Raw genomic sequence first — 242705 nt, 5'->3', positions numbered from 1 at the left:
AACTGAATAAACCAAACAGAGTATGCATTCACAAACTAACGAAACAACAGTCTCGAGAAGAAAGTTTAGTTAGTACATTCATCATAGATTGTCCTCGTGATTTAAGTAATATTTCGTACAGATTGCTTCACCGTCTGGAACTGAAATATTGTAATTTACCTGACGAAGAATCAAATGATTTTGTAGAGTCCGAGGAAGACTTTTGGCCTGAAATGGAACCGAAAATAGAAGAACAAAAATTGAATGTTTCCAACCTGCTAAGCATGTATTCACTCAGAGATAATATAAATGTTCTACAACTTCTTCTAGAATCAAGATTTGCTATTCCTATATGTTCCAGAGACACTTTAGAATTGCTTAGGATAACAAAATGGTTAGATCACACAAAAGAAGACATATTCCTTGGGGAAGACTTAGAACTGCCTCGAATTGCAGTAATAAGTGAAGTGAAAAGCTTTGATAGTTTTACAAGAAATATCATGAAAGATCTTTTCAATTTAAAAGTCTCTTTAGAAAATACTGAGGATTCAAGTATAGAAGTTGGGCAAGGCTTAGTCTGCTTCGGGAATAATGATATGAATAAGAAATCTTGCATTGTCATACATATTCGGGGGGATTTTGAACCCTATTGGAAATTCCTAACAAAATTCATTGACTGCTTAATTGTAGAAGACGAATTTATATCTGAATCAAATAAGGTTCCCCATTTTATGAGCAAACATTCACACAGAAAAGATTTACCCCAATCAATTACAGTATGGGCACCTAGCTTAAAAAGAGCCAAATCAAAGCACCATCCCTTTCATTTTATTGAGGGTCCCTTAGACTATTTTATTCAAATCCAGCAAAAACTTGTATTAGAAGCCGTTTTTCGCAAAACTGGACACCACGAACATTCAATGCATTCAATACTCCCTTTTGAAGGTTCTCCAAGGTCAGATATTGATAATTTACGACAAATGTATATGGACATTTCTAAAATGACTGGCTTGGAAAATTATAGGTCAAAAATTCTGATATTACAAGAGAGCTTTACAAAAGAAGGGGAATTGAGAGAAAAATTAAAAAAAATTGAACTTGTCAATGACACAGGCAGTCGATCAGTGATAGCGAAGAGATATCCGATGAAGAACAGTTTCGATTCAAAAACAATAACAGAAATGACCCGCTTATCAATTATTTCCTGCAAGGATTCGAAAAAAATAATATTGATCAAATCATACTTCATCTTCGTGTTATTGAAGATGCTATTTCAGTGAATATAAAAAAGTCAGGAATTGATGCTCAATTAGAAAATTTATTGAAACAGAAACAATATAACTACTTGAGAAGCTCTCAATCATCCAGCAGGGGTCCTGAATTTTGTAGTCAGATTGAATCTAAATGGAAAGAGTATGAGAGTGCAAAACAGAAGCGAAACTATGCTCTTCTCTCACTTCGTCATTTATGGAGGGAGGTTTCGTTATATTATTCAGCTGGACAGTGTGGAGATTTAGAAAATTTACCCCACTTGGCAGCAGCTTGCTTGATAGCAGGTGAAACTTTGGAGCTATATGATGGAGACGCCAACATGCTCAATGTGGATTGGATCGGTGCAATTTTTAAAAATTTAAGCTCTTTGCTTCCAAGTAAAAGATTTTTTGTCTTATCTGTATTGGGAGAGCAAAGCAGTGGAAAATCAACACTTCTGAACACAATGTTTGGTATTCGCCTCGCAACTAGTGTAGGCCAGTGCACTAAAGGCCTTACTGTTACCCTAGTGAAGACGGTGAACCGAAAAGAGTATGACTATGTGGTTATCTTGGACACAGAGGGTGTTCGTTCACCAGAAATGACAGGTATTCACGGATGTACAAAGCGTGACAATAAAATTGCAGCCCTATCTATCTTGCAATCAGATGCAGTCATTCTAACTATCAATGGTGAACAAAACAATGCATTGAAAGCCATACTACCAATTGTTGCACTTGCGTATAAGGGCTCTAAATTGGCAGAACAAAGAGGGGGTCTACTTAGTTGCAAAATTTTTGCTGCTTACAATAAAGTAGAGATTAATGAGGGAACCAGAAACCGGCTTCTGAACAATTTTACACAACTATCAGATACACTTGTTCAATCTCTTGCCACAGTAAATTCACACCAAGATTCAAATTTCCACACATCCATTAGCTTCCCACCGATGTTCCTCAATGATGGCGACATACGTGTATTTGGATGTAATAAAAACGGGAATCCACCAAGTGACGTCCCAAACGAAGATTTTAGCATGGAAATTATTGATTTTCGAGAGTATATTCATGAGCAGGTCGTTAATCAAACAGGCTGGATTTCTCGAAACATTGAAGAAATCTACGAATATCTGCTATTAGTTTTGGAATGCTTGAACACTTCTAATTTTGACTTGTCTTTTGAAACAGTCTGCGACAGATACGTTTACTCTGGAATAGAGAAAGAATATTTGAACCTAAGGAAATCATATATCATAACATTTGAAGAGCAATTTGAATTACTTAAGGACAAATATAAGAAAGAAAACTCTTCGGAGATAAGCGACCAGAACACCTTATTAAGTAAAGCAGTTGATGATCTTAAGTTGGTAATGAGGACCCATACCAAAAAATTTAAGGAACAGGTGGAGAAAATTTTTAAGAATGAAAAAAACCAAAAATTTGAAATTAATTATAGAAGTAAGGTGAAAGATACTATATCCCGTCAAACAAGTCAATGGTGTGATGGACTGCAATTATTCTTGAGAAATTTGCTTTTCTTTGACAAGAAAGTTGAGGAATATGAAAAAGAAATGACAGACAAAATAAAGAAAGTATTCAGAGACAGGAGTCTCCAAGCCATTCCAAAGGCAAAATTGATTGAAGAGTTTGATTCATATTTTAATGAGATTGTGCAAAAAGCTCAGAAAGAAAATCCTCCAATGGATATTAATGATGCAGTTCTAAAGGCTTACAAAAATAACCCGACAATTGAGTCATTAGAGCTTGACCTCTTATCTGACAAGGGAAATAATACTGGCCAAAACGGACAATCTCTCTACCAATTTACCAAGAAAACTTTTAAATGGACTTCTCAGAGTGAAAGCAATCAAAAGAAAATGGAAAAAGCGGTTATTCCTATAATATACAGTATCACCACCAGAAGAAAATGTTATTCTGAACTTGTTGTGTACGATGTCATTAGTGAGGTTGAAAATTTTTTGAAACATCAAGACCGAAAAATTGATAGAGAAACACGGAAAAAGGTCCACAAATTTGCGTACGACTCACTATTGAAAATTTTTGAGAAAATTCAAGGAAAGTGGGAGCAAGAAAATTCTGTTTACAAGCGCTTCCTGTTAATGAAGGATGCTATGCGAGGATTCTTTCTTGACATCGCAAGTGGTTTGAGTGATGTGGATTTAAAGGCATCAAGGGTTGCTGACTTTTTTTCCAGACATTCTGCTAAAGCCTTTGAAAAGGAAGTTCAGGAAATGGTGATGTCCAACTTAAGAAAAAAAAACTGGCCTAAATATGCAAAAACTATACAAGGGCATATGGATTTGTATCTGATTGAAATAGTAGAGTCAGAAGGTATTAGTGAAGTTTTATATCACATTACTAATCCTTCCATGTTAAAAAGGCTTACAACTAATAGGCTGATTAAATTTGATGTTGATATAGTTCTTGAAGATTATCCAATGATTAAGTTTAACAATCAACTTGAAACATGCTTAAGAAATGCGTATGAGAGCAATAAAAAAACAGGATCGAATTTTTATCGTAATCTATTTGGATTACTAAGAATGTTTCAGACCACATATATTACTGACTCATTGAGAAAAGAAATGAGTACTTTCGGCTGGAATGAACTGGATGAATCGCCGGTTAATTTTGAGCTACGACACGTTGAAGACATAGTAAAAGCATCTTCTTTGTCTTCTCTTGACTTGAACATGGATCATGTCATTGATAATGTTTCGGCACAACTTGAAACAAATATTCACTTCGAAGCAGCTTTTTGCAAGGCATGCGAAGAGGAATGTCCTCTATGTAAGAGCCCTTGCTTTCTTGAAGAGTTTCACAAAAGTCCTCATGATACCTTTCATCAGCCAGATGGTCTGGTTGGTTGGCGTTATTTGGAAACCAAGAAATTAAGTGATAGAGCTTGTAATACAGCTCCTCTTCAAAGTTGTTTCGTTCTGAATCATGGTGAATCAAACGAAGAGAGATGGAGATATGCCGATTTTTCAAAGAAATTTCCTAACTGGATGCAGCCTGATATAGGTACCCCTGTTTCTGATTATCGGGAATACTTAATACGGAGGTATAACAAGGAAATTGCAGTTCACTATGGAGTGAACCCATCTGACACATTGTATCCGTATCTCTCAGGAGATACAGAAAGGATTGCAAACAAAATTAAAAGAAAGGTAGACTTCCTTAAGGATTTTGGAAACAAAACTCTGTCACAAAAAAAAGTGTCACAAAAGAGTTTAATAGAATCTATTAGATTGTTACGATCCTTTAATACAAATCTAAAAAAAATCTTTAATATTAAAAATTGATATTTTCATAAACAATATTTGCATTCGTGCTGTGTTTGAATAGATTTTTCTTGTAATAGTATTCATTTTGTATACCTAATTGATTTAAAATAAAAACTACATTCGGGTGCTTAGTTTTTAAAAGGAATGAGTTTCACAACCAATTATCGTCGCAACTTGTGCCCTGGATCAGGAAGGAAAAAATGATAGAATTTAGCGTACCAGTTATAGAGGTTTTTCTCTGCTTTGTGAAAAATTTCAGTTTCTGTATAAATCCAAAAATTTCTGATTTCCCAGAACTTTGTTTTAAGGTGTCACGCTTTCGAATAGTGCTGATCTATTTTCAGTGCTTATCACTTAATCATAACCATGATTGTCAGTTTTTGGTTCATCACAGTTTTTCCCTTGAAAACTTGTATACTCGTATATGAACAAGTGTGTAAGCATATGTTGTATATATGCTTATATAATTGCATATACATACATATACATATATGTATAAAAAAAAAGGATTAAAATGGCTATGGGCTATTCTAGTTATGAATAAAGATGAGCTTACAAAAAATTAGTTCTTTTCAAACCAATTGGGGCCAATAAAGTCGAAAACCCTTGAGAGTTGCAAAGAGGCTATATATTAAGATCTAAAATAACTTGAAACTTTATTGGAGACAGTTAAGGAAGAGACAGTTGGGAGGGTTAAGGAAGAGCATGCAGGGTTCTGTTGACTTAAGGTGGGTTAAAGTTGTGAGGGGTTGTTAGTTCGTTGGCATGAGCGCCCGACACCTAGTACAAAGATTATTACCCATATAAAAATGTTAAAACATAGACAACCATATCGCCTCACGTCAATTCTTGCCCTTATTGAAAATTTCAGCTTAATATCGATGTAACTTATGTCTTTTAAAATTGGAATTACTTATTTTATTAGTAAGCGTTTCTGGAAAAATAATCAAACATAACGAACTGTATGTATGGAGTGACTCAGCCCAACAGCAATGGAAACTCAAAAATATATAAACAAGTAGAAGAGGGAAAGTTTTTGGTTAGACAGTGGAACTTTAACCTTAACTGAATATTTTGACATATCTAAAACTGTAGAACAGAAGTATTTTCAGAACTAGATATGCTTCAGAAACGCAAGGGTTTTAATTTAGTATAAAAGGGTTTGGCCCCACTGTTGAGGTCGAAAGCGGAAAGAATAAGCTTAAAATAGTTATGCGGCCATTTAAGTATTAATGATGATAACTTGATAAATTAGAGATGTCTTTTCAATCCAACTGGGGACCAAAACTGGGAAAATGAAGAGGCTAAACATTAAGATGAAAACTAACTTGGAACTTTATTCGAGATAAGAAAGAGTAAAATGATGAATAGAGAGAAGAAAGAAGGAAGAGCACACAGAAGGAAGAAGCAATTGCATCTTTTGTCTTACTTTATGTGTCCATCCTGGTTGAATTTCCCTGAAGTAAAGATGCTAGGACTGTTAAAAAAAATTATTTTGATAGTTGGATTTTAATGCAAGTTTCGTCTTATATTCTAGTTTGTTGTTTGTGTTTATGATGGATAGAAAATGTGTCTTCGTCACTGCTTACTTTCAAAATAACAATAGATACATCAAAAGAATTAGTTTTTTAATGCTGATTCCAAATATAGAATATCAATGAAGTTTGATATTACCCTCCAAAAGTAATTTTTTTTATTTTGGAGAAAGGGGGTAAATCCCATAATAGCCAAGGAATCTTATTGAAGAGCACACAATCAGTTTCAGCGCGTCAGAGTAAACTTTTTTGAATATGGGAGAGTTTCAAGCTCCCACATTCAAAAAAGTGGTATTAAGTATTGTTCACCAGAAGAAAGAGTATAGATTCGTATGTTTTCTTCTTCCCAGGGATGCTCTTATCGAACCAATATTCCTAGGAGATCGAAAGAGGGCCTATTGGAATTGAAATCAAAAGTTGTGGCGTCCTTATTAAGTGAACAACTAGACAGAAGGTCTCCTAGCCCTTTCCAATACCATTAATCAAGATTTTATGACAGTTTTTTTATGTTCAGCGTAGTTGAAAGGTTCAGTAGCTATAATTTTGGGGAAGACTTCCCCTCACAGCCCCTGGAGAAAGGGCTGCAAAATATAAAATGTACCAATTGTTTACATATATTTTTATTATTGGGAAGTATACAGATCCTTTTTTTTAGGTTGGGGGTCTGTAGAAAAGCTTTTTCTACAAGGGCAATTTTTCTGGGGTTGGAATTTGCCAGAAATCATATACATTGATTATTGATTTTATTTGTCTTAATTTCTCTTTGGTGACTTTATTTTACATTTAAATATAATTTGAAGAAAATATCAAGAGAAAGTTTTCTGTGGGGGTAGATGTCTTTCGGAGATTTACCGTCGGAGAGGAGGAGATCCATGGGAGAAGTATTACTGGATCAAATTCCTCATTGAGCAATTCCCTCAAGAAACTTTCCATTGGGGGAAGGTGGAAGATTTCTGGCAAACATTTTCCACATAGGGGTTTTTTTGGCCTGACTTGGAAAGGGATCCAAAAAAGAATAAAAAACCCGCTTTTTTCTCAAATGAAAATATATTAAAAAATGAGTGCCCTAGCAGTGCCCATGTTTGAACTTTTGTCACGTGTTTGGGATGATGAAAAAGTCCCGAGTGAGTGGTCAAAGGCAGTAATTTTAAAACTCTTCAAAAAAGGACAAAAGACTAAATGTGATAATTGGAGAGGCATCGCTTTACAATCAGTTAGCAGCAAGGTTTTGCGCCAAATTATTCTCAATAGAATTCAAAGTAAAGTGGAGAAAGTTCTGAGAGATGAACAACATGGATTCCTCCAAAACAGATCGTGTTGTGACCTAATATTTAGCCTGAGAATCCTGCTCGAAGAATCTAACGAATGGCAGGTTCAACTACTCACAGTATTTATTGACTTTCTCAAGGCCTTCGACTCGATACACCGCGAGACCATGTGGAAAATTTTAATACATTACGGGATCCCGATTAAAATTGTAAATATTATTAAAGCGCTATACCTCGATATTATGTGTGCAGTACAAACCGAGAGTGGCCTAACGGACTGGTTTACCGTTCAGTCGGGTGTAAGGCAGGGCTGCATTCTATCGCCACTGTTATTTGCCATAGTCGTAGATTTTGTGCTTCGTGGATGTAGCTTCAGTGGGGGTCTACAATTAAACCCACTAAGAACCCTTCATGACGGTGTTTTTGCGGACGATATTGCACTCTTCGCTCACGAATCAGAAGATATACAACATAATATAAATGAACTTGAGCGTGTGGCAAATGCTGTTGGACTCTCCATAAACACTAACAAGACTAAATAAATGTCAAATGCAGTCATTCCTGACTTAGCTGAGGGACTTTTGGTCAACAATGAGGAAATTGAAGTAGTGAGAGAGTTCAAATATCTAAGCAGCATTCTTACGCAAGATGCCAATCCTGAAGGAGAAATTTTGTGCCGAATAGCATTGGCTGGCTCTGCCTTCAATTGTCTCAGAAATGTTTGGAGAAATAGCAAATATTCCCAGAAGCTAAAACTCAGAATTTATAATAGCAATGTCCTCTCCGTCCTTACATATGGTTGTGAAACTTGGAGTATCACTGCGCAACTAGGAAAACGACTATGGGCATTCGATAATAACTGCCTAAGATATATTTTGAATATACAATGGACTGAGAGAATAAGAAATGATGAGATTTATACCATGACAAATCATACCCCCATCCTTGATGCCATTAGAAAGCGACGATGGATGTATTGGGGGCACATGGTGCGAATGGGTGATGGAAGGCTACCTCATGACATATGGTGTTGGATACCCCCTGGCCTCCGCAAGTCAGGGAGACCCAAAATGACCGTTGGCAGGATGTTAGAGAAGGAGGCGAAGCTGGCGAGGTCTTCAATGGAGGAGCTTTGGTCGAAGGCTCAGGACAGGTTATCGTGGCGAACCACTGTTGCTGCCTTATGCGCCCTCAGGCGTGGGAGGACCTAAGTCTAAGTAAGTAAGACAAAGGTAAATAAAAAGAATTTTGTAAAAGTATTTGGGCAGAACTCTCCCAATGTAGAATTTCCCCTGGAAAACTCACCCACCGAAGCTTCTCTCCCCGCAAAAATTTTCACTGTATTTAAATCCTTCCAGAAGAAAAGGCCTCCTCCCTCTGAGAAATATGTCGGTTAACTTCCCAATAACAAATTTATTTGTAAACAATGGGTAAATTTCATAACTTACAGTCTTTTCCCCAGGGCCTGGGTGGAGGAAAGGAGTCATGTTATCCCAAAGGTACAGTAATTAGACCTCTCAGGTATGTTGAACAAAATGGCTCTATAGCGAGTGAGTTAACTTTTTTATTGTCAAAAATAAAAATTGGCCTTGGAACTTCTTTTGGGGTCATGCACTCTTTGCGACAATTTGCATAGGACAAACCATTTAGCCTGTCGCCTAACTTTATGGCATCGCTTAGCAGCCATGATAGCAATGAAGAGTAGGAAATGAGGATAAAGATACAACTTGTATATTCGTAAAAGATATATTAGGCATTAAATACTAGTTCTTTTAGGAATGTAACAAGAAAAACAAAACGAAGGTTTTAAGCATAAGTTATAAAGCATTATCTAATCACTGTTTCCTTTTAAAAATAGTGTTTAAATAAACAGTGTCAGTTTGACGAAATCTCAAAAATTTACTTATCAAAATTTTACTTATCCTTACAACGTAGCGTATAGTTCAAATTTTCAAAGCTTGATATATTTCGCTTAAATTACAGAATTCACACTTTTATAAGAAAAAGTCTATTTCTCTGTTTCCACTCCCGCCAAATCTATTTATTATACGGTTGATCTCGACCTAAAATTTCGATGAATGTTTATATTGGCTAGTCCTCTCAGTCTAGAATCCTGTCAGTTTAGAGCACTTCGTTAGTATATCCTCTTCTATTCATACTAAAATATTCGAATAAAGACCAAAATTGTCAGAAATGTCAGAAATCGTCAGCATGTAGGTATTTGATTCAAATTAAATTTGTGAGTCGAAACACTCCTTAAAAAACAAATAATTATGTGTTTGTTATTTGTGCATTTGATAGTTATAGATTGGCGATTTAAATTCTCAGGGTTTCAAGCTGTGGTAGATTTCAAATTATTTTTTTTTAATTTTGAGATTTTCAGATATTCAGTTTATACGTTTAAATCTCGATACGTCTGTTGAGCACAAAAAGTGAAATTTGAAATTTGACTCAAATTTAGCATTAAGTAAGAGAATTGTCCTACAAAAATGTTGATGTATAAACAACTGATCGTGGAAATATGATTGGATGGTATAAGTATAAAAATCCTCAGCGGTATATATAGTAGTTTAGACAATTTTATGGACCTATATATGCAACCCCTATGCAAAACATAATAATATTTTGTAACTGGTTGGTAGTGAGAAGGTGAGAAATTCTGAAGTAATATTGTAGTTGTATTCCGTTTCCATGTTGAAATGAACTCAAGTTGTCTGAATTTCCACTTTTTATCAACACTTTATTAGTAAATGCTTAAAAAAAATTGATACCATTCCACTGATTCAATGAGAATTCCGAAACCTATCTATACCAGCTAGATAAAAAATATAAGCACATAGTTATTTGCCTTCTCTTATAAACAAGTTTTCAAAAATTTATTTTTCTTAAATGATTATTCCGACCTTGGAAAGATTATTCCGACTCATATACTTAATTTTAAGTATGTACTTATCCGAACTTTTATTAAAGTTCTAGAGAATTTGGCGTTTATTTTAATGTTTAGGATGACCAGAGGAGGGGATATGTCATATAATGCAGAGCTTTAAGTAGATGAAAACAAGCAGTAAAGTGGCCACCATTTCCTCACCAGAATCCAAAACTTAAATTAATAATTTTTGCACTTCTCATTTACTTTTTATTATAGAAATAACATATTGTAAATAACAATGTACAACAAAAATAACAATGTTGTAAAACATTATTGTTTTACTTGCTTCGCAAAAAGAGCAAACCCAAAAAAACAAAACAGACAGCCAAAAAAAAGTAATGATATCAATTTTTTGGCTCCAGTGCCATAGCAAGACTCGAAAACAAATTTTTGACAGTAAAAAGAAGTAAATATTTTGCTTTCCGGTCCCGTCGTGACAGCAAAATCCTGAAACATCATTTTGACAGCCTAAAAAAGTTAGGATTTTAAATTTCCCCTCCTTGTTATTATGAAATGAGGATTTTCGCCTCCCAGTTGGCTTTTGTGGTAATACGGACAGATTCCCTTGGTAAACCTAAATTTAATTAAATACTTTTTGGTGGTATGCGACATTAGTAAAATCTAACAGAGACCACACAAAGTTACTAAAACCTTGTTTCCTACTTGTTTGCAAAAAGAAACAATCTTAATAATTAAGCAATTGTTAAAAGCTTAAGCTGTTAAAACTAAAACCTAAACTAAAAACTATTAGAAACCAATTACAGAAAAACTTAAAACCCAATTAAAACTTGAACTGGAAACAATTAAAAACCAACTAAAAAATAGTATCTTTCGTCCCAACCCAAACCAGAGCAAGGGGTCTCAATCACAAATCCACCACCATGTCAGGGGGGGAACTCCCCTGGACCCACCACTGTGTATAACTTGAGACCTCATAATTTACTAGTGATCATCAAACAGTTCGTGGTAACGAACTATAGTAAGGAGCGACCCGGCTCAATAGTAACCAAAACATTAAAAAATGGAATATTGACACTAATAGCTACATCAAAAGAACCGTCTTTTGATGCTGATTTGAATATATAAGTTTCATCAAGTTTAGTCTTACCCATCAAAAGTTACGAGCATGAGAAAATTTGCCTTATTTTTGAAAATAGGGGGAAATACCCCCTAAAAGTCATAGAATCTTAACGAAAATTACACCATCAGATTCAGCGTATCAGAAAACCTTATTGTAGAAGTTTCAAGCTCCTATCTACAAAAATGTGGAATTTTGTATTTTTTGCCAGAAGGCAGATCACGGATGCGTGCTTATTTGTTTGTTTGTTTGATTTTTTCCCAGGGGTGATCGTATCGACCCAGTGGTCATAGAATTTTGCGAGAGGGCTCATTCTAACAGAAATGAAAAGTTCTAGTGCCCTTTTTAAGTGTACCAAAAAAATTGGAGGGCACCTAGGGCCCCTCCCACGCTAATTATTTTCCCAAAGTCAACGGATCAAAATTCTGAGATAGCCATTTTATTCAGCTTAGTCGAAAAACCTTATAACTATGGCTCTCGGGACCATTTACTCCTTCACAATCCCCGTGGGAGGGGCTAAAAGTTACAAACTCTGACCAGTGTTTACATATAGTATTGGTTATTGGGTAGTTTACAGACGTTTTCAGCGGGATTTTTTGGTTGGGGGGAGGGTTTGAGAAGAGGGGGATATGTCGGGGGAGCTTTCCATTTAGGAATTTTTCATGGTGGAAGAAAATTTCCATGAAGGGAGCGCAGGATTTTCTAGCATTATTTAAAAAAAAACAATGAAAAATAAATATGAAAAAGCTTTTTCAACTGGAAGTAAGGAGCAGTATTAAAACTTAAAACGAACAAAAATTGTTACGCATATGAGGGGCTCACCTCCTCCTAATACTTCGCTCTTTACGCTAAAGTATTTTTAGTAATTTCAGCTATTTATTCTAAGGCTTTTGTGATTCAGGGGTCATTCTTAATGAATTGCGACAAAATTTAAGCTTTAGTGTAAAGAGCGAGGTACTGACGAGGGGTGACCCCCTCATATATGTAACACAAATATGAGGATACAAAAGTTCGTTACGTAAGCTAATTTATAAGTTACGTATATCTTTTACTAATGAAAACATTCGTAAAAAATTAAAAGTTCTAGTTGCCTTTTTAAGTAACCTAAAAATCGGAGGGCAACTAGGCTTCCTCCCCCACTCCTTTTTTCTCAAAATTATTCGATCAAAACTATGAGAAAGCCATTTAGCTAAAAAAAATATATATGCAAATTTCGTTTTAATTATTCCTCTGCAGAGAGCCAAAATCAAAACATGCATTCATTCAAAAACGTTCAGAAATTAAATTAAAAAAAAAGTTTCTTTAACTGAAAGTAAGGAGCGACATTAAAACTTAAAACGAACATAAATCACTTCGTATAGGAAAGGGGCTGCTTCCTCATCAACGTCCTGCTCTTTACGCTAAAGTTTTTAACTGTTTTAAAAAGTAGAGTTGAGAAAGAGTCAAACTTTAGCCTAAAGAGCGGGGCGCTGAGGAGGGAACAGTCCCTTTTATACACGAAGTAATTTCTGTTCGTTTTAAGTTTTATGTCACTCCTTACTTTCAGTTTAAAAAAAAAACTTGTTTTTTATTGAATTTCTGAACGTCAGAGCATTATTTGAAAAAAAAACAATGAAAAAATAAATGTAAAAGTTTTTGAGCAGCATTAAAACTTAAAACGAATAGAAATTATTACACATATGAGGGATTTACATCCTCGTTATACCTCACTCTTTACGCTAAAGTATTTTTAGTAATTTCAACTATTTATTCTACTGGCTTTGTGATTAAGAGGTCATTCTTAAGGAATTGGGACAAAATTTAAGCTTTAGGGTAAAGAGTGAGGTATCGACGAGGGTTGAACCCCCTCATGCACGCAATAAAAACATACGAATATAGAAGTTCGTTACGTTATTCGTAATTCGTAAGTTACGTATATTTTTTACCAATGAAAACGTTTGTAAAAAATTTAAAGTTCTAGCTGCTTTTTTAAGTAATCCAAAAATTAGAAAGCAACTAGGCCTCCTCCTTCACTCCTTTTTCTCAAAATCTTCCGATTAATTGTAATTAATTAAAATGCAAATTTCATTTTAATTATTTATGTGCGGAGAGCCAAGATCAAAACATACATTAATTCAAAAATGTCCAGAAACTAAAAAAAAAAATTTAAATGAAAGTAAGGAGCAACATTAAAACTTAAAACGAACAGAAATTACTCCGTATATGAAAGGGGCTTTTCCTCCTCAACGGCCAGCTCTTTACGCTGAAGTTTCTTACTGTTTTAAAAATAGAGTTAAGAGAAAGAATCAAACTTCAGCGTATAGAGAGGGCCGTTGATGTCTGATGTTGATGCTTTAGTTTGATGCTAATTGTCTTGCCCTAAATGTTGCTAAGTCAAGTTTTTTAATTTTTTCCCATATTTCTCTGGCGTGCCCTCAGTTTACTGACATACACCTTTCAGGGGGTTCTCTCAGAAGACCTAAGAATCGATATGTCCAATTCCTCGGTATTCTTCTTGACGAGAACTTTTCGTTCAATTGCATCACATTGGACTAATTAATATGAAGGTCTCAAGGAGTCTTGGAATTTTGAGGAAACTAAAACATATTTTCCTAGATCAGTTTTAAAAATTATGTTCCATTGCTTAGTTCAGTCCTACGTCTCTTATTGCCGTACTGTATGAATGTCAACTTTTTGCCTTCGAATCGGACTTTCCGGGTATAATCGAGTTTGACTGGCTAGTAAAATCGCAAACTATAAAAGTTATTTTTCAAACAGAAGAATACCTGCATTTTTACATCACGCATGGTATCAAATTCGGTTATGAGCTTTTCCGAGTGGAACGTGAACGTATTCAGCCTAGGTGTTTTATTGACTTTCAAAGTTTCAATCATGGTCAAAATCAATGTAAATCTAAATGTTTCAATTGTGCCCGATGTAGCGGTAATCATATTTTGACTAAAGACTAGCGCCATGTCAAGCGCTAGTTAAATGCGCCAGGTTTGGCTCGAATGATCATCCAGTTTACAGCTTTAGGTGTCCGATTTTTAAGAAATTTTGTAAATGAATGTATTACTTCGTGTTACGTCCTTTAATTCAAATGGTGTGTTAGGGAAATTGCCTTTACTTCATAGTTTTTTGAATGAAAAATAATCATTGTTATGTCTTCAAGAACACCACCTCCTTGATCATTCGTTGAATCTGCTTTTTAGTTTGTCTACTCAGCATGACATTTTTGCTGTTCCCGCTACGCCGACTGGTTGCCGTCCTTCCAGTGGCTTAGTTAATATTTTACCCAAGTCTCTTAATGGAACTATTCTAGCAACTGATACAAATTATTTCGCTTGTAGTTTTTCAAGCATAGTTCTAAGTAATTGCTATTTTCCGAATGATTACCATGATGATATTTCTTTTGATGCGTTTACTCAATGCTGTTTTAATCTTGTTCGTTAGTTTAAAGTCAAATTTCCGTACTTATATTTTAGGTAATTTTAACTGTGATTCAAATATAGCGAATGAATGGGGTACAGTTTTATCGTCTTGTCTTCCTAATTTTTCTGTTTTACCGAAGTCCCAGGATTATAGTTATATTCATTGGAGTGATAATACAACTAATATTGATCATGTTTTTTCTTCTAACCCGAGTGATCCTTTGCCTGTAGATATTGTAATCGAGGATTTTCCCGTTAGTGACCACATGCCGCTTCCTTTCTTTTTACCCCCTTTGCCTTCTCGTCCTTCCCCAGTTTGTATTTCGGTAATAAACTTCCTAAATTTTTTGATTGGGTTGATGGAATCCAAATTTTAGACCACTTTACCAAGAAAAAGTTGATACTTTAATTGATAAAGCTTTTATTCCTGATAGTTTGGATGGGATGGACAGTAATCCATCTTTGACTATTAATTGTATTTATTTTGAATATCTCCATTGCTTAAAGTACGTTGCTGCGGCAGCTTTTTCAACGTGCAGAAACCTTTTTGGAGCCTTAATCCTTTTCTGGTAAATTCTAATAAGGCAGCAAAACAAGAGTATTGGGAATGGTGGGCGCTTGGTAAACCTAAAGACTCGCATCCAGCTTTTTTGCTAATGAAAAAGAGAAAGGCCGAATTCCAAGCGGACCTCCACCGTCATAATAACCTGATCATAAAAAAAGCTTCTTCAAACGTTGATAACGACAAGGAAAAGAATCTCCATTGGAAAGCTCTCCGAGGCAATAGGCAGACTAACACGGCTGATATTAATCCTACACCTTCGCTAAAAGAGGGGGAAAGTTATTTTTCTGAGTTGTGAACTTCGCATGATTATAACAGTGTTGTTTTGCAATTAGATGAAAGGTTGAAGAATTGTTCAACTGATTACAGGATATGTTACACAAAGCTATCAAAACGTTAAAGGCGCAGTGGGCCAAGGATCAGGATGGCGTATCTTCTAATCACCTCAAGCTTGCTCCTTCTTCTTTTCTTATTACTCTACTGGCATTTTTCAACCTTTTACTTACTACTGGTTAAGTACCACCGTCATTCTATACTGGCATAGTTACGCCTATTCCTAAGAGCGGGAAGAAAGACTTGTCATCTGTAGTTCCTGGAGGCTAATTACTAGGGCTCTTTTGTTTCATTATCTCGAAGTCTGTCTTACATTGCAAATTCTGATGACATTATCCTTCTAAGCCGGTCCAAGTCTAGTCTTGTTTCTAATTTTAATATTTTAATTAATTGTTTAGGAGATTTGAGCCTTTCTATCAGTTTTAAAAAATGTCAATTTTTTGTTGTTAATTGTATAATGTAAGGGCGACACTCGATCGCGGCAATGGTGTTATTTTCCAGTCGTCGACAATAGTCACTTATTTGGGAATACCTTATGCTGCTTCAAAAAGACATTTTAAACCAACCCTGGTTCAGCATGTTCAGATGAAACTACGCAAGGCAATTAGTCTTTTAATTCGTTTTCGGGGTATTTACCGTCAGGACATCTTTGGTCGTATGTATAGCGCTGTTGCTCTGCCTAAGGTATTGTTCCCATCCATCCTTTTCCGTAATTTCCGACCTTCTGATCTTTCGCCCATTAAAGTTTCTTATTTTAAATGTTTACTTGGTTTCCCCCTTTCTGTTAGTAACACTGAGATTGTTTTAAAGCTTAAAGTGAAGGATCCCATAGTTTGTATAGAGAAAAAATATAAAACGTTTGAAGACACGGCAAAAATTATCCTTTTAGTACACAATTTATTTCCGTTTTTTTTGTAACAGTTCTGGCTCTTGATGATTTATAGGTTAAATTATTTAGCAAGTGTTTTTGCATCTTTCTTTTTCTTTTTAGGTGTTTGATCAATATGTAAATTTTTTTTTATTGTAAGCGTTATCATTTATCTTTTCTTTGTATTTATATTGTAGGCTGCTCCTCATTTTTTTAGGGAAATAAAGAAAACAAATAAATAAATGAATAAATTCACTTTCATCAACTTCATGGTGATGTTCCCACAGCCCTACAAACTACTCTTTCTATCGTCACTGATAGGTCTATGCATCACTTTCGCAAATGAAGGAATACTAATGTTTTGCTTACTCTATCGGTGATATCTGACTTTAATCCATTAACTGCTTGTCATATAGTTTGGAATAGCCTACCTGCTTCAGCTCAAGAATATCACTCGTTTGGTAGTTTCAAAAGAACTTTGAAAATTTTTGTAATATCCTGATATTTTATGTTTAAAAATTTTTTAATGTCCTCCCGACTGACCAATTCCAATACCCAAAATTTAGCTGCCTGCTCCCTTCTCTCTCTTTTTTCAATTTATACATTCCACGTGCTATGATTGGTTTGGTATGTTTTTCTCTTCTTTTTTTTTATTGCTATATTCATTTATTAATTGATTTTAGTACATATGAAGATATGTCATTATTTTGTTCTTGTTTTTTTTTCATTCTCTTTCTCTTTTTTTTTACTATAGCCTATTCATCTTTTTCAATTCCTTTATTAATTGATTTTGCTAGGTAAGCATATATGTAGTTAATTTGTTTTTGTTATTTTTCTTTCTTTTTCTATTTGATTTTGTTCTATTTTAATTAATGTAATGTTTAGTCTCCCACCATCACAGGCTTAAGAGCCGTTGTGGGGGTCTAAAGCTTTGCAATTTTTCATTATTTTCTCTTAATAAACTGATCTTAATTTTTCATATATATATATATATATATATATATATATATATATATATATATATATATATATATATATATATATATATATATATATATATATATATATATATATATATATATATACACCAAGACCCACCAAATATTGCCCTCATAGATGGGATCGACACCCTTCGTTGGGTATAACCGGACTAGACAAAGTCGAATACCCTCTGGAAGAGGTTGGAGGAGATTAATCGTGAAGTTCATGAAGGTTAATAAAGAGAAAACTCTAACTTGTGCAGCACAAGTGTTCATTGCTTAATACAAGTAGTACCATCTACTTAATATCAAGAAAATAACCACAACGCGTCATGAAGAATCATCCCTAAATAAAAGATTTAAGTTTTTCAATGGTATAATTTTATATATTTTCTTAAAACTATATTTACTTATTTTAGTTGTGTGGGTTGCAAGAGAACCAATTTACATTTAAAGGCGCATTGTAAATATACATTAATTTTTTTTTTACTTTTGAAGAAACTTTGTGTTTCCTGTCTAAAAACTATTATTCGAGAAAGAAAAAAGGGAATTTAAGAAGCAGTGAACCAAATAAGTAACGAATAGATATATAATCAAACAAGGAAAATCCTCCATATTCCCCCCATCTTGAAATCTAGAATCTTAACAAATTTTTTTTATATGTTTCATATAGAATATCAATTTTTTAGTGTCCATTACCCCTGAAAAATCCTATAGGCATCCCCATCCAATAAGAAAAATCATAAAACAAAAAAATATTTTACTGGTTTCTCTTTAGTTTTAAGCTTGGGGCCTCTAAGACTTTTTCTGTCCACTGTATCTTTTGTTTTATTTTATTCAGGTTTTATGTTGTTTTAATTGTTTTCTTAATTTTTTATCGGTAACTCCGTTTCTGCAAGTGTTTTTTCGTTCTGGTTTTACCACTATTTTTAATTTTGTAATAGTCATTGCAATGAAAAGTAATTAAAACATGTTTTTACCCACTATCAAATACCCACAACGATCTTGATTTGTTCATTGGCTGATTATTTTCGATGTTTATGTTTAATTTTGTTATACTATGGTTTCGGATAATAATATAAGAATTTGCATATATATATATATATATATATATATATATATATATATATATATATATATATATATATATATTTTCATGAAATATTAAATGGGTATACGTCATATATATATGTCGAATTTTATATATTCGGAATCAACATAAAAAGTAAATTCTTTTGATGTTTTTATTGTCATCAAAGCTTCTTTGTCTAGAATTTTGGTCACTATCTGGCTAGTCACTCGTTACTTAGAGATCGTTCCCAAGATTTGTTTGACTCTTGGTAACTTTTTCCTCCTATATCGGTGAGACAGAATTGAACTTTGCTCGGAAAAAACAGATTTCGTGTTTACTCTCATCTGCAGCAGTCTAGTGCAGGGCCAAGAATTTGATTCTAGGATGAGGCTATGGGAAAAGGTCTTCATAACAATAGAAACAAGAAGAAGAGGAGAAAAAAAAGAGTTTCCAGGGGAAATTTGACTATATTTTTTTTCCTTTACAAAGGATTAAGCAAAAACTGAAGATCTTATTTATGGCTGTGCAGTAGGTAATGAAAAATTAGCCTTATTTGAAGGCATGGGACTTTAAAATTAAGCAAATTCTTGAAGAAAAAAACACAGAAAGAAAAATCTTTGACCAAAAGAAGTAAAATCTTTGCGTATCTGTCTCAAAATAATTTTATTTTGCCCCCCTTGTTCAAAAAGAGAAGTTGTTGGCTTTGGGGTAGAACCAAGCCCTCATTAAAACTAAACCAAGAAATCTATAAGAATCTTAACTCAAATCAGTTATCACAAGAAATATTATTTTATTCAAGCTGTTCAAATGGAACAGAAAAGCAGAGTTTTCAAGCTCCTGCTGTTTTTTGGCCAAACCAGTCCCTTTTCAAAATTAAGTACAGCAATGATATTTTATTTTAAATCAAACCAGTAGCCACAGAGAATATTAGTGCACTAAAGCTATTCAAACAAAATACAAAACAGAGGTAGTTTTGAGGTAAGCTCTAATATGAAATGACAAAACCACCTTAGTTTCACAAGGACTTTTCAAGCATCTAGATGCAGAGCCGCCTTTCTTCATCAGGGTTTACCAGGAAAATCTTTACGGAAGTCAACCTTTCTTTTAATTTTGTCTATGACAACTTCAAGACTTTCAGCATTGACTGATGTATCAGATGGATTTACCGAATAGTAAGCTGCAATTTGTTTGTTATACGAACGTATTAAGTATTCCCTATAATCTGAAACGGGCTTAGTTCTATCAGGCTGCATCCAATTAGTAAATTTCTTTGAGAAATCTGCATATTTCCACGATCCATCTCCATCATGTAGCCTGAAATGATGATCAAGAGGAGTCGTATTACAAGCGTCGGCACTTAGTTTTTTGCCTTCGACATAACGCATACCGACTAAACCTTTTGGCTGATGAAAAGTGTCATGAGGACCGTTGTGAGAGACTTCAAGAAAGCAAGGACTTTCACAAAGAGGACATGGCTCTTGACATGGTGTACAAAAAGCAGCTTCAAAATGAATATTGTCCTGAAGTTGAATCAAAACATTGTCTATAATATGGTTTTTATCCAAGGTTCTATAAGACTGGGAAATTTTGTTGATCATGGCATCAATATGTCGCTGATCAAAATTGACAGACAATTTGTCCAATTCTGTCCAGCCGAAAGTATTCATTTCTTTTGTCAGTTCGTCGGCAATATATGTGCTCTTAAATAATTCTTTTTGTGATTTCAAAAGCTGATGAAACTGAAAAGACTTCAATCCCGTTTTTTCATCCTTTGGAGCCACTTGATACGTGTTTCTTAAGCATCTTTCAAGTTGATCTTGGAACTTAGCCCAGTTTAAGTTTTCAGAGAGTGCTTCAATTTCAAAGCTAATCAGTCTACAAGTCGTAAGCCTTTTCAAAAGACTAGGATTTTCAATTTTACGCAAGACTTCAGCAATACCTTTTGGCTCAACTTCCTCGATTAAAAATAAATCCATGTGACCTTGAATATTTTTTGCATGTTGAGGCCAGCATTTCTTTCGTAAGTTACCAATCACGCTTTCTTGAAGTTCCTTATTAAAAGCTTCAAAAGCGTGTCTTGAAAAATAGTCCTCAAGTCTTGATGCCATTAAGTCCACTTCATCCAAACCACTTGCGACGTCAAGACAAAAACTTCGCATGACCTCTTTCATTGAAAAAAAGCGCATGTAAACCGAATTCTCCTCTTCCCACTTTCCTTGAATTTTTTAAAAAAAACCTACTAATATTTCGCAAGCAAATCTATGAATTTTTTTCTTTTTGTCTTTGACAATTTTTTTGTTCAACCTTGTAAGATATTTTTCAACCTCACTAATGACTTCATGCACACTTGCATCAGAATAATATTTCTTCCCGGTTATGATACTGACTATTTTATGAGTAACGTCTTTTTCAATTCTCTCTTCATTGCTTTTACTCTGAGTCACGAATTTAACAATGTCATCGCATATATTTTCAATAGGTTTCGTGATTACACCTTCCCATAATCTCTTCCAGAGCGGTTTATTTTGCATAATGTTAGTTTCCTCGTGCAATAAGAGGTCAACACCTAATGCCTTAATCGTGTGATTAATCATATAAGCCTTTAGGACAGCATTTCTGACATCCATTGGAGGGTTTTCTTTCTTTGCTTTTTGCAGAATATTATTAAAATTTGAGTCAAACATTGTTATCAATTCTTGCTTTGATTTGTGTTTCAGACTCTGCATTTTAAATTCTTCTATTATTTTGTCTCTCATTTCTTTTTCATATTGACCAACTTTTACGTCAAACAAAAGCTGATTTTTCAAGAATACTGCTAGTTTATCCCGCCATTGACCAGTTTGACGGGAGATAATGTCTTCCACCTTTCTAGTGTATTCAGTTTTCCACTTTTGGTTCTCTTTTTGTTCAAAAATTCTGTTTACCTCTTCTTCAAATTTTTCAGCATGAGGCTTCATCTTTACATCAAGATCTTCAACTGCTTTATCTATCTTTCTTAAGGTCGTCAGCTCTTCTGTTTCCGAAGGTATTGCTTTCTTATAGATGTCCTTTAATAAATCGTATTGTTCTTCATATTTCAGGATATATAATTTTCTTAGGGTCCGATATATTCGCTCTATTTCAGAGTAAACGTGTCTTTCTATGACCGTTTCAAGAGACAGGTCAAAATTAGAGTTGTTCAAGCACTCCCAAACTAAAAACAAATAATTATCCAGACTTTCAATTTTTCGAGCACTCCATCCAGCCTGACTAACAACCTGCTCATGGATATACTCTCGAAAATCAATAATTTGCAGGCTAAATTCTTTATTTGGGATGTCATTTGGTGGATCTCCTTTTGTATTATATCCAAATACACGTATATCTTGTTCATTGCTGAACATCTTTGGGAAGCTGATGGATGTATGCATATCCAAATCTTCTAGTGAATTTGCTTTTGTAAAAGATTCAACAAGTGTAGTTGATAGCTGTATGAAAATATTCAGAAGTTTGCTTCTGTTTTCTTGATGACACTTGACCTGATTATAAGCTGCAAAAATTTTACAGCTAAGCAGGCCTCCTCGTTCTTCTGCCAATTTAGAGCCTTTATATGCAAGTGCAACAATAGGCAGTATTTCTTTTAAAGCATTGTCATTTTCACCTTTAATAACCAAAATGACAGCATCTGATGGCAAGATAGATAGGGTCGCAATTTTATTATCACGCTTCGCACAGCCATGTATACCCTTATGTTCTGGTGAACGAACACCCTCTGTGTCCAAGATAACCACGTAGTCATACTCTTTTCGGTTTACTGTCTTTACTAGGGTCATGGTAAGGCCTCTAGTACACTGACCTATACTTGCTGCAAGACAAATACCAAACATCGTATTCAACAATGTTGACTTTCCACTGCTTTGCTCTCCCAGCACAGATAATACAAAAATTCTTTTGTTTGGAAGCAATGAGCTCAAATTTTTAAATATTGCACCAATCCAATCGACATTTAGCATATTCGCATCCCCATCGTAGAGCTCTAAAGTTTCTCCTGCTATCAAACAAGACGCAGCTAAGTGTGGTAAATATTCCAAATCTGCACATTTTCCTGATGAATAAAATAACGAAACTTCCCTCCATAGGTGACGAAGTGAAAGAAGAGCATAGTTACGCTTTTCTTTTGCAGCCAAAAAATCTTTCCTATAAGATTCTTTCTGATTTTGATATTCAGGACCTCCGCCTGATAGTTGCAAACTTTTCAAGAAGTCCATTAGTTTCTGATTCACTGCTTCTTCTAGTTGACGTACAAGCTTGGATTCTTTGATATTCAGTGAAATAGCATCATCAATAACGCGAAGATAAAGCAAAATATGGTCGATATCATTCTTTTGGAGTCCTTTCAAGAAAATGTTGAGAAGTGGGTCGTTTTTTTTACTGTTACTGAAACGGAACTTTTCTTCGTTGGATATTTTCTCCTGTATCGCTAAACGACTGCCTGTGTCATTGACAAGTTCAAATTCGTTCAATTTTTCTCTCAATTCCCCTTCTCTTGCAAAACTTTTTTGCAATATCAGCACGTTTGATCTATAACCTTCTAAGCCATCCATATTAGAAACATCCATATACATTTGTCGTAGATTATTGATATCAGGACTTAAAGAACAGGGAATAGCAGGGAATACTGAATACAATGAGCTGGCGTGAAGTCCAACTTCACGAAACACTACTTTTAATTGTTGGTTTCTTTGGATACCACTGAAATAATCAATTGAACCTTCGATAAGATAAAAGGGACGGTGATTTGATCGAGCACTTTGAAAGCTAGGGATCCATATGGTAATGAATTGTGGCAATATTTTTTCAGGAGAATATACGCCCATAAAGTGAGAAACTTTATTTGATTTAGATATAAATTCGTCTTCAACTATTAAGTAGTCAGTGAATTCTGTTAGGAATTTCCAATAAGGTTTAAAATCCCCACTAATATGTATGACGATGCAAGATTTCTTATATCCTTTTTCGAAGCAGACTAAGCCCTGTCCAACCTCCATGCTTGATGTCTCATCAGTTTTTAGAGAAGTTTTTAAATTGAAAAGATCTTCCATAATTTTTCCAGCAGAACTATCAAAGGATACTTGACTAATTATAGCAATTCGTGGCAGCTTTAGGTCTTCCCCAAGGAATATGTCTTCTTCTAACCTTTGCGTGATCCTAAGTAATTCTATAGTGTCTTTGGAACATATAGGAATAGCAAATCTTGATTCCAGAAGAAGTCGCAAAATGTTTACTTTATCTGTGACTGAATACATGCTGAGAAGGTTGGAAACATCAAATTTTTGTTCTCTTGTTATTTGTTCAATTTTGGGCCAGAAATCTTCCTCAGACTGTGAAAAATTATTTGATCCTTCAACAGGTGAATTACAATAATTTAATTCCAGACGGTGAAGCATTCTATAAGAAATATTGGTTAAGTCACGAGGACAATCAATAGTGAATGCACTAACTAAACTTTCCTCTCGAAATTTTTGTTCTGTTGGGCTGGATACATTTTCTCTGTTTGGTAAATTCAATTTAGGTTGCTTTGTTAAGTCGGTTTTAACACTAATAACAGGAGTTAAAGACTCCATTTCATTTTCCTCTTCAGTCTCTTGTGCTTCTTGGACAGCATTGTCTTCAGCCGAACACTTCCTCTTTTGTTGTATTCGCAAATCTGCGAGTTGCAGCATATTTTTCCTTGCCAGTTCTCCATCAATATTATAGTAATAGGAACGAAGATCTTGTGTGTCTTTAAATTTCATATCTTTGCTTAAGCCCATCCAGGCATTTTCGATCAGTTCAGCTTGATTTTTGAACTTAGTACCGAGAAGACTCCAAACTGGAACAAGACTTTTCATATCTCCCCTATCTACGGTAATCCCTTCTTCCAGCATCCATCTTATCTCTACTTCTGGTATATTTGACAGAACATCTTGCGCTGTAATTCTTGAATCGGATAAGAGATCAACATTCCCTGAAAAACGATTCAGAAAATCTGCTACAGACGAACGGTTGATTGGGGATTCCTGAAGAAGAGCAGTAGCTTCTCTTCGAAAACTGCTCAAGTCACTCATTTTTCTCTACGATCTGTAAAAGAACATGTATTTAAACAACTTATTAAATAACCAAAATTAATCCTGTAAAAAGTTATTCAGCTACATGGAAGTCACTTTTCAGGAAATTCCACTTTCGGGGCCCAAATTAGTTTCTTCAGGGACCTAAACTCGATAGAGTAGATTTCTCATTTGAGCCTTTAAATATTTTGGGTTTTGCCAACAAACTTAATACTCATAAAAGAATACTTTTGGCCCTTGATATGACCCCTTTTTCAAGAGGATGACGCATCATTTTTTTTGTTTTTACATTAAGTTATTGTTGGTCCAAGAACTCAAGGCTATAAATTCAAAACTGACCGTGATAAAAGATTCTAGCCCATTTCTGAGCCTTGTACCCCCTTCCATTCTAGAATGAAGCATCTGATTCCTCAGACCCTTACAACGAACCCTGAAAGTTTTGAACCAATTACACACCCAACAACGAACAAGCTCCTTTTTAAATTATAAAACAAAAGCTTGGACGATCAGGAATATGCTTTATTTACGGCACTTGCCACAGGCACTTACTGTGGACCACGTTATCTTTGAAGGCAAATTGAACTTTGCAACTTTTTTGGTCAAATTGAATCTTTCACAATTTCATTGCATGTCTTTTGTGGTTGATAAAAGGGACTGGTTGTCCGTCAATCAGAATCGACCCTTAAAAGGACACATATAACTTTAGTAGTCAAATAACCTATTCCTTTTTGTTCCTTTTTTCAATTCCTAAGCCTTGGTGGTACTCGGTACAGAAGCAGTAGTTTTTGTGATGGTGGTAGTAGTAGAAGTTGTGGTAATAGTAGTAGTAGCGGTAGTGTTAGTAGTAATATTGGCTTAGAAATATTCCCTTTTTCGTCAATTGATCATCTCATCTATGATTTCTTAAAGTTCCAAATTAATATACTTAGTCATTCCTCAGTTACTCCTTTTTACAGCCCGTATGCATATAACATGTATTGATTTAATTCAACACTCCCTTCAATATTCTCATTCATGAATGCTCTTCCTCATTTTGGAAAGTAAATGTCAAACATACCCACCTTTCTCACTAATTTATGTCATTTGTAAACAATGAATTATTGTCTAACTTAAAGCTGTTGCCCTGAGGGCTGTGGAGAGTTAATATCCCTAAAAGCATGAATAGTGGACCTTACAACAATGCTAAACAAAGTAGTATTCTCAACATTTTTATTTCATATTTTTTGGGAAACGATGAGCGTGTGGGGGGGGGGGGGGGCATATATAATTTTCGACTCTTAAAAAAGATCTCTTAAAAAATTTTGACTATTGAATCTACAATGAAATGAGTCCTCTCTACACTTTATACGATCAGCCATTCCGTAAAAACCTCATATGCCCCTAGGACCTAGCTTACAACCACTGCCCCATTACTCTAAGGGGTTTTCTCAATCCTGGAGGCATTACTATGTGATGCATTTGTGGAAAAGAGGGCGTCAGGGGTGCTAGTTGTCCTCCATTGCTTTTTAATCTTAAAAGGGAATTAAAACTTCCTATTCCAAATTAAATGAACCTCTTCTAAAGTTTATACGACCTTCCTTTCCACAAAGAACCTTAAATGCCAACGGGGCATAACTTGAAACCTCCCCCCCCCCGGTGCTGAGGAGTTGATTCTAATCCAAAGGCCTTATTATATGATTTTTCGACTATTTTGAACAAATTCGGTATCTCAAAAATGTTATTAGATTCATTTGGAAAAAGACGACGTGAGAGTACTGAACTAACTCTTGTCGAGGCAAGACATCTCTTTTACTTCGTGATATTTCTCTTAACTATGAAATCAACTCCTGTTAAATGAGCAGTTCATCTTATCTTGAGCACCAGTAACACCATCATTAAACGAAACTGGAGATGCCAGAGCTCCTTGGCGTACACATAAACATGAAAGCATCAAATAATTGGAATTCGGGCTGATTTAAAAACAATTCCCCCAATTTAAAAAACAAACAAACAAAGAGCTACATTTAACCAAAGGTGAGCAGAAATAAAGTCAAATAGTTTACCAAGCTTAAAATTACCAAAAAATAACCATCAATAAACAAATGGAACCATATAAATACAGAAATTAAAATAAATAACCGAGTCTAACTCAAAACGAGGAGAAATTACTAGTAGCTGGGCTGACGCCTCCCATGCCTTCAGATAACAAAAATATAGCTTGCGCTTTACAGAAAACAATCATTATCTATAGCAAAATGTTCCTGTTCCTCATAAAATCGAAAAAAAACTATCATAGCCACGATTATTGAACAAAACAAAAAGTGAATACGGATTAACAGTTTAATGTACATATACTGAAACTTATTCCTTAAATCTTTATTATTTTAGACTTATAAAAGTTAGGCTATAACATAAAAAATGTTAAATTAAATTGTTTTTCAAAATTACTTTTTGTTTTTAATTTTTTTTTTTTTGGGGGGGGGGGGGTTCAGAAGGCCTGGGGGTCGGTAGCTCCTCTCACCTTATTTTCTTCTAATTTTGAGTTTGACTCGGTTATTTATTGTAATTTGTGAGTATTTTCGGTTTCATTTATTAATTGATGGAAATATTTTGGTAGTTTTAGGCTTACTTTTGGTTTAACGTAGCTCTTTACTTTTATGAAAAAACTTGTTTCGTGGAAAAAGATTTTTAAATTAATTTATGTTTGTTTTTCATCGGAAAAAAAAAGAATTTTTTAAAACTTTTATTTACAAGAATCTGTAGTTTGGCTTAGTATCTATATGTTGTAGAGAATTTTCCAGATATTGTTGCCTAAATACATCCTATTGAAAGTTCAGACACACTTGGTATTGTTTAATTAAGTTTTACACATCCTCAAGTTTATCTGAAAAATAAAAGTTAATACCATTCTCATAAGGTTGTATCTATGATATTTTGACAACCGGGATCCACTTAGGCCAAACCATGTTTTTGATTTATCCAACAATCTGGATCAACAATGCCTGAAAGCTCCATATTAATGCCATAGGCCATATAATTAGTTTTATTAATATATCAAGGCTTATTGCAGCATTATTAATTGCATAGGCCTTAGTAGTAGTAGTATTAGTAGTACTACTACTGGTAGTAGTGCTAGGTATTAGCTCAAAAGACCCGTCTGTAGGCTTTGAAAGTTTGAAACTAATGTTCTAAGCTGTTTTTTTTTTTATTCTGTTGATTTGACAGCATGCAAACACATAACTTTACCTGAAAATGTTTTAATAATCCTAAGTCATAATAATAGTATTAGTAGTAGTAGTATGAATACTATACATATAGTGCCTTTTAGTTGGTTAATCATCCTCCTTAACAAGCGCTAAAAGTTTCAACATAACACTCTAGACTGTTTCTGAGATAAAAATGTTACGGCCTTTTAATGACCTGTATCCACGTAGTGTGTTTCAATTTAGCTCACTTCCTCTTTAACTTCCACTGAAAGTTTTATTGTAATACGCTTAGCTTCAGTAGTACTAGTAGTACTCATCGCAGTAGGAGTAGTATCAGTAACTGTCGTATAGTAGAAGCAATAGCAGTAGTAGTGGTAGTGTTAGTAGTTCTAGTGGTATGTACATTTTGTATTTCGCCTTGTTCATCATCCCTGTTAAAACGTCCCTGAATGTCTCATTTTAATATCCTATACCATTCCTAGAATACTGCTGATGCGCTCTTTGGATAACCAGCTTGTATAAAGTGGGTTTTTATTTACTTCAACATCCCCCTAAACATTCTTTGAAAGTTTCAACTCCCTACCCTTAGCCGCAGTAGTAGTAGTAGGCGTAACAATAATAATAATGGTAGAAGAAGTAGAAGCAGTAGTATTAGTGGTAACTGAACTTTCACTTTATTATGCTTAACCTCAGAAGAAGAAATAGTCATATCAGTCGTCATAGTATCAATAGTGACAACATGCACATAGTACTTATTGGTAAGTACAAAATACCCCTCAACACGCCCTTGGTCAATTGATTGTCTCCCCATCATTCTCTAAAAATTTTGACTTGATACTCTCAGCCATTCCTGAGTTTCCCCCTTTTGACAACTGGTATCCCCGTAACATGTTTCGATGCAGTTCAATACTCCCTTCGACATTCTCCGAAACCTTCACTTAAATATATATATACTCACTAATATATATATGCTCCCTAAATGTTGCCAAAGGCTTTCACGTTAATACCCTTAGTTTCAGCAATCGTAACAGCAGTATTAGTATTATTAAAACAGTGCCTTTGGTTAGTTTAAAATCCGCCACAACATACTCTGAAAGTTCCAACTTAATAATGTAAGCCGTTCCTGAGATATTGCCGTTACACCCTTTTCACAATCTACCTGCTCATAGGTCGTTTTGGTTTGGTTCAGCATCCACCAAAACACCCCATAAAACCTTCAGCTTAATATCCTTCGATTCAGTGTTAGCAATAATTGTAGTTGTAGTATTAACAGCAGTTTACACACAAGATCTCTATTATGTTTTTTCAACAAGACCCCTAACACACGCTGAAAGTTTCAACTTAATACCATAACCTATTCCTGAGGTATAACTTCCGCGTCCTCTTCACACCCTTTATATCTGCAGTATGTTTTAGTTTAGTTCAACATTATTTCAACATTCCTAAACAGTTTCGTGTTAGTACCTTTAGCTTTAGTAAAAGTAGCACTAGAAGTTGCAGTAGCCTTAGTTTTAGTAGCAGTAGTGACAGTAGAAATAGTAATAGTAGTAGCAGTAGTAATACTAGTAGTGGAAATAGCAGTGGTAGGATGCAAATATTGTCTCTTGATTAGCCCAACATCTCCCACAACAAGCCCTGTGAGTTTCGACTTCACACAACTGGTCACTCCTAAGATATTACTAATATGTCTTTGTGACAGTCTGCATGCAGACAACTTCTCCCCCCTCAATATCCCCTAAAGTTTCACTTTCATACGCTTAGTCATAGTTGTAATAGTAATCTATCGGTAGTAGAAATACTAGTTGTATTAGTTGTTGGACTAGTAGTGGTATTAACAATCAAACAGTTCGTGGTAACGAACTGTAGTAAGGAGCGATCCGGCTCAATAGTAACCAAAACTCTAAAAAATTGAATTTTGATATCAATAGCTACATCAAAAAAATCGCATTTTGATGCTGATTTTAAATATATAAGTTTCATCAAACTTGGTCTTACCCATCAAAAGTTACGAGCCTGAGAAAATTTGCCTTATTTAGGAAAATAGGGGGAAACACCCCCTAAAAGTCGTATGATCTTAACGAAAATGACACCATCAGATTCAGTGTATCAGAGAACGCTACTGTAGAAGTTTCAAGCTCCTATCTACAAAAATGTGGAATTTTGTATTTTTTGCCAGAAGACAAATCACGGTTGCGTGTTTATTTATTTTTTTTTTTCCAGGGGTCATCGTATCGACCAAGTGGTCCTAGAATGTCGCAAGAGGGCTCATTCTAACGGAAATGAAAAGTTCTAGTGCCTTTTTTCAGTGACAAAAAAAATTGGAGGGCATCTAGGCCCCCTCCCACGCTCTTTTTTTCCCAAAGTCAACGGATCAAAATTTTGAAATAGCCATTTTGTTCAGCATAGTCGAAAACCATAATAACTATGTCTTTGGGGATGACTTACTCCCCCACAGTCCCAGGGGTAGGGGCTGCAAGTTATAAACTTCGACCAGTGTTTACATATAATAATGGTTATTGGGAAGTGTACAGACGTTTTCAGGGGGATTTTTTGGTTTTGAGGGTAGGGTTGAGGGACGGGGGCTACGTGGGAGGATCTTTCTTTGGAGAAATATTTCATGGGGGAAGAAAAATTCAATGAAAAGGGCGCAGGGCGCAGGACGAATCTGGTCAGGTTAGAAAAAACGTCAAATTCAGAGCTTAATATACAATGCTGGGTGTTCGGAGCCTCTCTATTATGGAGTATAATTTGAAAATAACACAACTATGCGAGCGATAAAACATATATACCACAACCATAACTCAACTAACGGGAAAATAAACGAACTAAGTTTGGAAGCCTAACTTCCGCAAAGGAGTAATAATGTCAGAAGCCCCGAAATACCGAATTATTTTCTTTTTCCTATAAGACCGGGGTAAATAAAACAGAAACTTACAATAGCAGGAATATAATATACACAATTCAGCCAGATCTTATCTTTTTTTCAGGATAGGTGAAATACCAGATAGGAAAAGTATTGAATGGTCGCAAAAACTAGTGTATAGCAATCGAAAAGCAAGCGCTTTTCGATAATAATGACCACGATTAGCTACTATTTTACCATAACCCGCTTTAAGTTTTCTTTAATATGCCGTACAATATTGATCCTAAAAGCTAGTAGATTCCAATAAATATGAATGCTTGACCGCCGCAAATCAGAGACACAATGGATGGAGAAGTTAGAACGCGGATTTCCAATGGGCTTAGACTTTGCATTAAAGACTAGGTACTCACACTTATCAATATTCAATGACAGACCAACAGTTTTGAAATGTTTTGAAATAGATGATACGGAATTCGAGAGGCTAGATCTAGAACGGCTAGATCTAGAAGTATATCATCCGCATATGCAATACAAGAGACATTTACCAAATTACAAAAAAGAAAGGGCATAATTTTGTATAACACACTGCGGATACAAATACTGAAATACGGTGAAAGAACACCACCTTGACGCACTTCCAAGCGGGTTGGAATATTCCCATAACAATTAGAGTGAAACTTAACCGAATATGGGAATTACTATACCAAAACTGAAGAACCTGAACGACAAAACGTTGACTCCTGAACTGACAAGGGAAAACATAACTTGAGAATGAGAAATACTGTCAAAAGCTTTAGACAGGTTCAGGGCACAAAAATGGACCTAGCGATTTTACTGTGTATTAGCTTTCTACTTTTTTCAAATGTTACCGCTAAATATCTGTAAAATTAGCACACGCCAATTTCCTTGAATTTTCTTTCGAATCAGATTTGCACTGAATCTCTATTCCACTTCCAGTTGCCTACCGACTCTGTATCAAACAGTTCGTGGTAACGAACTGTAGTAAGGAGCGACCCGGCTCAATAGTAAACAAAACTCTAAAAAACGGAGTTTTGATGCTAAAAGATATATCAAAAGAATCGGCTTTTAATGCTGATTTTAAATATATAAGTTTCATCAAATTTAGTCATTGTCATCAAAATTTACGAGCCTGAGAAAATTTGCCTTATTTCGTTTAATAGGGGGAAACACCCCCTAAAAGTAACATAATCTTAACGAAAATCACACCATCGCATTCACGGATCACGACAGATAGACAAGACAGATGACGGGTGCGTGTTTATTTGTTTGTTTGTTTTTTTTCCCAGGGGTCATCGTATCGACCAGGTGGTCCTAGAATGTTGCAAGAGGGCTCATTCTAACGGAATTGAAAAGTTCTAGTGCCCTTTTTAAGTGACCAAAAAAATGGAGGGCACCTAGGCCCCCTCCCACGCTCAATTTTTCTCCAAGTCAACAGATCAAAATTTTGAGATAGCCATTTTGTTTCACATAGTCAAAAACCATAATAAGTATGTCTTTGGGAATGACTTACTCCCCCACAGTCCCTGGGGGAGGGGCTGCAAGTTACAAACTTCGACCAGTGTTAACATATAATAATGGTTATTGGGAAGTGTACAGTCGTTTTCAGGGGATTTTTTTTTGGTTTTAGGGGTGGGGTAGAGGGGAGGGGGCTATGTGGGAGGAGATTTCCTTGGAGAAATATGTCATGGGAGAAGAAAAATTCAATGAAAAGGGCGCAGGATTTTCTAAAATTACTATAAAAAAAAAACAATGAAAAAATAAACATGGAAAAGTTTTTTTCAATTGAAAGTAAGGAGTAGCATTGAAACTTAAAACGAACAGAGATTATTACGCACATGAGGGGTTCTTAAAATACTTTAGCATAAAGAGAGAGGTATTTAGTAGGAGATAAATACCTCGCTCTTTATGCTATAGTATTTTTAGTAATTTCAACTATTTATTCTACGGCCTTTCTGATTCAGGAGTCATTCTTAAAGAATCGGCACAAAACTTACGATTTAGTGTAAAGAGCGAGGTATCAACGAGGGTACAAACCCCCTCATATAAATAATAAAAATTTAAGAATATAAAAGTTTGTTACGTAAGTTAATTCTTAAGTTACGTATATTTTTTACTAATAAGAAAATTCGTTAAAAATTAAAATTTATAGTTGCCTTTTTGTGTAACCGAAAAATTGCATGGCAACTAGGCCTCCTTCCCCATCCCTTATTTCTCAAAATAGTCTGATCAGAACTAAGAGAAAGCCATTTAGCCAAAAAAGGAATTAAAATGTAAATTTCATTTTAATAATTTATGTGTGGAGAGCCAAAATCAAACATGCATTAATTCAAAAACGTTCAGAAATTACATAAAAAAAACTAGTTTTTCTAACTGAAAGTAAAGAGCGACATTAAAACTTAAAACGAACAGAATTTACTCCGTATATGAAATGGGTTGTCCCCTCCGCAATCCTTCGCTCTTTACGCTAAGGTTTGACTCTTTACCACAATTCTGCTTTTTAAAACAATTAAAAGCGTGGATTGTCAGTTTGATTGACAAGAGAACCTTTAATTTCGATTTGAATTAGCTCTTTAAAAAGTTTCAATGATATTTCTAGCCATTATAGAATGGTACTGCCTTAATACCTTTTTTTCATCTTAATAGCCTTAGCGTCATTAGATACATTAATTGTAGTGGTAGCATTGAAAGTATACATATAGTGCCTTTGCCTAGTTCAAAATCCCCCACAACTTAACCTTAAAGATCTAAATTAATAATATAAGTTGATGTAATATAAGTTGAAAATGTGGGGAGGTTGGTATCCCCAAACACACAATTAAAATTTTTATTTGATGTGTTTCGGGGAATGATAGGATCTTGGGGGGTGGCTGGCTGTCCTCTTTTCACTTTTGACTCATAAAAATGGCACTAGATCTTCCAACTTCAAGCGAATCAACCCCATCCTATCCAAAGTCTATACGATGATAGGATCGTGGAGGTTGTTTCTCTCACTTTATGACTCATCTAAACCCCCGGATACATCTTGTTAAGCACCTCACAGGTGAAGTTCTTATGCACAACGCAAGTCCCGTATGACATTGATACAGCTACTTTGAAATAAACATCGACACTCAAGAAGTACAAGCTCCATATCCAAGCCTATTGACGTTATCACATATCACAAGTACTGACGTTCAAAGAGAATGAAAACCAACACCCAAAAAGAGTGATTTTCACTCTTCCGGATCCCCTAATAGGTAAAAAGAAGAGTGCATTTCACACGAAAAGTGTGCAATTTGGTAACGAATCCCCGGATCCCCATTGAGGTAAAAAGAAGAGTGCATTTCACACGAAAAGTGTGCAATTTGGTAACCCTGTTCCTAGGATTAATCATACTTCCGACAAAGTAGCCAACTACTGATTTTCAAAGAGACTGGAAACCAACACCCAAGAAGAGTGATTTTCACTCTTCCGGATCCCCATTGAGGTAAAAAGAAGAGTGTATTTCACTCGAAAAGTGTGCAATTTGGTAACCCTGTTTCTAGGATTAATTATACTTCCGACAAAGTAGCCAACTACTGATTTTCAAAGAGACTGGAAACCAACACCCAAGAAGAGTGATTTTCACTCCTCCAGATCCCCATTGAGGTAAAAAGAAGAGTGTATTTCACTCGAAAAGTGTGCAATTTGGTAACCCTGTTTCTAGGATTAATTATACTTCCGGCAAAGTAGCCAACAACTGATTTTCAAAGAGACTGAAAACCAACACCCAAAATGGGTGATTCTCACTCTTCCGGATCCCCTCTGAGGTACAAAAAGGGTGCACTTCCCACTAAAAGTGTGCAAGGTGGCAATCCTGTTTTGGGTACCCTCTCTGCTCAACACTGATCAAGACTTCGAAATTTTTGGTTTGTTCAAACTAACCAAAAGCCTTATACCTATTCCTCCAGGAATGCGATGTTCCCGACAGCCCCAGTCAAGGATGGTAAATGGTGTAATTTAACCATTGCTTACAGCTAAGATTTTTTATTAAGAAAATTGGGAATGTTTGATTCTGGGTCTATCCGAAAAGCCTAAGGGTATTAAGGAGAAACTGGGGAAATGTTTGGTGGTATGCAATCAAAAAGCACTATGTACATCCAGCTAAGCAAAAAGAAGGATCTGCGATATTTTCAGAACGGCTGACGATATTATTTTGAAACTTTGAGGATATGTTAAGGAGGATGTTGAAAAGTAAATGGAGGGCTACTAGCCCCATCCTGGGCACTTTTTGCATGCATCCTTCAAGAAACATATGATTGAAATTTGAAATATCTGTCTTGTTTAAAATAGTCTAAAGGTTAAATATCTATGCCTACAGGGATGACAGCAATTAATGTCATTATATATCAAATATTCACTTTCTTTTTATTAGTTCTTTTCAGAGAATGTTCATTTGTTCAAGTTTTCACTAAACCACTAATGATTCAATAAGCTTTCCCCTTTTACAGCTAGAGAAAGGGGGAGGGGGCAGTACTCAAACTCCTATCTGTACTGATTTTGCTCGTTTTAAGTTTGAGTTGAATATTTAATTTAATTTTTCCTCGTTGCAAGATTTATTTATTCATTAATATTAGTACCTATTATCTCTATGTTTGCTATGATTGTATATTTGTTGTACTTGTCGATTTAAGCTTGAATTATTATAGAAATTTATTTCTGCTGGTCTTAAGTTTTTTAGTTTTTTGGCCTTAGGTATTTATTTCGCTCTTTAATTTTCTTAGATTTTTCTTTTAATAAGTAGTAATAGAAGGGGACACACTTATGCAATAAAGTTTTTATTCACGAATTGAAGTCAAGTTTCAAATGCATCCCAGTTAAATTTTTATGATTTTTTTTTTTGACAGAAGTATTGTATAAATATAATACCAGTTTCTAAGTGTTAGTCTTAGGAGTACAAATAATCTTTAAATGAAAATCAGTGAAGTGATTAATATCACCTGATTCAGATTCTGGAACAACCTGCAGCGGCCACAGGGCAATCGTGCTAATAGACTTCTCATAACTGCTAGATATTGTTGCTTATCCACGCTTTATCAATGAACCCAGATTAACAGTCGATACGGGTTTCGATGCTGTAAAGACTATTTTGAAATAAGGATGGCTACTCCCTCCTACTCTTTAAGCAAAAATATCGTCTTTTGCATCAATTCCTTATGAACGATTTTCAAAGACGGTGGCAGGTTGATTCCCGACTCCTCTACGGATAGTTTCCCCGCACAAAATATTACCCAAAGCAAGGCTTCCCTCCCCAGACAATTTCCCCCGCAAATTCCCCGGAAAGTTCTATCCATACGTTAAATTTCTAAGCTGAAGGGAAAATAAAAAATAATCAAACAGTTTGAGTAACAAACTAAGGTAAAGAGCATCTAGGGCCCCTAGTAGCCAAAATTTAAAAATGTCTATTTTAGTACTGTCCAATTAATATACCATAAGAATTGCCATTTTATGCTCATTTACAACACGTAAATTTCATTGAGTTTAATGTTATCCATCAAGTCACGAGCATGAGAAAATTTCTCATATTTAAAAAAAGGAGGAAACAAACTCAAAAGCCAAGTAATTTTAATTAAAATTACAATGTTAGATTCAGCATATAAGATAGCCCTATAATGGAGGTTTCAAGCTCCTATTTAAATAAAAGTAAAAACTTTCCCAGGTGAAAAATTCAAATGTGTGTTCACTTGTTTTTTGCTGTTTCTTTTTTTACTACCCTAGAGCTATACAGAGTAACAGGCATCATTATCAAACAGTTCGTAGTAACGAACTGTAGCAAGGAGCGACCCGGCTCAATAGTAACCGAAACTCTAAAAAACGGAATTTTGATACCAATATATACATCAAAAGAATGGTATTTTTATGCTAATTTTAAAATATATAAGTTTTATCAAGTTCAATCTTACCCATAAAAGTTACGAGCCAGAGAAAATTTGCCTTATTTTCCCAAAAAAGGGAGAAATAAGCCTTAAAAGTACTAGAAACTTAATGAAAATCATGTTATCAGATTTAAGGTATCAGAGAACCTACTGTAGAGGTTTCAAGCTCCTATCTCCAATTAAAAAAAAAAACGCATTTTTTTAACTGCAAGTAAGGAGCGACATTAAAACTTCAAACGAACAGCAATTATTCCGTACATGAAAGGGGTTGTCCCCTCCTCAACGCCTCGCTCTTTACGCTAAAGTTTGATTCTTTGTCACAACTCTACTTTTTAAAATAGTTAAAAAAAACTTTAGCGTAAAGAGCAAGGCATTGAGGAGGGGACAACCCCTTTCATATACGGAATAATTTCTGTTCGTTTTAAATTTTAATGTCGCTCCTTACTTGCAGTAAAAAAATTGTGTTTTTTATTTAATTTCTGAACGTTTTTGAATTAATGCATGTTTTGATTTTGGTTCACCGCACATGAATAAATAAAACGAAATTTGCATACTAATTTTTTTTTTCGCTAAATTGCTTTCTCATAGTTTTGATCGGGAGATTTTGATAAGAAAAAGGGGCTGGGGAGGAAGCCTAGTTGCCCTCCAAATTTTTGTTACTTAAAAATGCAAATAGATTTTTTTATTTTTTTTACGAATCATATATGTACCTTACAAATTAACTTACGTAACGAACTTCTATATTTGTGTATTTTTATTACGTATATGAGGGGGTTCACCCCCTCGTCAAAACCTCGCTCTTTACACTAAAGCTTGAATTTTGTCCCAAATGTTTAACAATGACCCTTGAATCCCAAATGCCGTGGAGCAAATAGTTGAAACTACTTAAAATACTTGAGCATAAAGAGCAAGGTATTCTGGAGGAGAACAACCCCCTTATATACGTAATATTTTATGTTTGTTTTAAGTTTTAATGCTGCTCATTACTTCCAGTTGAAAAAGAAAATTATTTATTTTCTCATTTTTTTAGATATTGCTAGACCCCCCCCCCCGTTCATGAATATTCTCTTCCTTCATGAAAAATTCCTCCATGGAAAGATCCTCCCACAAAACCACCTCCCCCCGACCCACCCCAACCCCAACGTGAAAATGTCCTCCTGAAGACCATTACTCTATGTAAACAGTGGTCAAAGTTTGTAACTTGCAGCCCCTCCCCCGAAAACTCTGGGGTATTAAGTCGTCCCCAGAGACATAGTTATCAGGTGTTTGACTAAGTTGAACAGAAAGGCTATCTCAAAATTTTGATCCAGTGTCTCTGGGCAAAACTGTGCGTGGGAGGGGGACTAGGTGCCATCCAATTATTTTGGTTACTTAAAAATTGCGCTAGAACTTTTTATTTTAGTTAGAATGAACCCTCTTGCGACATTCTAGGACACCTGGGTCGATAGAATCACCCCTGGGGAAAACAAGGAAACAAACAAACAAATAAACACGCATCCGTGATCTGTCTTCTGGCAAATAATACAAAATTCCACATTTTTGTAGATACAGTAGGATTCTCTGATACGCTGAATCTGATGATGCGATTTTCGTTATGTTATGAAACACGCATCCGTGATCTGTCTTCTGGCAAATAATACAAAATTCCACATTTTTGTAGATACAGTAGGATTCTCTGATACGCTGAATCTGATGATGCGATTTTCGTTATGATTTTATGACCTTTAAGGGGCGTTTCCCCCTATTTTCTAAAATAATGCAAATTTTCTCAGGCTCGTAACTTTTGATGGGTAAGACTAAACTTGATGAAACTTATATATTTAAAATCAGCATTAAAATGAAATTCGTTTGATGTAACTATTGGTTTCAAAACTCCGTTTTTTAGAGTTTTGGTTAGTATTGGTTCGGGTCGCTCCTTACTACAGGTCGTTACCAGGAACTGTTTGAAAACGTGGAATTTTGTGTCTTCACGGATCACGGATGCGTGTTTTTTTCACAGGGACTATGCTGCAAAAGGGCTCACTTTAACGGAAATTAAAATTTCTAGTGCCCTTAAGTGATCCTAAAATTGGAGGGCAACTAGGCCCCCTCCCACCCTCATTTTTTTCGAATGACATCGAATCAATTTTCAGATAGATATTTTGTTCAGCATGGTCGATTAATCTAATAACAATGTCTTTGAGGACGACCAAAGTCCAAAGTCCCCAAAGTCCCTGGGAAAAGGGCTGCAAGTTATGAACTTTGCAGCCCTATATTTTACATTTAGTTTACATGTTTATAGTTTACATGTTGCATTGGCTATTGGGAAGTATACTGACGTTCTCAGGGTGATTTTTTCTGGTTTTGGGGGGGGTCGGGGTGTGAAAGGATCTTTCCATGGAGGAATGTGTCAAGGGGACGAAAATAGATTTTCCAACGTCATTAAAAAAAGCAATGAGAAATTAAGTTAAAAAAACATTTTTTTTCACCGAAAGTAAGGAGCAACATTAAAACTTAAAATAAGCAGAAATTATCAGGTATACGCGGGGGTTCGTCCCCTCCTCAATAACTCACTCTTTACGCTAAAGTATTTATAGTAATTTTAAAAGAGCTGTTTTTTAATTAAATGGCCTTTGTGATTCAAGGGCCATTCTAAAAGAACTGGAACGAAATTTTAACTTTAGTATAGAGAGCGAGGCATTGACGGAGGATGAATGCCCTTATGTACGTAAAAAAAATACGAACATAAAAGTTCTTTATGCAATTTAATTTGTAAGTTACGCATATATATCACTAATAAAAACGTTTGTAAATAAATTTTTTTCACACCTTTTTTTCGCGAAGTTATCCGAACAAAACTTTGAGAAAGCCATTTAGCCGAAAAAGTAAAATTAATATGCAAATTTTCCTTTCAGTTATTCATGTACGGGGAGCCAAAATAAAAACCTGCATTAATTCAAAGAGTTCAGAAATTAAATATAAAAAAAACAATTTTTTTCCAGGTGAAAGTACGGAAGATCATTAAAACTTATAGCAAACGCGCTATTCGTCCCCTATTCTACTCTTCGATCTTTAAGCTAAAGTATTTTCGGTAATTTCAAAAGATGTATTTCTTCTAATTAAACGGCCTTTGTGAACCCCCTCATATACGTAATAAAATTATACGAATATAGAAGTTTGCTACAAAAGTTAATTTGTAAGTTACGTTTATTTATTACTAATATAAACGTTCGTAAAAAAAAATTAAAAGTTCTAGTGGCCTTTTAAGTAGCCAAAAAATAGAAGGGCTACTAAGCTCCCTCGTTCATCCCTTTTTTTTCTCTATATTCATCGGATCAAAACTTCGAGAAAGCCATTCAGCCGAAAAAAGTAAATTAATATGCAAATTTCGCTTTAATTATTCATGTACGATGAGCCAAAATAAAAACCTGCATTTATTCAAAAATGTTCTAAAATTAAATAAATAAAAAATAGTATCTTTAACTGAAAATAAGGAGTGACATTAAAACTTAAAACGAACAGAAATTATTCGGTATCTGAAAGGGGGAGTCTCCTCATCAATGCCCCGCTCTTTACGCCAAAGTTTGACTCTTTCTCACAATTTTACTTTTTAAAACAATAAAAAACTTTAGCATTAAGAACGGGGGGTTGAGAAGGAGAAAGCCCCCTTTGATATACGGAGTAATTTCCGTTCGTTTTAAGTTTTAATGTTGCTCCTTACTTTTAGTTAAAACAAACTTTTTTTTTATTTATTCTATAGGAATAAATTTCAGTTCGGGTCACTATTTTGTCTGCATGTAAAAAATAGAAGGTACATGGTGCATATGCAGTTTTCCAGATCTAAAAATGATTAGAAAACCAACAACGAAATTTTGAGGTTTGACATTTGCAGTTCATGAAAAATGCACCTAAGATATTTTTTAATGTTTAAGATCTTCTCTGTTTCTGATACCAGCTGTTATTCTTCCATTCACTTTACTCGTTCGTATGAACTCGCATTGATATCTCCAAAGCATTTAATCGCTTTAGAGATTCTGTATATATAAAAAATAAGGGCCCAAGAAATTGTGTTAATCCTCAGGGAATTCTTACACTACCATGCTAAAAGTTAGTTCTGACAGACCACGAATATTACTTCACTTCCCAAAAATTGCTTCACCCGGCTACAAAAAAGAACTTCCGAAGTGGAAAAAAGCCCTTCACCATGTTTCAGCATGGAGTTGAAAAAAAATAGTGTAGCGAGGCGATATTTTTAAGAAAAAAGAGAATGAATGTAGAAAAATAAATAACAAGTTAGTATATGCTAAACTGTATGATATGAACTGGAAAGCATATAAGGAACTGGGAGAAAAATAAAATATATGGACAAAGGTGTAAAAAACACTTGATGAATTGAGAAAAAATGTGTTAGGTATTTGTTGAATCTTTGAAAAAAATATCACACAAATTGTCTTTTTCAGCTGAAAGTAAGGACCAGCACTAAAGCTTAACATGAACAGAAATTATTTCGTATATGAAGGGGGCCGTCCTCTCCTCAACCAGTCACTCGTTATACTAAAGTTTTTAGTTTTTTCAAAATTGTTACTATTGCATTTCAATGGCCTTTGTGTCTCAGCAGGATTTCTTAAAGAACTGGGACAAAAAGTCAAACATTTCCTTGAAAAGCAAGAGGTTCAGGAGGGACAGTCTGCCTCATATACGAGGTAATTTCTGTTCATCTTAAGTTTTAATATTGCTCCTTACTTTCATTTGAAAATATTTTGTGTTTCATTTAATTTTTGATATTTTCAAACAGATCGTGGTAACGAACTATAGTAAGGAGCAAACCGGCTCAATAGTAAACGAAACTCTGAAAAACAGAATTTTGATGCTAATAGACACACCAAAAGAATCAGATTTTTATGCTGATTTTAAATATATAAGTTTCATTAAATTTAGTCTTACTCATCAAAAAATATGAGCCTGGGAAAATTTGCCCTGTTTCCTTCATGGAATTTCTCTTCTCCCATGACAAATTCTTCCAAGAGAAGATCCTAGTTGCCGTTTAAAGTAATCAAAAAACTGGAGGACAATTAGGCATCCTCCCCCACCCTTTTTCTCAAAATCGTCTGATCAAAACTAAAAGAAAGCCATTTAGCCAAAAAAAAAAGAATTAATATGCAAATTTCATTTTAATAATTTATCAGCGGAGAGCCAAAATCAAACATACATTAATTCAAAAACGTTCAGAAATTAAATAAAAAAACAAGTTTTTTAACTGAAAGTAAGGAGCGACATTAAAACTTAAAACGAACAGAAATTAATCCGTGCATGAAAGGGGCTGTTCCCTCCTCAACGTCCCGCTCTCTACGCTAAAGTTATATTTACTGTTTTATAAAGTAGAATTGAGAGAAAGAGTAAGACTTCGAACATAATAATGGAACATAAGCCCCTGATTTCTAGCTGTTAAATTATAAAAATCAATAATTGTAAACTATTTAATAGTGCCCCATATTTTCTGTTTTTCTCTTTATAAATTATAACTCTGAGTTTAAAATACAACTCTGGAAAAAAGTACAAAATCAAGTCAAAATTTTCGATAAACAATAGTTTTGTTGAATAAGTTCTTATTATCGTTTTCTTTTACTAAAACATGTTGGTGGACGAAGAAGAGTATTATTATTTACATGAATGGAAGTTTAAAAACATAGTGAAGCCACTGTAACATGTAGAATAGGATTCCCTGATTTAACACATTGAGCCATTAGAAAAGAGAAACTTTTCGATTGTTGAAAACAAAGCTCCTGGTAGCACTTGCCACAATCCCAAGAAATATCCTTGTTAGGGTTATGATGCTCCACCTCCCCTTTTCTACCTCAGTGCAGGTAGGCATGTGAATATAGTATACTGTGATGCATAGAAAAAGACTGTTGTACAGAAAGATCCCCCTACTACACCATCTATCACATAGACACAGACCAGAAAATTTTTTGGGAATCAAGAGGTATTAGATACTATTTTATAACCCAACCCCCTCCCTATAAGCCAATGAGAGTTAAGATATTTGCAAAGCCGAATGCACTCTTTAAGGCATTTAATCCCCCCGCCGGTAAAATGACCAATTGCTCCTCTTTCTTAGCAGCTGATATGCAGTTTCACATCATTATACAATGTTACAAAATATAGACGAAATTAATCTAGTTATATGAAGCTTTAAAATAATTATCAGACATTAAAACATCTACAATAGAAAGAGTATCAGTTAATCAAAAAGAAGGATCTGCGATATTTAAAAAATGGCTTCTTCGATCAGAGATATTTCCGTATTATATGGTAGACATTCGAGAATTTGGACCGCAAAGATGAGACGATAACTGGTTTTCACGGTCTTTATACTAGATAATTAGCTTCGGCTCGGTGGAAAACTACATTGTTGCTACTATATTAAAGTATTGTATTTTCATCATGTTTTGTTTTATTTCATTAGCATTCGCCAAACTTCGCTTTTCGAACGTGTACCAAATAATACGAAAGTACCAATATTTCTCTTATAAAGCAACAACAGATAAAATCAAAATATTAATCTCCAATAAACTCAACTCAAAAAGCTAGGCTATCACTCACCAAATTCCTACGACTAACAATATATAGTGTTCTCGTTGAGAATCTAGAAGTTACTAATTTGTTTTATTCTTTCATCATAAAAGAATGAAAGTAAAGTAACTAAACAGTGAACTACGTCACATTTGTCTAATGTCAAGTAAAGATTCTTCAGCACAGGATTTTTTAGGTCTGAGGGGCTTGGGACTCGGTATCATTTTGTTAGTGTGAGCGTAGAATTTACTTTTGGAATGAATGAAGATAGTCGGATTCTCGCCAGAGAAATCAGAAATAAGTGCCACTCATTTTAAAATCACTAGTATCAAACAGTTCGTGGTAACGAACTGTAGTAAGGAGCGACCCGGCTCAATATTAACCAAAATTCTAAAAAATGGAATTTTGATACCAATAGCTACATCCAAAGAATAACATTTTAATGCTGATTTTAAATATATAAGTTTCATTAAGTTTAGTCTTATCCATCAAAAGTTACGAGCCTGAGAAAATTTGCGTTATTTTAGAAAATAGGGGGAAACACCCCCTAAAAGACCTAGCATCTTAACGAAAATCACACCATCAGATTCAGCGTATCAGAGAACACTATTGTAGAAGTTTCGAGCTCCCATCTACAAAAATGTGGAATTTTGTATTTTTTGCCAGAAGGCAGATCACGGATGTGTGTTTAGTTGTTTGTTTGTTATTTTTTCCCCAGGGGTGATCGTATCGACCCAGTTGTCCTAGAATGTTGCAAGAGGGCCCATTCTAACGGAAATGAAAAGTACTAGTGTCCTTATTAAGTGACCAAAAAAAAATTGGAGGGCACCTAGGCCCCCTCCCACGCTAATTATTTACCCAAAGTCGACGGATCAAAATTCTGAGATAGCCATTTTATTCAGCGTAGTTGAAAAACCCTGTAACTATGTCTTTGGGGACGACTTACTCCCCCACAGTCCCCATGGGAGGGACTACAAGTTACAAACTTTGACCAGTGCTTAGATAAAGTAAAGGTTATTGGGAAGGGTACAGGCGTTTTCAGGAGGATTTTTTGGTTGGGGGAGGGGTTGAGAAGAGGAGGATGTGCTGGGGGAACTTTCCATCGAGGAATTTGTCATGGGGGAAGAAAATTTCCATGAAGGGAGCGCAGGATTTACTAGCATTATTTAAAAAAAAAAAACAATGAAAAAATAAATATGAAAAAAGTTTTTCAGCTGGAAGTAAGGAGCAGCATTAAAACTTAAAATGAACAGAAATTATTACCTATATGAAGGGCTCACCTCATCCTAATACTTCGCTCTTTACGCTAAAGTATTTTTAGTAATTTCAACTATTTATTCTACGGCTTTTGTGATTCAGGGGTCATTTGTGAATTGGGACAAAAATTAAGCTTTAGTGTAAAGAGCGAGGTACTGACGAGGGGGCCAAACCACTCGTATATGTAATAAAAACATGAGAATATAAAAGTTCTTTACGTAAGCTAATTTATAAGTTACGTATATATTTTACTAATAAAAAGATTCGTAAAAAATTAAAAGTTCTAGTTGCCTTTTTAATAAATCAAAAAATCGGAGGGCAACTAGGCTTCCTCCCATGCTCTTTTTTTCTCAAAATCATTCGATCAAAATTATAAGAAAGCCATTTAGCCCAAAAAAATAAATATGCAAATTTCGTTTTAATTATTCCTCTGCAAAGACCCAAAATCAAAACATGCATTGATTCAAAAATGTTCAGAAATTAAATAAAAAAAAACAAGATTTTTTTAAACTGAAAGTAAGGAGCGACATTGAAACTTAAAACGAACAGAAATTACTTTGTATATGAAAGGGGCTGCTTCCTCATCTACGCCCCGCTCTTTACGCTAAAGTTTTGTACTGTTTTAAAAAGAAGAGATGAGAGAAAGATTCAAACTTTAGGGTAAAGAGCGGGGTGTTGATGAGGAAAAAGCCCCTTTCATACACGAAGTAATTTCTGTTCGTTTCAATGTCGCTCCTTACTTTCAGTTAAAAAAAACTTGTTTTTTTTTATTACTTAATCTCTGTTAAGAGCCAAACCTAAATTTTGATATTCAGTATAGCATAACTTTAATATAGACTTAAATAGGTCTATCTGAACCTATTTTGAACACACTAAATTTTTCAAGGAAAAAAACGCCATCGCCTGGCTTTTCTCTTTTCCCTCTAAGACTGGTTAGTTCAATAAAAAGGCTCTAAACAAATTTTGATAAATATTCAATAACAGCAATTTTAATGGATGGCAAATTAGCCCTGTAAACTTTGAAAGTAGGTTAGATAAATAATTAAAATCTCAAGTTCTGTGAAATGCACATTTCCTATATGACTACATTAATGTTATAAATTCTGAATATTTGCAGTAACTGACAGATTAAAATAGGTCAGTTCCGGTCACATGCTTCGATGATTATTTTATTGTTTCAGTGAATATAAGCCACCGTTTTAGATTACTTTATTCAGTTCTTAGTCTGTTTCTGTCCTCGTTTTGTCTACATTTACTGTATTATATGTATAAATAAACATTTTTATAATCCACACACAAACTTTATAAAAGTTAGAGACGCTTGAGATCCTCTACCGGTGGAACCCCAGATTGTAGGCCAACGCTACCATTAGACTCTAAAGAAGAGAGAAATAGAGAATCCTTTACAGCCGTCTCTGTAGCGAAAATGTGGTTTCGTGCCAAGAACTAGAAGAGAACGCCTGTTTACTTTGACACAATTTCTGGCCGTAGAATATATATATAAATATATATATATATATATATATATATATATATATATATATATATATATATATATATACATATATATATATATATATATATATATATATATATATATACCGGCTGATGTGGCCAGTTATTGGGTTTGGGACGAGGGTCAGTGGCGAACTCTGTAAGTTCTGCCAGAGTGGACCCAGCTCAAAATTGGTACTTGGGAAAATCCGGGGAAGGTAAGCAGGAAGGGCGTGTGAAAGAACAGGATGGCTGGTCTCCAGACCCCAATTTGGTTTTCTCGCTGGACAGTCACAAAACGACGATTAGCTTTGCCGGTTTTGACACTTCTTGATTCCGGGGAATAGTTTTGTAACATACTATGTCTACGATTTAGGTGCTGGAGGAGATAGTGCACTAACTATTGAAGACAACGGACCTTTCTCTATGCGAAATAAAATCCAGTAATCACATGTATCCGGTCAAACGGGCACAAAGATGTAGAGCTCGAGAACGTTATCATGAGCCCCACCAAGACATTTCTTGGGTGTTAAGGATATTGGAGCTTCCATGAGCTTTGTTTCCACCATGGTTTAAACGGGAGTATTTCTCATAAATCCTTTGGTTAATGTCTTTTTGCTTCCCAAGGGCCCCGCCCTCTTATTGGTGACCTTAGGAAACACCCCTTTGTAAAAAAAAATTCAGAATTCGCCATAATAACCGTGAAAATGGTGACCCACCTAGACCTACCCTACTTTTCAAAAATATATAAGAAGTTTGAATTCTGAACTGGGTGTTAAGCTTGACATTTGAAAAAAGTCGTAGCTCAATAACTACGTGAGTATACAGGTTTATTTGAAGAAATAACATTTTTTTTAGTATATCTTGTGTAAATAAAAAGTAAATAATCTGGAAATGGAAAACTTTGTGTTGAGAAATAACACCTCTCAATTTATCTAGTAAGTAATTCTAGCATCAGATCATCTCTTGTAGATGGGCTGGAGGGCTCTCCAATGAATTCAAAATTTTCTTTTCTTATGGAACGGGAAAGGAAGTCTAAAATTATTTCACGTTTTCATCTTTTGTGAAAGAAGAAAGCTTTCCAAAAATTTCAATATTGTCAATGCACCTTAGAAAATGATTCTTTTTTTCCCTTAAGTTCAAATGAAATTAAATTTGAGAGGAAATACGAGGTTAACGTATCTTTATTTGTGTTGATATACAGCACCCCTCAGGGTGGGGGGGGTATTACAAATTGAATTTGAAATTCAAGTCTATTAATTTTGAATCAATGTTTGTCTAAGGGTTCTAAGGGTGTGTGAGACGTCTCCTGTGTCCCTATATGATATTTAAAGTCCCCTGTATGTCAATGACTTGAAAAAAAATATACGGCAAGAAAATAGAAAAAATACGTAAATTAAAGAAATTTGAAGAGGACAGTCTGCCCAATAGCCCCCACAAGAAAAAGTTAAATATGGTGTATGCTCCCAAGCCCTAGGAGGGTCAGCGCCCCTAATATGGAGCCTTATCATACTCGTTGGGTCCGAAAAATGAAAAAAAAATAATACTAAGGTATACGTATTTTTGCTTTCATATGGCGGTACATGTACAAAAGAGGTCTGACTAAGTCTAGCAATACACCACGGTTCAAAAGCTAATTCATTGCTTGGGGATGCAACAACGAATCAAATGCTTTACTAGCATCGTATGTTCCATGCGCTAGAGTACCACCGGATTTATCTGCATCGATCAACAAATTGCACAGACATTTTAGGGTATGGAAGCAACCAAGCTTAGGCTGGAAGCCAAACTGATGAGGAGGCATGTAACAGATAGAACATAGGTTATAAATTATAATAAACACCTTCGCAAAAACGATTGAAACAGTCCCTTTTTTTAGAATCGGTGAAATAAGACCAACACAAAAAGAATCTGGAACCATACCGCAGCAAAAAATCATTTGGTATAACAAAGAAAGATGACACATAAGCTAATCAGACCCATTTTGTAAATGAAGGGCGCATATGCCATCATAACCCATGGACTGTCTTTTGTTAAGCTTTGGTATAAAATCACGTAATTCACTACAACTTACTACAAAGGTACCCGGTCCAGGAGTACATAAGCGATTATTTAAATCCGTTTCAAATTTCTTGAGAATGTTAACGTCAGGTTCGGTGAACTGACTTTTGAAATATGAATGCAACTGGTACTCACTAATTGTAATTTTGCTTTCCCGAGTTTTATTATTTGGCAAACGAGTTTTCCATAGCTTATTAGGGTCATTCGAGATCGATTCCGCAATTGCAACACTTTGGCCAACCCGGTGAGCTTTGAGCTCCTTCTGAAAGTGCCGCTTAGTAAGTAACCGTAAAGTATTTACAACTCCGTTTCTATGCATATCACAATCATTCCACAGATGTAACCAAAATTTAGAGGACTGACAAGCGGATTTGAGGCTCTCGTTACTGGACCATCCAAATTTTTCGGTTCCAGATCTACACGTTCTCACTGGGACAGCGAATTTTTCGACATTTTTTAGAGCGTGGGTAATCTGCGCACAATAAAAATTCAGTTCAATTCGAATGTCAGACTTGTCCATCCCAGGTTGCCGTTGGAGCAGTTGAAACGGAACACGGATTTTATCTAGCATGAAGTCACACTCCCCTTGGAGAATACCCTTACCAATCATGTCCCAAGATTTAACACGTAAAAATTTAGATTTCCTTTTGGCAAATTCAGAAGAGGGAGTATCTTGGACGGGGATCGACAGGAACAAAGGGATATGGTCACATATTCACCTTCCAAGCCGACTTTCACAATAAGATCTGGATTGGGAGGATGGAGAAAGACTACATGGTCAAGATTAGAAGTGTTTCCAGGAGTTGAAATAAACGAATAATTTCGGTCTTTCGGTACAATCGAGTAGCCGGTTGGTAGAATAGATAGAAACGTTTCAGCTCTAGCACTTGAATTCTCAAGTAGATCACAGTTAAAGTCTCCAATAAGTATACACATTCTGTTCATCTTCTCGATCTTTTTTAACAGTTTGGCCACCTTTCTGCAAGCAATAGTAAAATTTCTTTCAGAAGTTTCGTCCCTGTAATTGGTTGGAAGATAAAAGATTGACTATTACCAAGTTATCAACCGTCACAGCAAGATAGCAATCACACATTTCAAGCAATTCTGATTGAAAAGTTGTCAGGACGGCTAAACCACCGCTTGGCCTTCCTTTAGCTTTAAATCTTCTTGCAGGGGAGAGATGTACTGTTACATTAAAGGAAGGGCATAAAAGCTGAGAATTCAAATCCGTCGAAAAGTGTTCCTGAATACAGATGACACTAAAGGATTCGCATAGCTTTTCCAGGACTGGTAGTTTATCAAGAATGCCACCGTTAATATTCCATGACATAACAGAAAGAAAACCATTAATATTCATTGAAAACTGTTAGATTTGTACTGTTCAGCAGTCAATTTCCGATTTTCGGGGCAGGACACTGAATAGCATGAGTGACCCGAAGCTTTGCACACAACACATCTTTTCTTCTGCATGCATGGCTGCTCTTTGGTACTTTTATGGTCGGAGCCTGCGCACTGGGAACAGACCTCGGCATTATGACAATCGGCCGCCAGATATCCTACACAGTGGCATTTGAAACAACGGTGTGGTAATGTTTGAATAACATCAATACGAAAGCATTCAAACCCGATCTTGAGAGGTTCCTTCATATTAGCCTCCAAGGCTTCTTTTGATGGGAAATAAAGTCTAAAAGTGCGGGACTGACCGATCTGCTCAGCTTTTTCGCAGGATGGGATCAACTTAGCCACATCTTCTGTTTTGAGATCATTTGGGACAAATCGCAGAACTCCTAAAAACCTCTTTGATTTGACGCTTATTTCAACTGGACTATTTCCTACCTTCATGGCATTAGCAATCTTTTCAGCGGAATCCTTTGATTTGACTATTACTTTCCACTCGTGCTTATTTTTCTTGAGCTCTACTATATTGTCACTTAGCTTTCCACATGTAGTCAGAATAAAGTCTTACGGGCGTTGGGAGATTCAAGAGACTTCAGAGGGTTTTTCACTATGACCAAGTATGGTAGAGGGGTGAAATGCTGTTTTGTAGTAACGCCAGTAGGCCACAACATTGGAGCCTGTTTCAGATGTTCCGTGACGCTGTCTAACTTTCTACACATCTGGTTCACTTTAGTCGTAATACAAGCACCAACTGCATCGACACTCTCGGGTACTTCATCGGGCTCATATATGACGAATCTAGGCAAAACTTTCTTGTCTTTAGAGCATCGATAGACGGCCTTCACTAAATCAAGCACATTTTCAGAGTCCTTATTAGCTGTTCTCATTCTATCATTGTATCCCAAATTTTCATAGTGTCCACAACACTTTCTTTGCATCAAGGATAGATTCATGAGAGAAGAACTCGACTGCTCTATTAACGAAAACTTCTGTGTTTAATCCACACGCTAGTGATCGGGTAATAGAGTTCAGTAGCGAATTCCATACAAGTTCAGTTTTGCTACATTCACCCATTCCGTATCCCTCTCGCCCTAATTACCACAGGCATTTTTTTTTCAATTGTCTTCCAGAATCTAAGTCCGTATCCAAGCCGGCTATTACAATTGTTATATCTTCTCACTAAACAGGTTTTCACATGACATACATTTTACCCTTCGACGCGTTAATTAGCTATGGTCACTGAATTAATTTTAGTTCACAGCAAGTTAAAATCCAATGAATCCAAACAGGTGTTCCCACTCTGAAGACTAAATGCAGACTGAAGGAAAAGAACATAATAACAAAAATCAAAATTCACCATCAAACAGTTCGTGGTAACGAACTTTAGTAAGGAGCAACCTGACTCAATAGTAACCGAAACTCTAAAAAACAGAATTTTGATACCAATATATACATCAAAAGAATTGACTTTTTATGTGGATTTTAAATATACAAGTTTCGTCTTTACCCTCAAAAGTTACGAGTCTGAGAAAATTTGCCTTATTTTTGAAAAAAAGGGGGTAACACCCCTTAGAAGTCATAGAATCTTAATGTTAGTGAATCTTAATGAAAATTATACCATCACGTTCAGCGTATCAGAGAACCGTACTGTAGAGGTTTCAATCTCCCATCTGCAAAAATGTGGAATTTTGCATTTTTTACCAGAAGAAATATCACGGATGCGTGTTTATTTATTGTTTTTTGTTGTTGTTTTTTTTCCAGGGGTGATTGTGACAACCCAGTGGTACTAGAATGTTGCGAGAGAGCTCATTTTAACAAAAATTAAAAGTTTTTACGCCCTTTTTAAGTGACCAAACAAATGGGAGGGCAACTAGACCCCCTCCCACGCTCATTTTTTCCGTCACCGGATCAAAATTTTTATCCATTTTGTCGAGCATGCTCGAAAACCAAATAAATATGTTTTTGAGGACGACTTAATCCCTCAAAGTCCCCGGGAGACGGGCTGCAAGTTATGAACTTTGCCCATTGTTTAAATATAGTATTGGTTACTGACAAAGTATAATGACGTTTTGTTTTTTATGGTGGTGTAGGGAGGGGGGTCACGTGAGAGGATCGTCCCATGGAGGAAATTATCAGGGGGGAAGAGAATTTCCATGAAGGGGTGCTGAATTTTCCAGCATTATTTAAAACAACAATGAGAAATTAAATGTAAAAACAAGTTTTTTAACTGAAGTAAGGAGCAACATTAAAACTTGAAATGAACAGAAATTATGACATATATGAGGGGGTTCGTCTCCTCCTCAATACCTCACTCTTTACGGTAAAGTATTTTTGCAATTTCAAAAGAGCTATTTATTCTAATTAAACGGCCTTTGTGGTTCAGGGGCAGTGCTGCAACAAGTACTCCAAATTTTTACTTAAGTATCCAGTATTAAGTACTTATTGTTTTTTTTACTTAAATATCAAGTAATAAGTACTTTACAAATTCTTACTTAAGTATCAAGTACCAAGTACTTGCCAAAATTGTACTTAAGTAGTACTACAAGTACTACTTGAAGTATTTATTATATGTATGTATGTTCTATATATATATATATATATATATATATATATATATATATATATATATATATATATATATATATGTATATATATCAGTGCTGTCACTTACTTGAAGCACTTTTACTTGAAGTACTTTTACTTGAAGTACTACTTAAGTAAAATTTTCCATTACTTGTGCTTATACTTAAGTAATATTACGAAATACTTATTACTTAAGATACTTTTAATGTACTTCTTTTTCAAATACTTTACCTTTGACACGAAAATTGTGTTTGTGTGTGCTTTGGCAATGTACAAGAAAACATCACCTTTAGATTTAGAGTAAACTCAGATGTAGCTCCATGCCCTATTTTTGGATATGAAATAAGGTATTTGTTTTTGACGAAAAAACTATAGTATGATTAACACTTGGTTTAATTTTTGTTTAAAAGTTATAGAACAAAGAAAATTGTTATTTCACAGTTCACTGGTCGACAGTGAGGTAAAATCCCTTGTTTTGTGCTAAATGTTACATACTGTTGTCAATTTGGGTTTATATTTCTGATATTAGTGTTTAAGTTTTGTCATCTCGTCAACTGAACCAGATCTCTACCATTTCATCATCTTCAGGACCATATTATTGGTAAAACTACTGAAGCTATGAATCTTTGCCCATCTAAATGTTGTCTGCAATAAACAAGTCTAGGCAATTCTAGCTGGATTCAATGCAGTGGTATTTCGTCAAATTCGTTCCAGTAAATTCAGGTATTCAGACGAATCTGACTTCAGATTTGTCACTCCATTCGTAAGTTATAGGCCCTACTAAATTAAAGGAAAACTCAACTTTCTTAAGACTTGAAACTCTCTCCCCTCTTGCTCTATTTGAGATTGGGTTTGTGATACCAGAACTTGATACGAGTCCTGATCTTAGGCATCTTTGGTTTAGTTTTCATTCTGATCCGTTATTCCATTTGCAAGTTATACTAAATTAAACAGAAAACTTAAATCATTCAGGAATTAAAACCCATTCCCCCTTGTTAAATTTGAGCTAGGGTCTTTATCTCAAAACTTGATATGTGTCATGGTCTTAGGCCTCTTTGGTTCAATTTTCATTCAGATCCATCACTTACGTCACAAGTTACTCTGAATTAAACGAAAAACTGTTTTTAACAGGTAAAGCCCTCTCCCCCCTGTTTTATTTGAGCTAGGGTCTTCATCTTTCACCTTGATGAGTCTCATGATCCTTGGCACCAAATCTGGCCATCAAAATTTTCATCCAAATCAAACCAGCGCTTCTCCCCCTATACGTGACAACACAGACGAACGGACAGACAGACAGACGGACGGACGGATTTTGCAACGTCTTAGGTAGCCATGTTGGCTAATTGGATCCAAAAAAAGGAAAAAATGGCATATCATCATCCAGGTATCATCACCTATTTGGATAGTGGAAAATATGCATCAAGATAGGTTTTTGAGATCTGTCTGTCTGTCCGCCCGTCTGTGCAATCGAGTATAGCGGGAGAACCGCCAGTCAGATTTGTATTGAAATTGAACTATTTGGATTTAAAATTGAGCTTTATTAGGGCGATGGGGCTTTAAGTGTTAAAAAAAATTCATGTTTTTTTTATTTAATTCACTGTAACTTGCATATGGAGATGAATTTCGATGAAAATTGAATAAAGATGCCTAGGAGTATGGTATGCATTGAGTCCTGGGATGGAGACCCAAGCTTAATTAAAAGTTGAGTTTTTCATTTAATTCAGTGTAGCTTGCGAGAGATTGATGGATCTCAGTGAGGCTTTTGGTTTAGTTTAGCATAACTTGCGAATGGAGCAACGGATCCAAATGAAAGCTAGGCCAAGGATGACAAGAATCAGGGCTCATATCGAGCTCTGATATCACAAGCCATATCTAAAATAGGGGGAGGGGGGTTTCAAGTTTTAAGAAAGTCGAGTTTTCCTTCAGTTTAGTAGGACCTATAACTACTTCCACCCATGGCTTGCCCAAAGCCTGGAAATAACCCTTTTCCAAAATAAGTCATACTGAAGCCAACATTCAACCAAATATTTCATTCCCAGAGAAAAATTACTTTGTATGGCACTTGGTATTCCCCAAGTGACATTCTCCGACTTACCAATTCTTCGACTCGACCATCTGGGGGGGGGCGGTTAATCTGGAAAAATTAGATCGGATGTTAATTAAATTTGATATTTATGAGGATATCATGTCTCAGAGCTCTTACATTAAATTCCGACCGGATCAGGTGACAATGGAGGGGGAAACCTAAAATCTTGGAAAATGCTTAGAGTGGAGGGATCGGGATGAAACTTAGTGGGAAAAATAAGCACAAGTCCTAGATAGGTGATTGACATAAACAGAACGAATTCACTCTCTTTTGGGGAGTTGGAGGGAGGGTTAATTCTGAAAAATTAGAAAAAATGAGGTATTTTTAACTTACGAAGGAGTGTTCGGATCTTGAATTTCATCCGATGAAATTTCATATTAGAAGGAACTCGTAACTCAGATCTCATGTTTTAAATTCCGACCGGATCCAGTGTCATTGGGGGGATTTGGGGGGGACTGGAAATCTTGGAAAACGCTTAGAGTGGAGTGACCAGGATGAAACTTGGTGGGAAGAATAAGCACAAGTCCTAGATACGTGATTGACATAGTCGAAATGGATTCGCTCTCTTTGGGGGAGCTGGAGGGAATGTTAATTCGGAAAAATTGCAAAAATTGAGGTATTTTTAACTTAAGAGCAGATGAAGGTTCGTGAGGTATTTTGAATTTGATATTAAAAAGGAACTCATGTCTCAGATCTCTTATTTAAAACCCAGATCAGTTCTGGTAACATTGGGTGAGAGTTGGAGGGGGAAAAAGGTAATCTTGGAAAACGTTTAGAGTGGAGGGATCAGGATGAAACTTGATGGGTAGAATAAGCAAATGTCGCAGATACGTTATTGACGAAACCGGACTGGATCCACTCTCTTTGGGGTAGTTATGGGGGTCAAGTGCTTTGGGGAGTTCGGTGCTTCTGGGCGTGCTAGGACAATGAAAATTGGTAGGCGTGTCAGGGACCTGCACAAATTGACTTGATAAAGTTGATTTCCCCGATTCAACCATCTGGGGGGGGGGGCTGAAGGGAGAGTAAAAATTAGAAAAATGAGGTATTTTTAACTTGTGAGTGGGTGATCGGATCTTAATGAATTTTGATATTTAAAAGGATCTTGTGTCTCAGAGCTCTTATTTTAAATGCCAACCAGCATTAAGCCTCTGATTTTTCTTTTAAATTAGTCTATTGATTCTTATAATTTTGCTAGAGCTCATGCCATATGAGCTCTTGGCTCTTCCGACCTCGTCACAAGTGCCATATGAGCTCTTAGCTCTTGTTTTGTTCCTTTTTTCTCGGTAGATTTTCGACTTAGTCTCGTGGTTTTCGCCACCTCATGTTATGAAAACTACAGCTAGAAATAGATAGGTTTGAACTTCTGCCGTATTGTCTTCTAGTATATTTAAATGAGCGCTTGCATCGTGCCTGCGTCCCCTTAAAAGATTTTGTTTCTTACGGTAATATTGGTTTGTCTTCTGTTGCATATGCAGACAACGTTCTTCTTGTTGCCCGGACTCGCCGTGGATTGCTTTCCAATTTTACTATATTAACCAATGAGCTATCTAAGATTGAACTGTCAGCTAATGCGTCTAAATGCGATTTTATTTGTTTTAATAGCCCTTATGCGGTCGCTCCATTTGTTGCTGGGACTTCAGTTCTGCCATGTTCTTCTTTAGTTAGCTGGCTTGGTCTGTGTTTCGGTCCAACACTTTCCACTACCTTTTCATCCTTAGTGAATCAAGCCGTGAAAAACCTATGCGTACGCTTACGGCTTTTCCACTTACGGAAAAATGTCCCCAACCAAAACCCGTTACAACCGCATCGTTTTGTGCACGATTTATAACGCTTATTGCGCCACTGTGCTTTTGTTTTATCAGGCATGGCTCATCTGTTTCGCAAGAAAAATTCCCATACTCTACATGCGGCTTATTTCAGATATTGCAAAATCCTCCTCCGGTTTCCTAGATGGCACCAAAACAGAAAAATAATTGCTCGATTTGGTTTAATAGATAAGCCTTCTTGGATTCGGTCTTCCAGTGATGATTTATGTAAAAAGACTGTCTACTTTATTCACGTTTACGACCCTCTGCAGCCTTTTTTCCATATTGATACTGGTTAATTAGTCCATGTTGTCTTTTGTTAGTTTGATTTTTTTTCTTGCTGTTTATCGTTTTGTTTTTGTTTATTTATAATACTCCGTACTTAGTGTTTTTTATACTTTTACGGATAATAAAAGAATTAATACGGATAATGAAAAAGTTCATTCATTGATTCATTCATTCATTCTGCAGTTTGACCAGCCGTATAGAATGCATCTGAATCAGCGGGCTTGCTGCAGGCCCGTGATTTTATAAAATATGTTTATAGGGAGTTTTACCGACCATCTGAATTGACTACACATCATGCGGCTTGCTTGAGTGAAAACCAGCCAAAGGATATAGATGCCATACATTTTCATAGCCAGTCTGAAATTTAACTTGAAAACTTGAGGCAGTTTCCTTGTAAAGGTTCCGAGGGCGAGACATGCCATCAATTGATTTTTGGTTATTGAGATTTAATTTCTCTTATTAAAAAAGTCAGCAACTGACTCACTTGGCTCCTTACTTTTAAATTTGATTTTTTTTTTTTTTTCAATGGTTTTTACTTATTGAATCAGAGAACGAACTACTTTATTACCTTTTATCTGTTTTAAAGCCAATCCAAAGTTTATTTTTCTATTTTCAATATTTTTTCCACCATTCCGACATGTTTGAGAATAACCCTGTATTTTTTTAAACGTTCCAGATTTGACTGAACACTAATCGCCAGAAGTTCAACTCTATGTGCACTGTATTAATCCTGTCATGTGATCTGTCTGATCCAATCAGAAGTTTTTTGACTGCACTTAATTGTTTTGATAGTCTTTTTATTTAAAGCCGTTGTGTTGAAAGTTGGTTCAGATTATTTTTTGGACTTCATTGGGTGTGTACCAGCCAAACAAAGGAAAACAATACTTTCAATATTCTTTACATCATTCCCATATGTTTCAGAATAACGCTGTATTTTTTCAAACGTGCCAGATTTGATTGAACACTAATCGCCAGAAGTTCAACTCTACGTACACTGTGTTAATCCTGTCATGTGATATGTCTGATCCAATCAAGAGTTTTTTGACTGCACTTAAATATTTTGAGTCTTTTCCTTTCAAGCCGTTGTGTTGAAAATTGGTTAAGATTATTTTCTTGGACTTCATTGGGTGTGTACCAGCCGAACAAGGGAAACGGTTAAAAACTATAAAACGGAAATTCTGGTTCTTGATTAAGATTTCCAAGAGAGGAATGACAGAGGACATTTTATAGGCAAAGGAAGGGTCTTGCATAGGTTTTATGCATGGGTTACATATATATATATATATATATATATATATATATATATATATATATATATATATATATATATATATATATATATATATATATATATATATATATATATATATATATATATATATATATAGAATAAATACTTGAAGTGTTACTTAATTACAATTTTGGCAAGTAATTGATATTTGATACTTAAGTAAGAATTTGGAAAGCACTTATTACTTGATATTTAAATAAAAAAACAATGAGTACCGATACTTAAGTAAAAATTTGGAGTACTTGTTGCAGCACTGCATGAAACGACCATATAAATCATTAAATTTCCCAAATTATCCCTCTATTAAGGTCTTTGGCAAAATTACGCCGGTTTAATCTAAGCAAAGATGCATTGCTTACTTACTACAAAACTTAGATGAATCCAATTCTAGAATATGCCTGCCCAGTCTGGCACGCTAGTCTCACAAGAGATCAAACTAACAAACTTGAGGGAATATAAAAGCGTGCATTGCCAGTGACTTTGGGGGATATACTGTTACCTTCATTTAAGCACCTTAAATTAGCAATTAAAGCAAGGTGCTTTTCCTTGTAGTTATACAACGACGTACATTTATTTATGCTAACTTTGCTTAATTTTGGACATGATTACTTGGCTAATGGATTGGTTATACTATTTTGTCCTAGGTGATTGTATGGATGAGTAAGGTCAACTGCAATGCAAGTGCAATACTTACTTACTACAAAAATCACATGAGACCAATTCTAAAATATACCTGCCCAGTCTGGCACGCTGATATATATATTTATACATATATTTCGCATTGTATTCGTATTCGCATTGTATTCGAGAATACGCATTGTATTCGTACTCAGCATGTAATATTATTACTGAAACTCACAAATTTATCTTTAACACATATAGATTTATGATTGTTGATTTTATTATTATTAATTTTTTTATTTTAGATGATTTATAATTACTGATTTTAGAATTGACTTTAACGGTGCAGATCACAGCCAGAAGTCAAAAATTCAGAAAAGCGTGAATGTCACATCGAATGAGGCGGAATTGCGCCGCGCATACAACAGAAAAATGAGGAGTGTTTCTCCAAAATTTGCATAGTAACAAAAACCACCTTAAATAATAAATATATAATTAGCAAAGAGAAGCCTGAATTCCTGAACCACAAATTAATAACATATTTTACCATATTACTATTGATTTTAGACACTAATTTTTACAGTCAAAATCACGCCAAGGGGTCACAATTTTTGAAATTTACACCAAACATGCAACAAAAAAATATAAAGTTTCTGTTCAAGCATTTGCAGAACCACAAAAAAAAACTCACCTTAAATAGAGTAGGTGCATAATCTGGTAAAGTAAAATCTGCGTTCCTGGACCACAAATAGGAAATAACACTACCAAGGCTAATAAAAATTTCAGCACATTTCTTCTCAAAAACATAACTTTCCTCGGAGACTGACTGACCTGCATTAAAACCAACAGCAGAAATAATGCTCTCAAACTGACTGCTGTTGAAAATCTTCGCTAAAATAACTGTATGGTGATCACGCCGACTCAACACCTGTGAGAACAGGAATGGTTCAGTGGCCAAACCAAATAAAAAGTGATACAGAAAATAAATTACTGGCTTCGTTTCAGTGTTCCACTGAAAGCTGAGAGTATTAAATGGTTAAGATATCCAGGATGGCAATAGAACAATCGGTATAATGCCAGTCGAGTCGGTTATTCGTCAGTACTAAGTGTCGGGTTTTGGTAAGATTCAACAGTTTCGGAATGTTCTTGAGCACTATTTGCATAGTGTACAGGATTTGCAGAGATTCTCTTAAGTATATCGGGTCTGCATGCAAAATGTGTTAACTACAATTATTCTGCATATTACGAAGAAAGAGTTGTTTTCTAACTTCATACTGTCCAAATACTTTACAACTCCCCACCCCTAATGTGCAAATATAAAGCGAAAATTATACTAGTCCAATGTATTCTGTGATCCTCCACTTGTTTTCCAGTGAATTACAGCTAGTTGTCTCTTAATTTAGACAGACGAAACCGGTTTGTTCTCGAGTTTTATACAGCGTAATTCTTGAGTTTTGTCGCTATAAAAGATAAGTACTAATTCGCCTACTACTATTTTATGCCGAGAGAAAAGGATCTAGATAGACCAAATCTCTGGGTCCCTCCCATTCCGTCCCCTTAATATATTTTACAAATTGTCTTCTGACTGAAATTAGAGACCCTTGAGCACAAGATACTTGGAATAGATGAGACTGAGGTGATATAGCGGGAATTTTACCTGAAAGTATTAAGTCACTTGAATGGACTTGGTTTGGATAACGAAAAATCTAATCAAATAGCAATGAATCAATGTCAGACCCCGAAACAAGAAGAAAAATCTCACTTTATATAGTCGGTAAATTTATGTAGTCTGATAAAGCTCAAGCTCGTACCCCCCCCCCTCCCCAATCCCGGTATTTGTATGATTTATTTTGCCTTCCTATTTTTCTATAAAGTCTAAATTATAACCTTAGACTAAAAAGTAGACAGGTACCATTGACTGAAAAAAAACTGCTACTGAGCAATTTAGACTTGTCCAATTGAAACGAAGCTATATTAGGCTAAACCCTTGAAGCTTATAAGGAAACGTTATTCCTTTACATACAAAAAAAAAACATATTTTACAAAATACAGAAATTGTCATCCTGGTAATCAACTGATGAAAAGTATGAGATCATAGGTATAACGGGGCTAAATTTGAGAACATAACACCCCCACAAGATCTTAATCATTTTTCTTTGACTTTCCCATATATTCCATGATATCTTTTCACAGATTTCACGGATGCGTGTTTATTATTTTTTTTTTTTTTTGCTTTAAGGAACAGGATTGCACTTCATGCAAGAGGAGTGCAGCTACTTAGTAGGGAACGTTATTAAAACTTTACTACACTGGCCGTAATATATACTACTTGCTCATTTCTAAAATTGAATCCAAAAATGAACTACTTTAGTATTATCAATACGAGCAACAAGACAACTTTCTCGAAAGAGCTTTAACCCATTACATTCTTGCAGCAAATATACTTGATTGGCTTAGATACAAAACGGTTCCCCCCTTTCTGGGGGGAGGGCTAATATGGACACTATAACGATTACTATCAGGGCAGCGGACTACCACCCCTCTATCCACCACCCCTTGAGTGTGTATGTTGTTACGTGGAGGTAGGGTTTCTACCAGACATTATTTATTGGACTTTCGAAGGATAGCATTGCGTCTTAAAAAAAAAAAAAAATAGTATCGCATTGGCAGAAAAGGTGAGTCAAACGTTTCATCTTTTTATACATCTTATAGCTCAAAATGCCAAACAAAATCGAAAAAAAAAAGAATATTTACCAATATTAAAGTCGACGCAACGGTCTGGACCTCCTCTTGTGGGCTGGCCAAAAGGGTAGGACTGGCATATCGACCCAAAATAACATTCAAAAATTCGAGAATTAGTGGTAGATCTGTCGTGAATTGCTGATATAAATCGCGACGTCTTTTCGGATTTTCAACTTTCTAAAAGAAAATAAAAGTTCTGATATTTTTGGAAATGAACTTTTCTAAAACGAAACTTTTCTTTTGATTTAGTTTAAGTGCTTATCTCATTAAAATGTTGTTTTTTTAAAGACTTTTTTGTATACTGAAAAGAAATACTGCAAAATATAAATGAAAAGAAAAAGAAAGAAAAATTTAAAGAATTCTAAGGAAGTATGACAACGCTGGCCTGAAATTCTAACGTTCACATCTTATCTGCATATCGACTCTCAAAAATCAGAACATAATAAGTACACTTTCAGGGTTTTGAGTTTGCTTTATCTTATACGAGGTATTTTCAAAAAAAAAAGTTACGTATGATTCCTTGAGAAGCATTGTGATAGAAAACAGATAAAATATAACTCGACTTGCCGCACTGGTTTAGCTTACTTAATTTTAAAATATCACTAATCCTTATTCAATAAGTTATTTGTTATCATAAATTTACCATTTAATAAATATAAGAATTGGTTACATTATTATTAGCTTTTGCTCAAAAAGGACATTGCTTGGCTCTTTGGAAATTTTTTAGGGTGACTTCCGAAATTTTTTAGCGAAATTCCGAAAGGCTAACAAAACAAAACACAACAAAACGCCCTAAAAATACTGCAAAATGAAAAAAGAAACTTGGCTGAAAAAGTGCATATATCATTCTGCTCCCTTCTGAGTTCTTCATTTAACATTAAAATCCATAAACAAAAAATTGCTTCAAGATAATCTCCCCCATAAGGCTCCATGGCCGGGAAAGAACAGGGGAGAAAAAAATACCAACAACAAAAAAATATAAACAACAAGAGCTAAGAGCTCATATGGCACTTGTGACGAGGCGAGAAGAGCTAAGAGCCAAGAGATCATATGGTAGGAGCTCTAACAAAATTTTATGAATCAATAGATTGATTTAAAAAGGAAAATAAGAGGCTTAGTGCCGGTCAAGATTTAAAATAAGAGCTCTGAGTCACAAAGTCCTTCTAAATATCAAAATTCATTAAGATCCGATCACCCACTCGTAAGTTATAAATCTCTAATTTTTTTCTAATTTTTCCTCTCCCTTTTGTCCCCCAGATGATCGAATCTGGGAAAACGAATTTATCAAGTCAAATTGTGCAGCTCCCTGACACGCCTACCAATTTTCATCGCTCTAGCACGTCCAGAAGCACCGAACTCGCCAAATCACTGAACCCCTCCCCCCAACTCCCCCAAAGAGAGCTAATCCAGTACGATTCTGTCAACCACGTATCAAGGACATTTGTTCATTCTATCCACCAAGCTTCATCCCGATTCCTCCACTCCAAGTGTTTTTCCAAGATTTCCCCCTCCAACTCCCCCCCCCCAATGTCAAAAGATCTGGTCGGGATTTGAAATAAGAGCTCTGAGACATGAATTCCTTCTAAAAATCAAATTTCATTACGATCCGATCATCTATTTGTAAGATAAAAATACCCCAATTTTCATGTTTTCCAAGAATTCCGGTTTCCCCCTCCAACTCCCCCGAATGTCACAGGATCTGGTCGGAATTTGAAATTACAACTTTAAAGCACAAGATCCTTCTAAACATCGAATTTCATTAAGATTTGGTCACCCTTTCGTAAGTTACAAATACCTCAATTTTAAAAATTACCCACCCCCCAATTCCACCAAAGAAAGCAGATCCGGTCCAGTTATGTCAGTCACGTATCTTAGACAGGTTTCTATTCTTCCCATCCAGTTTCATCCTGATCTCACCGCTTTAAGTATTTTCTAATATTTCCGGTCCCCCCAACTGCCCCCCCCCCAATTACGCTTGATCCGGTTGAGATTTAAAATAAGATATCTGAGTTACGAGGTCCTTCTAAATATGAAGTTTCATGAATATCCGATCACTCCTTCGTAAGTTAAAAATACGTCATTTTTTCTTATTTTTCAGAATTAGCCCCCCCCCCCAATTGAGCAGATCGGTCAGGATTTAAAATAAGAGCTTTGAGACACGATATCCTTCTAAATATCGAATTTCATGGAGATCCAATCACCCGTTCTTAAGTTAAAAATACCTCATTTTTTCTAATTTTTTAGAATTAACCCCCCCCCCCTCCAACTACCCCAAAGAGAGCGGATCCGTTCTGGTTATGTCAATCATGTATCTAAGGCTCGTGTTTTTTTTCATCAAGTTTCATCCCGATCCCTCCACTCTAAGTGTTTTCCAAGTTTTAGGTTTCCCCCTCCCAACTCCCCCCCCAATGTCACCAGATCCGGTCGGGTTTAAAATAAGAGCTCTGAGCCACGATATACTTCTAAATATCGAATTTCACCGAGATCCGATCACCTGTTCGTAAGTTAAAAATACCTCTTTTTTTAATTTTTCAGAAACACCCCCCCCCCAACTACCCCAAAGAGAGCGGATCCGTTCCGTTTATGTCAATCATCTATCTAGAACTTGTGTTTACTTTTCCCACCATGTTTCATCCCGATCCCTCCACTCTAAGTGTTTTCCAAGTTTTAGGTTTCCCCCTCCCAACTCCCCGCCCCCGTCACCAGATCCGGTCGGGATTTAAAATAAGAGCTCTAAGACACAATATCCTTCTAAACATCAAATTTCATTGAGATCCGATCACCCGTTCGTAAGTTGAAAATTTCTCATTTTTTCTAATTTTTAAGAATTACTCCCCCCCCCAACTACCCCAAAGAGAGCAAATCAGTTTCGATTATGTCAATCATGTATCTGTACTAGCGCTTATTTTTTCCCATCAAGTTTCATCCCGATCCCTCCACTCTAAGTGTTTTCCAAGATTTTAGGTTTCCCCCCTCCAACTCCCCCCAATGTCATCAGATCCGGTCGGGATTTAAAATAAGAGCTTTGAGACACAATATCATTCCAAACATCAAATTTCATTAAGATCCAATCACCCGCTCATAAGTTAAAAATACTTCATTTTTTCTATTTTTTCCGAATTAACCGGCCCCCCACTCCCCCCCCCCAGATGGTCAAATCGGGAAAACGACTATTTCTAATTTAATCTGGTCCGGTCCCTGATACGCTTGCCAAATTTCATTGTCCTAGCTTACCTGGAAGTGCCTAAAGTAGCAAAACCGGGACTTTAGGTTTCCCCCCTCCAACTCCCCCCAATGTCCTCAGATCCGGTCGGGATTTAAAATACGAGCTCTGAGGTACAATATCATTCCAAACATAAAATTTCATCAAGATCCAATCACCCGCTCATAAGTTAAAAATACTTCATTTTTTCTATTTTTTGCGAATTAACCGGCCCCCCACTCCCCCCCCCCCCCAGATGGTCAAATCGGGAAAACGACTATTTCTAATTTAATCTGGTCCGGTCTCTGATACGCTTGCCAAATTTCATCGTCCTAGCTTACCTGGAGGTGCCTAAAGTAGCAAAACCGGGACCGACAGACAGACCGACAGACAGACAGACCGACAGAATTGGCGATTGCTATATGTCACTTGGTTAATACCAAGTGCCATAAAAACCAACAAACAAAATTGAGTCGCCCACCTTAGTAATCTCCAAAAAATGACAAGCTAGGCAGGGGGTAGCACATGATTTCACCAACTCAATTAAATATCCAACTCAATCCAGAGACATCAACTCCAAGGGAAACCGGAATAAAAAATAAAGAGACAAAAAACAAAAACAAAAAACAAACAAACAAAATTATATACTAGCTAAAAAATCTCTAACATAATTTTTGAACATACCAAACGAGTGGCAGCTTCGTACGAACTCTGGGAGCGTGTTCCAGATCCTGTTGCAAGCTGTCAGAGGGTTGAAGTCAGACCTCACTGACGGTGTGTGAAGAACCAGTAAATTGTTGGAAGTGCGGATATGATAAGTCGATTGATCAGAAACAAAAGATATATTATTACATAGGACAGCAGGAAGATGGCTGTTCTGGAGACTCCTGGAGACTTTCATTTTAATCAGGTCAATATGATGCTTGAACGAAAGATTTTCGTCAAGCAAGATGCCTAGGAATCGAACGTAACGATCCTTAGGTCTACTTAGAGAGCCTCTTAATACATTTATTTCATTTAAATCAGGGCAAGCCTTTGATAACTCTTTCAAAAAGGGTTATCATCCTTGAACGAAGATCAGACTCAGTTCTACCAGTTGTGCCAAGAGTACTGCCATTAGCAAAAGCAATAAGTGTATCCGGTAAGGACAAACTCTTGTCACAGCTAGTGACGGATACTGGTTGACAAAGACGACGGCAAATGGTAGGTTTTAAATTTTTAACCGCATTAATAAGGTCATTGACGTAGATTAAAAAGAGTATCGGCCCAATGACAGATCCTTGTGGAACACCAAACTCTATTCCAGAAGGATTAGAAAAGTCCAGATGAACCGAGATAACTCGACCAGATAAATATGATAGAAACCATGAATAAGCATTGACTCGACTCATTGACTAAGCATTGACTCGATGAATAAGCATTGACGATTGACTCGATTGGATGACTCGACCAGATAAATATGATAGAAACCATGAATAAGCATTCCCTCGTATACCAATATGGGACATTTTCAGAAGAAGAATCTTGTGTGTTAATGAGTTTCGAACATCAAGAAAAAGAGCAGCAGGTATCAAACCAGAGTCAAGAGCTGAATTTAAATAATTCAAGAGAGTTGCACATGCATGCTCAGTTGAATGTTTCGCCCTAAAACCAAACTGAAAATCATGAAAAAAGTGTTTAGAATTAAGAAAATCAAGAAGTCGAGAAAGCATAGCTTTTTCAAAAATTTTACTAAACACTGATAAAAGAGATATGGGACGATAATTCGCAGGATCATTCCTTGATCAACCTTTAAAAAGGATGATAACACGAGCACGCTTTAGAGCACTTGGGAAGACACCATTTTCAAAAGAAAGATTGACAAGTCTCGTGAGGGCTCACACAATAACAGGAAGAATGAACTTGACAACCTTAGACGGAATACGGTCTGGGCCAGAGGATGAAGAACCCCTCAAACAATTGACAATTCTGGTTATTTCAGCTTCAGAGACAGGTTCCAATACCATTGGTTTAGGACAAGGTGGTCCTAGATAAGACCTAAAATCAGGTAGAGAAGAAGAAGGACTTACAGAAGAGGTTGTAGTTTTGCCGATATTAGCAAAATAGGAAGTAAACGCATCTTGAACTTTTAGCTCATCCTCTACATTTTTCCCGTCAATCACAACACTTGAAGGGATCGAAGGAGGCAGAAAAGATGGCCTGATAACAGAATTGATTACTTGCCATGTCTTCCTAATGTCTTTACCGCACACAGAGAATTTTCTATGATAAAATAACGATTTAGCCCTTCGGCAAAGCGAATTGTAAACTCTTCTATAAGCTTTGAAAAGTTGAAGCCGAGAATCACGCAAAAATGGCTTAGAGCACCTGTAAGCCGTCCAAAGATAATTTTTCTTCCTCCAACTTTTAAGGAGTCCAGGGGTCATCCAAGGATTCAAAGGGGTTGTTCTTTTTGATGCTGGATTCGACTGGGGTGCATTATATGTATCAAAGATAACTTCTTTCAAAGAATCATAAAACGAATTAAACAAAGAATCTATGTCAGATCCATTTTCGGAAATACTCCACGAACGACCTGCCAACCGTGACCTAAGAATATGCAAGCCCTGATCATTATATTTTAAAGAGGAAAAAACCAGCTTCTTGGCTCCTCCTTGGCAACGAATCGGAAAAATCATACATGGAAAAAACAGGAAAATGGTTTGAGAAATCACTCATCAATATAGAATTTCGCACCAAGGTCAAAGATGAAAAAATATTATCAAGCAAAGAAGCGGTAGTTTTAGTTATGCGAGTTGGAATGCATGCAGAAGGTAGTGTTCCACAAGCGAGCATTGTTGAAAGAAAATCCAAGGACGAGGATGACCTCCGGTCACACAAATTAAGGTTGAAGTCACCCATAATTACAAGTTCGGGAAAAAGTTTATCAGTCAACTACAAGGCTAAAAATGGCTTCTTTAATGGCGTTATACAAGCAAAGAGACTATTTTGCAAGGTATTTTAATATATAATATACTTCTGATAATCTGCAAAATTCTTGCTGAAAATTTTCTGTGTCTTTCCCTCTTTTTATAAACTAAATTTTTGTTTTGATGTCGCATGGACTCAAAAGGAATTTGATCCCCGACAAGAACCAGACATATCTGATCCCCGTTAAACGTGTGAGCAATACCAGCATTGTTACAAAAAGATGAACCAATATCTTACCGTTTATTCAATTAGTTAAAGGAAAATATATATATATATATATATATATATATATATATATATATATATATATATATATATATATATATATATGAGAAGAATTAAAATAACAAGATTTTTGAAGCTATTCAATTACTACAACTATTAAAAACAACTCATAAAGCTATCTGAGGCCAACACAGCTGGTACTCCTCCTCAAAGCTAAACCATAAAAACCATTGCCTTTACTCCCTCCCATAAAGTTGTCTATCAATCGAACCCTTTTTTCCCGCCCGTCCGAGGACCACCACCCTCAGTTATTTAGTTCTCCCAGCCCAACGATAACTGGCAACTTTACCTTCGCTATTACGCATATCACAAGAAATCGTACAGGTGAAACATAAAGAAAACTTGGAGTAGTAATAACGTAACTAATAAGCCAAGGCCACTTCCAGAAGGGTTTGACCCTCTCCCCCAAAACGTTTGGTCAACTCGTAAAAACGTAACAAAATACATAAAAACAAATTTTTGATGATGCCTTTTTTTTCACGTTTTTTTCGACCAAAATCAATAGGTGTATATAACAATTTTAAAAACTGAGCTAGCCCCCATAGACTACTGGATCTGAATCTGCTACATTTATTTTTATTTTCTTTTTAGCATAACTTTAATTAAAAACGTAACTAAAATGAATTAACTTGCTTTATAACACTGAAAAGTCACCACAGCTCCCATCCATTCACTGTCGCGAAGACAACCACGTCGTGCGGCTCCTATAGCAACTAACAGCTTTTTCGAAGAGTATTAACAAAATTTAGCTGGCTTTTCACAACAAATAAAAACTCAGATTTTTAATACGAATCTATTCATGTGAGCTTGCTCAAAAGCTTGACCGAAGTCAAAAGAAGTTTTTTCCCAAAATGACAAAACCGGTATCCATGTATATATTGTTAAAACTAGCCTATGTTCTTCATACTAGTCTGGTTGTATCTATTTAAAATAGTAAAAGTTCGAGGAAAAACTAATCTACTTACTTTCAGAATAAAATTTAGACCTTTAAGTGAATATTCCCTAAAAATATTCCTACTATTATTGTTTTTAATTGTTCTTATTTAAGTTTTTTTGTTAACATTATTATATTTGATAAAGCTGTACTGTCTGTGATACTTATAGTTTTTATGCGCTCTAGTCTCTATCTCTAAGTCCCGAAATTCTGAGCATTTTCGATAAGGCCATCGATTTTGGGACTAAATTAGGACCCAAATCGGTATTACAAGTCTTCTGTGGGCCAAAAACTTAGAATGGACAAAGAAGAACCAATAAAAAAAGTCTGGAAAAAAACGTCTGGAACAGAAAGCGTCTTTTTCTATTTATATAGATTTTGATTTAACTATGTTTGGATGCAAGTTGGCAATACTAACCTCAAGTAGGCCTATATCTTCAGACAGCCGAAGAAGAACAAGTAAAGAAACTTCACCTTTGAAATCACGATTAGGCATATCACAGCCCTCAAATATTTCTGTCAGAAAAGTAGGCCACTGCTGTGGCCACTCGCGTTTTGCCATTTCCTCAATCAGACGGCCAATTCCATGTTTGAGATAACCAGGCTCCCTGGCTATATTTTCTATCTTTCCATTGAGTAGCTCCATTACGCAATCCTATTTAAAAAAAGAAAATAATTGCTTTTTGCTGTAAATTCACAAAAAAAGGGGGAGGAGTCCCCCAGCTAAAACTTAAAAAAAGAATCTGATTGATTTTTTTTTATAAACTCTATAAAGGAACTTCAAGTACCAAGGACATCAAAATAAAAACATCTTTTGCCTCCTGACCCCATATTAGGTTTTTTCATACCGGCATCTTTTTTATGATTTTATTTTAGTTGTTACACTTCAGGTAAAAAGCTTTGCACAATTGGAAAGTCTTTGCACAATGAACCGTAAAAGAAAGCAAAAGCGGAAACTAATTCCATAAATTTCATCATACTTTCGCTAGTAAAAATTCAAAATAAACAAATTTTTCATCCCCTCACACGCAATTTCTTGTTTAAGCAATTGGTGGAAACCGGGCAGAAACTCTCATTTTTCGAAATATCTTTTTATAACATTAATATGCGGAATGGATAATCGTTTTGGATAATCGTTATGGATAATAGACACTGAAGAATCGCTTTTAGATTTAAATCAACACAGAAAAATGGAGAAGTCCCCCTCGCGAAGACATAATAGAAATACAGTTTTAAGTTACTTTTCTTACAGATTCTATAAGGAAACTTAAGTCATAGCACAGAGAAACATAGAGTTTACTTGTAAACAATAACTCGAATAAACCAGTTCTTAAAATTTAAGAGCCAATAAGGGATTGCATCAGTTTTGCTGGGCAAAAATATGATATAACAACAGCCTGTAAAAAAAGCGTTATTACCTGGCTTCCTTTTCTTACATACGCTTAAAGAGTAAAATGACAGGCTAATACAAAAATACTTCAAAAAATCCAACAGAATTAAATTTTTCAACACCAAAATATTTGCGAGAGTCGAAAAATGACAACAAAATTGTCCCAAAACGTTTCAACTCAAGCTCTTAGTCACGAGAAAAAATATTTATTCAAACTACAACTTTATTTTTGTTTAAAAAAGAGAAAATCTAACAGTTGTCTCCAAGGTCACATCCAGAATTTTCGTTCAAAGGTATGCAAAAGGAGGCTACCAAAACAACTTTACAAAACACATAAAAATTTGTTTATATGCTTTTTTTACTTTTACACTTTTAAAACAATAACAAGGAGTTGCCTTCATACAAATCTATACTTGGATTGATTGGTGATTGGGATACGATCCAGTCCTTCTTTTTGGACCTCCAAGTGTATGATAGGGATTGAGAGTGATGGCCTTGTTAGTGGGTATACTGCAACCTGAGAGTAAAATTGTCTTACTGTTCCGAACACATTCTAAGAAATATACGATTAAAGATATTGAACACTACTTCTCGATCTTTCTATAGTCCAAATATGTCAGCTTAATATTTTCTTCGGTGGCTTATGATGGTGAAGACAAGTAACCAGGATAGCATGATTTTACTCTCAGGATCCGTTTTTACTATGCAAGTGTAAGAGGTATGTCAATCACGTCCCTTAGCTGCCTCAACTACGCCTTTTAGCTGCCTCAACTACGCCTCTTAGGTGTGTCAAACACACCTTTTTTAAAATCACTTGTTTATAAGAACAAAGAAGCATTTTTTTTTTTTTAATCAACGTTTCAGTGTCTTATAAGATTGTACTAAAAGTTCTTTTTTTCTGATTTCAAAAAATATTTATAGCTTGATCAATAATACTGGTTGTGTAATTAATCTTAACTGGTAGTTAATCAATTATATAGGTCGTAGTGCGTCACGTATTCTTTTTTTCAAAAGTAACAGATATCCCCATACACTATTATTAGGCAAAATAATACACTATTATTATACAAAAGACACACAAGCTAATTTAAAAAAATAAAGTAATTATAAAAACTAGCAATTCGGGGCTGATTTTAGTTACGTTTTAACAAAATATTTTAGCAAAAAAAAATATCTCAGTTCAGAATCATTTTACTGCATTCTTTTGAAATAAAGAATGCAGTAGCCCAAGATGGATGTAATTACTCAAATGGATGCAAACCATCTACACTCTATTTAATTATGATTTACTTGTAATCAATTTTTTAAGACTGAAAATTAATCTACATCAACCATTTTAATTAAATATAATTATTAAATTAATTTGAGGTAACGACACGAACAATAATAAATAAAACTTATGAATGAATTTACTTAAAGGCAATTAAATATTCCTGCATTCAAATTATATTTTGACATCATGTATAATTAAATCTGTTATTTGTCAATTACACAAAAGAAAGTAAAGAAATTAATAAATACACTTATTTATATAGTACACTAATTCAAAGCAATTAGAAACTCATAGCAGTTGAAATTTCAACAAATTAACAGGGGAGGATTTGTTAAAAATAACACGATAGTATTTGAAGAATATTCATTTGAAGATAATTCAAAACTAGGAGCGGTACTAACAGTGGAGCGCCTGACGACTTAACTAAAAACGTAAAGGATTTTTTTTAAATAATACTTGACGCGATTAATCTGCAATGTTACAGGGTTAAAACTAAAATTTATATTCTTCGTAAGTGATAATTAACCACCATTTTTTACTTTCAAGAGTTATTATCAGTGATAATCCAGTCTACACGGAGTAGATCTGGGCTAGTTCAGAAAAGCACTAGCAGGTTAAGTAGCTGATTTTAACCTGGTAGGCCTATTGGTGACTGAATTTAACCTACTAATTTAATTACGAATTTAACTGAATTAACTGAATTTAACGAATTTAATTGAATTTAACTGAATTTAATTCTACTTTCTACGTCTTTCAGATGTAGATTTTTAAGTATATAAAACACAGGAATGACACCGTTTAGGTTAGTCCGAAAAATAGAACAAAACCGCAAAATGATAGATGACTTTGGTGATTTTGTGCTTCTCGATACTAACGCCAGTTTTACCTCCTTTAAGTTTACCATGCATGTTTACTGTTTGGCATGCTTAGAAACGCCTTTGAAAAGGTGGGGTTATTTGTCTCTTAAGAAATAAGGAATGATGAGAATGGCTGCCGAAATTATGTCACACAGATAAGCCAATGAAACCAAAGCACACATTATAACACAACGGTAATAGTGACCTTTCTTTTTCTCCCTGATTGAGTGACGTAAAGATTGCAGTCTTCGATATTAAAATGTGTAAATATGACATTTTGGTCCGGAGATGTCAACACCGTTTGGGAAAGTAGGCTTCCTACCCTTGAGATATGAATATGTCTACATTCAGATGCCCCCAACCCCCTCCCAGCTTTATATAGCAAATAGTACAAACCCTAACCTACGAAAAAAAAAAATAGAAGAAAATCAAGTGATCATGGGAGAGGTAACACATACATTTTTTTTTAAATTCATCAAAATGGCAGTTGAATGGCCAAAGACAGGGTCAATAATCTATTACTTTAATAATTTAATTAATGATAATTAATAAAAAATTAGGTACTTCAAAAACTATTATCGTCAAAACATCACAGAAAATATACAGATTTTTAATATTTGAGGTGGAATGTTGGAAAGTTGAACATAGAGTTATGTAACAGGGTGAAATCACAAGAACAATTTTATCCGTATACAGCGTCTTCTTTGAGGGATTAACCCTTTTACGTGAAGTTTATTATTCAAATCTTTTTTTATAGGTAGGCTACCTCTAATTACAATAGGGTCACCATGAAAATAATGAGAAGTTTTTACTCAGATTGGTAAAAAAATTTGCAACAAACTGAAAAAATAACAACAAATCCTAAAATTAATGGTCTGATTTCTTTCCATTGTCATTACTTCTACAAATTTATACATCAATCACGGAGCCGCTTATACAAATTTATACATTAATCTCTGATTGCTTTTATGTATTTCAACAAAATTAATTTTTGACCCTTATCTTTATAAAAAGTTTTTCTTGGATGCCAATAATATTCCATCTGTAGCGTATAGAATGCTCTAAAAGCTGTAATCCAAAATTTCTTGCTATATGTAAGCCAGGGTTTTTTACAAGAATCCATCCAACTTCAGAGCAGAGGGGTGATTTTTCCTATATAAAGAAGTCAGATTAAAATATATATATTTTGAGTTTAGAAATGCACCTTCTTCTGTTTTCAAATCTTAAAAAAAAAAAATCCTCTGTGGTATTCATTCCCCCATTAATCCTAGAATAGATGTAATATGAATGAATTCTTCTTATTTCTGCAGTACTTCTGATCACTAAAAAAAGAAAAAATAAATAAAGAAAGAAGAACACAAAAAAAAAGAAAAAAAGAAGAAGAATACCAAACAGATTCACAGTGTAATTTGTTACTAAAAAGTTATATTATATTCACACTAAAGCTGCAAAAACAGATAATCAACACAGAACGAAAAACACAATATGATTTCAAATTTTGTGATGGGGCAAATGGGAAAATAGTTTCTCTCTGGTTCTAACAAGAATATACACTACTGTTTTTTTTTCTTCTGTAAAGCTTGTTGTCCAGCAGGTTTTGAGATGAATTGAACAGCAAAAATGAAGCATGTTTAGTCTATTGTTGGTTTTTAAAAAATACTCCCCTAAAAAGTAATCAGTATTCGAAGGTGACAGTAAAACTTGGGCTTTTATTGGACTTTGACTTGTAAAACCGACAGATATATTCCTAATGCGTGTAATTTTTTATTGTTACGTGTTACATTTCAAAAATAAAATATTCCTTGTTTTTCATGCAGAATGTAACTATTTAAAAGTTGTTTGCCTTACCATTTTAAACTTGGAAGCTGGCCCTACTCTTCTGACCTTTTTAGTATCTTTTGGTTCACAGAGCTCACAACCAAACCTTTCCAGAACTACATGAAATTGTGTACACTCTCTCTATGGTATAAAGTTATTTTATTTGCAAAGATGGTCTATTTTTTTCTTGTGTGCTTTTTTATTGTTTAGAATGGCCAAGTTAGAAAAGAGGATTTCTAGAAATGTTACTCTTTTTAAACAAGAATATCACAGCTCCTAATTAAGATGGAGACATAATTTTTTTTTGTCAAATCTTAGGTTTTTCAATAAACGTTTATACGGTACGGTCTACGACACAACTATGTCTGGAAATGTAATAGTTCTGCACAAAAAGTGTTGTTTTATTTTCAAAGCAATTTTAAAAAAGCCACTTTCTTAAAATTTCAACAAAAATCTATTTGGTTGATTAGAATGCGCTTAAAACACATTCAAAATTTCAGCTTAGCAATCTAAGCAGCTTTTAAGTTATCACTTAAAAAGAACAGGTATGTTGACATAGTTATCAAGGGGCTGTCCATTTCCACCAACTAGCGTACATCTCGAAGTGCCATGTGTGCGGCAGAGTTCTGCTATACATGACATAATGCTTGCGATACTTGGCACAGTTCCGCCATACTTGGTAGGCTTTCGCTCTGCTTGGCACGCGCCATCCACTGTACTTAATTTCTGAAATTTGGTAACCTCTTGGTACTTATTTGGTAATAACTTAAAAACCTCTCAGACTATAAGGTTGAAATTTTGCATGTGTTTTATGGTATCACCAACAAATGATATATATATTTTTTTTTAACTTTAGAAATCTACCTTTTTCAAAATTGTTTGTTAAAAACATTTTTTATACAAAAATTTCGAATTTCCAAACGCTGTTGTATAGCACATTAAAGTTCACTTAAAAAAATTCAATTAGATGTAAAGTTCAGGTCCCAATCTTAATTAGGAGCTGAGATATTCTTTTTAAGTTATTGACGCTACCGAAATTTATGTTTTTTTAAAACTTTTGTGGACTATTTTATAGATCCAAAAATATTCGAAAGAAAAATCTGAAAATTCGATAAAAACTGATTTTAGAGACTAGAATATGCATGTCAAATTTCATAGAGTTCTGAGAACAAGAGGCAGTGAAAACAGGCTTAGCGTGTTGATTTAAAATGAATTAAATAAAAAAAATAAGTTTTTCAACTGAAAGTAAGGAGCAACATTAAAACTTAAAACGAGCAGAGATTACTCCGTGTATAAAAGGGGCTGTTCCCTCCTCAACGTCCCGCTCTTTACGCTAAAGTTTGACTCTTTCTCTCAATTGTACTTTATAAAACAGTAAATAACTTTAGCGTAAAGAGTGGGACGTTGAGAAGAGAATAACCCCTTTCATAAACGGGGTAATCTCTGTTCGTTTTAACTCTTAATGTCGCTCCTTACTTTCAGTTGAAAAACTTGTTTTTTTGTTGTTTTTTTTCTGAACGTTTTTGAATTAATGCATGTTTGATTTTGGCTCTCCGCAAATGAATAATTAAAAGGAAATTGGCGTATTATTTTTTTTTTGCTAAATGGCTTTCTCTTAGTTTTGATCAGATGATCTTGAGAAAAAGGGTCGGGGAGGAGGCCTAGTTGACCTCCAATTTTTCGATTACTTAAAAAGGCAACTAGAATATTTAATTTTTAACGAACATTTTTATTAGTAAAAAATATACGTAACTTATTAACTTCCGTAGCAAACTTCTATATTCCTATTTTTTTATTATGTATATGAGGGGGTTTGCCCCATCGTTAATCCCTCGCCCTTTACATTAAAGCTTTAATTTTCTCCCAAGTCTTTAAGACAAGTCACAAAGGCTGTAAAATAAATAGTTGAAATTACTAAAAATACTTTAGCGTAAAGAGCGAGGTATTTAGTAAGAGATATACGCAATAATTTCTGTTTGTCTTAAGTTTTAATTCTGGTCCTTACTTTCAGTGGATTATGTTTTTCGACAATTCTGAACAAAATGGCTATCTCAAAATTTTGATCCGTTGACTTTGGGTAAAAAATGACCGTGGGAGGAGGCCTAGGTACCCTCCAATTTTTTTGGTCACTTAAAAAGGGCACTAAAACTTTTAATTTCCTTTACAATGAGCCTCCCACGACATTCTAGGACCACTTGGTTGATACGATCACCCATGGAAAAAAAAAAACAAAAAAAAAAACAAACAAACAAATAAACACGCACCCGTGATCAATCTTCTGGCAAAAAATACTAAGTTCCACATTTTTGCAGATAGGAGCTTGAAACTTCTACGGTAGGGTTATCCAATACGCTGAATACGTTGGCGTGATTTTCGTTAAGATCCTATCACTTTTAGGAGGTGTTTCCTCCTATTTTTCAAAGTTACCACGAACTGTTTGACTAATCCCCTTATGGATATTATCTTTCGCCAACATTTGATGCATCAATTGTGCATAAAAGTGACTACTCTATGCAGTAATCATAAAAATAATCACTGTTAGATCCTTGTCTTTTTACATACATTCTGTACTGGAATATGTAATTTAGCCTACATAAAGTTGGCTTAGTTTGGATGCTTTTCAACTCCTTAAAGCTTGCGACTGGGGTATCTTACAATCCACTAGTTGAAGCGTATTTAATTTGTCAGAGAGAATCCAAATTCAGATTTTTTTTTAGAGGTTATCATATAAAATTTATAGGCTCTCCCTAAACCCCACGAAGCAAGTGCAGAATTCCTGAGAACTGATGACATCAAATGCCCACCCCCCCCCCCAGATTAAGAGACCTCCATAAAAACTCCTCATCAATCACTTAGTTTCTTAAATATTTATCATTGTCTGAATAATTGATAACCCTGTATTATTCTATTTTACAAGCAATTAAAGAACACAACAGAAAAGTAATTTGATCGTATAAAGGAGCTTTATATATATATATATAAATATATATATATATATATATATATATATATATATATATTATATATATATATTACATATTATATATATATTATATAATATATATATATATATATATATATATATATATATATATATATATATATATATATATATATATATATATATATATATATATATATAATATGTAATATATATACATATATATATATATATATATATATATATATATATATATATATATATATATATATAGCCGTTTGAGTGAGTAACTTTCTAAACAGTGGAAGCAAATAAATTACTAAGTTTGAATATGTTAAATTTATATGGAAATAGTTTGATTCTTTAACCAAGGTTGTGCTCGATTTGGAATCTGTGATCCCAGGAACAGTAAGGAAGCATAGTTTTCAATTCTTCTCATATAATTTGTGTTGAAGAATAGATTTATTTAACTGGAGTTGCCTTATAATATTGTTACTAATTTATGCTCTTTGCTTGGAAGCAAAACAGCGTCATCTATAATAATTCTTAATAGCGGATTCTAGAGTGCGTTCATATTATTAAATTTTACTAATAAGCGAGCAGAAGAGGGGAGTTTCTTGTCGCAAGGGCCGTTGTACCTGCCGGGAGTGTGACTCCCTTAAACTGCGGGGATCAGGTAGCAAGAAACTACGCTTCCCTCGCTTATTAGCTTAAATAGCTTTGTATTACGTCGTAGTTTATTGAACTGGCTCCTCCCCTCGGACTTTGATTTTGCATTACGGATTGTGACGTGGCTGTTGCGATGGGGAGTAATGAGAAATTGGTTTGGAATGCGTTACTGAATTATGCTTTCCGTGCGATAAAAGCTGGTAATCGCTCGGAGGATATAGCGAAAAAAGCAGTCGAGTTTTTCTCAGAGGAAGCAATTGCAATGGCGAAGGAGTTATTGTGGCCCCTAGCAGGAATTACCACACGTGTTACTGCGCGATCGAAGAACACCGATGATATCCTGGACATATTAAAAGTATTTCGGGTTTGTGAAGATAAAAATATCTCGTTGCCGCGGTTTGTGATTTTCGAACCTGATGAAGTTCCGATAATCCCGGGAGAAGTGACGGCTACCCTAACCCGGAAAGTAAACGAATTGTGTGCTAAGTTCGATAGTTACGTGGATTCTAATCCCTCTCCTTCTGTCTCTGCTATGCCTGCGGCAGAAACCAACACGATCATGTCGAAACTGTCATATGCGGTTGTTTTGAAGAATCCCCCGAAAGATCTTTCGAACCCTAGCGCTCGGAAATCCTATTTGGACAGAGTATGTGGTGATACTAGTTCGAACATTGTGGAGCTGAAACCTAGGAAATCTGAATGGAGAGTAGTCTTGAACAACAAGAATGCTGCCGAGTCCCTGGCTGAGGCAGTGGGTAAAAGTGACTCAACTATAAGTGTTAAAGTAAAAACTCCCGCTTTCTTCGGAATAATCCGCCACGTTCCCACTGAAACTTCAGATGATGAACTGCGCTCAGTTGTACCGAACTGTGTTAAGGTCGTACAAATTGGTAGTACTCGGTCATTCAAATTACAGTTTGAAAGCAAAGCTCATCTCTTTAACGCAATGAACTCTCCGCCCATTTTTGGTTACGAGCGACTACCCATTACAGAATTTAAATTCTTACCGATGCAGTGCTACAACTGTCAGTCCTACGGACATGCAGCAAAATCTTGTGTAGATCCCCCGAAATGTTCAAAGTGCGGTGGAGATCATTCCAGCTCTCGGGACAATCCATGCCAAAATGCCCCCAAATGCGCTCTGTGTGGTTCTTCTCGACACCCGTGCTACAGCTTCCAATGTCCAGTAGCTCAGAAGCTAATTTCTAAACAATGATCGGTGATTCTATACGGGTTGTTTCATGGAACTTAAATGGTGGAGTGGTTGATAAAATGCCACTGTTAGAAGGATTGTTATGTTATAACGATGTACTCTGTGTGCAGGAACACTTCCTCTCGAATCAAGCCGTTAGTCTGCTTGAGCTAAACGATGGCGTCAAAGTATTTGCTACTCCTGCAAAGTCATCGGGCAGGGGAAGGCCGTCCGGTGGAATCGCCATTCTTGTTAGCAGCAGGTTAAATCCCATTCTGTATAAATCTTCAGACTTTTTTGTTGCTGTTAAGGTGCACAAAACTGTTATCCACTCTGTGTACATGCCAACAGACTACAGAGACAGTAAATCAGAAAAAAAATTTAGTGAAGCCTGCAGTAAGCTATCGAGTTCGGTGGGCAGCTGTTCTAGCCAGGGCCTTGAATGTATAGTCGCTGGTGACGTGAACTGTGACTTGACTGATGAGTCTAACGCTCGAGCACAGATCCTCCTATCTTCCTGTGACGGTCTTCGTCTTGCTAACAATGATCTGTGTTTTACTTATATCCATAACTCAGGCTCGACTTCATCTCTCGACTTCATGTTAAGTTCCATCCAATCTCCAGCTTGCGGCAATTCGCACGTAGATCTGAGCGTAAGCGCGTCTGATCACTTTCCAATTATAAACACTTTTCGAGTAATTCCTGCCTCTCCTAACCCCCCAACTAATGAAAAGAAGTGGAAAATCAAAACTAATTGGAGTAAAATTGACCTGGCTACTTATCATTACGTATTGGATGAGATTCTCACAAAGATTAAAGTGCCGTTCCAATTACTACAGCAGAGTGTATGTATTCAAGATGAAGAGAAACAGCTGCTACTAAACATCTACTGTAGTGAAATATCTCACGCACTGTTATCTGCCGAGGCCGCTGCGGTCCCCATTCGTAAAGTCCGAGTGGGAACGGAAATTCCAAAGTGGTCCGAAAACCCTGCTCTAAGTGAAGCATGTGGTCGTGCAAAATTTTGGCTTAGGCTCTGGAACGAGTGTGGTCGTCCGAAATCAGGTGTTGTAAATGAAGTTCGGCTGTTCAGCAAACGCAGATTTGCTAAGATTTTGTCTAAGCATAAATGTGAAGTGATCGATCAACATAGTCAATTGATAAGTAATGATCCAAATGCTGTGTGGAGATTTCTTAAACGTAATGGTGATCAGAATAGTGTCGAACCTGTGATCTCTGAGCAAGATTGGGTGTCCCACTTTACTTCTGAGTTCTCTCCACCCGAACAAGATCTTGAAGATAAATATGAAGTCGAACTTGATAAGTTCATGGAATTGCCTAGTTCTGGTGTTGGCTACATAGTAACTGTTCCTAATCTGATTCGTGCAATTTCAAAATTAAAAAAGAAACAATCGAAAGGTGTCGACAAGTTGTGTGGGTTGCATCTTGTACATGGTACTGCTGGTCTCCTGAGTCATTTAGAGCTTCTATTCCAAATTATCTTTAATTCTGGTCTCGTTCCCGATGTTTTTGGTACTGGAGTAATTACACCTATTTTGAAAAAAGGGAAAAATCCGTCTGAATGCGTATCTTACCGCCCTATAACTGTTTCGCCGGTTTTATGTAAGCTTATGGAATTGCTAGTTATAGATCATATTGCTTTTCAATGTTCTACCCCCGATAATCAGTTCGGATTTAAAAAAGGTGTTGGTCGCGAGCACGTCCATTATATTCTTGCTAATATATTAATAGAAGCTGATGAACTGAATGAATCCCTTATTCTAGCGAGTCACGATGTTAGACGTGCTTTTGATTCTGGGATACATCCCCAGTTATTAGTGTCTGCTCATAAACGTGGTGTGGACCGATCGGTTATTTTGCCTTTTCGGGATATGTATAAGAAGCTTCGAGTCCAAGTTAAAGTCCCGTCTCCTAACGGGCCGATTGTATTACCAAATGCTATTCCGGTTAGAAAGGGCATTAGGCAGGGTGCAATTTCGTCACCCCGGTTGTATAATAATAGTGTTCTCGAGGCCCAAAAGTTAGTGCAAATGAGCTGCATTTTCCGAGGTTTGGATGTAACATTACTTAATTACGCAGATGATATTTTTAATTTAAGTAGATGTTTGTCTCGTATTGAAGAAAATTTTCAGATTCTAGATGATGCTTATAGAGAGATAGGCCTATCTTTTAATGCAAGTAAAAGCGAGATTGTTGCTTTCAATAGGAGAAATGCAGATTGTATAGATCTTGCTGTCAAATTTGGTGCTCAAGAGGTTCCACTGTCTGACTCCATAATGTACTTAGGAATGCCTATAGGTCATAACATGGCATCTACACGTGCTCGCCAAATAAGTAATTTCGCAGAAAAGGCACGTAAGGCTTACGGGGCGCTATCTTCAACTAAAGCGAAATATAATCGACAAATTCGAGCTAGGCTATATAATGCACTGGTGATCCCACACTTTCTGGCTTTATCACCGTTTTGGCATATATTTAGTGTTAGCGATAAAAGAAACCTTCGATCACTTTTTTACAAATATGCAAAATTTCTTTTAAATACCCCACCGTGGGTTAAAAATTCCAAGATGTCTGCAAGGTTCGGTATCACAGATCCGATTGCTGCTGTGACGAAACGTCGTTCTGAATTTTTGGGGTCGCTTGGGCCTAGTAGTCTGGCAATTGCAATTCGTCCTTAGTGAGTTTTTGTAATAATGTTTTTATTTATTGGCGGTGTATCGTAACGTTTGTTTTTGTTTTTGCAGTTAAGTGTTTTTTTTGTTTTTTTTTTTCTTCTTCTTTATACTCCATTCGTGCCATTTGTGGTTTTGTATCGAGTGGGTGAATAAAATTATCTATCTATCTATCTATATATATATATATATATATATATATATATATATATATATATATATATATAGAAAACAGAAAGTTTTCTATATATGTGAGTAGAGGTTCACTTTTTGTAGGATGACCTCAAGGTTTGATTTGCAGATATTTTAAAAAAGAAACATTCCAAATTTCACCTTAAATTCCTCAATAAATAAATATGCATCATGTCGATCAGATTGTGATGCCAAGGGATTTGATGTAGTTTCAATAGCTGATAAAATTGACTTTAAATAAGTTGTGCAGCTTCAGACATCCTGCAAAAAGAAGAAAAATAAACATAGCGAAGCTTTTCAAACACTGATGCACATAGTCCATATTTATGGGGAGCAATGGACATTCCTCAGACCAACGTAGGGAAACCCCCCTTTTCTGTATTCAGATATCTTTTAAATGTTAGTAAACCATTGAGGTGTGGAAAGCTAGTTCTGAATGCCTGATGTTTCAGATGTGCACCTAAGAGTCCTTAGTGAACCTGGAAGCATTTCTAAACAAGCTATAGCCTTAGGTGCTCCACCTCCCAGCAAAAAAAAATCTGCTGACCTCCACCCTGATAGCCAGCTATTGTTAAAAGGCATTCTTTAATAAGAGTTTATCCCCCCTCCCACCAATACAGTGACCCATTCACCTTAGTCCATAGTAGCTGATATATAATCACTGGGACTTCTGCTCTTTCCCTATTTTTTCACTTTGGCTTGGAGCCCCAGGAACCCTAACATTGCTGGGTTTATGGATCTAAATCCGGATTTCTACTTGGTGCCTTGTTTTTAAGATCTAAAAGTTGGCTCTTACCAATCTCTTGGATCTTAGCTCTGCGTGTCAATATTGCTACTTCATCATGGTAACATCTCAGTCAATGTGCAAATACAAGGTCAGACATCAATTTTTACTTAAGCTAAATTTACATCTTACAGGCTTTTGCAGAGGGCATAAAAGTACATTTCAGGAACTTTACAATTTAACCCTTTAAGTCATAAACTGAAGACTAAGGCAGCTGAAACAAATTACAAAAAAGATTGGAAAGCACTTCACTGAATACAAAATACATGGCTTTGTTCAACAAGTTTAACATAGGCAATTGATTCTAAATTAACCAATGGATATAATATGATGAAAACAAAAGTAATGTTTCAATCCAGTAAAAGTTTACAGGATATTTGAACACTCTATATCTCCTTTTAAGCACTCCTTTCAGTAAAGGTTTAATGTCAATAAGGTTGATAATATCAGTAATTTTAGTTTTTATGCTGAAAATATAATATTTATGTTTTGTTAAAAGCAGAGGTCTTAAGTTGGTGCTCCAAGGAACTGTTTTGGGGCCCACACTTTTCAAAGCACAAAGTATAATCACTTCAAAATATAGTACAAAGAAACCTAGTCTGCACATTGAAAATCCAAGTCCGTACAATGGTCCTGTTGACACTGAGGAATTTGTGAGCTCAATAGTGTCAGATCTCAACAATTTTGATGAATGGACCAAGATATGGAGACTCAAGTTTAATACTGGAAAGTACAAGTTGTCTACCTCTGAAGAAACAACCCACAATACCAATACTTATTCTCAAAAAGTACAGATGTCAGACAGCCACTACCCAAGACAACCTTGGAAAGAGATCTTGAGGCCAATTGCACAGAAGACCTTATATTCAACCACTACAACTGACAAATAGGCAACATGATAATAACCTAAAATCTATCCAGTCCAACCACAAAAAACTGTTTCAGCCTGCTAAGTCATCAAGAACAAGAGGTCACACAGCAATGCTGTTCCAAAAAAAACACAGTGCCATTTTTCTTTTTGCAAACTACACCAAAAGTCTGTAGAATGATCTAAGTTTGATGTCTGTGAGTTCATCCAATATTGACAATTTCCAAGCAAATCTCAACAAAGATTGGGTGACAAAATCATGGCTCATGCAATGAAATACAGCAGAGGTACTCCAAGCCAAAGCTGTAGCCAGGATTTTTGTTCAGGAAGAGTTTATTTTTTTCTGGACAAATCAAAATGTGGTTATATGCATTTTGTTATGTTTTATAGGTGAGACAAAAATTTGGGGGAGGGTTCAAAGCCCAAAACCCTTACCCCTGGATACAACCTTGACTGCAGCTCTATCATCACTGACTGGTGTATGCTGGATTTGTATAAAGTGCAAATAAAGGTGAGGTAATTCTTTGTTAAAGCTGCTTGGAAAAAAACTATTATGAATTTTCTAAATTGCTGAGCAGCACATATATTAGACCCCTAAGCAATGGAATTTGTATTTTTTAAGGATTTTTAGAGACATTCTTTACAAAGAAAATTTACTTTGTCTAAGAAGATACTAATTCTGCCAACACAGCGGGTGTGTCTCCAGCACAAAAATCAAAGCTTTCCCTATACAATTTTGAATAAAAAAAAAATGCTGACATTACACATTCTGCAAAAAGCACTTTTAAAATATTCACACTTTGATTTTGATAATCTAGGTTGTAATGCACGTTATAAGAACTAGTATAGCATCAAAGACTCTCCAATATTATTGAGAAGCTGGCTAATCTAGACAACAGGCCAATATGAATGATTCCATTGAGACTCAGCCGTATTCAATTCAACTGTATTTATCATTGACTCAATCTAAGCAGATCACCCTCCATTCAACTAAACTACATTTAATTTAGCCTCTTCGAGATTAACCCCCTCCTCCAGTTCAATGCAACCCTTGATATTGCAGCTCAAGCTTCATTTAAATAAACCCTAATTAAATCACATATGACTATGCTTTGTTGCACCTGATAGAAATTTCCCTGGTAAGAAATTGAAATTATCTACTCCTTAATTATTTTGTCAGCAATTCTTATTTTATGGGCTAAGCTGTCTTCATGATACAATTCAAATTATTTTAAAAATTCCTAACCCCCTCCCTTTTCTCAGTTCTAAGATATGATTGCAACAATGGTGACTATCATACTTAGAAGCAGCTTTGAATGTGGGAATCATTTATTTTTTGTATCTGGAACTTTTGGATGAAGTAGCCTATGCTATGTAACATTAAAACCAGTGAGCAATTAATGCATGCCTTTATGGGGGTGGGGAAATAAACCTGCCCTAATTCGTCAAAAATTCTGATGATTATTAATTTTAGTGCCTCTACAATATTCCAGTGACCTGCTAGTGCTAGAAAAGAAAAGAAGGACAAAAAAAGAAAAGAAAAAGGAAGAAAAGAATCTGCTTTGAATTAATCACAGTGTTGAGATAAGATGAATAACATCCGAATAGCATTAACAAATCAACTTTGTATCTGAATAAATTTTTTACACTTGATATTATTTTTTTTCCATGGCACCAAATTAGTGCTTTACATCAAGTATTACAATAAAAAAAAAATTGTCAAAATAAAAAAAAAGGGAAAACCACAGGCACAGACATACAGTGTCAGACACAATTGTCAGATTAAACAAAAAAAAAAAAAAAAAAAAAAAAAAAAAAAAAAAAAAAAAAAAAAACAGTATGTAGCTTCTTTATGATATTTTGGTACACTATTAGTACTAGAAGAATAAAAAAGAAAAAGAGCCATTTCTAGCTCTTTTTGAAAATTACCATAGATTTGTTTCTACAATAAAACTTTACTTTAAGATTTAAATAATAGCTACCATTCCTGAATCAGCACCTATGACTACAAGATAGTTTTTTAAATAATGTTTTTAAGATGTGGCTACTATGTGCTAGGTAGCAGCTATTACTGTAACCTTAAGATTCAAGTCTGTTTCAGGCCTTGACACAAAAAAAAATCAGCCAATATTCAAATATATCAGACAGAAAGATAAATTATTTTTCTTTAGGGGGGAAAGGAGGAATAGTTTTGGATTGAAGCAACATAAAACAAACTAAAAAAACACTCGTCAGTGATGATGCCAAAATATTAACACATTTGAAATTCTGCTCTGTGAAATTTATTATTTTTAGTGAGTTTTTAAGATCATTTAATTAACTCCCAAGAACACAAAGTTGTATAATAAACATCTGAGACTTACATAAGCATTTTATACACATTTAGGTGAAGAAAGAAGCCTTCATTCCTTCCTTGGATAGCGGCCATGGTATAGGTCTTTTTTAAACATTGTGCTTTGTTATTTATCTGTAACTTGCCACTGAATATTTAACCATTTTTCCAAGAGTTATGGCTGGTAACAAACAGGCGCGTTCGAGCCCGGTAAAAGGACAGGACAAGTGTCCATCTTGTGTGGTTAATCAAACAGTTCATGGTAACAAACTGTAGTAGGGAGCAACCTGGCTCAATAGTAACCAAAACTCTAAAAAATGGAATTTTGATACCAATAGCTAAATCAAAAGAATCGCATTTTAATGCTGATTTTAAATATATAAGTTTCATCAAGTTTAGTCTTACCCAGCAAAAGTTACGAGCCTGAGTTTGCCTTATTTTGCCCACTAATTTGCCTTATTTTAGAAAATAGGGGAAAAAACCTCTAAAAATAATCGAATCGTAACGAAAATCACACCATTAGATTCAGCGTATCAGATAACCCTATTGTAGAAGTTTCAAGCTCCTATCTACAAAAATGTGGAATTTTGTATTTTTTGCCAGAAGGCAGATCACAGATGCGTGTTTATTTGTTTGTTTGTTGATTTTCTCCCAGGGGGATCGTGTCGACCCAGTGGTCCTAGAATCTTGCAAGAGGGCTCATTCTAACGGAAATGAAAAGTTCTAGTGCCCTTTTTAAGTGACCAAAACAATTGGAGGAGACCTAGGCCCCCTCACACACTAATTATTTTCCCAAAGTCACCAGATCAAAATTCTGAGATAGCCATTTTATTCAGCGTAGTTGAAAAAGCTTATAACTATGTCTTTGGGGACGACTTACTCTCCCAGAGTCTCCATGGGAGGGGCTACAAGTTACAAACTTTGACCAGTTGCTTACATATAGTAATTGTTATTTGGAAGTGTACAGACGTTTTCAGGGATATTTCTTTGGTTGGGGAGGGGAGGGGGGGTTGAGAAGAGGGGAAACGTTGGGAGAACTTTACTTGGAGGAATTTATCATGGGGGAAGAAAATTTCTATGAAGGGAGCATAGGACTTCTAGCATTATTTAAAAAAATAGCAATAAAAAATAAATATGAAAAAGTTCTTTCAACTCAAAGTAAGGAGCAGAATTAAACCTTAAAACAAACAGAAATTATTATGCATATGATGGGCTCACCTCCTCCTAATACCTAGCACTTTACACTAAAGTATTTTTAGTAATTTCAACTATTTATTCTATGTCTTTTTCGATTCAGGGGTCATTCTTAAGAAATTAGGACAAAGTTTAAGCTTTAGCGTAAAGAGTGAGGTACTGACGAGGGGGTGAACCCCCTCATATACATAATAAAACATGAGAATACAGAAGTTCGTTATGTAAGCTAATTTATAAGTTATGTATATCTTTTAATAATAAAAAAAATTGTAAAAAATCAAAAGTTTTTGTTGCCTTTCTAGGTAACCAAAAAATCGGAGGGTAACTAGGCCTCCTCCCCTGCTCCTTTTTTTCTCAAAATCCAATCAAAACTATGAGAAAGCCATTTAGCCAAAAAAAATAAATATGCAAATTTCTTTTTAATTATTCATCTGCAGAGAGCCAAAATCAAACATGCATTGATTTAAAACGTTCAGAAATTAAATTGCCTACAAAAAAAAACAAGTTTTTTAACAGAAGTTTTTTTTGTAGCTCCTTACTCTCCATTAAAGAAAGTTGTTTTTTTATTTAATTTAAGTGAAGAATCAAGTGCTATGAATTGTGATGACTGCAATTGCTGGTTATGTATTGAGCTATTGGAACCAGAATACATGTTACTTATAAAAATTACTTGTCATATGGGTTGTCTATGGAAATGTCCAAAGTGCAGGGAAAACACCTAAGTGGGCAATGTTAAAGCCTCAGAGATTATGCAAGTTTTTAATGTGTCTATTAAGAACTCTCTTAGTGGTTTTGAGTGTGCAGTAAAGATCCTGGGTGCTAAAATTAAGGACTCTTTTGCTAGCTTTAGATATGAACTTAAAATGGAAACTGACACTCAGTATAAGGCAATAAAAGATAGGATTCATACTCTTGAGCAATCCTTACCTAGGGCAAAAGACAATAACACCTTAAATGACTTAGTGACCTCAAAAGTAGTTACATCAAGAGAAGCTTTAGACAAACAGTTCGAAAATCACATAAGGCAATGCTTGCCTTTATATAATGGTCTTTGGAGTTCCTCCTCAAACTGATGATGCCTGATTTGTACATGATTATTTGGCTAATGAATATGGAATCCCTGATGTTAGCTACATCAAGGAAAGGATGGAAATATTTATAGGTATTCTTCCCACAAGAAGTTGAAGTATTAAGTTAAGTGGCCCAAGGAACCATCTTGGGACCAATACTATTTAAATTTTATATTAATGAAACACCAACCATAGTCAAAAATAAAGTAAGTCTTTATGATGATGACTCCAAACTTATTGGACCTGTTGATACACCTGATAAGAGAGCCTTTTTGCAGAATGACCAAGAGGTACTTTTCCAGTGGGCAAGAGGCTTTAATTCAATGTAATTAAATGTCAAACAATCCACATTGGAAAGAAAAATGAGAAATACCCTTATCATATATGTAGGGGATAGATGGATCAAGACAGACTATCATCTTGTCTGAAGCAGAGAGAGACTTGGGGGTTATAGTTGATAAAGAAATAAAATTAACTACGCACACACAGACAGCTGTAGCCAAAGCATTCTAAAAAGAACAAACACTAGTAGGCCACCTATGGTGATGACTAAATTATATAAGGTATTAGTCAGGCCTAATTTGGAGCTTGGCATGTGTGTGTTGCTAGCCCCCTGAACAAAGGTGACCAACAGAAGTTAGAATCAGTTCAAATATGGGCTACAAAAGCAATTAATAGATGCAAATACTTATACTACTCATCCTATCTGAAGAAACTGAAACTCCCCACTTTTGTCTACAGATATAAAAGGCATGATATTATTATGATGCATAAGCTCCTTGATTCTAACTCTCTGTCTATCAAATAAGCCATATCAACTTGACTGATCAGCCAGAATTAGGGGAAATAGTAGGAAACTACAGCAGAATATATCTGACACTAGACTATGCAATAACTTCTTCACTAACAGAATAGTGAGTTTATGGAATTTGCTCACCAAAGAAGCAGTCACTACCCCTAGTACTGCTGCCTTAAAAGAGCCATTGACAGAGAAAGGTCATTGAAGCCATGGCAAACTGTATGGGATGCTATTGAGACATCTAACCATCATCATTGCTAACCTGCAGGATTTAATCCTTATTTTGCTGGACAATGCAATTTAATGTAGTTCAAGGTATTTTATATAAGAATTAACCAATAGAAAACAACCAGTTCATTTGCATACATTTTTGTCTCTTCTGATATTCAATCCAAATTTCTAATTATATTGTCAATTTGAGGAAGGTTGAGTCTAACAAATTGCATTAAATGAAGGTTAAGTTAAACAGGAATTGAGCTGAATGATATTTGAGTTGCATTGGGTCAAGCTATATTGATGTTGAGTTGAATGGGGGTCAACTCAAACAGGGATTCATTGACACAAGTGCTCAGTTGCACAGGGACCAACTGCAAGTGATTAATTTCAATGAGTGTTGAGTTAAATGATGATTGATTTGATTTATGACTGAGTTAAACCATGGTTTTGGTGTTGTTAAAGGATGAAGCACCTAAAGATTACAATGCCACTGAAATATCCTAGAGTTATCAGTCTCAAGTCAGATGACAAACCTATACTAGCCTGTAAAAGTAAAATTAGGGCTATTGAGAAGGAAACATGTTAAGAAAACAAATCTTACTTAATAGTATGAAGAAAATGTAATTAACAAATTTTGAAAGCAATCCTACAATATTTTGGAAAATGTGGGGGCCCTAGGCTCTAGTCTGGCTATGTGGAAGGTGAATGGGTCTATACTCTTATTGTGTCATGCTATAGTAAAATAGGGACAGTCTGAAAACCTGTCTCTATTTTTCTGGTATCCCAAAGAAAAATGGTCATTCCCAAAAGAGGTATTTTACCCTAGGCTACATCTCTAGCCCAACAACTTTCCAAGATAGCAAGAAGTCAATGGACTAGAATTTTACCTGAGAAATACTTGTTTCAACTTGCCCAGCAATAATAAACCAGAGGCCAGTCAACAAAGTTGTTCTGTAATTAGCCTATGTACATGCAAGGAAAAGGAAAATCTTGAAATGCATCATAAGCCTTTAAAATAGTTTAAGCAAGACAACTGTTAGTACACTAACCATTAACATCTTTAAAGCCAAGCTTGGCAAGGTGTGAATAAATCATTGCTCAAGCAAGAGGATGCAGCAGATGTCCCAAACAATAATCATTAATGCTGGCATACACTGGCCTTTTCCATGTTACTAGCAAGTCTGATTTAAGGCAATTTTTAGGCCTACTAAACTCCATAAAACACAAGTCTACACCTAGTACTTATCTTGGTCTAAATTTTTAGCCTAGTTTCTTTTTATTTAGCTCTAGGTTTCCAAGACATTTTCTATGATTTCAGTTGGGATTTTAAGTCAAATCAGGGCTATTTCAAAAATTTATTAATCTAGAATACCACGAGCTATCATACAGAATAAAAAAAAATTGTAGTATTCTCCAAATAACTTACTCAAATTTAAGTTTAACGTTTATCCCTTTCAAAATTGTGGCGCTTAGAAGATGATAGATGACCTTCCTTAAAAAATCATTACTGCAACTGATCAAGTCGACATCTGAATAAATCCCACTTGGTGTTTGTGCTTGTCTACCTTCGGTATCTTTATAATCTTGTTTTCCAGAGAATTAGAAGTTAAATGCTAAGCTATAACTACTAACAACTCACCGCAGCAGCAAGACACCTGATGCAACCACGTATAAGGGGGGGGGGGGAGGTGATGGGTGCAATCGCCCTTCCCAAACGAATTTTTTAAGAATCCTTCCTAAATTATACTATTGAGTACTATATACGATAATTAACGACTGAAAAATCGATCGTTTTTGGAAATACAAACAATGAAACATATTGACGCAATCAAAATTTTCTAAGACAGTATGTGTTATAGACCCAAGACTGAAACGTTTCTGTGGTATTAAGAAGAGCCCAAGGGATTACAGACCCAAGACAAGAAGGTTGGACGATGACAGTGCTATGGCCTATATTAGCAAGCAAAGTGTACGTAATACATAGATCCAAAAGAAATAATTTTACTTCCATTAATGAACTTGAAAAACTTCTCACCACTCAATTTTTTTCACCAACGCTGTAAATGTTTGCCTCCTTGCCAACTGCCACACATCATTATATGAAGTACCCTGACAATAATCCCAATTTATCTGCCAACAATCCAATGTGTGCCTCATTTGGTGGTACACAGATAGTTTACGGGTGTGATTAAGATACCGGCTTGTCGTTTACTATAAAGTTCCTTACCTTAGACCTTAGTTCCTCCAGAGCCATCGGTGGCGCATAGGGCGTCTCCATTCGTCTCGTAGTGGTGCTGCAGCGATGACTTCTTCCCATAAAGGTATTAGTGAGGTGCCAGCCGTCCTCAGATCTCGGGCAAGTTTTCGTCTCAATGTATTTTTGGGGCGGCCTCTCTTTCTTCTACCGTCTGGCTTCCATTCATAGGCTATTCGAGGAAGGCGGCTCTCTTCCATACGAAGAACATGTCCCAGCTATGTCCACCGCCTTCTTTTCAGCAACTCAATGACTGTAGGTTGACCTGTTTTTCTGCGTATTGAAAACCTAAACTGGGCTAAGTTCCAAGATCAACTTGAAAGATGCATAAGAAACACGTATCAAGCGGCTCCAAAGGATGAAAAAACGGGATTGAAGTCTTTTCAGTTTCATCAGCTTTTGAAATCACAAAATGATTTATTTAAGAGCACATATATTGCCGACGAACTGACAAAAGAAATGAATACTTTTGGCTGGACAGAATTGGACAAATTGTCTGTTAATTTTGATCAGCGACGTATTGATGCTATGATCAACAAAATTTCTCAGTCTTATAGAGCCTTGGATAAAAACCATATTATAGAAAATGTTTTAATACAACTTCAGGACAATATTCATTTTGAAGCAGCTTTTTGTACAGCATGTCAAGAGCCATGCCCTCTTTGTGCAAGTCCTTGCTTTCTTGAAGTCTCTCACAACGGTTCTCATGACACTTTTCATCAGCCAGACGGTCTAGTTGGTTGGCGTTATGTCGAAAGCAATAAACTAAGTGCCATGGCTTGTAATACAACTCCCCTTGATCATAATTTCATACTACAGAATGGAGAGGAATGGAAATATGCATATTTCTCAAACAGATTCACCAATTGGATGCAGCCTGATAGAACTAAGCCTGTTTCGGATTATAGGGAATACTTGATACGTTCGTATAACAAACAAATTGCAGATTACTATTCACTAAAGCCATCTGATATATCAGTCAATGCTGAAAGTCTTGAAGTTGTCATGGACAAAATTAAAAGAAAGGTTGACTTCCGTAAAGATTTTCCTGGTAAACCCTGATGAAGAAAGGCGGCTATGCATCTAGATGCTTGAAAAGTCCTTGTGACACTAAGGTGGTTTTGTCATTTCATAGAGCTTACCTCAAAACTACCTCTGTTTTGTATTTTGTTTGAATAGATTTAGTGCACCAATGTTCTCTGTGGCTACTGGTTTGACTTAAAAAAAAATAATATTCCTGTACTTAATTTTGAAAAGGGACTGGTTTGGCCAAAAAACAGCAGGAGCTTGAAAACTCTAAAAATTATGAAGATTATGAAAAATTATGAAAATTATGAAAAATAGTCCTCAAGTCTTGATGCCATTAAGTCCACTTCATCCAAACCACTTGCGACGTCAAAACAAAAACTTCGCATGACCTCTTTCATTGAAAGAAAGCGCTTATAAACTGAATTCTCCTCTTCCCACTTTCCTTGAATTAAAAAAAAAAACCTACTAATATTTCGTAAGCAAATCTATGAACTTTTTTCTTTTTGTCTTTGTCAATTTTTTTGTTCAACCTTGAAAGATATTTTTCAACCTCACTAATGACTTCATGCACACTTGCATCAGAATAATATTTCTTCCCGGTTATGATACTGACTATTTTATGAGTAACGTCTTTTTCAATTCTCTCTTCATTGCTTTTACTCTGAGTCCAGAATTTAACAATGTCATCGCATATATTTTCAATAGGTTTTGTGATTACATCTTCCAATAATCTCTTCCAGAGCGGTCTATTTTGCATAATGTTAGTTTCCTCGTGCAATAAGAGGTCAACACCTAATGCCTTAATCGTGTGATTAATCATATAAGCCATTAGGACAGCATTTTTGACATCCATTGGAGGGTTTTCTTTCTTTGCTTTTTGTAGAATACTATTAAAATTTGTGTCAAACATTGTTATCAATTCTTGCTTTGATTTGTGTTTCAGACTCTGCATTTTAAATTCTTCTATTATTTTGTCTCTCATTTCTTTTTCATATTGACCAACTTTTACGTCAAACAAAAGCTGATTTTTCAAGAATACTGCTAGTTTATCCCGCCATTGACCAGTTTGACGGGAGATAATGTCTTCCACCTTTCTAGTGTATTCAGTTTTCCACTTTTGGTTCTCTTTTTGCTCAAAAATTCTGTTTACCTCTTCTTCAAATTTTTCAGCATGAGGCTTCATCTTTACATCAAGATCTTCAACTGCTTTATCTATCTTTGTTAAGGTTGTCAGCTCTACTGTTTCCGAAGGTATTTCTTTCTTATAGATGTCCTTTAATAAGTCGTATTGTTCTTCATATTTCAGGATATATAATTTTCTTAGTGTCTGATATATTCGCTCTATTTCAGAGTAAACGTGTCTTTCTATGACCGTTTCAAAAGACAGGTCAAAATTAGAGTTGTTCAAGCACTCCCAAACTAAAAACAAATAATCCAGACTTTCAATTTTTCGAGCACTCCATCCAGCCTGACTAACAACCTGCTCATGGATATACTCTCAAAAATCAATAATTTGCAGGCTAAATTCTTCATTTGGGATGTCATTTGGTGGATCTCCTTTTGTATTACATCCAAACACACGTATATCTTGTTCATTGCTGAACATCTTTGGGAAGCTGATGGATGTATGCATATCCAAATCTTCTAGTGAATTTACTTTTGTAAAAGATTCAACAAGTGTAGCTGATAGCTGTGTAAAAATATTCAGAAGTTTGCTTCTGTTTTCTTGATGACGCTTGACCTGATTATAAGCTGCAAAAATTTTGCAGCTAAGCAGGCCTCCTCGTTCTTCTGCCAATTTAGAGCCTTTATACGCAAGTGCAACAATAGGCAGTATTTCTTTTAAAACATTGTCATTTTCACCTTTAATAACCAAAATGACAGCATCTGATGGCAAGATAGATAGGGTCGCAATTTTATTATCACGCTTCGCACAGCCATGTAAACCTTTATGTTCTGGTGAACGAACACCTTCTGTGTCCAAGATAACCACGTAGTCATACTCTTTTCGGTTTACTGTCTTTACAAGGGTCATTGTAAGGCCTCTAGTACACTGACCTATACTTTCTGCAAGACAAATACCGAACATCGTATTCAACAATGTTGACTTTCCACTGATTTGCTCTCCCAGCACAGATAATACAAAAATTCTTTTGTTTGGAAGCAAAGAGCTCAAATTTTTAAATATTGCACCAATCCAATCGACATTTAGAATATTCGCATCCCTATCGTAGAGCTCTAAAGTTTCTCCTGCTATCAAACAAGACGCAGCTAAGTGTGGTAAATATTCCAAATCTGCATATTTTCCTGATGAATAAAATAACGAAACTTCCCTCCATAGGTGATGAAGTGAAAGAAGAGCATAGTTACGCTTTTCTTTTGCAGCCAATAAATCTTTCCTATAAGATTCTTTCTGATTTTGATATTCAGGACCCCTGCCTGATAATTGCAAACTTTCCAAGAAGTCCATTTGTTTCTGATTCACTGCTTTTTCTAGTTGACGTACAAGGTCGGATTCTTTGATATTCAGTGAAATAGCATCATCAATAACGCGAAGATGAAGCAAAATATGGTCGATATCATTCTTTTGGAGTCCTTTCAAGAAGATATTGAGAAGTGGGTCGTTTTTTTTTACTGTTACTGAAACGGAACTTTTCTTCGTTGGATATTTTCTCCTGTATCGCTAAACAACTGCCTGTGTCATTGACAAGTTCAAATTCGTTCAATTTTTCTCTCAATTCCCCTTCTCTTGCAAAACTATTTTGCAATATCAGCACGTTTGATCTATAACCTTCTAAGCCATCCATATTAGAAACAGCAATATACATTTGTCGTAGATTATTGATATCAGGACTTAAAGAACAGGGAATAGCAGGGAATATTGAATACAATGAGTTGGTGTGAAGTTCAACTTTACGAAACACTACTCCTAATTGGTGGTTTCGCTGGATACCACTGAAATAATCAAATGAACCCTCGATAAGGCAAAAAGGATGGTGTTTTGATAGAGCACTTTGAAAGCTAGGGATCCATATGGTAATGAATTGTGGCAATTTTTTTTCAGGAGAATGTGCGTCCATAAAGTGAGAAACTTTATTTGATTTAGATGTAAATTCGTCTTCAATTATTAAGTAGTCAGTGAATTCTGTTAGGAATTTCCAATAAGGTTTAAAATCACCACAAATATGTATGACGATGCAAGATTTCTCATCTCCATTTTCGAAGCAGACGAAGCCCTGTCCAACCTCCATGCTTGATGTCTCATCAGTTTTTAGAGAAGTTTTTAAATTGAAAAGATCTTCCATAATTTTTCCAGCAGAACTATCAAAGGTTACTTGACTAATTATAGCAATTCGTGGAAGCTTTAAGTCTTCCCCAAGGAATATGTTTTCTTCTAATCTTTGCGTGATCCTAAGTAATTCTATAGTGTCGTTGGAACATATAGGAATAGCAAATCTCGATTCCAGAAGAAGTCGCAAAATGTTTACTTTATCTCTGACTGAATACATGCTGAGAAGGGTGGAAACGTCAAATTTTTATTCTCTTTTTGTTTGTTTAATTTCGGGCCAGAAATCTTTCTCAGACTCTAAAAAATTATTTGATCCTTCATCAGGGGAATTACAATATTTTAATTCCAGACGGTGATGCATTCTATAAGAAATATTGGTTAAGTCACGAGGACAATCAATAGTGTTTCCGTTGGGTTGGATACATTTTCTCTGTTTGGTAAATTCAATTTAGGTTGCTTTGTTAAGTCAGTTTTAACACTAATAACAGGAGTTAAAGACTCCATTTCATTTTCCTCTTCAGTCTCTTGTGCGTCTTGGACAGCATTGTCTTCAGCCGAACACTTCCTCTTTTGTTGTATTCGCAAATCTGCGAGTTGCAGCATATTTTTCCTTGCCAGTTCTCCATCAATATTATGGTAATAGGAACGAAGATCTTGTATGTCTTTAAATTTTATATCTTTGGTTAAACCCATCCAGGCATTTTTGATCAATTCAGCTTGATTTTCGAACTTAGTACCGAGAAGACTCCAAACTGGAACAAGACATTTTATATCTCCCCTATCTGTGATAATCCCTTCTTCAGGTTTTTTTTATCAGTTCACAAAACAAAGGAGGAGCCGTTTGCGGTCCATAAACAACGAAATGAGTATTCTTACTTGATTGCCTTCCTGCCTTTTGTTGTTTCTGTTGATATTCACTTTTGTTTTTGTAACTGGCATTTGCTTTGAAGACTATTCCTAGTCCTTGCCAAAATAACGATGCAGCAAACTCCCTTTCTGCATTTGATTCTATCTCAGACACTGAGTAACAATCACTTGCTCTAACTTCGCACGAAAAGTGGACTATGCCTCCATAATGATGAATGTCGCTTGGATAATGGGACCCAAAAGTGCGCAGAAAGTCTTCTGCTTCCGAAATTGTCTCTATTCTCTCCAATGCAGCTTTTGTTTCACTACTTAATTTCATCTGATTGGAAGGAATTCTGAAAGCTCCCACTGGATAGATTCCAAGCTTATTAAAAACATTACTTTCTAACTTGGTGTTACTTGAGGAACAATCACTCTTGTAACTCTTATCGACAAATCTGATTCCAGATGAAAACAAACCTAAATTAACACTACCACCAATGGCCCATCCACTCTCTATAAATCTATTTACTTCATCTTTCGACTGTTCTATACTGCTAGAACAGATAGTTCTCGATACAGTTGGTTTAGAATTCCTAGGAGTTCATTTTCTTCTGGAATTCTAAGTAAGGGCGCCTTTGCTTTTAGCAGTAAATTAGAGTCGTCTGCACCATACAAAACACCATATCGTGCAAGACCAGAACTAAGCCGTGAGACGAAAGAACTATCAGTAGGACTGTTTTGAGCACCTACACCTACTATTGACGATGTTTCTTTTAACTCGGAAACAACATCTTCCAGCATCCGTCTTATCTCTACTTCTGGTATATTTGACAGAACATCTTGCGCTGTAATTCTTGAATCGGATAAGAGATCAACATTCCCTGAAAAACGATTAAGAAAGTCTGCTGCAGACGAACGGTTGATTGGGGATTCCTGAAGAAGAGCAGTAGCTTCTCTTCGAAAACTGCTTAAGTCACTCATTTTTCTCTACGATCTGTAAAAGAACATTTATTTAAACAACTTATTAAATAACCAAAATTAATCCTGTAAAAAGTTATTCAGCTACATGGAAGTCACTTTTCAGGAAATTCCACTTTTGGGGCCCAAATTAGTTTCTTCAGGGACCTAAACTCGATAGAGTAGATTTTTCATTTGAGCCTTTAAATATTTTGGGTTTTGCCAACAAACTTAATACTCATAAAAGAATAGTTTTGGCCCTTGATATGACCCCTTTTTCAAGAAGACGACGCATCATTTTTTTTTTGTTTTTACATTAAGTTATTGTTGGTCCAAGAACTCAAGGCTATAAATTCAAAACTGACCGTGATAAAAGATTCTAGCCCATTTCTGAGCTTTGCACCCCCTTCCATTCTAGAATGAAGCATTTGATTCCTCAGACCCTTACAATGAACCCTGAAAGTTTTGAACCAATTACACACCCAACAACGAACAAGCTCCTTTTTAAATTATAAAACAAAAGCTTGGACGATCAGGAATATGCTTTATTTACGACATTTGCCACAGGCACTTACTGTGGACCACGTTTTCTTTGAAGGCAAATTGAACTTTGCAACTTTTTTGGTCAAATTAAATCTTTCACAATTTCATTGCATGTCTTTTGTGGTTGATAAAAGGGGCTGGTTGTCCGTCAATCAGAATCGACCCTTAAAAGGACACACATAACTTTAGTAGTCAAATAACCTATTCCTTTTTGTTCCTTTTTTCAATTCCTAAGCCTTAGTGGTACTCGGTAGAGAAGCAGTAGTTTTTGTGATGGTGGTAGTAGTAGTAGTTGTGGTAATAGTAGTAGTAGCGGTAGTGTTAATAGTAATATTGGCTTAGAAATATTCCCTTTTTCGTCAATTGATCATCTCGTCTATGATTTCTTAAAGTTCCAAATTAATATACTTAGTCATTCCTCAGTTACTCCTTTTTACAGCCCGTATGCATATAACATGTATTGATTTAATTCAACACTCCCTTTAATATTCTCATTCATGAATGCTCTTCCTCATTTTGGAAAGTAAATGTCAAACATACCCACCTTTCTCACTAATTTATGTCATTTGTAAACAATGAATTATTGTCTAACTTAAAGCTGTTGCCCTGAGGGCTGTGGGGAGTTAACATCCCTAAAAGCATGAATAGTGGACCTTACAATAATGCTAAACAAAGTAGTATTCTCAACATTTTTATTTCATATTTTTTTGGAAACGATGAGCGTGGGGGGAGGCATATATAATTTTTGACTCTTAAAAAAGATATCTTAAAACAAAATTTTGACTATTGAATCTACAATGAAATGAGTCCTCTCTATATTTTATACGATCAGCCATTCCGTAAAAACCTCATATGCCCCTAGGACCTAGCTTACAACCACTGCCCCATTACTCTAAGGGGTTTTCTAAATCCTGGAGGCATCACTATGTGATGCATTTGGTGAAAAGAGGGCGTCAGGGGTGCTAGTTGCCCTCCATTGCTTTTTAATCTTAAAAGGGAATTAAAACTTCCTATTCCAAATTAAATGAACCTCTTGTAAAGTTTATACGACCATCCTTTCCATAAAAAACCTTAAATGCCAACGGGGCATAACTTGAAACCTCCCCCCCCCCAGTGCTGAGGAGTTGATTCTAATCCAAAGGCCTTATTATATGATTTTTCGACTATTTTGAACAAATTGGGTATCCCAAAAATTTTATTAGATTCATTTGGAAAAAGACGACGTGAGAGTACTGAACTAACTCTCAGTACTGAACTAACTCTTGTCGAGGCAAGACATCTCTTTTACTTCGTGATATTTCTCTTAACTGTGAAATCCTGTTTTATATTAGATACTGCATTGTTAATTCTGGGGCCCCTCATATTTGGTTTTTATGAAGAAAGGGGCCCATGCCTGTAAGTTTCTTTGATATGTCAGTTTGATGAGTTGAGGAAAGAAGCGAGCGTACCGTATATTTAGCAATATATTAATTACCGATATAATATAATTATCGAAGTCTGTCTCGAAAAAGTATTCCGATGAGCGTATTGACGACTTGAAGCATTTGATTGAAAATATTTGTAGGGAGAATGCAGCGTTAAAAAAAGAAAACATTGGCTTGAAATCTGCACTTGTCAAACAGTTCGTGGTAACGAACTGTAGTAAGGAGCGACCCGGCTCAATAGTAACCAAAACTCTAAAAAATGGAATTTTGATACCAATAGCTATATCAAAAGAATCGCATTTTAATGCTGGTTTTAAATATATAAGTTTCATCAAGTTTAGTCTTACCCATCAAAAGTTACGAGCCTGAGAAAATTTGCGTTATTTTAGAAAATAGGGGGAAACACCCCCTAAAAGTCATAGAATCTTAACGAAAATCACACCATCAGATTCAGCGTATCAGAGAACCCTATTGTAGAAGTTTCGAGCTCCTATCTACAAAAATGTGGAATTTTGCATTTTTTGCCAGAAGGCAGATCACGGATGCGTGTTTATTTGTTTTTTTTTTTTGTTTTTTTCCCCAGGGGTGATCGTATCGACCCAGTTGTCCTAGAATGTTGCAAGAGGGCTCATCCTAACGGAAATTACTTCGTATATGAAAGAGGCTGCTTCCTCATCAACGCCCCGCTCATTACGCTAAAGTTTTTTACTGTTTTAAAAAGAAGAATTGAGAGAAAGAATCAAACTTTAGCGTAAAGAGCGGGGCGTTGATGAGGAAGCAGCCTCTTTCATATACGAAGTAATTTCTGTGCGTTTTAAGTTTTAATGTCGCTCCTTACTTTCAGTTAAAAAAACTCGTTTTTTTTATTTAATTGCAGTTAAAGACCAGTGTTTAAGAACCGAATTGTACGCTAAACGCAAGAATCTTCTTATCCATGGAATACCCAACAAGGAAAATGAAAACATTGAAGAAACTGTTAATGATTTTTTATCAGAAATGTCGATACGGAACTACAGGGATATTAAGTTTACGGCCATCTATAGACTTAGAAGTAAGGCTAAACGTCACATCAGACAAAACTCGCGCCCAGCATCGGACCCTATTCTTGTATCTGTTTTAAATCTTCGACATAAGGATAATATTATGGCTAGTGTTGGTAATCTAAGAAATACGGGGAAAAGCATCAGTATTGACCTTCTATTCGAATTGGCTAAACGTCGGAAAGAGCTTCTGAGTACGGCTTATGATTTAAGAAATTGTAAAGTTGCCTCCAATAAAGTGGTTCACACCAAGGTGGTTCAAAAGGGGACTAGATTGTGGCTAGAATCCAAAAAGACTCCTAGTTCCAACTGGATCAAGGTTGATGACGCATGCTACGACCCGCTTACCCTAGTTTTCCCCTCGGCCAACACTGATTTTGATTCTGACACATGATCATTAGCGATTGCTCATTTCCACTCTATATATTATATATTAAAAAAATGTGCTGTTCTTTATTGTTGTTTGTCATATTGTATTTTTCCCTTTTATTTTTCTTTCTTTTCCCTCAGTATTTACACCTTCCTGTGCTATTTTACCTGTTTCGGTAAGTAATTATGGTTAAATTTGATTCTCCGTTGGGATTAACGCCAACATAACAACAGGGAGATTGAATGATAATGAATTTAAAAGAGTTAATTTTAATGAAATTATAAATAATTCGGTTGGTAAAGCCCCCAATATGAGTTTTGATGAAAATTTTTAGAATATTATTGATAGTGTGTTTGTGGAGGAGCTAAGATTTTGGGGCTCTGAAGCTCGGTGGGGTGATGTTTTTCCGGTTGTGCATCTTAACGTTCAGGGCCTAAATTCTTCGTTCGACGATATTCAATTATTATGTAGGGGTTCGTGCCCAGCAATTATCGGTCTCTGTGAAACATTTTTGAATGAGAATAATCAGGTACTTTTGGATATTCCCGGTTATATGTTGATTTTTCTTAACCGCAACATGGGCAAAAAAGGTGGACTCGGATTTTACATCCAAAATAATTTTCAGGCTGTACTAAGACATGATTTACGCATAAATAATGAAAAACATTTGAGTCACTTTTTATTGAAATCCTAATTAACGCTAAGGAAAGGGTAATAATTGGCGAAGTATATCGTTCTCCAAGCGGATCTGCGACTGAATTTCTTGAAACATTAGAAGACGTTCTTAGGAAAGTTTTTGCTGAAAATTATGAAGTTATATTGATGGGTGACTTTAACCTTGACCTTGCGAATTCGTCATCTAGGCAGGCTTCTAATCTCTTGTCTTTACTAATTTCGTACGGATTGGCTCCTTGTATAAACATACCGACAAGGATTTCAAACCAGTCAGCAACATTATTTGACAATATTTTTTCCTCGCTACACTCCATTAAGAATGAAGTACTGCTTTCCAACATTTCCGACCATTTGCCAGTTTCAGCCCTGTTTCAAATCCTCCAAAATCCACAAGGATTAGTCCCCCAGAATAAACCGAGCTCCTTTTAAAAATCCTCGATTAAAAAGATCAACAGCTGTAGCTCCCTGGTTAACATCTGGAGTCCTAAAGTCAATAAAAAGGAAGCAAAACCTTTGGAAGGAATACAAAAGAAGACCAAATAAGGCTAAGTTAAAAGCATTTAAGTTGTACCGTAATTTTCTGAAATCAATTATTCGCAGAGCTAAAACAGTATATTTTACAAAGAGTATATTTTAATAAAATATAAAAAAGACGTGGGACGTGATTAAGAAAGTTAGTCGGCCGTCCATGAAACCAGAAGGTCTCCCTAAGTCTCTCATTGTAAACGATCAACTTGTAACAGAAAAACGCCAAATACGACATCATATGAACAAATTCTTTGCGGAGATAGGGGAAAACTGCTAATAGCGTTTCTTGTTCCTCTGTGTCACAGTCTTGGAAGCAGCTCTTAGGTCCCTCATGCTTGAAATCAATGGTTCTTGGGGAGGTTACGGTGCAGGAAATTATAAATATTGTTTTGTCTTTAAAGAATTCTTCAGCAGGTTTTGACCAAATTTCTGCTGAAGTAATTAAATATATTCTTCCATCGATTATCACCCCAATTTACCATTTGATTAATAGGTCATTTAACTAGGAGTATTTCCCCAACGTCATAAACTTGCACGTGTGATAGCTCTCTTTAAAGGAGGTGACCGAAAGGATCCTGGGAACTAAAGGCAGATCTCTCTATTGTCAGTGTTCTGTAAGATATTTGAAAGGGCAATGCTCAAAGGTGTGGTGAGATTTCTTGAAGCTAAACTTTTTTCCATCCGCATCGGTTTGGGTTTTGCGCAAAGTGTTCTACAGAACATGCTTGTAATAGACTTCTTCAGTTTATGCGACGATCTTTAGATTCTAATCTTATTCCTGCAGACATTTTTCTTGATGTAAAGAAAGCTTTTGACAGCCTAACGCATAAGATTCTCATTGGTAAACTTTGTCACCTTAGTGTCCATGGGGAAGCATTGTCTTGGTTCTCGTCATACCTAACTGACAGATCTATCGCCACGGAAGTTACAGACGAAACAGTTCCAATTGAATACGGAGTACCCCAAGGTTCTATTCTTCGGCCAACCCTCTTCCTCATCTATGTGAACGATCTCTACCGACTTTTTAACACCCCAATTAACAATGTTTCTTGTGGATTGTGTCACAAATCTTACTTCCAGAGTACGTTGATGTTCACACCTGATAGTCGAGAAGAATTAATAGCATTTGCAGATGACACTACTTTAGGTGCTGCAGCTCCGGATAAATCATCCCTTATTCTAAAGCTTCAATCAATGACTGAGAAAATACTCTTTTGGTTTGACATAAAACAACTAACTTTAAATGCAAAAAAGTCATACCTTCTTATTTTTTTTTCTCGTAAAGATGTGAGATGCCCCACAATTAATGAGCTTCATACACCAAGAGGCTCCATAAGTCGTCTCCGGATCGATATGTGCGATTCCTGGGAGTTCTTTTGGATAAAAATTTATCATATAAGTGGCATGTTCAAATAATAAGAGTGAAGATTTCCCGTGGACTTGGGATCATCCGAAAATTAAAGCGTTTATTTCCTTTCCCATTCCTTCGTCTTTTATACTCCATAAAATAATCCATAAGTCGTCTCCCGGATCGATATGTGCGATTCCTGGGAGTTTTTTTGGATGAAAATTTATCATATAAGTGGCATGCTCAAATAATAAGAGTGAAAATTTCCCGTGGACTTGGGGTCATCGGAAAATTAAAGCGTTTATTTCCTGTCCCTATCCTCCGTCTTTTATACTTCTCTCTGATTTACCCTCATATATGTTACTGTTCGTCTGTGTGGATGTCCACATTTCCCTCGGTACTTGCTCCTATTCACAATCTTCATGAGAAAGCAGCAAGAATTCTCCAGTCGGCTACACACACTCCTCTTGACCTTCTCAAAATTAAAGATATTTATGTTTTATCTCTATCTTCGTTGGCATATCAATACTTCCAGGGAGATCTCCCATGCTGTTTTTTGGGACTGCTCAAACTAGTAGGGGAAGTAAATTTGTATATGGTTCGTAACCGGGAGGATGTGATGATTCCAGCTAGTCCCTCAGTTCGTTCAGATTTTGGCCTGGCTGTGACTGTGAGGCGTGCTTGGAACTTGGTTCCCGCTGAGATCCGGCAGTCACGAACACTTGGCCCCTTTAAGAGACAGATGAAAAGTTTCTTTTGAAAGGCTTCTTATTAAATGTTTCTTATGGTTTATTTATTATTTTGTTTTCTTTTTTGGGTTGTTGTTTTGTTGGTGTTGTATCTTCGGTGACGCAGAGAATTTTAATTTGTATTTTATTGTCGGGTGATGTGAGGGTTGCTGTTTCGTGGGGACTGCCGGTGAGTTGATTTCTTTTCCTTATATTTTTATATTTAGATGTTGGTTAGTATGTTTATGACAAGTTTTATGATTCTTTATTTATTGTATGCCGTTTCCCAAATAACGGGCCATTCAGCCCTTTGGGATATTGTTTTTGTTATTTTTATTTTATGAAAATAAATAGAGCTTGAACTTGAAGAGGGGGGATATTTCCCCTTCAATTACTTTTAACCCTTAAAAAGGGAATATGGACTTCTGATTTCCAATTCAATGAGTCCCCTCCATAATTTATGCGACCACACCTTCCATAATAACCTTATATGTTAATAATGGGCAACTAGTATAACTTAATACAACTAGTATAAAAAACATTCTAATTGGATGTGTTTTAGGAAGTGATAAGTGTGTGTATGGGGGAAGGGGGTGGTTACCCTTCAATAACTTTCGACTCTTAAATAGAGCACTAGAACTTTCAATTTTGAAACAAATGAGACCCTCTTAAAGTTTCTAATACAAATCTTTCTATACGAAGTGCCCCGGTCTGAAAAATAGAACAAAAAATAACTACAGTTGCCTTGATATCCCCAATTATTTTCTATCCCCTTGAAAAGACCTGGCTAAATTAAAGAAAAAACATGCATAGCTCAAAACAACTTTTCGGCTCTATTTTATTTCTTCAAATCGAAGCGACCCAAAAATTGCCTCTATAATTCGAAATTCATTAGATAAGCTGAATCTAAGTTTTACTTTCGCTTTATAAGTCGGAGTTTACCTCGGTATCTCGAATTTTTTTTTTTTGCGGATCCTGTAAGTTGAAACTCCAGTGTGCAGGTTGCTGCATCCCGGGTAGTAGACTTTCCACAAATTAAAAAACCAAAACAGAAATAATAAAGCTAGCCAATGATGGTAACATTAAATATGGAAGATAAATATCTACTGAGTTTCCTGATGTCGAAGAATATAGGACTAAATTTACTCTTGGTGGCCCAATCATTGCAGATTATCAATCAGGTCGTGGCAACAAACTGTAGTAAGGAGCGACCCGGCTCAATAGCAATCGAAACTCTAAAAAACTAAATTTTAATACCAATAGTCACATCAAAAGAATCACATTTTAATGCTGATTTTAAATATAAGAGTTTCATCAAGTTTAGTCTTATCCATCAAAAGTTACGAGCCTGAGAAAATTTGCTTTATCTTAGAAAATAGGGGGAAACACCCCCTAAAAGTCATACAAACTTAAAGGAAATCACACCATCAGGTTCAGTGTATCAGAGAACTCTCTTGTAGAAGTTTCAAGCTCCTATCTATAAAATGTGGAATTTTGCATTTTTTGCCAGAAGACAGATTACGGATGCGTGTTTTCCTAGGGGTAATCGTATCGACCCAGAGGTCTTAGAATGTCACAAGAGGACTCATTCTAACGACAATTAAAAGTTCAAGTGCCATCATTTAAGTGACCTAAAAATTGGAGGGCACCTAGGCATATTTTCCCTCCAAAATCACCGAATCATACTTTTGAGATAGCCATTCTGTTCTGCCTAGTCAAAAACCTAATAATTATGTCTTTGGGGACAACTTCATCCCCTACAGTCCCCGGGGAAGGGGCTGCAAGTTGCAAACTTAGACCATTGTTTACATGCAGTAATGGTTATTATGAAGTGTACAGACGTTTCAGGAGGACTTTTTCGCGTTGGGGTGGGGATGGGTCGTGGGGAGGGGGTTACTTGGGAAGATCTTTCCATGGAGGAATTTTCCAGCAGGAGTTTCTAGCAGTATTAAAAAAACAACGAGGAAACAAATAACATTTTTTTAACTGGAAGTAATGACCAGCATTTAAACTTAAAACGAACAGAACATGTTACGTATATAAGGGGGTTCGTCTCCTCCACAATACCTTGCTCTTCACGCTAAAGTATTTTTAGTAATTTCAACTATATATTCTACGGCCTTTGTGATTCAGGGGTCATTCTTAAAAAAATGGGACAAAATTCAAGCTCTAGTGCAAAGAGCAAGGTATTGACGAGGGGGTGAACCCCTCATATACGTAATAAAAATAAACAAATATAGAAGTTCATTACGTAAATTAATTCATAAGTTACGGATATTTATTACTAACAAAAATGTTTGTAAAAAAATAAAAAAATCTAGTTGCATTTTTAAGTAACCGAAAATTGGAGGGCAACTAGGCCTCCTCCCCCAACCCTTTGTTTTATCAAAATCGCCCGATCAAAACTACAAGAAAACTGTTTAACAAAAAAAATTAATGAGCAATTTCACTTTAATTATTCATGTGCGGTGAGCCAAAATCAAAACATGCATTAATTCAAAAACGTTCAGAAATTAAATTAAAAAAAACAAACAAGTTTTCCCTAACTGAAAGTAAGGAGCGACATTAAAACTTAAAACGAACAGAAATTGTTCCGTATATGAAAGGGGCTGTCCCCTCCTCAACGCTTCGCTCTTTACGCTAAAGTTTTTTATTGTTTTAAAAAGTAGAGCTGTGACAAAGAGTCAAACTTAAGCGTAAAGAGCGAGGCGTTGAGGAGGGGACTACCCCTTCCATATACGGAACAATTTCTGTTCGTTTTAAGTTTTAATGTCGCTCCTTACTTGCAGTTAAAAAAACTAATTTTTTTTATTTAGTCATCACAGAAAAGACTGAACGTTTTGCCAAATCTCCTGGACAAGATAATTTTAAGGCTAATAACAGTTCGCTTGAGAAGTACAATATCACATTCAAGAAAGTTTGTGGTGAGAAAGCATGAGTGGACAGTAATGCTTGTGTTGAGTGAAAGGGCTCGTTAAAGAGTATTTTGAAAGACTATCACTCGAAAATTATTTTAACGCTAACAAACGGCTTGTTAATTCAAGTACCTCCCGGTTAATACCTCTCAATTTAAAATGGAAAATGTCAAGGTGGTAAACACAGCAAAGAAAAAGTTACAATTTAACAAGCAACTATTACGACAAGACGAACAACGCTAATGCCCTTAGTTGTTGCTATAGTAAAATCTTAGAGGCCTTAAAGGTGTCAAGGCTCTTCCTGTTGAATACAAGTCAAATAAAAGGATATGGATGAATAATAAGGTATTTTCCTCATGGTTGACTTAATTAGACAAAACTTTGGGCAAATAGAAGCCCAAAATTCTGTTATTTGTGATCAATTTCACTATACACGTTCTTACTCCTCCTCTAAAATTGATTGATATAAAATTTTGCCGGCTAACACAACATATAAATTAAACGCACTAGATAAAGCAATAATAAAAACTATTTCATTGTACTCTACAGAACTGAAGTGGTTAGAAAATATTTTTCTGACATTAAAAACAGAAAGGCGGACAATATCAACATCTCCGAGTTTATGCTATTTGCCAACAAACACTAGGATAACATAACGGCCCGAATGCTTTAAGTCATACGGATTTGGACAGCCAGAGGATCAAGCTGGAAGAAAAATGGACAATGGGAAAGAATAGCTAGAAGTGGAACCTGAAATGGAACTACCCAACTTTAACATCAAGGCTGAATGGAATGAGATGACAATGTAGCTGTCATCGGACAAGACAATAAATTTAGAATAATTTACACTTATCTACGAAGAATTTTTTACATCTGTAACCCGAATTTTCAGTTGGTTTACTTCTATTACTAGCTACCTTTTATAAGTCAAATTTTATGTGGAATGACCCCTATAGCTCGAAGTATGGCTAAAAAAAATAATACTTAATTCGAAAAAAAATGTGGTCCCGTAAATTCTAAGTTAGCAAGAGTCGACTGTAATACATTAAACCTACATTGTCCTTTGCTTAGGCAGCACAATAAGTAAATAGTCAACCTCCTTACAGCCCCCGAAGGCAAGGGCTGTCATTGAAGCAATCTGTTCACTATTTACACACAGTATATATTAAACGGAAAGGTATGCATCTTGGACCCTTACTTTCCAAAGAGACAAAGAGTATTCAGGCGAGCCTTTCAGAGACGGTTGAGGGGAGTATTGAACTAAATGAAGACACTCTGAGTATATAAGGGTTGTCAAAAGAGCTTAACTCAGGAATGACTGTGTATATTAATCCAAAACTTTCAAGAAGCGATAAGAGAGATGATCAATTAACCAATAGGCTAATATTTGCACGCAACTACTACTACAGCTACTACCAATGCTACTGATACCACCACTACTACTACAATCATAGAACTAGAGAGAGAGAGAGAGAGAGAGAGAGAGAGAGAGAGAGAGAGAGAGAGAGAGAGAGAGAGAGAGAGAGAGAGAGAGAGAGAGAGAGAGAGAGAGAGAGAGAGAGAGAGAGAAAGAGAGAGAGAGAGAGAGAGAGAGAGAGAGAGAGAGAGAGAGAGAGAGAGAGAGAGAGAGATTTACTTTTACTTTTTCTAACTTTTTCAACAGATGAGCTGGTTGACTTTTGAATAAATAGAGCCCCAGCCTCATTCAGTTTGAAATTTTTCCTTAGCGTTTAAATTTTCCCGCTCTAGAAATGAATAGAAACATTATTTTCTTTTCGTCATTTTTTTTTAAAGTGTCGTTTCCTATTGTTTCTTATATTCAAAATGAGGTATTTTTCGTTCTGTATACATAATTCAATTAAAAAAAAACTTATGGGGAACAGGGAGCGCTTTCGCAGAGGATATAGCAATCTTCTTGTGTTAGGCCTTTACGCAGCAAAAGGTCTAAATTAAATTTTTCTTGAAATACCTTTTCGGAAAAATCTAAATGAGTGTTATTTTAATTTTAACAGATACTAATTCTAAGAGGGGATGCACCAAATAATCGAACAGTTCGTGGTAACGAACTGTAGTAAGGAGCGACCCGGCTCAATAGTAACCAAAACTCTAAAAACCGGAATTTTTATATCAATAGTTACATCAAAAGAATTGCATTTAAATATTGATTTTAAATATATAAATTTCATCAAGTTTAGTCTTACCCATCAAAAGTTACGAGCCTCAGAAAATGTGTCTTATTTTAGAAAATAGGAGAAAACACCCCTTAAAATTGACAGAGTCTTAACGAAAATCACACCATCAGATTCAGCGTATCAGAGAACCCACAGCAGAAGTTTCAAGCTCCTATCTACAAAAGTATGAAAATTTGTATTTTTTGACAAGACAGGTCACGGATGCGTGTTTATTTGTTTGTTTTTTTTGTTTTTTTCCTAGGGGTGATCGACCTAGTGGTCCTAAAATGTCGCAAGAGGGCTCATTCTGACGGAAATTAAAAGTTCTAGTGCGCTTTTTAAGTGACCAAAAAATTGAAGGGCACCTAGGCCCCTCCCACGCTCATTTTTTTTCCAAAGTCATCGGATGAAAATTCTGAGATGGACATTTTATTCAACATAGCCGAAAAACCTAATAACTATGTCTTTGGGGACAAATTGCTCCCCCACAGTACCCGTGCGAGGGGCTGCAAGTTACAAACTTTGACCAGTGTTTACATATAGTAATGGTTATTGGGAAGTGTATGGACGTTTTCAGGTGAATTTTTTGCTTGGGGGAGAGGGCAGGTTGATGGGAGTGAGTTATGTGGGGAGAACCTTCCATGGAGGAATTATTCATGGGTGAAGAGAATTTCCATGAAGGAGGCGCAGAATTTTCCAGCATTTAAAAAAAATTGAAAAAATATATATGAAAAACTTTTTTCAACTGAAAGTAAGGAGCAGCATTAAAACTTAAAACAAACAGAAATTATTACGCATATGAGGGGTTCACTTCCTTCTAATACTTCGCTCTTTACGCTAAAAAGTGTTTTTAGTAATTTCAACTATTTATTATACGGCCTTAGTGATTCAGGGGCCATTCTTAAGGAATTGGGACTAAAAGTAAACTTTAATGTGAAGAGCAAAGTATTCACGGGGGGGGGGCGAACCCCCTCATATAAGCAGTAAAAACATTCGAATATAGAAGTTCATTACGTAAGTTAATTCGTAAGTTGCGCATGTTTTTACTAATAAAAACATTCGTATAAAATTAAAAGTTATAGTCGCCGTTTTAAGTAGCCGAAAATTGTAGGGTAACTAGGCCTCCTCCCCCGCTCCTTTTTTTAAAAAAAATTGTCCGATTATAACTATGAGAAAGCCATTTAGCCCCCCCCCAAAAAAATATGCAAATTTTGTTTTAATTATTCCTTTGCGGAGAGCCAAAATCAAAACATGCATTAATTCAATAACCTTCAGAAATTAAATAAAAAAAAAGTTTTTTTTAACTGAAAGTAAGGAGCGACATTAAAACTGAAAACGAACAAAATTACTCCCTATATGAAAGGGGCTGTTCTCTCTTCAACATCCCGCTCTTTACGCTAAAGTTTTTTAATGTTTGAAAAAGTAGAGTGGAGAGAAAGAGTCAAACTTTAGCGTAAAGAGCGGGGTGTTGAAGAAAGAAAAGCCCCTTTCATATACGGAGTAATTTCTGTTCGTTTTAAGTTTTAATGTAGCTCCTTACTTTCAGTAAAAAAAACTTGTTTTTTTTTATTTAATCAACTCTAAGAATCCATATTCTAACTTTCGTGATGTGTTATATATTTATAATTCATCACTATATTTTTCTGAGTTTTTAAACACGGGGCAATATTACCATCTTGCAAGCACATGTAGCTTTTTTTCTCGTAATTTTCTGGTTATTATTTGATATTCAAAAACAATTTTTCATGGGGAAGTTTAAAAGATCATCTCTTTTTTTGATGTTGAATGTAAAAACCTTAGATTGCAGTTTAACTTACGGCTTATTCCAATAAAATACACTCTCAGCATTAGTTACAGAAAAGTAGAACTGAGCGAAAAATTTATAAATAACTTATTAAAGAAAGAAAAGAAAATTAAAGAATAAGGAAATCAGCAAATCATGGACATGATCATACCTCCCATCCCATGGAAGGATTATGGATCAAAAGGGACAAGGGGAGGGGGGTAGGGTTAACTGGGGACCATAGATGGGCTCGTGATGTAGGCTATCACGGATTACGGTGCTGCACTGGTCAAGGAATATCGTGGTCCAGGATGGGGGGTGTTAGGGGGGACCACTGATCATGAAGAATCTAGATTTCAAAAAGTCAATGAGGGGCAGGGTTTTTGATAGTTCGTTATGGACAATTGAGGGGCAATACTGGACTGTCAATAATACTACCCCTCTCCTCCATGTTTGCTAAGAATAAGACAAAACTCTCTAGGATTACTAAACCTATCAATAGTTGGTCCATAAGCCACTACATTCCTCTTGTTAGACAGACTTTATTTTGTTCACAATTGTATGCAATTCAAAATATGTTTAATTAATAAGACCAAAATGGTCTATTTAAAGTTTATATGCAAATCCAAGACACTTGACCCGCCTTTCTTTCAACCAATCAAATTGAACGTCACGTATAATAGAGTTCAAAATAAAAACCAGCTAAGCATGTTTGGACCGGATAGACACGTTTGGGCCGGTTGAATTTGTTTGAACCATTTTAACAAGTTTCGATGTTTCAAGTTTCATTGTAAAGAAAAACTCAGAAGACTTGTTGTCTAACAGTTTAAAATTAACCCCTTAACAACTTCTGGACCAGTTAAACACGTTAGGACGAAGTATACTACTCTTAGTGTTTAGTAACACCTGGAAGAAAAAATCACTGAATCGTCAAACTACTAAAGAGGAAAAGAATAGTGGTTATGGCCCGTGAAAAACATTATGACAATAGGAGAATAGATGGCAGCAGTGGGGAAGTAAAGACCGCAGTGCCGATGGCCCCTTAACAAAATATTATGCCATTATACTACTTCTATTGTGCCCTTTTGACATCCCTAACGCAATTAGTGTATGTGTTTTTTTTTAATCCCCCGAAACATTTCTTAAGAGTTCTACCTTAATACTCTTAACCATTTTCGAGACCCAAGATCAAACATACCAACTTTTCTCAATAAACACCCTTATATATAAATGTCAACCCTTTTCTTAATGATGAATCCCACATGTAAGAATGTCCAATCGCAAAATTATAAATCATTGCCCTGTGAGCTGTGGGAGGAACTACATCCCTAGTGGTATATTTACTAGACCATTTGATTATTTTTGACAAAATCCTTTTTTGAAATTTTGATCAGTGGTGATGGGAAAAGGAATCTAAAAAGGACGAGAGGGCATGGTTATCTCAAACCACCCTTTAACATTTGCCTCAAGATACCCTGGAATTTTTAGCTTAACACCCTAAATCATTCCTTAGATATTGCTCATACACCCCTCTGACAACCAGCATACACATAACGTGCTTTTTATTGTGTTTAGCATCCCTCTCAAAAGCTGGAGGGATTATGTTATCCTCATGGATAGAATTACTTGACCCTCAGACTATTTGGAACAAGATCTACCATTAAATTTTTTTTTTTTTTTAAATCTCTTTAGAAGGAAGGCAACTAAAAAGGGATGAGAGGGGAACTGGAAGCCCTCCAACCACTTCTCAACGTTCCTCTCAAGCTGTCCTGAAACTTACAGTTGAATACCATCCATTCTTATTTAGTTTAACATATCCCACAACATTCTCCCCAGTTTCAACCTAATACCCTTAGCCGTTTTGGATACACTGAAAATCTAACATTTCCCCTTTTCTTAATGATAAATCCAGCATGTAAACAATGAGTATATACATAATTTAGAATCCTTGCCCCGAGGATGTGGAAGGAGGGGGTATGGCATATCTAAAGGCATAGATAATTAGACCTATTGAAGAGGTTAGAACAAAAGGACAACTTCAAAATTTTAATCAGTGTCGGGGAGAGGTGGCTTCTACAAAGATCAAGGAAGAGAGAGGAGGGGGGTGCCCTCTAATCACTCTTCAGCATCCCCTTAATATACATCAGAAGTTTCAAATTAAGACCCTCGACTGTTCCTTAGATATTAAAGACATTCTTTTTGACAATCAGCAAGCATACAGTGCGTCTAGATTCGTTTGGCGTCCCTAAAGTTGTATGAATTTCCACATTTTATCAACAATTTACAAGTAAATATTTGAAAAAAAAATTATGCCAATCCACTGATTAAAACTGAGAATTCAGAGACCCATCTATACCAGCAAGATAAAATAAAAACAAATAAACCCATAATTATTTGCCTTCTTTTATAAGCAATTTATCAAAAATCTATTCTTCTTAAATGATTACTCCGACCTTTGAAGTATTTCGACTCATATACTTAGTTTTAAGCATGTACTTATATGAGCCTTTATTAAAGTTCTAAAGAGTTTGCCCTTTATTTTAATATTTTAGAATGAACAGAAGACGTGATATGTCATATAAGGCAGAGCTTTAAATACATGACAATAGACAGTAAAGTGGCCACCATTTGCTCACCAAAATCCAAAACTTAAATTAATAATTTTTGTACTTCTCATAGACTTACTTTCTATTATACAAATCCCCTAAACAAACAATAATACTGTAAAAACCACCCCGCTTCGCAAAAAAAGCAAACCCTAAAAACCAAAACAGACAGCCAAAAAAAGTAATGACAGGAATTTCTTTGCCTCAAAGCCATAGCTAGACTTGAAAAAAAAATTTACAGTGAAAAGAAGTAAATATTTATCTTTTCCATCGCGTTGTGAAAGCACAATCCTGAAATATCGTAACGACAACCTAAAGAAGTTAGGATATTAAATTTCCCCTCTTTGCTATTACGAAAGAAGATTTTTGCCTCCCAGTTGGCTTTTGTGATAATTAAATGAAAAGAAACAAGTTTTTTTTTTTTAACTGAAAGTAAGGAGCGACATTAAAACTTAAAACGAACAGAAATCACTTCGAATATGAAAGGGGCTGCTTCCTCATCAACGCCCCGCTCTTTACGCTAAAGTTTTACTCTTTCTCTGAACTCTACTTTTTAAAACAGTAAAAAACTTTAGCGTAAAGAGCGGGGCGTTGATGAGGAAGCAGCCCCTTTCATATACGAAGTAATTTCTGTTCGTTTTAAGTTTTAATGTCACTCTTTACTTTCAGTTAAAAAAACTTGTTTTTCTTATTTAATTTCTGAACGTTTTTGAATCAATACATGTTTTAATTTTGGCTCTCCACAGATGAATAATTAAAACGAAATTTACATATTTATTTATTTGGCTAAATGGCTTTCTCATAGTTTCAATCGAATGATTTTGAGAAAAAAATGAGTGGGGGGGAGGCCTAGTTACCCTCCGATTTTAAGTTACTTAAAAAGGCAACTAGAACTTTAATTTTTTTACGAATGTTTTTATTAGTAACAGATACACGTAACTTACAAATTAGTTTACGTAACGAACTTCTGTATCCTTATGTTTTATTGCGCATATGAGGGGGTTCACCCCATCTTCAGTACCTTGCTCTTTATTCTAAAGCTTAAATTTTGTCCCAATTTCTTAAGAATCACCCGTGAATCACAAAAGCCGTATAATAAATAGTTTAAATTACTAAAAATACTTTAAAAAACGAGGTATTAGGAAGAGGTCAGCCCCACATATGCGTAATAATTTCTGTTTGTTTTAAGTGTTAATGCTGCTCCATACTTTCAGTAGAAATTTTTTTTTCATATTTAATTTTTTCATTGTTTTTTTATTTAAATAATGCTAGAAAATTCTGCGCTCCCTTCATGGAAATTTTCTTCCCCCATGACAAATTCCTCCATGGAAAGTTCCCACAACATCCCCCCTCTTCTCAACATGTCAAAGTGTGTAAATTGTAGCCCCTCCCATAGGGGACTGTGGGGGAGTAAGTCGTCCCCAAAGACATAGTTTTAAGGTTTTTCTACTACGCTGAATAAAATGGATATTTCAGAATTTTGATCCAGTGACTTTGTGAAAATAATTAGCGTGGGAGGGGGCCTAGGTGCCCTCCGATTTTTCGGTCTCTTAAAAATGGCACTATAACTTTTCAATTCCGTTAAAATGAGCCATCTCGCATCTTTCTAGGACCACTGGTTCGATACGATCACCCTGGGTAAAAAAAAACAACAAAAAAGCAAAAAAAAAAACAAAAAAACAAAAAGCAAATACACACACAATCCGTGATCTGCCTTCTGGCAAAAATACATACCACATTTTTGTAGATAGGAGCTTGAAACTTCTACAATATGGTTCTCGGAGACGCTGAATCTGATTTTCGTTAAGATTCTATGACTTTTAGGGGTTGTTTTCCCCTATTTTCTAAAATAAGGCCATTTTTCTCAGGGTCGTAACTTTTGATGGGTAAGACTAAACTTGATGAAACTTATATATTTAAAATCAGCAGTAAAATGGAATTCTTTTGATGAAGCTATTGGCATCAAAATTCAATTTTTTAGAGTCTTGGTTACTATTGAACCGGGTCGCTCCTTACTACTGTTTGTTACCACGAACTCTTTGATATGGACAGATTCCCTTGGTAAACCTAAATTTAATTAAAAAATTTTTGGTGGCACACGTAATTAGTAAAATCTAACAGAGACAGCACAAAGCAACTGAAACCTTTTATCAAACTTGTTTGCAAAACAAAACAGTCTTTATAATTAAAAACTTGTTAAATACACAACTGTTAAAAAACAATTAGAATTTTTTTTCGTACCAACCCAAACCAGAGCCAGCGGTCCCAACCACAAATCCCCCACTACTTCAGGGGGGGGGGCGTCCCGCGCCCCTGGATCCGCCACTAACTACAGTTTTTCTGCGTATCATAAAGTAAGAAGTGTTTTCTTAAAATGTTTCTTTCTCAATTGCCCTAATTGTCAAACAGTCCGTGGTAACGAACTGTAGTAAGGAGCGACCCGGCTCAAAAGTAAACAAAACTCTAAAAAACGAAATTTTGATGCTAAAAGATACATCAAAAGAATTAGATTTTTATACTGATTTTAAATACAATTTAGTCTTTGTCATCAAAAGTTACGAGCCTGAGAAAAATTTCCTTTTTTTGGAAAATAGGGTGAAAGACCCCCTAAAAGTCATAAAACCTTAACGAAAATCCCATCATCGCATTCAACGTATCAGCTCTACTGTAAAAGTTTCAAGCTCCTATCTATAAAAATTGGGAACTTCGTATTTTTTGCCAGAAGACCGATCACGGGTGAGTATTTATTTATTTATTTTTTTCCCTTCAGGGGTCATCGTATCGACCGAGTAGTCCTAGAATGTCGCAATTTTCGAAAATAGAGTGAAAAACCCCTAAAAGTCATAAAATCTTAACGAAAATCACATCATCACATTCAGGGTATCAGAGAACTCTACTGTAAAAGTTTCAAGCTCCTATCAACAAAAATGTGGAACTTCGTATTTTTTTTTGCCAGAAGACCGATCACGGGTGCGTGTTTATTTATTTATTCTTTTTCCCCAGGGGTCATCGTATCGACCGAGTGGTCCTAGAATGTCGCAAGAGGGCTCATTCTAACGGGGATGAAAAGTCTTAGTGCCTTTTTAAGAGACCAAAAAAATTGGAGGGCACCTAGGCCCCCTTCCACGCTCATTTTTTCCCAAAGTCAACGGATCAAAATTTTGATATAGCCATTTTGTTCAACATAGTCGAAAACCATATTAGCTAAGTCTTTGGGATGACTTACTCCCTCACAGTCCACAAGGGATGGGCTGCAAGTTACAAATTTTGACCAGTGCTAACATACAGTAATGGTTATTGGGAAGTGTACATACATTTTTCAGGGGGATTATTTTGGTTTGGGGGGTTGAGGGGAGGGGTCTATGTGGAAGGATCTTTCCTTGGAGGAATATGTCATGGGGGAGAGAAATTCAATGAAGGGGGTGCAGGATTTTCTAGCATTATTAAAAAAAACAATGAAAAAATAAATATGAACAAATTTTTTCAACTGAAAGTAAGGAGCAGCATTAAAACTTAAGACGAACGGAGATTATTACGCATATCAGGGACTCATCTCCTCCTAAACATCTCACTCTTTACGCAAAAGTAATTTTAGTAATTTCAACTATTTATTTTAATATAAATTCAGGGTCATTCTTAAAAAGTTGGGACAAAATTTAAGCTTTAGTGTAAAGGTTGAGGTATTAACGAGGGGACAAACCCCCTCATATACATATTAAAGATATAAGAATATAAAAGTTTGTTACGTAAGTTAATTCTTAAGTTACGTATATTTTTTTTACTAATAAAAATGTTCATTAAAAACTAAAAGTTCTAGTTGCCTTTTCAAGTAACCGAAAAATTGGAGGGTAACTAGGCCTCCCCCCACCCCTTTTTTCTCAAAATCGTCTGATGAAAATTAAGAGAAAGCCACATAGCCAAAAAAAAGAATTAATATGCAAATTTCATTTTAATAATTTATGTGTGGAGAGCCAAAATCAAACATGTATTAATTCAAAAACGTTCAGAAATTAAACAAAAAAAACTAGTTTTTTTTAAACTGAAAGTAAGGAGCGACATTAAAACTTAAAACGAACAGAAATCACTCCGTGTATGAAAGGGGCTGTTCCCTTCTCAACGCCCCGCTCTTTATGCTAAAGTTTTTCCTGCTTAATAAAGTAGAATTGAGAGAAAGAGTCAAACTTTAGCGTAAAGAGTGGGGTGTTCGCTACGCCCCGTACAGCTTCAAACATCCCGTACAACTTCAATCAGTTCGTTACCACGAACTGTTTGATAATATAGGAATCCCATCATATTTACGAGTTTTATTTATAGCCTTGGACAATATTAAAACATTAGAGAGGGGCTAGGGATAAATCTCCAAAAAACGAGAACAAAACAATAAAAATCACGAAAGAAATATCAATCTAAAAATATGTCTCCTTTTGTTCTAGCACGTCTCCTATTGGAGAGCCGTTATTCTAGACCTTTCCCTTTTGTCACATTAACTAAAAAAAAAAAACAATTTTTTTCAACTGAAAGTAAGGAGCAAGATTACTCAAAACAAATAAAAATTATTTAGTATATGAAAAATTCCCCCCCCCACATCCCCCACATCCACATTTTCTCAGGAATCAATACCCTCTGAAAACTTTCCCTGGACAGTTCCCCCAGAACATTTTTAACATACACAATTGAGTAGGCAAGGCAAAGTAAGACAAATAGAAATAATTTCATATAGGAATTCTGTCAAATCCTCCCATTGTATAATTTCTCCCAGAAAGCTTATCCCGTAAGTTTTCCTCCCTGTGGAAATATCTCCCCTTTAAAAACCCTACCCATGCAGAAATTCTCCCCTCCCCCGTAAAAATATCCGTATACTTCTCAATAAAAAAAAAATACTATACGCAAACAATAAGCACATTTCATAGCTTACTGCCCTGTTTCCACGTGCTTAGGAAGGAGGGGGGGGAGTCATGTTACACCCGAAGGCATAGCTATTGTGACTTTCACCTATGCTCAATAGAATCGCTATTTCAAAAAAAAAAAAAAAAAAAAAAATTGGTACTTGTCTGTTATAGTGCCAATGTACTTCATCTAAGTTGAACCTGTTTCTCTGACACTGACTATCCCTAATCAAATATCACGAAATATGATGAAAATATAGTACTTTAGAAACACATTTGGGCTATATATTTGGACATTAGGGGAGGGGGGAATTTTCAGTTTCGTTCCAAGTGCTCTAAAGTGCGTATTATTGCATATAACAAGATTTTGGTGATTGCGTATTGTTTCTTTGTCATTATTGAGAGAAGCACATCAATTTTTTAGCTTTCTAAAACTCCCCTCCAACAAAACTAAAAATGCGTAAAGTGGGCTTGCTTACAGGTAACATTACCTATACAGCGAAGCGTATTAGGTCTGTATTCTATATTTATTCAACAAAGAGTGATAAAACTAAAAAAAAACAAATCAAACGAGGTTTATTAAATAAATATAGAATACAGATCTCGACCTGATGCCCGGGGAGCTCACGGACTAATACGCTTCGCTCTATAGGTAATGTTACCTGTAAGAAATACCCACTTTACGCATTTTTAGTTTGCCCAATGGAGGAGGAGGGTCAACCAGAAATGGATGCACTTCTAGAATTATCATTTCTAAGTGCTCTAAACATTTACCGAAGGGGGTAGGGGTAAAATATACCGGGTTTACATGTAAAATAATCTAGGTGCAATTATTCTGCATATTACCGAGTAAGAACTGTTTTCTAACTTAACACAGTGCAAATACTTTACCCCCTCCCCCCTAATGTGCAAAGGTATACCCCAAATTTTTATATTTGCCGTCTGCTCTGTCACTTCTCTTTGTCTTTTATCACGCTAGCTGAAAGAAACTAACAAGAAACCGGATGTACAGTGCGTCAATAACATAGGTGCCATACCAGACCAATATTTTTTTTTTATTGGGCAGGGGAGGGAGGATAGCTGCCCTATAATCTTTTTGGTCATTTAAAAGGGCGTTAAAACTTTTAATTTCCGTTCAAGTGCACCCTCTCCCGATCTTCTACGGCCATTAACTCGATACAATCCTAATGAAGAAAACACTCACATCTGTGATCTTTCTTCTGGCATAAAAAAAAAAAAAAAAAAAAAAAAAAAAAAAAAAAAAAAAATCCCATTAAGGAGCGATCCGGCTCAATAGTAACCAAAACGCTAAAAAACTGAATTATGATATCAATAGCTACATCAAAAGAATCGAATTTTAATGCTGATTTTAAATATATAAGTTTCATCAAGTTTAGTCTTACCCGTCAAAAGTTATGAGCCTAAAAAAATTTGCCTTATTTAGGAAAATAGGGGGAAACACCCCCTAAAAGTCGTAGGATCTTAACGAAAATGACACCATCAGATTCAGCGTCTCAGAGAACCCTACTGTAAAAGTTTCAAGCTCCTATCTGCAAAAATGTGGAATTTTGTATTTTTTGCCAGAAGACAAATCACGGGTGTGTGTTTATTTGTTTTTTTTTCCCAGGGGTCATCTTATCGACCAAGTGGTCCTAGAATGTCGCAAGAGGGAATCTAACGGAAATGAAAAGTTCTAGTGCCCTTTTTGAGTGACCAAAAAATTGGAGGGCATCTAGGCCCCCTCCCACGCTCATTTTTTCCTAAAGTCAACGGATCAAAATTTTGAGATAGCCATTTTGTTCAACATAGTCGAAAACCATAAAAACTATGTCTTTGGGATGACTTACTCCCCCACAGTCCCTGGGGGAGGGGCTACAAGTTACAAAATTTGACCAGTGCTTACATATAGTAATGGTTATTGGGAAGTGTGTAGGCGTTTTCAGTAGGATTTTATGGTTGGGAGAGGGGTTGAGAATAGGGGGATGGGCTGGAGGAGCTTTCCATCGAGGAATTTGTCATGGTAGAAGAAAATTTCCATGAAGGGAGCGCAGGATTTACTAGCATTATTAAAAAAAAACAATGAAAAAAGAAATATGAAAAAGTTTTTTTCAGCTGGAAGTAAAGAGCAACATTAAAACTTAAAACGAACAGAAATTATTACCCGTATGAGGAGCTCACCTCCTCCTAATACCCCGCTCTTTACGCTAAAGTATTTTTAGTAATTTCATCTATTTATTTTACGGCTGTGGTGATTCAGGGGTCATTCTTAATGAATTGGGACAAAATCTAAACTTTAGTGTAAAGAGCGAGGTACTGACGAGGGGGCGAACCCCCTCATATATGTAATAAAAACAGGAGAATACAAAACTTCTTTACGTAAGCTAATTTATAAGTTACATATATCTTTTACTAAAAAAAGATTCGTAAGAAATTAATCAATTAGGCTTCCTCCCCCGCTCTTTTTTTCTCAAAATCATTCAATCAAATTATGAGGAAGTCATTTAGCAAAAAAAAAAAAATATATGCAAATTTCGTTTTAATTATTCCTCTGCGGAGAGCAAAAATCAAAACATGCATTGATTGAAAAACGTTCAGAAATTAAATAAAAAAAAAACAAGTTTTTTTAACTGAAAGTAAGGAGCAAAATTAAAACTTAAAACGAACAGATATTACTTCGTATATGAAAGGGGCTGCTTCCTCACCAAAATCCCGCTCTTTACGCTAAAGTTTTTTACTGTTTTAAAAAGAAGAGTTGAGAGAAAGAGTCAAACTTTAGCGTCAAGAGCGGGATGTTGGTGAGGAAGCAGCCCCTTTCATATACGAAGTAATTTCTGTTCGTTTTAAGTTTTAATTTTGCTCCTTACTTTCAGTTAAAAAAACTTGTTTTTTTTTTATTTAATTGTATATAGGAGTTTGAAACTTCTGAAGCAGAGTTCTCTGATACGTCGAATCTGATGGTGTAATTTTCATTATGATTCCTTGACTTTTAGGAGGTGTTTCCCTATTTTCTATGAAATCAGGCAAATTTCCTCAGGCTCGTAGTTTTTAATGAGTAGCACTAAATTGATAAATCTATATGTTCGGAATCAACATTATAAGCTGATTCTTTTGGTGTAGGTATTGATATGAAATCGGTTTTTTAGTCTCAGTTACGGTTAAGCCAAGTTAATTACAGCTCTTTATCACAAACTGTTTGATTCATTATAAATTAAAAACATAAAAATAATAAATTTAACTGCAAATAAGGAGCGACACTAAATACTTAAAACGAACAGAAATTATTCCGTATATGAAAGGAGTTGTCCCCTCCTCAACGCCTAACTCTTTACGCTAAACTTTGACTCTTTGTCACAATTTTACTTTTTAAAACAATTAAAAAAATTTAGCGTAAAGAAACCCTCTCGCGACATTGTAGGACCACTGGATCGATACTGATCACCCCTGGGAAAAACAAACACGCATCCGTGATCTGTCTTCTGGCAAAAAATACAAAATTCCACATTTTTGTAAATAGGAGCTTGATACTTCTACAGCAAGGTTCTCTGATACGCTGATTTGATGGGGTGATGTTTGTTAAGTTTTAATGACTTTTAGGGGAGTTTCTCCCTATTTTCTAAAATAAGGCAAATTTTCTTAGGCTCTCAACCTTTGATGGGTAAAACTAAACTTGATGAAACTTATATATTTGAAATAGCATAAAAATACGATTTTTTGTATGTAACTATTGGTATTAAAATTCCCTTTTTTAGAGTTTCGGTTACTATTGAGCCGGGTCACTCCTTACTACAGCTCGTTACCAGAACTGTCTGAAACGGGAAAACCAGTGTTCTAAGCTTAACAATTACTTTAATAATTTTGGCCCTTGAAAGTTGATCATTGCTCTAATTAAGAGCAGAATACATTGTTGGTGCTTTTGACGTTTTTCTTTTATTTTATACACAACTATGACAATAGCCTGACTCATGTATCAGCCTGCCATTCTTTTAAGATAACGAGCAAAGTCAAACACTGCTTGAATGTTAATCCTTAAACAACTCAAGACTCCAGCTTGTCGCAATTCCTTAATGCTTACCGGAAGTCCAAGCATTTTACTCCCTAGTCAATTCTTTTTCAGTAGCGGCAACTCGGTCAAAGACAAAGTTATCGGTTTTCTTCATCGCTTGAACTAGATAAATATGAGAAGGTTGAACTTAAGGAGTTTCTCGCACAAAATCATGATTAGGTGCAGGTTGTCCTTAGCAATTCTTTTTGTAATTATTTATACAATATAATTTTCATATATATTTATTAATCGGCAGTTTGGTGTCTGCACGCTACTTATTCTCCAGTCTCTGCTTAAACCAGTTACAATTAACTAATACTTTACTGATTCGCTCAAGAACAATCCGAGGGATTAGTCCCTTGGTCTAACTTATGCGTTCTCAGGCGCTCCGATTACAGCTGCATCTAGTCTTTTGAGGGGAATTATTGACTTCGGAACACAAATATGTAAACCATTTGAAGGGACTACAGCCAGCAAGTATACATTTTAGAAATAAATTTCTGATTGTTAAATAAAATATTTTTTGCTTTATTTTTTGAAACCCCACAACAACAGTGTCAAGTGTAGCAATCTAGAATACAAACCCGAAACAGGTTTTATTATTATTTTGGAATTATTGAAAAAAATCGTCGGCTTTAAGATTTGATTAGATCAAAATATTCACCTTTTTTTTATATATTTGTTAAAATAAAAACCGTTGAAATCACTAATTCAGGAACGTCGGGCAAACTCCAAATGTTTAATATGGGAGGTAGAGGAAGATTACTTGAGAGCCTGTCCTCCCTTAACGTTAAGATCAGAAAAAAAACTGAATGCACAATAGCTTGGGCATTGGTTCAAAGCTCCAAAGAGTGCCGATCCAAGGAGTGCCGATCCAAGAGTGCCTCTTTAAAATTTAATGATCAGGACTTGCATCTTCTTAGGTCACGCTTGTCAGGTCGTTCGTGGAGTATTTCTGAAAATGGGTCTGACATAGATTCTTTGTTTAATTCGTTTTATGATTCTTTGAAAGAAGACCCCTGGACTCCTTAAAAGTTGGAGGAAGAAAAACTATCTTTGGAAGGCTTACAGATGCTCTAAGCCATTTTCGCATGATTCTCGGCTTCAACTTTTCAAAGCTTATAGAAGAGTTTACAATTCGCTTTGCCGAGGGGCTAAATCGTTATTTTATCATAGAAAGTTCTCTGCGTGCGGTAAAGACATTAGGAAGACATGGCAAGTAATCAATTCTGTTATCAGGCCATCTTTTCTGCCTCCTTCTGTCCCTTCAAGTGTTGTGATTGACGGGAAAAATGTAGAGGGTGACCTAAAAGTTCAAGATGCGTTTACTTCCTATTTTGCTAATATTGGCAAAACTACAGCCTCTTCTGTAAGTCCTTCTTCTTTCCTACCTGACTTTAGGTCTTATCTAGGACCACCTTGTCCTAAATCAATGGTATTGGAACCTGTCTCTGAAGCTGAAATAGCCAGAATTGTCAATTGTTTGAGGGGTTCTTCATCTTCTGGCCCAGACCGTATTCCGACTAAGGTTGTCAAGTTCATTCTTCCTGTCATTGTGTGTGCCCTCACGAGACTTGTCAATCTTTCTTTTGAAAATGGTGTCTTCCCAAGTGCTCTAAAGCGTGCTCGTTTTATCATCCTTTTTAAAGATGGATCAAGGAAAGGTCCTGCAAATTATCGTCCCATATCTCTTTTATCAGTGTTTAGTAAAATTTTTGAAAAAGCTATGCTTTCTCGACTTCTTGATTTTCTTAATTCTAAACACTTTTTTCATAATTTTCAGTTTGGTTTTAGGGCGAAACATTCAACTGAGCATGCCTGTGCAACTCTCTTGAATTATTTAAATTCAGCTCTTGACTCTGGTTTGATACCTGCTGCTCTTTTTCTTGATGTTCGAAAAGCGTCTGACTCATTAACACACAAGATTCTTCTTCTGAAAATGTCCCATATTGGTATACGAGGGAATGCTTATTCATGGTTTCTATCATATTTATCTGGTCGAGTCATCTCGGTTCATCCGGACTTTTCTAATCCTTCTGGAATAGAGTCTGGTGTTTCACAAGGATCTGTCATTGGGCCGATACTCTTTTTAATCTACGTCAATGACCTTATTAATGCGGTTAAAAATTTAAAACCTACCATTTCCTGTCGTCTTTGTCAACCAGTATCCGTCACTAGCTGTGACAAGAGTTTGTCCTTACCGGATACACTTATTGCTTTTGCTGATGACAGTACTCTTGGCACAGCTGGTAGAACTGAGTCTGATCTTCGTTCAAGGATGATAGCCCTTTTTGAAAGAGTTATCCAGTGGTTTGATGTAAATTATCATGCCTTAAATGTCGAAAAGTCATGTTTTCTCATTTTCTCCAGAGTCTCAAAGGCTTGCCCTTATTTAAATGAAATAAATTTATCAAGAGGTTCTCTAAGTAGACCTAAGGATCGTTATGTTCGATTCCTAGGCATCTTGCTTGACAAAAATCTTTCGTTCAAGCATCATATTGACCTGATTAAAATGAAAGTCTCCAGGAGTCTCGGAATCCTTAGAAAGCTCAAATATATATTTCCAGGGTCAATTCTTAGACTCTTGTTCTGCAGTCTAGTTCAGTCTTATGTTTCATATTGTTCTGTTATTTGGATGTCAAATTTTCCCTCGTCTCTGAAGCCACTTTCAATACTTTATAATAAAGCAAGGACTCTTATTCAGGAAACTAACCGTTTTTCACTTAAACCCTTGCTTGATTTGAAATCTCTCTATTTTCTTTCTTGTTCTTCTTTCGTTTTTTTTACAGTTGCACGGCCATCTTCCTGCTGTCCTATGTAATAATATATCTTTTGTTTCTGATCAATCGACTTATCATCTCCGCACTTCCAACAATTTACTGGATCTTCACACACTGTCAGTGAGGTCTGACTTCAACTCTCTGACAGCTTGCAACAGGATCTGGAACACGCTCCAAGAGTTCGTACGACACTGCCACTCGTTTGGTATGTTCAAAAATTATGTTAGAGATTTTCTAGCTAGTAAATAATTTTGTTTGTTTGTTGTTTTTTTTGTTTTTTGTTTTTTTTGTCTCTTTATTTTTTATTCCGGTTTCCCTTGGAGTTGATGTCTCTGGATTGAGTTGGATATTTAATTGAGTTGGTGAAATCATGTGCTACCCCCTGCCTAGCTTGTCATTTTTTGGAGATTATTAAGGTGGGTGACTCAATTTTGTTTTTTGGTTTTTTGTTTATATTTTTTTGTTGTTGGTATTTTTTCTCCCCTGTTCTTTCCCAGCCATGGAGCCTTATGGGGGAGATTGTCTTGAAGTAATTTTTTGTTTATGGATTTTAATGTTAAATAAAGAACTCAGAACTCAGAACTCAGAATCAAACAGTTTGTGATAAAGAGTTGTAATTAACTTGGCTTAATAGTAACTGAGACTAAAAAACAGATTTCGTATCAATACCTACACCAAAAGAATCCGTTTATCATGCTGATTCCGAACATATAGATTTATCAATTTAGTGTTAATCATCAAAAACTACAAGCCTGAGGAAATTTGCCTGATTTCAAAGAAAATGGGGAAACATCTCCTAAAAGTCAAGGAATCGTAATGCAAATTACACCATCAGACTCAACGTATCAGAGAACTCTGCTTCAGAAGTTTCAAACTCCTATATGCAAGAGGGTGCCCTTGAACGGAAATTAAAAGTTTTAACGCCCCTTTAAATGACCGAAAAGATTATAGGGCAGCTATCCTCCCTCCCCTGCCCATTAAGAAAAAGATATTGGTCTGGTAAGGCGCCTATGTTATTGACACACTGTAGAACCGATTTCTCGTTAGTTTCTTTCTGCTAGCGTGATAAAAGACAAAGAGAAGTGACAGAGTAGACGGCAAATATAAAAATTTGGGGTATACATTTGCACATTAGGGGGGAGGGGGTAAAGTATTTGCACGGTGTTAAGTTAGAAAACAGTTCTTACTCGATAACATGCAGAATAATTGCTCCTAGATTATTTTGCATGTAAACCCGCTATATTTTACCCCTACCCCCCTCGGTAAATGTTTAGAGCACCTAGAAGTGCATCCATTTCTGGTTGACCCTCCTCCTCCATGGAGAAAACTAAAAATGCGTAAAGTCTGCTTGCTTACAGGTAACATTACCTATAGAGCGAAGCGTAATAGTCGGCTTTAAAAAAAAATCGTCGGCTTTAAGATTTGATTAGATCAAAATATTAACCTGTTGTTTTATATCTGTTAAAATAAAAACCGTCGAAACCATTGATTCAGGAACGTCAGGCAAACTCCAATTGTTTAACAAGGGAGGTAGAGAAAGATTCTTTGAGAGCCTGTCCTCCCTTAACGTTAAGATCAGAAAAAAATTGAATGGACAATAGCTTGGGCATTGGTTCAAAGCTCCAAAAAGTGCCGATCCAAGGACATCTGGATACAAAGAAACGTAAAATACGCAAAATAATTATAAGAAACAAGAATAATAAATGAAGGGAGAACTCTCAGTACTGGATCCATTTCAAGTCCAATCATATTTTTGTGCCAAAAAAATATAGAGCAAACACGGGAGTAAAATATGTTAATTTTGCAGTTCTTAATAAAAGTCCAATAAATGTCCAAGCGTGAAACCGCCACAAATTACAATAAATAAATAAATAAAACCAAAAAACTAGCAGAAGCAACAATAGATACTAGAGTCAAACTCAAAACGAATAGAAATTAAAATGACCTTGACTGGGCCCATTTATAAGGACATAAGCTAATTTGAAATCATAAAACATTCGAAATGTATTTTATTCTCAATTAAGAGCAAATTATGTGTTGGTCTTTGAAAGGCAATGTGGCGTCAGTCCTATTGATCTTAGTGCCTGCTCCATTTGAATTTGACTTGGTTATTTATTGTAACTAATTAAAACAAGACAAAAAACTTTCCCACAGAACAAGGTTTTCAAAGAAAAGTAAAGAGCTCAAAAAATAGCCGAGTCAATCTCAAAACGAGTAAAAATTAATATTAGTACTGCTGATAACCTCCATGCCTTCTCAAGACCAGAACATAATTTGCGCTTTACTGAAAGATAAAATACGAATGATCGTAACTTGTCAGTTTAATTGACATACACTGATATATGTTTTTTAGAGTTATGATAGTTTTTACATATGAAAGTAAAACAGTGAAATAATTTAAAACGTGTTTTGTTTTCAGTTAAGTGCAAATTATGTTGTGGTCTTAAGAAGGCATAGGGATTATCAGCCGTACTAGTGTTAATTTTTGCTCGTTTTGACATTGACACGGCTAGCTATTGTAATGTTCGTTTTGAGTTTCTTTATCAATCGATAGTTATTGGTGGTTTTTTTACGTTTGAAGGATCATTTGATTTAATTTCGGATCCTTTTTGGCTTATTGGAGTTCTTTACTTTTCTATAATGCATATCTAAGTGTTTTCAGAATTTTTTCTATAAGAATCTATAGTTTGGGTTGCTATTTGTATGTTGGTGAAAGTTTCCCAACAATTTTTAATCCTGACACAAAAAATAGTTTTTAATTTTGTTTTTTAACTCCAGAAGTTAACTTGAAAAATAAAACAGCATCGTTCCTAAAGGATTCTATCTATGCTCTTTGACAACCTGGATACACTTAGACTCTTTTATTTTATATAAATCTTAAGAGCAGAAATAGTGATATTTCTCCAAGTCGTTTCCCTGGATACCCTGGATGCTCCAAGTCGTTCTCGATATATTACTGAGGTGTCTTCTTGGCAACCATAAACACAATGTCTTTTGATTTAGTTTACAACCTATTTGAAAGTACACATGTTCATAGTTTTTTTTTTATTTGGTTAAACACCCGCCTAAATATTCCTTAATAGCTTCACTTCGATACATTAGGCCGCAGAAAATAGATCTATCAAAATTTCAATCAGATACAATTTCCTTCCAAACAATTTTGACTTTTATAAAAGGAGCTAAAACTTCGGACTTCAAATCAAATGAGCTCCATCTGATTCAAACCTTGTACACTCATCCGTTCCATAAAATCCTCATATGCCCGGGGCATAACTTACAACCCTTGCCAATGGGCTTTTGGGGATTTTGTTTAACCTAAAGACATTGTTAAATGATTTTTGGACTAGTGGTAACAAAAGGGCTATCTCACAATTTCAATTGAATGCGTTTCGGGAAAAGAGGATATCAGGGAGGGGGGATAGTTACTCTCCGTCAAGTTTAACTCTTAGAAGGGAACTAGAACTATGCATTTCAAATTAAATGAACCTCTTCCAAAATTCAAAAGACAGCCCCTTCCATAAAAACCTTATTTGCCCCTGAGACATAATTTACAATCCTTATCCCCAGCCTCTGGGGGATTCTGTCCATCTCAAAGGTCTTATTATATCATGTTTGGATTTTTCTTGAACAAATGGGTATCTAAGAATTTTTATTGTATGTATCTGTGGAAAATACGTTATAAAGAAGGGGGCTGCCCCCGATTACTTTGACTCTTAAAAAAGGAACTAGAACATTTTATTTTCAACCAAATCAGCCCCCTCCGGAGTTCATAAGATCACCCTTTTCATAAAACCCTTATATGCCCTCGGGGCCTAACTTAAACCTCGTTGTGCGCGGTAGGCTGAGGGAGAGGGTTGTCATTCTCAAAGACATAATTTTTCAGGCCTTTCAACTACACTGAACAAAATTTATAACTCAAAAAATAGATTAGATATGTTTTGGGAATTGATGGGTGTCTCTGGAGGGGGAAGGGCTTGTTGCCCTCCAATCACTTTTGACTACCAAAAAAGGTTCTTTCAATTTCCTAGCGAGTGAGCATTATTTGAAGTTTCTACGAAGACAAGTGGCCATCTCACAATTTCTATCAGATGCATTTCGGTCAAATACAAGGTGGGGAGGGGGTATCCGCCTTCCGATCGCTTTTAAACTTAAAAAGGTATTAGAAAACCTGAGTACCAATCCAATGAGACCCCCTTCCTAAGTTTATACGACCGCCCTTTCTATAAAAAACCTTATAAGCCCTAAGGACATAACTTATAACCCTTACCCCGAGGGCTGGAGGGGGGGGCTGTAATCCTCAAAGACATAATTTTTGGGCCTTTTAACTACACTAAACAATAAGGATATTTCAAAATTCTGATTTGATGTGTTTGGTAAATGATATGCGTTGGAGGGGACCACCAATCACTTTTGACTGTTAAAAAGGGCAGTAGCCCAAGTTTTCCCAAGTTGAATGACTCCGAGTTTTTCATGCACAAGAGGTTCACACCCAATCAAGGTGATTATTCCAAGAGAGATCGGTGGAGAAATGAATCCCCAATAGACGAAGATTATCGAATCTCTTTACTGTGTCATTTTTGAAAATGGAACTGGGGTGTTCACACGGCTCCTTTGATTAGGTAATAAGAAGCTCCTTTTTTATGCATTAAAGTTAATCATCCATGTATCAGTCCACTTTTCAATTTTATAAGAATCCATACGTAGTGATTAGGAGGCTTGTGTTGGATCCTCGTGTTTTTGGATGGCCGAGTGTGTCGTGGTATCATCGGCAGACTGATGCAGAGGGCTTGCAAGGTTGTCTCCCATATCATTTATGCATATAAAGAGAAGTAGGGCTCATTCTAACGGAAATTTAAAGTTCTAGTGCCCTTTTTAAGTGACCAAAAAATTGGAGGGCACCTAGGCCCCTTCCCATGCTCATTTTGTTCCCAAAGTCACTAGGACAAAATTTTGAGATGGCCATTCTGTTCAACATATTCGAAAAACCTAATAATTATGTCTTTTGGGAGGACTTAATCCTCTACAGTCTCCGGAGGTGGGGCTGCAAGTTACAAACTTTGACCATTGTTTACATATAGTAATGGTTATTGGGATGTGTACAGATGTTTTTAGGGGGACCTTTTCATGTTACAGGGGTTCGAGGGGAGGGGGCTACAAGGTAGGATCTTTCCATGGAGGAATTTATCATGAGGGAAGAAAATTTCCATGAATGGGCCGCAGGATTTTCTAGCATTATTTAAAAAAACAATGAGAAAAAAAAATTCAGGTGGAAGTAAGGAGAAGCATTAAAACCTATGACGAACATAAATTATTACGTATATAAGGGGGTCTGTCTCTTCCACAATACATAACTCTTTACGCTAAAGTGTTTTTAATAATTTCAACTATTCATTCTACGGCCTCTGTGATTCCAGGGTCATTTTTAAACAAGTGGCACCAAATTGAAGCTTTAGTGTAAGGAGCGAGGCACTGACGAGTGGTAGAACCCCCTCATATACGTAATAAAAAATATACAAATATAGAAGTTCGTTACGTAAATCAATTCGTAAGTTACGTATATTAATTACTAATAAAAACGTTTGTAAAAAAATAAAAAGTTCTAGTTGCCTTTTTGAGTAACGAAAAATTGTAGTGCAACTAGGCCTCCTCCCCCCTTTTTTTTTATCACAATCGTCCGATCAAAACTATGAGAAAGCCATTTAGCCAAAAAAATTAATATGCAAATTTCCTTTAATTATTTATGTGCGGTGAGCCAAAATCAAAACATACATTAACTAAAAAACGTTCAGAAATTAAATAAAAACAAATTCTTAACTGCAAGTAAGGACCGACATTAAAAGTTAAAACGAACATAAATTATTCTGTATATGAAAGGGTTTGCCCCCTCCTCAACGCCTCGCTCTCTGGGCCAAAGTTTTTATTGTATTAAATGTAGAATTGTGAGAAAGAGTCAAACTTTAGGGTAAAGAGCGAGGCGTTTAGGAGGAGACAACCCCTTTCATATACGGAATAATCTCTGTTCATTTTAAGTTTTAATGTCGCTCCTTACTTGCAGTTTAAAATCTTGTTTTTTTTTAATTTAATAGCAGTAAAAGGATCAGAAGACAATAAGCCTCCAAGTGCTGATAGTGTGGTAAATGAGTTTTTTTTTTTTTTTTTTTTTTTTTTTTTGCAGATATGATGGTTGTGAGGTTAGAGATAGGTAGGTTATTGAAGATTATGAACAGGATTTCTTAAAAAGGGGAAGTACCTTGCGATTCTGAGAGTTAATCCTCTCCATAAAGAAAGTGCTAACAGTGAGCAAAATGATTATAGAAATATTAGCAATAGGAGAATAGATGGCAGCAGTGGGGAAGTAAAGACCGCAGTGCCGATGGCACTGCGAAAATTAATGGCACTGCGATGGCACTGAAATATTAGCTTGGCTTCTGTAGGGAGCAAATTACTTAGTACTATGATAATTTTTAGACTTAGAGATGCTGAACATAAAGCTTCAAGTGAAGAATGTGCTTTGTGCGTAATTTGCTATTACGAAAGAAGATTTTTGCCTCCCAGTTGGCTTTTGTGATAATTAAATGAAAAGAAACAAGTTTGTTTTTTTTTAACTGAAAGTAAGGAGCGACATTAAAACTTAAAACGAACAGAAATCACTTCGAATATGAAAGGGCCTGCTTCCTCATCAACGCCCCGCTCTTTACGCTAAAGTTTTACTCTTTCTCTGAACTCTACTTTTTAAAACAGTAAAAAACTTTAGCGTAAAGAGCGGGGCGCTGATGAGTAAGCAGCCCCTTTCATATACGAAGTAATTTCTGTTCGTTTTAAGTTTTAATGTCACTCTTTACTTTCAGTTAAAAAACTTGTTTTTCTTATTTAATTTCTGAACGTTTTTGAATCAATACATGTTTCAATTTTGGCTCTCCACAGATGAATAATTAAAACGAAATTTACATATTTATTTTTTTGGCTAAATGGCTTTCTCATATTTTCAATCGAATGATTTTGAGAAAAAAATGAGTGGGGGGGAGGCCTAAATACCCTCCAATTTTTGGTTACTTAAAAAGGCAACTAGAACTTTAATTTTTTTACGAATATTTTTATTAGTAACAGATACACGTAACTTACAAGTTAGTTTACGTAACGAACTTCTGTATCCTTATGTTTTATTGCGCATATGAGGGGGTTCACCCCATCTTCAGTACCTTGCTTTTTATTCTAAAGCTTAAATTTTGTCCCAATTTCTTAAGAATCACCCGTGAATCACAAAAGCCGTATAATAAATAGTTTGAATTACTAAAAATACTTTAAAAACGAGGTATTAGGAAGAGGTCAGCCCCACATATGCGTAATAATTTCTGTTTGTTTTAAGTGTTAATGCTGCTCCTTACTTTCAGTAGAAAATTTTTTTCATATTTATTTTTTTCATTGTTTTTTTTTATTTAAATAATGCTAGAAAATTCTGCGCTCCCTTCATGGAAATTTTCTTCCCCCATGACAAATTCCTCCATGGAAAGTTCCCACAACATCCCCTCTCTTCTCAACATGTAAAAGTGTGTAAATTGTAGCCCCTCCCATAGGGGACTGTGGGGGAGTAAGTCGTCCCCAAAGACATAGTTTTAAGGTTTTTCTACTACGCTGAATAAAATGGATATTTCAGAATTTTGATCCAGTGACTTTGTGAAAATAATTAGCGTGGGAGGGGGCCTAGGTGCCCTCCGATTTTTCGGTCTCTTAAAAATGGCACTATAACTTTTCAATTCCGTTAAAATGAGCCATCTCGCATCTTTCTAGGACCACTGGGTCGATACGATCACCCTGGGCAAAAAAAAAACAACAACAAAAAATAAAACAAAAAACAAAAAAACAAACAAGCAAATATACACACAATCCGTGATCTGCCTTCTGGCAAAAATACATACCACATTTTTGTAGATAGGAGCTTGAAACTTCTACAATATGGTTCTCGGAGACGCTGAATTTGATTTTCGTTAAGATTCTATGACTTTTAGGGGTTGTTTTCCCCTATTTTCTAAAATAAGGCAATTTTTCTCAGGGTCGTAACTTTTGATGGGTAAGACTAAACTTGATGAAACTTATATATTCAAAATCAGCAGTAAAATGGAATTCTTTTGATGAAGCTATTGGCATCAAAATTCAATTTTTTAGAGTCTTGGTTACTATTGAACCGGGTCGCTCCTTACTACTGTTTGTTACCACGAACTGTTTGATATGGACAGATTCCCTTGGTAAACCTAAATTTAATTAAAAAATTTTTGGTGGCACACGTAATTAGTAAAATCTAACAGAGACAGCACAAAGCAACTGAAACCTTTTTTCAAACTTGTTTGCAAAATAAAACAGTCTTTATAATTAAAAACTTGTTAAATACACAACTGTTAAAAAACAATTAGAATTTTTTTTCGTACCAATCCAAACCAGAGCCAGCGGTCCCAACCAAAAATCCCCAACTACTTCAGGGGGGGGGGGCGTCCCGCGCCCCTGGATCTGCCACTAACTACAGTTTTTCTGCGTATCATAAAGTAAGAAGTGTTTTCTTAAAATGTTTCTTTCTCAATTGCCCTAATTGTCAAACAGTCCGTGGTAACGAACTGTAGTAAGGAGCGACCCGGCTCAAAAGTAAACAAAACTCTAAAAAACGAAATTTTGATGCTAAAAGATACATCAAAAGAATTAGATTTTTATACTGATTTTAAATACAATTTAGTCTTTGTCATCAAAAGTTACGAGCCTGAGAAAAATTTCCTTTTTTTTGGAAAATAGGGTGAAAGACCCCCTAAAAGTCATAAAATCTTAACGAAAATCACATCTTCGCATTCAACGTATCAGCTCTACTGTAAAAGTTTCAAGCTCCTATCTATAAAAATTGGGAACTTCGTATTTTTTGCCAGAAGACCGATCACGGGTGAGTATTTATTTATTTATTTTTTTCCCTTCAGGGGTCATCGTATCGACCGAGTAGTCCTAGAATGTCGCAATTTTCAAAAATAGAGTGAAAGACCCCTAAAAGTCATAAAATCTTAACAAAAATCACATCATCACATTCAGGGTATCAGAGAACTCTACTGTAAAAGTTTCAAGCTCCTATCAACAAAAATGTGGAACTTCGTATTTTTTTTGCCAGAAGACCGATCACGGGTGCGTGTTTATTTATTTATTCTTTTTCCCCAGGGGTCATCGTATCGACCGAGTGGTCCTAGAATGTCGCAAGAGGGCTCATTCTAACGGGGATGAAAAGTCTTAGTGCCTTTTTAAGAGACCAAAAAAATTGGAGGGCACCTAGGCCCCCTTCCACGCTCATTTTTTCCCAAAGTCAACGGATCAAAATTTTGATATAGCCATTTTGTTCAACATAGTCGTAAACCATAATAGCTAATTCTTTGGGATGACTTACTCCCTCACAGTCCACAAGGGATGGGCTGCAAGTTACAAATTTTGACCAGTGCTAACATACAGTAATGGTTATTGGGAAGTGTACATACATTTTTCAGGGGGATTATTTTGGTTTGGGGGGTTGAGGGGAGGGGTCTATGTGGAAGGATCTTTCCTTGGAGGGATATGTCATGGGGGAGAGAAATTCAATGAAGGGGGTGCAGGATTTTCTAGCATTATTAAAAAAAAAACAATGAAAAAATAAATATGAACAAATTTTTTCAACTGAAAGTAAGGAGCAGCATTAAAACTTAAGACGAACGGAGATTATTACGCATATCAGGGACTCATCTCCTCCTAAACATCTCGCTCTTTACGCAATAGTAATTCTAGTAATTTCAACTATTTATTTTAATATAAATTCAGGGTCATTCTTAAAGAGTTGGGACAAAATTTAAGCTTTAGTGTAAAGGGTGAGGTATTAACGAGGGGACAAACCTCCTCATATACATATTAAAGATATAAGAATATAAAAGTTTGTTACGTAAGTTAATTCTTAAGTTACGTATATTTTTTTTTACTAATAAAAATGTTCATTAAAAATTAAAAGTTCTAGTTGCCTTTTCAAGTAACCGAAAAGTTGGAGGGTAACTAGGCCTCCCCCCACCTCTTTTTTCTCAAAATCGTCTGATGAAAATTAAGAGAAAGCCACATAGCCAAAAAAAAAGAATTAATATGCAAATTTCATTTTAATAATTTATGTGTGGAGAGCCAAAATCAAACATGTATTAATTCAAAAACGTTCAGAAATTAAACAAAAAAACAATTTTTTTTTAAACTGAAAGTAAGGAGCGACATTAAAACTTAAAACGAACAGAAATCACTCCGTGTATGAAAGGGGCTGTTCCCTTCTCAACGCCCCGCTCTTTATGCTAAAGTTTTTCCTGCTTAATAAAGTAGAATTGAGAGAAAGAGTCAAACTTTAGCGTAAAGAGTGGGGTGTTCGCTACGCCCCGTACAGCTTCAAACATCCTGGACAACTTCAATCAGTTCGTTACCACGAACTGTTTGATAATATAGGAATCCCATCATTTTTACGAGTTTTATTTATAGCCTTGGACAATATTAAAACATTAGAGAGGGGCTAGGGATAAATCTCCAAAAAACCAGAACAAAACAATAAAAATCACGAAAGAAACATCAATCTAAAAATATGTCTCCTTTTGTTCTAGCACGTCTCCTATTGGAGAGCCGTTATTCTAGACCTTTCCCTTTTGTCACATTAACTTAAAAAAAAAACAATTTTTCTTCAACTGAATGTAAGGAGCAAGATTACTCAAAACAAACAAAAATTATTTAGTATATGAAAAATCCCCCCCCCCACATCCTCGATACCTTTTTCTTCATGCTAAAGTTTTTAGCACTTTAAAATAGTTTCCTTTTCTATTTAAACAGCCTTTGCGTTTCTGAAGTTGTTCTTAAATAATGGATAAACGGTCAAACTTCAGCGTAAAGAGCCAGGTACTGAGGAGGGGAGCAAACCCTTCATATACGGAATAATTTCTGTTCGTTTTGAATTACAAGATTACTCATTACTTTAAGTTGAAAATATTTGTTTTTTTTTCTATTTAGTTTTCGATCGTTTCTCAAATAATGCCAGTAAATCTGGCTCACCCCCATGAAAAATTTTCTCCCATCACAAGAAAATTCTTCCGTGGAAAGTTACTCTCACGCAGAGCATACCCCTCTTACGCCCTCCTCACTGAAATATCCCCACCCCATCTCACAATTTCTTTTGGACAATTCAGCCTGAAAAATTGTCCTTGGCCTACTTTCATTAAAAAAAAAAAAAAAAATCATTTCTAATCGTTTTTTGGGTCACTCCAGAAGTCCCTGTTCCGTGAAAAAAAAATTTCTCAGGAATCAATACCCTCTGAAAACTTTCCCTGGAAAGTTCCCCCAGAACATTTTAACATACACAATTGAGTAGGCAAGGCAAAGTAAGACAAATAGAAATAATTTCAAATAGGAATTCTGTCAAATCCCCCCAATGTTTAATTTCTCCCAGAAAACTTATCCCGTAAGTTTTCCTCCCTGTGGAAATATCTCCCCTGTAAAAACCCTACCCATGCAGAAATTCTTCCCTCCCCCGTAAAAATATCCGTATACTTCTCAATAAAAAAAATACTATACGCAAACAATAAGCACCTTTCATAGCTTACTGCCCTGTTTTCACGTGCTTAGGAAGGAGGGGGGAGTCATGTTACACCCGAAGGCATAGCTATTGTGACTTTCACCTATGCTCAATAGAATCGCTATTTCAAAAAAAAAAAAAAAAAAAAAAAAATGGTACTTGTCTGTTATAGTGCCAATGTTCTTCATCTAAGTTGAACCTGTTTCTCTGACTCTGACTATCCCTAATGAAATATCACGAAATATGATGAAAATATAGTACTTTAGAAACACATTTGGGCTATATATTTGGACATTAGGGGAGGGGGGAATTTTCAGTTTCGTTCCAAGTGCTCTAAAGTGCGTATTACTGCATATAACAAGATTTTGGTGATTGCGTATTGTTTCTTTGTCATTATTGAGAGAAGCACATCAATTTTTTAGCTTTCTAAAATTCCCCTCCAACAAAACTAAAAATGCGTAAAGTGGGCTTGCTTACAGGTAACATTACCTATACAGCGAAGCGTATTAGGTCTGTATTCTATATTTATTCAACAAAGAGTGATAAAACTAAAAAAAAAAAAAATCAAACGAGGTTTATTAAATAAATATAGAATACAGATCTCGACCTGATGCCCGGGGAGCTCACGGACTAATACGTTTCGCTCTATAGGTAATGTTACCTGTAAGAAATACCCACTTTACGCATTTTTAGTTTGCCCAATGGAGGAGGAGGGTCAACCAGAAATGGATGCACTTCTAGAATTATCATTTCTAAGTGCTCTAAACATTTACCGAGGGGGGTAGGGGTAAAATATACCGGGTTTACATGCAAAATAATCTAGGTGCAATTATTCTGCATATTATCGAGTAAGAACTGTTTTCTAACTTAACACAGTGCAAATACTTTACCCCCTCCCCCCTAATGTGCAAAGGTATACCCCAAATTTTTATATTTGCCGTCTGCTCTGTCACTTCTCTTTGTCTTTTATCACGCTAGCTGAAAGAAACTAACAAGAAACCGGTTGTACAGTGCGTCAATAACATAGGCGCCATACCAGACCAATATATATTTTTTATTGGGCAGGGGAGGGAGGATAGCTGCCCTATAGTTTTTTTGGTCATTTAAAAGGGCGTTAAAACTTTTAATCCGTTCAAGGGCACCCTCTCCCGATCTTCTACGGCCATTAACTCGAAACAATCCTACTGAAGTAGTAAGGAGCGATCCGGCTCAATAGTAACCAAAACTCTAAGAAATTGAATTTTGATATCAATAGCTACATCAAAAGAATTGCACTTTAATGCTGATTTTAAATATATAAGTTTCATCAGGTTTAGTCTTACTCATCAAAAGTTATGAGCCTGAGAAAATTTGCCTTATTTAGGAAAATAGGGGGAAACGCCCCCTAAAAGTCGTAGGATCTTAACGAAAATGACACTATCAGATTCAACGTCTCAGAGAACCCTACTGTAGAAGTTTCAAGCTCCTATCTGCAAAAATGTGGAATTTTGTATTTTTTGCCAGAAGACAAATCACGGGTGTGTGTTTATTTGTTTTCTTTTTTTTTCCTAGGGGTCATCGTATCGACCAAGTGGTCCTAGAATGTCGCAAGAGGGCTCATTCTAACGGAAATGAAAAGTTCTAGTGCCCTTTTTAAGTGACCAAAAAATTAGAGGGCATCTAGGCCCCCTCCCACGCTCATTTTTTCCTAAAGTCAACGGATCAAAATTTTGAGATAGCCATTTTGTTCAACATAGTCGAAAACCATAAAAACTATGTCTTTGGGATGACTTACTCCCCCACAGTCCCTGGGGAAGGGGCTACAAGTTACAAAATTTGACCAGTGCTTACATATAGTAATGGTTATTGGGAAGTGTTAGGCGTTTTCAGTAGGATTTTTTGGTTGGGGGGAGGGGTTGAGAATAGGGGGATAGGCTGGGGGAGCTTTCCATCGAGGAATTTGTCATGGTAGAATAAAATTTCCATGAAGGGAGCGCAGGATTTACTAGCATTATTAAAAAAAAAAACAATGAAAAAAGAAATATGAAAAAGTTTTTTTCAGCTGGAACTAAAGAGCAGCATTAAAACTTAAAACGAACAGAAATTATTACCCATATGAGGTGCTCACCTCCTCCTAATACCCCGCTCTTTACGTTAAAGTATTTTTAGTAATTTCAACTATTTATTTTACGGCTTTGGTGATTCAGGGGTCATTCTTAATGAATTGGGACAAAATCTAAGCTTTAGTGTAAAGAGCGAGGTACTGACGAGGGGGTGAACCCCCTCATATATGTAATAAAAACATGAGAATACAAAACTTCTTTACGTAAGCTAATTTATAAGTTACGTATATCTTTTACTAAAAAAAAGATTCGTAAAAAATTAAAAGTTCTAGTTGCCCTTATCTTAATTAACCAAAAAATCGGAGGGCAACTAGGCTTCCTCCCCCGCTCTTTTTTCTCAAAATCATTCAATCAAAATTATGAGGAAGTCATTTAGCAAAAAAAAAAATAATAAATATGCAAATTTCGTTTTAATTATTCCTCTGCGGAGAGCCAAAATCAAAACATGCATTGATTGAAAAACGTTCAGAAATTAAATAAAAAAAACAAGTTTTTTTTAACTGAAAGTAAGGAGCAAAATTAAAACTTAAAACAAACAGAAATTACTTCGTATATGAAAGGGGCTGCTTCCTCACCAACATCCCGCTCTTTACGCTAAAGTTTTTTACTGTTTTAAAAAGAAGAGTTGAGAGAAAGAGTCAAACTTTAGCGTCAAGAGCGGGATGTTGGTGAGGAAGCAGCCCCTTTCATATACGAAGTAATTTCTGTTCGTTTTAAGTTTTAATTTTGCTCCTTACTTTCAGTTAAAAAAAAACTTGTTTTTTTATTTAATTGTATATAGGAGTTTGAAACTTCTGAAGCAGAGTTCTCTGATACGTCGAATCTGATGGTGTAATTTTCATTATGATTCCTTGACTTTTAGGAGGTGTTTCCCCATTTTCTATGAAATCAGGCAAATTTCCTCAGGCTCGTAGTTTTTAATGAGTAGCACTAAATTGATAAATCTATATGTTCGGAATCAACATTATAAGCTGATTCTTTTGGTGTAGGTATTGATATGAAATCGGTTTTTTAGTCTCAGTTACGGTTAAGCCAAGTTAATTACAGCTCTTTATCACAAACTGTTTGATTCATTATAAATTAAATACATAAAAATAATAAATTTAACTGCAAATAAGGAGCGACACTAAATACTTAAAACGAACAGAAATTATTCCGTATATGAAAGGAGTTGTCCCCTCCTCAACGCCTAACTCTTTACGCTAAAGTTCTACTCTTTGTCACAATTTTACTTTTTAAAACAATTAAAAAACTTTAGCGTAAAGAAACCCTCTCGCGACATTGTAGGACCACTGGATCGATACTGATCACCCCTGGGAAAAACAAACACGCATCCGTGATCTGTCTTCTGGCAAAAGATACAAAATTCTACATTTTTGAAATAGGAGCTTGATACTTCTACAGCAAGGTTCTCTGATACGCTGATTTGATGGGGTGATTTTTGTTAAGTTTTAATGACTTTTAGGGGGAGTTTCTCCCTATTTTCTAAAATAAGGCAAATTTTCTTAGGCTCTCAACCTTTGATGGGTAAAACTAAACTTGATGAAACTTATATATTTGAAATAGCATAAAAATACGATTTTTTGTATGTAACTATTGGTATTAAAATTCCGTTTTTTAGAGTTTCGGTTACTATTGAGCCGGGTCACTCCTTACTACAGCTCGTTACTAGAACTGTCTGAAACGGGAAAACCAGTGTTCTAAGCTTAAGTCCTTTTTTTTCAGGACACAATTACTTTAATAATTTTGGCGCTTGAAAGTTGATCATTGCTCTAATTAAGAGCAGAATACATTGTTGGTGCTTTTGACGTTTTTCTTTTATTTTATACACAACTATGACAATAGCCTGACTCATGTATCAGCCTGCCATTCTTTTAAGATAACGAGCAAAGTCAAACACTACTTGAATGTTAATCCTTAAACAACTCAAGACTCCAGCTTGTCGCAATTCCTTAATGCTTACCGGAAGTCCAAGCATTTTACTCCCTAGTCAATTCTTTTTCAGTAGCGGCAACTCGGTCAGAGACAAAGTTATCGGTTTTCTTCATCGCTTGAACTAGATAAATATGAGAAGGTTGAACTTAAGGAGTTTCTCGCACTAAATCATGATTAGGTGCAGGTTGTCCTTAGCAATTCTTCTTGTAATTATTTATACAATATAATTTTCATATATATTTATTAATCGGCAGTTTGGCGTCTGCACGCTACTTATTCTCCAGTCTCTGCTTAAACCAGTTACAATTAACTAATACTTTACTGATTTGCTCAAGAACAATCCGAGGGGTTAGTCCCTTGGTCTAACTTATGCATTCTCAGGCGCTCTGATTACAGCTGCATCTAGTCTTTTGAGGGGAATTATTGACTTCGGAACACAAATATGTAAACCATTTGAAGGGACTACAGCCAGCAAGTATACATTTTAGAAATAAATTTCTAATTGTTAAATAAAATGTTTTTTGCTTTATTTTTTGATACCCCACAACAACAGTGTTAAGTGTACCAATCTAGAATACAAACCCGAAACAGGTTTTATTATTATTTTGGAATTATTGAAAAAAAATCGTCGGCTTTAAGATTTGATTAGATCAAAATATTCACCTTTTTTTATATATTTTTTAAAATAAAAACCGTTGAAATCACTAATTCAGGAACGTCGGGCAAACTCCAAATGTTTAATATGGGAGGTAGAGGAAGATTACTTGAGAGCCCGTCCTCCCTTAACGTTAAGATCAGAAAAAAAACTGAATGCACAATAGCTTGGGCATTGGTTCAAAGCTCCAAAGAGTGCCGATTCAAGGAGTGCCGATCCAAGAGTGCCTCTTTAAAATTTAATGATCAGGACTTGCATATTCTTAGGTCACGCTTGGCAGGTCGTTCGTGGAGTATTTCTGAAAATGGGTCTGACATAGATTCTTTGTTTAATTCGTTTTATGATTCTTTGAAAGAAGTTATCTTTGATACATGTAATGCACCCCAGTCGAATCCAGCATCGAAAAGAACAACCCCTTTGAATACTTGGATGACCCCTGGACTCCTTAAAAGTTGGAGGAAGAAAAATTATCTTTGGAAGGCTTACAGATGCTCTAAGCCATTTTCGCATGATTCTCGACTTCAACTTTTCAAAGCTTATAGAAGAGTTTACAATTCACTTTGCCGAGGGGCTAAATCGTTATTTTATCATAGAAAGTTCTCTGCGTGCGGTAAAGACATTAGGAAGACATGGCAAGTAATCAATTCTGTTATCAGGCCATTTTTTCTGCCTCCTTCTGTCCCTTCAAGTGTTGTGATTGACGGGAAAAATGTAGAGGGTGAGCTAAAAGTTCAAGATGCGTTTACTTCCTATTTTGCTAATATCGGCAAAACTACAGCCTCTTCTGTAAGTCCTTCTTCTTTTCTACCTGATTTTAGGTCTTATCGAGGACCACCTTGTCCTAAATCAATGGCATTGGAACCTGTCTCTTAAGCTGAAATAGCCAGAATTGTCAATTGTTTGAGGGGTTCTTCATCTTCTGGCCTAGACCGTATTCCGACTAAGGTTGTCAAGTTCATTCTTCCTGTCATTGTGTGTGCCCTCACGAGACTTGTCAATCTTTCTTTTGAAAATGGTGTCTTCCCAAGTGCTCTAAAGCGTGCTCGTTTTATCATCCTTTTTAAAGGTGGATCAAGGAATGATCCTGCAAATTATCGTCCCATATCTCTTTTATCAGTGTTTAGTAAAATTTTTGAAAAAGCTATGCTTTCTCGACTTCTTGATTTTCTTAATTCTAAACACTTTTTTCATGATTTTCAGTTTGGTTTTAGGGCGAAACATTCAACTGAGCATGCATGTGCAACTCTCTTGAATTATTTAAATTCAGCTCTTGACTCTGGTTTGATACCTGCTGCTCTTTTTCTTGATGTTCGAAAAGCATTTGACTCATTAACACACAAGATTCTTCTTCTGAAAATGTCCCATATTGGTATACGAGGGAATGCTTATTCATGGTTTCTATCATATTTATCTGGTCGAGTCATCTCGGTTCATCCGGACTTTTCTAATCTTTCTGGAATAGAGTCTGGTGTTCCACAAGGATCTGTCATTGGGCCGATACTCTTTTTAATCTACGTCAATGACCTTATTAATGCGGTTAAAAATTAAAATTTACCATTTGCTGTCGTCTTTGTCAACCAGTATCCGTCACTAGCTGTGACAAGAGTTTGTCCTTACCGGATACACTTATTGCTTTTGCTGATGACAGTACTCTTGGCACAGCTGGTAGAACTGAGTCTGATCTTCGTTCAAGGATGATAGCCCTTTTTGAAAGAGTTATCCAGTGGTTTGATGTAAATTATCTTGCCTTAAATGTCGAGAAGTCATGTTTTCTCATTTTCTCCAGAGTCTCAAAGGCTTGCCCTTATTTAAATGAAATAAATTTATCAAGAGGTTCTCTAAGTAGACCTAAGGATCGTTATGTTCGATTCCTAGGCATCTTGCTTGACGAAAATCTTTCGTTCAAGCATCATATTGACCCGATTAAAATGAAAGTCTCCAGGAGTCTCGGAATCCTTAGAAAGCTCAAATATATATTTCCAGGGTCAATTCTTAGACTCTTGTTCTGCAGCCTAGTTCAGTCTTATGTTTCATATTGTTCTGTTATTTGGATGTCAAATTTTCCCTCGTCTCTGAAGCCACTTTCAAAACTTTTTGATAAAGCAAGGACTCTTATTCAGGAAACTAACCGTTTTTCACTTAAACCCTCGCTTGATTTGAAATCTCTCTATTTTCTATCTTGTTCTTCTTTCGTTTTTTTTACAGTTGCACGGCCATCTTCCTGCTGTCCTATGTAATAATATATCTTTTGTTTCTGATCAATCGACTTATCATCTCCGCACTTCCAACAATTTACTGGTTCTTCACACACGGTCAGTGAGGTCTGACTTCAACCCTCTGACAGCTTGCAACAGGATCTGGAACACGCTCCAAGAGTTCGTACGACACTACCACTCGTTTGGTATGTTCAAAAATTATGTTAGAGATTTTCTAGCTAGTAAATAATATTGTTTGTTTGTTGTGTTTTGTTTTTTTTGTTTTGTTTTTTTTTGTTTTTTTTTGTCTCTTTATTTTTTATTCCGGTTTCCCTTGGAGTTGATGTCTCTGGATTGAGTTGGATATTTAATTGAGTTGGTGAAATCATGTGCTACCCCCTGCCTAGCTTGTCATTTTTTGGAGATTATTAAGATGGGCGACTCAATTTTGTTTTTATATTTTTTTGTTGTTGGTATTTTTTTCTCCCCTGTTCTTTCCCGGCCATGGAGCCTTATGGGAGAAATTGTCTTGAAGTAATTTTTTGTTTATGGATTTTAATGTTAAATAAAGAACTCAGAACTCAGAACTCAGAATCAAACAGTTTGTGATAAAGAGCTGTAATTAACTTGGCTTAATAGTAACTGAGACTAAAAAACAGATTTCATATCAATACCTACACCAAAAGAATCAGTTTATCATGCTGATTCCGAACATATAGATTTATCAATTTAGTGTTAATCATCAAAAACTACAAGCCTGAGGAAATTTGCCTGATTTCAAAGAAAATGGGGAAACATCTCCTAAAAGTCAAGGAATCGTAATGCAAATTACACCATCAGACTCAACGTATCAGAGAACTCTGCTTCAGAAGTTTCAAACTCCTATATGCAAGAGGGTGCCCTTGAACGGAAATTAAAAGTTTTAACGCCCCTTTAAATGACCGAAAAGATTATAGGGCAGCTATCCTCCCTCCCCTGCCCATTAAGAAAAAGATATTGGTCTGGTATGGCGCCTATGTTATTGACGCACTGTAGAACCGGTTTCTCGTTAGTTTCTTTCTGCTAGCGTGATAAAAGACAAAGAGAAGTGACAGAGTAGACGGCAAATATAAAAATTTGGGGTATACGTTTGCACATTAGGGGGGAGGGGGTAAAGTATTTGCACTGTGTTAAGTTAGAAAACAGTTCTTACTCGATAATATGCAGAATAATTGCTCCTAGATTATTTTGCATGTAAACCCGCTATATTTTACCCCTACCCCCCTCGGTAAATGTTTAGAGCACCTAGAAGTGCATCCTTTTCTGGTTGACCCTCCTCCTCCATGGAGTAAACTAAAAATGCGTAAAGTCTGCTTGCTTACAGGTAACATTACCTATAGAGCGAAGCGTAATAGTCGGCTTTAAAAAAAAAAATCGTCGGCTTTAAGATTTGATTAGATCAAAATATTAACCTGTTGTTTTATATCTGTTAAAATAAAAACCGTCGAAATCATTAATTCAGGAACGTCAGGCAAACTCCAATTGTTTAACATGGGAGGTAGAGAAAGATTCTTTGAGAGCCTGTCCTCCCTTAACGTTAAGATCAGAAAAAAATTGAATGGACAATAGCTTGGGCATTGGTTCAAAGCTCCAAAAAGTGCCGATCCAAGGACATCTGGATACAAAGAAACGTAAAATACGCGAAATAATTAAAAGAAACAAGAATAATAAATGAAGGGAGAACTCTCAGTACTGGATCCATTTCAAGTCCAATCATGTTTTTGTGCCAAAAAAATATAGAGCAAACATGGGAGTAACATATGTTAATTTTGCAGTTCTTAATAAAAGTCCAATAAATGTCCAAGCGTGAAACCGCCACAAATTACAATAAATAAATAAATAAAACCAAAAAACTAGCAGAAGCAACAATAAATACTAGAGTCAAACTCAAAACGAATAGAAAGTAAAATGACCTTGACTGGGCCCATTTATAAGGACATAAGCTAATTTGAAATCATAAAACATTCGAAATGTATTTTATTCTCAATTAAGAGCAAATTATGTGTTGATCTTTGAAAGGCAATGTGGCGTCAGTCCTATTGATCTTAGTGCCTGCTCCGTTTGAATTTGACTTGGTTATTTATTGTAACTAATTAAAACAAGACAAAAAACTTTCCCACAGAACAAGGTTTTCAAAGAAAAGTAAAGAGCTCAAAAAATAGCCGAGTCAATCTCAAAACGAGTAAAAATTAATATTAGTACTGCTGATAACCTCCATGCCTTCTCAAGACCAGAACATAATTTGCGCTTTACTGAAAGATAAAATACGAATGATCGTAACTTGTCAGTTTAATTGACATACACTGATATATGTTTTTTAGAGTTATGATAGTTTTTACATATGAAAGTAAAACAGTGAAATCATTTAAAACGTGTTTTGTTTTCAGTTAAGTGCAAATTATGTTGTGGTCGTAAGAAGGCATAGGGATTATCAGCCGTACTAGTGTTAATTTTTGCTCGTTTTGACATTGACACGGCTAGCTATTGTAATGTTCGTTTTGAGTTTCTTTATCAATCGATAGTTATTGGTGGTTTTTTTACGTTTGAAGGATCATTTGATTTAATTTCGGATCCTTTTTGGCTTATTGGAGTTCTTTACTTTTCTATAATGCATATCTAAGTCTTTTCAGAATTTTTTCTATAAGAATCTATAGTTTGGGTTGCTATTTGTATGTTGGAGAAACTTTCCCAACAATTTTTAATCCTGACACAAAAAATAGTTTTTAATTTTATTTTTTAACTCCAGAAGTTAACTTGAAAAATAAAACAGCATCGTTCCTAAAGGATTCTATCTATGCTCTTTGACAACCTGGATACACTTAGACTCTTTTATTTTATATAAATCTTAAGAGCAGAAATAGTGATATTTCTCCAAGTCGTTTCCCTGGATACCCTGGATGCTCCAAGTCGTTCTCGATATATTACTGAGGTGTCTTCTTGGCAACCATAAACACAATGTCTTTTGATTTAGTTTACAACCTATTTGAAAGTACACATGTTCATAGTTTTTTTTTTATTTGGTTAAACACCCGCCTAAATATTCCTTTAAAGCTTCACTTCGACACATTAGGCCGAAGAAAATAGATCTATCAAAATTTCAATCTGATACAATTTCCTTCCAAACAATTTTGACTTTTATAAAAGGAACTAAAACTTCGGACTTCAAATCAAATGAGCTCCATCTGATTCAAACCTTGTACAACCATCCGTTCCATAAAATCCTCATATGCCCGGGGCATAACTTACAACCCTTGCCAATGGGCTTTTGGGGATTTTGTTTACCCTAAAGACATTGTTAAATGATTTTTGGACTAGTGGTAACAAAAGGGCTATCTCACAATTTCAATTGAATGCGTTTCGGGAAAAGAGGATGTCAGGGAGGGGGGCTAGTTACTCTCCGTCAAGTTTAACTCTTAGAAGGGAACTAGAACTATGCATTTCAAATTAAATGAACCTCTTCCAAAATTCAAAAGACAGCCCCTTCCATAAGAACCTTATTTGCCCCTGAGACATAATTTACAATCCTTATCCCCATTCTCTGGGGGATTCTGTCCATCTCAAAGGTCTTATTATATCATGTTTGGATTTTTCTTGAACAAATGGGTATCTAAGAATTTTTATTGTATGTATTTGTCGAAAATACGTTATAAAGAAGGGGGCTGCCCCCGATTACTTTGACTCTTAAAAAAGGAACTAGAACATTTTATTTTCAACCAAATAAGCCCCCTCCGGAGTTCATAAGATCACCCTTTTCATAAAACCCTTATATGCCCTCAGGGCCTAACTTAAACCTCGTTGTGCGCGGTAGGCTGAGGGAGAGGGTTGTCATTCTCAAACACATAATTTTTCAGGCTTTCAACTACACTGAACAAAATTTATATCTCAAAAAATAGATTAGATGTGTTTTGGGAATTGATGGGTGTCTCTGGAGGGGGAAGGGCTTGTTGCCCTCCAATCACTTTTGACTACCAAAAAAGGTTCTTTCAATTTCCTAGCGAGTGAGCATTATTTGAAATTTCTACGAAGACAAGTGGCCATCTCACAATTTCTATCAGATGCATCTCGGTCAAATACAAGGTGGGGAGGGGGTATCCGCCTTCCGATCGCTTTTAAACTTAAAAAGGTATTAGAAAACCTGAGTACCAATCCAATGAGACCCCCTTCCGAAGTTTATACGACCGCCCTTTCTATAAAAAACCTTATAAGCCCTAAGGACATAACTTATAACCCTTACCCCGAGGGCTGGGGGGGGGGGCTGTAATCCTCAAAGACATAATTTTTGGGCCTTTTAACTACACTGAACAATAAGGATATTTCAAATTCTGATTCGATGTGTTTGGTAAATGATATGCATTACCCCGAGGGCTGGGGGGGGGGGGGCTGTAATCCTCAAAGACATAATTTTTGGGCCTTTTAACTACACTGAACAATAAGGATATTTCAAAATTCTGATTCGATGTGTTTGGTAAATGATATGCGTTGGAGGGGACCACCAATCACTTTTGACTGTTAAAAAGGGCAGTAGCCCAAGTTTTCCCAAGTCGAATGACTCCGAGTTTTTCATGCACAAGAGGTTCACACCCAATCAAGGTGATTATTCCAAGAGAGATCGGTGGAGAAATGAATCCCTAATAGACGAAGATTTTCGAATCTCTTTACTGTGTCATTTTTGAAAATGGAACTGGGGATGTTCACACGGCTCCTTTGATTAGGTAATAAGAAGCTCCTTTTTTATGCGTTAAAGTTAATCATACATGTATCAGTCCACTTTTCAATTTTATAAGAATCCATACGTAGTGATTAGGAGGCTTGTGTTGGATCCTCGTGTTTTTGGATGGCCGAGTGTGTCGTGGTATCATCGGCAGACTGATGCAGAGGGCTTTCAAGGTTGTCTCCCATATCATTTATGCATATAAAGAGAAGTAGGGCTCATTCTAACGGGAATTTAAAGTTCTAGTGCCCTTTTTAAGTGACCAAAAAATTGGAGGGCACCTAGGCCCCTTCCCATGCTCATTTTGTTCCCACTAGGACAAAATTTTGAGATGGCCATTCTGTTCAACATATTCGAAAAACCTAATAATTATGTCTTTCGGGAGGACTTAATCCTCTACAGTCTCCGGAGGAGGGGCTGCAAGTTACAAACTTTGACCATTGTTTACATATAGTAATGGTTATTGGGATGTGTACAGACGTTTTTAGGGGGACCTTTTCATGTTAAAGGGGTTCGAGGGGAGGGGGCTACGAGGTAGGATCTTTCCATGGAGGAATTTATCATGAGGGAAGAAAATCTCCATGAATGGGCCGCAGGATTTTCTAGCATTATTTAAAAAAACAATGAGAAAAAAAAATTCAGGTGGAAGTAAGGAGAAGCATTAAAACCTAAGACGAACATAAATTATTACGTATATAAGGGGGTCTGTCTCTTCCACAACACATAACTCTTTACGCTAAAGTATTTTTAATAATTCATTCTACGGCCTCTGTGATTCCAGGGTCATTTTTAAACAAGTGGCACCAAATTGAAGCTTTAGTGTAAGGAGCGAGGCACTGACGAGTGGTAGAACCCCCTCATATACGTAATAAAAAATATACAAATATAGAAGTTCGTTACGTAAATCAATTCGTAAGTTATGTATATTAATTACTAATAAAACCGTTTGTAAAAAAATAAAAAGTTCTAGTTGCCTAATTGAATAACGAAAAATTGTAGTGCAACTAGGCCTCCTCCCCCCTTTTTTTTATCACAGTCTTCCGATCAAAACTATGAGAAAGCCATTTAGCCAAAAAATTAATATGCAAATTTCGTTTTAATTATTTATGTGCGGTGAGCCAAAATCAAAACATGCATTAACTAAAAAACGTTCAGAAATTAAATAAAAACAAGTTCTTAACTGCTAGTATGGAGCGACATTAAAAGTTAAAACGGACATAAATTATTCTGTATATGAAAGGGGTTGCCCCCTCCTCAACGCCTCGCTCTTTGCGCCAAAGTTTTTATTGTATTAAATGTAGAGTTGTGAGAAAAAGTCAAACTTTAGGGTAAAGAGCGAGGCGTTTAGGAGGAGACAACCCCTTTCATATACGGAATAATCTCTGTTCATTTTAAGTTTTAATGTCGCTCCTTACTTGCAGTTTAAAATCTTGTTTTTTTTTTAATTTAATAGCAGTAAAAGGATCAGAAAACAATGCGCCTCCAAGTGCTGATAGTGTGGTAAATGAGTTTTTTTTTTTTTTTTTTTTTTTTTTTTACAGATATGATGGTTGTGAAGTTAGAGATAGGTAGGTTATTGAAGATTATGAACAGGATTTCTTAAAAAGGGGAAGTACCTTGCGATTCTGAGAGTTAATCCTCTCCATAAAGAAAGTGCTAACAGTGAGCAAAATGATTATAGAAATATTAGCAATAAGAGAATAGATGGCAGCAGTGGGGAAGTAAAGACCGCAGTGCCGATGGCACTGCGAAAATTAATGGCACTGCGATGGCACTGAAATATTAGCTTGGCTTCTGTAGGGAGCAAATTACTTAGTACTATGATAATTTTTAGACTTAGAGATGCTGAACATAAAGCTTCAAGTGAAGAACAGTATGGTTTTAGGATGGGTAGAGGATGAGTTGAGTAAATTTTCACACATAGATTAATAATTGAAAAGTACCTGGGTCATCAGACGCCTTTACTCCTTAGTTTTATAGATTATGCAAACGTGTTTGATTTAGGTTATCAGAGAAAACCCAGAAAAAGACAGAGTAAAAACAATGAAAAACAAAAAAAAAACAAAATAAATAAAAACACACTTTGAAAACTACAAATAATGGACAAACAGATGACCAAAGATGGGAAGACTTCTGGCAATCAGTAGAGAAATCACAAATACGCTACTCAATAACCCCAGCTGGGTTTACTAATTGCTACTTTCTTTGCAGAAAAGAGTTAGTTGTCCAAGTTAGAAGCTCTATTAAATATTTTGCAAATTTAAGGTGAAGGTGATGAACTAGCTTTCTCTTACCACCATTAAGAAAAGACCAAACAGGAGCAAGGGCAAATAACTGAGGAACTATTAGGCTATTATATAACTGAGAACGGTGCTATTATATAACTGGGAACGGTGAGACAGCTCAAATATGAAACGTTTGAAGCCAGGGAGGCAAACACAGCTCGGATCTTACTAGTATAAATTTTAATTGGCTGGTTTACAGTTTCTTTCCGGTTTGTTCTATTAGGCATGTCTAGGTGAGTAAGGCTGCTAGCAAAAGGAACCTCAGAGCCGACTTATTATAGACTTATTGAATCCCTATAGGCTAATCTTTATAATTGAATGGTAGAACAACTTTTTTATCAGTATTAAAGCTCAAACCAATGTATTAGTACTCTTCTTCAAGAAACTCAAAAGTTGAAGAGCATCATTGGAAAGTACAGGAAAGATTTAATAAGTCTTCCGCAAACGTAAATAACGAAAGATCAACTCCTTTTAAATGAGCAGCTCACCTTATCTTGAGCACCAGTAACATCATCATTAAACGAAACTGGAGATGCCAGAGCTCCTTGGCGTACACATAAACATGAAAGCATCAAATAATTGGAATTCAGGCTGATTTAAAAACAATCCCCCCTATTTAAAAAACAAACAAACAAAGAGCTACATTTAACCAAAGGTGAGCAGAAATAAAGTCAAATAGTTTACCAAGCTTAAAATTACCAAAAAATAACCATCAATAAACAAATGGAACCATATAAATACAGAAATTAAAATAAATAGCCGAGTCTAACTCAAAACGAGGAGAAATTACTAGTAGCTGTGCTGACGCCTCCCATGCCTTCAGATAACAAGAATATTGCTTGCGCTTTACAGAAAACAATCATTATCTATAGCAAAATGTTCCTGTACCTCATAAAATCAAAAAAAAAAAAATCAAAAAACAAAGTTAATACCATTCTCATAAGGTTGTATCTATGATATTTTGACAACCTGGATGCACTTAGGCCAAACCATGTTTTTGATTTATCCAACAATGTGGATCAACAGTGCCTGAAAGTTCCATATTAATGCCATAGGCCATAGAATTAGTTTTATTAATATATCAAGGCTTATTGCAGCATTATTAATTGCATAGGCCTTACTAGTAGTAGTATTAGTAGTACTACTACTGGTAGTAGTGCTAGGTATTAGCTTGGAAGACCCGTCTGCAGGCTTTGAAAGTTTAAAACTAATGTTCTAAACTGTTTTTTTTTTATTCTGTTGATTTGACAGCATGCAAACCCATAACTTTACCTGAAAATGTTTTAATAACCCTAAGTCATAATAATAGTATTAGTAGTAGTAGTATGAATACTATACATATAGTGCCTTTTAGTTGGTTAATCATCCTCCTTAACAAGCGCTAAAAGTTTCAACATAACACTCTAGACCGTTTCTGAGATAAAAATGTTGCGGCATTTTAATGACCTGTATCCACATAGTGTGTTTCCATTTAGCTCACTTCCTCTTTAACTTCCACTGACAGTTTTATTGTAATACGCTTAGCTTCAGTAGTACTAGTAGTACTCATCGCAGTAGGAGTAGTATCAGTAACTGTCGTATAGTAGTAGCAATAGCAGTAATAGTGATAGTGTTAGTAGTTCTAGTGGTATGTACATTTTGTATTTCGCCTTATTCATCATCCCTGTTAAAACGTCCCTGAATGTCTCATTTTAATATCCTACACCATTCCTAGAATACTGCTGATGCGCTCTTTGGATAACCAGCTTGTACAAAGTGGGTTTTTATTTACTTCAGCATCCCCCTAAACATTATTTGAAAGTTTCAACTTCCTACCCTTAGCCGCAGTAGTAGTAGGCGTAACAATAATAATAATGCTAGAAGAAGTAGAAGCAGTAGTATTAGTGGTAACTGAACTTTCACTTTATTATGCTTAACCTCAGAAGAAGAAATAGTCATATCAGTCGTCATAGTATCAATAGTGACAACATGCACATAGTACTTCTTGGTAAGTACAAAATACCCCTCAACGCGCCCTTGGTCAATTGATTGTCTCCCCATCGTTCTCTAAAAATTTCGACTTAATACTCTCAGTCATTCCTGAGTTTCCCCCTTTTGACAACTGGTATCCCCGTAACATGTTTTGATGCAGTTCAATACTCCCCTCGACATTCTCCGAAACCTTCACTTGAATATATATACTCACTAATATACATATGCTCCCTAAATGTTCCCAAAGGCTTTCACGTTAATACCCTTAGTTTCAGCATTCGTAACAGCAGTATTAGTATTATTAAAACAGTGCCTTTGGTTAGTTTAAAATCCGCAGCAACATACTCTGAAAGTTCCAACTTAATAATGTAAGCCGTTCCTGAGATATTGCCGTTACACCCTTTTCACAATCTACCTGCTCATAGGTCGTTTTGGTTTGGTTCAGCATCCACCAAAACACCCCATAAAACCTTCAACTTAATATCCTTTGCTTCAGTGTTAGCAATAATTGTAGTTGTAGTATTAACAGCAGTTTACACACAAGATCTCTATTATGTTTTTTCAACAAGACCCCTAACACACGCTGAAAGTTTCAACTTAATACCATAACCTATTCCTGAGGTATCGCTTATGCGTTCTCTTGACACCCTTTATATCTGCAGTATGTTTTAGTTTAGTTCAACATTATTTCAACACTCCTCAACAGTTTCGTGTTAGTACCTTTAGCTTTAGTAAAAGTAGCACTAGAATTTGCAGTAGTATTAGTTTTAGTAGCAGTAGTGACAGTAGAAATAGTAATAGTAGTAGCAGTAGTAATATTAGTAGTGGAAATAGCAGCGGTAGGATGCAAATATTGTCTCTTGATTAGCCCAACATGTCCCACAACAAGCCCTGTGAGTTTCGACTTCACACAACTGGTCACTCCTAAGATATTACTAATATGTCTTTGTGACAGTCTGCATGCAGACAACTTCTCCCTCCTCAATATCCCCTAAAGTTTCACCTTCATACGCTTAGTCATAGTTGTAATAGTAATCATAGTATCAGTAGTAGAAATACTAGTTGTATTAGCTGTTGGACTAGTAGTGGTATTAACAATAATAACATTGGCACTAGAAGGATTGATTGTGTTAACATACTGTACCCTTTGATTAGTTGAGCACCCCTCTCACCAATCCCTGGAAGTTTCGACTCGAAACAATTAGTCATTGCTAGGACACTATGATCTATGATCGATGCCATGATCCATACTGTGTTTTAACTTAGTTCAACTTCCCCTTCAACACTTTCTGAAATTTTTATCATAACGCTCTTGGCGTTAGTAGTAATTCCTATAAAAGTAGTAGTCGTAGAAGTAGTGGTAGTATGATTAGTAGTAGCGTGCATATATTGCCTTTTGGTCACTTGATATTTCCTTTAAGCATTCCCTGAAAGTTCCAACTTAATTTCTAATCTAGTCCTGATATACTCCCTTTTCACAATATGAATTCATGTAATGCGGTTTGATTTAGTTCAAATTCCCCTCTTCAGATAGATGTAGATAGATAGATAAGAGTATTTTAAAGCCAAATATACAGCCATGAAGATAGTACAATAACATAAACGAAAGGCACAAATAACATAAACTTTGATCAGCGATCATCATAAAACACTTAAATGAAACACTGCATTAACCTAATGCTAGTACTTAATATTTGAAAAACGGTCATTGAAAAGAACGCTTAACACTCGGAAAAATACACAAATAAACATTACATTTACTTTATACTAATATTTTTCTATTTTATTTTTTTATTCAACTAAATTTCTAATATATTTTTAAGACACCTAGAAGCATCAACTCATCATTTCCAAATATTTCTTCCCTTATCGTAGAGAACCCCTGGTACCGGCTTAAACAATGCACTAAATTACCCCCCTTGTCAATACCTCGCACTTTACGCTTAAGTCTGAATTTTGTAAAATAAATAGCGATATAAGCAATAATTTGTTTGTGTTATTTTCCGGCCTATCTTAGCATTTAATTTTAACTCAAGCAGCTTCATAACTATGATTCTTATTTGATAATAAACCAAAGATGTCTTTGGCATGTGGTTGTTATAAATAATAAAAAACAAGTTTTTTCCAGCTAAAAGTAAGGAATAACATTATAACTTAAAACGAAAATTAATTATTGCGCTTATATTTTAAAGATCTTTTCTTTCATTCATTTCAGTCATTTGAGAATTGCTTAATTTGTGACCCTCATTTTCAATGGTATCAATTTCTTGGTATGGAGTTAGGGATTAATTTGATATAATGTTTCAGTATTAAAATAAGGAGCCCACGATACACTAAAATTTATGTTTTTTTCTATAAGAGCTATGAGTTTCAAAAAAAAAAGTTTTTAGTTGCTATATTTGTTCTCAAATGTGGCTTTTATCCTATCTATTATTTTTTCTTTCAATGTTTTCTGAAGATAATGCTTCAATTTTCTATATCCTCCGTTGATTCATTGATTTTAAATACCTCGTTTGTCAGATTATTATTTATTCATTTACCAAAATTTGGAAGAGCTATCTTGTGCAAAATAATCAAACACTCAAATAACAATTCCTTCGGGGATAATAAAACTCCCCATAGACCCAGGGCTAAGTGCTGTGCTTAATGTAAGTTGCCCATTGTTATTTTTCGATATTATGTTCGTATTTATATATCGAAGGGCAACTAGCCCAAACCACGCCTTCTTTTCCCCAAATGAATCCAATCAAAATTTTGTGATAGTCATTATGCTCGAAATAGCTCAAATGTCAAATAATTAGGCCTCCATGGTTGACAGCCCCCCCTGCCCCAAAGCAAGGGCTGTAAGTAAAAAAGCTGTCCATTTCTAACATAAATAGTTTTTTATGGAAGGGGCAATCGTATAGACTCTGGAGAAGGTTAATTCGATTTAAAATTCCAATGTGTAGCTCCACTTCTTTAAGTCAAGAGTTATTGGCTGGCAGCCAGCTGCTCCCCCGCTCTTTTTTTCCCAAATATATCCAAACATAATTTTGTGATTGCCATTTTGCTCATAATGGTTCCAAAGTCTATACGATTGATCCTTCCATAAAACCATATATGTTATATGGACCGTTTTTGTTTTTCATTGGTTAATAAAATTAATATTATCGAGTTCTTCATGTCTTTCGTGTATAACTGATACCCCGTCTACATTTTCGGTCAGTTCTACCTTAATGCCTTTAGCATTTTGAAAACTCAAGATAAGCTTAATTCAAAAACCAACCTTAAATATAAACATTGGGCATCTTACATAAAGCACAGCACTTAGCTCTGGAGCTGTGGGGAGTTTCGTCATCCCCGAAGGAATTTTTATTTGAGTTTTGCACAAGATAGCTCTTCCAAATTTTGGTAAAGGAATAAATGATAATCTGACAAACGAGGTATTTAAAATCAATGAATCAACAGAGGATGTAGAACATTGAAGCATTATCTTCAGAAAACATTGAAAGAAAAAATAATAGATGGATTAATGCCACAATTGAGAAGAAATATAGCGATTAAAAACTTATTTTATTTTTGAGATTCATATCTATTATAGAAAAAACGTCAACTTTATTGTATCGTGGGCTCTCAATTTTAATGCTGAAACATTACATCACATTAGTCCCTAATTCCATACCAAGAAATAATCCTCTCTGGAAAAACAGTTATCAGGAATATATCCCCGGGGCTCTGTTGGGCTCTGTCTAACATTGTTATATGATCTTTGGACTATTTTAAACAAAATTGCTATCCCAAAAGTCTGATTAGATGCGTATGAGGAATATAGGGCGTAAAAGAAGGAGCTATATACACTACAATCACTTTTGACCCTTGAAAAGGGAACTAAAGCTTTCAATTTTCAATCATTTCAGCCTCCTTCGAAAGTTTATACGGCCATCTTTTTCATAAGAACCTTATCTACCCCCACGGCATTGTTATATAGTCTTTGGACTATCTTAAACAACCATCTTAAGGTATATAAAATATAAAAATATATTCATATTTATATAAAATATGCGATATATAAAATTCACTAAGTTTATATGTTACTCATTAAAATCTACAAACCCAGGGCAATTTACCTGGTCTTCAAAAAAGAGGAAAACACCTAAAAATTGGCAAATGGATATAAATAAATATCGCATCACCAAGTTCACCTTACAAGAGAACCCTATTGCAGATGCTCCTATCTACAAAAATGGGGGATAATATACCCCTTTAAAAATATTAAATATTTTTTTTTGCTCCTCTCAGGGTTGATCATATTGAAACAAGGGTTCTAGAACATCAGAAAGGGACGTTTCTAGAGGAAAATTAATATTTCTAATCTCGTTTCAAGTGACCAAAATTCTAAAAGATAGTGCCGTTTTCTTCAAATTAGTTTAAAAAAAATTGCCAAAAAAAAACAAGTTTTTCAAAGAAAAGTAAAGAGCTTCATTAAGCCAAAGAATGAGCAAAAATAAAGTCAGATAATCTCCCAAGCGTAGAACTGCAACAAATCACTATCAATAAATAAATGAAACTCGAAACATACAGAAATTACAATAAATAGCCGGGTCAAACTCAAAACGAGCGAAAATTAACATGAGTAGGGCTAATAACCTCCATATCTTCTCAAGACCAGAGCACAATTTGCGCTTTACTGAAAAAACAAACAAAGCAAAAAACAAATGACCGTGGATTGTCAGTTTGATTGACATATACCGATATTTATTCCTTAAAGTTCTGATAATTTTTTGTTTATGAAAGTAAAAAGTGAGAACATTTCAAACGTATTTTGTTTTCAGCATTCGGAAAATCTATGAGCTTGAAAGAAGGGCCGCTTGCCACCAATCTCTTGTTACTTTTAAAAAGGGCAAGAGAACCTTTAATTTCGATTTGAATTAGCTCTTTAAAAAGTTTCAATGATATTTCTAGCTATTATAGAATGGTGCTGCCCTAATACCTTTTTTTCATCTTAATAGCCTTAGCGTCATTAGTTACATTAATTGTAGTGGTTGCATTGAAAATATACATATAGTGCCTTTGCCTAGTTCAAAATCCCCCACAACTTAACCTTAAAGATCTAAATTAATAATATAAGTTGATGTAATATAAGTTGAAAATGTGGGGAGGTTGGTATCCCCAAACACACAATTAAAATTTTTGTTTGATGTGTTTCGGGGAATGATAGGATCTTGGGGGGAGGCTGGCTGTCCTCTTTTCACTTTTGACTCATAAAAATGGCACTAGATCTTCCAACTTCAAGCGAATCAACCCCATCCTATCCAAAGTCTATACGATGATAGGATCGTGGAGGTTGGCTGGCTGTCCTGTTTTCACTTTTGGCTCATAAAAATGGCGCTAGATCTTCCAAATTCAATCGAATGAACCCATCCTATCCAAAGTCTATACGATGATAGGATCGTGGGGTTTGCTGGCTTTCCTCTTTTCATTTTTGACTCATAAAAATGGCACTAGATCTTCCAACTTCTATCGAATGAACCCCATCGTATCCAAAGTCTGTGCGACCATCTGTTCCATAAGAATCTTATATGCCCGGAGCATAACTTACAACCCTTGCACCTGGGCTCTGGAGGGCTGTGTCCACCTCAAAGCCATTGTTATATGCTCGTTGGACTGTTGGAAAACAGGTTGTCAGAGAGGAGGGGGGGGGAGCTAGTTACCCTAGAGCAATTTTGACTCTTAAAAGAGAACTAGTACTATACATTTCCAATCAAATGAACTTCCTCAAAAGTTGGAACAGCCACACCTTCCATAAAAAGATTATATGCCCCCAGGACATAACTTACAACCCTGGCCCTCAGACTCTGGGGGGCTCTGTAACCCAAAAGGCCTTGCTATGTGATCTTTGGACTGCTTTGGAACAAATTGCTATCTCAAATTTTAGTAATATAGCACATCCAAAAATACAAATTTCTAAATATAATAGCTTAATAGCTATAATATATAATTATCAGTTATTAATCTTATTTCAGAACAAACATATCTTGTCTTGTGTTTTTTTTTAATATCTGTTTCGCTTTCATTTTTCCCGTTTAAGACTCAAAAGCCATTCTAATCCTTTCACCTACGACATTAAACGACAATATACGTTCAAAATGTTCTAAACTTTTTTAACTTTAATAAATAAAAATTATCAAAACTTTAAGGAAATTGACAATCCGCATCCATTTTTTTTTTCAGTAAAATGCCAATTATATTCTGGTCTTGAGAAGGTACGGGGGTTGTCGAGGAAATAGTTTCCAGACCTGTTAACTACACTGAACTAAAAGGCTACCTCAAAATTAGATGTGTTTTGGGAATGGATGGGCGTAGGAGGGGGCAGCCTTTTGCCCTCTAACATTGTTGAATAATAAAAAGGGAAATATCCCGTTCAATTTCCAATCAAACGAGTCTTTTTCAAAGTTTCTACGACAACAAATGGTCATCTCAAAATTTCTAGCATCAACCCTTCAATCAACCTCAATCTTAAAAAGGACTCTAGAACTTCTGATTACCAATTCAATTAGCCTCCTCCGAAGTTTATACGGCCAAACTTTCTAAATAAACCTTGCATGCCTCCAAGGCACAACTTAAAAGTCTTGCCCTTAGGACTGTGGGGGGAGAGGCTGTAATCCTCAAAGACATAATTCCTGGACCTTTCAATTATGTTGAACAAAATGACTGTCTCAAAATTTCGATAGGATGTGTTCGGGGAAATGGTGGGCTTTGGAGGGGGGTTAGTTGCCTTCCAATCACTTTCGACTACTACAAAGGCACAAGTTTTTTCAACTTTCAACTGAATGAGCTCCTTTCAAAGTTTCTACGACAACAAACAGCCATTTCAAAACTTCTATCACATACATTTTGGGAAAATACGAGGTGTGGGGGTTGGGAAGGGTTTCCACCCTCTGATCACTCTGAATCTTACAAAGGGCACTCGAATTTCTCATTACCTATCCAATGAGCCCCCTACGAGGTTTATACGATCACCCTATTATATATACCTTACATGCCCCGGGGCACAACATACAACCCTTGCCTTTAAGGTTTGGGGGGAGGTTGTCTTCCTCAAAGACATAATTTATGGACATCTTTCAATTAAGTTGGAAAAAATGGCCGTCTAAAATTTTTGATTGGATGTGTTTGATTGTGAGGAGCGGTTAGTTGCCCTCCAATTACTTTCGACCCTTGCCTTGAGGGTTGTCATCCTCAAAGACAGAATTTCTGGACCTTTCAATTAGGTTGGACAAAATGGCTATCTCTTATTTTGATTGAATGTCTTTAGGGAAATGGTAGGCGTGGGAAATGGGTTAGTTGCCGGCTATATACCTTATATGCCCCCGTATATAAACCTTATATGCCTCCATGGTAAAACTTACCACCTGTACCCTTAGGACCATAAGGGGGATGTAATCCTCAAAGATATAATTTCCGGACCTTTCAATTACGTTTAACAAAATGGCAATCTCAAAATTTCGATTGGATGTGTTTGGGAAAATGATGGGTGTGGGAGGGGTAGTTGCCATCCAATCACTTTCAAGTATTTAAAAGGGCACTAGGCCTTTTAATATCCGATCGAATGAGTCTTTCTGAAGTTTCTAAGACAACTCCTTCGATGCAAAGAACCCTGGTCGAAAAAAAGTATATTGTTCCCACATCGCACTTTACTTAGGCAGCGCAGAAGCGTTGCTAATGATTTGTGGCGCAAATGTGCGATTTTGCATCAGCACCAGCCAAGTTGTCGTCGATAGAAATTCTTAAGCTAGCTAATCAATATAAAAATATTCGAAAATACAATTTGACTCTCCCAGTTGCTAAAGAGATACCAAGTGGTGGCATAATTCGTTAATGATAAGTCTTGCATTTTTTACAAGGAAAAAACAAGACAAATCGCTTTCTTTTTTTGCACAGAGATATAACTGCTCAAGGAACTTATGAATATCGTTTAAAAGCTTGTTAGAAAGTCAAAACTCGTGTACTGTTTTGGGCCTCTCAAGTATTTTAGTCTTTCGACTTCGAAAATTTAAAAATATTTTCCTGACGTTAAAGATATGGTATTTTAAAAACCTGGAAAATATGACACCTTCTTCTATGACTTCTAAAAAAACTGAATTATATTTGCTTTTTATCCTTCCTGTTTCTGACACCCCAAAAGTATTGGCTCAATCTCCAACAGTCACTCCAAAACTATTACATTTATTCGGTTTTGATAGCAAGGATACAATATTTCTTCCAATTTATCTCTGTCTCTTCCAATTTATCTCTGTCTCTGAAAGTCAAATTGGACTTTCATTTGACCCTCTGTCCCCTCTTGAAACTGTGATTCCATCCTCCAAGCTGTTCCTTCCATAATTTCAATTTAGAAAACTATTTCCTCAAAACTAGTTTTTCAAAGAAAATAAAGAGCTTCATGAAACCGAAAGTGAGCAGAAATGAAGTCAAATAATCTTCCAAACATAAAACTATAACAAATCACTATCAGTAAACAAATTAAACCCTAGACAAACAGATATTAAAATAAATAACCGAATCAAAAAAAGAGCAGAAATTAATATAAGTGGGGTTGACAACCCCCACACCATCTCAAGATGAGAACATAGTTTAAATTTTCCTAAAAAAAAAACTCTAAAAAAAATGACCGTGGATTGTTAGTTTAATATGTATATACTGCTTAATTCCATACAATTTTAATTTTTTTATTTATCAAAGTAAAAAAAAGAATACATTTTAAATATATTTTTTTTTAACTTTTTGTGAATCTTTGGGAATCTATGAATGGTCCTTAAGAGCTTTTCTACTGATGCCCATCTATGCACAACAGCTATTTTGTATCATTAACTAAAAAAAACTTTTCCAAACAAAAATTAAAAATTTTCCTAAGAAAAGTAAAGAGCCATATTAAACTTAGGAACAGCAGAAATAAATGTCTTCAGTAATTCAGACTCAAAACAACCAGAAATTACTATTAAAAATAAATGAAACACAAAACAAACAGAAGTTGAAATAAATAATCAAACAGTTCGTGGTAAGCCGGAGCGATCCGGCTCAATAGTAATCAAAACTCTAAAAAATTGAATTTTGATATCAATAGCTACATCAAAAGAATCGCATTTTAATTCTGATTTTAAATATATAAGTTTCATCAAGTTTAGTCTTACCCATCAAAAGTTACGAGCCTGAGAAAATTTGCCTTATTTAGGAAAAAAAGGGGAAAACAACCCCTAAAAGTCACAGGGTTTCAAGCTCCTATCTACAAAAATGTGGAATTTTGTATTTTTTGCCAGAAGACAAATCACGGGTGCGTGTTTATTTGTTTGTTTTTTTTTATTTTTTTCCCAGGGGTCATCGTATCGACCAAGTGGTCATAGAATGCCGCAAGAGGGCTCATTCTAACGGAAATGAAAAGTTCTAGTGCCCTTTTTAAGTGACCAAAAAAATTGGAGGGCATCTAGGCCCCCTCCCACGCTCATTTTTTTCCCAAAGTCAACGGATCAAAATTTTGAGATAGCCATTTTGTTCAACATAGTCGAAAACCATAATAATTATGTCTTTGGGGATGACTTACTCCCCCTACAATCCCTGGGGGAGGGGCTGCAAGTTACAAGCTTCGACCAGTGTTTACATATAATAATGGATATTGGGAAGTGTACAGACGTTTTCAGGGGGATTTTTTTGGTTTTGGGGGTAGGGTTGAGGGGAGGATCTTTTCTTGGAGAAATATGTCATGGGGAAGAAAAATTCAATGAAAAGGGCGCAGGGCGCAGGACGAATCTGGTCATGTTAGAAAAAAACGTCAAATTCAGAGCTTAATATACAATGCTGGGTGTTCGGAGCCTCTCTATTATGGAGTATAATTTGAAAATAACACAACTATACGAGCGATAAAACATATATACCACAACCATAACTCAACTAACGAAAGAACTGCTAAGAGATAACACAACTACAAAGCGAAAACAGGTGAAAACTAACGGGAAAATAAACGAACTAAGAGGTGGAAGGGGCCCTGAGAAAAAATATAATCCTTTTCCAATTTTGAGCCTAACTTCCGCAAAGGAGTAATAATGTCAGAAGCCCCGAAATACCGAATTATTTTCTTTCAAACAGTTCGTGGTAACGAACTGTAGTAAGGAGCGACCCGGCTCAATAGTAAACGAAACTCTAAATAATAGAATTTTGATGCTAAAATATACATCAAAAGAATCGGATTTTCATGCTGATTTTAAATATATAAGTTTCATCAAATTTGGTCTTTGTCATCAAAAGTTACGAGGCCAAGAAAATTTGTCTTATTTTAGAAAATAGGGGGAAACACCCCCTAAAAGTCACACAATCTTAACGAAAATCACACCATCGCATTCGGCGTATCAGAGAACCCTATAGCAAAATTTTCAAACTCCTATCTACAAAAATGTAGAATTTCGTATTTTTTGCCAGAAGACAAATCACGGGTGCGTGTTTATTTTATTATTATTTTTTTTTTCTTTTCCCCAGGGGTCATCGTGTCGACCAAGTGGTCCTAGAATGTTGCAAGAGGGCTCATTCTAATGGAAATGAAAAGTTCTAGTGCCCTTTTTAAGTGACCAAAAAGTTGGAGGGCACCTAGGCCCCCTCCTACGCTCATGTTTTCTCCAAAGTCAACAGATCAAAATTTTGAGATAGCCATTTTGTTTCGCATAGTCCAAAACCATAATAACTATGTCTTTGGGAATGACTTACTCCACCACAGTCCCTGGGGGAGGGGCTGCAAGTTACAAACTTCGACCAGTGTTTACACATAATAATGGTTATTGGGAAGTGTACAGTCGTTTTCAGGGGATTTTTTTTTGGTTTTGGGGGTGGGGTTGAGGAGAGGGAGCTATGTGGGAGGATCTTTCCCTGGAGAAATATGTCATGGGGGAACAGAAATTCAATGAAAAGGGCGCAGGATTTTCTAAAATTACTATAAAAAAAAAAACAATGGAAAAATAAACATGGAAAAGTTTTTTCAATTGAAAGCAAGGAGTAGCATTGAAACTTAAAACGAACAGAGATTGTTACGCATATGAGGGGTTTTAAAATACTTTAGCATAAAGAGCGAGGTATTTAGGAGGAGATAAATACCTCGCTCTTTATGCTATAGTATTTTTAGTAATTTCAACTATTGATTCTACGGCCTTCCTGATTCAGGGGTCATTCTTAAAGAGTCGGCACAAAACTTACGATTTAGTGTAAAGAGCGAGGTATTAACAAGGGTACAAACCCCCTCATATACATAATAAAAATATAAGATTATGAAAGTTTGTTACGTAAGTTAATTCTTAAGTTACGTATATTTTTTACTGAAAAAAAATTCGTTAAAAATTAAAATTTATAGTTGCCTTTTTGTGTAACCGAAAAATTGCATGGCAACTAGGCCTCCTTCCCCATCCCTTATTTCTCAAAATCGTCTCATCAGAACTAAGAGAAAGCCATTTAGCCAAAAAAGGAATTAAAATGTAAATTCCATTTTAATAATTTATGTGTGGAGAGCCAAAATCAAACATACATTAATTCAAAAATGTTCAGAAATTACATAAAAAAACAACTAGTTTTTCTAACTGAAAGTAAGGAGCGACATTAAAACTTAAAACGAACAGAAATTACTCCGTATATGAAATGGGTTGTCCCCTCCGCAATCCCTCGCTCTTTACGCTTAAGCTTTTAATTGTTTTAAAAAGTAAAATTGTGGCAAAGAGTCAAACTTCAGCGTAAAGAGCGAGGGATTGCGGACGGGACAACCCATTTCATATACGGAGTAATTTCTGTTCGTTTTAAGTTTTAATGTCGCTCCTTACTTTCAGTTAGAAAAACTAGTTGTTTTTTTTATGTAATCATAGCAAAGATAGAGATAACAGGTAATAGTATGAATAAATAAATAAATCCTAAAACAAGTAAAATCTAAACTGAAGACTCAAGAAAACCTTAAGACGAACAAAACTTATTACAAACAAGATTTTGGGTACTGTTCTTTTCCCCTTTCCTAAACATTTTAGTCTAAAGCCTAGTGCGACATTTTTATTTTATTGAAAATCAAATATATCTAGAACACAATACTCTTGTTTTTAAAAAAAATCGACAACAAATAAATAGGACATCAAAATAATAATCAAGATGAGAAGAAAGACCTAAAGAAAATAAACAGAACATTTAGTATATAACGATATTAGCTCCTGGATATTCAGCAAGTCAAGATTTTATATCACTGGAATAACTGTTTTGTTTTTCAATGTTGTAAACATGAAAGACAACATTTTTAGTATATTTTTTCGTCAGTAAAGTGAAAATAACGCAACAAGCTTTTTGCTTTTAGGGTTGAGGAAGAGGGAAAGGGCGGTAGCCAAACTCCCGTTTTCGGTAGTTGTGTTCGTCTTAAGTTTGACTTGAATATGGAATTTAATGTTTACTTGTTCCAAAATTTATTTATTCATTTGTGTTAGTACCTGCTATCTCTTTGTTTGCTATGATAGTTTTCTTATGTTTTTTTTTTTTTTTTAGTTTGAATTATTATAGAAATTCTTCTGATAGTCTCAATTTTATTATGGTTTTTTATGTCTGAAGTTTTCTCGGAAATTTCTTTTATTATTATTAATATCTGTTCGTTTTTTATTCCCAGCTTGTTTTTATTGGTTAATACAATTAATGTGTATCCAGTTTTTCACGCCTCTTGTACAAGAGTTAAGATATTCGAATATAATTTCATAGTTCTAGTTAGTATGTTTTGATTCATTTCAATACCACCCTTAAAATTCCCTGAGAGCTTCAACTAAATGCCATTAGCTGTGCCTTGGATATTTCAGATACGCCCTTTTTACAACCCAGAGCCACATAGTACCTTTTGATTGAACATTCTGACTCTTAGCCACTATTAACATACTACAGATTTACCCTTTTGATAATCCAAATGCACGTTAGTATAACATCTCCCTCGATGTTACTTAAAGGTTTGGGCATGTTGTAACCTGAAGGTTGCAACATGCCCAGAAAGTTTCAACTTAATACCCTGTGCCATTTCTGAGGTATTCTGATGTGCGTTTTTAACGATCAGTATGCACAAAGTGCATTTGATTTTATTCAACATCTCCTCAACATGTCTTAAGAGTTTCAACTTATTACCATCGTCCATTCCTCAAATATTACTGATTACCTTCCTAGAGAAGAAAGTAGATATTGCGTTTTAATTGTGTTCGGTACCTCTCTCAATGTTTTCTTAAAGTTTCACCTTAATACCCAAATCATTTTTGGAGACACAGGAGCAAGCAAGCCCTCTTTTCCAATAACAACCTAACATGTAACAACCTAACAACCTAACAATAAGCAACTAGCATAGCTAACAGCCCTTGCCTCGGGGGCTAAAGTGGGCGAAGAGAGGTGTCACCCCCAGTAAACTTGACTCCTTATGCAATAATGTAAGTTGATATGACAATTATTGACAGTAAGTTGATATGACAAATTGATATTTGTGCGCGGAAGTTGGTTCTTCATGGTGAATATGATATTGACTTATGCAGTTTAATCCGCTCTATTTTGAGTCCCAGAATCACTCCTGTTGAAGCCGTCGCTTTGCCAAAAACTGACTTAATAAAGTTGCGTTTCCATTCCACCTTTTTGGCGCCATCAATCTTGACTACGCTAACTGCATTGCAGTTACTGCAAGAAGTCACAGGCGGCGCATCGTCCACCAATGGAAACAATCCGACAAGAAAGAAACTTGGATGCCGGGCAGGGAAAAATGAAAGGAGAAGTCGTACGGGGTGTGCTATTTCGGTACTAGTGGCAAGCCGTGATTATTATCCTTCGCCAAAACAAGTGTTTGAGCGAAACCTGGCGAAAATCAAGATATCCAGAACACCTAAAATACCGAGTCTGAAGAGATTTGACGAAACCCCCGTGTGCCCCATCCAGGACAGCCCACCCGTTCTTAAGCCCGAACGTCCTTTAGCTAAAAGTAAGTTGCCAAATATACTTGTGTGTAACGCAAGATCTTTGAAGAACAAAACTGATGCACTTGAAGTTATTGCCAGGCAGAACAACACCTCAGTAATAATAATAATAAGCGAATGTTGGGACACTTCTGACGAATTGGTGCGTATCAAAGGTTACGCAAGCTACTTTAATACGCGTCACGATCGTGGCTTGAATCCTCGGGAAGGAGGCGTTGGACTTTATCTTCGTAATGACCTACCTTCAAAGCTATTAAGTGAGCCTATTGACTCCAACCACGAAATGTTATGGACCGAATGCAAACCTGCACGTTTATCAAAAAGATTTTCATTTTTAATTGTTGCATCGGTCTATTATCCTGAAAGCGCTAAAAACAGGAAAGATTTGATTGAACACATTCAGTTTTTCGTAGACAAAATGCGCCGCAAGCATGTCTCTCCTGGCTTTGTTATTGCCGGAGACTTTAATCAAACTAATAGGCAACGGGTTTCAAATATTTTAGATTTTCGATAAGCCGTTACAATACCTACCCATCAAACTGGCAGCACACTTGACTTGATTTTTACAAACTTGACAGACTTTTATTACGCACCTAGATCCCTAGGACCCCCTTCTGAATTCTGATCACTTTAACATCTTCTGGGAAGCTAGTTCGGCGATCCCGAAGCCAAAACGAGTCAAATATACAGTGCGACCACTTACTGAGGACTCGATAATTACATTTGGTCGCTGGATGGGTAATTATCAGTTTGAGGACATTTGCTCTGAACAGGATATTAATATCAAAGTTAATAAGCTGAATACTCTGCTTAAGGAGAAGTTTCAGACTTGTTTCCCCATAAAAGTCATTACTGTAAGTGACACTGATAAACCGTGGATAACGAATGATCTAAAGAATTTAATAAAAACGTGTTGTCGCCTTCATATCGCTGGTGATACCGTCACTTTAGCTAATTTGCTTAATCATATTGTTAAACCGAACAAGCGTGCCAAGAGGCAGTATGTGAAGGATAAAATTACTCCCTTACTCACAATAGACCCCCACAAATGGCATTCCTCAGTAAAAAGACTTACCGGTAAGACAGCACTCAGAGATCTAAGGCTGCTCAAAGAGGACGGTACCTTGACCTCAGCTAATGAAGTCAATTCTTTTTTTATTCACATTTGTACCACATTTACATCAATCGCCAAATCAAAAATTGATACTATCATTGCTGGTGCAGAAATTGATGACGTATGTTAAGTTTCTGAATTCACTGTTTATAAGGAGCTCCTAAGACTGAAAGCGAACTGTGCGTCCTATCCAGGTGAGCTTCCAGTAAAGCTGTTACGCGAATTCACCATTTTTCTTGCTAAACTACTCTCTTCTATAATCCATCAATGTTCCCGTCAGCAAGTATTCCCTAGTGCTTGTAAAGAGCATATGTCTGCGTTATTCCAAAAGTAAGGTGTCCAAAATCTTGTGATCAACTCCAGCCTATTTCAATAACTCCGAACCTTTCTAAAGTGGCAGAAATGTTTATTTACCGCAAACTTATGTCACAGGTCTCTGCACATCTAGACCCGTATCAGTATGGATGCTTAAGAGGCAGCAGTACAACTGTTTATTTAGTTCGGATGTACCATCTCATTGTCAAGTTGCTAGACTGGGAAAGTGCTATAGTCGACCTTCTCCTTGTAGACTACCGAAAGGCTTTTGATCTTATTCGCCATTCCGTTGCTTTCACAAATCTACGCACCATGGGTGCGCACAAACATATTCTCCTTTTAGTGACCAATTTTTTACAAGCCCGCTATCAGTGCGTTTACAGTCTTTTCCCAGGGGGGAAAAGACTCCGAATGGGTCGAGCTTACATGCGGAGCCCCACAAGGTACTAAGCTCGCTAGTCTACTGTTTTTGGCAGTGATAAATTTCATCCTTTCCGGCTATGATGAAAGATTTAAGTATGTAGACGACTTGTCAGTCCTACTGAAGTACATTGTTGAGACGTCTGAGGCTGTTCTCCAATTCTGTAACGAAATAATAAACAACTTTAAAGATGAATGTACTGCGAACAGCCTCCAAATCAACGAAGAAAAGACTAAAATCCTTCGCTTTAATCCTCTCAAGAGAGACTTTGTGTGCCATCCTCCTACTTATCCTAGTGAATCTTCGGCAGTAGTGCTTGGTGTCAGTTTAGCATCGACTGCTCTTTCAGCCTTCATGTCGATACAATTATCAAAAAGGCAAATAGTGCGATGCGGACACTTATACTAGTGCGTCGATTTGGTTTCTCAGTGGCACAACTAAGGGTTGCCTATCCCACTGACATCTGACCAATTTTAGAGTATGCATGTCCCGTATGGGGCCCACAAGTCAATAACACTATTTACCTTAGTGACCAGCTTGTTTCTATACATAAAAGAGTAGTCAAAGTAATACTGTCCGATGCTTTTACTGAATATAAGTTAGCATTATCCACTTTACAAATTCCCTCTCTTCAAGAGCGTCGTCTCAGTTTGATCCTTGAATTTGGCCAATATCTCCTCAGAAGTGATAAACACAGACCAATACTACCATCAGTTTTAGTGAAACATCGAAGTACTAGGTCGAAGAACATTGACAGATTAGCAGCACCTCCTTCACGCACAAATCGTTTTTCCAACTCATTCATCCCTTTCTTTGTATCAAAGTATAACTGTAGTAAGTGTATGTGTAACTGTAGTAAGTGTAACTGTAGTAATTGTTGTAAGTAGTAAGTGAATTGTTGTTTTAATCCTATTCGTCTTCTTTTTTCGTCGCTTTGATTTAATCCTTTTTTTGCAAGCACAAGCACCATTTAGTTTTTATGACTACGAGAGATTGTGCAAATAAAACTGATTCTACCGATTCTACTTTACAAGGTGTCCACGGATTTAAAACAAAGACAAAAGCACAAAAAAGAATCAGAAGTGTCAAAGCTTTCTACAACTTTATTCAGCTGTCATTCAGCTGTTTATTTTTATTGAAAGCATTAAACATAAACGGAATAATTTATTAAAACACTAAAAGCATTAACATGTATTAAAACACAAAATTTGGTTGAGCTTGTCAAATTATAGGCTCACTCAAACTTTACAAACGGAAAAATAAAAAAAATAGCCTACTTTAAAAACGAGTTGAAAACGTATATACCAGAAAGAATAAGATTAAATAACATCTGAAAGTCATGATTAAAGAAGGTACAATACCTCTAGAATATCAATGATGCATTTTTAGAATATTGTATTTCCTAAGACTTTTAGTACACTCTTAATGGTACTTAATGCTTGCAGGAACATTTGAGAGGATAAGAAGTTTACAGATGATACGTCCTATTAACCCTACAACAACTTAGTTTTATAGCAATATAGTTTTTCCCTGTTTTACTTTATACCTTATTCCATTTGTCTATGTCATTTTGAAATTAAGGAGACCTGTAAGCTATTTTGATTTTGTTGAATAGTAGTAAATGGGGTAGTAATATTAGTAGTCCTGAAAGTTTTGCTGAATATCCTAAGGCGTTACTGGGATATTGTTGATACAACCTTATGTAAAAGTGTGTCTTGATTAAGATAAAATAAGATTTATTCATCATGAAATTCACATACAATGTTACGTTTCACTATTTCCCCAAAAGTTAATTGGCCTGTAAAGAAGGGAGAAGATAAAGGAGTAACTTACTCAGAGAAAACAAAATAATCACTTACTCACAGAGAGGACAGCAAAAATGGAGAAGAAAAAAAAATGTAAATAAAATAAAAATTATTGAAGACAAAAATAAATAGATTAAATAGACTAAATCAATTAAGTGGACTAAATAGACTCCAATGAAACAATAATGAATAAACAAGAAAGATAAATAAATAAATTAATTTACTATCCCCCTCAAAATGCCTTGAAAATTTAGACTTTGTACTTTAAGCCGTTTCCTTAAGTATTACTGATAAGCCCTTTTAAATATTTGCTTGCACATAGCATATTTTGAGTTGGCTCAACACCACCCTCACCTTTCCCTGAAAATTTTACCTTAATACCTTTAGTATTAACAATACTAAAGGTATTAAACTAAAGGTAACATCCTCTTCAACATTGCCTGAAAGTTTCTTCTGCATGTCACTAATATAAGCAGTAGCAGCAGAATCAATTGCAGTACTAGTACCATAATCATCTTTTGATACTAGGGTATAAGTACTAAAGTAGGGTCCTAATATATATTCGGTTGGTTCTCAACAAACATTGAAAGCTTTAACTGAATATTCAATTCTGTCCCTGGGACATAGTTACCGTTTTGACTAACTAATATCCGGACACTGTGCTTCATTTTTGTCATTTCCTGAAAGTTTACCTTAATATCCTAAGCTTCAGTAGTAGTAGTTGTAGCAGTTTTCATATAAACAGTAGTAGTAGCAGTGGTAAAAGTAATATTAGTACCAGTTCTATAGTATTAGTGATAGTATACAGAAAGTCTTTTGGATATTTCAACATATCCTGTAACAAGCCCTGAAAGTTTCAATTTAACATACTAAGGCGCTCCTGAGAAATAGCTTATAGGACATTTTGACAATGTACATACGCATAGTATGTTTGTATGTAGTTCAATACTTTTCTATACACTTGGCCTTTTTCAGACACATTGGGTAAAATGTAGATCCTCTCCCAATAACAAACACTACATATAAGCAATAGACGAATTGCTCAGCTCACAACCCTTGTCAAAAGGGTGTGGAAGGGATTGTCTTCCCGAGTAGTACAGTAATTGTACCCTTCGGCTATGCTGATCAAAATTGGTATCTCAAAATTTTGATTGCATGTCTTTATTGGAATAAGGAGCATGGGAAAGGGGGGATGGTTACCACCCAAGTGCTTTCGAACAATAAAATTGGCTCTAGAATTTTCATCCTCAAACTGAAAAAGCCCCTTTTGAAGTTCTTATGACAACTCCTTCCATACACGGTGCTTTGGTGAAAAAAATGATGTTTGAAACAAAGCGGTATTACCGGACAGAATTAATCAACACTCCCCAAATACTCCCTTTGTTTTAGCCACTTACCACGAGAATAAGCTTTGAGTAATGAAGTTCTTCCCTTCAGTTTTCTACCTCAGCCCAATATTCTTCACTTTACACCAGCCACATATTCTATTTTGGTTTTCTGCAATGATAAAAAAAAGCTATGAGAATGACGACTAATTTCTTAAACAAATCCTGTGAAATTATCGTTGGTAAAACTGATTAATTAAGTCACCATATATATTTCATATCATTGTGAATTGCTATATAAATATATATATAACAGATAATTGCTATATAAATTGAGATATAAATTATATAAAACTATATACTATATAAAACTATATAAATTGAGAATAAACTAACTATATAGACTAACTATAAACTAACTATATAAATTGAGAATTGCTATATAAATATATATATAACAGATATCAAAGATCTGAAGTAGGTGAAGATAAAGAGGTGAGGCTGGGCAACGAAAAGATCAATCAAGTGACAGCTCCACTTACCTAGGTAGCATTATTAGTGAAAACGGTTGGTGCAGTGAAGATGGTAAATATCGAATAGCCAAGTCCCAAGGTGAATTTTTATGGTTGAAAGAACTTGGAACTATAGGGAGATTCGAATATTGGAAGCTTCAGTGATGACAGTTTTAAGGCATGCTTCTGAAACGTGGGTGCTCCGAAAAATGATGGATGATGATAAATGTTTTCTAGAAAAACTGCTAATGGTTTATTTTGGATACACTAATCATTAGGGTATTCAAAACTATCCGTAAGCAGTTTAGGGCCTAATTAAGTCCTAGTGCCTGACCTATGCTATGCAGTAAAACTGTATGACAAATATGGGCCAATCCCACTTTCTAAGGCTATAATGAGAGAAAGTTTGAGATGGCTAGAACACTATCTGTGGACGAAGGATGATAGATTGACCAGGATCATCATTTTTGGGCAATCATATATGGGCAAACAAAAAGCAGATCAACCCCTGGATGGGTTGTGAAGGTGTCAAAAAGAAAAATTTAAGGGCAGGGTGTAAAGAGGGAGGCTTTGAATATTTGGGCAAGGAGGAGGAGCGTGCGTAGCTGTGTTGGCCTCGGCTGGCTTGGTTTTTGTTGTGAGGTGTTAGTAGTTTTAGTATATATTTGTGCCCGCTCTCAATAAATAAATGCAAAAAAGTGATGTACAAAATGAATCAAAAAAGAAGAAAACATATTTGACCATAAAAATTTAATGCAAATATGTCATTCATATTAATAGAAGAGTCAGTGATGAATAAACAATCAAGAGAGATAAAACTCTAAAAAAGAAAACTTCAAACGAGACGACGGCCAGTAAAATTAAAAGACTAAAACAACGCGGATATTTTGCCTGTATAAAACAAGGCGTCTTCAGCACAAGATAGAAAATTAAAAGAAAACTAATCTAAAAACAAATAAAAACCACCACCAAATATAATAAATACAATTGTCGCTACTTATCCACGTAGGGAAAAGCAGCTATGCGAGTTACTTCAATGAGAATCAAAGAGCAACTGAGGAAAATTTATGAAAATGGAAACTTAGTTAATTATTCTGTTGCGAAATAATCCTTTTGTAAGCTAACATTGAAGCAACTCTTTTTGGTCTAGTGGGTAATCTTGTCCCCTGGTGATTGTGTAAAATTTTAATTCCCCCATCGACTATTGGCTTATTTTTAAAAGAATATCATAAATTTGGTCAATATTTAAATTCCCTGTGTCTCTATTTATTGAAATATTAGCAAATATATGTTTTTTTTAATTTCTATAGCCTCCCTCGCCCACTGCGAAAAACCTCCATCATTAGAAATAGCTGTAGCCTCATCAAATTTTATAAAATGTTCAGGATAAAAGAATGTGTGTTCAGCTAGAGCCGAAACAAAAGTTTCGGGAGGCTTTCTTAGTTGTAGGGTTTTTTATATTGAGTAGCGATGCTCAATAAATCTTTCAGTAAATTGTTGGTGAGTTCTACCAATATAAAACTTTCCACAGGAACAAGGAATTTTATATACCCCACTAACTAAATCCCCCCGGGTTAAATCCTTCCCAGAATTAAGAAAACTACCTAATGGTCTCACTGATTGGAAACAAGTATCAATGTTATGTTTACCCAAAATTCTTTTAAGCATCTCCCCCAAAGTAGGTACATAAGGTAAAGAAATGAAACGTTTCGGTAAGTCTAATTCTGTGCACTGTGAAACACCAATAACCCTATTGTTGTGATTAATGCGTCTATTTTTTATTATTTTATCAATGAATTTAATCGGGTAACTATTACAAAATAAAACATCCCTCAAATATAACAATTCAGAATCTAAAAACTCCCGGGAACAAATTCTGAAAGCTCTATCCACCAGTGCAATCACAACCCCTCGTTTCACTGAGATAGGGTGGCAAGAGTGAAAGTTCAAATACCTATCACTGTGGGTAGGCTTTCTATAAACTGAAAAAAGTAAATGGAACTCACTTTTGATCAATAAGATATCCAGAAAAGGTAGTTTATCACTTTTTTCAAACTCCACTGTATATTTTACGTTTTTGTCAAAACTATTTAAATGTTTATGGAAAAGGTCTAAAGACTCTAAACCGTGTTTCCAAATGCAGACCACATCATCCATGAATCTGCCCCAGAAACAAGGAGAGAGCCTAAAACTGTGTATGGCGGAGGTTTCAATAGATTCCATGCAGAGATTTGCCAACAAAGGGGAGAGAGATGCCCCCATAGCCAAACCAAACACCTGTTTATAAAATTCACCTCTAAAACCAAAATAAAGAGAATGTTCATTTGCAAGAATAACCAATTTCATAATGACTTCAATCTCCAAACTCGCCATGGTCACATCTTGTATCAAATCAAAGTGCTTTTGTAATTTAATCCTTAATATATCCTCGCACTTTTTCACGTTACAATTTGAATACACGGACACTACATCAAAACTACAGAGAATTGAATTCTCCTCCAGTGTGAAATTTTTTAACTTATTAGTAAGATCAGTGGAATTTTGTATATATGATTTTTGTGTTCCTAAGAGTGGACGCAATGCCACCGACAACCACTTTCCTAATTTTGCCACTGGTGATGAAAAAGTTGATACAATGGGACGGAGGGGGAGTCCCGCCTTATGAATTTTGGGTAGACCATAGATCTTTGGTGCGGAACAACCTCTTGGATAAAATTTAATATAAAATTGAGGGGTAATGTGTAAATTATTTTTCAGGGACTCCAATTCCTTTCTAATCGATTTTACATATTTATCCGTAGGATCGAAATCCAATTTCTTGTAAAAAGTGGTATCCGAAATGATTGTATTCATTTTACGATCATAATCATCGGTGTCCATAATTACAATAGTATTGCCTTTATCTGCCCTAGTGATAGTAAGGGTCTTATCCTTTTTCAAATCAGAAAGTATTTTAATGTCATTTTTTATTATATCATTATCAATTTTTTTCATGTTAAAAGTCTTAAGTTTCCTTACGATTTTTGACTGAATAAATTTTGAACAATTTTGACTGAATAAATAGATTTTATGACCATTTACATTTGACAGGGGAAGATGTACGCGAAAACTGGGAGTTTTAGCGACACATGGATTCTAATACCATCAACAAAATATATGGGTCTCTATGATGACTTTCGTCCACTCTTTAGCATGATGAATGAATGAGTCAACCGTATAAGAAACAAAACTTAGACAAAATTCCTCTAAAAAATTTACTTCGAGCGAGTCTAGTTTGGCTTTCGGGCTTTTTGGCCCTTCATTTTTTGTTCTTAATATAAATTTAGAGAATAAAGAAATTAGGATTTGAGAAGATCTTTTCAGATTTAGATGAACATGCGCGTCTGACTTCCAATCATGTAAAACAAGTGCAGTGCAGGGGTGATTCTTTCTCTAATTTAGCACCGGAAGGTGCTCAAACATATATGATTTTTGCACTGATATGCATTGATATTAGTCGCAACACTGTTTTCTTAGTTTCAAAAGATTCTCTAATTCACTTTAAAGAGTCATCCGCTTTACATAATTGAATAATTATATTATAATAATCTTGTGTTCATTTGTTAATTTATGTTTCTAACTTAAAAGTTTAAAAAAGTAAAACAATAAAAAAAAACGTAATTTAAAGCTTAAAACGAGAAGAAATTACCTTATATATTATATACAATCTAAAACAAACAAATATGGGCATGAATGATAGAGTGAAATTTAAAACAACAGAAAAATAGACTGCATACATTTTGAAAAATTCAAGAAAAATCATTGACAGGATAATAGCAGTGTCCAAGTAAAAAGCGAAATGGACTCTATGTATCAATTATTTTATTTATTGTTTAAAAGAAAATCAATTTGTATGGAAGGATTTTTCATAGAAACTTCAGAGTGGGGTCATTAACTGTAACTATGCTTCTGGGTATGCCATAGCGCCCCCAAGGCGCTTGGGGCAAATGCTATAACTTATGATATTTTGATGTGTCTACCAAAATGATTTTTTATTGGCAATGAACATGTTTGACTCTGGGTCTCCAAAAAGGTGACGCGTAATGAGATAAAACTTTTCAGGTTTGTTCGACGGATGTTAAAATAAATCAAAACGTAATAAGTACATACAGGGTGTCGAAAGAACGTATCACCTATGTCTTTGGAACATTAAGTTGAAGATGTCTAGGACATATTGAGAGGAATAATGAACTAGTCAAAAGGCACCATCTGCGTCCTACTACTGTCAATGCTACTACTTTACAGCTATAGCTATAGTCTAAGAGTAAAACTTTCAGAGAATGTTGGAATAAACCAAAATGCACTATGTACGTGAAGGTTGTCATAATGACATATCAGCCAAATCTAAGAAACTGTTTTAGGTATTCAGTTGAAAAATTTTGGGATTTTTGATGGGAGTATTGAAATAACCAAATGGCACTATTTATACATTATTACTAATTCTATATTAGTAATAAATGTACTCTTATTACCTACTACTACTAGAAGTCCTACTACCTCTACTAGGCTAGACCAGTAAATGATTGGCACAGCCCATGTTCGGCCGAAGCAAATAATCACAATTTAAAAACAGATAGGACTTCTGGCAAATTACATAGCTTTTTGAGAGGGCAGTATTTTATTTTATTTTTCAAATGGTTTGAACCCTTGGAGATTCAAAGAGATCATTGATGTAAACCTCTTCCAGAAAGTTTCACAAAGAAAAAAAAATATAAAGAAGTCAGAAGCGCTCATTGACAGTGCTTTGAATGAACTCATTACTCCAGAGATAGTCGCTATATCTGCCAAGAAGGCTGTAGTGCTCAAGAAGAAGAAAGTCAGAAAAGCAAAAAGACTAACAAGCAAAAACCTTGTTTCTCGTAACAAGAATCACAATTAGAGTGACGATTCGGACGTAGGTGAATCTGTAAGTATCAAATCTTCAGATTTGAGTAATAGACATTGAATACGAGCCCCTTAACACTGAGAATCACAGTATAAGCATATGCTAGTAGCCAAATCTTTTTCCAAACATGACACACTTTCTTAGCGTGTAATTAGATTCGTTGCGCGTGCGCAAAGGCAGGGTTATGAATCTTGTGTTGTTATAGATCTGTGTCAAAAACTTTCAATGGAAAGTTTAGGACTTTTTGCTACTGCATATTACTTTTACTGTGCTGAGAATGTCAAAGCTTGCAACTACATTCTGGTTGAGCTGAGGAGCATGAGAGGTAGTTCCATTCACTATTTCATCATTATCATATTCGTAGCAACCGTAAAGATTTGAGGTCCAGTTTCCTATGAAGACTAGAGTAAGATTTTTTGTGCTAATTGACGAAGCAACTAGTGTTATAAAGAGGGAAATTGAAAAGAACTTGCTCGGCCGAAAGTTGCAGGTGGAAACTAGATCCGCAGAGTGCAATGCCTTGGGTGACTATTTTTCAATTTTTGATTTGAATTAAAATTTCTTTCAGTTTTGCATTTATTGCAAAACTGTTGCAAAACCTTGCTCTTTACGCTAAAGTATTTTCGGTATTTTCAAAAGAGTTATTCATTCTTATTAAATGGCATTTGTGAATCAGGGGTCATTCTTAAAGAATTGGAACAAAATTCAAATTTTAGTATAAAGAGCGAGGTGTTGACGAGGGGGGAGGGAACCCCCTCATATACGTAATAAAAATATACGGATATAGAAGTTCGTTACGTAAGTTAATTTGTAAGTTACGTTTATTTATTACTAATAAAAAAATTCGTAAAAAAATTGGAAGTTCTAGTGGCCTTTTTAAGTAGCCAAAAAATAGGAGGGCAACTAAGCCCCCTCCTCCACCCCCCTTTTTCTCAAAATTCATCGGATCAAAACTTCGAGAAAGCCATTTACCAAAAAAAGTAAAATTAATAGGCAAATTTCGCTTTAAATATTCATGTACGGTGAGGCCAAATAAAACTTACATTAATTCAAAGACGTTCAGAGATTAAATATAAGAAAATAGTTTTTTCAACTGAAAATAAGGAGTGAAATTAAAACTTCAAACGAACAGAAATTATTCGGTATGTTTAAGGGGTCTCTATCCTCCTCAACGCCCCACTCTTTACGCTAAAGTTTGACTCTTTCTCACAACTGTACTTTTTCACAACATTACTAAAAACAATAAAAACTTTAGTGTTAAGAGAGGGGCGTTGAGAAGGAGACAGCCACCTTTGATATACGGAATGAATTCCGTTTGTTTTAAGTTTTGATGTCAATTCTCACTTTCAGTTAAAACAACCTTGTTTTTTTTATTTATTCCATTGGAATAAATTTCAGCTCAGGTCACTCTTATGTCTGCATATGAAAGATGGAAGGTACATGGTGCATATGCAATAATCCAGATCTAAAAATGATTAGAAAAACAAAAACGAAATTTTTAGGTCTAACATTTGCGGTTCTTGAAAAATGCACCTAAGATATTTTCAAATGTTTAAGATCTTTTCTGTTTTTGATATCAGCTATTATTCTTCCATTCACTTTACTCGTTTTTATGAACTCGCCTTCATATCTCCAAAGCATTTAATCGCTTTAGAGATTCTGTATATATAAACAAGAGCTAAGAGCCTCATATGGCACTTGTGACGAGGCGAGAAGAGCTAAGAGCCAAGAGATCATATGGTATGAGCTCTAACAAAATTATATGAATCAACAGATTGATTTAAAAAGGAAAATAAGAGGCTTAATGCCGGTCAAGATTTAAAATAAGAGCTCTGAGTCACAAAGTCCTTCTAAATATCACAATTCATTAAGATCCGATCACCCACTCGTAAGTTATAAATACCTAATTTTTTCTAATTTTTCCTCTCCCTTTTGCCCCCCAGATGGTCGAATCTGGGAAAACGACTTTATCAAGTCAAATTGTGCAGCTCCCTGACACGCCAACCAATTTTCATCGCCCTAGCACGTCCAGAAGCACCGAACTCGCCAAATCACTGAACCCCTCCCCCCAACTCCCCCAAAGAGAGCGAATCCAGTACGATTCTGTCAATCACGTATCAAGGACATTTGTTTATTCTATCCACCAAGCTTCATCCCGATTCCTACACTCCAAGTGTTTTTCCAAGATTTCCCCCTTCAAATCCCCACAATGTCAAAAGATCTGGTCGGGATTTGAAATAAGAGCTCTGAGACATGAATTCCTTCTAAAAATCAAATTTCATTACGATCCGATCACATTTTCCGAACATTTTCATGTTTTCCAAGAATTCCGGTTCCCCCCTCCAACTCCCCCGAATGTCAAAGGATCTGGTTGGAATTTGAAATTAGAACTTTAAAGCACAAGATCCTTCTAAATATCAAATTTCATTAAGATCTGGTCACCCTTTCGTAAGTTACAAATACCTCAATTTTCAGTATTACCCCCCCCCCCCCAATTCCACCAAAGAGAGCAGATCCAGTCCAGTTATGTCAGTCACGTATCTTAGACAGGTTTCTACTCTTCCCATCCAGTTTCATCCTGATCTCACCGCTTTAAGTATTTTCTAAGATTTCCGGTCCCCCAACTGCCCCCCCCCCCAATTACGCTTGATCCGGTTGAGATTTAAAATAAGATATCGGAGTTACGAGGTCCTTCTAAATATGAAGTTTCATGAAGATCCGATCACTCCTTCGTAAGTTAAAAATACGTCATTTTTCTTATTTTTCAGAATTACCCCCCCCCCCCCGCAATTGAGCGCATCCGTTCCAATTATGTAAATCACGTATGCAAGACTTCTGCTTATTTTTCCAACCAAGTTTCATCCCAATCCATCCAATCTAAGCGTTTCCCATCATTTTAGGTTTCCCCACCCCAAACTTCCCCCAATGTCACCAGATCCGGTCAGGATTTAAAATAAGAGCTTTGAGACACGATATCCTTCTAAAAATCAAATTTCATGGAGATCCAATCACCCGTTCGTAAGTTAAAAATACCTCATTTTTTCTAATTTTTCAGAATTAACCCCCCCCCCAACTACCCCAAAGAGAGCGGATCCGTTCTGGTTATGTCAATCATGTATCTAGGACTCGTGTTTTTTTCCACCAAGTTTAATCCCGATCCCTCCACTCTAAGTGTTTTCCAATTTTTAGGTTTCTTTCTCTCAACTCCCCCCCCCCCCCAATGTCACCAGATCCGGTCGGGTTTTAAATATGAGCTCTGAGCCACGATATCCTTCTAAATATCAAATTTCATTGAGATCCGATCACCCGTTCGTAAGTTAAAAATACCTCATTTTTTTTATTTTTCAGAAATACCTTACCCCCCCCCCCCAACTACCCAAAAGAGAGCGGATCCGTTCCGTTTATGTCAATCATCTATCTAGGACTTGTGTTTATTTTTCCCACCACGTTTCATCCCGATCCCTCCACTCTAAGTGTTTTCCAAGTTTTAGGTTTCCCCCTCCCAACTCCCCGCCACCATCACCAGATCCGGCCGGGATTTAAAATATGAGCTCTAAGACACGATATCCTTCTAAACATCAAATTTCATTGAGATCCGATAACCCGTTCGTAAGTTGAAAATACCTCATTTTTCTAATTTTTAAGAATTACTCCCCCCCCCCTCAACTATCCCAAAGAGAGCAAATCAGTTCCGATTATGTCAATCGTGTATCTGGGACTTGCGCTTATTTTTCCCATCAAGTTTCATCCCGATCCCTCCTCTCTAAGTGTTTTCCAAGATTTTAGGTTCCCCCCCTCCAACTCCCCCCAATGTCATCAGACCCAGTCGGGATTTAAAATAAGTGCTCTGAGACACAATATCATTCCAAACATCAAATTTCATTAAGATCCAATCACCCGCTCATAAGTTAAAAATACTTCATTTTTTCTATTTTTTCCGAATTAACCGGCCCCCACTCCCCCCCCCCCAGATGGTCAAATCGGGAAAACGACTATTTCTAATTTAATCTAGTCTTGTCCCTGATACGCTTGCCAAATTTCATCGTCCTAGCTTACCTGGAAGTGCCTAAAGTAGAAAAACCGGGGCTTTAGGTTTTCCCCCTCCAACTCCCCCCAATGTCATCAGATCCGGTCGGGATTTAAAATAAGAGCCCTGAGACACAATATCATTCCAAACATCAAATTTCATTAAGATCCAATCACCCGCTGATAAGTTAAAAATACTTCATTTTTTCTGTTTTTTGCAAATTAACCGGGCCCCCACTCCCCCCCCCCAGATGGTCAAATCGGGAAAACGACTATTTCTAATTTAATCTGGTCCGGTCCCTGATACGCTCGCCAAATTTCATCGTCCTAGCTTACCTGGAAGTGCCTAAAGTAGCAAAACCGGGACCGACAGACCGACAGACCAACAGAATTGGCGACTGCTATATGTCACTTGGTTAATACCAAGTGCCATAAAAATAAGGGCCCAAGAAATTGTGTTGATCCCCAGGAAATTCTTACACTACCATGCTAAAACTAAGTTCTGACAGAGCACGAATATTACTTCACTTCCCAAAAATGGCATCACCGGGCCACAAAAAAGAACTTCCGAAGTGGAAAAAAGCACTTCACCACGTTTCAGTATGGAGTAGAAAAAAATAGCAAGGCGATATTTTTAAGAAAAAAGAGTATGAATGCAGAAAAATAAATAACCATATTGTATTTACTAAACTGTGTGATATAAACTGTAAGGAATATAAGGAACTGAGAGAAAAATAAAATATATGGACAGAGGTATCAAAAATATTTGATGAATTAGGAGTAAGAAATAAGTAAGAGTAAAAAATAGTTTAGTGTAACTTTAGTGTAAGAAATAAATGCCTTTAATCATTGCCTTTCCCTGCTATAATGACTAAATCACCCTTTCCAAAAACATGAAAAAAAGAGTTCAAAGAAATATAATACAAAAATAAATCCTGTATGATAAATTAAATAAAAAAAAAAGTTTTTTAAATGAAAGTAAGGAGTGACATTAAAACTTAAAACGAACAGCGAATTTCGTATATGAAAGGGGTTTTTCCTCCTCGACACCCCGCTCCTTGCGCTAAAGTTTTTTATTGTTTTAAAAAGTAGAGTTGCGAGAAAGAATCAAACTTTAGCGCAAGGAGCGGGGTGTCGAGGAGGAAAAACCCCTTTCATATACGGAGTAATTTCTGTTCGTTTTAAGTTTTAATGTCACTCCTTACTTTCATTTAAAAAAACTTGTTTTTTTATTTAATTTCTGAAAGTTTTTGAATTAATGCATGTCTGATTTTGGCTCTCCGTACATAAATTATAAAAATGAAATTTGCATATTAATTCTTTTTTTGGCTAAATGGCTTTCTCTTAGTTTTGATCAGACGATTTTAAGAAATCAGGGGTGGGGAAGGAGGTCTAGTTGCCCTCCAATTTTTCGGTTACTTAAAAAGGCGACTAGATCTTTTATTTTTAACGAACGTTTTTATCAGTAAAAAAAAATACGTAACTTAAGAATTAACTTACGTAACAAACTTTTATATTCTTATATTTTTGATTATATATATGAGGGGGTTGGTCCTCTCGTTAATACTTCGCTCTTCACACTAAATCTTGTTTTATCCCAATTCTTTAAGAATGACCCCTGAATCAGAAAGACCGTAGAATAAATAGTTGAAATTATTTTAAAAAAAATTTTAGCACAAAGAGCGAAGTATTTATCTCCTCCTAAATACCTCGCTCTTTATGCTAGAGTATTTTTAGAACCCCTCATATGCGTAATAATCTCTGTTCGTTTTAAGTTTTAATGCTTCTCCTTACTTTCAATTGAAAAAACTTTTTCATGTTTACATTTTCATTGTTTTTTTTTAGTAATGCTAGAAAGTCCTGCGCCCTTTTCATTGAATTTCTCTTCCCCCATGAAATATTCCTCCAAGGAAAGATCCTCCCATATAGCCCCCTCCCCTGAACCCAACACCCAAACAAAAAAAATCCCCCTGATAACGTTGGTACACTTCCCAGTAACCATTACTGTATGTAAACATTGGTCAAAGTTTGTAACTTGCAGCCCCTCCCCCAGGGACTGTGGGGGGTAAGTCATCCCCAAAGACATAGTTATTATGGTTTTCGACTATGCGGAACAAAATGGCTATCTCAAAATTTTGATCCGTTGACTTTGGGGAAAAAATGAGCGTGGGAGGGGGCCTAGATGCCCTCCAATTTTTTTGGTCACTTAAAAAGGGCACTAGAACTTTTCATTTCCTTTAGAATGAGCTCTTTTGCAACACTCTAGGACCACTTGGTCGATACGATGACCCCTGGGAAAAAAAAAACAAAAAAAAACAACAAAAAAACAAATAAACACGCACCCGTGATTTGTCTTCTGGCAAAAAAATACGAAATTCCACATTTTTGTAGATTGGACCTTGAAATTTTTTCTATAGGGTTCTCTGATACGCTGAATGCGATGGTGTAATTTTCGTTAAGATCCTATGACTTTTAGGGGGTGTTATCCCCTATTTTCCAAAATAAGGCAAATTTTCTCAGGCTCGTAACTTTTGATGACAAAGACTAAATTTGATGAAACTTATATATTTAAAATCAGCACAAAAATCCGATTCTTTTGATATATCTTTTAGCATCGAAATTCCGTTTTTTAGAGTTTCGTTTACTATTGAGCCGGGTCGCTCCTTACTACAGTTCGTTACTACGAACTGTTTGATTTAAAACATTGTCTTTTTCAGCTGAAAGTAAGGTCATGCACAAAAGCTTAAAATGACCAGAAATTATTTTGTACATGAAGGGGGTCTTCCTCTCCTTAACCAGTCACTCGTTATACTAAAGTTGTTTAGCTTTTCAAAAAGGCCACTATTCCATTTCAATGGCCTTGTGTCTCAGCAGGATTTCTTAATGAACTGGGACAAAAAGTCAAACATTCCCTTGAAAAGCAAGAGGTTGAGGAGGGGCATTCTGGCTCTTATACGAGGTAATTTCTGTTCGTCTTAAGCTTTAATATTGCTCCTTGCTATCAGTTGAAAACGTTTTGTGCTTAATTTGATTTTTGATAGTTTCTCAAATCATGTTCATGCCTAAGGAAGATTCAATGCTGACTTACAGGAACATAAGCCCCTGATTTCTAGCTGTTAAATTATAAATATCAATAATTGTAAACAATTTAGTAGTGCCCGATATTTTCTTTTTTTCTCTTTATAAATTATAATGTTGGGTTCAAAATAAAACTCTGGAAAAAACTGCAAAATTTAGTCAAAATTTTCGATAAACAATAGTTTTGTTGAATAAGTTCTTATTAACATTTTATGCTACAAAATGTTGTTCGACGAAGAAGGGTATTATAAAAGAAGGGATCCACTATGACCTCTACAATAGGATTCCCTGATTTAAAACATTCTTTCAAACACATTCTGAGCATATGTTCAAATACATTGAGCCTTTATAAAAGAGAAAATTTTTGATTGCTGAAAACAAAGCTCCTGGTAGCACTTGCCACAACCCCAAGAAATATCATTGTTAGGGTTATGATGCTCTACCTCCCCTTTTCTGCCTCAGTGCAGATAGGCATGTGAATATAGTATACTGTGATTCATAGAATTAGATTGTTGTAGCCTATAGAAAGATCCCCCTAATAAAACACCTATCATATAGACACAGACCAGAAAAATTCTTGTGAATCAAGATGTATTAGATACTAATTTATAACCCGACCCCTTCCCTATAAGCCACTGTAAGTTTATTTGAAGGCTCAATGAGAGTTAAGGTATTTGTAAAGCCGAATGCACTCTTTAAGGCATCTAATTGCCCCTCTTTCTCAGCAGCTCTTATGTAAGTGTATTTGAAGGCTCAATGAGAGTTAAGATATTTGCAAAGCCGAATGCACTCTTTAAGGCATCTAATCCCTCTGCCTGTAAAATGACCAATTGCCCTCTTTCTAAGCAGCTCTTATGTAAGTTTATTTGAAGGCTCAATGACATGACCAATTGCCCCTCTTTCTATGCAGCTCTTATGTAAGTTTATTTGAAGGCTCAATGAGAGTTAAGATATTTGCAAAGCCGAATGCACTCTTTAAGGCATCTAATCCCCCCGCCTGTAAAATGACTGATTGCCCCTCTTTCTAAGCAGCTCTTATGTAAGTTTATTTGAAGGCTCAATGAGAGTTAAGATATTTACAAAGCCGAATGTACTCTTTAAAATGACCTCTTTCTTAGCAGCTCTTATTCAATTCCACATCATTAAACATAATTTTATAAAATATAGACAAAATTAAATTAGTTAAATGAAGCTTTAAAATAATTATCAGAAACATATCTACAATAGAAAGAGTATCAGTTAATCAAAAAGAAGGATCTACGATATTTAAAAAATGGCTTCTTCGATAAGAGATACTTCCGTATTTCCGTGTTATATGGTAGACTTTCGAGAATTTTGACCACGAAGATGAGACGATAACTGGTTTTCACAGTCTTTATACTAGATAATTAGCTTCGGCTCGATGGGAAGCTACATTGTAGCTACTATGTTAAACTATTGTTTTTTCATCATATTTTGTTTTATTTCATTAGCATTCGCCAAACTTCACTTCTAGAATGTTCACCACGAAAGTACCGATATTTCTCTTATAAAACAAGAGCTAAGAGCTCATATGGCACTTGTGACGAGGTCGGAAGAGCCAAGAGCTCATATGGTATGAGCTCTAGCAAAATTCTAAGAATGAATTGGTTGCTTTAAAAGGAAAATCAGAGGCTTCATGCCTGTCGGGATTTAAAATAAGAGCTCTGAGTCACGAGGTCTTTTAAATATCAAAATTCATTAAGATCCGATCACCTACTCGCAAGTTAAAAATGCCTCAAATTTTCCAATTTTTCCCCTCCCTTCAGCCTCCCAGATGTTCGATTCAGGGAAAACGCTTTATCAAGTCAATTTGTACAGCTCCCTGGCACGCCTACCAATTTTCATCGTCCTAGCACATCCAGAAGCAGCAAACTCGATAAAGCACTGAACCCCACCTCTTAACTCCCCCAAAGAGAGCGGGTCCAGTCCGGTTACGTCAGTCACGTATCTACAACATTTATAAACATTTTACAAGATTTCTGGTTTCCTCCACCAGCTCCCCCAGTGTCAACAGATCTGGTCGGGATTTTGAAAGAAGAGCTCTGAGACATTAGTTCCTTCTAAATATCAAATTTCATTAAGATCCGGTCACTCGTTCTTAAGTTAAAAATACCTCAGTTTTTCTAATTTTTCCAAATTAACAACCCCTAGCTCCCCCAAAGAGAACTGATCCGTACCAATTATGTCAATCTCGTATCTATAACTTGTGCTTATTCTTCCCATCAAGTTTTATCCCGATATCATCACTCTAGTGTTTTCCAAGATTTCCGGTTTCCCGGATTTCTGCTTCCCCCTTCAGCCCTCTATGTCCCCGGATCTGATTCGAATTGAAAATGGATTATCTGAGACATAAGATTCTTCTATACATCAAGTTTCATTGAGATCCGATCACCCATTCGTAAGATACCTCGATTTCACATTTTCCAAAAATTCCGGCTTCCCCCTCCAACTTCCTTCAATGTCACCGGATCTGGTCGGTATTTAAAATCAGAGTCTTAAAGCAGAAGATCCTTCTAGATATCAAACTTCATTAATATCTAATCACCCGTTCGTAAGTTACAAATACCTCATTTTTCTAATTTTTCCGAATTACTCCCCCCCCCAAACTCCAAGAAAGAGAGTAGGTCAGTCCGGTTAGGTCAGTCATGTATCCTGGACTTGTGATTATTTTTCCACCAAGTTTCATCCTGATATCTCCTCTTTAGCGTTTTCAAAGATTTTCAACCCCCCCCCCTAATGACACTGAACCCGGTCTGGATAAAAAATAAAAGATCTGAGTTTTAAGGTCCTTCTAAATATGAAATTTCATTAAGATACGATAACTCTATTTTTTATAATTAACCCCTTCCCCCCATCTCCCCTAAAGAGAGCAAATTCGTTCCGGTTATGTCAATCCCGTAGCTAGGACTTGTGCTTATTTTCCCACCAAGTTTCATCCCGATCCCTCCACTCTAAGCATTTTAAAAGATTTTTGGTTCCCCACCCCCCAACTTCCTCTTCATCGGATAAGGTAGAGATTTAATATAAGAGCTCTGAGACATGATGTCCTTCCAAACATCAAATTTCATTAAAATCCAATCACTCCTTCGTAAGCTAAAAATACCTCATTTTTCTAATTATCTAGAGTTAACCCCCCCCCCCTACTCCCCCAAAGAGAGCAGATCCATCCTGGTTATGTCAATCACGTACCTAGGACTTGTGCTTATTTTTCCCACCAAGTTTCATCCCGATCCCTCCACACTAAGCGTTTTCCAAGAATTTAGGCTCCCCCCTCAATTCCCCCAATGTCATTGGATCCAGTTGGACGAGATATCCTTCTAGACTTTAAATTTCATTAAGATCCGATCACTCCTTTGTAAGTTAAAAATATCTCATTTTTTCTAATTTTTCAGAATTAACCCCCCCCCCCCTCCAACTCCCCCAAACAGAGCAGATCCGTTCCGATTATGTAAATAACGTATCTAGGACTTTTGCTTATTTTTCCCACCAAGTTTCATCCCGATCCCTCCGCTCTAATTGTTTTCCAAGATTTTAGGTTCCCCCCTCCAACTCCCCCCAATGTCACTGGATCTGGTTGGGATTTAAAACAAAACTTCTGAGACACGATATCCTTCAAAACATCAAATTTCATTAAGATCCCATCACCCGTTCGTAAGTTAAAAACACTTAATTTTTTCTATTTTTTCCGAATTAACCGGCCCCCCACTCCCCCCAGATGGTCAAATTGGAAAAACGACTATTTCAATTTAACCTGGTGCGATCCATGATATGCCTGCCAAGTTTCATCGTCCTAGCTTGCCTGGAAGTGCCTGAAGTAGCAAAACTGGGACAGACAGACAGACAGACAAACCGAAAGACCGACAGAATTTGCAATCGCTATATGTCACTTGGTTAATACCAAGTGCCATAAAAAATTTATCAAAGAAACATTTCTGCGATAGGAAAGTTTCAATTTGAAGCATCCTTATTCAAGCTTAAATTGAATAAAGACGTAAGATAGATCAATTTCACCCCCTCCTCTCCCCTCCCCTCCCTCATATCCTTCGTACATTTTCTGAAGGCTCAAGGAAATTTAGATAATTTTGCCATTGAAAATGCACTCATATAGTAATTTGGCACCCTCCCCCCAAGCAATGACCCACCGCCCCTCACTCAGAATAGCTGATGTATAACTATAGGATAATCATTTTTTTTTTTTTTTTTTTTTTTTATTTGTCTTAATTTCCTCTTGTCAGCTCCATTTTACAACTGGGGATCAGGAAAGAACTTTATGAAAGAAATTAAACATTAATGTACATATTTTATATTTTATCAAATATCTATTTAGTCAACCTAGTTTAACAGAGCTTTAAAATAGGCTATATGTCTATATCAAACAGCTCGTGGTAACGAACAGTAATAAGGAGTGACCCGGCTCAATAGTAACCGAAACTCTAAAAAAATGGAATTTTGATACCAATAGTTACATAAAAAAATCGCATTTTAATACTGATTTTAAATATATAACTTTCATCAAGATTAGTCTTACTTATCAAGAGTTACGAGCCAGAGAAAATTTGCCTCATTTTAGAAAACAGGGGTAAACACCCCCTAAAAGACATACAATCTTAACGAAAATCACACCATCAGATTCAGCGTATCAGAGAACCTTATTGTAGAAGTTTCAAGCTCCTTTCGCATTTTTTGCCAGAAGACTAATCACGGATGCGTGTTTATTTGTTTTTTTTTTTGTTTTTCCCAGGGGTGATCGTATCGACCCAGTGGTCCTAAAATGTTGCGAGAGGGCTCATTCTAACGGAAATTGAAAGTTCTAGTGCCCTTTTTTAAGTGACCAAAAAAATTGGAGGGCACCTAGGCCCCCTCCCACGCTCATTTTTCCCCAAAGTCATCAGATCAAAATTCTGAGATAGTCATTTTATTCACCATAGTCGAAAAACCTAATAACTATGTCTTTGGGGACGACTTACTCCCCCGCAGTCCCCGCGGGAGGGATTGCAAGCTACAAACTTTGACCTATGTTTACATATAGTAATGGCTACTGGGAAGTGTACGGACGTTTTCAGGGGGATTTTTTTGGTTTGGGAGGGAGAGTTGAGGTGGGGGGGTGCTTGGGAGGATATTTCCATGGAGAAACTTCTCAATTGGGAAGAGGCATTCAATAAAGGAGGTGCAGGATTTTTTAGCATTATTTAAAAAAACAATTAAAAAATAAATATGAAAAGTTTTTTTCTACTGAAAGTGAGGAGCAGCATCAAAACTTAAAACAAGCAGAAATTATTACTCATATGAGGGGTTTACCTCCTCGTAATACCTCGCTCTTTACGCTAAAGTATTTTTAGTAATTCCAACTATTTATTCTACGGCCTTTGTGATTCAAGGGTCATTCTTAAGGAATTGAGACAGAATTTAAACTTTAGTGTAAAGAGCGAGGTATCAACGAGGGGTGAACCCCCTCATACACGCAATAAAACATACGAATATAGAAGTTCGTTACGTAAGTTAATTCGTAAATTACGTATATTTTTTAACTAATGAAAATGTTCGTAAAAAATTATAAGTTCTAGTTGCCTTTTTAAGTAATCAAAAAATTGGAGGACCTCCCTCGCTCCTTTTTTCTCAAAATCTTCCGATTAAAACTATAAGATAGCCATTTAGCCAAAAAAAATTAATATGCAAATTTCGTTTTAATTATTTATATGCGGAGAGCCAAGATCAAAACATGCATTAATTAAGAAACGTCCAGAAATTAAATAAAAAAACAATTTTTTTAAAATGAAAGTAAGGAGCGACATTAAAACTTAAAACGAACAGAAATTACTCCGTATATGAAAGGGGCCTTTCCTCCTCAACGCCCCACTCTTTACGCTATATTTTTTACTGTTTTAAGAAGTAGAGTTAAGAGAAAGAGTCAAACTTTAGCGTAAAGAGCGGGGCGTTGATGAGGAAGTAGCCAGGTTAAATGTCTATATTAACAAAAGAAAAGCGATAACTTGGTTTTGTAAGGCCAAAAAAAAAACGAATGAAACAAAAATAATATTTCGGGAGGATAACACGGAAATATTAGAGGGAGGATTACAGCTTCCCTTCTTCAGTGTTCTGAGATTAAGTCGTTAAAATTAAAAGGAAAGCCCAGATTTGAAAAATTTAAAAGAACTTAACACACGGAAATAATAAAGCAACAACAGATAAAATCAAAACATTAAAAGCCAATATATATAAAACAATATAAAAGCCAACTCAAAAAGCTATCACTCACCAAATTCCAACGACTAACAATATATAGTGTTCTCGTTGAGAAACTAGAAGAAACTGAGTTTTTTTATTCTTTCATCATAAAAGAATGAAAGTAAAGTAACTAAACAGTGAACTACGTCACATTTGTTTAATTTCAAGCAAAGATTCTGCAGCACAGGATTATTTAGGTCTGAGGGGTCCGGGACTCGGTATCATTTTGTTAGTTTGAGCGTAGAATTTATTTACGGAATGAATGAAGATAGTCAGATTCTCGTCTGGGAAAGCAGAAATAAGAGCCACAAATTTTAAAATCACCAGTATCTCTGTTAAGAGCCAAACCTAAGTTTTGATATTCAATATAACATAAATTTAACACAGACCTAAATAGGTCTATCTTAACCTATTTTGAACACACTAAATTTTTCAAGAAAAAAAAACGCCATCGCTTGGCTTTTCTCCCTCTAAGACTGGTTTGCTCAATTATAAAGGTTTTAAACAATTCTTGATAAATATTCAATCTCAGCAATTTCAATGGATGGCAAATTGGCCCTCTCTGCAGCAAAAATGTAGTTTTGTGCCAAGAACTGGAAGAGAACGCCTGTTTACTTTGACACAATTTCTGGCCGTTGAAAAAGGACACTGGAACTGTTAATTTCCATTCAGAGTAGTCCCCTTGTTTCATTTTTTATTTGTTTTTTTTTTACATTGGGTTGCTAAAAAAAATAAATACTGATTTCATTACTTTTTTTATCGAGAAAAAAAAACAGAATTCCAAGTTTTTGTAGACAGGCAGTTGGTCACTCTATAATGGGGCTCTATGATATACTAATCATGCTATGTAAATTTCATGATCAAAATTAACCTATTTTTTCACAAATCTGCCAAATTTATTCAGATTCGTCACTATTCAGGTTCGTCGCCAAGTCAAACTCAAAACGAGCAGAAATTAAGATAATTAGGGCTCAAAATCCCTATACTTATAAATATTTGCATCCTAATGCTAATGGTTCTACTCATTTTACTACAACTGCTACTATTATAAATACTTCTGCAACTACTAATACCACCAAAGCTGCGGCTACTACTATTCATTCTACAGCTACTACTACTAATGCTATTAAAACTAAAGGTATTAAGGCAAAGACATTGGACGTATTGAAACTGTATGGAACTAAACAGAAAATTAAATAAAAAAACAGTTTTTTTTTAACTGCAAGTAAGGAGCGACATTAAAACTTAGAACGAACGGAAATTATTCCGTATATCAAAGAGGGCTGTCTCCTTCTCAACGCCACAGGGGGGGGGGTTAGGGGACTAACTGACTCTCTGGGGTGCACAGCGCCCCAGCAACGCATGGCAGGGGTCAGCTAGTAAATACAAATATATACACATATATATATATATATATATATATATATATATATATATATATATATATATATATATATATATATATATATATATATATATATATATATATATATATATATATATACATATATATATATATATTTATAGCGAATAAATAAATACAATATTTATAAGGCATATATTTCTTTGAACAGTTTTGTTTCTCTTAATAATTTGTAAACAGAAAAGTCGTGTGGTCTAAGAAATTTATCAAGTTCAAAATGAAAGTTCATGACGGCTCATTTTCCAATAGCGATTAAAATTTCCACTAGTTCATTTTCCATTAGGTTGATTCCTGATGTGGCCGGTTATTTGGTTTGGGACGGGGGTCAGTCGCGAGACTCTGTAAGTTCTGCCAGAGTCAACCCAGCTCCAAATGGGTACTTGGGAAAATCCGGGGAAGGTAAGCAGGAAAGGCGTACGAAAGAGCAGGATGGCTGGTCTCCAAACCTCCATTTGGTTTTGTCACTGGACAGTCACAAAACGACGATTAGCACTGCTGGTTTGGACACTGATGGTCTAGTACCGTCATACTTGCTTACTTACTTCTTGATTCCGGGGAATAGTTTTCTAACATTCTATGCCTGCGATGTAGGTGCTGGAGGAGATAGCGCTCTTACTATTGAAGACAGCGGACCTTTCTCTATACGAAATAAATTCTTGTAATCACATGTATCCGATTACAATTCTGGTAATCACATGTATCACATTATCATGAGCCCCACCAAGAAATTTCTTGGGTGCTAAGGAAATTGGAGCTTCCATGAGCTTTGTTTCCACCATGGTTTAAACGGGAGTATTTCTCATAAATCTTTTGGTTAATGTCTTCTTGCTTCCCAAGGGCCACGTCCTCTTACTGGTGACCAAAGGAAACACCCCTATGAAAAAAAAATTAAGAATTCGCCATAATAACCGTGAAAATGGTGACCCACCTCGGCCTATCCTAATTTTCAAAAAGATATAAGAAGTTTGGAATTCTGAACAGGGTGTTAAGCTTTGGTTAATGTCTTCTTGCTTCCCAAGGGCCACGTCCTCTTACTGGTGACCATAGGAAACACTTCTATGAAAAAAAAATAAAGAATTAGCTATAATAACCGTGAAAATGGTGACCCACCCTGGCCTCTTCTAATTTTCAAAAAGATATAAGAAGTTTGGAATTCCGAACAGGGTGTTAAGCTTGACCTTTGAAAAAAGTCGTACCTCATTAACTAAGTGAGTATACCGGTTTATTTGAAGATGTATAAAATCTTTAGTATATCTTGTGTAAATGAATAGTAAATAATCCGGAAATGGAAAAATTTGTATAGAGAAAAAACACCTCTCAAATTATCTAGTAAGTAATCATGGCATAAGATCATATCTTTTGGATTGGGGGGGGGAGGGCTCTCCAATGAATTCAACATTTTCTTTTCTTATGGAAGGGGAGGGGAAGTCTACGATTATTTGACGTTTTCATCTTTTGTGGAAGAAGAAAGCCTCCCAAGAATTTCAAATGAATGTTCAATGAATTTCACTTATGTTCAAATGAAATTAAATTTGGGAGGAAATACGAGGTTAACGTATCCTTATTTGTGTTGATAAACGGAACCTCCCGGGGGGGGGGTATTACAAATTGAATTTGAAATTCAAGTCTATTAATTTTGAATCAATGTTTGTCTAAGGGTTCTAAGGGTATATGAGATGTCACCTGTGTCCCTATAAGATATTGTAAGGTTCCCAGTATGCCAATGACTTCAAAAAAATATACGACAAGAAAATAGAAAGAATACGTAAATTAAAGAAATTTAAAGAGGACAGTCTACCCACTAGCCCCCATAAGAAAAAGTTAAATATGGTGCATGCTCCCAAGCCCTAGAAGGGTCAGCGCGCCTAATATGTAGCCTTATCATACCCTTTGGGTCCGAAAAATGAAAACATTTACTAAGATGAAAAAAAAATATAATGAACAAACCATATTCTGAAGAAAACGAACATAATAGCAAAAATCAAAATTCACCATCAAACAGTTCGCGGTAACGAACTGTAGCAAGGAGCGACCCGACTCAATAGTAACCGAAACTCTAAAAAACAGAATTTTGATACCGATATATACATAGGAGATGAATGGAGTTCGTCCGAAATGAGGCAGACTCTGTCTCCTGACCACGCGCCTCTGGATATGGGGTTTTCCCCCTAATTAAACACTCCGATCAGGACGGCCGCAACCTCATGTGGCGGGTGGAGCCCACCCCGGGAATCTCAGTACCTAGGTTTAACCTAGCTCAAATCAAATTCCAGGCCTAGGGTCGGTTGGGCTAGCGACCCTCTACCCGAAAATTAAGTGCTACGAAAAGTGACAATACAGCCTCGGACCCAGATTCCCTTTTCAGATCTCGACCATCGCGCGTCAATGGACATGCTGACGACGTCAGAAAGACTGATAGACTAAGCCTTATGGACCGAAGGGGGCTACGAACAGCTACCTGGAATGTCTTGACTCTGAATGCACCTGCGTCAAAGAACCTACTCTCTGAAGAACTTCGCAAGAGCAAAGTGTCAATTGCAGGTCTTACAGAAACCGTCTTACCGGAAGCAGAGAAGAGCGAATAGGTAACAGTGACTCATTGCTCTGGTCTGGAGGAAGCTCGAGAAGGAATGGTGTTGGCCTTGCACTAAATAGCCTTACAAGAAAGGCCTTACTTTCACACGAAGCTGTATCTGACAGATTAATGAAGGCCCGCTTTGGACACAAGCATGGCAAGATGACTGTCATCATATGTTATGCCCCGACCGACGATTCTGATGATGCGACTAAGGAGGATTTCTACTCTGCTTTGTCCAGATGCCTTGCAACAGTACCACCCATGATATAACTGTTCTCCTTGGTGACTTTAATGCGACTGTGCACGATGATATCCCACTTAACGACAATGGGCTCCGCTTACTTGAACTGTGCCGATCTCACGACCTTTACATTGCAAACACCTACTTCCAGCGCAAAACTATTCATCAGTACACGTGGTTCATCAGTACACGTATAGTATTCATCAGTACACGTATAGTAACGACGGTCGTATAAAGAAGATGATTGACTACGTCATTATTTCCAAACGCTGGAGATCATTGGTAAAGAACTGCAGAACTTACAGATCAGCAGAGTTTGAAAACGCAGGCCATAGGCTTGTGTGCGCCGATGTTCAGCTTCGCCTCATACACAACGATCGAAAAGAAAACCCGTCGCTGCAGATATTGGGAAACTAAAGGAACCAGATATTCGCCAGAATTACAATATCGAGATATCGAATCGCTTCGAGGCCCTTGGCTCACTTAATAGAAGCGAACATCTCTGGAAGCATTTTAAATTGCAGACCAGCGAAGCAGCACAACTAGTGCTTGGCAAGAGGAGCTACCCAAAGAAATCGTGGCTAACTAATGAAACACTGCAAGTCATAGAGCAAAGACGGAAAGCAAGACTTCTTGGGGACATGACCACATATCAAAGGCTCAATGGAGTGCGGAACAGACTCATTCACCGGGATAGAACCCAGTTTGTTGCAAGGAAAGCCGATGAAATTGAGCTAGCTGCAAAGAAGAAAGACATGGGCAGCCTATTCAAGCATCTCCGAGATCTCACTGAAAATAAAGCTCCCACCTTGGGTTCCATCCTGTCCAGCGATGGTGCACTTCTTTCTGATGAAGGTTCTTGTCTTGAGCGGTGGAAGGACCACTTCTGTTCACTCCTCAATAATACTAGTTCGTCTGTGCCTCCTAATGATAGTCCCAACCAACCTTGCGGTCAAAGACCTGGAACAGATGCTCCTCCAGATGAGTCTTTCAGCCCCTCAGAAATTGGACATGCAATAAAAAGGCTCAAGAACAATAAAGGTGCTGGTATCTGCGGCTTAAAATCAGAGCTGCTAAAATACGGAGGTCCTGCAATGCTCCTGCTTCTAAACACCCTATTCTCTACAATCTGGCAAACAGAGATAATTCCTGAGGATTGGTGGAAGGGTGTCATCATCCCCTTATGGAAGAGAAAAGGCTCAAGAAGCGACTGCTCCAACTACCGGGGAATAGCCCTACTGTCAGTCCCTGGCAAACTGTTTTCAATGGTCCTGCTGGATCGATGTCGGAGCATCATTCGAAAAATCCGGCGACCGGAGCAAGCTGATATTATGTCGGATCGTTCAACAATCGAGCAGATTTTCACGATTCGACAAATAGTAGAGAAGACCAAAGAGTTGCGACAGAAAGCATTTATTGCCTTCGTTGACTTCCGTGCTGCATTTGAGTCAGTCGATCGAAAAGCTATTTGGTGGATTCTAGAGTTGACTGGCCTACCCGAGAAATATTGCAGACTTCTCAAGGCGCTGCACCATGGGACGGAGAGCTGTGTACAAGTAAATGATCGGCGCAGCCCGTTCTTTCAAATCACGACAGGGGTGCGCCAAGGATGTGCAGTGGCCCCAGAGCTCTTCAATGCCATTGTAGATTATGTTATGACAAAAACCACTTCACGTCTCAGCTTTGGGCTTGAATTTGGAGATCATACCATCACAGATGTTGATTTTGCCGGTCCTAGAATGTTGAGAGAAAGCTCATTTTAACGGAAATTAAAAGTTCTTATGCCCTTTTTAAGTGACCAGATAAATTGTAGGGCAACTAGGCCCCCTCCCACGCTCATTTTTATATGTCTTTAAATAAATATGTCTTTGAGGACGACTTAATCCTTCAAGGTCCCCGGGAGACGGGCTGCAAGTTATGAACTTTGCCCATTGTTTAAATATAGTATTGGTTACTGACGAAGTATAATGACGTTTTAGGTTTTTTTCTGGTGATCTGGGGGGGGGGGTTAACGTGAGAGGATCTTTCTATGGAGGAAATTATCATGGGGGATAAGAATTTCCATTAAAGGGGCGCTTAATTTTCCAGGATTATTTAAAACAACAATGAGAAATGGCCTTCGTAGTTCAGGGGTCATTCTCAAAGAATTGGAGCGAAATTCGAACCTTAGCGTAAAGAGCGATGTATTGACGAGGGGGCGAACTCCCTCATATACGTAATAAAAATATACGAATATAGAAGTTTGTTGCATAAGTTAATTTATAAGTTACATATATTTATTACTGATAAAAACATTCACAAATAAAATTAAAAGTTAGTGGCCTTTTTAAGTACACAAAAAAATTGGAGGGCAACTAGGCCCCCTCCCCACCCCTTTTTCTCAAAATCACCCGATCAAAGCTTTGGAAAAGCCGTTTAACCAAAAAAAAAGTAAAATTAATATACAAATTTCGTTTTAATTATTCATAAACGGTGAGCCAAAATCAAATCTTTATTAAATGAAAAATGCTCAGAAATTAAATAATAAAAAAAATTTCCACTGAAAACAAGGAGTAACATTTAAACTTAAAACAAAGAGAAATCATTACGTATATGAGGAGGTTCGTCTTCTCCTCAATACCTCCCTCTTTAAGCTAAAGTATTTTTAGTAATTTCAAAAGAGCTATTTATTCTAATTAAACACTCTTTGTGGTTCAATGGTTATTCTTGAAGAATTGGAACAAAATTCAAACTTTGGTGTAAAGAGCGAGGTATTGACGAGGGGAAGAGCCCCTCTCTCTCCATATATGTAATAAAAATATAGGAATATACAGGTTCGTTACGTAAGTTAATTTGTAAGTTACTTATATTTATTACAAATAAAAAACGTTCGTAAATAAAGTTAAAAGCTCTTGTGGCCTTTTTAAGTATCCAAAAAAATTGGAGGGAAACTAGGCCCCCTCCCCGCGCCTTTTTTCCTCAAAATCGGCCGATCAAAACATTGGGAAAGCAATTTAGCCAAAAAAAATAAAGTTAAAAAGCAATTTTTTTTAATTATTCATGTACGATGGTCTAAAATCAACCCCTGCATTAATTCAAAAACGTTCAGAAATTAAATAAAAGAGTTGTTTTAACTGAAAGCAAGGAGTCACATTAAAGCTTAAAACGAACATAATTTATTCCGTATACGAAAAGGACTGTCTTCTCCTCAACGCCCCGCTCTTTACACTAAAGTTTGAAACTCTCACAACTCTATATATATGGATAAATATGGGCTAAATTTCACTATAACGATATATATGGGCTAAATTTCACTATAACGATATATATGGGCTAAATTTCACTATAACGATATATATGGGCTAAATTTCACTATAACGATATATATGGGCTAAATTTCACTATAACGATATATATGGGCTAAATTTCACTATAACGATATATATGGGCTAAATTTCACTTGACAAAGTTCAGTCGCTAGTGTTTACTCTCAATAACCCAAACCAATTTAGGACTTGTCATCTTCATTTGTATTGGTATTATCTTGTATAAAAACAAGTAATACATTGGATCCTTCAAACAGTTGTGTTCCCTTGACTCAGCTGTGGCTCAGCCTTTGCTGCCCAAGATGATCAAAATGTTGTAAAATGATTGGCTTTATACAGTCTTGAAAAAAGTATACAGCTTGGTGTTTGGCTTTGGGTAAAATTGAATTATAACTATACGGAGAGATTTAATATACTAGACTTAATAATACTTACTTCTTAATAATAATACTTAATTCCTTGCTAAAGATTCTCCAAAACTAAACCCTTTGAAGAAAACCGACACGGGTCCCAGGAGAATGTTCCAGGAGATCAGATCAGAAAATGAACTCCTTCAGAATTAGGCTTCTTTAAGTAAATTGTTGGAGATGCTTGTGAATAGCCCTTCCTGTGTGAATGTTTGATGTGTAAATGTCGAGAATTAAATGGAATTCTGCTTAAGCTATTTTTAGTCTGTTTTGAGAAATAAAACTTTGCACTTTTTTTTAATAAAAATTACAAGGTTTGATTAAACTGGGCTCACTAGTTCGCTTTACTTGAGTTATACTAATTATAAACTCATATTTTCCGTTTTAACTATTTTATGTAGCTTGGATGTTACTGGGATGATTTTCACTCGATGAAATTTTGCAGGGGCTAAATTTTGCTTGGGTCTAATTTTTGTGTGTTTAATGTTTTGTTTTTAGTCTCGTGTTCTGAATTTTCCACTAGCTGAATAAACACTGCAATGATTTATTTTATTTTTTCTTGGGAAGGGACTACTTTGCTCTCATATACAAAATAATTTTTGTTCGTTTTATGTCTTGATGTTACTCCAGTTGATTTCTTTTATTTAATTTGTGACAGTTTTCAAATATTTCCGCAAATCCACCCCCCTTGTAAGATTCATCCAGGAAAGGTCTCCCACAAACCTTTCCTCCTATTTAAAACTCTTCGCGTGGAAAATCTCCCACCCCCATCTCCTCTCCACCCTAAAAAAGATACTAATTTTTACCAATAAAAATTATTAGGCTATATGTGAACAATGGACTGATTAAAAAACTTAAAACCCTTTCTTTGCAGAATATGGAAACCAAAAGAAAAAATGAACCGACAAATTTGAACAGCTTGATTTATTTTTTTTGAAATACTAAGAGAAAATGTAAAACAAAAGTAAAGCCAATTTTTTTAATCCAGAAATTATCAGGAAAAAAATATAGCTCAAAATCGCTCAAATTTTGCCAGTTAATCGTGGTTTTTTGGGTGTAGTAGAAAAAAAGTATTGGTTAAGAATTATCGCAGTCAGCCTTCAGAAGGCATAAAACTATGATAGAAAACAAATGTCCGCTTAGGATTTGAACTCTTGAACACCTGACTATGGAGGGTCATGTCGACACCAAAAGCATAGCTATTATGCTTTTCAACTATAGTGAGAAAAACGGCTATCTCAAAATTTTGATCGGACCGGAGAAGTTTTTTAAACTGAAAAAAAGGAGCAACATTAAAACTTAAAACAAAAAGAAAATAATTACGTGTATGAAGGGTATTGCCCCCTCCTCAACACGTTGCTTTTTACGCAAAAGGTTTTTAGTACTTTTTAAAAAGCTTGCTATTGTTCTAATTAAACGACCCTTGTGTTTCAGGAGTTGTTCTTAAGGAATTGTGACAAAATTCAAACTTTAGCACAAAGAGCGAGGTGTTGAGGAAGGGACAATCTACTTCATACACGTAATACATTCTCTTCGTTTTGAGTTTTAATGTTGCTCCTTACTTTCCGCCGAAAAAAAACTTGTTTTTTAAATTTAATTTCTGATCTTTTTAAAGTAATTTCAGGAAATCTTGCCCCACTTCCATTTAGAAATCTCCCTTCCCACGAGAATATCCTCTAGACATTTCACTCCCGGTGAAAATTTAAACCAGACAATTACCCTTAACAACTCTACGCATAAAATTGAGACGGAAAAGAGAAAGCAAGACATTTAAAAATAATTTTGTATAGGAATTCCAGCAATTTCCCCCAGTGTATAATTTCCCCTGACGAGTTCATCCACCGGAAACTTCCCTCCCCATACAAAATTCACCCGTGGAAAAACTCAGCCAAAAAATCCCCCCATTCGAAAACGTATACATACTTCACAATAATAAATACTATGTGTAAAAATGAGCAATATTTATGACTTATAGACCTTTCCCCTGGGGCTGTGTGGGGTCGTGTTATATCTAAAGATATACTTATTGAGCTTTTTAACTTTGATGAGCAAAATGGTTACCTCAAAATTTTGATCAGACGACTTTGAGAATAAAGAGGCGGAAGAGTGGGCCAGGGCGCCCTGCAATTCTTTTGATCACTTAAGAAGAGCACTAAAACTTGTACTTTTCACTTGAATGAGTCATCTTATGATATTCTAGGGCCACTGGGTCGATACGATCACCCTTGGAAAAAAGAACTAACACATAAACACGCCTCCGTGATCTTTCTTCTGGAAAAAATACAAGATTTCCACATATAGGAGCTTGAAACCACAACAGTAGGGTTTTCTGATACGCTGAATCTGATCGTGTGATCTTCATTATAATTCAATACTTTTAGGGCCTTTATCCCCCTTTTTTTGAAGATCAGGCAATTTTTTCAGACAGGTAGCCTTTAGTCGATAAGACTAAACTTAAATAATCAAATATATAAATAAAAACAGGAGCACTAAAGTTTGAATTTTGTTCCAGTTCTTTAAAAATGACCCTTGAATCACAAAGGTCGTTTAATTAGAATGGATAGTTGTTTTAACAATACCAGAATACTTTTGCGTAAAGGGCGAGGTATTGAAGAGGGGTGAACCCCTCATATACGTAACAAATTCCGTTCGCTTTGAATTTTCATGTTCTCTGATTCTCTTCCCCCATGAAAAATTCCTTCATGAAAAGATCATCCAATGTAACCCCTCCTCCTGAGCCCCTCAACCCCCACCAGAAAAAAATCCCTCCTGAAACCGGGTGTAAACTTCCTAATAGCCAATACTATATGTAAGCAATGGAGAAAGTTCATAACTTGCAGTACTTCCCCTTGGGACTGTGGGGGACTAAGTCGTCCTCAAAGACATAGTTATTAGATTTTTCGACTATGTTGAACTAAACGGCTATCTCAAAATTTTGATTCGATGACTCTGGGAAAGAATGAGCGTGGGAAGGGGCCTAATTGCCCTCCAATTTATTGTCACATAAAAAGGATTCAAGAGCTTTTAATTTACGTTTGAATGAGCCCTCTCGCAATATACTAGGACCACTGTGGCGATATGATCACTCCTGGGAAAAACAACAACAACAAAAAACAATAAACGCGCATCCGTGATCTTTCTTCTGGCAAAAAAATATAAATTCCACATTTTGCCTATAGGAGCTTCAAACCTCTACAATAGGGTTTTCTGATACGCTGAATCTGATTATGTAATTTCCATTAACATTCTATTACTTTTAAGGCGTATTTCTCCCTTTTTTCGAAAATAATGCAAATTTTCCCAGGCTCGTAACTTTTATGGGTAAGATTGATTCTATGACTTTTAGGGTGTGTTTCCTCCTTTTTTCGAAAATAAGGCACATTTTCTAAGTCTGGTAATTCTTCATGGGTGTGATTAAACTTGATGAGACTTATACATCTCAAAAACGAAATTTTGATACCAATAGATACATTAGAATAATTGGAGTTTTATGCTGATTTTAAATGTATAAGTCTCATCAAGTTTAATCACACCCATGAAGAATTACCAGACTTAGAAAATGTGCCTTATTTTCGAAAAAAGGAGGAAACCCACCCTAAAAGTCATAGAATCAATCTTACCCATAAAAGTTACGAGCCTGGGAAAATTTGCCTTATTTTCGAAAAAAGGGAGAAATACGCCTTAAAAGTAATAGAATGTTAATGGAAATTACATAATCAGATTCAGCGTATCAGAAAACCCTACTGTTGTGGTTTCAAGCTCCTATATGTGGAAATCTTGTATTTTTTCCAGAAGAAAGATCACGGAGGCGTGTTTATTTGTTAGTTCTTTTTTCCAAGGGTGATCGTATCGACCCAGTGGCCCTAGAATATCATAAGATGACTCATTCAAGTGAAAAGTACAAGTTTTAGTGCTCTTCTTAAGTGATCAAAAGAATTGCAGGGCGCCCTGGCCCACTCTTCCGCCTCTTTATTCTCAAAGTCGTCTGATCAAAATTTTGAGATAGCCATTTTGCTCATCAAAGTTAAAAAGCTCAATAACTATATCTTTAGATATAACACGACCCCACACAGCCCCAGGGGAAAGGTCTATAAGTCATAAATATTGCTCATTTTTACACATAGTATTTGTTATTGTGAAGTATGTATACGTTTTCGAATGGGGGGATTTTTCGGCTGGGTTTTTCCACGGGTGAATTTTGTATGGGGAGGGAAGTTTCCAGTGGATGAACTCGTCAGGGGAAATTATACACTGGGGGAAATTGCTGGAATTCCTATACAAAATTATTTTTAAATGTCTTGCTTTCTCTTTTCCGTCTCAATTTTATGCGTAGAGTTATTAAGGGTAATTGTCTGGGTTAAATTTTCACCGGGAGTGAAATGTCTAGAGGATATCCTCGTGGGAAGGGAGATTTCTAAATGGAAGTGGGGCGAGATTTCCTGAAATTACTTTAAAAAGATCAGAAATTAAATTTAAAAAACAAGTTTTTTTTCGGTGGAAAGTAAGGAGCAACATTAAAACTCAAAACGAAGAGAATGTATTACGTGTATGAAGTAGATTGTCCCTTCATCAACACCTCGCTCTTTGTGCTAAAGTTTAAATTTTGTCACAATTCTTTAAGAACAACTCGTGAAACACAAGGGTCGTTTAATTAGAACAATAGCAAGCTTTTTAAAAAGTACTCAAATCCTTTTGCGTAAAAAGCAACTTGTTGAGGAGGGGGCAATACCCTTCATACACGTAATTATTTTCTTTTTGTTTTAAGTTTTAATGTTGCTCCTTTTTTTCAGTTTAAAAAACTTCTCCGGTCCGATCAAAATTTTGAGATAGCCGTTTTTCTCACTATAGTTGAAGAGCATAATAGCTATGCTTTTTGGTGTCGACATGACCCTCCGTAGTCAGGTGTTCAAGAGTTCAAATCCTAAGCGAACATTTGTTTTTTATCATAGTTTTATGCCTTCTGAAGGCTGATTGTGATAATTCTTAACCAATACTTTTTTTTCTACTACACCCAAAAAACCACGATTAACTGGCAAAATTTGAGCGATTTTGAGCTATATTTTTTTCCTGATAATTTCTGGATTAAAAAAATTGGCTTTACTTTTGTTTTACATTTTCTCTTAGTATTTCAAAAAAAATAAATCAAGCTGTTCAAATTTGTCGGTTCATTTTTTCTTTTGGTTTCCATATTCTGCAAAGAAAGGGTTTTAAGTTTTTTAATCAGTCCATTGTTCACATATAGCCTAATATTTTTTATTGGTAAAAATTATTATCTTTTTTAGGGTGGAGAGGAGATGGGGGTGGGAGATTTTCCACGCGAAGAGTTTTAAATAGGAGGAAAAGTTTGTGGGAGACCTTTCCTGAATGAATCTTACAAGGGGGTAGATTTGCGGAAATATTTGAAAACTGTCACAAACTAAATAAAAGAAATCAACTGGAGTAACATCAAGACATAAAACGAACAAAAATTATTTTGTATATGAGAGCAAAGTAGTCCCTTCCCAAGAAAAAATAAAATAAATCATTGCAGTGTTTATTCAGCAAGTGTAAAATTCAGAACTCGAGACTAAAAACAAAACATTAAACCCACAAAAATTAGACCCAAGCAAAATTTAGCCCCTGCAAAATTTCATCGACTGAAAATCATCCCAGTAACATCCAAGCTACATAAAATAGTTAAAACGGAAAATATGAGTTTATAATTAGTATAACTCAAGTAAAGCGAACTAGTGAGCCCAGTTTAATCAAACCTTGTAAATTTTTATTAAAAAAAGTAAAAAGTTTTATTTCTCAAAACAGACTAAAAATAGCTTAAGCAGAATTCCATTTAATTCTCGACATTTACACATCAAACATTCACACAGGAAGGGCTATTCACAAGCATCTCCAACAATTTACTTAAAGAAGCCTAATTCTGAAGGAGTTCATTTTCTGATCTGATCTCCTGGAACATTCTCCTGGGACCCGTGCCGGTTTTCTTCAAAGGGTTTAGTTTTGGAGAATCTTTAGCAAGGAATTAAGTATTATTATTAAGAAGTAAGTATTATTAAGTCTAATATATTAAACCTTTTCGTATAGTTATAATTCAATATTACCCAAAGCCAATCACCAAGCTGTATACTTTTTTCAACGACTGTATAAAGTCAATCTTGTGGTTTTACAACATTTTGATCATCTTAGGCAGCAAAGGCTGAGCCATAGCTGAGCCAAGGGAACACAACTGTTTGAAGGATCCAAAGTATTACTTGTTTTTATACAAGATAATACCAATACAAATGAAGATGACAAGTCCTAAATTGGTTTTGGTTATTGAGAGTAAACACTAGCGACTCAACTTTGTCAAGTGAAATTTAGCCCATATATATCGTTATAGTGAAATTTAGCCCATATTTATCCATATATATAGAGTTGTGAGAGTTTCAAACTTTAGTGTAAAGAGCGGGGCGTTGAGGAGAAGACAGTCCTTTTCGTATACGGAATAAATTATGTTCGTTTTAAGCTTTAATGTGACTCCTTGCTTTCAGTTAAAACAACTCTTTTATTTAATTTCTGAACGTTTTTGAATTAATGCAGGTGTTGATTTTAGATCACCGTACATGAATAATTAAAAAAAATTGCCTCTTAACTTTACTTTTTTTGGCTAAATTGCTTTCCCAATGTTTTGATCGGCCGATTTTGAGGAAAAAAGGCGCGGGGAGGGGGCTTAGTTTCCCTCCAATTTTTTTGGGATACTTAAAAAGGCCACTAGAGCTTTTAACTTTATTTATGAACGTTTTTTATTTGTAATAAATATAAGTAACTTACAAATTAACTTACGTAACGAACCTGTATATTCCTATATTTTATTACATATATGGAGAGAGAGGGGCTCTTCCCCTCGTCAATACCTCGCTCTTTATACCAAAGTTTGAATTTTGTTCCAATTCTTCAAGAATGACCATTGAACCACAAAGAGTGTTTAATTAGAATAAATAGCTCTTTTGAAATTACTAAAAATACTTCAGCTTAAAGAGGGAGGTATTGAGGAGAAAACGAACCTCCTCATATACATAATGATTTCTCTTTGTTTTAAGTTTAAATGTTGCTCCTTGTTTTCAGTGGAAATTTTTTTTATTATTTAATTTCTGAGCATTTTTCATTTAATGAAGATTTGATTTTGGCTCACCGTTTATGAATAATTAAAACGAAATTTGTATATTAATTTTACTTTTTTTGGTTAAACGGCTTTTCCAAAGTTTTGATCGGGTGATTTTGAGAAAAAGGGGTGGGGAAGGGGCTTAGTTGCCCTCCAATTTTTTTGTGTACTTACAAAGGCCATTAACTTTTAATTTTATTTGTGAACGTTTTTATCAGTAATAAATATATGTAACTTATAAATTAACTTATGCAACAAACTTCTATATTCGTATATTTTTATTACGTATATGAGGGGGTTTGCCCCCTCGTCAATACATCGCTCTTTACGCTAAGGTTCGAATTTTGCTCCAATTCTTTGAGAATGACCCCTGAACCAGGAAGGCCATTTCTCATTGTTGTTTTAAATAATCCTGGAAAATTAAGCGCCCCTTTAATGGAAATTCTTATCCCCCATGATAATTTCCTCCATAGAAAGATCCTCTCACGTTAACCACCCCCCTCCCCACACCACCAGAAAAAAACCTAAAAAGTCATTATACTTCGTCAGTAACCAATACTATATTTAAACAATGGGCAAAGTTCATAACTTGCAGCCCGTCTCCCGGGGACTTTGAAGGATTAAGTTGTCCTCAAAGATATATTTATTTAAAGACATATAAAAATGAGCGTGTGAGGGGGCATAGTTGCCCTCCAATTTATTTGGTCACTTAAAAAGGGCATAAGAACTTTTAATTTCCGTTAAAATGAGCTCTCTCTCAACATTCTAGGACCGGCAAAATCAACATCTGTGATGGTATGATCTCCAAATTTAAGCCCAAAGCTGAGACGCGAAGTGGTTTTTGTCATTAAGTAATCTACAATGGCATTGAAGAGCTCTGGGGCCACTGCACATCCTTGGCGCACCCCTGACGTGATTTGAAAGAACGGGCTGCGCCGAACATTTACTTGTACACAGCTCTCCGTCCCATGGTGCAGCGCCTTGAGAAGTCTGCAATATTTCTCGGGTAGGCCAGTCAACTCTAGAATCCACCAAAGAGCTTTTCGATCGACTGAGTCAAATGCAGCACGGAAGTCAACGAAGGCAATAAATGCTTTCTGTCGGAACTCTGTGATCTTCTCTACTATTTGTCGAATCGTGAAAATCTGCTCGATTGTTGAACGATCATCAAGAAACGATTCTTGAACGATTGTTAAACGACATAAAATCAGCTTGCTCCGGTCGCCGGATTTTTCGAATGATGCTCCGACATCGATCCAGCAGGACCATTGAAAACAGTTTGCCAGGGACTGACAGTAGGGCTATTCCCCGGTAGTTGGAGCAGTCGCTTCTTGAGCCTTTTCTCTTCCATAAGGGGTGATGACACCCTTCCGCCAATCCTCAGGAATTATCTCTGTTTACCAGATTGTAGAGAATAGGGTGTTTAGAAACAGGAGCATTGCAGAACCTCCGTATTTTAGCAGCTTTGAGTTTAAGCCGCAGATACCAGCACCTTTATTATTCTTGAGCCTTTGTATAGCAAGTCCAATTTCTGAGGGGCTGAAAGGTTCATCTGGAGGAGCATCTGTTCCAGGTCTTTGACCGCAAGGTTGGCTAGGACTATCATTAGGAGGCACAGACGAACTAGTATTATTGAGGAGCGAACAGAAGTGGTCCTTCCGCCGCTCAAGACAAGAACCTTCATCAGAAAGAAGTGCACCATCGCTGGGCAGGATGGAACCCAAGGTGGGAGTTTTATTTTCAGTGAGATCTCGGAGATGCTTGAATAGGCTGCCCATGTCTTTCTTTTTTGCAGCTAGCTCAATTTCATCGGCTTTCCTTGCAACAAACTGGGTTCTATCCCGGTGAATGAGTCTGTTCCGCACTCCATTGAGCCTTCGATATGTGGCCATGTCCCCAAGAAGTCTTGCTTTCCGTCTTTGCTCTATGACTTGCAGTGTTTCATTAGTTAGCCACGATTTCTTTGGGTAACTCCTCTTGCCAAGCACTAGTTGTGCTGCTTTGCTGGTCTGCAATTAAAAATGCTTCCAGAGATCTTCGCTTCTATTAAGTGAGCCAAGGGCCTCGAAGTGATTCGATATCAAGTGGGATATCATCGCGCACAGTCGCATTAAAGTCACCAAGGAGAACAGTTATATCATGGGTGGTACTGTTGCAAGGCATCTGTACAAAGCAGAGTAGAAATCCTCCTTAGTCGCATCATCAGAATCGTCGGTCAGGGCATAGCAATTGATGACAGTCATCTTGCCATTCTTGTGTCCAAAGCGGGCTTTCATTAATCTGTCAGATACAGCTTCGTGTGAAAGTAAGGCCTTTCTTGTAAGGCTATTTAGTGCAAGGCCAACACCATTCCTTCTCGAGCTTCCTCCAGACCAGAGCAATGAGTCACTGTTACCTATTCGCTCTTCTCCGCTTCCGGTAAGACGGGTTTCTGTAATACCTGCAATTGACACTTTGCTCTTGCGAAGTTCTTCAGAGAGTAGGTTTTTTGACGCAGGTACATTCAGAGTCAAGACATTCCAGGTAGCTGTTCGGTCCATAAGGTTTAGTCTGTCAGTCTGTCTGACGTCGTCAGCATTCGTAGCACTTAATTTTCGGGTAGAGGGTCGCTAGCCCAACCGACCCTATCCCTGGAATCTGATTAGAGCTAGGTTAAACCTAGGTACTGAGATTCCCGGGGTGGGCTCCACCCGCCACATGAGGTTGCGGCCGTCCTGATCGGAGTGTTTAGTTAGGGGGGAAACCCCATATCCAGAGGCACATGGTCAGGAGACAGAGTCTGCCTCATTTCGGACGAACTCCATTCATCTCCAATGTATATTTCAGTATCAAAATTCTGTTTTGTAGAGTTTCGGTTACTATTGAGTCGGGTCGCTCCTTACTACAGTTCGTTACCGCGAACTGTTTGATGGTGAATTTTGATTTTTGCTATTATGTTCGTTTTATTCAGAATATGGTTTGTTCATTATATTTTTTTTCATCTTAGTAAATGTTTTCATTTTTCGGACCCAACGGGTATGATAAGGCTACATATTAAGAGTGCTGACCCTTCTAGGGCTTGGGAGCATACACCATTTTTAACTTTTTCTTATGGGGGCTATTGGGCAGACTGTCCTCTTTAAATTTCTTCAATTTACGTATTCTTTCTATTTTCTTGTCGTATATTTTTTTGAAGTCATTGGCATACGGGGAACCTTACAATATCATATAGGGACACAGGTGACATCTCATATACCCTTAGAACCCTTAGACAAACATTGATTCAAAATTAATAGACTTTAATTCCAAATTCAATTTGTAACCCCCCCCCGGGAGGTTCCGTTTATCAACACAAATAAGGATACTTTAACCTCGTATTTCCTCCCAAATTTAATTTCATTTGAACATAAGTGAAAAAAAAGAATTATTTTCTAAGGTACATCGACAATATTGAAATTCTTGGGAGGCTTTCTTCTTCCACAAAAGATGAAAACGTCAAATAATCGTAGACTTCCCCTTCCCTTCCATAAGGAAAGAAAATGTTGAATTCATTGGAGAGCCCTCTCCCCTCCCAATCCACAAGAGATGATCTGATGCCATGATTACATACTAGATAATTTGAGAGGTGTTATTTCTCTATACAAATTTTTCCATTTCCGGATTATTTACTATTCATTTACACAAGATATACTAAAAATTTTATATATCTTCAAATAAACTGGGATACTCACGTAGTTAATGAGGTACGACTTTTTTCAAATGTCAAGCTTAACACCCTGTTCGGAATTCCAAACTTCTTATATCTTTTTGAAAATTAGAGGAGGCCTGGGTGGGACACCATTTTCACGGTTAATATAGCGAATTCTTTTTTTTTTTTTCATAGAAGTGTTTCATGTGGTCACCAGTAAGAGGACGTGGCCCTTGGGAAGCAAGAAGACATTAACCTAAGCTTAACACCCTGTTCAGAATTCCAAACTTCTTATATCTTTTTGAAAATTAGGATTGGCCTAGATGGGTCACCATTTTCACGGTTATTATGGCGAATTCTTAATTTGTTTTTTCATAGGGGTGTTTCCTATGGTCACCAGTAAGAGGGCGTGGCCCTTGGGAAGCAAGAAGACATTAACCAAATGATTTATGAGAAATACTCCCGTTTAAACCATGGTGGAAACAAAGCTCATGGAAGCTCGAATTTCCTTAGCACCCAAGAAATTTCTTGGTGGGGTTCATGATAACGTCCTCAAGCTCTACATCTTTGTGCCCGTTTGCCCGGATACATGTGATTACAAGAATTTATTTCGTATAGAGAAAGGTCCGTTGTCTTCAATAGTAAGTGCGCTATCTCCTCCAGCACCTACATCGCAGGCATAGAATGTTACAAAACTATTCCCCGGAATCAAGAAGTAAGTAAGCAAGTATGACGGTACTAGACCATCAGTGTTCAAACCAGCAGTGCTAATCGTCGTTTTGTGACTGTCCAGTGACAAAACCAAATGGAGGTTTGGAGACCAGCCATCCTGCTCTTTCGTACGCGTTTCCTGCTTACCTTCCCCGGATTTTCCCAAGTACCCATTTGGAGCTGGGTTGACTCTGGCAGAACTTACAGAGTCTCGCGACTGACCCCCGTCCCAAACCAAATAACCGGCCACATCAGGAATCAACCTAATGGAAAATGAACTATTGGAAATTTTTATCGCTATTGGAAAATGAGCCGTCTTGAACTTTCATTTTGAACTTGATAAATTTCTTAGACCACACGACTTTTCTGTTTACAAATTATTAAGAAAAACAAAACTGTTCAAAGAAATATATGCCTTATAAATATTGTATTTATTTAATCGCTATATATATATATATATATATATATATATATATATATATATATATATATATATATATATATATATATATATATATATATATATATATATATATATATATACATATATATATATATATATATATATATATATATATATATATAGATATATATATATGTGTTTATATATATATATATATATATATATATATATATATATATTTGTATTTACTAGCTGACCCCTGCCATGCGTTGCTGGGGCGCTGTGCACCCCAGAGAGTCAGCTACCCCCCCCTGGGGCGTTGAGAAGGAGACAGCCCTCTTTGATATACGGAATAATTTCCGTTCGTTTTAAGTTTTAATCTCGCTCCTTACTTGCAGTTAAAAAAAAATCTGTTTTTTTATTTAATTTTCTGTTTAGTTCCATACAGGTTCAATACGTCCAATGTCTTTGCCTTAATACCTTTAGTTTTAATAGTATTAGTAGTTGTAGCTGTAGAATGAATAGTAGTAGCCGCAGCTTTGGTAGTATTAGTAGTTGCAGAAGTATTTATAATAGTAGCAGTTGTAGTAAAATGAGTAGAACCATTAGCATTAGGATGCAAATATTTATAAGTATGGGGGTTTTGAGCCCTAATTATGTTAATCTCAGCTCGCTTCGAGTTTGACTTGGCGAGGAACCTGAATAGTGACGAATCTGAATAAATTTGGCAGATTTGTGAAAAAATAGGTTAATTTTGATCATGAAATTTACATAGCATGATTAGTATATCATAGAGCCCCATTATAGAGTGACCAACTGCCTGTCTACAAAAACTTGGAATTCTGTTTTTTTTCTCGATAAAAAAATAATGAAATCAGTATTTATTTTTTTTACAACCCAATGTCAAAAAAATAAATAAAAAATGAAACAAGGGGACTCCTCTGAATGGAAATTAACAGTTCCAGTGTCCTTTTTCAACGGCCAGAAATTGTGTCAATGTAAACAGGCGTTCTCTTCCAGTTCTTGGCACAAAACTACATTTTTGCTGCAGAGAGGGCCAATTTCCCATCCATTGAAATTGCTGAGATTGAATATTTATCAAGAATTGTTTAAAACCTTTATATTGAACAAACCAGTTTTAGAGGGAGAAAAGCCAAGCGATGGCGTTTTTTGTTTTTTTTTCTTGAAAAACTTAGTGTGTTCAAAATAGGTTAAGATAGACCTATTTAGGTCTGAATTAAATTTATGTTATATTGAATATCAAAATTTAAGTTTGGCTCTTAACAGAGATACTGGTGATTTTAAAATTTGTGACTCTTATTTCTGCTTTCTCAGACGAGAATCTGACTATCTTCATTCATTCCGTAAATAAATTCTACGCTCACACTAACAAAATGATACCGAGTCCCGGACCCCTCAGACCTAAATAATCCTGTGCTGAAGAATCTTTGCTTGAAATTAAACAAATATGACGTAGTTCACTGTTTAGTTACTTTACTTTCATTCTTTTATGATGAAAGAATAAAAAAACTCAGTTTCTTCTAGTTTCTCAACGAGAACACTATATATTGTTAGTCGTTGGAATTTGGTGAGTGATAGCTTTTTGAGTTGGCTTTTATATTGTTTTATATATATTGGCTTTTAATGTTTTGATTTTATCTGTTGTTGCTTTATTCTTTCCGTGTGTTAAGTTCTTTTAAATTTTTCAAATCTGGGCTTTCCTTTTAATTTTAACGACCTGATCTCATAACACTGAAGAAGGGAAGCTGTAATCCTCCCTCTAATATTTCCGTGTTATCCTCGCGAAATATTATTTTTGTTTCATTCGTTTTTTTTTTTTGGCCTTACAAAACCAAGTTATCGCTTTTTCTTTTGTTAATATAGAAACCTGGCTGCCTGGCTGCCAGGCAGCCAGCTTATAACCTGGCTGCTTCCTCATCAACGCCCCGCTCTTTACGCTAAAGTTTGACTCTTTCTCTTAACTCTACTTCTTAAAACAGTAAAAAATATAGCGTAAAGAGCGGGGCGTTGAGGAGGAAAAGCCCCTTTCATATACGGAGTAATTTCTGTTCGTTTTAAGATTTAATGTCGCTCCTTACTTTCATTTTTAAAAAATTGTTTTTTTTTTATTTAATTTCTGGACGTTTCTTAATTAATGCATGTTTTGATCTTGGCTCTCCGCACATAAATAATTAAAACGAAATCTGCATATTAATTTTTTTTTTGGCTAAATGGCTTTCTTATAGTTTTAATTGGAAGATTTTGAGAAAAAAGGAGCGAGGGAGGAAGTCCTCCAATTTTTTGATTACTTAAAAAGGCAACTAGAACTTATAATTTTTTACGAACATTTTCATTAGTAAAAAATATACGTAATTTACGAATTAACTTACGTAACGAACTTCTATATTCGTATGTTTTTATTGCGTATGTGAGGGAGTTCACCCCTCGTTGATACCTCGCTCTTTACACTAAAGTTTAAATTCTGTCCCAATTCCTTAAGAATGACCCTTGAATCACAAAGGCCGTAGAATAAATGGTTGAAATTACTAAAAATACTTTAGCGTAAAGAGCGAGGTATTACGAGGAGGTAAACCCCTCATATGCGTAATAATTTCTGCTTGTTTTATGTTTTAATGCTGCTCCTCACTTTCAGTAGAAAAAAACTTTTCATATTTATTTATTCATTGTTTTTTTAAATAATGCTAAAAAATCCTGCGCCCCCTTCATTGAAAGCCTCTTCCCAATTGAGAAGTTTTTCTATGGAAAGATACTCCCACGTAACCCCCCCCTCCCCACATCAACTCTCCCTCCCAAACCAAAAAAATCCCCCTGAAAACGTCTGTACACTTCCCAGTAACCATTGCTATATGTAAACATAAGTCAAAGTTTGTAACTTGCGACCCCTCCCGCGGGGACTGCGGGGGAGTAAGTCGTCCCCAAAGACATAGTTATTAGGTTTTTCGACTATGGTGAATAAAATGACTATCTCAGAATTTTGATCTGATGACTTTGGGGGAAAATAGCGTGGGAGGGGGCCTAGGTGCCCTCCAATTTTTTTGGTCACTTAAAAAGGGCACTAGAACCTTCAATTTCCGTTAGAATAAACCCTCTCGCAACATTTTAGGACCACTGGGTCGATAGGATCACCCCTGGAAAAAACAAATAAACACGCATCCGTGATTAGTCTTCTGGCAAAAAATGCGAAAGGAGCTTGAAACTTCTACAATAAGGTTCTCTGATACGCTGAATCTGATGGTGTGATTTTCGTTAAGATTGTATGACTTTTAGGGGTGTTTACCCCTATTTTCTAAAATGAGGCAAATTTTCTCAGGCTCGTAACTTTTGATAAGTAAGACTAATCTTGATGAAAGTTATATATTTAAAATCAGCATTAAAATGCGATTTTTTATGTAACTATTGGTATCAAAATTCCATTTTTTTATGGACTGGGGGGAGCTGGTGAGGGAAACCAGAAATCTTGTAAAATGCTTATAAATGTTGTAGATACGTGACTGACGCAACTGGACTGGAGCCGCTCTCTTTGGGGGAGTTAGGAGGTGGGGTTAAGTGCTTTGGCGAGTTTGGTGCTTCTGGACGTGCTAGGACGATGAAAATTGGTAGGCGTGCCAGGGAGCTGTACAAATTGACTTGATAAAGCGTTTTCCCTGAATCGAACATCGGGGGGCTGAAGGGAGGGGGAAAATTAGAAAATTTAATGTATTTTTAACTTGCGAGTGGGTCATCGGATCTTAATGACTTTTGATATCTAGGAGGACCTCGTGACTCAGAGCTTTTATTTTAAATCCCGACCGGCATGAAGCCTCTGATTTTCCTTTTAAAGCAACCAATTCATTCTTAGAATTTTGCTAGAGCTCATACCATATGAGCTCTTGGCTCTTCCGACCTCGTCACAAGTGCCATATGAGCTCTTGTTTTATAAGAGAAATATCGGTACTTTCGTGGTGAACATTCTAGAAGCGAAGTTTGGAGAATGCTAATGAAATAAAACAAAATATGATGAAAATACAATAGTTTAATATAGTAGCTACAATGTAGCTTCCCACCGAGCCGAAGCTAATTATCTAGTATAAAGACTGAAAACCAGTTATCGTCTCATCTTCGTGGTCAAAATTCTCGAATGTCTACCATATAACACGGAAATAGGGAAGTATCTCTTATCGAAGAAGCCATTTTTTAAATATCGTAGATCCTTCTTTTTGATTAACTGATACTCTTTCTATTGTAGATATGTTTCTGATAATTATTTTGCAGATTCATTTAACTAAATTAATTTTGTCTATATTTTATAAAATTATGTATAATGTGAAATTGAATAAGAGCTGCTAAGAAAGAGGTCATTTTAAAGAGTACATTCGGCTTTGCAAATATCTTAACTCTCATTGAGCCTTCAAATAAACTTACATAAGAGCTGCTTAGAAAGAGGGGCAATTGGTCATGTCATTGAGCCTTCAAATAAACTTACATAAGAGCTGCTTAGAAAGAGGGGCAATTGGTCATTTTACACGCGGAGGGATTAGATGCCTTAAAGAGTGCTTTCGGCTTTGCAAATATCTTAACTCTCATTGAGCCTTCAAATAAACTTACAGTGGTTTATAGGGAGGGGGTTGGGTTATAAATTAGTATCTAATACATCTTTATTCACAAGAATTTTTCTGGTCTGTGTCTATATGATAGGTGGTGTAGTAGGGGGATCTTTCTATAGGCTACAACAATCTAATTCTATGAATCATGCCTATATTCATAGATTCATATTCAGTATACTATATTCACATGCCTATCTGCACTGAGGCAGAAAAGGGGAGGTGGAGCATCATAACCCTAACAAGGATATTTCTTGGGGTTGTGGCAAGTGCTACCAGGAGCTTTGTTTTCAGCATTAAAAAATTTTCTCTTTTATAAAGGCTCAATGTATTTCAACATATGCTCAGAATGTGTTTGAAAGAATGTGTTAAATCAGGGAATCCTATTGTAGAGGTCATAGTGGATCCCTTCTTTTATAATACCCTTCTTCGTCCACCAACATTTTGTAGCATAAAATGTTAATAAGAACTTATTCAACAAAACTATTGTTTATCGAAAATTTTGACTAAATTTTGCAGTTTTTTCCAGAGTTTTATTTTGAACCCAACATTATAATTTATAAAGAGAAAAAAAGAAAATATCGGGCACTACTAAATCGTTTACAATTATTGATATTTGAGAAAATATCAAAAATCAAATGAAACACAAAACGTCTTCAACTGATAGCAAGGAGCAATATTAAAGCTTAAGACGAACAGAAATTACCTCGTATAAGAGCCAGAATGCCCCTCCTCAATCTCTTGCTTTTCAAGGGAATGTTTGACTTTTTGTCCCAGTTCTTTAAGAAATCCTGCTGAGACACAAGGCCATTGAAATGGAATAGTAACCTTTTTGAAAAGCTAAAAAACTTTAGTAACGAGTGACTGGTTAAGGAGAGGACGACCCCCTTCATGTACAAAATAATTTCTGGTCATTTTAAGCTTTAGTGCTGGACCTTACTTTCAGCTGAAAAAGACAATGTTTTAAATTTATCATACAGGATTTATTTTTGTATTATATTTCTTTGAACTCTTTTTTTCATGTTTTTGGAAAGTATGATTTAGTCATTATAGCAGGGAAAGGTAATGATTAAAGGCATTTATTTCTTACACTAAAGTTACACTAAACTAATTTTTACTCTTACTTATTTCTTACTCCTAATTCATCAAATATTTTTGATACTTCTGTCCATATATTTTATTTTTCTCTCGTTTCCTTATATTCTTTACAGTTTATATCACACAGTTTAGTATATACAATATGGTTATTTATTTTTCTACATTCATTCTCTTTTTTCTTAAAAATATCGCCTCTGCTATTTTTTTCCACTCCATGCTGAAACGTGGTGAAGTGCTTTTTTCCACTTCGGAAGTTCTTTTTTGTGGCCCGGTGATGCCATTTTTGGGAAGTGAAGTAATATTCGTGCTCTGTCAGAACTTAGTTTTAGCATGGTAGTGTAAGAATTTCCTGAGGATTAACACAATTTCTTAGGCCCTTATTTTTTATATATACAGAATCTCTAAAGCGATTTAATGCTTTGGAGATATGAAGGCGAGTTCATAAAAACGAGTAAAGTGAATAGAAGAATAATAGCTGATATCAAAAACAGAGAAGATCTTAAACATTTGAAAATATCTTAGGTGCATTTTTCAAGAACCGCAAATGTTCGACCTAAAAATTTCGTTTTTGGTTTTCTAATCATTTTTAGATCTGGATTATTGCAGATGCATCATGTACCTTCCATCTTTCACATGCAGACATAAGAGTGACCTGAGCTGAAATTTATTCCAATGGAATAAATAAAAAAAAACAAGGTTGTTTTAACTGAAAGTGAGAATTGACATAAAAACTTAAAACAAACTGAATTCATTCCGTATATCAAAGGTGGCTGTCTCCTTCTCAACGCCCCTCTCTTAACACTAAAGTTTTTATTGTTTTAAAAAGTACAGTTGTGAGAAAGAGTCAAACTTTACCGTAAAGAGTGGGGCGTTGAGGAGGATAGAGACCCCTTAAACATACCGAATAATTTCTGTTCGTTTGAAGTTTTAATTTCACTCCTTATTTTCAGTTGAAAAAACTATTTTCTTATATTTAATCTCTGCACGTCTTTGAATTAATGTAAGTTTTATTTGGCCTCACCGTACATGAATAATTAAAGCGAAATTTGCCTATTAATTTTACTTTTTTTGGTAAATGGCTTTCTCGAAGTTTTGATCCGATGAATTTTGAGAAAAAGGGGGGTGGAGGAGGGGGCTTAGTTGCCCTCCTATTTTTTGGCTGCTCAAAAAGGCCACTAGAACTTCCATTTTTTTTACGAATGTTTTTATTAGTAATAAATAAACGTAACTTACAAATTAACTTACGTAACGAACTTCTATATACGTATATTTTTATTACGTATATGAGGGGGTTCACCCCCTCGTCAATACCTCGCTCTTTATACTAAAATTTGAACTTTGTTCCAATTCTTTAAGAATGGCCCCTGATTCACAAAGGCTATTTAATAAGAATAAATAACTCTTTTGAAAATACCGAAAATACTTTAGCGTAAACAGCAAGGTTTTGCAACAGTTTTGCAATAAATGCAAAACTGAAAGAAATTTTAATTCAAATTAAAAATTGAAAAATAGTCACCCAAGGCATTGCACTCTGCGGATCTAGTTTCCACCTGTAACTTTCGGCCGAGCAAGTTCTTTTCAATTTCCATCTTTATAACACTAGTTGCTTCGTCAATTAGCACAGAAAATCTTACCCTAGTCTTCATTTTAAACTGGACCTCAAATCTTTACGGTTGCTACGAATATGATAATGAAGAAATAGTGAATGGAACTACCTCTCATGCTCCTCAGCTCAACCGGAATGTAGTTGCAAGCTTTGACATTCTCAGCACAGTAAAAGTAATATGCAGTAGCAAAAAGTCCTATACTTCCCATTGAAAGTTTTTGACACAGATCTATAACAACACAAGATTCATAACCCTGCCTTTGCGCACGCGCAACGAATCTAATTACACGCTAAGAAAAGTGTGTCATGTTTGGAAAAAGATTTGGCTACTAGCATATGCTTATACTGTGATTCTCAGTGTTAAGGGGCTCGTATTCAATGTCTATTACTCAAATCTGAAGATTTGATACTTACAGATTCACCTACGTCCGAATCGTCACTCTAATTGTGATTCTTGTTACGAGAAACAAGGTTTTTGCTTGTTAGTCTTTTTGCTTTTCTGACTTTCTTCTTCTTGAGCACTACAGCCTTCTTGGCAGATATAGCGACTATCTCTGGAGTAATGAGTTCATTCAAAGCACTGTCGATGAGCGCTTCTGACTTCTTTATATTTTTTTTTCTTTGTGAAACTTTCTGGAAGAGGTTTACATCAATGATCTCTTTGAATCTCCAAGGGTTCAAACCATTTAAAAAAAAAAATAAAATACTGCCCTCTCAAAAAGCTATGTAATTTGCCAGAAGTCCTATCTGTTTTTAAATTGTGATTATTTGCTTCGGCCGAACATGGGCTGTGCCAATCATTTACTGGTCTAGCCTAGTAGAGGTAGTAGGACTTCTAGTAGTAGTAGGTAATAATAGTACATTTATTACTAATATCGAATTAGTAATAATGTATAAATAGTGCCATTTGGTTATTTCAATACTCCCATCAAAAATCCCAAAATTTTTCAACTGAATACCTAAAACAGTTTCTTAGATTTGGCTGATATGTCATTATGACAACCTTCACGTACATAGTGCATTTTGGTTTATTCCAACATTCTCTGAAAGTTTTACTCTTAGACTATAGCTTTAGCTGTAAAGTAGTAGCATTGACAGTAGTAGGACGCAGATGGTGCCTTTTGACTAGTTCATTATTCCTCTCAATATGTCCTAGACATTTTCAACTTAATGCACTAAAATGTTCCAAAGACATAGGTGATACGTCCTTTCGACACCCTGTATGTACTTATTACGTTTTGATTTATTTTAACATCCGTCGAACAAACCTGAAAAGTTTTATCTCATTACGCGTCACCTTTTTGGAGACCCAGAGTCAAACATGTTCATTGCCAATAAAAAATCATTTTGGTATTTTTCACATCACATCAAAATATCATAAGTTATAGCATTTGCCCCAAGCGCCTTGGGGGCGCTATGTCATACCCAGAAGCATAGTTACAGTTAATGACCCCACTCTGAAGTTTTTATGAAAAATCTTTCCATATAAATTGATTTTTTTTAAACAATAAATAAAATAATTGATACATAGAATCCATTTCGCTTTTTACTTGGACACTGCTATTATCCTGTCAATGATTTTTCTTGAATTTTTCAAAATGTATGCAGTCTATTTTTCTGTTGTTTTAAATTTCACTCTATCATTCATGCCCATATTTGTTTGTTTTAGATTGTATATAATATATAAGGTAATTTCTTCTCGTTTTAAGCTTTAAATTACGTTTTTTTATTGTTTTACTTTTTTAAACTTTTAAGTTAGAAACATAAATTAACAAATGAACACAAGATTATTAAAATATGATTATTCAATTATGTAAAGCGGATGACTCTTTAAAGTGAATTAAAGAATCTTTTAAAACTAAGAAAACAGTGTTGCGACTAATATCAATGCATATCAGTGCAAAAATCATGTATGTTTGAGCACCTTCCGGTGCTAAATTAGAGAAACAATCACCCCTGCACTGCACTTGTTTTACATGATTGGAAGTCAGACGCGCATGTTCATCTAAATCTGAAAAGATCTTCTCAAATCCTAATTTCTTTATTCTCTAGATATAAAAAATTTATATTAAGAACAAAAAATGAAGGGCCAAAAAGCCCGAAAGCCAAACTAGACTCGCTCGAAGTAAATTTTTTAGAGGAATTTTGTCTAAGTTTTGTTTCTTATACGGTTGACTCATTCACTCATCATGCTAAAGAGTGGACGAAAGTCATCATAGAGACCCATATATTTTGTTGATGGTATTACAATCCATGTGTCGCTAAAACTCCCAGTTTTCGCGTACATCTTCCCCTGTCAAATGTAAATGGTCATAAAATCTATTTATTCAGTCAAAATTGTTCAAAATTTATTCAGTCAAAAATCGTAAGGAAACTTAAGACTTTTAACATGAAAAAAATTGATAATGATATAATAAAAAATGACATTAAAATACTTTCTGATTTGAAAAAGGATAAGACCCTTACTATCACTAGGGCAGATAAAGGCAATACTATTGTAATTATGGACACCAATGATTATGATCGTAAAATGAATACAATCATTTCGAATACCACTTTTTCCAAGAAATTGGATTTCGATCCTACGGATAAATATGTAAAATCGATTAGAAAGGAATTGGAGTCCCTGAAAAATAATTTACACATTACCCCACAATTTTATAATAAATTTTATCCAAGAGGTTGTTCCGCACCAAAGATCTATGGTCTACCCAAAATTAATAAGACGGGAGTCCCCCTCCGTCCCATTGTATCAACTTTTTCATCACCAGTGGCAAAATTAGGAAAGTGGTTGTCGGTGGCATTGCGTCCACTCTTAGGAACACAAAAATCATATATACAAAATTCCACTGATCTTACTAATAAGTTAAAAAATTTCACACTGGAGGAGAATTCAATTTTCTGTAGTTTTGATGTAGTGTCCATGTATTCAAATTGTAACGTGAAAAAGTGCGAGGATATATTAAGGATTAAATTACAAAAGCACTTTGATTTGATACAAGATGTGACCATGGCGAGTTTGGAGATTGAAGTCATTATGAAATTGGTTATTCTTGCAAATGAACATTCTCTTTATTTTGGTTTTAGAGGTGAATTTTATAAACAGGTGTTTGGTTTGGCTATGGGGGCATCTCTCTCCCCTTTGTTGGCAAATCTCTGCATGGAATTTATTGAAACCTCCGCCATACACAGTTTTAGGCTCTCTCCTTGTTTCTGTGGCAGATTCATGGATGATGTGGTCTGCATTTGGAAACACGATTTAGAGTCTTTAGACCTTTTCCATAAAAATTTAGATAGTTTTGACAAAAACGTAAAATTTACAGTGGAGTTTGAAGAAAGTGATAAACTACCTTTTCTGGATATCTTATTGATCAAAAGTGAGTTCCATTTAGTTTTTTCAGTTTTTAGAAAGCCTACCCACAGTGATAGGTATTTGAACTTTCACTCTTGCCACCCTATCTCAGTGAAACGAGGGGTTGTGATTGCACTGGTGGATAGAGCTTTCAGAATTTGTTCCCGGGAGTTTTTAGATTCTGAATTGTTATATTTGAGGGATGTTTTATTTTGTAATAGTTACCCGATTAAATTCATTGATAAAATAATAAAAAATAGACGCATTAATCACAACAATAGGGTTATTGGGGTTTCACAGTGCACAGAATTAGACTTACCGAAACGTTTCATTTCTTTACCTTATGTACCTACTTTGGGGGAGATGCTTAAAAGAATTTTGGGTAAACATAAAATTGATACTTGTTTCCAATCAGTGAGACCATTAGGTAGTTTTCTTAATTCTGGGAAGGATTTAACCCGGGGGATTTAGTTAGTGGGGTATATAAAATTCCTTGTTCCTGTGGAAAGTTTTATATTGGTAAAACTCACCAACAATTTACTGAAAGATTTATTGAGCATCGCTACTCAATAGAAAAAACCCTACAACTAAGAAAGCCTCCCGAAACTTTTGTTTCGGCTCTAGCTGAACACACATTCTTTTATCCTGAACATTTTATACAATTTGATGAGGCTACAGCTATTTCTAATGATAGAGGTTTTTCGCAGTGGGCGAGGGAGGCTATAGAAATTAAAAAACATATATTTGCTAATATTTCAATAAATAGAGACACAGGGAATTTAAATATTGACCAAATTTATGATATTCTTTTAAAAAATGAGCCAATAGTCGATGGGGGAATTAAAATTTTACACAATCACCAGGGGACAAGATTACCCACTAGACCAAAAAGAGTTGCTTCAATGTTAGCTTACAAAAGGATTATTTCGCAACAGAATAATTAACTAAGTTTCCATTTTCATAAATTTTCCTCAGTTGCTCTTTGATTCTCATTGAAGTAACTCGCATAGCTGCTTTTCCCTACGTGGATAAGTAGCAACAATTGTATTTATTATATTTGGTGGTGGTTTTTATTTGTTTTTAGATTAGTTTTCTTTTAATTTTCTATCTTGTGCTGAAGACGCCTTGTTTTATACAGGCGAAATATCCGCGTTGTTTTAGTCTTTTAATTTTACTGGCCGTCGTCTCGTTTGAAGTTTTCTTTTTTAGAGTTTTATCTCTCTTGATTGTTTTTTCATCACTGACTCTTCTATTAATATGAATGACATATTTGCATTAAATTTTTATGGTCAAATATGTTTTCTTCTTTTTTGATTCATTTTGTACATCACTTTTTTGCATTTATTTATTGAGAGCGGGCACAAATATATACTAAAACTACTAACACCTCACAGCAAAAACCAAGCCAGCTGAGGCCAACACAGCTACGCACGCTCCTCCTCCTTGCCCAAATATTCAAAGCCTCCCTCTTTACACCCTGCCTTTAAATCTTTCTTTTTGACACCTTCACAACTCATCCAGGGGTTGATCTGCTTTTTGTTTGCCCATATATGATTGCCCAAAAATGACGATCCTGGTCAATCTATCATCCTTCGTCCACAGATAGTGTTCTAGCCATCTCAAACTTTCTCTCATTTTAGCCTTAGAAAGTGGGATTGGCACATATTTGTCATTCAGTTTTACTGCATAGCATAGGTCAGGCACTAGGACTTAATTAGGCCCTAAACTGCTTACGGATAGTTTTGAATACCCTAATGATTAGTGTATCCAAAATAAACCGTTAGCAGTTTTTCTAGAAAACATTTATCATCATCCATCATTTTTCGGAGCACCCACGTTTCAGAAGCATGCCTTAAAACTGTCATCACTGAAGCTTCCAATATTCGAATCTCCCTATAGTTCCAAGTTCTTTCAACCATAAAAATTCACCTTGGTACTTGGCTATTCGATATTTACCATCTTCACTGCACCAACCGTTTTCACTAATAATGCTACCTAGGTAAGTGGAGCTGTCACTTGATTGATCTTTTCGTTGCCCAGCCTCACCTCTTTATCTTCACCTACTTCAGATCTTTGATATCTGTTATATATATATATTTATATAGCAATTCTCAATTTATATAGTTAGTTTATAGTTAGTCTATATAGTTAGTTTATTCTCAATTTATATAGTTTTATATAGTATATAGTTTTATATAATTTATATCTCAATTTATATAGCAATTATCTGTTATATATATATTTATATAGCAATTCACAATGATATGAAATATATATGGTGACTTAATTAATCAGTTTTACACACGATAATTTCACAGGATTTGCTTAAGAAATTAGTCGTCATTCTCATAGCTTTTTTTTATCATTGCAGAAAACCAAAATAGAAGATGTGGCTGGTGTAAAGTGAAGAATATTGGGCTGAGGTAGAAAACTGAAGGGAAGAACTTCATTACTCAAAGCTTATTCTCGTGGTAAGTGGCTAAAACAAAGGGAGTATTTGGGGAGTGTTGATTAATTCTGTCCGGTAATACCGCTTTGTTTCAAACATCATTTTTTTCAACAAAGCACCGCGTATGGAAGGAGTTGTCATAAGAACTTCAAAAGGGGCTTTTTCAGTTTGAGGCTGAAAATTCTAGAGCCAATTTTATTGTTCGAAAGCAATTGGGGGGTAACCATACCCCCTTTCCCATGCTCCTTATTCTCATAAAGATATCCAATCAAAATTTTGAGATACCAATTTTGTTCAGCATAGCCGAAGGGTACAATTACTGTACTACTCGGGAAGACAATCCCTTCCACACCCTTTTGACAAGGGTTGTGAGCTGAGCAATTCGTCTATTGCTTATATGTAGTGTTTGTTATCGGGAGAGGATCTACATTTTACCCATTGTGTCTGAAAAAGGCCAAGTGTATAGAAAAGTATTGAACTACATACAAACATACTATGCGTATGTACATTGTCAAAATGTCCTATAAGCGATTTCTCAGGAGCGCCTTAGTATGTTAAATTGAAACTTTCAGGGCTTGTTACAGGATATGTTGAAATATCCAAAAGACTTTCTGTATACTATCACTAATACTATAGAACTGGTACTAATATTACTTTTACCCCTGCTACTACTACTGTTTATATGAAAACTGCTACAACTACTACTACTGAAGCTTAGGATATTAGGGTAAACTTTCAGGAAATGACAAAAATGAAGCACAGTGTCCGGATATTAGTTGGTCAAAACGGTAACTATGTTCCAGGGACAGAATTGAATATTCAGTTAAAGCTTTCAATGTTTGTTGAGAACCAACAGAATATATATTAGGACCCTACTTTAGTACTTATACCCTAGTATCAAAAGATGATTATGGTACTAGTACTGCAATTGATTCTGCTGCTACTGCTTATATTAGTGACATGAAGAAGAAACTTTCAGGCAATGTTGAAGAGGATGTTACCTTTAGTTTAATACCTTTAGTATTATTAATACTAAAGGTATTAAGGTAAAATTTTCAGGGAAAGGTGAGGGTGGTGTTGAGCCAACTCAAAATATGCTATGTGCAAGCAAATATTTAAAAGGGCTTATCAGTAATACTTAAGGAAACGGCTTAAAGTACAAAGTCTAAATTTTCAAGGCATTTTGAGGGGGATAGTAAATTAATTTATTTATTTATCTTTCTTGTTTATTCATTATTGTTTCATTGGAGTCTATTTAGTCCACTTAATTGATTTAGTCTATTTAATCTATTTATTTTTGTCTTCAATAATTTTTATTTTATTTACATTTTTTTTTTTCTCCATTTTTGCTGTCCTCTCTGTGCGTAAGTGATTATTTTGTTTTCTCTGAGTAAGTTACTCCTTTATCTTCTCCCTTCTTTACAGGCCAATTAACTTTTGGGGAAATAGTGAAACGTAACATTGTATGTGAATTTCATGATGAATAAATCTTATTTTATCTTAATCAAGACACACTTTTACATAAGGTTGTATCAACAATAACCCAGTAACGCCTTAGGATATTCAGCAAAACTTTCAGGACTACTAATATTACTACCCCATTTACTACTATTCAACAAAATCAAAATAGCTTACACGTCTCCTTAATTTCAAAATGACATAGACAAATGGAATAAGGTATAAAGTAAAACAGGGAAAAACTATATTGCTATAAAACTAAGTTGTTGTAGGGTTAATAGGACGTATCATCTGTAAAGTTCTTATCCTCTCAAATGTTCCTGCAAGCATTAAGTACCATTAAGAGTGTACTAAAAGTCTTAGGAAATACAATATTCTAAAAATGCATCATTGATATTCTAGAGGTATTGTACCTTCTTTAATCATGACTTTCAGCTGTTATTTAATCTTATTCTTTCTGGTATATACGTTTTCAACTCGTTTTTAAAGTAGGCTATTTTTTTTATTTTTCCGTTTGTAAAGTTTGAGTGAGCCTATAATTCGACAAGCTCAACCAAATTTTGTGTTTTAATACATGTTAATGCTTTTAGTGTTTTAATAAATTATTCCGTTTATGTTTAATGCTTTCAATAAAAATAAACAGCTGAGTGACAGCTGAATAAAGTTGTAGAAAGCTTTGACACTTCTGATTCTTTTTTGTGCTTTTGTCTTTGTTTTAAATCCGTGGACACCTTGTAAAGTAGAATCGGTAGAATCAGTTTTATTTGCACAATCTCTCGTAGTCATAAAAACTAAATGGCGCTTGTGCTTGCAAAAAAAGGATTAAATCAAAGAGACGAAAAAAGAAGACGAATAGGATTAAAACAACAATTCACTTACTACTTACAACAATTACTACAGTTACACTTACTACAGTTACACATACACTGACTACAGTTATACCTTGATACAAAGAAAGGGATGAATGAGTTGGAAAAACGATTTGTGCGTGAAGGAGGTGCTGCTAATCTGTCAATGTTCTTCGACCTAGTACTTCGATGTTTCACTAAAGCTGATGGTAGTATCGGTCTGTGTTTATCACTTCTGAGGAGATATTGGCCAAATTCAAGGATCAAACTGAGACGACGCTCTTGAAGAGAGGGAATTTGTAAAGTGGATAATGCTAACTTATATTCAGTAAAAGCATCGGACAATATTACTTTGACTGCTCTTTTATGTATAGACACAAGCTGGTCACTAAGGTAAATAGTGTTATTGACTTGTGGGCCCCATACGGGACATGCATACTCTAAAATTGGTCAGATGTCAGTGGGATAGGCCATCCTTAGTTGTGCCACTGAGAAACCAAATCGACGCATTAGTATAAGTGTCCGCATCGCACTATTTGCCTTTTTGATAATTGTATCGACATGAAGGCTGAAAGAGCAGTCGATGCTAAACTGACACCAAGTACTACTGCCGAAGATTCACTAGGATAAGTAGGAGGATGGCTCACAAAGTCTCTCTTGAGAGGATTAAAGCGAAGGATTTTAGTCTTTTCTTCGTTGATTTGGAGGCTGTTCACAGTACATTCATCTATAAAGTTGTTTATTATTTCGTTACAAAATTGGAAAACAGCCTCAGACTTCTCAACAATGTACTTCAGTAGGACTGACACGTCGTCTACATACTTAAATCTTTCATCATAGCCGGAAAGGATGAAATTTATCACTGCCAAAAACAGTAGACTAGCGAGCTTAGTACCTTGTGGGGCTCCGCATGTAAGCTCGACCCATTCGGAGTCGGTATCTCCTGGGAAAAGACTGTAAACGCACTGATAGCGGGCTTGTAAAAAATTGGTCACTAAAAGGAGAATATGTTTGTGCGCACCCATGGTGCGTAGATTTGTGAAAGCAACGGAATGGCGAATAAGATCAAAAGCCTTTCGGTGGTCTACAAGGAGAAGGTCGACTATAGCACTTTCCCAGTCTAGCAACTTGACAATGAGATGGTACATCCGAACTAAATAGACAGTTGTACTGCTGCCTCTTAAGCATCCATACTGATACGGGTCTAGATGTGCAGAGACCTGTGACATAAGTTTGCGGTAAATAAACATTTCTGCCACTTTAGAAAGGTTCGGAGTTATTGAAATAGGCTGGAGTTGATCACAAGATTTTGGACACCTTACTTTTGGAATAACGCAGACATATGCTCTTTACAAGCACTAGGGAATACTTGCTGACGGGAACATTGATGGATTATAGAAGAGAGTAGTTTAGCAAGAAAAATGGTGAATTCGCGTAACAGCTTTACTGGAAGCTCACCTGGATAGGACGCACAGTTCGCTTTCAGTCTTAGGAGCTCCTTATAAACAGTGAATTCAGAAACTTAACATACGTCATCAATTTCTGTTCCAGCAATGATAGTATCAATTTTTGATTTGGCGATTGATGTAAATGTGGTACAAATGTGAATAAAAAAAGAATTGACTTCATTAGCTGAGGTCAAGGTACCGTCCTCTTTGAGCAGCCTTAGATCTCTGAGTGTTGTCTTACCGGCAAGTCTTTTTACTGAGGAATGCCATTTGTGGGGGTCTATTGTGAGTAAGGGAGTAATTTTATCCTTCACATACTGCCTCTTGGCGCGCTTGTTCGGTTTAACAATATGATTAAGCAACTTAGCTGAAACGACGGTATCACCAGCGATATGAAGGCGACAACACGTTTTTATTAAATTCTTTAGATCATTCGTTATCCACGGTTTATCAGTGTCACTTACAGTAATAACTTTTATGGGGAAACAAGTCTGAAATTTCTCCTTAAGCAGAGTTTTCAGCTTATTGACTTTGATATTAATATCCTGTTCAGAGCAAATGTCCTCAAACTGATAATTACCCATCCAGCGACCAAATGTAATTATCGAGTCCTCAGTAAGTGGTCGCACTGTATATTTGACTCGTTTTGGCTTCGGGATCGCCAAACTAGCTTCCCAGAAGATGATAAAGTGATCAGAATTCAGAAGGGGGTCCTAGGGATCTAGGTGCGTAATAGAAGTCTGTCAAGTTTGTAAAAATCAACTCAAGTGTGCAGCCAGTTTGATGGGTAGGTATTGTAACGGCTTATCGAAAATCTAAAATATTTGAAACCCGTTGCCTATTAGTTTGATTAAAGTCTCCGGCAATAACAAAGCCAGGAGAGACATGCTTGCGGCGCATTTTGTCTACGAAAAACTGAATGTGTTCAATCAAATCTTTCCTGTTTTTAGCGCTTTCAGGATAATAGACCGATGCGACAATTAAACATGAAAATCTTTTTGATAAACGTGCAGGTTTGTATTCGGTCCATAACATTTCGTGGTTGGAGTCAATAGGCTCACTTAATAGCTTTCAGGGTAGGTCATTACGAAGATAAAGTCCAACGCCTCCTTCCCGAGGATTCAAGCCACGATCGTGACGCGTATTAAAGTAGCTTGCGTAACCTTTGATGCGCGCCAATTCGTCAGAAGTGTCCCAACATTCGCTTATTATTATTATTATTGAGGTGTTGTTCTGCCTGGTAATAACTTCAAGTGCATCAGTTTTGTTCTTCAAAGATCTAGCGTTGCACACAAGTATATTTGGCAACTTACTTTTAGCTAAAGGACGTTCGGGCTTAAGAACGGGTGGGCTGTCCTGGATAGGGCACACGGGGGTTTTGTCAAATCTCTTCAGACTCGGTATTTTAGGTGTTCTGGATATCTTGATTTTCGCCAGGTTTCGCTCAAACACTTGTTTTGGCGAAGGACAATAATCACGGCTTGCCACTAGTACTGAAATAGGACACCCCGTACGGCTTCTCTTTTCATTTTTCCCTGCCCGGCATCCAAGTTTCTTTCTTGTCGGATTGTTTCCATTGGTGGACGATGCGCCGCCTGTGACTTCTTGCAGTAACTGCAATGCAGTTAGCGTAGTCAAGATTGATGGCGCCAAAAAGGTGGAATGGAAACGCAACTTTATTTAGTCAGTTTTTGGCACAGCGACGGCTTCAACAGGAGTGATTCTGGGACTCAACATAGAGCGAATTAAACTGCATAAGTCAATATCATATTCACCATGAAGAACCAACTTCCGCGCACAAATATCAATTTGTCATATCAACTTACTGTCAATAATTGTCATATCAACTTACATTATTGCATAAGGAGTCAAGTTTACTGGGGGTGACACCTCTCTTCGCCCATTTTAGCCCCCGAGGCAAGGGCTGTTAGCTATGCTAGTTGCTTATTGTTAGGTTGTTATGTTGTTACATGTTAGGTTGTTATTGGAAAAGAGGGCTTGTTTGCTCCTGTGTCTCCAAAAATGATTTGGGTATTAAGGTGAAACTTTAAGAAAACATTGAGAGAGGTACCGAGCACAATTAAAACGTAATATCTACTTTCTTCTCTAGGAAGGTAATCAGTAATATTTGAGGAATGGTCGATGGTAATAAGTTGAAACTCTTAAGACATGTTGAGCAGATGTTGAATAAAATCAAATGCCCTTTGTGCATACTGATCGTTAAAAACGCACATCAGAATACCTCAGAAATGGCACAGGGTATTAAGTTGAAACTTTCTGGGCATGTTGCAACCTTCAGGTTACAACATGCCCAAACCTTTAAGTAACATCGAGGGAGATGTTATACTAACGTGCATTTGGATTATCAAAAGGGTAAATTATCAAAAGGGTAAAACTAGAACTATGAAATTATATTTGAATATCTTAACTCTTGTACAAGAGGCGTGAAAAACTGGATACATATTAATTGTATTAACCAATAAAAACAAGCTGGGAATAAAAAACGAACAGATATTAATAATAATAAAAGAAATTTCCGGAAAAACTTCAGACATAAAAAGCCATAATAAAATTGAGACTATCAGAATTGAATTTCTATAATAATTCAAACTAAAAAAAAAAACATAAGAAAACTATCATAGCAAACACAGAGATAGCAGGTACTAACACAAATGAATAAATAAATTTGGAACAAGTAAACATTAAATTCCATATTCAAGTCAAACTTAAGACGAACACAACTACCGAAAACGGAAGTTTGGCTACCGCCCTTTCCCTCTTCCTCAGCCCTAAAAGCAAAAAGCTTGTTGCGTTATTTTCACTTTACTGACGAAAAAATATACTAAAAATGTGGTCTTTCATGTTTACGACATTGAAAAACAAAACAGTTATTCCAGTGATATAAAATCTTGACTTGCTGAATATCCAGGAACTAATATCGTTATATACTAAATGTTCTGTTTATTTTCTTTAGGTCTTTCTTCTCATCTTGATTATTATTTTGATGTCCTATTTATTTGTTGTCGATTTTTTTTTAAAACAAGAGTATTGTGTTCTAGATATATTTGATTTTCAATAAAATAAATAATTTGTCGCACTAGGCTTTAGACTAAAATGTTTAGGAAAGGGGAAAAGAACAGTACCCAAAATCCTGTTTGTAATAAGTTTTGTTCGTCTTAAGGTTTTCTTAAGTCTTCACTTTAGATTTTACTTGTTTTAGGATTTATTTATTTATTCATACTATTACTTGTTATCTCTATCTTTGCTATGATTATTTATTTCAACTTCTGTTTGTTTTGTGTTTCATTTATTTTTAATAGTAATTTCTGGTTGTTTTGAGTTTGAATTACTGAAGACATTTATTTCTGCTGTTCCTAAGTTTAATATGGCTGTTTACTTTTCTTAGGAAAATTTTTAATTTTTGTTTGGAAAAGTTTTTTTTTAGTTAATGATACAAAATAGCTGTTGTGCATAGATGGGCATCAGTAGAAAAGCTCTTAAGGACCATTCATAGATTCCCAAAGATTCACAAAAAGTTAAAAAAATACATTTAAAATGTATTCTTTTTTTTGCTTTGATAAATAAAAAAATTAAAATTGTATGGAATTAAGCAGTATATACATATTAAACTAACAATCCACGGTCATTTTTTTTAGAGTTTTTTTTTGGGAAAATTTAAACTATGTTCTCATCTTGAGATAGTGTGGGGGTTGTCAACCCCACTTATATTAATTTCTGCTCTTTTTTTGATTCGGTTATTTATTTTAATATCTGTTTGTCTAGGGTTTAATTTGTTTACTGATAGTGATTTGTTATAGTTTTATGTTTGGAAGATTATTTGACTTCATTTCTGCTCACTTTCGGTTTCATGAAGCTCTTTATTTTCTTTGAAAAACTAGTTTTGAGGAAATAGTTTTCTAAATTGAAATTATGGAAGGAACAGCTTGGAGGATGGAATCACAGTTTCAAGAGGGGACAGAGGGTCAAATGAAAGTCCAATTTGACTTTCAGAGCCAGAGATAAATTGGAAGAGACAGAGATAAATTGGAAGAAATATTGTATCCTTGCTATCAAAACCGAATAAATGTAATAGTTTTGGAGTGACTGTTGGAGATTGAGCAAATACTTTTGGGGTGTCAGAAATAGGAAGGATAAAAAGCAAATATAATTCAGTTTTTTTAGAAGAGGGAATTTGGGTGAAGTGAAATGCATGTCCCCAACAAAAGGTGTCATATTTTCCAGGTTTTTAAAATACCATATCTTTAACGTCAGGAAAATATTTTTAAATTTTCGAAGTCGAAAGACTAAAATACTTGAGAGGCCCAAACAGTACACTAGTTTTGACTTTCTAACAAGGTTTTAAACGATATTCATAAGTTCCTTGAGCAGTTATATCTCTGTGCAAAAAAAGAAAGCGATTTGTCTTGTTTTTTCCTTGTAAGAAATGCAAGACTTATCATTAACGAATTATGCCACCACTTGGTATTTCTTTAGCAACTGGGAGAGTCAAATTATATTTTCGAATATTTTTATATTGATTAGCTAGCTTAAGAATTTCTATCGACGACAACTTGGTTGGTGCTGATGCAAAATCGCACATTTGTGCCACAAATCATTAGCAACGCTTCTGTGCTGCCTAAGTAAAGTGCGATGTGGGAACAATATACTTTTTTCGACCAGGGTTCTTTGCATCGAAGGAGTTGTCTTAAAAACTTCAGAAAGACTCATTCGATCGGATATTAAAAGGCCTAGTGCCCTTTTAAATACTTGAAAGTGATTGGATGGCAACTACCCCTCCCACACCCATCATTTTCCCAAACACATCCAATCGAAATTTTGAGATTGCCATTTTGTTAAACGTAATTGAAAGGTCCGGAAATTATATCTTTGAGGATTACATCCCCCTTATGGTCCTCAGGGTACAGGTGGTAAGTTTTACCCAGGAGGCATATAAGGTTTATATACGGGGGCATATAAGGTATATAGCCGGCAACTAACCCATTTCCCACACCTACCATTTCCCTAAAGACATTCAATCAAAATAAGAGATAGCCATTTTGTCCAACCTAATTGAAAGGTCCAGAAATTCTGTCTTTGAGGATGACAACCCTCAAGGCAAGGGTCGAAAGTAATTGGAGGGCAACTAACCGCTCCTCACAATCAAACACATCCAATCAAAAATTTTAGACGGCCATTTTTTTCAACTTAATTGAAAGATGTCCATAAATTATGTCTTTGAGGAAGACAACCTCCCCCCAAACCTTAAAGGCAAGGGTTGTATGTTGTGCCCCGGGGCATGTAAGGTATATATAATAGGGTGATCGTATAAACCTGGTAGGGGGCTCATTGGAAAGGTAATGAGAAATTCGAGTGCCCTTTGTAAGATTCAGAGTGATCAGAGGATGGAAACCCTTCCCAACCCCCACACCTCGTATTTTCCCAAAATGTATGTGATAGAAGTTTTGAAATGGCTGTTTGTTGTCGTAGAAACATTGAAAGGAGCTCATTCAGTTGAAAGTTTAAGAAACCTGTGCCTTTGTAATAGTCGAAAGTGATTGGATGGCGACTAACCCCCCTCCAAAGCCCACCATTTCCCCGAACACATCCTATCGAAATTTTGAGACAGTCATTTTGTTCAACATAATTGAAAGGTCCAGGAATTATGTCTTTGAGGATTACAGCCTCTCCCCCCACAGTCCTAAGGGCAAGACTTTTAAGTTGTGCCTTTGAGGCATGGAAGGTTTATTTAGAAAGTTTGGCCGTATAAACTTTGGAGGAGGCTAATTGAATTGGTAATCAGAAGTTCTAGAGTCCTTTTTAAGATTGAGGTTGATTGAAGAGTTGATGCTAGAAATTTTGAGATGACCATTTGTTGTCGTAGAAACTTTGAAAAAGACTCGTTTGATTGGAAATTGAACGGGATATTGCCCTTTTTATTATTCAACAATGTTAGAGGGCAAAAGGGTGCCCCTCCTACGCCCATCCATTCCCAAAACACATCTAGTTTTGAGGTAACCTTTTAGTTCAGTGTAGTTAACAGGTCTGGAAACTATTTCCTCGACAACCCCCGTACCTTCTCAAGACCAGAATGTAATTGGCATTTTACTGAAAAAAAATGGATGTGGATTGTCAATTTCCTTAAGGTTTTGATAATTTTTATTTATTAAAGTTAAAAAAGTTTAGAACATTTTGAACGTATATTGTCGTTTAATGTCGTAGGTGAAAGGACTAGAATGGCTTTTGAGTCTTAAACGGGAAAAATAAAAGCGAAACAGATGTTAAAAAAAAACACACAAGACAAGATAAGTTTGTTCTGAAATAAGATTAATAACTGATAGTTATATATTATAGCTATTATAGCTATTAAGCTATTATATTTAGAAATTTGTATTTTTGGATGTGCTATATTACTAAAATTTGAGAGAGCAATTTGTTCCAAAGCAGTCCAAAAATCACATAACAAGGCCTTTTGGGTTACAGAGCCCTCCAGAGTATGAGGGCCAGGGTTGTAAGTTATGTTCTGGGGGCATATAATCTTTTTATGGAAAGTGTGGCTGTTCCAACTTTTGAGGAAGTTCATTTGATTGGAAATGTATAGTACTTGTTCTCTTTTAAGAGTCAAAATTGCTCTTGGGTAACTAGCTCCCCCCCTCCTCTCTAGCAACCTGTTTTCCAACAGTCCAACGAGCATATAACAATGGCTTTGAGGTGGACACAGCCCTCCAGAGCCCAGGTGCAAGGGTTGTAAGTTATGCTCCGGGCATATAAGATTCTTATGGAACAGATGGTCGTACAGACTTTGGATACGATGGGGTTCATTCGATAGAAGTTGGAAGATCTAGCGCCATTTTTATGAGTCAAAAGTGAAAAGAGGAAAGCCAGCAAACCCCACGATCCTATCATCGTATAGACTTTGGATAGGATGGGTTCATTCGATTGAATTTGGAAGATCTAGCGCCATTTTTATGAGCCAAAAGTGAAAACAGGACAGCCAGCCAACCTCCACGATCCTATCATCGTATAGACTTTGAATAGGATGGGGTTGATTCGCTTGAAGTTGGAAGATCTAGTGCCATTTTTATGAGTCAAAAGTGAAAAGAGGACAGCCAGCCTCCCCCCAAGATCCTATCATTCCCCGAAACACATCAAACAATAATTTTAATTGTGTGTTTGGGGATACCAACCTCCTCACATTTTCAACTTATATTACATCAACTTATATTATTAATTTAGATCTTTAAGGTTAAGTTGTGGGGGATTTTGAACTAGGCAAAGGCACTATATGTATAATTTCAATGCTACCACTACGATTAATGTAACTAATGACGCTAAGGCTATTAAGATGAAAAAAAGGTATTAAGGCAGCACCATTCTATAATAGCTAGAAATATCATTGAAACTTTTTTAAGAGCTAATTCAAATTGAAATTAAAGGTTCTCTTGCCCTTTTTAAAAGTAACAAGAGATTGGTGGCAAGCGGCCCTTCTTTCAAGCTCATAGATTTTCCGAATGCTGAAAACAAAATACGTTTGAAATGTTCTCACTTTTTACTTTCATAAACAAAAAATTATCAGAACTTTAAGGAATAAATATCGGTATATGTCAATCAAACTGACAATCCACGGTCATTTGTTTTTTGCTTTGTTTGTTTTTTCAGTAAAGCGCAAATTGTGCTCTGGTCTTGAGAAGATATGAAGGTTATTAGCCCTACTCATGTTAATTTTCGCTCGTTTTGAGTTTGACTCGGCTATTTATTGTAATTTCTGTTTGTTTCGAGTTTCATTTATTTATTGATAGTGATTTGTAGCAGTTCTACGCTTGGGAGATTATCTGACTTTTTTTTGCTCATTCTTTGGCTTAATGAGGCTCTTTACTTTTCTTTGAAAAACTTGTTTTTTTTGGCAAATTTTTTAAAACTAATTTGAAGAAAACGGCACTATCTTTTAAAATTTTGGTCACTTAAAACGAGATTAGAAATATTAATTTTCCTTTAGAAACGTCCCTTTCTGATGTTCTAGAACCTGAGAGGAGCAAAAAAAAAAAATTAATATTTTTAAAGGGGTATAATATCCCCCATTTTTGTAGATAGGAGCATCTGCAACAGGGTTCTCTTGTATGGTGAACTTGGTGATGCGATATTTATTTATATCCATTTGCCAATTTCTAGGTGTTTACCTCGTTTTTGAAGACCAGGTAAATTGCCCTGGGTTTGTAGATTTTAATGAGTAACATATAAACTTAGTGAATTTTATATATCGTATATTTTATATAAATATGAATATATTTTTATATTTTATATACCTTAAGATGGTTGTTTAAGATAGTCCAAAGACTATGTAACAATGCCGTGGAGGTAAGGTTCTTATGAAAAAGATGGCCGTATAAACTTTCGAAGGAGTCTGAAATGATTGAAAATTGAAAGCTTTAGTTCCCTTTTCAAGGGTCAAAAGTGATTGTAGTGTATATAGCTCCTTTTTTTACGCCCTATATTCCTCATACGCATCTAATCAGACTTTTGGGATAGCAATTTTGTTTAAAATAGTCCAAAGATCATATAACAATGTTAGACACAGCGCGACAGAGCCCTGGGGATATATTCCTGATAACTGTTTTTCCAGAGAGGATTATTTCTTGGTATGGAATTAGGGATTAATGTAATGTAATGTTTCAGCATTAAAATTGGGAGCCCACGATACAATAAAGTTGACGTTTTTTCTATAATAGATATGAATCTCAAAAATAAAATAAGTTTTTAATCGCTATATTTCTTCTCAATTGTGGCATTAATCCTATCTATTATTTTTCTTTCAATGTTTTCTGAAGATAATACTTCAATGTTCTACATCCTCTGTTGATTCATTGATTTTAAATACCTCGTTTGTCATATTATCATTTATTCATTTACCAAAATTTGGAAGAGCTATCTTGTGCAAAATAGTCGAACACTCAAATAATAATTCCTTCGGGGAGGACGAAACTCCCCACAGCTCCAGGGCTAAGTGCTGTGCTTTATGTAAGTTGCCCAATGTCTATATTTAAGGTTGGTTTTTGAAATAAGCTTATCTTGAGTTTTCAAAATGCTAAAGGCATTAAGGTAGAACTGTCCGAAAATGTAGACTATTATTTATTGTTGTTTCTGCTAGTTTTGGATTTAATTTATTCATTGATGATAATTTGTGGTGGTTTCACGCTTGGAAATTTATTGGATTTATTCAGAACTGCAAAATTAACATATTTTACTCTGATGTTTACTCTATATCTTTTTGGCACAAATACATGATTGAAAATTGCTCGAAAGGGATCTAATGCAAATAATTCTCCCTTCTTTTATGATTCATGTTTCTTTTAATTATTTCGTGGAATTTCCGGTTCTTTGTATCCAGATGTCCTTGGATCGGCACTTTTTGGAGCTTTTGACCAATGCCAAAACTATTGCGTATTCAGTTTTCTTCTGGGCTCTGGTCTTTGATTCACCTTTGTATTAATGTAAAGGAATTGCGACTAGCTAGAGTTTTAAGTTGTCAAAGGATTAACATTCAGGTGATATTTGACTTTGCTCGTTATCCTAAAAGATTGACAGGCTGATACACGAGTCAGGCTATTGTCATAGCTTTGTATAAAATAAAAACCGTCAGAAGCACCAACAATGTATTCAGCTCTTAATTGGAGCAATGATCAACTTTCAAGTGCCAGTATCATGAGAGTAATTATGTCCTGAAAATCAAAAGGGCTTAAGCTCAGAACATTGGTTTTTCCCGTCTTTATGATGTAGCAAACAGTTTGTAATAAAGAGCTGTAAATAACTCGGCTTAATAGTAACTGAGTAAAACCTAACCCCTTTCTGAGATAGCAAGAAGCCACAACTAGAATTTTACCCAGAAATTTTTTCGTATATGAAAGGGGTTGTCCCCTCCTCAACGCCTCGCTCTTTACGCTAAAGTTTGACTCTGTCACAACTCTACTTTTGAAAACAATATAAAAACTTTAGTGTAAAGAGCGAGGCGTTGAGGAGGGGACAACCCCTTTCATATACGGAATAATTTGTGTTCGTTTTAAGTTTTAATGTCGCTCCTTACTTGCAGTTAAAAAAAACGGTCTATGTTCCTATTACCTGAACAATTGTTTAGGATCATGAAACTATTGTTAATACATGCATTTTGACTTTTGAAACATCTTTTCTCTCTTTCAAAACTACCGCAAACTCACCGTTATGGAGTTATTCCGGCCCAAATATCCTGTATTTACAAATTTAAAATTGCAATCGTTTCCGTTTTCGTTGACGGATATTTGAAATCGCGAATCTGTAATAGTTTAGAAGCAAATTTGGGCTATATATTTGCACATCAGGGGGGTGGGGGTAAAGCATAGAATATATTAAATGAGTAAACTAACCATTTCTGTATTTAATATATGCTATGCTTTACCCCCCCCCCCTAATGTGCAAATATATAATAACTCCATAACGGTGAGTTTGCAGTAATTTTGCAAGAGACAAAAGATGTTCAAAAAGTCAAAATGCATCTATTAACAATAGTTTCAAAACCCAAAAAAATTGTTCAGGTAATAGGATTATTGACCAAAAAAACGTGTTCTTTTAATTTAATTCCTGAACGTTTTTGAATTAATACATGTTTTGAATTTGGCTCACTGCAAATGAATATTTAAAAAGAAATTTTGCACATTAATATTTTTTTTTTGACTAAATATCTTTCTCATAGTTTTGAAAGGATGATTTTGAAAAAGGGTTGGGGGAGGAGGCCTAGTTGCCCACCAATTTTTGGTTACTTAAAAATACAACGAGAACTTTTGTTTTTTTTACGAACGTTTTATTAGTAATAAATATATGAAACTTACGAATTAACTAACGTGACGTACTTCTATATTTTTATATTTTTATTACGTATGTGAGGGGGTTCGCTCCCTCGTCAATACCTCGCTCTTTACACTAAATCTTGAATTTCGTCCCAATTCTTTAAGAATGACCCCTGAATCACAAAGGCCGTAGAATAAATAGTTGAAATTACTAAAACTACTTTAGCGTAAAGAGCACGGTATTATGGAGGAGACAAATTCCCTTATATACATAATATTTTCTCTTCGTTTTAAGTTTTAATGCTGCCCCTTACTTCCAATTGAAAAAAAAAACTTTTTTTTATTTATTTTCTCATTGTTTTTTTTTTAATAATGCTAGAAAGCCCTGCGCCCCATTACTGAAAATTTTTTCCCATCATGATAAATTCCTCCATGGAAAGATCTTCCAACGTAACCCCTTCCCTGACCCACCCCCACCTCAACGCGAAAAAATCTCCCTGAAAATTGCTGTACACTTCGCAATAATCATTACTATATGTAAACAATGGTCATAAGTTTATAACTTGCAATCCCTCCCCTGGGGACTCTCGGGGATTAAATCGTCCACAAAGATATAGTTATTACGTTTTTCGACTATGCTGAACAGAATGGCTATCCCAAAATTTTGATCCGGTGACTTTCGGAAAAAATGAGCGTGGGAAGGGGCCTAGGTGCCCTCCGATTTGCTGGTCACTTAAAGAAGGCACTAGAACTTAATTTCCATTAGAATGAGTCCTCTCTCGATATTCTAGGACCACTGGGTCGATACGATCACCCCTGGAAGAAAAAAAAGCAAATAAACACGCATCCATGATCTGTCTTATGGCAAAAAATACGAAATTTCACATTTTTGTAGATAGGAGCTTGAAACTTATTCAGTAAGGTTGTCGGATACGCTGAATCTGATGGTTTGATTTTCGTTAAGATTCTATGACCCTTAGGGGGTGTTTCCGCCTATTTTCTAAAATAAGGCAAATTTTCTCAGGCTCGTAACTTTTAAAGGGTATGACTAAACTTGATGAAACTAATATATTGAAAATCAGCACCGAAATTCTATTCTGTTGATGTAACTATTGGTATCAAAATTCTGTTTTTTAGAGTTCGGTTATTATTGAACTGTTTGATAGATTCATCAATTTAGTGTAACTCATCAAAAACTACAAGCCTGAGAAAATTTGCTTTGAAAAAAGGTGGAAACACCTTCTAAAAGTCAAGGAATCATAATGAAAATTACACCATCAGATTCAACGTATCAGAGAACCCTCTTTCAGAAGTTTCAAACTTTTATATATAAAAATGTGGAGCTTTGCTTTTTATATTTTTGATTTTGATTTATTTTTTATGCCAGAAGGCAGATCACAGATGTGTGTATTTTTTTTTTTTTTTTTTTTTTTTTTTTTTTTTTTAGTATGATGTTAGCGAATTAATGGCCGTAGAAGATCGGGAGAGGGTGTCCTTGAACGAAAATTAAAAGTTCTAAGGCCCTTTTTAAGTGATCTAAAAGATTAGAGGGGAACTGCCCTTCCTCCCTTTCCCTTTTGAAAAAAAGATATTTTTCTATGGCGCCTATGTTGAGTTTTTTATCCGTTGACGCACCGTATAACCGGTTTCTTGTTAGTTTTTTTTTTCAGCTAGCGTGATAAAAGACACCTTCTACCTCTACCCCCCTCCCCTAATGTGCAAATATAGCCCATATTTGTTTCTAAAGTATTATATTATTGTCAAAAAAGAATGTCTGTAATATCTAAAGAATGGCCGAGGGTGTTAATTTGAAACTTCCAATGTATATTAAGGGGATGCGGAAGAGTGATTAGAGGGCAACCACCCTTTCCCTTCCTTGGTCTTTTTAGAAGCCCCCGCTCCCCGACACTGATCGAAATTTTGAAGTTTTCTTTTTGTCTAACCTCGTTAAAGGGTCTAATACAAATGCCTTTAAACATGCCACACCCCCTCCCTCCACATCCCCGGGGGAAGGATTGTAAATTATGTACTTTGCTCATTGTTTACATGCTGGATTTATCATTAAGAAAAAGGGAAATGTTAGATTTTCAGTGTATCCAAAACGGCTAAGGGTATTAGGTTGAAACTGGGGAGAATGTTGCGGGATATGTTAAACTAAATCAGAATGCATAACGGTCATCTTTTTTTATTAAAAAGAAGATTTGCAATATCTTAAGAATGGATGGTATTAAGCTGTATGTTTCAGGACAGGTTGAGAGGAACGTTGAGGAGTGGTTGGAGGGCTTTCAGCCCCCCTCCTATCCCTTTTTAGTTGCCTTCCCTCCAGAGATTTGTTAAAAAAAAAATTGAAATGCTAGATCTTGTTCCAAATAGTCTGAGGGTCAAGTAATTCTGTCCATGAGGATGACAAAATCCCTCCAGCTTTGAGAGGGATGCTAAACACAATAAAAAACATGCTATATGCATGCTGTTGTCAGAGGGGTGTATGAGCAATATCTAAGGAATGATTTAGGTTATTAAGCTAAAAATTCCAGGGCATCTTGAGGGAAATGTTAGAGAGTGGTTTGAGGGTAACCATGACCTCTCGCCCTTTTTAGATTCCTTCTCTCATCACCATTGATCAAAATTTCAAAAACGGATTTTGTCAAAAATAATCAAAAGGTCTAGTAAATATGCCACCAGGGATGTAATTCCTCCCACAGCTCACAGGGCAATACTAGTAAATTTTGCAATTTTCCCTTTTTACTTTAAGAATTCATCATTAGGAAAAGGATGGTTATTTATATATAAGGGCGTTTATTGAGAAAAGTTGGTATGTTTGATCTTGGGTCTCGAAAACGGTTAAGAGTATTAAGGTAGAACTCTTAAGAAATGTTTCGGGGGATTAAAAAAAAACATACACTAATTGCGTTAGGGATGTCAAAAGGGCACAATAGAAGTAGTATAATGGCATAATATTTTGTTAAAGGGCCATCGGCACTGTGGTCTTTACTTCTCCACTGCTGCCATCTATTCTCCTATTGTCATAATGTTTTTCACGGGCCATAACCACCATTCTTTTCCTCTTTAGTAGTTTGACGATTCAGTCATTTTTTCTTCCTGGTGTTACTAAGCACTAAGAGTAGTATACTTCGTCCTAACGTGTTTAACTGGTCCAGAAGTTGTTAAGGGGTTAATTTTAAACTGTTAGACAACAAGTCTTCTGAGTTTTTCTTTACAATGAAACTTGAAACATCGAAACTTACAAATTCAACCGGCCCAAACGTGTCTATCCGGTCCAAACATGCTTGGCCGGTTTTTATTTTGAACTGTTATACGTGACGTTCAATTTGATTGGTTGAAAGAAAGGCGGGTCAAGTGTCTTGGATTTGCATATAAACTTTAAATAGACCATTTTGGTCTTATTAATTAAACATATTTTGAATTGCATACAATAGTGAACAAAATAAAGTCTGTCTAACAAGAGGAATGTAGTGGCTTATGGACCAACTACTGATAGGTTTAGTAATCCTAGAGAGTTTTGTCTTATTCTTAGCAAACATGGAGGAGAGGGGTAGTATTATTGACAGTTCAGTATTGCCCCTCAATTGTCCATAACGAACTATCAAAAACCCTGCCCCTCGTTGACTTTTTGAAATCTAGATTCTTCATGATCAGTGGTCCCCCCCTAACACCCCCCATCCTGGACCACAATATTCCTTGACCAGTGCAGCACCGTAATCCGTGATAGCCTACATCACGAGCCCATCTATGGTCCCCAGTTAACCCTACCCCCTCCCCTTGTCCCTTTTGATCCATAATCCTTCCATGGGATGGGAGGTATGATCATGTCCATGATTTGCTGATTTCCTTATTCTTTAATTTTCTTTTCTTTCTTTAATAAGTTATTTATAAATTTTTCGCTCAGTTCTACATTTCTGTAACTAATGCTGAGAGTGTATTTTATTGGCATAAGTCGTAAGTTAAACTGCAATCTAAAGTTTTTACATTCAACATCAAAAAAAGAGATGATCTTTTAAACTTCCCCATGAAAAATTGTTTTTGAATATCAAATAATAACCAGAAAATTACGAGAAAAAAAGCTACATGTGCTTGCAAGATGTTAATATTGCCCCGTGTTTAAAAACCCAGAAAAATATAGTGATGAATTATAAATATATAACACATCACGAAAGTTAGAATATGGATTCTTAGAGTTGATTAAATAAAAAAACAAGTTTTTTTTTTACTGAAAGTAAGGAGCTACATTAAAACTTAAAACGAACAGAAATTACTCCGTATATGAAAGGAGCTTTTCTTTCTTCAACACCCCGCTCTTTACGCTAAAGTTTGACTCTTTCTCTCCACTCTACTTTTTCAAACATAAAAAAACTTTAGCGGAAAGAGCGGGATGTTGAAGAGAGAACAGCCCCTTTCATATAGGGAGTAATTTTGTTCGTTTTCAGTTTTAGTGTCGCTCCTTACTTTCAGTTAAAAAAAACTTTTTTTTTATTTAATTTCTGAAGGTTATTGAATTAATGCATGTTTTGATTTTGGCTCTCCGCACAGGAATAATTAAAACAAAATTTGCATATTTTTTTGGGGGGCTAAATGGCTTTCTCATAGTTTTAATCGGACAATTTTTTTTAAATAGGAGCGGGGGAGGAGGTCTAGTTACCCTACAATTTTCGGCTACTTAAAACGGCGACTATAACTTTTAATTTTATACGAATGTTTTTATTAGTAAAAACATGCGCAACTTACGAATTAACTTACGTAATGAACTTCTATATTCGAATGTTTTACTGCTTATATGAGGGTGTTTGCTACCCCCCCCCCCCCCCGTGAATACCTTGCTCTTCACATTAAAGTTTACTTTTAGTCCAAATTCCTTAAGAATGGCCCCTGAATCACTAAGGCCGTAGAATAAATAGTTGAAATTACTAAAAACACTTTTTAGCGTAAAGAGCGAGGTATTAGAAGGAAGTGAACCCCTCATATGCGTAATAATTTCTGTTCGTTTTAAGTTTTAATGCTGCTCCTTACTTTCAGTTGAAAAAAGTTTTTCATATATATTTTTTCATTTTTTTTTAAATGCTGGAAAATTCTGCGCCTCCTTCATGGAAATTCTCTTCACCCATGAATAATTCCTCCATGGAAGGTTCTCCCCACATAACTCCCTCCCCTCAACCCGCCCTCTCCCCCAAGCAAAAAATTCACCTGAAAACGTCCATACACTTCCCAATAACCATTACTATATGTAAACACTGGTCAAAGTTT

General features: G+C 35.7%; 5 protein-coding genes across 9 annotated transcripts; 1 reads left to right on the top strand and 4 right to left on the bottom strand.

The window, feature by feature from the left end:
• Positions 1-1124: 1124 nt before the first annotated feature.
• LOC136027630 (interferon-induced very large GTPase 1-like) lies at positions 1125-4664 on the top strand (the record flags this gene model as incomplete). The annotated part of the gene is given in 1 exon segment (XM_065705051.1): positions 1125-4664. A coding segment is annotated over 1 exon segment (3431 nt), but the record flags the coding sequence as incomplete, so codon positions are not given.
• Positions 4665-19445: 14781 nt separating this feature from the next.
• Positions 19446-68802, bottom strand: LOC136027629 (interferon-induced very large GTPase 1-like). Of its 2 annotated transcripts, none has more exons than XM_065705049.1 (2): positions 68665-68802; positions 19446-24671 (listed from the first exon to the last, which is right to left on the bottom strand). In XM_065705049.1, the coding sequence occupies exon 2, from the start codon at positions 24656-24658 to the stop codon at positions 20798-20800; it is 3861 nt and encodes a 1286-aa protein (XP_065561121.1). In that variant the 5' UTR covers positions 24659-24671; positions 68665-68802; the 3' UTR covers positions 19446-20797. The 2 variants fall into 2 exon arrangements, with proteins under 2 accessions (XP_065561121.1, XP_065561122.1); XM_065705050.1 differs by lacking the exon at positions 68665-68802 and adding an exon at positions 43204-43228.
• On the bottom strand, positions 45111-190032 carry LOC136027631 (interferon-induced very large GTPase 1-like). 4 transcript variants are annotated; one of them, XM_065705054.1, is made up of 8 exons: positions 189937-190032; positions 171192-171291; positions 90706-96893; positions 81357-81476; positions 68609-68845; positions 60812-60976; positions 58749-58985; positions 45113-45876 (listed from the first exon to the last, which is right to left on the bottom strand). In XM_065705054.1, the coding sequence occupies exons 5-8, from the start codon at positions 68834-68836 to the stop codon at positions 45742-45744; spliced, it is 765 nt and encodes a 254-aa protein (XP_065561126.1). In that variant the 5' UTR covers positions 68837-68845; positions 81357-81476; positions 90706-96893; positions 171192-171291; positions 189937-190032; the 3' UTR covers positions 45113-45741. The 4 variants fall into 4 exon arrangements, with proteins under 4 accessions (XP_065561128.1, XP_065561126.1, XP_065561127.1 ...); XM_065705055.1 differs by lacking the exon at positions 90706-96893; XM_065705056.1 differs by lacking the exons at positions 81357-81476; positions 90706-96893; positions 171192-171291; positions 189937-190032 and adding an exon at positions 72915-74357 and having other exon boundaries at positions 45111-45876.
• A 16359-nt stretch (positions 190033-206391) lies between these two features.
• Positions 206392-206886, bottom strand: LOC136027774 (uncharacterized). The gene has a single exon (XM_065705236.1). It carries the CDS (start codon positions 206884-206886, stop codon positions 206392-206394), a length of 495 nt encoding a protein of 164 aa, XP_065561308.1.
• A 240-nt stretch (positions 206887-207126) lies between these two features.
• LOC136027773 (uncharacterized) lies at positions 207127-207534 on the bottom strand. The gene has a single exon (XM_065705235.1). The coding sequence runs from the start codon at positions 207532-207534 to the stop codon at positions 207127-207129; it is 408 nt and encodes a 135-aa protein (XP_065561307.1).
• Positions 207535-242705: the final 35171 nt, after the last annotated feature.

This window comes from Artemia franciscana, chromosome 5 (genome assembly GCF_032884065.1).
Source record: "Artemia franciscana chromosome 5, ASM3288406v1, whole genome shotgun sequence".
Lineage (NCBI taxonomy): Eukaryota > Metazoa > Arthropoda > Branchiopoda > Anostraca > Artemiidae > Artemia > Artemia franciscana.
This window is presented reverse-complemented; position numbering and strand designations above follow the sequence as displayed.

Coding starts and splice junctions, on each gene's coding strand:
- LOC136027629 (XM_065705049.1), bottom strand. CDS start 24,658: ATGAGTGACTTGAGCAGTTTTCGAAGAGAAGCTACTGCTCTTCTTCAG.
- LOC136027631 (XM_065705053.1), bottom strand. CDS start 94,231: ATGGACTTCTTGGAAAGTTTGCAATTATCAGGCAGGGGTCCTGAATAT.
- LOC136027774 (XM_065705236.1), bottom strand. CDS start 206,886: ATGGCCACATATCGAAGGCTCAATGGAGTGCGGAACAGACTCATTCAC.
- LOC136027773 (XM_065705235.1), bottom strand. CDS start 207,534: ATGGACCGAACAGCTACCTGGAATGTCTTGACTCTGAATGTACCTGCG.